Genomic DNA, 288,358 nt, shown 5'->3' on the forward strand with positions numbered 1-288,358 from the left:
CCAACTTTCGTGTTCTCTCTCTCTCTCTCTCTCCCTCTTCGCCAATGACAAAGTGGACGCAGAAGTATGTTCATTCGGAGGTAAATAAATGAATTCAGAGAAACTTCTTTACGGTCGGATATAAGAGATTTTCATGTAAGTCCAAGTTATTTAATACCTCATTCGAACTTCCACTCTAAGTTCCCTGATAATACCTTATTTAAGTTCCCTCTAATTTACGTCGTAAAGTGTTCGCTATACAAGATGATACGATCGAGGATCTAAATCGAATGAAAGGAGATTCCAACTCTCGGTGGAGTTTGCCATGTTAATTGTCAATAGATCAGAAAGGAAAATTGCCGCATTGGCATATTCGATTTTGCTTCAATGATTTCAAGAAGCGAGTAACGTACGTACGTGAAAGAAACAAGCCATATAGAGAGTAGAGAGCTACGAAATCCTATTTCTTATTTTTCGAATGGCCGCGAATGAAAAGGAGCAGCATAAATCGAGCATAAGCATTGCCTTCCAAGTAGAAATCCTGATGTTGCTCGAAACGTAAATTTTTCCCCATTGAATACTCAGCATTAAGGCCGAGCACTTTTTTTAGATTTGTTAACGCAACGTCTTGTTAATAAGCAAACGAATTAGAAATATTACGCTGACCAAAGAGGTGTTCACGTGTTTCTTATGAAAAAGTGGGTCGATTGTGTCGATAAATTTTAAGTAGTCGAGGGAAAATAAACGTAATACTATAATACACGCAATGCGTAACGTATTGGATTATTCTTCTTATTTAGTTTGCCAGAAAGTAGAACAAAGAACGTATCGGAAGATAAACTTAAATGCTCTTAAAGAATCGTATGCTAGCCCTTCAGTAACGCGCTGTACAACGCTATAATATTTTCCTACGGTTAGTTTCATGCGATTTAATGTCATTACATTTAGTTACTTTTACACATGGTGTCCACTGAAGCAGTTTTATCAGCTATCCGAGTTCTATAATGAGTTTTCCATCCTTTAATTACACTTCTAACGCAAGTACCGTGTAAGTTTATGCATTTATGAAAAATTTCAACGTGTAAAAATGTACGGAATGCGCATAGTACGGAAAAATATACAAAATATCCAAAGCACAGTATTTATTAGGATATTTAATGAACAAACTAATTTCCACTTAGCTTTTTATTTCTTTATTCGTATGCATAAAAACTGAATTCGCATAAGAATTTGCAGTCTAGTCGAGGCACTTGCACCTATTATGACTGCAAATGTTACGATTTACCGTCACGTGAAAACTTCTCTGAATTATTTTCCGTAGCGATCGAATGTTTAATGCAAACGAACGTGACATGGATGTGACGTTGCCGAAAAGCTGTTACTTCAGGACTTCGTTAATCTCGAGCGGCTAAAAGTTGGCCCACAGAGCGTGTATAATAAGTTTGAGCGTATGCAAAAGCCTGCGAAAATGCAAAAATATTTTGCTGTCTTTGACGACGAAATTCGTTTGAACACGAGAAACATCGAGAAGGTTTTGGGACGTGATATTCGTGAAAACACGCAGCAACCAACTACGAGCTAGCATCGCAAACATCAAACTAATAAAATATGTTGGCACGATCCTTTTTCACCGGCGTTCGTGTAATTCTAAACTGTGCAAGCCCTCTCTACACTTTTTTCTGACGACTGCATCTGGAATTAGAAGTATACAGCGGCACGGTGGGAAAAAAGTATTTCGCATGCAACCACGTGTAAAAAGTACAAAAACGTCCAATGGTACCTTTTAATTAGTCGCGGGACTGCCGCGTTTTCGAAAAAGATTAACCGGCAAAAGATCAAAATAATCCCCAGAGAAAAATATTTTTGATCTTGTAAAAAATTTATGCGTCGCATTGCACAAATTAAACTCGACCGCCACTCTAGAGACTGGCAGTCGTTTTCAATTAAGCAAGACCATCGTGTCCGCGGTTTCAAAACAATTCGTTTGCCAGATATTAAACGATCTCGAAAAAAAGCCTTTTTCTTTCTTTCTCCTACCCACCCCCCAGCCTCTCTCTCTATTCTTTTCACACTCGATAAATTTTCTAAATCACAAGAGATAATTAAACGAGGGGGATAAAAATCATTCCAAACAGCGATAGGAACGAAACTACCGATGAGGCCCAGCTGGAAGCGCCAGGAATACGGCTGGGTACATATATTTCTACATATACTGAATATTTTGTAAATGTTAAAATAGTCGAGCTTCCGGTAAATATCGGTAGCCGGCGGAAACCGGGCGAATATTTTAATTTGCAGTCGTGTGTACCATAACACGTGTCACAGCGCTCGCAACCATTGTTAATGCTTAATGGTGTGCGGAAACCGGTCGATAAATTTTCAAACAACGTGTAAAAGAGCCGGCGTAATTGTAACCACGAAACCATGGCGCTCTTTGATTTAGTGGAACTTTAGCTGAATGCGATTCAAACTATCGACGAGCGTTTACCATTCGCAGCTATGGATGCTCGTAAAATCGATTGACGAAAAGCCGACGAACCAAAAAGGCTTCTTCGCATCACAATTTTCGAGCCCACCATATGAAGATGGCATGCGAAGAATCGCGTGACTCGCAAGAATTGCAAACTATACGAGTGGGACACGCTGGTATCGTCGATTTTGAAATATCGAAGTTACGTTCCAGCTGGAATTTCCATGCAAAACACAGAGGAGGAATGGGCCCAGGGTTGTTAGAATTCGAAACGAGGCTAACTCATATTTTCACCAGGAGTGCTATCTCGATTATGCGGAATACAAGGGAACCGTTCGGCGGGAACGAGAAAAGAGAAGAAGAAGAGGGTAAAAAAAAGGAGCCATGGAGAATTCCGAAAGAACTTTCGCCGCGAAACTTTCACATCGGCAACTCTTATTTTAACGGTGGGTGAATTTTTCACAGGGAAACTGGTAAGGGAGAGGAAGAATTTCGTACGCGTACACGCCAAAGTAACTTCGTTCGCCTCGTGAATTCGTCGAAGTGGCCTGATAAACCTGCGAAGCTTGAACGCGTCTTTATTTCGCGAATATTCGAAAACTTTTACACGATGCGTTGAAATAATTGGAAATAAAATTTATAACATGAGATGCTTGTTAATTCTTTTATCTGGATTTTTTCCCTTTTTTTTTTTTAGGACACAATTCATGATCTCCTTCTCTTGTAGTACCAGCCAGTAGTAGCAACATAAAACGCGTATAAAACTTTCACGTTATTCACTCTTGCACGTTGCAACTGTGCTTCGTGATTATATCACATACCGTTGTACTATCCATAATTGAAATAGAAGAAGAAAAAAAGGATAGGAGTCCTGTGTCGATTAAATTTCCCTTTTCGCAAAAAACGAACGGTCGGACTTCGAAGCAGGGCCGACGTTCCTCGTAAATTTTGTATCACGATCACTATTTTCCAAAGGTCCAGAATGGTAGTAGTCAGCCTTTGAAAGATACGATCCACGGTCCGAGATTTATGAAGGATGAGCAAAGTTATAACGGAGGTCAGAAAGTGGCTTTCTTTCGCGGCTAGGGTAGATCCGGCACGGGTACATAAACTAGACGACGTACGAGTTATTATGATTAAAAAGTATTTCATACGAGACTAGCACCCGTTAAAAGCGATATAATTCCACGATAATTTCATACGGGTCTAGGTATCGTTATATTAAACGTTCCTACTCGAAGCGTTACCTCGATAACAATTTCTTCTCCTACACGATTTTGTTCTGATATCGCGAAACTTTATGGTCTCAATTTGTGCAGAACGTTGCCCGTTACCTTGTCGCGCATGCATTATATTTCCTTCATCGATTTTACTCATAGAGACCTGACGTACAGTGGATTGTAACGCGATCACATTTCTAGTTTCTTCGTAGAAGTTACTGGCCCCTCTCCTATTTATAGAGAGAATAGAGACCGGTACGAATCGTATACAGTTCCATGTGTAAAATTACAATCACCCGATTGTGATGCAATCGCTGAAATCGTTATTCGAAGCAAGCATCATAGCAACGACGAATCTTGACCAACATTCGCTATCGAATCTCCATGTGACAGAGGTGAATAGAGGGAATACAAACGGAGAGTATCATCGACAGGGTGCACAATATCGATTGCAGGACACTCTGGTAAACGGATCAGAGGGATCGTACCACAAGAGAGGGATCTCCGGATGAATTTCCAGATCTCCAAGGACATCGATAATCCTAGAATAATTATGGTGGTTCAATAATCAACCGTGATATTACCGACGAGCCTGTGTCGAGCTTGTGTCGTTGTTGTTCTCTGTCAAACTTTTATTTCTTCTCGTGGAAGATCGTTGTCGCGTCGCGCCGGCACGCTCGTTAACTTTAATTAAATTGTTTATTCAATGAGCAAAGGTTTCCCTGGTTGGCGTGAATGCGAATTGCTATAGGTACGACTGGCGATAATGAAAATACACCTGAAATGGTGCTTTTAAAAAAACCGTTCCGACTTGATTCTTCCGCGCCATCGACGAAAACGAGGGAGATGCTTGAAAGGGGTTGGCGCCCCATAAACGCAAGATGTTTCATCCGATTTAATCTGTGCCTTACTTTCTTTTTATGGTACACGTTCTCCCTTCCCTTCTCCCTCTCTCTCTCTCTCTTCTTTTTTTTTTAAACCAGTAACGCGCAGCATCGCAGGACGCAAGCACTTTCGTCGAACATCAATCCGAACTTCTCCTTTTTGCATATTTTTGAATATCGCCAATTTGTTACCTCGAAAAACTACGACAGCGGCGGATTTCATATTTTTCATTTGAATCGCAGTCGATGCGAATTTTCAGAATTTGCACCAGCGAGCGATAGAATCTAATTAATACGTCCTGTGAATTCGAAACATCAAATTCTCCGGCCCCGAACCGGACGAAGAGAGTAAAAAATATAAAACACGTACGTACGGCTGTTCAATTTATTGTGCGGCGGACCCTGCACGCGCCACAAACCGTTCCTCGTTCCAAAAGTTTTATACAATTTGTTACGAAATTATTAGTCGTACGCTTGACAAAGTGAAACATATGCAACGTTGCTCTGACACGTTCCTCTTTCCCAAAATGCCGCGCCGCGCCGGTGCGGAATTGATTTTCATGAATGACGCTCTGCGCGGAAATCGGAAGTTGGCGAGGAAAAATCGCTCGCGACGAAACAAAATGCTAATTGCTACATAATTACTATGATGCAGCGTGTAAGGATGCGCAATGAAATTATCAAAATGTTCACGAGAAATGAGCAGAAAAAATATATATGAATATTTAGCTTTTCGTTCTGTTTATGTGTCAATCTGTAGAATGCTGTACCTGCAGCGTGATGTATTTACGTAATCCTATAAAAAAATAGAATCGTCAAAAAACAACGGCTAGCTAGCGAGACTAATGAAAAAAGAGATAGTCATACGCGCGCGGGAAAATTCTATTTGCGATGCGCATTCACCAATTCGAACGTTTTATTTACGAACACTTCGCTCACCGCGAAAACATTCGTCAGAAAATAACGACGAAATATTATTACACCGCAGGAATATATTGCATCCGAAACGTACCACGCTTTTTTTCTTATCTCTATCGCTGCATCCTCTCGACCGCGCCCTCGAACCACGAAAACAAATAATTTTTATCAGCAAGCAAAATGCATGCGTCGCGATTTCGCGAGCTTTTTCGGGATTGTATATCGGAAGGAAAACGCAGTGTCCCCGAAATTTTTCCGAAAATATCTCCCATATTTCGGTGGAACGAGCTAGGGATAGAAAGGAAAGATCGCGCTTTCAAAGAAATAAAAAAAATGACAGTCCCTCGTAACGTATTCGAAATCCTTTGTTTAAGGAAATGTGAAAACCTTCGCTCCACTTTATTTCGTGTTTATTGCACGTTAACTTGTTACACACGAGAAGAAGAAGCGGTATGTCTGTCTAGCCGAGTGACTGGTGTGAAACTGCTCGGAAAAGCTCATCTCCCTTGGAACATTTGCCTATCCGCTTTACAGAAATTCGTTTAAAGACCACGCTATTATCTACCCTCCATATCGTGTCGCGTTTTTCAGCTAACGCGAATAAGAAGTGTCTACTATCGCTGGGAGACCGAGTCATACAGAGCTCTAGGAAATAATCTTTATACAATACCCACTTCACATCGTATAATTTTACCAAAAACGTCACAGCTCGAAATAATTCAGTTCTGTGTTAGAAGAACATCAAAACCACCAAACGAGCAGAAATAATATTCCACGATTATCGACCATATTTTCATAGAATCCATTGCTTTCTATTTTTTCTTTTTTCTTTTTTTTTTTTTTTTTTGTTTTGCTAACATTGCGTACAAATAATCTTTTTATAAGCTTCCAATGATTTTTCGCTTTTCCTGGAAAAACCTGAGTTGTGTCACTTTTGAAATATGCGATACATGGTGCGCGAATAACTCGATACTATATACCGATTATATATAACTATTCTTCGAAAATGTAGACTAAGAATTCCGAAACTAAAATTACTGTTCCCATAGAAGCATACAAGCAAAGTTTGTTGGAAGTAGCTCTTAAATAACAATTAAACTCTCTTTTCCTACCTGTTCCAACGCGATCCCCGTGGCGTGGCAAACATTTATGAAATTTGCCGAGTTAACAACGGCCATTACATGCGCTGAGACGGGCCACCACTGTTGGGCAATAATCGTAGATCCTTTGTTACTAGCAAGATGATCATTCTCTTTACGAGAACTCCTCGAAAATAATATCATCCCCGGTCGGTGCGGCCTGAAAATGACTGAGATACGAGGGTCGTGAAGACGACACGATGGTAGTAAACGATCAACTAGACCACCCCCATGGGTGCAGCGTATAGAACGAGTTTGCTAGTATGGCGTGCGAATGAATTTCACGGAGCTTGCACTTCGGTCTACATACTCGCGTCATTATCGCGACATTGTTCACACTATTGTAGCAATTAGATGGAAGCATTTAAATTCACGAGACTTTGAAACAACGTTATAATGTATAAGAGGAGTTGGAAAAGTACACGAGAAATAGGTACTTTTTGCTTCATAAACGACGATCTATGAGACATTGAAGAACACACGAGGGAGCATAAAATTGAAAATAACGGATGGTTGATAAGAAAACCGGTTTAAATTTCTTTCCCTGAATTTTTGGTGGATCTTGATCTGTTCCGGTGGTCCAGGTCCGGTATCTGTGGAATTGAAAAAGTTCGTAGCGACGCGACGTCTCGTGAGACCCTTAAGAGCTATCGTATCAACTTCTTATCGCGCGCGATTAATCTCGAAGAATGCGCTCCCCGTGGAATCTCGGCAACGATACCGTACGTTCAATCCTAACGCGTTATCACTTAGTCTGACAGACGATAGAAGCCTTCTCGTCGATTCATATTATCGACTCATCCAACGAACTCGCAAAATGCCCCTACATCTTAACATTACAACACCCATTCATTAACACCCAACACCATAACATTACACCCAAACATGCGAAAGATGATCTGTTGACTTGTTAACGAGATAGGAAGATTTGTTGTGCGAACCGCGTTAAATCGAAATGATCGTGGAAGTAGGTAGTCAAATTAACCAATCAAACATATTTTTCGTTTCGACTAAGCGATTTTATCCGTGAATTTTAACGAAGTAACACGAAGAATCTCGCACGTTCTGTTCCAATAGGAGGTGCTCGCGAAGAGACAGCCCTTTCGCCGATGATCACAAGCAGGACAGAAAAAGTCAACAATCGTAGCGTTTTAATCCAAAGAAACGAGCAAAAAAAGGAAGAAACCGAAAGAGAAAAGAGGGACACGCTGTGCGGAAATTCAAGATCTCTCACGTAATCCTCGAAGGCGTACACCGTTTTCGGAAGCTGCACAAAAGGACAAGTCAGAAGCTGACTTCTCCTGCAAACGGGCCAACAAAAGGAAAAAACGAGAAAAACGAAGGGGGACGGTGGAAACAAACGGAGAAGGCAACGGGGGAGGGAGAGAAAAGGAAAAGGAAGGAAGTGGAACGAGCAGCGAGCCGTGGTAATTGGCCGAACAGTCGGTAAGTAATTTCAGGAACGTGACCAGGCAATGGAAAGGCGGTCGCCAGAATGGAAATCGATGCCAACGAGAACACCAGGTAGTTTACCATGGAAGCCTAATTTCCTGAAGACGATCCACGATTACTCTGCGCCACCGAGCGTACCCCGCTATTCTTCCCGTCCCAAAAACGACCCAATGAATCCCGTGTCGCGCACCTGCGAACCTACCTCGGTGATTTTCATAAAAGATTCGTGGAGAAAATTGAAAGTTTAAAAAGCGAGTATGAGTGAATTCTTGTGGTTCATTATGAAGACGTAATTTTTTTACCAACGATTCTTTGATGTTTTCGTTCAACGTCGTAATTGAAAAATTAAATAACGACATCGATGTAATGATATTTTACTGTATCCTACGTTCTGGAAACTTTGTAATCCGATACGATAATCCGGAATTTTATTTCTACGAAGATGAACTCTTCGAATAAAAGTCGGGTACAATTTCACAGATTTATCCGTCCTGTCGAGAGACGACGATCACATGTATCACTGGACCCATTCTCTGGGAACAAAAAATCCGTTCGCTTGCGATAAATCGTCTCAAGGCGATTTCTGAAGTCTCTGCGAATTCGCGATAAATTTCTCCTCGAGTGACTTTGATCCGACGACATTTGCGTAATCCCGTTAAAAATGTGCCGCGCAACGTACGAACGATACAAATAGGAGCCGGAGTCATTGATAAGCGTCATCCTGACGTGCGACTGGCTGCTATCGATTCGCCAAGAAAATTCCAATTCAATTTTCACGAGCACTCATGCACGCTAAGAGAAGAATTCCAACAATCCGTGGCAATCGATCTTGCCTCTATGCGTTATTTTAGCAATCTACCAACTAAGAAACCCGGAAATAAAACAAGCAACGTGCGGACGTAAGATCTGAAATTTCAGCGACAAACCCAGCAAGCACCGCCATAAGAGAAACAAACGAATGAAAAAAAGGTATGGAAAAGCTATCACAAGTGGAAACGACACCCGTATAGTTTTTGGTTTAGTCAAGAATAGCAGGATTCGATGGAAACGAGCTGTTTCCATGGAAGCTGAATTTCATCGATCTCTACGATTCGCCGCAAAAAATTCGTCTTCAATTTTCGACAACGTTTGAGTATGTCAAACGTTGGATTCCGCGTCTCTCGTCCGGAAGGTTTACGTCGTCATGCTGGCCAGAGCACAGAGACGAGAATACGGTACTTTGAGGTCAAAGAGAATCCCGCACAGGGGACGTTCAGGCGACGGATAAATGAACGCGATCGCTCGAACCACCGTGACCTGGCCAGTACACACCGCCGCTATTTCGAGAATTCCAATTTTGACACGGAAAACCGGACGCGGATTGTACGCGCGTTGATTGAACGAATGCCGCTTAGACAGCCGCGACGATGACAAACTTGTTCGCCTTTCCATCGCTCTTCTATTTCTACCAAATTCGTTTTCATGCAATAACTCGCGCTCTGCCGTGCAATTCACCAAGATTTCCTCAAAACCCGTTTCCTTAGGTAGCTACTACATCTTCCTGCTACTGAATGCTACTGAGAGATTAAGCCGTAGCCAGACAAAGATTCAATTAAAATGGATGAGTAAAACAGTGCTGTGAAAAAATTAGAAGGAAGCGCAGAATTTTTTTGCGACACCTGTCACCAAGATGCAGTATACGTGTTCTGCGTTCTAATGAATTTTTATCAAAATATTTCTCCACGAATATAACGTCCCAACAAATACTTTCAAGAATATTGATAACAGAAAGTTGAACAATTTTATTCGTACCCCTCGAAACAAATATCTGTGCAATAAACGAGAATCGAGCTCGTTTGTCAGACGAGTGGTTAGAATAACGGAACGTTTAGAGAACCGTCTCATGGGACTCGTAAGTTTTTGCGTCACTTCATCCCTATAAATCCAAACTTCTCAGAGACCAATGAACGAAAAGTATGATTTTACTGGGAGATCTGATCCATGTAAGTACTTCGATACGTTCCTCGTCGGTAAGATCCTTAAAATTACTCCCAAGAGTCATTAGAGTAGTTACAGCTGGCAGTAAATCTCGATAGCAGGACGACCGACAATTTCTAAAATAACGCTGTCATTGGCCCATTATGTGTGCCACGACAGCAAATGCGTAAACGAAGCCTCGTAAAAGTTAGAGACGAGCGCTGTGAAAGTTTATCATTCATGGCATCTTTAATGCCTCGGGACGAACAGTTTATAATTTGATAAAGAAGCCAGCACTTACGCGGATAGAAGCAGCAAACAAACGTTACGCTACGTAAAGGGACCTCTAAAAGCACCAACTTTTATCATAAGAAGTTAAAAATGCTGATAGAGAGATAAATCTATCCACGATCGAGAAACATAAGTAGTTTCCACGTCGTTCGACATATACGATATAAACTAAAATGTGTTTTCGATCATCTGTACCCAACGAACATTGCTAAACACTACCAGCAACAAATATCATCTAGGAGAGCAAAAGACATTTTAATAAGTCCTAACCAAAGACCTTACTGTGATGTTTAGGTTGCGAATGTTTATGCAAATTCAATATCGAATTATTAATCAAGCGATATAGTGAACAACAACCATATTTGTGTGATACTTCGTTAAGCCACTACGTAACAACGACCATGTTTCGTCCTCAATCGTGTTGCGACATCTCCATAATTAATCGAGAGGAAAAGACAACGCCAATGGAGCAGAAAACTTGAGTCAATTCAAGGTTGGATACATACGTTCTTTTTTGGTTGTCTAATGAACATTCAGTCAAAAGACGGTATAGACCAGAGGATAGAAATCCTGGGCCGAATTAGTTCTGTATTCGGATTCCAAGACTTATAGAGCTTTCAATCGATCTATTCCGAGACATCCCCTTTATGCGGATTCTGGGTAGTCTACAGATCCCAGATTAATGTCGCTGGGGCTGTACTGGACATACCACTAGAGCCAGTTAGATAGCGAATGGCAGTTGAGGAGGTGAAGCGTTAAGGGGTGCGGATTGTTATAGGACATTGGCAGAAAGAGAATGGCAGCAAGCGTAGGTGAGAAACAGCAGTCTTTGTGTTTCGATCGCTTAAAAGATTAGGATAAAATGAAAGCGGCTCAAGTGTTCAGGGCAGCTTAACGTTGCTACAAACGATACGATTTACTTATTTGTACCTGAGGATCGATCAACGCCCGAACACCTTTTTACGAGCATCCTCTTGGAAAACGCTGTTTTTTTCTCTGTAACAAATGTGTGACGCGTTGGATGAAAGAAAGCTGTGGAAAGTCCCGATACTTGTGTGCGTTGCAATCGATATCCCATTAGGAAAAAAGGACTGAAGTATTGCGTGAGATTGTGCAAACGTGCTTCACAACTGGATTGCTTTTTTAAATTATTATTCAATTCAGTCGTAGTAGTTTTATCCGATCTTTATTTCTTGGTGAATATTTCACGCTATTAAACACCATCGCTACTTTAAATACACTTCGCAGTGGAAATTTAATTCAATCCCCGCAGACACGACTGCGAACTAAAAAGTATCGTCTTGATACGAGTAACGCATCTAAAACTCTGGCCAACTTTACGTTTAAAGATCTAAGCCACTTTTGAAGCGTTATCCAGTTTTCAGTCAGGCTACATCATCTTACAATATCTTACATCCATCTTGACGATTTTATTTTCGATTTAGTTCGACGGAGGTGACACAAAGTTGAAATCGTCTTCGAGAGTGGTGAGATTCTCTTGGAACACGCCTCCCAAAGGTAATATCGCAATGAAATCTGGTTTAGCCTCTCAACCCTGCTCCAGTGGGGACTAGCGTGCCCCCGTGGTTTATCCCTGAACCCGTCGTAATTCCCCCTCAACCTCTCGTACACCACGATACACGTTGTGCGTAACGCAAATTCATGCCGTCGGGGTATTCTCTGTCAAATTAGGACGAACCATAATGCATACATTATGGAAAGCAACGTAACTCCCACTTGGATCATCTTGTCCTCTGACGATGTGCCCGGATGAAATTGCATTGCACAACAAAATTGACTCGTCCTTCTTTATTCGAGCCTTGGACCTGGCCAACTAACTCATTGACTTTTAAACGTTGATTAAACTCTTATGCTACTAAACTCGGTACAAAATCACGAATATATATTTAGAATATGGGTTTTCGCGATTCGAGTAGATGAAGAATTTTTATTGTTGAATATACCAATTTCTTCATCGCAACAAAAGGAAGGAAGGAAAGATAGATGCTTACGGCTGTGAAGGAAAGCAACGACTAAAGATTGTTTAAAATACATGAATATTAATGACTCGCGAACACCTCTGAATGTTTCCGGAGAAACGCAAGCAAGCCGGTCAAGGAATTTGTAACATTCATTGTGTTACAAATAAAAGAGCAAATGGAGAAGCAGTACAGCATTTAAAAAAATGTAGCTGAACTAATGGGTTGAAATTCTCGGCATTCCTCAAGGGAACAATACCGTAAGACTCAGGAACGCGTAAGAATATGTTAAGGATATCGTGTCATAAAGACTTTATAATTTTTTACGATAACCAAAATATATTATAATATAAAGAATTTGAATTATAAAACTCAGGTCCACTTTTCTTGAAATTGTGTTATACGAGGTGTCTCTAGTGTACGTATCCTACACAATGGCATTAAAGAAACAGAGTAACATTAAAGAGACTACAGCGTTATATACTCGTACTAATTTCAAGCTACATTCTCTATGCACTGTAAATCTCGTTAGTCTTCAATTATGCTCAAAGTTTCGAGATATGAAACAGTCATTAGGAGAAGGAGCTAGCTAATCGCGTCTGCTCGATGATAGATACTATCTACTTCATAAATAAACTGTTTGCAGAAGATTGATGAATGATGCTTGAACCAAACGCTTACAGTTCAGAAGTTTAATCGAATCCAACTTATCCTATAATTACATGTCGTCTCATTCTTCGTACCTGCCAACTCTTCCTATATGCACTTTTAATTAAAACGTAGTCTGCAGATCGCTATCTCTTTTCGTCGACTCCTTGAGCACAAAACTTTGAGAAACGTGACGACGACTATCCCCGCAGCTCGCATTCAGATTGCAACACAACATCCTGCAGTAATGTAACAGGGGAAACATCTGGGCACGCCAGCAAGTTAAACTAAGACTGATGACGGAGCCAGACAGGAACTTCAGTCGCCATAGCGGTGAACCACACGAATCCCGTTCAGCCTTTCAACATACCTATCCACGGGGATACCGGCTGGTGGCACACTTCCTCTTCAGAAACGGATCGACAAGTTGGAACTCGCCAGGCCAGAAGCCACGGCGAATATTAATCCCGTTTCCTTGGTCGACAACCTGGTCAGCTTTCTCCCCCGGTGTACTCCGTAGAAATTTCCGATCCCTTCGTCGACCTTCGGTGTTATTGCAGTCACGTTAGGAGGGAAGGTTACCAATAAAAAGGCGACATTTCACGCCCCGGGCACTGGATATAAAATCCACGACTTTTGTGGACTAAGGGAACGCGGATTTGACGATCTCCCTTTCCAACTATCTTGCGCCTTACTACCGCCACGATATTAAATCTTACGAGCTACTTGTCACGCTATAGCCGTGAGAATCGACACGTTATCTTTCTATTTGCTTCAAATCGAATGGAACGATGTGCAGCAAGCCTAAACTATATGCATTAATCCACTTCGTTTAAATTGTATGTAATTTCATAGTTAAACTATATCCAGGCGCTATTAGTATAATTCTGCTCTTGAGATCAAATTAACAAGTGAGTCGCTACCGGCTAACAAGATTCATTTCGCGGTAAAAACGAGAATGGAGGAGAATGAAGGAGTCTATTATTCGTTAATACAAAGGAAGTTCGTAGTGAACTCAAACAACGGTTGAGACAAAGGCATGGAGAATATTTTAAGATTCGACGTAAGAACGAACGGAATGACAGGTGAAGATAGAAAGGGATGTCGGTGTCGGGAAGATGGTCGCGGCTGGCCCGGAAGACGGTATTAATCAAATGAAGCGGTTTCTGTTACAAGCGAGGCGAAGATGGGTCTGAACTGCCTGCCGGTACCCGGGGGATAATCAATCTGGAGAATTAGATCAGATAGCTGGTTGTACGTGAGCCAACTCCGTCTCCTTAGATTTATCCAGTCGCTAAGAAGCCTGATAAAGTACGCTGCGCTACCTCGATATCGAATAAATTCTGCGCTTTTGCTTATCAGATGGGCACAATCGTTCGCGGCTTTCAGCAAATTTATCAACTTACGCTTGACGCTTAGATAATACTGTCGATACAATTTGACGGCTTTATGCTATTTTTTGTAGCATCAAATTGAAATGTTATTTTATCACTTATTAAATTTTCTTTCCAAGCGCATAAATCATTTCAGAAATATCGAGTAAAGTTATAGTTGTACGTCATTTCTTCTCTTTAATTTACTTTAACGTGGATTCCAAAAGTTTCCTCAAATTGAAATTTCGAATCGACAATTTCTATGTGTTGAAAAGAGAAACGCCACAGGAGCATCTTGGCTGCAGTGTATTACGAGGATGAATAATAACAAAAAATAACGTTTCTTCTTTCCCTTTAGTACAGTCTTATTTTCACACGACCTCTTTTAAGCGTGATATACGAGGATAGCTTGGTGCGCCGCTTTCAAAGCTACGCCCTGTTTTCATCCTACTACTATGTACGCAGGGAAAATGGAAAATTCACGAAAATACTAGATATACAAAACATGTTCATCTAAAACCGTACCTTTCTCCCATTTTCTCTCTACTAGTTGGAGAACGAATCTTTTGCTGTAAGAATTTACGTACGTTACTCTACAAAACTGGATTCCGTGGGTGTCATTACCGTGTTACAAGAGGAAACATTTGTGGCGAGGAACTGCTCGCAACTTTGTGCTTCTTGTACGTATGTGAGAGAAAAAGTTTCCACGGTTTAAACTTAGCAAATAATTTAAGCGAACATTGAGACCGACTGCAGAAAAAATTTACCGCAGAAGAAATGCTTTCGTTATCCGTTTGAAGCGGTTCCGTGCGTAACATTTACATTATGCGAAGCTATTTTCAACTATCCTAATAGGAAATTAAAGAAGGAGTAATAGGAAATTTGTCAAAGGAAATAAACATCCTAGTTTTGTGATCTGAATCGTTCCAAGTTCCTCTCGCTCAATTTATAGTATATGATACTATAATTAGTTGATATAATAGACAATCGCGAACTCGTGTTTTACTAATCATGATGTAACGTGGAATTGCAAGCTAGTAAGATAAATTGTACACTAATTGAACTAAAGCAACAGCAAAGTGGATTATAGTTATGGATAAAGATAACGTGGAATTAGGAAGAACTTATGAAGAAACCTCAACTGTTGGATGAATATCATTCGAAATTTTATATTACAATTCTTTTATTTGATTCTAAATACAATTGTATTCGTACATTTCATTATGCTTCCCTAGTGACAAATAAAACCTTCCATTAAAATTTCTATTAAAATTAAAGATTCAATTTTCTATCCACTAGCTCTTTATTTATTTGAAAATCCTATTCTAATTCTTCTGTACTAATTCTGTGATAATCCTCCAAAGTATGTAATCCTCACGAAAACGAGATCTTTATTGTCGATACATACAAGCTTTTTAGCTTATATAAAATGATAATTTTTTAATGAGAAAGAAATGCGGTAAAAATGACCGCAGAATTACTTGGCCAATTAAAAGATACTTATATTTGTGGTAATAGTGCGCTAACAAATAGCACCATACGAAGTATGAATATTACACAGCTATGTAGGATACTACCTGGTTAAATGAAATCACTACATCTTAAACAAATCGCATACATTAATTGACTCTATAATGCATATGCTATGACTTGGTATACTCTCTAAAACATTCAAACGAGGATTACTTTCGTCGACTTCATTTTATGAGAACTAAAATCCTGAGGTCAATATACCGTTAACTATTAAAATAAACGTATCAAGCAATTTATATTATGTGGTTATGTTTAATATAAGGCGCAAAGATTCTCGTTACACGACGACAGGACGTTTGGTATTTTGATTACTTATTAACCTACTACTAACATCGTATTAGTTACACCTTAGATACATAAATACAATTAACAGCTAATTGATTATATAGTAGCATAGTAACTACATGCCTTTATGCATATATGTATATAAATATGATCTATTGAAGTCGAGATAAAATAACATCCACTGGAGGAAATACTATTTACCAAAAAATACACTTTCTTATGTTGATATAAAGATTGGTTAGTTTGATTTTTAGAAAATTCGCATGATATTTGAGATTTGTGGAAGAATCTGTAATTTACACATTTACCATATTCCACTTCATATTTTGTTACGTCATTCTATGTCTTTGCATCGATCGTGTTAGTATAGCCTTATTATTATTAATACTAAATAAGAGAATTAAAATCAGAGAATCTGTCTCTTAAATTTGCAGTCTTTTGTGAATAACCACCAATATTCACAATTTTGATATATCTAAATGCAATATTGGACAACTTATTAAACGCAAGGTTCTACGTAATTTCCGGGGAACAAACCCGTTATACCATCCATGACCCCCTCCCACCACCCATCGTCATTCTTTTTTAGTACATAAATTACCGAGCTTTCCTGGAAGCTCAACTCATCCTCCTTGTCGGCATAATAATCATAAATTGCAACAACTAAAATGGTAATATTTGATTACATTTTAATACTACTTAAATATTCTACGATCTAAAAAGTATCACAACATACCTTTTTCGATATAATTCTTTGGCACCCAACCAGGGAGATCTTCCTCATCCGGTACAATAGGCATAATAGCACCACTAGATTGTGTAGGTCTACCAAATTGCGGATGTTCTTCTTGTTCTGGTGGTGGTGGTGGTGGTAATGGTGGGCTACTTGCACCACTACTTCGACTAACTTGATGACTCAATCTTTCTGATAAAGTGTGATAACTGGTAAAATCTAACGTATTGCCAGTTATGCCGACTAAGGGCGAAGGTGGCGCTAGGAATGGAAACAGATATTTATATAATTCCATAGTTAACTACTTAAATCTAAGTCCAATCAAATAAGAACTTACGAGGCATACTATTGTGTTGTTCCTGGGCATACCCTGCTGTTACGCTAGGTGGAGCTGGTGGTGGTGTTTGCGGATGACTTTGCAATGGATGAACTGTTCCCACTTGAGGTGGCGAAGTATGTTGGGTTGCAGTGTTTGTATGTGTATTGTGATTGGTATTGTGTACTGCGTGAGATGTGGTATGTGCATGTAAAGGCAGAGTACTATAACCAGGACCACGTTCTCTTCTTGGATGACCTAGTGGATAATTAGGAGCATAGTGACTAGGAACTTGAGGTGGAGCAACTGCAGGTGGTGTTCTGTATTCTCGGGATCCTTTGCTCAATGTTCCTAAAGGTAAAATAGAAAATTCATATTAAATAATCTAATGTCATTTTAAAGTAGACATATGTGTATATATACATTATTTTTATATTTACCAGTTCTTACTGTCTGAGGAGGGGTAGGTGGCTTAGTGGTAGGAGCTGGTCCTACCATAGCAGCACCTAAACCAGAACCAGTGGAAGCTGCACCTAAACTTTGAACACTGCCCTGACTTCCACCACGTTGCTTACTTCTTGGAGTACCACTACTACGTACTCCATGTCCAATATCATCCAAAATTGTGTAATCAATACTCTTTCTTACATATTTAATTGGTTTTTCAGGATTTGCTGGTGCAATAATTTTGTACTGGCGTACCGTAATTTTATTAGCTGTTAGTACTCCAATTTCTCTTCTAGCTACTTTCTCTTTGTGTATCATAACCGTTTGAGCAATGTGGTTCATTTGGCTTTCCATCTCAGCAAGCTGAGATGTTTGTAAATCCAATAATTGTAAAAAATTATAAGCAAGGGTATTTATTTGATAGGCTACACTAGCCAATGACTGAGTAGTAAAATTTTTGGTTTCTTCTAAAGCTATTCTTTTATTTTCAGCTTGAAAATAATTTGCTTCACAATAATCAGCAACCCGTTCAAGATTGATATGATTATCAGCCAGGTTGTTTCTTCCCTCAGGAATTTCCTGGCCGAGAAATGCTGCTAGCTCTGCCATAACCTCAGAGTCACTGCCTACCCCTGATGATACACAATAAGAACCGGATCCTTAAGAGAACCAGAGTAATTGTATTTAAGAAGATTTGTACATTTTATTTTATGTTTGATGTAGATGACATTCTCGAGTACATCGTGAAATTATTATATACTTTAAATGATATTATATGCAATAATCGAAGTAACAAAGTAAAACAAAACGTTATGAGTCAAAAAATTCGTTCAACTTTAAAGAATGAGGTTATGTAACTTTCATGAGAAATTCGTGAAAAATTTCCCGAATAACGAGAATAATATTTTAAGTGTGTTTTTGATAATTTTACGTTGTTCAGGCGAAAAAGTAAAGAATTATTAACTATGTAATAATTGTTTGAAGGGCGGTGTCCCGTATGTAGGATGCAAAATGGAGGTAGAACTTAAATCTAAAGATTAATCATGGAAAATGAAACGTCGATACAACAAATGATTTAAAAAAAATAGAAAATGAACTAACGGTACTCAGCCATGTCGTAACTACCAGCTATTACACCTTCTTTAATTCATAATTACCAAGAATCTCAGAAACTGATAAAAAATAAATAACGATTTACGTTACGCGACACGACACTCAGTATGAGTAAGTGATGCACCGAAACACTAGTGACGGCGTACACTGCAATTTCCATGCAGTTAGCACGAATGTTCTTGATTTTGGTTAAAATTGGAGCACGAATACGATCGCGGTATACTCGTATAGTAACCGACTAGCAAAGACATATTAAACGATAAGATTGAAAAAGGAAGATTGTACAAAAGAGAAAGGAAACTATCTTTTGACGGTAAAGTGTTAAAAGAAGGGAAAAATGACAGATTCTTCGAGACCTCGTGTGGTTCGTATCGATTACTCTTTCGAGACATCGAACAATATTACAAAATACAGTAATTATATCGTAAATTTACAAAGGTAGGCCAGTAGAAGAAACATTCGTTGCGACTGAAATACTAGATATCAATATTGTAAATATTAATATTGTAATACAAATCAAGATTTTTATCAAATTATTGTATATCTAAGTATGGTCGATAAAAAGTGATATACTCCCTTTTGATTGAGTGTTCAGATCATTCGAAGCCAGATTCGTAAAAGAGTCAACAATTATTTCGTTGATTAAAAGTATGAAACAAGGAATTCGGTTGAAGTACTATCATTCACGGTAATTCAAAAAATGATATTTTCTGTGTGTACTTGCGGAACTAATAAATCGTTGCGAAGAAGTTGATTCGCAACATAGCAATCATTATCTCTTGTCGAACTTTTTGACGAATAATGCTTAAAATGAATAGTCTTTTAAAAGAATTGGAAGCTTTAAAAATTAAGGGCGAATTTCATGAGGAAGACTTATGGGCCAAATGCAATAATCTTATACAAGTGAGTTATGTTCCTGAAAGAATCGACGGTGCTAGTCGACCATGTGAAGAAAAAGACTTCAGAGGATGTAGACAAATTATAGATAGAAATTTGCAAGAAATCAAATCTATGCTTCAGCATATCATTTACTATCGTCATGCAGGACACGTGCAAATAAAATTAGATTCACCGATAGTAAAAACTCTTACAATCAATTTGTTACTACTCATTGGAGAACAACATGAACAAAATGTTTGGAACACAACAGAATCTGTGTCCATCTCCAAAGACTTGACTAGCAAAATCTTGGAGTTATACAGATATCAAAGCATCTCACAACTTTTAACGGAACAAGATAACTGTACTATAGTATTATTAACACTAAGGCCTAAGTTACTGAAAGATACTTGGAAAGTTTATCCAGCAGCTGTAGCAAGTTACAAATGGATTTTATATCAAATTGAGGTTCGTAAACCAAATTAAAGAAACAATGATCAAGTAATTATGTGTTAAAACTTATAATTTATATTTATCTTTTTTAGAAACCAGCTTTATATAATCATATTAGTGATGTGCTTCCAACAGCTTTAATAATTATTGACGATTATGTGCCAGAAAACATTGTACTAGGTCTTGAATGTTTATATCAAATTATTCAACATTCTCATTTGGTAAAAATTTATATTATATAATTTCAAGTATAATTTTGTTCACCAATATAAGTTACTAATTTTATGTTTGGATATTTAGAAAAAAGGATTAATTGACACCGGATATGCCAAAGTAATTTTTCATGCTTTAGAATGCTTAAGTCATCAAAGAGAAGCCAAATATGTAATTTTGATATATAAATGCTTAACAAATTTATTAGCTACCATTGAACATTGGGATAATACATTAAATGTATTTGAAGTAAGTTTAAAAAATTAATATTTATATGTATTAATTTAAGTATAAATCTTGTAATGTTGTATATTATTACAGTGGACAAAGAGGGATGATATTTTAGCTGTTTTACTAGATAATATGGAATTTGAACAAAATGTGGAATTAAGATGTGTGTATATGTTGAGTTTACCTCAACTGTTGACTAATATTGGATGTGCCAAGTGGTGTGAAAGATTAACAAGAATACTTTCCGAGTATTGTGAACATCATACAGATCTAAAAACATTAAAAGCAACATTGGAGGTAAATATCTTCATTATATATTTTACTTTTATTATATGTTACCTTTATTACATATTAAATATAATTTTTTAGACTGCAAAAACTTTCCTCTTGATGTTTCATCTTCGAGTGGCAGCCCACTGCGTACCTCTGTATACTGCTTTTTTAAAACTGCATTTTGATTTAACAAAAACTCCAGTATTTGACAAGGAAATAATGCAGAACTTGGATGACTGTATTTGTTTATTATATAAATTATCCCCAAATGTAGGTTGTGCAGTAATGAATGATGATCGAATGCGTTCAGTGATAAAAAATAGTTTGCAAGTAGTATGCTTAGGTGATACTAAGTATTTTCAGTGAATGAACTATATAAATCTGTTTTAGAACCTAACAATAAATATATTATTTAAGAAAAGAAAAGATTATTTTTTGTAGAGAAAGAATTTTGTAGAATATAGTATGATAAAATATAATAAACAGTATGTACTTAGATGTTTTATGTCTTGATCTAATAAATTCGAAAAATGTATGATACTTTGTATTGTAAAATAGAGAAATTTATTAGAAATTTTATTTTTAACTACTCTTATACCTCATATTTAAAACACATTATTAGATTACATAAATAAGATGAATATTTAATTAGAAAATTGATATCTAAGTGAACTTTGTAATTTTTAACACTTTTGATGCTTACACAATTCCCACTGATATTTGTTTACATATATAATCAGTATTACGTTTATCTTATGTCTAATCTTTATATCAATACTATTTCTGAAAATGAAAGATGAATGAAAAACAATTCTCCTTTCAAGTTATTTACTTTAAGTTTTTTTGTATCTTTTGTTATGAAGAAACTAAAGTTCTCGACTTCGTACCAAAAGATAAGATATGCATACAGATTTATCTGAATATGCATAAATAATATATATATATGCACATGTTATTAGGGAGATATTCAATAGGGGAAGAAACAATTATCGATTATCATTCTGTATTCAGAACTGAAGAAAGAATGTCACCATTTCTTGTTATAATACTAGTTTTATTAGTAGGATATAAAATCTACAAAAGTATAAGTACACTTCCAAATACACCACCATGTAAGTTTCACAAGTGCGTCGTATTTAAATTATGTGCATTCTCTTTTATTACAATTTAAATATTTTACCATATCTAATAGGCATTCCTCGATTGCCAATAGTAGGATCTTATTGGTATTTGTTATGGTATAATTACAAATATCCTTTTAAAGCTGTGACGTATTATGCAAATAAGTTGAAATCTAAAGTCTTGACATGCCACTTTGGCGGTATTGTGACTGTAGTTGCTAATGATTATAACAGTATTAAAGAAGTACTAACGAAAAATGATTTTGACGGAAGGGCGGGCAATCAAGACGTTCTTTTAGCAAGATCCTTTGGAGAATCATTAGGTATTTCCTCGTGAAGAAAATTTGATATGTTTATAAAGGAGGAATCCCAAAAATAATACTTCACATTTGTAATTGCATGAAATTCCAGGTATCTTTTTCGTCGAAGGTTCATTTTGGCAAGAACAAAGAAGATTTGTTCTTCGACATATGAGAGATTTTGGATTTGGTAGAAGACAAGAAAAATTTGAAACGATCGCAATGGAAGAAATTGCAATTCTCATTGACATGCTGAAAGAAGGTCCCATTAACAACAAAGAAAAGGTACTTCAGGACACGATGAGAATTATTTTAAAATTGAAAATTGATTACTAATTGACGTTTCAATGAATTTATTAGACAATCTTAAAAAGTGGTTCCGCGCGATTTCCGGATATTCTGTATCCATATGTTGCGAATACTATATGGTATATAATGTTTGGCGAAAAATTCGATCGTTCAGAATATCATAAACTGAGATATTTTTGTAAATCTGCTATGATGTTTCAAAGAGCATCTGACACTACTGGAGGAGCTCTTTTTCAATTTTGGTTCTTAAAGTATTTTGGAAATATGTTTGGATATAAAAATATAATGCTAGGAACTTATCGTATGGTAGATTTCATTAAGGTACATATCAATATTACGTTTATACTTATAAATTATACTATTTTAATATACTAAATAACTACAAAATATCATGATTATTACAGGAACATTTAGACAAGAGAAAATACTCACATAATGAGGACGATAAAGGTTTAGTAGACCGATATTTAAAGGTTTTAAACGGAAACGCTAAAGGGAAATCATTCTCCGAGAAACAACTTATTATGATTCTTGTGGATATCATGTTTCCAGCTTCATCTGCGGTGCCAAGTGCTCTTCTACACACAATCAAGCTTATAATGCATCATCCAGAAATAATAAAAAATATAAGAGAGGAAATAGATAAAGTGGTTGGAACTGGAAGACTCATTACGTGGCAAGATAGGAAGAAGTATACATTATTCGTACTGTAATTATTATGTGGCAGAAAATATTTCACTAAAAAATCTTAAAAATGTTTTAGTTTACCATATATCGAAGCAACAATACGGGAATCGCTCAGATACGAAACACTGACACCATTCGGCGTATTACATAAAGCGATAAAGAGAACTACTCTTTCTGGTTTTGATGTTGCCAAGGATACAATAGTAATTACCAATTTTGACGGACTAAATACAGACGTCGATTTATGGGGTGATCCCCATAATTTTAGGCCTGAAAGATTTCTCACAGAAGATGGTAAACTACGTAAAGATCTCACATTTCCTTTTGGATTTGGTAAGTAAAGAATTTTTGCCACATTTTAACGATACTACCAGTAATAACGTTTTATCTCTTTTTGTACTAGGGCATCGTGTGTGCATGGGTGAAACTTTTACGAGATATAATATGTTCGGGATAATCGCTGTATTAATGCAAAACTTTAACTTTTCGTTTATAGAGGATGAACCAAATAGTCTCAAAGATAAAATGCCAGGTTTAATTGTTAGTCCAAAAGAAATGTGGATTCGAGTGGAACCACGTTATACCTAACTGATATATAATACATTTCACATTCTTTTACAATGTAAATACCTATTTCTATATAATTTTTCATTCAAATATTTTTATTAACACATAACACACTAACAATATATTTAACCTTACTGAAACAATTTTTATCCTAATTTGAAATGATAAAAGTTATGAAACTGTAAGGATTAAAAATAGAAAATCATATATAATTTGTGTACTATAAATTTATTTCATAATCTGAGATAATCAGAGACAAAAGTTACATTGCATTGAATAAACGTAATTCACATACAAAGACTTTCATAAGAGTTGACTACAAACAAGTTTCATTGATGATTGGTTATACTATGTTAAGTGGTCTACAAAATTGTCAATATTTTTAAAATATTCAGTGCCCATGAAATAAACACTTTATATACATATATTGCAACTCTGAAGAAGGTAGAGAAGATATGCTTAATCTTATGAGCTGTAAAAATTAAGAGCTTACTTAAATATATACATTTTAATGTTTATTTTCCCAAATTTTCTATCCTTTCTTTTATCTTTCATACAGAATATTTATTGATTTTATGATTTCCCAATATCGAAAATAAGCGTAAATTAATTACACTTCCTACCTGTTCAGTGATATAATAATTTTTACATTATAATTAGAAAATACTATAAATGCGATTACAAATATAAAATATTGAAACTCTTGGTATTTGTATAATATATTATATTATTAATGAAAATTTTTATAAATAATTTATGAAACGAATTAATGAATTTTCAAAAAACAACATTAGTATCAATTGAAAATAAAAACGTTTGTACATTTAATTTTACCAATAATGGCAGAACATTATTTTTTAATACAGTACAAAAGTACTGTTGTTTTACACATATACCTTAATATTTTCTTATTACTATTGTAAATATACATACAATTCTGCAAAACTATTATGTTATTAACCTCTTGCATAACAAAAGGTTCTTCAAGTGGTACGAAATCAACAAGACATAAAATCACATTGTACATAGCTTCACATGTGTATTTGAGTTACGAATTAGGATTTAAATTTACCATGCACTTTTTTTGTAAATGTTCAGATAGTCTATTTCATATAACTTCCCATATGAAATACCTTTATTCTCTGTGTACCAAAACATATAATCCCAAAACTGATAATACTGCATATTTAAATTTAGGATATTCATTCATACATATTGTAACCATTCCTACATATGGCAAAAAACCTCTTGCTCTACCAACAACATCTTTATCTGTCAGCCATAATTGACCAGCTGCATATAAACCTCTATCATCAACAGAATTATTATCACCCTTTGTTAGAAATTTAACAGTATTATTTTGATCACCCCTAAAATACATAAATTATTTTTTGTAATAATTCGATGTATATCTACCTTTTATTCTTGTTGTCGTTAAGATTTAAAAGATACTTACTTCTCATGTAGTTTAAGTACTCTGTGTACAATTGGAATATCTCTACCCTCAACTTTAAAAACAACAATTTCTCCTACCCTGACTGGTTCATCTTGGTAATTGGTTAAAAATAACAAATCTCCCCTATGGAAAGCTGGTTCCATACTACCACTATAATATTAAAATTTCCATGCATAAAAAATCATGTTTTAAAGTACTGAAACGCTAAATTAAATCTATAAATTATGCAAAAAATATAAAATTTAATGTTTCTCTATTATTAATATTATCACACAACTTATGATTCTTAAATACGAAATGTATAATCACTCCAATACGTAATGATCCATTGAATAAAACATTGTTAATAATATATAAGAAATCGACACCGTGTACACAATTTAACAGAAAATCAATAACATTACAGTTTAAAACTAGATTTATTCGCGCGAAAGATGCGTCAAATGTAACTATTAGGTTAAGTATTCAAATACCTGAGAACGACCACGATCGGACTTTCACTACCTGTTACAACCATCAAGCCTTTCCATATCATCAAAGCAGATGTAACGATCATACCAAAACTTAACATCTGATACAGGAACTGTAAAAGGAATCGAAAACAGTGATAAAGCCTGTTTATCGACCATATGTGCTCGTTCTAAGAATCTACGGTAATTCAAACGAAGAAATTCGTTTACCTGCCGTTTATTCATTCGCTGCACATCATCAAATATAGATTGCAACATTGTCACAATTATTTTCTACAAAAATTACGATAACCAAGTTAAATAAAACAATTTTACCTTTACTTTGCTTGAACACAACCGGCAACAGCCAGTAAACGTATCGTTCAACGTACCACGTCACGTAAACGATGAATAAGGAACGTTGGAACAATTGGAACGGTCCAAATAGTATAGTCCACATCCGTTAGTGAACGAAGGAACGCGCGCGGTAACACTTTTGAATAACGTACTTCAGATATTTTTCACAATAAACGGCATACTTTTACATATTAGTGCTCAAATATTGTTTTAAACAAACCAATTTGCGTCAAAGTTGCTGTACAATTGTAGTCTTGCAAAATTATATAGTATGTATCGGTAATTCTTCAAAACTTTTGCAACCACTTTCCGATATCCGTAGCCCCTAGAGAAGCGTAGATATCTTGCCTTAATTCGAATGCAAATGCATTATGAAAATTTCTCGTGATGAATGGAAATATCCTCCACGGAGTAACAACATGAAATAATGTAAAGGTATGTATATTTTTTTACGATAGATTATTTATTTATTCAAAATGGAGTCTAAAATTAAAATTTAACATTTATGTAAATTGTAATTCTGATTCTAATATGTGAGAAGTAATACGAATATGTGTATATGTGTATATGTATCCCGAAAACGTTATGAAAAGTATTATTATAAGTATGGGGAGAGATTTATCCATAAAGTTTATCTATTTTTGTTGGATCATCAGATTTGAATCGAGCAACGAATATTTCTGGCGCCATATTGACTTCCGCGTCTATTTTTTGCAATGTGTGACGATTGAGCATATTATTCTCATTGAAAGTATTGAGTTTCTGGGCATTTGCAACAAAATCGGTTCTTCTGATTGAATCACCATGGTTTTCTTCGTCGAGATACCATTGTGATACCATTTCCTTCAGCGGTTGCAAATGATTCACATTTTTTTGAACTTTCTCTAATTCCTCGTTACAGAGTCGTTCCACTTCCATCAATTTCTGCTTATACGCGTTTGCTATCATTTTCCATCGGGCATTATAACGCTTTTCCGCCTGAATAAATGAGTATTCGTCTTGATATTTAGCCAAACGTTTCTCATATTCGAGTATTGTCAATTCTCTGAACGCATCCTCTGATGAGATATCTAAAACATCCCCTATACCATAAATTAATAAACATTATTCAATATTTTACATCTCGTTTCCTAAGAAAAATTACCCAAATTGTTAGATAATGGCGACTCGGCAGCATAGGCTGCTGCAGCTGCACGTGCTGCTGCAGTTGCTTCTTCCAAAGCCAATGCATCATCCTTTTCACGTAAAAATTGCAATTCTCCTTTTTCTTTTTTCCAAAGTTCTATTTCCTTCCTTAATTCTTCCTTTAAGTTCCTCATTACTTCACTGAGTGATTCTATTCGCTCCCGAAGAATGTAGCTATTAGTTACGAAAATTATTCAATATAACGTGTGATATTTTTTTTTTTTTTTAATTGACAAAAGTTTTTTTTAACATAATGTGTACTTTAAATCTTTATCGTCTTGGCCATCTTCTACTGACTGCGCGCCCTCTAAAATCACCGAGTCTTCTGGTTGTTCAAGAACAGCTGAGAGCTTTTCTAATGAATCATCATTCTCATTCTCAGAAACACGATCATAATTTGGCAACACGCTTCCTAGATCCAATGTTAAATCGACGTCCGCTTGATCCTTTATCCTTTGCTCCTCATTGGATAATTCTATGCATTGATTGTCAACATTTTGAATGCTGTCGGTATTGCTTGAGCTATCTGTTGAAATTTCTGTCGAGGACTCATGCTCGTTTTCCATTTATGATATTTTCTTAAAATTACTGATTTGACAAACTTCTTAATCAATGATGGATTATTTAAAATTCTGGTTAACTGAAGTTATTTCACTTTACATATGTCATTTTTTGATATGACATTGTTTTTTCATTATGTCTAAGTTACTATAAAAAACTTGATTCCATATATGTTTATAAATATCGTACATTTGTAAGGGTAGATATTCAAGGTGATATAGTGATTTTATACCAATTGCCTTATAAGGAAAATAAAAATATTTAAAGTCACTTCACGATTATCTGTAATGCTTCGTTCTAAAAGAAAATCTCCTAACTCTATGCAACGTGGGTATGTGTTTTATATTGAATTTTTGATACAGGATGACTGTACCGGTAGTGAGTAGTGAGTGACCTCTTCTGCTATCGGTACTATGTTAATTTAGTAGGTTATTATTGATTTCTCTTTACTCAAGTTAAATATTTAAGAAATCTCAATGATTTTTCTGTAATAGCAGTATAGAAGTCGAAAGTTTGTTAATTATAAAGAAACTGAACAGATTAGTTTATTTTCTATGTACCAAAATTAAACTTTCTGTCATACATGTATATTAGTTACATTATTGCACAGGTTATGTGCATTGATTTTAATTGTAATGGTGAAAACAGGAAAACGTATTTATCGAAATACGTTTCAAAGTGTTAATTTCCAAGTCTCATTATTTTAAATTAGTGACAGAACCTGTATATGTCGAGATACGATGACAGGATGAGGTTAATTAGCACTTGAATATACAAAAATTTTGTACTCGAATTTTTCCTGTATCAAGGTTCTTAATTATCAGAAAACATGTTTATATACTTCTGGTCATTGGTGTGCTGGTATTTCAGACCCATCGTAAAATGGTTATTAAGGCACACAACACGAATGTGTGAACTTCAAAGAATTTGTTATGGAGAATTACCTGGAGCACCGAGAACATTAGCTGTAGAAGAATCTCTTAAGTTATCTAGGAATGCTAATATTAAAACTCTTATAGTCTACTTGAATGATCTCGCTGATCAACGTGCAATCACGAAACAGACAAAGCAAAAAATTTTGAAGGAAGCTATTATAACCATATTGGTGACTAAGAAAGTAAATCCGACAGCTCACCCTGACTTTGCCAAGTCATTTGGTAAATGTATAGAACTAATTTGGGGTTATAGACAACTTTGTGTGGAATGTGAAGAGCTTAGAAAAACACCATATGATGCTGACAATTCTGAGCATGAGTTCCTACTATTAAAATTATGGAATTTGTTGATGCCTTATGAGCCTTTAGATGCTAGAGTTACCAAACAGTGGCAACACATTGGCTTTCAGGGTGATGATCCAAAAACAGATTTCCGTGGAATGGGCATTTTGGGATTAGAAAATCTAGTTTATTTTGCTCAAGAGTATCCCAGTGCTGCAACACACGTGTTATCACATTCTACACATCCACGTTATGGTTATGCATTTGCCATAGTGGGCATAAATTTAACAAGCATGGCTCTAAGATTATTAAGGGATGGAAGTGCCAAGACTCATATTTATAATTCTTCAAAGGGTTTTCCAACAATTCGTGCATTTCATCAACTTTACTGTTATCTTTTCTATGAATTTGATGGATTTTGGATTGATTCAAAACCAAGCAATATGATGGAATTTTCATCCATACAAGAAAAGTTTGAGAATAGTATCAGAATGGCATTAACTGACTCATCCACTGTCTTTAGGATAAATATATCAATTGATAATGTTTAAAATAGATGCAATATTTTCTGTTGATAAGTCTAAAACTATCACAGAGAGTGAACATTTTCTTATTACAATGCACAAAGCTACTTGCTCTGATGTGTGTAGCACGGAGTGTCTTGTGAGTGAATAGAACATCATTATTGCAAATTGTGGAGAATATAAAATATAAAGCAAAACATAAATATTCTGAAATCATTAAGTTACAGAAAAATACAAAGAATCTTGATGCATTTGATATTATATTTTTACTTTATTTTTCTACTGGTAATAAAGGTAATAAAGGAAATATATGTGTTACCTAACGAATGTGAAGGGGTTCACATATAAATTCATTTAAAATCATTTATTTATCATAAATAAGTTAAAGTACAACGTTTACCCAAATAAATATATTACTTTCAATCTGTTTTTATTTAATTTTTTAAATAGGTATATGTAAATATAAAATTCTATTATAATTTTATTATATGGATTCAGATGACTTTCTTGGGGAAATGCATATCATGTTTAGTAGATGCCATCATGTGTGTAACAGCAATAATTTTTATTCAAAAGTATTTATTGTAAAACATAGAAAACATTTGTGTTAAAAAAAGATTAGACTTGCAGTGACTATTATACATATTTTATACAAAATAAAAAATGCAATTGTTAGAAATAAAATATATATATATATATATATATATGTTTTTGTATCTCTTTAGAATATTAATATTATGGGAACTGATCAAATATATATATATATATAATTACGAAAATAAAAAATTATGCGAGTTGTTAAATGTATAAAAATAAGAGATTCACTGTAATTAAAAACTTTATTCATCTTATCTATGTATGTATATACATTGTGATTTGTATAAAATCATGATCAATAATAACTTGATGCAGTACCCATAATATATGTCTTTGATACACGAAATGGCTAGTCCCTTTTTTGTGCCATTTCAGTTGTGCGTCTGCATTGAAAAGCTACGGAAATTATAATAAATACGCCGATCGCTATGCTACTGATCCATGGGTTTTCACGTAAGAAATTCGCAATTGTTTCTCCAAGATCATCGCTGAAACGGGAACATATTTATATCATAATTGTACTACACTAATATCCGTGTACAAAGAGTTGAATCTACTAATAAATGTGTTCAAACTTACAGTCGGCGTTGTGGTACTGGGACAGTCTCTGCACGTGCATTTTTGTAATATTCTTTTGCAAATGATGTAAAAGAATTAATGTCGTATTTTGGAATCTGATAACGATACATTTTACCATGTCTAAAGCTACAAGTACAAAATAAATTATGTTAAATATTAAAACATCATATTGTATCATTAATTTTGTTTATCATTATAGCATTTTATGGTGTGCTTAGTATTTATCTCTTATGTACTTACAATATAAATTCTGGAGTTTCATAAACATTAAATCTCCTTGCCGTGGATGCTCCAGTTGTGTATTTGTCGATACGTGCTACATTAACCCTTCGTTTTAGTTTTGCACCTACAGCCTCCCACCTTGGAATCAGTCTACTACATTCCACACAGTCTGTACTGCCACTGTTTTTATAAAAGAATTGTACTTTAAATATCTGCCAAATAAGAAATATGCATACATACAAAACATTATGGGGAACCTAAGACTTACAACATAACAAACCAATCCCCGGTTGTAGCTCCACTACTTGCTTGTGTTAGATGTTCAAATGTATCATCAGTTAATTCCTTCACTGTAGGTTCCTTGTTTTCACTGAACATAGTTAAAATTTCTTCAGCATTCAGAGGTCCTAAAAAAGATGATTAAATGGAAATTCATAAGCTAATAAAAGCATTTTTTACTAAGATATATTATTTTTAATGTTAATGACTATACCATCATATAATAAAGGTACACCATGTCTAAAGAATACAAGTGCTGGTTCTTTATCGTCACTATAGACACGAAGCAATTGACTGTCAATAGCTTCCACAACCCCAATAGATAAAGAATTTAAATCTTGTATTAAATTAATTATTTCATTCTCATAGTTATCACACGTTGTGCATTCACGCTGTTTGCTTGCTGTAAATATTAGACGTATTTGAACATTTTACATGTAAGAACTGCTAGTTGAATGAGTTATAATTTTTAGCACGAGAGAATCAAGGAAAAAGGAATTTAAAAAACGATAGAAGTTCAGTCAATAGGTTATGCCAAGATTTCCTTAAAGGAATGAATTTTATCGAATTTCTAACTAAAAATATTATTTTTATTATGATATTATATAATTAAATATTAGATATTATTTATATTATAAATAAACTTAATATCAATTATCATGGAAAACGTTCTTTTATTCTGATAAATGAAAAAATACGTGTAAACATTAATCAAAACTTACTAAAAAGCACGACTACATATTTCTCAGTTTTTATAAGATTTATAAGCTCTTCATCACTCACTGTTTCGAGATTGGCAGAGCGAACGCCAACGAAACTACATATCAATATGAAAAATATTATTTGTAACATTTCGTATTGAATTAGATCAACAATATTGCCTGGAATACTTTTACTGACAATCTGTTACGCCAAAGAGGTTAACATGTTCTACTTCATCTTATTTCATTCTACTCTGGAGGAATTGTTTGAAATCCGAGAAATTGTAATTTATTTTCTGTTTCTATCAACGGGTTAAGATCAAGTAGATTATTCTGTCACTCATAACTCTTCTCAAGATTTATAAAATCTTTATAATAAATAATTTTTCATAATACTACATATTAGTGTTTAATGTACATGATATATAAAAGCAGGGAAAGAATTACGAAATTCATTGCATATAGAAGCGGTTAAGATAAAAATTCAAATTTAATGTGTACAAATGTATCCATATTCTTTTCAACTCTTTGCTAAAAGATTTTCGGTACAAGTATCATTATTTTTCTGTACTTTATTTTTCGAACTTTTCTTAATTTGAATTTGAAGCTCACATTGCTTGCTTTTCATATCCTTAAAAATGTATACATATGCTTGTAAATCTCTTTCTACAAGCAGCATGACAGTAAAGTAAATACAAGAAAGATACTTTAGCAGAAAAATATGCTTTGCGTGTTCGTGCGTAGTACGTTTAGCAAAGAGAACAGGCGATTTTGAGCAAATATTTGTATTCCAGCGATAGTTTTTTCAATCTTTTGTCGCAAAACAGTTTCAAATGATATTCCATTGTTGCATAATATGAATCACAAGAATTTATTTTCGTCCTTTGAATTTACGCACTTAGATTTAAATAATCTCGGAGTTTTTTTTACAAATTATATCACCAATGGCAACAGTAAATATGACAATCATATAATTAAAGAAGTATTTTTCAGCATAATAGTCACGCGTACTTAATAGATCGATACCATGGCAAAAGGTTAATGACATATGATATATCTAATTATGCAACGTCTGTTGAAATTTAATATCGTTGAGATATGCAATATAACTTACTATCGACTAATACCACAAATTGTACATCGCAGAATTGTACAAGTCGAAGTCAGAACTAATCTTAACACGCAAACTTAAATAAAAATTGACTCGATTAATATATTTAAATCAGACTAATTATATTAATGATATAATTGATAATTAAGATCTTGATAAACCGCAATAGCTAACCTAGCAAATTAATACCCACAATTTTAGTAAATAAATCCTCATCATATGACGCAAACTATTTTCTTGAGTAAGCATACTTTAAATATTTTTTATTCTGAACCAATGCTCATAGGTTGCCTTTGTAATCGCTGTCTTGATGTTAGGGGTGCTTCCGTGAAACTTCACGGCCCTGGTCACGAACCAGCAGTCGAAGGTCGAGTAGTATAGTGGTAGATGGTAACGACGTGAAACGTGACGCATATAGTAACAGTGTACGTCGAGGGGGATGTACTGGTATGTGGAGTGTAGAGAATCGACGTCGGGAACCAGCACAGGGTGGCTGACTTCGTCGAAGCGACGCGACGTCAGGGTGGATTCACGGGGTGGTTGGTAGTCGCGTGCTCTCATCGTCAGGTGAACAACTTTTGTATGGATATAATCGGTTTACCAAATACTTTTCTGAGTTACTGTTACCCGTATCGGGATCCAGCCACGTCTCCGTGGCACGCAGAACTTCTGCATCGTCGTGAGTATTAAAGTTAATGTTACCTTTTGCAAAATAACGGTGCACGAGCTCGTAGAACAGAAGAATGTTAGAGCTTCGGTCTGATTCTAATTGAGGGCAACGTGCACTTTATCGAATCAATGAGCGTCCCTCGAACATTTAAAGAATTATCTTGCATTTAAGGAAAATAATTGGAGACAATTACTTGAAAGCTATATAAGTCATGCGATTACGTAATTTACATATGTTCTCTCCATTCTCATAATAATTGAGTGTTTAAAACACTGTTTCCTATAGTTATCACAAGTAGTATATTTCTTCTTCAATGATGAAGGAATTTCTTTCCCCTTCTTTGCGGAGGAACTTGTCGCTACGTAATCTTATGCAGAATGTTTTATTCAAAGGTATTTAATTTTTTAACAGTTATCTCGAATCGAATGTATGTTCTTACCGTGTTTGATTCAGGGCAAAGAGAAACGATTTTGTGGCTTATTTGAAAGTAAAATATTTAGCATTACAGAACGCAACAATTGTATATACATTGTTAATGGGCTTAATATTGAAAAGCACGTTGCGTTGAATTCCTCGTAAATTTATTCGCCTGCGTTAATTTGAAAAATTATTACGCTCTTTTAAATATGAAAATTTTCTTATTAAAAGATTCATTAGATCCGAAAAATTCAAATGTACGATGATAATCTTTCATTATAAAAATGAAATTTTCGAAGCACCTCGTAATACGATCGTTGTTTCCACATAAAATGATATTGATGGTTTTATGCAAACATATCCTGAAGTTTTTTTTTTCATTTTACTCCCAGCTATTCGCATTCCCCGCTCGAGTACGTTATGAAAATATTTTTATGGATAAATCGAACGTAACATTCTTTTATGTTACTCGTATTTCTATTGAATGTGTTCCGAATGGAACCAATTTTCAAAGATAAATTAAAAATTTAATTAATATATGTATATTAAAGTTAACAATAGGAGGCAATGATTATATTGTGAAAATGAACTTTGCCCGTCCACTAATCGTTCTTCTCGTCGTATTTTTTGTTTCAAGCCAATCAAATTAGCGTTGTTATTACCTAAACTTTTACACTGAATATGTTTTATGCTATGTTAAAAAATGAAATAAATGAATTTTTCGTACGAGTCGCGAGATAAATTTTCATCATACAGAAATTCACTTATTGTTAGTAAAATGTTTCATCACGTAAAACATGTTCACTTGATGTTTTAATTTGTGCTATATCGCACAAAAGTCCGGGAACTTTCATTGTAATTGAAAATTATTAAAAATATTGAAAGATCAATTGTAACATTCAGCTGGAAAAGAATAGAAAGAAAAGTATCGCGCGAAGCAGGAAATAACTCTAGGCGTTAATATTCCTACGTGAGAAAGATTATTATATAATCATGCAGATTAGTATCGCGTCTTCTTTCATAGAATAATAACTTGTTAAATCGATAACAGATGATAACGAAACCAAGTGCCTTGTCATGTGAGACGATGCTGTCAGATTGTTTTGATATTGTCTCTTGATATTGAATATCTGCATTTGTAATTTCTTCGATTCATCTACTTAAAGATAAATAGTAAACATTTCAAGATTTATCATTAGGAATCAATGTAATGTTATCAAGTGCGTAATTTTATCACTAATTATTTGATAGTATTTAATCAATTAATAATTACTCGATAGTTATCAAGCAAAATCTTTTCACAATCTTAACGATTAGTACATTAGGAAAATTACAAGAATTTTGCAAGAGTTTTAGCAAGAGATATAGATAAAGCAATCTCGCTCGTTCTCTAACCACTTTTGGGCAACGTCCATTTGATTTTCAGCATAACTGCTCACGTATGTAGCACGTGTTCCCTTACACGCGATGCTCGTGATTTGTTCGTCCTTTTATTAAGAGGAAGACACCGGGACCGAGATGGCGCAGGATATCCCGGAGGCGACGTACGTACCGGAAGTGGAGGAGGATGCGAGAAAGGAACGAGAACGGCGGGCTGTTGAAGAGGGAACGGCCTCGTGGAGACGACGAAAGGAGGAGTTGCAACGTCAAAAGCACCGTGAACAGCGAGAAGTATGCGTCGTAAATGACTATTATGTTAACTCGAGCACCGTTTACGTCACTGGCCTTTGCTGACCACGAGCCTCTTTGGCTTTACCAATTTCGTTTGGTGTGGTTGTCGGCGATCGGATGAAGATCAACACTGCACTTTCGTATCGGCAACAACCCTTATTTTTTCCCTTTGATGGCATTTCTTCGAAAGCTCGACAATAACCGTGGAGATTTACGAGGCCGTGTAAAAGATTCTTCACGCTACAATGGGATTTCATGTGGTCACAGCCATTCCAGCCCTGTAAAATAGAAATGGGGAACAATATCGAGAATGGTAGATGGCACTTAGGCTTGTCATCATAGTTTACTGCACGAAAATAGTCGAAGAGTAAAACAGTATGTTTTTGGTACTCTCTCGGCTGTAAATTTTGCCAACAACGTTTGATATACAACTTAATGGAAATGATTTATAGCGGAACGTTTTATTAAAAGGCACTAAAATTTTCAGTAAAGTGGTTTATACCTCGCTACGATTCAGATTTCGTTGCAATTGAAATGTTATTCCTTTTTTTACGTAGCTCGCGAATGTTAAAGCGAATCGTTGAGCGTAATTTGTATAAACCGTATCATTAGTAGCTGTGCTGTAATTACTGCGTATATTTGCCTTGGTAGTTGTAAGAAATATTTCACTAACGAGCGCAAATGTTTTCACTGGTTTTAATGGAACTCGCATGTACCTTTAGTTATTGTTAGTTGGACTACATTTTTATCCATCATTTCTAACGATATCCAATGTAAATGGATTATATTTCTTTCGCTATGATGAATCGCAAACTGTTAAACGACAACTAGGTTGACAGGCAGGAATTTCTATTACATTAAAATGGGAGACCATTATTTAGTATGATTAAAAGCAGATGAAAGTAATAACTCCTTTAGTTACGTTCATAAATTTCCTATGGGTTTTAATGATGTATAAAAAATTATAAAAAAGTAAAAAATAAAAATACAAAACAAAATAGTTGCAAGGCTCAATTTTTTTTTCAATATAATCTACAATTTTTTGATTTTAGTTCTAATGCATGTTTTAGAAAGATGGAATTTCTCTTTAAAAGGGTTGTAAATATCCATTTTATCACAAAAACGCCAGAAACGGGTATTATCAGTGTGAGCTCGAATTTCTTTTTTACTATAGAAAATAATTTCTGGTAGGAGATACATATGTGTGTAATGGCTAGCCAGCGAAATTCAATAAAAGATTAGATTCAGATTCAAAAGATTCAGGGTTGTAAAGTGTATCCGAATTACTTATCTTGAAGCGCCAACGTTGGATTACGAACAGTTGAATATTAGTAGTATGCTACAAAGGCTGGGCCAAGGAATTTTTCTCTAGATATTAATAAACAGGAGCATTTATCTGTAGATTACAGTGATGAATCAACATGAGAATTCCAAAATCCGTGACCTGTACCTCTTGCGCGTTAAAAGGCACGTCTCATCGCGATGCTCACAGAAAGGGATTACTCGACATTCTAATGAAAATGTTTCGCTAAAACCGAGTTAGAACAGGAATTTAAAGCGGTTCATTTTCTTTTTTGTTTTAAATGACATTTATTAAGGTTTAACATTATTCAAGTTTTTTCTTATATAACTCCGTAATTCCTTAACGTAGAATTACGCGGGAAAATATTATAAAATGTTACACTAAGCATTAAAGTGATCTTAACACAAAATATTAAAGTTAGTTTAATGCTATTCCAACGGAATATATCCGGGCTTTAAATTTTCCATCTGCTAAAGTGTATTATCAAAATATTAACGTACTTGTAACCGCGTTTTTGGAAAAGTTATTATCTCATAAGATTTCACTGGAGAAATATTGATATCCACGGTAAGCTGGTGAAAAGAGAAAGTTCAGTTTCGTTCAAATCTTCAGCAGATTTATAAAACCAGGCTGAACGATATTGAAGGAAACTTTGCTCTTTAAAACTGTGTGGACAATATGGACTCGATAAGCGCCCAGTAGAATCAATCTGTGTAGCGTCAGACAAGCGGAACGCGCCAGTACAGTATTCCCAACAGTGTTGCCTATTTTGGATACATTTATTTTCATGTTAATTCTAATTAGTTCACATATATGCTTTTACATTTACCTACACTGTTTCATTATTAAAAAGTAGATAGTTCTAAATCAATCAATAAAGCAACAAATTAAATAACTGTTTCTTCCTTTTTACAGCTCCAGCAAATCTTGGAGAATTATTCGCCTTGGGGTAAACCAGGTGGCGGTGCTCCTTGTGCTGCAACCCTTAGAAAGAAAAACGTTCCTCTAGAACCTCCAGAATTATCAAAGTGTCATAATTTCAGCCAGGTAAAGTTTTAAACAATTTATGTACCATTTAAATAAAAAAATATCAAACTTGGATAAAGAGATATGTCATAATTTTCACTACATTTGACATAAATTCGATCGTCTCTGACTAGATAACCATTGACATTTTTTATGCGATACGTGGTTATTCCCTGCTTTTTTGCTATTTTTGCTGTCATTTTTACGTTGCTACACTGTCGATTCGCAGGCAATGGATTTCTGTCAATCAATGACATTCTCTCGTCTTGATAAAAAGTTTGTTGCATGCGCAATATCTTTCGCATAGATACTAGGATTACTAACCTAATGATTAAAAAATACATGCAAATAGTCCAAAGTATGAATGAAATTATTAATCACGAGCGTAAATATTTAAACGAGCTCTTTTTGCGGATTTTCGAGCTTTTCAATGTTCGTAATAAATTTCAATTAAGGACGAATTAAAAAACTTGCCACTCCTACCGCATCGCAGACATGGACAAAATCGCGATAATAGTGAATATATTTTCGCAAATTGGATGCTATTCATTCATTATGAGTGGCGTTAAAAACAAAAATTTGTAAATCGATTTCACAGGGAAAACACACGCGTCGAAGTTCCGATTTTTATTAATCAATCATATATTTAAATTTTATTAATTGATTTTTTACAGTCACTCAATTTTTGCATTAAATTAAAGAGTTTTAATCAACCGACCGCTTGGCATTTTTGAAAATGTTCATTGCTTTTTCATTAAGTATTTTAATATTAATGCGTGAAATGCGCCAACAATTTGCAAAGACATGAATTAATCATTCTCAACCTACAGTTTTAATCATAACCAGCTTTTCAAGTAGACACGGTTAATTATCATCAATAATTTAACCTATTATTCTCGTGCTAGCGATTTTGTCGTTGCAAGTAAATATTTAATTATACTTTTCTAATTCATTAGAACAAATAATCTCATTTTTCTTCCAGCGATATCTTACCTTCTATCCATTTAACGTGCTTTATTCTTACTAGAAAGCTTCTCCTGATTAAAAATTAACAGAATCATACGAAGCAGACGAAAATCAAAGTTGTTTTATTTTTAACGAAAATGAAATTCTTTTGAAATTCCTCTGTTAATTCAATCTGAACGTTATAATTCATTGTATTATCTGAAATTCTGAATGAAATTTGTTTCACTCGCCTGAAGTAACGTTACCATGTTATCCATACCAACAACTTACCAAAGCAAAAGCCGCACGAGAAGCCAAGGACGATGAGTTCACGAAATTCCGGGCATGAAAATCTACGAATAATATTATTCCTTGACGTGACGTTATATACAAATACAGATGGAGGAGAAAGTGGAACAGAATCGAAGATTGTTGGGAAAATTAGGGCGCCCTTGTTTGTAGAAAACAGCGAGCAATTCGCGTTGAAGGATGTCGTTCTAACCCTTATTATCCTGCCAATTACGAGAACCATTATCATCGTAAGGATGCATTCGCCGTTGCCCGATAATAACCGTGCAAATGTTTGCCTCCGATATGTTTCCAGTAACGTAACTAACCCGCGATCGTTCGTGATCGTGATTCGGGATCTAGTTCACGAAGATTATTTGCAATTCAAAGTTATGATAAAAAAAGATAGTATGCGACTGTTGTTACGTCTCACATATACTGGTCTGTTATTTTCTGTTTAAAACGTGTGATCGTGGAGTGGGTGTTTTATAGCAGTTCTCTTTATAGCCTCTTCGACTAGCAAATGACTTTGATCATTTCAAGAACACATTCAATATTATATGAAGACTGCAAAAGAAGAGTATGACAATAAGACGAGAATACAATAATAAGACAAATTTCCTAGTTTTCACAGGAAAGTTATTTTAAGATAAGGAATGAATTGTCTTTTTATTTAGTTTCCGAATTTAACATGTATCTTTTTATACTCTTCATAATTTTTAAAATATCGTCTGTCATAATGTTAAAATCTCGCTTGTCTTGATAATTGTCTTTGGTTTCCAATCGTCGCACTTCATATCTTAAGCTCCATTTCCGTTAGCGTTCTCTTTGATTAAAAGTCGAATAAATTCTTCGAAAATCAGTCTCATTGCGATTAATATCACGAAGGTATCGTAATAGAGAGTGACTGATAAAAAAGATTTGTTAATGACAAGATGGTGGAAAAATTGGAAAATAGCCATCGTTATCGCGGTTGTACCGATAAGATCCGGCGATATCGCCATTACCTCGATGATGGTGCCTTTCATTAACATCTCAAGCTGCCTCGTGCACGAAACCTTTCCGCTATCTCGATGGCTTATCGATCGGATCATATTGATGTTCTCTACATGTTTAACGATTGTTAGTTAACGAACATCGAGTAGATCTTTTTTCACGATAATTCTCGATTAGTAAGATAATTTGCTTGTATAAATTATCACAATTTTGTATTAGATCGCAGGAAATTGAGTACTATACGTTCATCGAAAAACTTATTATTGCAGAAGCTCGATATTTCTCAGAAATATTTTCTTCTAAACAGTAATTAGTCCTAAATAATAATAATTAACGTTTCCAATTAACGACACTTTTCGTAATCCATTAAAAGTTCAGGATATTTTGTAGTTTCTACAAAAGTTCGTGCAATAATAACGTAATACTATAAACGTTTCGAAATGAGCGAAGTTCAATCGTAGTAGTTTGCGTAAGAGAAATTTCGTAATGGTCTTTCCTTGTACGGTAAATGTGAAACACCTTTTTCGTGGCAATAACGTCGATAAAGAGAGAACGTCTACATAGTCCGTTTCCGGTCAGACCGTAGACGTATCGTTCCCCGATCACGTAAAGTTAGAAACGTTTCTACTAGCTTCAGCAAGAAAGTCAATTTCTCTTGCGAGGAGACGCGAAAATTTCCTTGGAAAATTCCGACGAAAAATAGACCGCAACGTCGCGTTGTCCCTTTGTTTTAGACATTAGTCATTCTGAATCGACTATCGAACTTTCTTTTGGGAAATTAAATTACACGAATAAGAATCGAAAATTTGATAATGTTGCAGGATGAATTTAACACTCGAACGTTCGTATCTCCTTCAAAAAAAATTTCGGTGACATGTATCGGAAAAATCATGTGTACAAAGGTGTCTAAATGTGTAACAAGTAAATGATTTATCATAATGCTCAAGTGGTGAATTCATCTCGAATATTAGGATACAAGGTGCAATGATTTCGAGCACGTGCTTGAATGCGAAGCAGCCACCTTGTGGGTGTAGGAAACGAACCTTGGAAACTGCTTAATATGCTATGACGCCGTGTGCTTAGCTGGCACCGCTCTGGCCGTGGGGTCGACCTGGTCCGGGTGGAGTTCCTTGGAGGGATCCCAAGTTGCTGGGTGCGCGCTTCCTCGAATCTCTGGTACGCATATTCCTCGATGCGTTAGGTACTAGGACCCATCAACGATCAGCTTGTTAGTCAGGCTTTGTTTCTCGTTCTCAAATTTGCTTGTAATTAGGGACTTTGGGTTTGTGTTCTTATAAATTTCACATTTATGTTTATTTATCTCCGGTCTGTTTAGTTTTCATTTATAGCTAGGAATCACCTTAGCATACACTGATCGTTCACTTGTTCATAGATTCTTCTTACCTGAACGTTAAGATTTGTTGGAAATTGGCTGGAAAGTTGTACATAGGCTTTGTTCGTACACCTTCGTTCGTATCTATACACTTACATGGAGCTTGTAGATCGGGATTGCATGAGCCATTAGCAAAGGGAGATTGAATCCTTCGAACCGTACAGAGACGAGATCAAGGCGTGCTGGGTTTTCCGTCTGAATTTTTACGACTTGTGCATACGCAGGTTAAAGTCCCGTGATAGAAACGAATGCAACGACGCGTACCGTGTCGGTAGGAACGGCTGTAGGTTTTTCTATCGAGCTGGAATATCATCGTACACGGTGGGTGTTGGTAAACAGCGTTTGATGTGGAAATTAGCGCTTATATGAACATGCTTTCGAGGCACGGCGGTTGCGTTTCCGTGGAGACGCGGCTTCAATCGAGCACGCTATCCAACCCTAGTCTCCTTTCGGGCTTTCCTCTGCCTCTTAGCCTCGGCCTGGTCAACCATCCTCAAGGATGAAACTCTTAATTTTTAATTAACCGCTGTAGCATCCCCGAACGACAAACACATAACTGTGCCACGTTACTGCGTAATTGAACGATCCTCTGACCAGCTTCCACAGCCCGAAAGTTTAAACTGAAATTTATTAGCACGTTCCACTTCAGCCAAGTTTACTTCTTCCTGTACGTAAACTCGTCCTCTCGCTATCACCCTCCCTGTTTCTCTCCATCTTTCCCACTGGAGGTCCCACAGCGCGTGAATCTTCCTTCACCTCTTCAAAACCGTTACGTTTTCTCTCTTTCTCAGCATGAAGCTGCTTCCGGGCATGAATTTATGGAAGGTTTTCTGTTTTTCTTCTTAATAAACCACACAGCCTTACTGTAACTAACCAGCTAACTAGAATGACGTTGATGAATGAACGATGCAACCGTGTTAAGTCAAGCCTAGACTAGCTAAGCGATTACTGATTATCTGATGATAGATTTTTCTTGTCAGTTCTATTGCCCTTCCTCATGATTTACCCTTTGATTTTCTTATTCGTTTTTAGTTGTTTGAAGAATTTTTCCCTTTAATTAAGTTTTCAACCTTCTGAACTTCGTTCTTTCCTTTTTTTATTCGACATTGCAGATTGAATGAGCGATAGTTTCAGTGGTTAAGTCAATGCGAATCAAGATACGATTCTAATTTCAGTTTCATCGGATTTCAACGAACGATACTCGATAAATGCCGCTGTTACTTTTATCAAGATGTGCATCTTAACTAGACAGCAATGGATTTAACAAGATCTAAAGAGTTGGTACACTAGAAAAAGTTTGAAAGATTATATCTAATGGCACTTTGTTAGAACACTGCTACGTTGCTAGATGTTAGAAGCGATGAACTCGAATCGAAGACGCGAATATCAATGAACTCCTGTCTGACTTAAGTCGATTCGATTTGCACTGCACAAGCTGCATCGGTTGCAGCGAGTCATCACGTTGAATCCTTTCAGGGCTGGACGAGCAATTCAACCATCGAAAGGCTACACAGAAGGAGTATTAATCCTTTGCCCGTCACGAATATGAACAAGTTCTTTGATGATAAAGCAGAACCAGGTAAACGGATGGAAATTCTCGGTGTCGGCGTGGGAAGGTCAGCATCCGGTTTCTAGGTCAGTCTATTTCCTAGGTATTGCTACGGATATGCAGCTGATACAGGATTCAAAAAATCCCTACAACGAGGAAGTTCAGGTGTACGAATTGACCGGGGGTGTGGAATTGGTCCCTCTTTTAACTAGCAGACGATATTGCTCGCAATCGCAATCGCAAAACAATCGTCACGTTGCTACCGATGCCACTCGTCCTGGATATACGATGGATCCGTACGTATTATGTTTTGGAAATGAATTTTCTAGGCACTCGTTAACGCTTTATTACATGCATCATTTTCATTTCTCGTATCCGATTTTTCATACGTTTTCGTCCATTCTTAATTTTGTTATTGTACTTCAGCGTTTTATTTTATGGATCATTTTGATTTGTGGATACGTTCTCCATTCATGATTTTTTGTTTTGTTGCTTGGTAATGAATAATTTTCAGTTTCCTCGCCAGGTGTTCAAAGTTTCATTATCGTGTCGAGTTCAATCTCGACGTGTCGAAAGACACGCCATATCAAAATGCGACGAACCATGAGCCTACAATGCAGGTCTGGTTAGCGTTGTTACGCTACTCGGAGGATGTAACTGCATTACAGCAGTAATCAACCCATTGACCCGAACTCTCTCGACCTCGACAAGTTCAGCTGACGGTTCCTCTTTAGCATCCCTCTTCCTCTCGAATGTTTGTCAACGTTACAGTCTGTCGCTCTGTATGTTCGTCAACAGTTTTGCTTGCAATATCTTCTAGCTCCTCTCTCTAATTTTCCTCTAGTTTCAAGGTGTTTCGGCAACTAAGTGTTGAAAAATCGTTCGAGACGGCTGCCTTGTCGAGTATCGTCGTTCACGTCAGTCATTTCCCTTTTACTTTCTCCTTGCACTTTAAGATATTGCTTTTCTTCTCCGCTCCTTTGTGATCTTACGCTTCCCGTTTCGTATTATGACTCGATTCGTGTAATACGAAACAAGCGTAAGCGCACGACTAATTCTACTTGAAATGCACGCTTGTTTAAAGAAAATTTGTTTGCGACAGTTTAAATCGTTGTTCGTTAGAATTTGAGGGTTTTGGCGGTTTTCAGATCGATCATAAATATTTTTCATTGAAAATGTTTTTTGAATCCTCTTATATATTCGCGTTATAATTATGTACCAATATACCAATTATGAATTTGAAATGTCAAAGACTGAGAGAATTTTCCTCTCGGGAATAACGTGTCTTGAATAATTTAATCACGATAATACCTACTTTTTTGGTTCGATCAAATATCAGCCGTTGAATATAGAATTATATAATAGTAGTTTTATAGATTCTACAATTATAGAATTACATTTGCAGAATCTAAAATTATATCCTACAATTATTCCATAATTTTAGATTCAAGATCCATTATTCCTGATAATTTTCTCAGTCTTTGACGTTTCAGATTCATCATTGGTATATTGATGAATGTTTCTCTTAGCTGACAACATGCACGTCTATGACTTTTGGATCAGTGCAAACTTTCATCAAAGTTCGCACATGAAATTTTGCAAAGTAGCGTTATTACGCTGTCAATTAATCGTTTTGCCATTCTGTGCTCATTGAAATAATGTAGTCGAGGGCATAGGGAATATTGTTTTATCATGACGTCGTTGTACCGATTACAGATAGGAACACTGAGAGACTAATGTATAACGAGACACTTTGATAGCGTTTAATGGAATTTTGTATGAAGCAGCAGCTAGCGGCGTGTTACGTTGTTTATAATATGATTGGACGTCAGCGGAACACTGTGCAATTAATCATCGTTGATTATCGACTCCTTCGTAGAAGAAAAGGTGACAGAATCGATGCGATATATTTTTCTTTATGCTCTAAAATGAACCTTTCGATAATCGATCATTTTTAATCTATTACACCATTGTCTTCTTTTCCTTCATAAAATAACAGCGAGAAAAGAAGATATGTAGAGAAGGAAAATTCTAGAAATGGGTGTTCTAATTCGATTCTTGCGTTCGTTAATGAAGGGACTCTTATCTCGCAGAACGATTCTTGAGAAAAGAAAAGACAGCGGAACAATGTTTCGCACTTATTTCTACTGTCAGTCTAGCGACTAAACAAAATTTGATATTGAGCCAAAAAGACACGGTCAGCAAACCCTCCAACAGTTTCTACCTTGATCTTCTGTAACTTCTTTATAAAGTTACAAGTTTAAAATAAGTATCTCTGGAAGATAAAAAAATTCTTTTCCATTGGCTCGTTGCGTGTTTCCTTTTAATTAGTGGTTCGTGTTCCATTTCAGTTATGCAGATTCCAAATATCTGGAAAGTTGGAAGTTGCCATTTTCCAACAACTCGATAGAACTTCAATTTATTCCGAAAGTTTTCTGATCGTTATAACCTCCGTTGTTTTCGTTGGTCTACTTTCGATTTATCTTCTATTCTCTTCTTTATAACACGGAGGAAGATTTCTTCCAGCTAGTAAAAAGCCAACCCATCCCAATCGCAAGAAAGAGGGATTAGCCCTTGTAGAATAAAAATATTGCACTCTCATCGGAGTTTCTGGACTTTTATCTGCATAATGTCTCGCATGCGAGTAACTATTAAAAAGTAAATACCCTCAGCGAATCGCTGTCCGACGTAGTCTCGTAGGGTAACATCGCGCTTATCTCTTCTTTGAGAGGCTGGTTAAATCTTCCGGGACAGATGGACAAGGAATTATTTCGAATTCATGCTTGAATTTTTAAAGAACGTAAATTGATTTTTACAATTTTTTATAGTACTTTATTCATTTCACCAAAACGAAGAGCAATGTCGTTTCATTACATTTTATCATGAATTTTATTTACTTACTTTTATTGAATTGTTGCATCATCGTACGAGCCTCTTGTAAATTGATCAAACTGATCAACTTTTAACAATTTCTTAATTTACTTCTACTATTTCCAATTCAAATACTAAAGTCCAACTTGCACAACAAATTCCAAGATAAATTAACAAAATTCTTTTCGCGGTAATATCACTATTTTTTCTGCTTTTCAATTTATGAAGTCGAACAATGTGGGTTCTGAATAGTTCATATTGCATCAGTTTTACATTAAAGCATGAAATTTATTTGCTCGCGAGAAAACATTGATAAAATTGCACGAAACTAGGGTACTTGGATAATATTCGCGTAAAAAGTCAAGTATGGTTCACAAACAATATTGCAATAGTTTTCTGAGGACTGTAGAAGTTTGTATTGCGGCAGGTCTCTCGTAAGTGGAAGCGCGGTAACAAGTAGTTGGCAAACGTGTTTGCTTCATACATTAACGTCGTAAAAAAGGCTGCTATCGTTGCGGCGACTATTGTTTTGTAGACACTTTTCTTGCTTCTTACGATTCTCTTAACGTGCTTTCACATTACATCGTGACATTTGCCAACTTTTTCAACAACGTGACTCGATGAAAGTTTTATAGATTCCAGTGAAGTTTATCGGAGAAATAGAGAAGAGTTTTCCTTTCAACAAGAAAGCTGTTTCAAGAGCCGTTCCTTTCTCCTTGTTCGCCATTTATACTCTACTTTGTCAAAATATTAGTCTGCTTTCTGCGGTGGATTTTAAAATCCATTCCAGCGGATTAAAACTTATTTTCTTGTATTGAAAATAGCATTTAAGAGCATTTGAAAATAGCCCGCGTTCGTTTTGAAGTGAATTTTACAACACTGGTATTATCGTAACTTCCCATACAAATCGTAATGAATGTTGCGGCCATTATCTGAACCAGCGAAATCAAAAGTTATCGTCGGAATATTTATATCAACCGTTGCAGGCGAAAGCCTCACCTGCGACTATCCGCAATTTCACCGCAGTTTTCAATATGTGTGAAGCGATTATAGACCACAATTTCGGCTGTGATCGAATGTTCGATCGATAACTATAATTTCCGGTTAAACGTTTTGGGAGAAGATGTTGTCCACGCACGAGCGGCCTTCTTTGAACACCAAAAATTCAGAACACGACCTAAAACGCGTGATTCGTTTCGACGAAACTTCGATTTGTTGCGTTACACGAGGCACGTGTTCGGGATGCAGGAGCAAAACAACGCAGAGCTTTCGTGTCACATTTTTTTTCATTTGCCAAAGTTATCCGGATCAATGTGTTTGAAAAGCAAGAAGACGTAATGAAAATGACGAACGAGTCGAATAATATTGAAAATATTGAAATCCGCCAAGCTTATCTGCATCGCTTTTGTAGATTGCGATCGTTGGAGGTTGAGAATCGCGAATACATCGCTGAACTCGCCGAGCAAGTGCAACGAAAACGAGAGAAGGCATTGGTAAGTGTATTGCAATCGATAACACGTCAGGCTAACTCGATCTCTAATCAACAGATGACTTGATAAAATCAAACGATAGCGTACTGCGTTCGAAAGTAATATTTCCAATTTCTGAATGAATAATAATGTATTAGCTGTTTTGGGATTTCATCAAGTTTCGATCGGCAATCGCTTAATTTGATTCGATTCTACGATGTAGCTTGTAAAGGGATGATTTTTATTCCAGGAGGAACAAAAGATTGAGTTGGAAAGCTGTCGAAGACATTTCGATACCTGGAGAAAGTTGTGGGGTCGGCCGGGTCACGGTGCACCCATAGATCACGCCCATCGTAACAATCTCTACAACATTCTCTACCATTCAGCTATCTATTGAATTTCTACTTGCTGCACTGTGCAAAATCAGAACTGCATCTTCCACTTACTTTTCGTGCAATGGAGGAACTTGTACGAAATCTCTTTATGTTACGGGAAGAATTGCTACAGGACGAGCAACTATAAAAGATAATAGGTTCGCGATTCTACAATACAATACGACGATAGAACGACGGAGTTGCAGGTTTCTTAGGAGAATAGATCTAGAAAGAATGGAATTTAGTAAGTCTTCGAGTTGATAGAGAAATGATGGGTTGTTATGAAATAGTTTGAAGCTGTTTGCAGTGAAACAAGAAGAGAATGAATCGAAAGTTGTGGATCAGAAGCGTTCAGCGTGACACGATGTAACTTAATAGGTGGAAGTATGGAAATGATGATAATGTGTATGATAATACGCGAAGCAGTGTATACTGCGAAATTAATTAGAGATTTTGTGGAATGGAGAATGGACCGCGGTGAATGTAGAATTAGTTAACAAGATTTTAATTGTGCTTTCGAGTTTCACACAGATTCACGTCTTTATTATTTAGCGCCGTATTTCGTTATTTTGAAAAAAAAACCAGAAATAGCGTGTTTTAATATTTTACATGCGTATTAGACATACGTCGCCATAAATGTATATCGAACTAGTCGAATTAGTCGTGTTTGCACGCGTGCGGGAGACGCTCTATTTTGAGTTGTTTTTTAAATATTTCGTCTGTCCATAGAAATATGGAAGAGAAATCAGTACGAGTGGTTTTCGCAAGGTAATACATGTCGAATCGAGTGAGAAGAGATGTCGGGTGAGCTATTAAATTTTATGAAAGCTCTCCAAGAGACGTTTGATAAGGTAGAAACGTGCTACGATTGACCACATTTCAAAGGAGCAATCTCGAGAGAACGTGACTACCCTTCAAGCCGATGATTTTTAAATTTCATGAAAGCCAAAGAATTTGGATCTATTCGTATGCGTGTGTTTTGTGCGTGTAAACGCGTTGACTGATCCAGGGATTCCAACTTCGAAGATAGTCAAAAGAAATGAATCGCTGCTGTCGATACAGCTGTCCTCGAAAACCTTTATTGGTTGCTTCGGTTCACGAGCATCAAAGGACGAAAGCTAACGGGTGAGAGGAGAGAGGAAAGAGAAACAGCCGGGCTTATAAAACAGTTTGCAATATCACATGCCATGCTAAATGGTTGTGCGTTTGAACACGGCGTTCAAAGATCTCCAGTGTTCTATAATATTTCAGGAAAATACTCGATAGAGGTTCAACCTGAAATGTTCTCGTTACTTGTGTTGCATTGAAATTAAACGAAATTGCATTTAAACGATCTGGGATACATAAATACAGATATGATTAAAAAACAAATTTTCGCTTTATTTTACAAACAAGATATAAAGTGGGAGAAGTAATATCGTATAAAGTGTACCTTTCACATCCTGCAAGTTCTACGTCTGTTTCCTCGTTCCTGTAAAGATGATTTCTTCCTATTTGAATATTTATTGGTAAAATATTACACATTACTCGAACGAAAATAATTTAGTACAAAATATATGAAAATTATTTTTTCGTTAGAAACACTGATTGTTATTAATAAAAGCACATTTAAAGTATAATGAACCTAACTAACAATAAGAGAGTTATTCAATCCTCGAGCAAACGTCTGCAGGTTTCTCTATTGAACATCGGCTCAGTAATACGTTAATTAAATTAACGATTAATGATCAATTAGTGGCCAATCTGAGAAGAAAGACAGAATCCGCTCGATTCTACTGGGCGCCTCGAATTTAATTTGGATGTTGTTCCGACAGCACGGTGCAGTTTCTATTCCTAAACGTGTACCTTTGTTCCGCCGCCGGGCATAGAGAACGCTAGTTTCATCCTTTCCAGGCTACGTTTTCCTCCCCCTAGGAAGCCACGGAATCCAGCGCTGTCGCGCATCTCTCTGGTTACGATCTCTCCGTCCGAGCCGCAGCCACCGCCGGCCGAAAGCTACGCTTTCCCCATTGTCTGACTATTGTATTCCGTTACCACTGTGTGTCCGTTCGTTTGTATAAGAGTGATTCATTTTCCGCGAAATATCAGTTCCTGCGCCGCATGAATTGCAACTCGCACGGCCGCGTAAAACCGCCGCGCATTGCAAACCCTTCCTCCCTTCAACACATCCACCCCTGTATTCCACCCTTTTCCTCTCGTTGTCCTCCTCTTCTATATCGTTTATTCATTTCTATCTCTTTTCGTAGAGAACGCGCATTGTCGCGAAATTGGGTCGGTCGCTTGCCTGAAATGAGATACGCGACCAGTGTCGGTGTCGGTGAAAATTGGTCATTGCTATCTCGTTTTCTCCTACATTTCCCCCTCCCCCTTTTTTGTACCCTCTTTCTTTCGCGTCCCTGTTTGACGCGTATTTAGGGAGCGACGCAGAATGGAAAAACATCGCCCTTCCTTCCGGTTAGTTGTTCGTGGAAGACTCTTTAATTTCCGGCTGAACATTCGAGGAGAGCCGAATCGCAACCACAGATCGCGTATCCCAAGTGTACTTGGCATTGTACCCTTAAACAGGGATTGCAAAGCTATCGTATGAATTTATTTTTAAAAATTAACAAAGGTTCTACAGCCCTGAAATAAAAATTCCAATGTATATTTATTTACCAACGTTTAAATAAGTTTTATGTACATTTATATATGTAAGTTTAATAACATGAATTGGAAATTATATTTAAATGGTTATTTTTACGATAATCACACAGGTAATAGTGTCGAATGGCGGATATAATTTGCTAGCTCTTCTTCCACTCGTCCCAGAAACGTCATCATTTTTCCTATGTCCTCTTCTTTCTGGGCCATACACCATCTCTTTCCATATCAGTTGGATTGTGAACACGACATCGATAACAAGTTTGACAGTTTCGTGTATGGATAGGAATACATGCTCGTATATTCCGTTCGCACGTGATGCTCTGCGCGCATAGAAAATGCACGTGTATTGCAATAGTATATCGATAGTTTGGTGTGCGTGGAATATAGTTTTCGCGTGTATGCGTTACCTTTTTCTTTTACGTGCGAAAATCTGGATTAAAGGGATACTTTTTGGAATCTGATGCAACATCGTGTTATGGTCTACGAACGGTGAGCCATAATTCTTGTTTCTCATTCTTTTTTTCTCGGTGTCTCGTAAATAATTATTCGCGTATCGTTCGAGTTCGAATAAAAATTAATAGCAGCGCACGGGAAATTTATTAACAGCCAGTAATAGAACCGAATTTTCGTACGGCGTTGCCAACAAACACGAATAATTTTGTCTCATACAGAGATACGTGACCGTGCAAGCGACGGAAAAATTTCAGTCGCACCGACCACGAGTCCGATGATTAACAGCTCGGCCCTTAACGAGCACTTCGGTTCTACTTAATTAGAGATCGGGTAATTTATACGGCAGACGCGTTTCACGTTCACCGGTGACGTTCCTTTCTTCCTTTGTGGCAACGCTTCCTCCCCTATCTCACTTTTATTTCTCACCGTTAATTGTCCCGCGGCCTTAAAGAAGTGTAATAAATTTCCGTCTCGCGAACCTTTCCATACGGGCGAGGCGGCGCAGCGATTAATTATTTTTCGCTGTTTTATATACAGAACTCGGTTTCTTTGTTCACGTGGCAGAATCGATCTGCTTGATCAATACGAACAAAGAAAGCGCAGGTAGGTTTTTCCTAGCCATCGTAAAGGCGAGGAATATAAAATATTTCTTTTATATTAGAACTTTTAATTTGATTAGATGCGTCCCTTTTTATCGAGATTCAACTAGTAATTTCTGTAAGAGCCACCGTAACAAATTTATTCGATGAAAAGCCACTCTCAGGAGCCCGTAGCGCTGCACGCTGTGAAATTTATTAGTTTTAGAACCGATAGGAGATTCTCTATTGTATCGTCGATAAGCTTTTTGACAGAATTGGTTACTCTCGAGAATATTGCCACTATAAACAAGAAACGCGATCAATTTTTAATAGCCATGGATTTTTATTACGTCAGGGGGGAATTATTGGCCGTTAAATGAAGTTAAACGAGTTTCTTATTGTTTCTCTCTGACCGAGCAAACAACTTAAAACGAAGTTTTTTTTCTGTAAATACGTGAGAACTATCTTAAAGGCCGGCGGAATTTCAAGTGGCTTGAACGCGAACTGAAAATAAGTGGGTCGAATCGCAATTCCACTCGGCTAGTAGGTTTTTTCCACGGGCTGGCAGACGGATCGATCTTCGTCTTGCTGAGATCTGCGTCGAAATCGGTTTTCCTAACCGGGAGTTACCGCGAACGCCGATAATTGATTTTACAAGTTTCAGTTGGCAAAGCCTTTTCTGTCTGTTTGTAAATCGTCGGCTCCGGAGTGCAAGCAATAGATCGCGAAATCACGAAACTTTCGCCTGGCGCACGAAGCTCATATCGACCGAACGTTTCTCCAACCGTATAGATAGGAACGTACGTAATATTTGTTTTGCCGCGATTCGAGAGTTGCTTAGAACTCGCTGCTATGATTGATCGCTATTGTTTGAAAACCGTAATTCAGATTAAATACGAGTCGATCCAAGTATGAAGAACTGTTAGAATAATCGAGGCATTCAGAAACCACGCTGATCAGCTCCACGAAATTCAAACGTAGAAGATGACAGTTTGTTAAATAACTTTCGTCGCGTTTCGATTGGTTCCTGAGATGTAATACAAATGATTATTTTATTTCTTCTATCGAAGAGTCTTTTGATTGATAGAAATGTCAAAGTTTCTAATGCAGCCGAAGAATCACATTATTATAGGACAGGATATTTATTTCATGTACTTCGTGTGATTGTTAGCTGTTCAAATCTCTTCGTGTCAACGTGGAGTTCGGTCATAAAATCTCCAAAATTGGCTATTCGAATTTGGTGCGCTTTATTGGGATGTGATTTACGATAATCAACGATAATCAAGAATAACGTGGACTAAAATGGTATATATTACTTTACGATAGTAAATTCTAATTTCGCGGCCATTTCGCTCGCGTGAGAAATGCGACAGAGAAAACATAAATTATCGGTGACGATCGTTGGCAAGGAGTTGTACACGTGCTCGTCTTACGCGGCTAGAAAACTTCTCGTTCACGTCACGGAACGTACCCGGTGAATTTAAATTTCGACACGGCCCTGATTCTGATTCTCATCTCTGCTCGTTGGCTTCACGTTCGTCCATTTGTCTTCGTATCCACGTTTGTGCCTCTACCACCATTTTTATCGAGTTTGCTGGTGCAACCGGAATTCAAGTAGATACGAACTCGCGGCTCGAGATCGCGCGGAATATCGTTCAATTGAATTTTCGTTAGAATAGCACTGCGTGTTGCACGATCGATGTCGTTCATCGTTTGCGGCGAGCGCCGTTAACTTTTCCTGATTCAACTAATTTTCAAGGAAATCAGGGATTACTTTCCAATGATATTCTATTATTCTTCTTCGTATCTCTCTATTTCCGAGTAAGTTTGTTATCGCCTTCTCTTCAATCTACGAAGCTCCATTTTACTGATCTAATTGTTTTCAGTGCTCTACATAAAGATTTTCAAATTTACTGCATCCTTTCTCTTCTGTCTAATAACATCCTACACGACGTTTGAGTTAAATCAATTCGATTTGACTTAATTAAATGTAAGTGAAATGAATTAAGGGATATGGTTCGACGAGAAGGAAAGTTCACTGATTCGCCCATCTTCAGTTCCGTATCGAGCCGTGGAAAACATAGAGTGGCTTGGTCAAGTGCATCAAGATTTATTCAATGATTTTCACAATACAAGATCGTCTCTCTTTACAGAGACAGCATCTTCGTTCGATCTTTTATCAATAAATCTTAGTGTCAGGAAATATACAGAAAATACTTCAGTCGTGTGTTTCATCCCCAATATTCGCCTATCTGTTCGTTATTTATTGTACGTAGAATTCGAATTCGATGAAATCCTGCGATATCGGGAATTTCAGAAAAAATATAATGAACAAAACAACGAATCGCTGATAAACGGGGTGGGAAAGCAAAGCGACTCAAAGAGTGAGATAGCTGCATGGATCGTAACAATTTGCAAGCTATCAAACCGTTGAATCGATACGATCCGATACCTGTATGACAGCTGCTATTGAGAGCGTTGATGACTAGAAGCTTAGTAAAGCGCGCTTTTGTCGCTGAATGGGTATTTTATCATGGAAAATCGTGATTAAGCGTCGGGATTGTAATATCGATCGATCGACCCTTTCGGTTCGGCGTTCGTTTCCTCAAATTTGATATTTCCCTAGCCAGAGGGAATAATAGTTATACAGATATAAAAATGAAAAAAGTCACGAAACTTCGGATGCGGTCGAGCTTTTTCTGGCAACGGCCAGCAAGTTGGATAGCCGAGAGCGCAATGACGAAAGAAGGAATGGTGTAACAGGAATTTCATCAGGCAAAACGTTACAAACATCAGCCTGTGTTATTCAGCCACCGCCATGGAAAACACTCGCACGATTTTGCTAAAGTTACATTAACCTCGATGCATTCGAGCCGCGAGTTATTCACGGCATTTCGAGTAACGCGGTACATTCTCCAATTAATTTATCTCGCTGGAATACGAATTTCCCTGTTACATCCGGCAGGTTGAGGCTGATGAACAAACATCCGTTAAAAAGAAACAATATACGTGTTTCGGAATGTTGCAGTTCGTGTTTACCTCTTGACATAATGCAATGGCGATCGATTCAGATTAACTGACTTAAAAAATAATTACTTCTTTATTTTGGAAATTTTCTATATATCTACATCAGATGTTAGGTCGTTCGGAAAGTTTGTATTATTCTTTATGCTCGATAGATTTTATTGTGTATTCGGCGAGGTTGGAAGGAAATTGTTTATTGCGTCGTTCTGATAAATAATAAAACGTTGAATTCTTAATCAGGCATTAAGTACAATATTTACATCTTAAACAATCGATGCTTTTAGCTTTTCATAGGAAATGAATTGTAATGTTTAATAGAATTTAATATAATAAAAGACAGTAAAATAGATGTTAATGATAAAAATTACTGTAACAAAGAGTACTAATTAAAAACATATGCGAATGAACTGACGGGTATGTAGAATCGTGGATACAAGGCCTAAGACATCGGTCGAACCATGAACAGTGTCGCGAGAGCCGAGGCGTCGTCGGGTCCATCAATGTGCCGTCGTTCCTTCAAGTGAATAGTTTCGTAGAAAAGGCCTACGTAGAAAAGACCCTGGCCACGGGCCTTCGCGGAACACATGCGTGGTGGGGCTAAGAAAAGACAAAGGGATGTTAGCCCAGGGGGTATTAGTTAGTTGGGAAATCGTACAGTGTTAGTTGAGAAGTCAGAGAGAGAGAGAGAGAGAGAGAGAGGGTGAGTGCAGAAGCCGGAGAGTGTGAGTGGAGGAGCCAGAGAGTATGAATCGGGAAGTTGAGAGCCGAATATGATAATAAGACGTACGACAGTATTGTAATCAGTTTGTTGTTTTGAATATTATTTGTTAAACCAAAACATCATTACTTGTCCTTACTCTAAAGACCCATTAAGTTACTACAGGTATTAAAAAGTGACTATGGAATATATGCAATTTCAAGGTTACTACATCGTTGTTGAACGACGTGGTATATTTTTCTGAAACGTTCACAGTCATTTCTGTAGGTCAAAAATATCGATCGGTGAATTATTTTGCGAAAAAGGGTCAAGAACTTCGGGATATTTACAGGCGGTAGAATTTCTTTATTTTTAAAAAGATTCAAAGTGAAATTCGTGGGCCTACGTATTTCGTCGTCGCGTCTCGATGCACGCGACAGCTCGAGTTTTCGTGCATCACGAAATTTGCTGGAAAATCCTGTTGCCACGCTGGTGTATGAATAATACATGGATGTTTTATCGAAACAACGACGAGAGATGGAACGAGTGTTACTTTAGATACGATCAAGTCAGCTCCTTCAACGAGAGCAAAGAAAATGGTTATTGTTTAATTAAAATGATTTCCATTTTCTGATCGCAAACATATTTTAATGTTTGTAATAGTAGAAACGAGAATGGGATTACGAAACAGAAAGGCAGCTTGTTTCTTGGAAATATAAAAAGAGTATTTGATGCGCGGATATGGCGAATGGATGGCTTCGATTGATTCGAATAAAACCACATAATTCTCGTTCGCTGTACACTAGAAATCTCATCAAAAGCGAACGTTCTATCGCGATACCAAAGCCATGTTTTTCCGACTAAATTTAATACGTCTGAATTAAAAAATGTGACATGCGGTTGATTTTTCGTTCTGGAAATATAAATAATGTGTGTGTTATAAAAAATAATAATGGATGAAATGCGATGAAAGGGAAGTGTATGTGTGCACATCAGTTAGCAAACACGTTCAATTTTAATTAAAATACTGGTTAATAAAAATAAGGTATTATAAAATCATTTTCCGTTTGATGTTTCAGTATTACGAAAGACAAAAGCTCTTTGTACACGAAATATCCAAATGCAGATAAATATTAAATAATAGGGATTAAAACGTGTTTCATCTACAATTCTCCAAAATGCGCACGAATAATGTGCATAAATTTCTCCTTGCTAAGATGGCGAATGATGACCAAGGGAACTATATAATTTCATGTTAATCCGATTTCATCATCATTGTCATAATTTATAAGTTCCATGTGGCTTTTTACTCTTAGTTGCAGTACCAAAAAATCTGATTTTCATCTTTTTATAAAGTTTGTGTCATTGCACCGGTATAATATTTTTAGAAATATTCGAATATGGTTTATTCGTCGTGATTGTTCAAAGTACACTGCTAAAAGATAAAAGGAGAGAAAGAGAAAACGAGGAACAAAATTCCGGGTTGAACGATGCAAAGCCAACAATGTTGCATTAAAAAATATTTTGGAGAAAAATTTTACTCTGGGGATAATATTTAGTAGCCTATTACCCAAATGCACTGATTATACGCGTCGCCAAAGATATTGTTCCCGGGAGGAAATTAAACGAAATAAAACTCCCGGCACATGCTCGTCGGATTATTTCACTGGAAATCCAGCTGGAAAGAGAAAAGCCCGAAAATCGTGCCACGCTTATGAATTATCGAATGTGTCGTTCATTCGCGAACGTTCGTTGCACGTAGATCCAACGTAAGATTTTTCAGTTACTTATAGGTAGTTACAAAAGTCAAAGTAGTCACAAAAGTACAAAGAAATTGTAATAAAATTGGAAATTTTGTAATTATCAATACAATTTTATTCCAAGGTGCCGTCGTACTAAATGTTCGTTATTTCTTAATTCCTTCTAGAAAGATATTAATGTACAGAGTAAATTCAAATTAAATTACTAGAAATAGTAATTACGATGTTGATATAAATAGTCACGAGATCGATAATTATGGAAGATAATGTACGATCTGTGTATTGTTAACACTGTACTGTACATTTGATCGTTCCCATTTCACCAGGAAATTAATTGAAAATACAATCACGGTTATCGTTCTCATTATTGTTTGACATACAAGCTATCATATTTGCTAATCATAATAAACCTTAGATATAACGCTCGATATCTTTGTTTATTCAGTTTCAATAGAAAAATGATAACGCTCTATAGATTCCATAAATCGAGCAAGTAAAATTTCTTTGAGAGAGATCTATCGATCGTTTTATAAAGATAATTTAATTGAGTTTAATTGATGGCTCAGTCGTTAACCTACGAGGAGTTTAACTTTTGTCCTTTAGTATTTTATTTGATCTAACAGGGTTAGTTTGCAGCAGACGTCGAACTTGTTAATTTATATCCATTGCACAAATGAAAAATCGCGTCGAGAAATGTTGCTCTCTTGTAAAGTTTTCCCATGGGGAGTAACATATCGCGGTTTTGCTGTCGTCCAACAATCAATTGAAATCGCCGAAAGTCAGAGCGAAAATTTTTTGTTGGCTGTCATCGATTTTTCGATTTCTTCCTCCATTTGTCGCTCGGCTGAATTTTTACGAGGCAATTTTTTTTACAAGTGAACACGAGTTCTCATGGCGAGAGAGGAATGTTTGCAAATTTTCGATCGCATCGCTGAACAGTCTGTATAGGGCCAAAAGCTGATGTTTCAATTCCTTTCGAAGTTCAATTGTTCTCCGTTTTGTGCACTCTACATGCGATATCTTTCTTTTCAATGGCACATTGTTTGTAGCGTTAATAAATTATGAATTAACTTCTTTCGACTATCTGTAACTCTGTTATCGTCTTCGGACTTTTATATCCAATCTCATTTTCATTTTAATCGAAATCTCCATGGAAATTAATAAACCGATGATCGGTAACTCAATATTTTGTTTTAAGAAATACATTAGCATCCACTTCGATATTTTCTTCCAGCCTAAGGAACAAGAGATACGATTGGTTCTAAAATAATCCAGAAAACAGCAGGATTAACAAATAGAAACATGATCGAGACTACATTTAATCAGATTGGGGCGCAAGAATAACACGCAGATTTGACGATGAAATGCAATTATTTGCAAACTATGGAAGCACGCGAACACTCAGCTATCTCACGAGTTCCTCGGATCTTGTCTGTCGTTATCGACAACCCCGATTCCCATTCGCAGAACATGACGCTACGAATCGTGCATGTAACATCGTTTCCAACCAAGAGCTCAACATTTCAACCAAGACCGAATCCGTCTTATACAGTGGAAGGGTAATTCCGTCGCTGGGACTTAATCGTGGCAAAGCACGTGTTGCGATCGAAACAACATCTATCCAGCCCGTTTCCACGCCGAATTTCAAGGAAACGAGCCGTCTTCTCTCCCTTCCTGCCTCTCTCTCTCTCTCCCTCTCTCCTCCTTCGAACGGAAAGATGGACCATCGATGAAATTCGGTGGTGTAACTTGTCATTGGTGACGAGTAACTTTGGAAGTCGGCAAATTCGAAGCTCTAAATCGAACTAATACACTTAATGGTGCAAAAGTGGGGGAAAATTGTTTGGTTTCTAGCGGTGAACTAATGGCAGCGAAACTGTAATCAGTCTTAATGCTGATTTTGCGGTTTTAGTTTTCCGGTTGTTTGGCTAGGATCTCTTTGATTCTTTTGGTTCTCTGGGCGCGATAGTTGGATTGCCACCGATATTTACGCAATTTCATATTTTTATTAACCGATGCTGAACATTAACTTGTTCGAATGAACAAAGTACGTACTATTGTATTTGATTTTGGACATTTTAATATAATCTTGTATATTCTGTGCATTTTATATATTTGTAGGTATTTAAGCTTCTTATAAATACATAAAAATTCGTGGTCTAGCGATAGCTGCTGCCTTGACAGAGTACGGCTTTTGAGAATGAACCTTGTTTGCTCCATTTGTGTGCTTTTTAATAGCGATAGAGAAAGAAGAAGGTTAGAAAGCGAATAGGTTCGCTTGAAACCGCAGTCAAGATCATGATAAACGAGTGAAGTACGTGATTTTAGCGAGTTACGTAATCTCAGCCGGGGGCTTTTCAGCTAACCGTTTGGTGTCGAATCGGAAAAGTCTCGGACGTAATCGGAATCGTGAAGAAGAGAATTATGTGGGAGAGCGGAAAACGAACGAGTAATATCGATCCGCGGTACTCGAAGTGTTAACCGAGTTGGCGCAAGTCCGACGCAAGGACAATCGGCCACTGCGTTAGTGCTCTGTCTGTGGTTCCAGGATTGTTTCCGAAAGAAGTTCCGTCTTCTAACTAAAAACAAAGGATCTTTAAAAAGTTTCTCGGACTTCTTTAGCTTCGAAGAACAGAAAAAAAGAAGGGTTGAGAAAGAATTAATTTAATCGGACGCGCGATTCCTGAAAACAAGTAGCTAACTTTGTAGATTATTTTCTTTAATTCGCAACAGTAGTTATTTACGGCTATAGTTACTCGATAAAGGATGTATCAAGCAATCTGTGAAAACCGTTCCAACGAATTTCATTTTATTTTATTTTATTTTTTTTTTTTTTAACAAAAGGCACGGAGTATTACGTGGAAAAGATCGATTTATGCATGGTACTCGATATTTCTGATAAATAGCGATGGAGAGGAGAGAGTTGGAGGAGATCGAAATTTCATCGATAGCGACCGATAATATGTGAGAATCGAGCGCTCGAAGGTACCATTATTTTCGACGAGATGTCGAGATAGGCATTGCGGCTCCCACTATCACAGACATTTCTATCAGTTCATCCAACCCGCGGCACGATAAACCGGCTTACAATTAGTCCTGCTTCAGTCATTATTCGGACCAAGTAATTAAGAGCGACTTTAAACGAGGCGCTATCGTTATTGGAGTAACCGGTACTCGTTTGAATTTTCATGAAATATGTTGGAAATTAATCCTCTGCTAATGCAACAAAATCAGCAAGAATTTAGAACTAATAATTTTGAAAGTGATTATTTCGCATATCTACCTATCGCTATCAGATACAAAAAGTACGTGTCTTTAACGCTTTGTAGATAACAAAATTAATAATTGAGTTGTGTACTATGATATTTAATACAGATAGTAGCTGTCTAATAGCCATAATTTAATCGTGCAGCTTTTTTAAGAATTAAGTACTGCGGGGAATTTTCAACGTTATCTCTAAACGTTCTGAAAAAGTCGTTTATTGTTTTACGGAGTAGCTATCGAAATACCGCTTTGAAAATAGTTACGAGGGCATGATGATTCAAACAATTTCAATTTGCGTTGAATGCGCGGTCTTAGAGAAGTTTTCTTTGAAAGCCACTCCTTGTACTTTTACACGTTTCTACATTTTGTCGTAAAAGACACGTTGTGTTTTTACCCGTTTCTACTCGTCTTTCCGTGCGACGCTTCTAAAGTGGCAAGATTAGAGAAAGTTTTTTCCAAGGCTGTTTCCCGGTTCCTTTCGCCACATCCACCGCGCTCAATCCGAAGCTTGTCTAGCTTTTAAGTAAACTTTTTAAGCAACAGCTGTATAAATAATCGAAATGCAACGTACAATTCCATCGTGTTTTATCTTTCTTTCTCTTGTATTGAAATATCAGCAGATTCGAATTAAGAATCTGACAAATTCATTAAATTCGAAATTTCATTCGAATTTACTATATGGCTAATACCGAATCATCGACATGATTGGAGACGCGTCATTCTGGAAACTTAATTTCATAACTTTAAAAATTTCTCTACGATATATTAAAATATTCCCGAGTGACTGATATTACTGATAAAGATCCTTTGCTGTTTAAACGGTCGATATTTTAATTTTGAAATTGTGGAAAGCGGAATATCTCTTGCTCAATCAAGTTTGCAGGTTGATCAAAGAGTTGGTGTTTTTGTTTGTAATAACGCGATTCGAACAAACGAGCCGGCCACTTTTAATGCGAGGTTTTTTTTTCAGTAGCATTCGCGCATTTGAACGTATCCGCGATTAATAGTCTCCATTTAGAATGTAACTGTAGGACAGTAGGTGGCTGGTGAAGCGTGCATCAAATGGGATTAAAGAGCGAAACGAAAAACGTTTGGACAGCTCTATCAGCCGAGAAAAATGTGTACGCTGTGGATGGTTTCCACTCTACGTTTTTGTCCTTTATTTCACGCAATTTCATGTCCTCTGTGAACGACAGCCCACCGCCCTATCACCGCGGTTATCCGACATCTTCGCAACACGTTTCTCGTCTTTGGCATCTTCTAGCAGAAATTCTGATTCTTTGTATGTATGACAGATCGATTGTGATTAATTTGCAAATTACAATTATCAATTACACTACGAATCGGTGATTAATTTCTAGATGTTGGAAAAAGGGAAGCAGAAAAAGAAAAGAAAATCACGTTAAGATTTTCAAGAGGTGTTAATGCAAGGAAATACGATAAAGTGGACAGGGAATATTCTGTTGAGACGCTGGAAAATTTATACAAACAAATAAATTTATACAAATTTATACAAACAGAGAATCGGGTTGAAGAGGTAGAAGCGAACCGAAATTAGTTGGGAGTACGCGGCTTATTTTAAGGATTCCAATTATCCAAAACGTTCCGAGTATTCTGTCGATTTTTCTGCTTTGAATATTTATTTATTTGAATAATTTCAATATTCTTTATTTTAACATTCTATTTTACTTATGGAATTCATATTTTATTCTATTTTATCTGTCGGAAATTCGTCGAAAATTCGAAACGTAAAATTATTCTTGGAAATTTTTGATAACTGGATATCTTTTGTTCTTTGGAAAGTGGATATCTTTGGGCGATATTAATTTAGAAGGGATGTTCATACAACAAGTTGTTGGTTAAAAAAGAATTTGCATTTTTATTACAGTGACATATGTATATGTTACAGTACACAGCATGTGAGATCTTTCACGATGCATTCGAACATTCACGATACACACTTATCGACCGTATCCGGTTCTATTCAACGCAACGAGCAACATGGCCTATCGCAGTTACATTCTCGCTAGAGCCCAGTTTCTCTTTGTCACCTGAACTACGATTCGCTGGTTATTACGCAACCTAATTTCCAATGTATATTCTGATAACATCCGTGCCGTTTAGCCTATGATACAGCAAAGAGGTGCGATAGTCCCACAGTACCAAATATTCGTTTCCACGAGTGCACGTTTCCACGATGCAACAACGATATCAACGATATACTCGAAAAGTCGCGAACTCGAAGAATCAATACCGACGTTGTATGTTTTGCTTAATTCACGAACGCGAAAAGACGTTTTTCTTTTTTGGCGAGTCGATTTTAACTTCTACATCGAGCCAAGCGGAATCAATGCTTTCAGCCTAACTGAGCTACATTTTGCTAAATGAAGAATCGTTGAAATTGTTCGCCTAAATTGTTTGAATTCTTCTTGAACGTCGCTGTTCATCTCGCTACAACGATTCGAAACTGTTCACTTATGTACAAACGTGTCTCGTTACCAGCGTACGAACGATCCACGAACGATGATCCTCGCACGATAGTGTCGTACCTCCGCTACGCGATTCATCATTGTCTGACAGGGTAACTGGCCCCTTGCTGCGTTGCTAGCGGAAATTCAAGAACGCAGTTATACGAAACGACGCGTCGCATTGTCCGCTGTTACGCCGTTACCCACGCGACCGGTTTGCCGAGCCATTTAGAAAACACAATACACCATGCTTCGCGCGAGTCCGAATGGGTCCTTGCGTACCATGTTTATACTCGTAAATCGTCCAGAGAACGCGACTGCTGCGTAATGAAATTCTCCGATCCTACGCATACCACGATGCACCGAACACACTTGCCGTACAGAGCCTGTTACGTACGTTCACGGTCCACCGAGTAAAGCTATATCGAATAAAGTTAAGACTCGTAGAAAATTCACATATAAAATACTCGGTTAACTAGGTCGTTCACTTTTAGTGTTTGCACAAACGCGGCACAAACTTTTCCGCTGAAGTTTCCTTTCGTCGCTTCAAAGTCGACGATCTTCCTTGAGAGCTTCTCGTTTCGGTTGATTATTTAACTTCGATTTAAGGGTTCGAGTTCGATTGAGAAGGAGAAAACTGCCACGAGTCGGGAAGGTTACGCGTTTGACGATAGAACCCAGGAGGAAAAACCATCCAGATCTGTTCAAACGTTCGAAACCTCCACGCCTCGGGAGTTTTTTAACTTGTCTCATACATTCAAGTTAGTGTTGCCCATACTGTTGATGAAGTTCGAGTGTTGCCCGTCTTGGCTGGCCTGTCTGGCTGCGTGTCCAGCTTCTCCGCTCTGAATGCTAAAGTGCCTGTAGGAAATGTACTCCGGAGGAATCGGTTGTTCCCTCTTCACGGTCTCTCTTTGCTTCTTCACCTTCAGATAGCCGAGAACGGACACGAGAAGCAAGAACACAACGAATCCCATGCAACAGCCGACTATCAAACCCAAACGTCTTGTCAGGAAACTGCTGACACTACCGACGTCGCCCATCGACGAGCCATCGCTGCTGATTACCGCGTCCGGTGATTCCAGGGTCTTCACTTCGGTGCAACGACTCGTAGACGAATCTGCCATTTGCATATCCGACGGCGACTCGAATGTTTCGTGGTTCGAGAAGTTAAATTGGTCCATCGTGTCTTCTTCGAGACGTTGGCCCATCCAGTTGCCCAAGCCAAATACGCAGATCAAATACCGAGTGTTTGGGGAGAGCTTCGAGAGTTTCGTCGAACGCGAATTTGGCTCCAGGATCTTTGCTCGGATCTGAAAATTTTATCGAGAAAAAGAAGATTAACAAGATTGGAATATTTTAACAGAATACGGTATACTCATAATATATTAGAGAATAATTCGTAGATCATGTACCTCTATGAATCTGATCGTGTCAATCAGGATTTCATGCGTTTTTAATCGATATAAATTCTCGTGTATAGGTGTAGGTATATAGAATGATCGAGAAGAAAAATACGAAGATGTAAAGAGAGGCACATGAAAATTAATCACTGAATATTGTACAAATTGAGAAATTCCATAGAGGCCAAGGATCCATAAATTAGCTATTATTATGTAAAGACAACGTTTTGGTGTTACCTCATCGATGTTTTCCATTGTGTGGTAAGCCACTTGATAGCCGCGAATACCCGAGTGATTTCTACTCTGCCACGATACCAAAACGGAGAACGGTTGGATATCTTGAATCGCAAGTTTCAAGACGAGAGGCGCGGAACAGAAGGCGTGCGGGTCCAGCTCGAGGAACACCAATCCTTGTAATTCCGGTGGCTGTTGGCACCTGAGTAATCCGCTGTCCATGTCGTTCATTCGCAATCCACCCCCTCGATTCCGTGTTACGCCACCGCCCACCAGCTTCTGATGATCACGCAGCCACTCCCAGAGCTCTTGAGACTCGCAACCGCAGTGCAGTGGGTTCTCTATATTCAGAAAAACGTTTAATCTTGCATAATTGCTGTTTCACGAGAGATGGATGAATATCGCTGTCGTATAAGTAAAGTTGCTACACTATACCTCGGGAATGTTAATAACAATTTTAGTTTTACGACACGTGCCGTCTATCTAAATCATAATTATCCAGAGAATTTTAGAATTTCAGAGAATCTTTGAATTTATCGTTGAATTTTTCTGAATATGAAGTGGATCGTGCGATGGCAATTAGCACCATCGCACTCATCTTCCTTAGAAACGTAGTTCGTACCTTAGATTTTACAAATTCTATGATACCAGCATGAAAGTCTCAAATCTTTGAATAACTGTAACTAAAAAGAGTAAGTAGGAAAAAAATATTTAAGTGGATTACCTTCTGCACGAAGGCTCCGTATTTGCGTTTCCAGTGGTCGGAAGGCATTCAACGGCAAATTCTCTAAATAATTCCTACTCAGATCGAGAATTCTCAGTTTCTTCAAGGGCTTGAACGCATCCGGAGAAATGGAAGATATCCAATTCCCGTAGAGATGAAGTTCAGCGAGATTCTCGAGATGTTGGAACGTGCTCTTACCCACACCGCCGATCTGATTATACGAGAGATCCAGCACTTGTAGGGCCTTTAGATCAGGCGGGAAATCCTCGAGTTCTTTCAAGCGATTGTGCGTGAGATTAAGTATCCTGAGGTGTTCCAGTCCTTTTAATCTCTCCTGAGGTAGTAGCTCGAGCTCGTTCATGCTTAAGTCCAAGGTTAATAGTTCGAGCAAACTGCGGAACGCGCTCGGCGACACTCGCGAAATCATATTGTTGCCCATGAACAAGTGCATTAACGCTGGGAACGCTTCGAAGTCCTGGCTCGTAACGATCGTCAGATTCGTTCCAGAAATGTGAATCTCCTGAAGAGCAGGATACTTTGCTTTTGAACTAATCTCGTGTATCCGGACTAATGGATTGGCCGTGACATTCAACCAGGTTAAGTTTGGGATATTTTGCGCGGACAGGGCGACCGCCGGGATCTGATGAAATTTGTTAGCGGCCAATTCGACTTTGCGAAGTAAGTTGGATCGGGCAAAGAAGTTGGCCGGCAGAGCAGCTAGATGATTGTGACTCAGGTCTACCGATATCAATCGAGAGAGATTCACGCCGGCGAATCCAGAAAGAGTCATGATGTAATTACCACGCAGATCCAATTCCCGTAAATTGGTCAACCCGTTTAATCTTGACATGTCTACGTTTACAATCACGTTGTTAGCCAATGACAGAAACTCAACCGTAGTAGCGTTCGCGAACACGTCGTACGGTATCTCTTGAAATCTGTTACCGTCCAGTTTTACTTCTTTCAACGAGTCCAAACCAAGGAAGAGCAGACTAGGTAGCATCCGGAGGAGATTGTTGCTTAACAGAAGTTTACCAAGATTCTTATTCTTCGAGAATATCTCTGGTGGCATTCTGTAGAGTTGAGAAGAATCCATGGCCAGATGCTGAAGAGACGGTAGTCCGTCTAAAGAGTTTCCATTGATCTGACTAAAATTGTTGTACGATATTCTCAACACTCTGAGTCCCGGAATGTCAAGACGATCCAACGTAGAGGCAGTGAGATGATTGTGTTCCAAGTTCAATTCGTACAGGTTGTTCAACCCTCTGAACGCTCCGTTTTCGATTACGCTAACGGTACAGTTCTTTAGATTCAATGTCCGGATTGGTAAGCCCTCTTGGAAGATCTTGTCGTGCAACACGTTCAGATGATTGTTGGCCAGGTCAAGTACGCGAAGTCGCTTCAAAGCGGTCAATGCATAAGGGTCCAAGCGACGCAGCCCATTGTCTTGCAGGTAAAGTTCTTCCAGCTCGTGTAATTCCGAGAAAGTTCTCACTGTCACGTGGCTTAAGCGGTTCATGCTTAGCTCGAGGAACTTGAGTGCCTGCATTGGCTGAAAGGCGGTGTCCTCGATTCGTGAGATGGAGTTATTTGTTAGATATAATCGCTCGACCAGCAACAGGTCCCGGAACAAAGGAGCTTGGAGGCGGGTTAATCTGTTGTGGCCGAGCCACATGATTCTGACCGACGCTTGGCCTCTTAAGGAGTCATTGTGCAGGACACCGAGGCCGTTGTTGTCCAACTGTATGGAGACCAACGAGCTGCCGCTGTTTCCATTTTGTCCGACATCGTTCGACACTTGGAACACATCGCCTAACACCGCCAGAAGATTACCTTGAAGATTCACGTGTTGGAGGCTGTGCAGGGATCTCAAAGCGCCGGTTTCCATGTCCGTTATCGCGTTATTCTGTAAATGCAGTTCCAAGAGCGATGGTAAAGGCGCGAAAACTCCTCTCTTTACTTCGGTAATCTGATTGTCTTGCAGTCGCAGCTCTCTCAACGACTTTGCTTTCGCGAACGTCCCCACCTCCAACTCGCGGATGTTGTTTCCATCCAGAGACAGGGTCGAGAGATTGTCGCAGTGCTCGAGGAAGTCTCGCGGCACTTTCTCGATGTAGTTGCCGCTCAAGTGTAGCTGTGTCAGGTGGCTTAACGTCGCTAGACCGCGCGCGTCGATTTTCCTAATAGCATTTTGTTGAAGATACACCACCGATAAGCTTGTACTTCCAGCGAACGTTTCAGCGGGTATTTCCAGGATGTTGTTCTCCGCCAGGAATAGCTCCTTCAGCTCTGGTAACTTGGAGAACACGCCGCGGATGTAATGAATGTGATTGTTACTAAGATCGATGGACCTAAGCCTCTGGTTTGCTCTGAACGTGGATACATCCAGTGACACAATCTTGTTGTGGCTTAGATCGATGGACTCGAGATCGATCAGTGATATGAACGCGTCCTTATCGACGAACTCGACGGCGTTATAGTAGAGAGACAGAGTCTTGAGGGACGGACAACAGCGAAAACAGTTGAGAGGGATCTTCTTGAAGTTGTTGCTGGTTAGATCGAGAAAGTTTAGAGCGTCTAATCTCGAGTATCCATCTTCTGGAAGCTCGGATACCTCGTTCCAGGCTAGTCTAAGCGACGTTAGGTGTTCCAATCTCCTTAAACTCGTCATAGGGAATACTCGGATTTTATTTTCAGCCAGACTTAGATCCGTCAGAGTATCTTCCAAGCCTGCGAACGCGTATTCCGATATTTTTATTATCTGGTTGCCCTTCAGGTTTAATTTAATCAGAGAAAGTCCGTAGAAGCTGTAACTAGGAAGCTCGTGCACCAGATTCGCCTCTAAATCCAGAGCTTTCAGGGAACTCAAGGTTGCCATCGCCTTCTGCGGCACGTGTGGAAGTCGTCCAGACACCAGCGCCAAGGATTCTAAGCTTTTGCTTAATCGTTTAAACGCATCTTCGCTTATCTCGCGAATTGCCGAATGAGATATCTGCAGATGCCTGATTTGAGATCCGGCTGGAAAAGCTATAGATCGAAGTTCCTCCACTCTTCTGTCCAGCTCGTAAACGCTTAGGGATTGAACTATCGCTCCTGGAACAGTCGTTATCGTAATTCACTCGATCTATTTAACTAAAACACGTAGATTATACGTTGAGTATGTGGTATAATGGATTCAAAGCTATTCGAGACGTAGTATCTGTTTGCATAAAAACCAGTTCAGCGAGATAAACGTAGGAGTTACTCGAGATCCCTTAATTGAGAACACAATCTAAACGTATTCGGGTAATTATTCCGTGCGGTGTTGAATACAAGCTTGCTTAATCGGGTCTCGGGACAAAGGGGAAGAAAATCCCGTCCGGCGGAAACGAAATCCCTTATTTATCCTAATGTATTCCCTCGTCATAGATGGTGGCCTCGCGTAGTACGTACCTTCTCCTCCAGCGGCGTGTATTACACTGGACAAAGCGGTCCTGAGGGATTCCTCGGTGGCCCCGGCACATTCCAGGAACAGCCCGTCCTCGAAATTGTAACAAGGGCAGCCAGGTATCGTGTCTGGCGGTGGACACTTGGCGCTTCTCGCTTCCTGTGCTGCCATGCAAGCAGCTAACACCACCGAATAGATAAAACGAAAACCGTCGCGGTTACCACGAGTCTCGTGTCCGCCACGCGACGAGTCCGAGTCCCGCCACTTGCGTCTCGTCCGCGGCCAAGTCATCCACATATTATTATCGCGCCGTTCCGGTCCAGGTTCGTCTCAATCCTCTCATCGTTTCTCTTAACGACACTCGATCTTGCTGCTGTGCCCCTACACAAATGCGTTATTGGTTGTATAAATAATGCAGAGTAATTCACAATTCGGGAAATATGTTAGCAAAAGTATAATTTAATGTAAAATGATTTCTATTGTATGTATAACTCACAGTACTACCTTTTATAAATTTCTGAATATTTCTATCTACATGATAAAATAATGACCGTAGCAGTTAGCTATTTGCTACTCCTAATCTCTCTCACGCCTAATAATCATATCTTCGATAGCCGATAATTGCGTGATTTAGAGTCACTAATCATCGCAACGCATCTGCATAATCTCACACACGCACTCTAAGTACCTGCCACAAATCATCGGAATGCAGAATAGCTTTGAGCTAGTTTGTCTTTGACGGCCCGTAAAAATACGTCGTTGGAAATGAGAGATAATTAGGTGGAAAAAATTCAGGAATTCGGCTATCAGAATTTTATGTCCTTAAGCCAAATTCTCAGGTACAGAACTTCCTCTTATAACGCGTTCAATGGCGTTCACTCGCGTACACGTAACAGTTAACTCAAAACGTTACGTGGAGCGTTGATTCTTCCATAATGGTAGGTTAATAGCTCAGTCGCGTGCCACGTATTATGAAATATTCCCTCGGACTTTATGATTTTTTTCACTTATACTTTATCTTGGCAGTGTGTTTCTTCGTATCAAAGTCGAGAACGAGGGATTTGTAATACATTTAATAACAGGTGAAATTACTAAGAATCGAGCCATGTTTGAATTAGAATAATCGATTCTTCGCACGATGTGGCGATGTATCGTTTGTATGGAGTCCCAAAAGAATACGCGTTATCCATTTGGATGAAAACTTCTACGCTTCGTGACAATATTCTTTGATTCATACGTAATTCGTGTGACCCGAAAAATGGAACACGTACGTTCGAGATTGTTAGCCGATGTGCGTGAAGAAATATTCCAAGAAAATGTTAATGTCAGTAAAACGTTGATAAAAGAGCGGAGGTTGTTCACGCACGCGAACTTTTTCATGCGTAATTCCGTATGCTTGCGAGTGGATTACATTTACGATTAATCGATACCTGTGTTCTACTATTCGCGTACCTCGTTCAACGTAAATACTCTCAGAACATTTACAACGTTACGTAAGCTCCCGCGGAATGATCAGTTCGATGATCAAGATAACTTAGAAACCGCAGTGTGTAATTTCTGCTACAGTATAGTATTTTTATCACACGCACATTTGCATAATGACGCGATGCAAAATAATACGAGATAAAATCGTGCGTAAGGCGGGAGTAGAACTGGTCGGTTACTAGTCAGACATTGGGACGCGAGTTTACTCGGCGAAGTAAAATAGGGTTATCACGCGGACAAATATTGATTATAACTAGATTAAAAGGCGAGAACAGCGCGCGACTTGGTCAACGAAGTTCCGGTTGTAGATGTACAACTTGAATCATGCTCCAGAGGCGGAATAGGTTCGTCAGCGCGCGAGTAAATACACACTACTATGGGTATTTCAGCAAGTAGAATCGTACCGTTCTTGAATAGACAAATATAGCGAGGCTGCACTTGACACAGCAAGTAGAACGAGACGGTCTTCTCGGGACGAATACGCTGCCAGCTAGCATAAACGGCCAGGTGGAGTATAACCGTTCGTCGTTACGCAAATACACTCAGACTGAACCTGATTCAGCGAGTAAAGAAGACCTGTTTATGACTCCGAATACATATCAAAATTGCGGTGCATCGTAGTAAAAACTATCTAAATATGTATGTTCTCACATAATACGAATATATACGGTCCAGTTTATAAGTATTAGGCCATTTAGGGAAAACGAAGCAAATCTTTAAAATGATTAGGAAACAATGGTAGAAGATACTCAAATTTTTATCATTTTATAATGTTTTGTTCTATAAGTTCTATAAGATTGTGAAAGTATAATTGTTTTAGGCATGTATAACGAGAAAGTTATTCATCTAATTTACAGTTACATTGTGAAAGGAACTAAATAATTATTCGTCCGTTTTTCACCAAACGTATATTTCGTACAATATTTTCATTTATTATTTGCATAACGATGCCAGTTCCAATGGATATCAGAAGTTTCATATATCAGACACGGGATTCTGCACCTTGGCTTGCTCCAATTCGTACAAAGAGAGTCGTGATCCCCAAGATCAGCCGGTCGTAATTTAATGTCTGTGGTAAATCTTCGGGGCTCGGATGTCGTCAGGCGCGCAATGACCCGCTACGTTTGGAAAAATATGACTGGATCGGCTGACTGTTGAACAGGATTTCCAAATAGACGTTCGATAGCAGCCGGCCGGTCGTGTGTAAGACGGGTGTATTCGGAAATACAGAAGCGTCAGGACTCGTAAGTTCCCTGCAGGTTATGTTCAACATCTAGTTAAGGAGAACAAGTTTGTTAGGGGTTGCGCTTACCGCAGGTTAGATGCCCAGAGAACGGCAGTGAAGTAGAAAAATCAATATTTCCTTCGGCGTTACGAGCCACGGCTTTGAGCTTTTAATTAATGCGTAATGCAGATTTTTAATCATTACCGGTCGCGTGCGACGGTCTCGAGCTCGAGCCTGATTACTCGCAGCAACGCGCTGTTTATTAATATGATTTTTCGTGAGTCTTTCGTGCTCGTAATGCTTCACGTCGTTTGCAATTCGATATAAGTGCTTCTTTGGAATTCGTGCCTGCGTGGAGTTGAAGCAGGAAATACAGAGCTGGATTCGATATTCCTGCTTCATTCGTGTGCGCTTTCTTGGAATAGCATCTCGTAAAGTTTATACGATCTCACAGACTAACTGGCTTGTTAGTAGACACTAGAAATTACGAATTCGTGTCCTCGCGAGATAGAAGAGATCTTGAGCGGCGATAAATCGGTGGCCATTAATTTCCAATTGGTAGATGTCTGAGCGGAATAGGTAACTGAAGAGAGAGAGAGAGAGAGAGAGAGAGAGAGATTCGCAACTTCTCCGAAGAACGTAGCCTCTGGAGCATTTAAAGTTTAAGCCTGAGCCTCAACTCAGTCAGCCAGTTTCGAGTAAAAATTTTCCGGCCAAAGTATCTCGAAAGAGGACTATTTAACTTTCTCGTTGTCTTCGGCGAGCCGCTTCAAACCAGATTTCCATAAAGCGCGTGCTTCGTTGTCGTGGATTTCTATGACCGCCACGCGTGTAGTTGATGTTTTCAGTCTCTGGAGATTGATTATAATTTAAGCAGAATTCCGTTGGTGTACCGTCGACAAGCATCAGAAACGTAGCACGCACGTGCGCCGATTCTACGCACGTGACTATCGTAATGATCGTGTTACTGTTTTCCTCGTTTCGCCAGTTAATGCCTTCAAAAGCGTACAGGTGTCGTGGCGGTGGGGTGATACGAAGAGAGAACCTCGTCGTCGCTAGTTTCTCGTGGAAAATGCCTCGTATGGGGAAGGACCGAAATATGGCAGGGTTTAATAAAGGACGCCGGCTTTCCCTGCGAACCCAAGCACAGCTGCATTGCGAGAGACACTCGTGCCGCATTTAATTAAGCGTTGCAGCGACGCTTAATCTTCAAACTGCATTCGCCAAGTCGAAATACACCAGATGAAATTGAATACTTTCCGTGGGGCGCATCTTATGTTCTTCCGTTTATCGCTGTATCATGAAAAAAGGATTCGTCCGTAGATCACTCGCGGATCTAACCTAGATTTACTATCTGTTCAGAATTCCATGCATGGGTGTGTAAGTAGAGAAGTTGATAAATATTGACAGGAAATACTGGCACGACTGTGTCTTTCCGGAGACTATTTTCTACTGACACGGTTTTTAAAATGTAAATTTTAATATGTCGTATTTCATAGACTCGTAAATCTTCATCTCGCTGTTACGAACGTTGTCCTGCAACTAAATTTATCGATCTACGTGCAGATGGCAAAGCAGAGCGAACATTTTTCTAGATGTTCCTCTCGAAGGAAACGAGTGCAATTATTTTGTCAAGGCATTTGGAAAGAACACGACAGATTTTAATTACCTTTTGTTAGCTTATGTTAAAAAATGAAAATAAATATATTTGTCTTCAAACGAAGGAGCTTTGTCTATGAAGCAACATCTACGAAAATCAACGACGAAGGATGGTAAACAGCATGGCAAATAGAAATCTGCGACCGCGGAACAAATTGTAATTTCTATTTCAGCTGTGAATCCCGAAGAACCGAAGTATACTTGAGCTTCCATTACTCGAGTTTCGCAAAGCAGAATTGGCTTTGTGTTGTAGGAGCAAGTTCCAAACAGATTAGAATTAGGGTACAGAGATAGATCCTTTACATTCATGAGAGCGGAATATATTAGCGAAACTACATGCGATCGATTGACATAAATCTATCTAAATAAATATTTTATCGATTTTGCAGACACTCACAAATAATGGTCGGTTGAGCGATACAACAAATTGTTTTCGTAAATCCTAAATCCTTCTGCATTTGTTAGGTCACTAGATTCCAATATTTAAATAGAAATTGCCTGATATTCTGTTACTTGGATCCTCTTACCATCCACCGTTTTATCCCTTATTGATCCCGTACAGTTGAATCCCAGAGCGTTACCCACAATACACGCCGCTCATCTTTGCTACTTCAGCATCCAGAGTGCGTCGAGTGCCGTGCAAACTTCTCGGTTACTTCTCAATGCTCGGTGAACTAGTTTCAGCAACGATAGATTATTAGAATTCCGTATCGCGAAATAACTCACAGCATCTATGTAATCAGGATGATGTTAGATAACCGCGTATAGGAATTTCTATCACGAGATCGTTACAATGTATTACTTGATGAACGATTATCCAAATTATCTTCTTCCACGGAAGGGATAATTATTCTCTTTCAAAAACATAATATTCCGAAGACATAATAAGTGGAAGAAATATAATTTTACAATCCTTGGGCAATACTTACAGTTACGTAGTCGGACAAATTTAAGCGACAATTATAATCTTAGTTAGAAACTATCGATTCTAACAGTCCAAATGTGCAATATTTCAATTAATTCATAAAATGTCCAATCAAGATGATTATGGCGATCGTAGTCGCGCGAGAGAGAAGCAAAAAGGTGGGTCGGGGGAGTATCGGCTATACGAAATTCTCAATCCTCTTTTACTTGGATTCGCATCCCGAATGAATAGGGTTGATTCATTGTATATAGTGGAAGGTTCGACCACAGACATCCGCGTGCAAGCTTCTCGATTACTTTACGATCAAACCTCACAAGCCGCTGGCGGGTTAGAAGATCCGTAATCTAGACAGGATCCATACGATTCGACCAATCTGGCAGGATCACGGACATCGATTCTCGTCGTTGCGCTGGCGGAACGAGCCATCGTAGAACTCGCGGTCTGGAACGTTTTGGTCCATTAAGACCGCAAGAAAATTGAATTCCGGCGCGACAGCGAGCGCGCAAGTTCGGATTAAATCGTTGCGGTACACGGACGAAACCGCGTTCGCTAATGAAGCGCGCTGCGTTGAATATAAAAGGGATGCCACAGAATCCTTTCGACCCTCCCGCGACATCTTCCAGCCATCCTCCGGTCCACCGCTGTCGAAAGGAAGCGCAATTAACCCTGCCTCTTGTCCGAGCCTTTTAGTTTTTTCAAGCTTTCAACCCTCGAATTGAAGGAGTAGGTGTGACCGTTATCGCGCGTGAATGGAATATTTGAGAATTTGTCGTTCCATAATCGTTCTTAACGCCGGCACAGAATCACCCATTTGTCACATTAACGATTTCTCCCTTCGCTTGCTTCCCCTTGCCACCTCACACTCTGTCAGTTACCCAATTTTCCAGTGCCTCTAATTTCCGCAAAAAGCCGCGCATCTCTAGCCGCTCTCGAAATTACTTCGTCGTACGCGTACTAAGCAAAAGTTTAATTGCTCCACGCGTTTTCTACCGCTGTCAGGTCATTTCTTTTCGTTGAAAATGAACGGACGAAACTCGTCCTTTAACGACAAAGCACGGCTGCACTGGAGTCGACTCCTCGTCGAATCGGCCAACTTCGGGACGAACTAAAGAGCCACGTCTAATAAGCCACCGAGAGGCTTGCAGTTGTTCACCTATTTAAATAGCACCGACGATGGTAATGAGAATGCAAATGGCACGGCACGACCGAGCCAGCTTTCCTGCACACGTCACGGAATAATAAAAGGGAGCGGTTCCCTTTCCAGGACTTTGGTTCCTCGAGACACGTGTCTTGGTACTTTCTTTCTAATTGAGAATCGTGGTTGTAAAATATCAATGGAGACGTCGAAACTCGGAGGAACTTTGGTAGAATTGCGCGTAGATATTCTTGATATCGTCAGGCTACCATTTTTCTTTTAATAACCAGACTGCAAGCATTTACGAATTCATAGAAAATGGACAGAATTCACGTAATCTTAAGAAACGTATAAAATGTCCAACGTACGATACTGTTTATTACATTTAGTGGACGAAATAAATATTCCCCTTGGTTCCATTTCGTTGCTCTTGTTTATAAAAATATGAATTTGTACAAATATCTGTCGTGCATTATAAAGATACGTCAGCGATGTCATAATCCATCAACTATTTCTCTCAACCCTGATCTCAATTAACTCAAAGAGCCCCGGACATGTCTCAAAGTGATTAATCGTCGTTCTGTGTCGTAACACTGACCTGCTAGATTCTCTCACGATCGAGAATATTACTAAAATCTAAAATTACGGTAATGAATGCAGTGTTAGCCTCTGTCGTGTTATAAAAACTCCCGGTTATGCTAATTTCAGAAACGAAATTTCAAAGATTCGTCGCATCGTTGACGGTGCCGCGGGCCAATATCACAGACACGCCGCTAAGCCATGATGAAAAACGCTTTCCAGGCCACTGGACATGATTATCCTCTTAGGGCAACGACTCCTTATAACGCGGGCGAAAAGCAGCTTCCACAAACGCCGACACGAAGCTAGCAGCTTATACCAGCTGCCTGATTATTAAAAGTTAAACCTTACTTTCCGACGGTAGGGCAGGGAGAACGGGGAGGCGAAAGAGAGAGAAAGGAAGAGATAGAAAGAAGGAGAATAGGCCAGGATGGAGAAAAATCGGAGGTGGGGATTTGGGCTGTAACCTCTTTAACCTCTTTGCATAAAATTAAAGCTAATCATATTCATTTTGCCGGTGCAGTTCCTCGAAATCCTCGAAACTGTGCCGGAACATTACGACTCTGAATTTATAATGATGACAATGAAAATTTGTACCGCCGAGTTTCGAGGGTTTCTTGCCGGAATTTCAACCTCGCTGCCTGCACGATAATTAGGTTGAAGTCTCTAGACACGACGATAGTCGAGAACCTGCCGTTTGTGACGCAGATTTCTAACAAGTAAACGTGCCTTATTTCTCCCTTCTATTTCCATGTTCTGGCTCAAACTACGCTATTCTAGGATCGAGTCAAAGATCTCTAGGAACACGATGATTCCACGAAAATTGCGAAATATTGCCTTGTTTCGATGCTTATAGTCGGTCCTCCGTGAAAGAAATTCTACCATAGGATAATATGTTAATTATCGTGGAAACGATGTACACGGTGATTCTAATTTCGTGATACAATTGAAGTGAGGGAGATATTATACTATGGCTCGAAATAAGAGAAAAATCAAGAACGATTGAACTTGGAAAATACATTCCACGCGTTCGAAAGGATTAACAGTTTTGAAACAAGTTCAAGGACTAAACGTAGATCCCGAGCACCGTTGGAAATTGAGAAGGAGCATTGCTATACGGTCTTTGAGGTCGGGGAACAGCTGCCTTTGATATTCTTAGAACACGAGGCACTCGTCAGACGCGGTGAATTCCATCGGGAGGAAACGCCGCGCGGAATTATAGAAAATATTCCTTTCGTTAGCCACCCGTGCTGGTCGCGGCATTCATGGAAAAGCTGCTCGGGATTCTTCAAAGGGCCGACGCAGGCACCAAGTACATACGCGAATCTCTTTACCGCACGGGAAAAAAAATTTGTGTATTCTGCTTAATAAGAAGAGAGGGATACCAGAAGAGAGAAGATAGTCTATTGGAAAGGCGATCTTTCTTGGGCACTGCTGTGAGCTCTGTAACAGGTTCGAAATCGATTCGAGATGAAACGAGAGAAGGCGAGTAACCGTTGGTTCTGTGTTTCTTGAAAAATTAACAACCCGATGGGTAATTCGCGAGATAATTGAAAAGGAAAGGGAACGTCGATTTCGAGGAAAGAGGAATTCTTGTATGAATAATTTAAACCGAAAAAACGATCGTGCTACGTAAGAATTTTTCAGAGCTATACCGTACGCGCACGTTCCACGTTAACGACAGAATTTACTTAGGAAATTACATTTAGCGTAGATTAATACTGTTAATTGAAAAATTTTTTGTTCCTTTTGGAGAGGATGAAAAAAGCTAGTGGCTGTGGCAGAAAGGAAAGAACGTTAAATTAATTGTTCCAAGTGCAACGCGCGCGAAGACGAGAACAGTTTCTTGATTCCTCTCGAGTCCGCTTCGTCATGGCGAACGTCGTTAGCTAAGGATAAATAAAAAAATCACTCCCCTTAGGGAGACCGGAACTTGGGAAAAGGCGAATTAAAACTGTCGCCGGGAGAAGCATTTATCAGCATTCGAAGAAATGATTCGTACTTTACGGCGCGGAACTCTCGATCGATCCCGTATTTTCTTCGGAAAACAAAAAGTTTGGAGCATCCTCGTCGTGTTTTATCGTCGAGTTACGACTCCTTCGGTTCGATATCACCCCTTTCTTTTCTTCCCGTTTCGGAAAAAACTTGCCGAGACACGCAAAATCTTGCTAGAGCTGCTAGTAGTAAAACCGTCATTAGTCAGACGTAGGCTTTTATTTATGTTGTTCGAAGGATTATGGCTCTTAAAGTTTGCCACGGAAGAAGTAATATAGCTTTTTCAAACATTAAACCACGTATATCTCATTCTTCGTTAATGTTCTCTTTTTTTTTCCTTTTTGCTCGATTGTTTCGTGGCGTAAAACGAGCAGCTAATATCCTGTTTTGTGAACTTTCAACCTTGTATCGACCACCAGGAACAGGATGTAACTCGACAAGAAAAGAAAAGTGGCCGATGTCTTCAAAGAACGTTTAACCTCGTTGATCTTATAAAAAGGCTCCTGCTACAGAATTAGTATGCCGAAGACGAGGAAAGAATCTCCGACGTGGAAAAGATTTTATTACCGATAATTAGAGAATTTTAAAGGCAATTAGTAGACGAAGTAGGTTGGTATATTGCAAGTTGCAATAGCGTCGTTCTCGGAAGAAAGTTCGATTTTATCGACGTCGTGCGCATGCAATTTTATTTCGCTGCCAACCGGTCGTTAATTTCCCTACAGAAAAGACATTCAAACGTAGAAAAAGCATCCCGTGTAATTTTTTCCTTTTATCTTAACATACATCCTACTTTTTCTAGGTTTCAACGTTATGCAAGAACACGGTTTACGACTGAATACACTTCGTGCAAATATTATTTCAAATACGAATGAAATACAAATTTGAAACGTATAAAATGGAAATTGCATAACTTTCGGTTCACATGTTTTATGCGAATATTTTACGCTAATTACAGAATAATGGAATTTTCCATTGAAACTTTCAAGTTAACTGTTTCATCCAGTTACTCCTCTCTTTATATTCGTTACTTTCGTCCAATTTCGAATAACTTTTGTATTTCTCGTTTTTGAATAATGGTGTTACAATCGTGTTCGTTGTTGTTCGTCAAAGTAGATAGATTTCAACGTTAGCGCGAGAAAATCGTGATCGACAATGACTTCGTCGTAGTTGGTTCAATGGAGCTTGGAATTTTCAAGTCTGGAGAAGTGCTTCTTTAACTTCCAGCCAGGTGAACGCTGAGTAACCAGCTCCATCGATTTTCCAACGTGTCTTCGGGCATATATTAATAATGTAAGCAGACTTGTGATATCTCTCGTTCCATAAAATATTCATAGGAACTTCTGTCTTACGTTTATTGATACAACTTTAATCGTATTCTGACAGGAAAATTTAAAGTTTGCAATCAAGAAATGTCAATACATCGACGTATAAGGCCAAACTGATCAACTCCATTTTTTCTCAATCCTTCAATTTCGTTATATCGTGGTACACGACGAATGTTCAATTTTGAGATATTGCTTTTTAGTGGATACGATGATAGGTTAAACTAGGTAACACAATAATCGTGTCATGATATACATAGTTGCACAACCGATCTTGTGATTGTGACACGTTGATACTGCGTGTTCCTCGTGTTACGCTGAAAACAATCCTTGTCTGTGATGCGCTTTGAATAATGACTGTCCTCGCCAACACTCGACACAGGTTCTACACGATTTAATAGTAGAATAATATGGGACCATGAACACCTGTTACAGGAGCTGTAGATGCACGCAGAAGAAAGATATTGCAAATATGAAGCTGGTAGCGTGTTAAGTTTGTAGAAAGTTTGGAAACTTTATACGCGTTTCGTTGAAAATTCTACGATTGTATACCAAAATAAAAAATACGAAAGAATGCGTTAAAAATATAATATACGATAGCAGGGTGTTACAGATGTGGGATAAAAATAACGTGTAGGAGAAATGTTAGACAGGGATCATAAATATAAAGCAAATATGTATGGTTTAGTAAACAGAAAATCGGAAAATGGATTACGAACATTTGAATATTTAAAAATGCTTTTTAGATTGAATCTGTTAGTAAAAAGATAGTAAGCGTAGTAAAATAATATTTCAAAAAACAGGAGATGATGTATATAAAAAATAGTAATAGAAAAATACACGGAATAGTGAGAATTCGTATTGATCAGATTTCTAGTGAATGATCGCGTAGTAAAATAATATTTCAAAAAAATAGGAGATGGTGTAAATAAAAAATAGTAATAGAAAAATACACGGAATAGTGAGAATTCGTATTGATCAGGTTTCTGGTGAAAGATCGCGGCTTTCAGGGATGGAGTTTGAATAACAGCGATACACGCAAAGATTGGAAGAAGTTGTAGGAATATCAGCGGTAGGATCGAGGATCCTGATTTACACTATATCCGATTTCTCCCTGCACAATGTCTCTAACGTGGCTACCTTGAGAACCAATGCCAAATACATGTACATACCATTGCCAATAGCGGTTCCTATTCTCCGACACATTAAGAACATACACATTCGTAATTCCGGCTATCTGTGTTTGATACAAGTCTTAAATAATCCCACTGAATAGTATGGTCGATTTACGAGGCCGATGATCTCTCAAAAGATACTTTCGAAATAGTTTAACGGAATTTGATAGATACCATGGAAACCGTAACACAGCGGGGCTGCAGCTTGTAGCTCGGTCGAATGAATGCTTAATTTCATTGGGGATTCAACTCTCATACCGCGTCATGGCGGACGTGCTATAACTAATAAAATTAGCGAGTATTCCAGCACAATTCTTCCAAGTTATTTTAATTATTTTTACTAACTGAACGAACGAATCGAAGCAAGCCTCGTTGATTCTATCGCACGTCGATCGTATGAAATCAATCAATGATATCAAATATGTAAAAATGGAATAATACAAAGTAATAAAGGCAATAATTTTTCATACTTTATATTACTACAATATGTTTCCTCGGTCTAGATGAATTTCAATGAGTAACGAATAACAATGAATTTCAATGATTATAATACGATATCGTCTGGAAATACAGTTTCGTATAACTGACAATGAAATGGAGATTTTGAATGCTGTTATAAATCCGTGAAAAACATTTATATTTCCAGTCAAGTTATTTATGGTTGAACAGAGGCTGTTGATCTACGTGCGAGGAATATACACACAGATCTTTCTATTTCTTGCTTCTCAATCTACTTCCAGATTTTCGCATCGACATGTTTGCTGCCCGATTCTAATCACGAAAAAGATGTTAGCTCTCGGTGAAATAAGTCGATAGAATGAAAGTTCACGAGGAACCACACGTTCATCTCGTTTGTTTCTCGAAAGACGAACTGGTATTAGATGCAGCATCTAGAAAAAAGGTTTCAGCAAGTTTTCTTCTCGAGCGGCATCTTTGCGATCCGTATTCACTTCTGATCAGGATGTATTCGTCTTCTTTACGATTGGCGGAAATTTTCTCAACTTTCCCCGGAAGGTGTTCGTAACCGGGAGTGAAAGCTCGGGCTTAAGAAACAGGACTAGTAGCGTCTCGCGATCCTGACTAGGCAGGCGTGAAATCCTGGAAGGACCGGATCCAATCTGCTTGTAAAAGCAGAAACGCCACACAGTGTGGAACCAGTATCTCATCTTTCTTCCATCTCTCTCTGCCGCGTTCGTTCTCTCGTAAATCCGAGACGGACCCGCAATCTCGATGGATTACGTACACTCCGACGCGATTTTACAGTGCAACAGGGGAACCAGGGTACTGCAGCTATCCATCGAAACTTCCTAAGTCCGACGACGTCGAATCCTTGTCCAGTAAATTTCTAAGGATCCGACCGCTTTCCCATTGACCACTCCGATGCTAGAAATAATCTTTTCTGCAGCCGTTCGAGCAAGCTCGCCACGAAGTCTGAAGAAACTGTATTCAACACTCGTTTATATAGGGATTGCATTGTTGGCCGATGTAAAGAAGAATTTAATGAGGAGGTTGTTGTAAGTACAGTAAAATTCCATTTATCAAACTCATGGACGTAATAATTCTTACAACCGAAGTTCATATGGTGGAAAATAACGTAAAACGAGGTTCGATGCATCTTTCTCTGCAAGTTAACTTATAATTTCGTGAAATCACGTTTCTTCGCGTAACTCGCAATAGAAGCGCTTTTAAAGGGAACAGTCGTATTTCACAAAACACGAAGCTACGTTTTTATCGATTCTAGCGGCGATCAGTCGTTTCGAAGGATCAAGCATCGACGAGGTGCACAATCCAATTAACCGTCGCTTTTTTCTGGCTGAGAGATTCCGGTAGTTCAGCCTGCCTCGTTATCCACCCTTTTTATACCTTCGTCGTTATAATTCGATAATTCCCGTGTTTGCCAGCTTTTCCTTCAGCAGTTGACGATCCAATAGGAACGTTTCGGTATAATGGGAAGGACTTTACTCGCGGGAAAAGAAATATCCCCGACGGCGAAGGATCGTCGTTAGAAGCGAACAGGATTGTTTCACGACGAAGGGATTCTCGGTATCCGAGATTCCCAGTTAGATTGAAAGGGATTTTCGAAACAGGATGGCCTTCGTTGGAATCCTTTGCCCGTTCGTGATTCGATTTCGACCAGACGTATCTTTGATACACTCTGGCAGAAATTACCTCTTCCTTCTATGAAGTCTAACGTCTATGAAGTTATTTACACAGCGGAAGCTCAATCTGTATTCATTGATTCGGAAAAGAAGCGAACATTTGAAAGTTCTACGAGCAACTGCGTCGAAATTGTCGAAGGTCTTTTCTTTCTTCTACGTCAGTGGAAGAAAAAGGAATATTGCAGGCGCGATAAAGTTAAGAACAGGAGAGAGATGCAGGTGGAGTGAACGGGTTATCATAAAACTCGTACACCGTCAAGCCGAGAAATATTGAATTCTGCGACTAGCAAAGAGCGACCGAGAGCCGAATAATTAACGCGATTATATTGCAATTGTTTTGCGAGCACGAACTAATTTATAATGTGAACGTGGTCAGTGTCGGATTAAAGCACAAAAATTTATTTCATGCGAGCGCAATTTAAGCGCGTTTTAATTAAAACTTCCACCGGACGATTTGTAATTTAAACTTTTATACCTGGTACGCGTGGGTAAAAGTGGCGAATACCGCCGAAGAAAATTTCGGGCGAGCTGTTAAATGAGACGCAAGGAAAATGTTCTTTTTTTCATAGAATTTCTTCCTTCCGTCGTGTGTTGAACAGTATGTTTCAATTCGCACATGTTAATTACTCGGTATAGCAAGGTTGCTTCTGCTTAACGCGCGTCCTAGTCTCGTAACGTTCAACCTCTTCGTTCTCTATATACTAAATTCGTCCGAGAAATACGGTGCCCTCTTTTTATTTGCGCTCGTTTAACACTAATGACACGTCACCCGGCGTTGTGGTCGAAAAATTCACGCTCATTAGAAGTTCGCATCGTCTCTGCTCACGAACTTTTCCTCTGAATAAGATTCGGAATCCTTATGGCATACTGCTGCCTATGCTTTTCCATAGTTTGCCAAAAAACGTTCCGATTTTATGAATTTGCATGGCGAAATTTTCAAAGTTCCATTTTTACTACGCTGCAACGCTGCCTCCGCAAATGTGTTTTGATAACATATGATTAAGATCGGGATCATTGAAAATGGAGTGGTCTATGTATTAAGTCGCCCGAAAAGTTCCTTTCGTTTTATAAGAAAATAATGGATGCACAACATTTTTCGTTTTATATTATTTTATCGAATTACGTATGATCCGTTTTGTTCTATTAAAATAAAGATCACAACGTTCGACAGATTAGGTTTCATGTTTGTATAAAGATGCGTTGTTGTAAAAGAAAGAAAGACACTTTTCGGACAACCTAATACTTTCTTCTGCTTTATGAGAGTGATACGAGCTATGGAGGTTAAAATTTAACGCCAAGAACGTGATTTTCCAGTTATCTTTATGTCAATAGGAATTCTTTTTTACACTCTCATTTAAAATATTTTGTTCCATAGCACTAACACTTGCTGCTTGATCAGTTGTCGTAAAATTTCCGCGAACTCAGCATAACGATCTGGAACAACGTCGGAAATTTCGGATATTATTACGAGAATTAAGAACTGCTTCATGATCTATGCACCATTAAAAGAAAAAAGAAACTGTAGGTATTTGTCAAGAATTTCAAGAAGTCCAGTGTAAATTCAACTTGTCGTGAAAGGACGTATAAAACAGAGGCACGAAATTATAAACACTGCATTGCCCTCATAGCTGAGACATTCTTCGCCAAAAATCCTTTTCAAGCTTTCAAACAATCCTGAAAGAGCGTCCCTAAATGCACAGCCTTTCAACCGTTTCAGTATGATTTCAAGCTGGCTGCGGGTGGTCCATCACAGCCTGCCACGAGCAGAGGATCTGTTTCTATGAACAGGCGAGATCAGGTGGTCGCGTGGGTTACTCTTGTTCCGTCGGTGTCTTCGCAGTGGCGAGCATTACTAACGAAAAAAATGGCCGGTCTGTGTTTCCTAGCATCCGGTTTCATTTCAGATTTAGGTCGCGATAAACGCACGATGCTCGGACGTCTATCGTGAGCGTGGTTGTTTCCTTGCACGTTGCTTATCTCCGCAGCAAACGATCTCCTCTTCAACTTCACGGGGGAAGGCCTCTTTCACAAAAAACAAAAAAAAAAAAAAAAAGAAGGAGGAACGAGGGGAAAAACTACATCCAGGCGAAGTCGAGACCTCGGCTCACGACTACCCTTCCGTTCCGCATGAAAAAACATCCGTGAAACATCCGGCTCGAGTCTTTTATATACGGGCGGCGTAAGCACCGAACCGGAAATCGTCCGATTTCTGCTGCGATAACGTGTTTTCATCGAGCTTGCGCGTGATGATAGGTCGAATAAAAATATCGAGACGAGAGTCCTTAGAATCTGCCGCTGTATTTTTGCAATGACTTTTATCGTGTTACTTTCTTATGTTTAAACCAATCGATATAAGGAATTTAAAGAAACTGTGAAATAAATTTGGATCTATATTAATTTAAATGAATTTTTCGTGGTAATTAACTTCATTATTAGATTTTGTAGTAAAACTACTAAGAATAGAAATTGCTAAGTTAATTTAAACTTTGGTTTTGTTAAAACTTATTTTTTAGTCTATCTTTGGTAATACACGATTTAGATTTGATTAAGATTTTCTAGACATTCATTTGAATGTAGCAGCGGAATATATAACGATTAAAACATTTCTCAATATTCAACGTTAATCGAATATTTCAGTTGAACATTTACATTTTCCCATTAAAAATTGGATTCACGAGAAAAATCTAACACCTCATCCGATAATAATCCAGGGTTTCGTGGAGGATAGACTCGTTCTCTGGTTCGTTCATGAATGAAAATTACGAAAATCATTATCGTACCGTATCCCTTTGATCTCGTTAACGAGACGCGGGTAAAAATGCGGATGCTTGATGCTCGTATACAGGTTAATTTAAACCCGCAGACGCGTTATCGATCGCTACATTTCAACGGTGCTACTAATCCCGCATTTTAGACAAAAAAAATATTTTTCCATTTTATTCATCTGTCAAATTCTTGCCTCGCCTTTTTCCTTTAAACTCATACAAAATCCAGGATTAACATTTTCAATTTTTCGTTGCTTTTTCAATCTAGAATCACGGCCGCGGAAAGAAAAATATTTTTATTTCTAAAGATAGCAAAAATAGCGAAGGACCGAGCCAAATGAAATTTTTCCCTGCGATTTCGATAAATTCCTTCTTGAAATTATTTTCCAGATTTATAGGGCTGATGTTCTTAATTTAGAATTCTTGCTCCAGGAGTAAGAGAGCTATTCCAGAAAATGCAAATCACGGTTACGTGCGAGGAGCGCAAGAAGGCTCGATGAAAGGTAGATTCAATCATCGTTAACCTTGACGGGATTTATTAATTAATCGTGGTACTAAAAGCGGCTCGACTCTTATCGTGTAACTTCTATTAAGATCAACACCGTGATTAAGGACTCGAACATTTAGCCGAGCAATCGATCAATTTCACAAGTAGCTTTCATCGTTTTGAGCTGTTGGATTTTCGAAACCTGACAAAAATTTAATTCATTCTCTGAAATTAAACGATGCACGCGATGTACATCGGGCAACGAATAAACGAGTTTTGAGATATTCTTTGACACGAGTCGATTTTCATCCGGTACGCTTCATTCGCGTGAAAATTTAAATATCCCGCGATGCGTTATTGATCTCAAAGCGGCCCACGTTATTATTCAATTAAAAACGATTAATTAGAGTTATTACCGTCTGTCTTCTGATCTCCGCGCTCGCTGTTATTGGATTCATCGTTCAAATTAACGACGCATCGAAAAATTAACCGGCACGTACAAAGCGTGTTAAATGATAGAGAAACCAGGACACGCATCATGGCGATTACTTCGTTTAAAACAATTGGGTAATATTTTTAAGGTTTAGAATTAAAAATGTCGAATAAACAACAACAGTCTCCTCTTCGAGAAAATCTTACAATTTGCGAGCCCGTTTTTAAGATTCTCCGAAAATGATCAAAAACTTTCCCCAATTATCACAGGCAAATCTAACTTAAAGAATAGCTGAAAATCGTCAAACTACAATCTTCCAAGTAGATCTGCGAAATCATCGTTAACTGCGTCTGATGTCTATCTAACTGATGTCTGTCAAGCGTTCGCCAAAAAATCATTAACTCTCGCAATCTCAAATCCATCTCCAAGCGTTTTATTCTGTCGTTACAACCAACTGTATTTTCTAGAACTTTTGCTCGCTACATTTTCTTTAACTGGGTTATCATTAACGTTCCCATTAGATTCTTGACATTCCCGAATGCGTTCACCGTCGATTTTTATGATAGATGTGATTTCAACGAATAAGTTATCAGCGTGGATATAAGAAGCGTTATCGGCGCCATATGTTTCCAGGTATGACACGGAAATGCAAATTGCGAAGAGCCACAGCGGCGGCTCGTAGCGATACGCACTGCATGTCTTTAATTTATATGCGAGCCACGGTCGCGAGATTTACGAGTGCCATGGAGCCAAACTCCCGAAAGTCGGCGCGAGAAAAAATTCTCTCAGCCCAGTTGGAAAATTCTTCTCGCACTGGCCAACTAATTAGTTAATATTAGTGAAACCTCGCTGCGTCCGCCGACCCGCCGACGTTCTCACGAGACGTTGGAGAATACTTGGCGGATTAAAGCTCTTACTCTGATCGTACGGTGGTTTTACCTTTGGCGATGTCTTGAGCCACTTCGTTTGGCCTAGATCCTTTACGCGGCAAAAACGGATAGCCGATACGTAACTGGAGAAACGACCGTGTACTTGTTCTTGACGAACTTTGCTTCTCTCGTATATATCACGTTATTACGCTGAATTCAATTATGACATTAATATAGGACACAAAGTTCTATTTTAATAAGTTTAAAACGAAGCTCGTGTTCGACTTTCGTAAGGATCTATATTGATCCTAACATCATCTCCGATGCCTCACTCGAAATAATCCCTGGTATGATATATGGCTGGTTCGTATTAGACTTTGATTACCCAGCTGGCGTTCTGGTAACCCTCTACAAAGGGTTTATGGGGTTATATAATCCGACCAGCCTGCGCCAGCACTCTTTCGAAGCCCCCACCGAATCTGGAGCGCTGTAAAATAATGGATAACCGGTATGCGCTAGCTTTATTAACCGTTTTATAGCTTCAGACGTGAAACTCGAACGGTTCGTGCTCGTCTTCTCACAATTGAATCTCATTCGGCGCGCAATTAAAGAACTCATCGACGGTGGCAAATGATACCAAGGAATTTTAACAAGTCGGACAGGGAGCGATTATTCGAATTATTATCGAAAGATCAGTTCGTGTTTGAACTCCTTTTAAAATTCTTCCCGAGTTCTAATTTAATTGCAAGGACCGATTTCGCATCGAAGACGATTCAACGTTTCATTATTTCGCAAAGGCAGAAAAGGGTTGCGCGATCATGCGAAAGTTCGTGAAAATTGACGAGAGACTGATTTTAGATTAGATTAGCTTTACCGATTCATCGTCGTGCGTTATCGTGACAAGTATGAAATTAACTCTTTGACGGTGTAATCAAATGATAAAACATTCGAATAATTATTTGTTCATCCTCAAGATTTCTTGCTGTATCAGATATTTCATGTCGCTGTAATGTCATGGTTTCAAATATTTTCGATCTTTCAGTCTATGAAAGAGACAAATTTGAATCTCAACAAGCATACGGCGAAACAACGTCTCGAGTATGCCACGTTAGGTGCTTCTGCTGCGTACATTGATCAAGTTTAGAAAAGTTTGACGGCCGTAATTCAGCAAGAGAACGCCATCAGCGCGGAACGATTAACAAAACAACGGCTAATTATTCACGAGGTATGAATTGCAAGGTTGGATTAATAAAGGATGCTATAGCATCTTGGTAAGCCGTCGGCTGGAATTAAATTTCCCCTTGTAAACTGTAGGTATAGTTTGCATAGCCATTACGAGCCTCCAGAGCCACTTTACTGTTCCGCCTCAGTGTCGTGCTATCGCGGTTCTACTCTGCCGTGTCTGTATTAAATTAGTAGCCATTGCTTTATAGTTTCCGTCGCTGCCCTCTGCCCGTTTCCAATTGTTCCTCATACGAAAATATTTATCCGTTTCGGTATAGCTTCCAGTTCCAGCCGGATGGCGATTTGTTAAGTTGATCCAAAAACTTGTTTCATTTAAATCGTAATTCCTCTAACATCGGAAACTAGCGGCTGGTCTGCGTGAACTATTTTTGATGCTGTACGTGGGCACGAGTAAAAAGTTAAGCGAAAAAGTCGAACGTTACACGAATACGGTCAATATTTGCACGGAGCTCGAATCTGTCATGGACACACGAACGGGCCGTATTTCGCTCTGTCTCGGGAATTATTTTTGTAACTGTCACCGTTACGCGAATCTCATAAATCTCTGGGTGCAGCCCGATCTTTTGTTCGTCGTATTCACAGCCCGACAAAGCTGGCTGCAAACGTTCCTAGAAAAATACGAGGTTTGACTCGCATAAAATATCGTGATCATGAACGATCCAGCTACGATTTAAAGAATATCATAACACTTCCTTGCACAAAAGGATCATTTGCATAATATTCCCTTCTCAATGATACAATAAACTTGAAACAATAACGTTTTTGTCGAGAACATTTTTCATCGTTCGTATCGAGCCAGAGCGAGCCTATTTGCATATTTATAACGAACGTTTATTCTCTTTACAAGTTAGTCAGGTTTCTAGTTATTTTATTATGAATACGTATTAATTTTTAGTTACAAAGTGCATATACGGCTAATCCGCAAACACCCAGCGAACAAACCTGGGAATATTCAGAATGAGAATGCACAGTTTACGATCGCTGTTAAACGAAACAGAGAATAAGAATGCGGATCTATTCAGTGGGAGTAGAAGGAGGTGGAGGGTGTTTTGCATTCAGAATGTGCGGTTCCGGCTGGTCTAGCGACCCGAAGACTCTAACCTCGAGTTTGCTTCCTGTTATGAGCCTCCGGTTTCCCGAATTCAAAGCTTACGCAGCCATTGTTTCGCGGCTGCAGTTTGCATATTCGAAATGTATTTGAACTCGTTACTTTTCCACCTTTTGCGGGGAAGTTACCGCGCTCTACATTCCTCTTTATCTCGTGAGAACGCAATTCCAGGTTTACACGTATTGCGAAAGAAATGCAAACTCGCTACTTCGAATTTTAAGGAGAATATTAAACCGTGTTAACTGTGCAATATCCATGATACGAATTCTGGTTAGAAATAATTCCACGAGTTTCGACAATTACTAACGATAATTTCCTAATTGCATACGAAGTTGTGAAACTCGATTTAATCGTAAAATAAAAAATAAAATAATCGTAAAGAATAAAATAATCGGAAATCTTGTCTTGCATAAACTCATAGTCGAATCACATCCTGATCAAAAAGGGTAAGTGCTCAAGGACTTCTACGTCGAGATATCAATTCTTTGCGAGGATAAAAATATCGCTTACGCGATTGCGACTCTTGTGGCAAACTTGGAACATGGAATAAGAGGGTAGCGTGTACATTTTGTTTACTTTTAAAGTAGCCCTGCCGGAAGTAGCATCGACAGAAGTTTTTATCGGTAAGATCCTGACGCGATCAATGTCGCGTTCAAGTGAAACTTCAACGAGAACTCAGAGAAGAAGGAACAATTTCAAGGACTGAAATAAGAGGAAGTTCGCACGAGTCGAAAATCCCATTGAATTGAAACTTGGAGGGATGCAAAGCACGACTTACCTTGATAAAAATTCTTCTATTTTCGTGATGAATGAATTCTTCGTTATCGCAACGGGGCTAAAGCTCTCGCAATTCAAAGTTCCAACTTAAAGGTACTTTTAATTGGAAAGATTCTCGTTGGTGATTCGCTCCCGCCTAGCTTTTTACCACTCGCATAAATAACGCTTTAGAGTCGCGCGACCCTCATGCTCGAAATACGTGCAATTCCACCGACAGAAGCCGACACACGATCATTAAGAATTCTACCGGTGTAAGCGGAGATTAGCGCCTGGCCAAGTCGTGCGTTATTTAATATGCAAACAAGAAAAATGTAACTATAAAGAAAAGAAGTTTATTGAGCCGAGCCACGCGCTGTATTTATATCTTCGCATAATTCAAATTCACCCTTCTCTTTTCAGAATTACGCGTGCCGGTTGACGCATATCCTCTGCAACTTAGAAATTGAAAAGTTTTATTGTACTTTACGAGCCATTGGCTGATCAAGTTGAAGAGTAATGTTCAGCAATTTAACTCGATCGAGAAAAGGGAACGGTAACGGAATATTAACTGCTGTATCGCTCACCGATCGAGTGGGCGATACGTTATCGACGGCCAAGTTGTACCACTAAAAAATTGCGAATAATTCATGGCCAAGCTATCGAGTCGACCAGCTGCAAACATCAGAGGCTGAGAATGAAACGAGCATTGTTCTCTGGCAGTCGACTATTTTCTGCTGCTATATTCATCGCGTCCAATCTCCGTAATTATCGTGCCGGCGATCCATCGATCGATCGATCCCATCGACATCAATTGTTACCGTTAAGCCTGTACGCGCGTGTATCGTTGGACGCTGGCTGGTCCACTTGACGAGTAGAGACTAGGACAAGCCTAGTTAAATCGATCATCGGCCACTATTTTTTTCCTTTTTTTTTTTTCGAGCTTTAACCAGCCTACCGAAGGCTGAGTTTCGCCACGTGTAAGTGTCACGCACCATCGGTATCGCTAATTGCGCCAACCATTAAGGATCTTCCAACTTGAACAATAAATGGTCGTTACGAGTTCTGGGCTACGCCGCGCCGTTGTATAAAGCGCACTTCATCACGGGGGAGGCTTCTTCTCTTTTATCGCAAATTAATTAATCCCAGACAGTTTTCATTAAAACTGCGGGAGACGCGGAGGCCTGCTTTGCGGGATCCGCCTCGAAAGCATTGCTCGCTCCCCTCGCCATTTCGCTTCTGCCTCCTTAGGTTAATGTTTCCGCAGAATTCGATTAATTTCTTCGGTGCCTGTAGTTGACTCGTAGAGAACCCGACTACTGCACGTGTATCGTGTCGTTCTCATGTCATCCGTCTCTTTTATTTCTATTCTACCGCGTATCGACGAACTACTTTTTTTTATAGTTCCTTTTGTTCCTGTATTTGTGAGCTAATAACTTTTTTGGATACTCTTTCTCTCTTTTACATTTTTTTTATTATCTTTTGTAGGGTTGAAAGAGCCATTTCAAAATGTTTTATAAAACGCGTACAATAGACGCATAAGTTTTCTATGGTCAGCGTTCAAACGTTAGGTTATTCGAAAAGTTGGTAGCATTTTTGACAATAGACACGCGTATTCTACGTCAAATTTCTATCCATATATTTTGATACTAAGTATTTCGACAAATACTGTTTCTCGTACGAAGAAGAAGCCGGAATCGATCGATTATTAAGATTTTATTCTCTAGTAGAAAGAACAAAAGACTGTTTCTGATTACATTGGACAAATCCGTAAATTTGAAAATCTACATAGAAGTTACACTGTTTAGTGCAAATATTTTACGAACATAACATACTACTACATACGTAACTAGATACTCTGTAGTTTCTATACCCATTTTCGGATTTGTTTCAAAATTTATCAATATAAACTCGATAATGGAAATTAGCCTTATACGAGATAGTCTTGTTACAATGGCAATTTCGAAATATTTCATGACACAGATAAATAAATCATTGGAAATGTTTCTCTCTGAAAACATTGCTCGTCCCGTCTTTTATTTGTTGGTTTACCAATTTTGACATCGAACGTTTCATTAATAAACGTTTGTCTCATAAATTTAGCAGATTTCATAGCGATTAATCGGATATGTCCGGCAACATATGGATAACGCGTTGCATATTTTATTAAGCATTGTGTATGCATTTATATTTCCGCTTCATTCTCGGTATTAAACATGTATTACCCTATTTATCAAAGTTTACCGACTATTTAATCAATATTGCGAATCAATTCATAACAATGGCGAGCGGATATTCCAGCTATAAAAACGAATGGAACGCCGTTCGAGGAAATATCGCAGCGCGCTAACTTTTTAATACGGTTCTCTTAACTTTCGCTCGTTATCTCTTATCATCAGCGAGTGATCTATGTATATTGCTCTAGGTTTTTCTGGCACAAAAATAAATACTGTAGTAACAACGTGTTAAGTTCTCGTTAATCAGGTGCTAATTACTTAGAAAGACTTTTTAGAAAATTCAATTTAAACAAGATTCTCGGTTGTTATTTTTGAAACGTGGCTTCAGAAAGCTAGCTAGCTGGCGTTTTTACTCAGGCCCCCGGCCAAAGTTAACAGAGGAGTTTCATCGAAAAAAGGAAAATCCATGAAAGCAGCCGATTCTTTGCTCGGATCGAGTTAAAGGGATGTTTGCGTGTTAACAACAACTACTTCTTGATCACACAACTTTATCTATCTTGCGAAGCCCTCTGATCTCCGTCGTCGACAGTAGTTTGCTTTCGGAAACCGCTAGCCGGAAAGGGTAGAAGAATGAAAATCGCGCGGCAAGCTTTTTCCGTGAATCCGATTCCGAACTTCGGACTCTCGAGAGGTTTCTGTTCAAACGTTTCGCGAAGACGAACGAATCAGCGAAGAAAAGGAAGACAGCTCAAGCAGAAGCACCTCGAGTATTTTTCCAACTCTTTTTCCTGCTTCTGGTAAAGATTGCAAGGAAACGCAGCCGTGTTGCTTTTGACGTTAACCGTGCTCGTTTCTCAAACATTCAATCGAATTTCCTTTGATTCGATTAAGGAGATCGCAAAGTATATTTAGCTGAGAATGTATACCGATATCTTGCAGTAGAATCGGTTAGAAACGTTCGTTTACCGAAACTGTGATTAAGAAATATAATTGGAAATTTGTTAACAAGAGACACGAATTCTAAAGAACTTAGTAACGCGAAGTCTAAAACTTACGATTCTTATTTTCTCCTTTTTCACGTGAAACTAATTTTCTTTCATTTCCCTTTGGCCGCAAAATTATCGCCGTGTAACGACCCGGCTCGGATAATCGATCGCGATTTTCTTTCACGCGGAAACTTCAACCGCGTCTGAACGTTTATGCAAATCGTCTGCAGCCTTTAAAAGGCCGAAATTAGGTTAGCCTCGTGGTGATCTAACGATTCCGCCGTCACGAAACCCTCGCTCCTTATTTCTCTACGTCGTAAACTCATTTAGGTTAAACGGATTTTCATGGAAGCCTCCAGCACACGCTGTGCTTTCCACCATTGTAATAAAGAACCATACCTTTTTTTAAATATTTTAAAGTATCAAGTTTATCCACGATAGATGCGAAGACCACAGGCAAAGTACATCACGTTTCTGCTTTTTCTTACAAGGGAGTAATTTTAAAACGGAGAAGACACTCTTCGTTTGCCTTTCGTTGGCATTTTTGTGTCTTTTAATATTCTTGGTTTTTTTCTGCAAACCTTCTGAATTTATTATCATCTTTTTTTTGGGGTTTCATACATTGTTTCCTTTTTCAATTGTAGCGGCACATGATTCAATGGAAGACTCGAATCGGGAGGGACTCATATTTTTGTGCCTTGAAGTGTCAACGTTGTTTTGGTTTATTAGATTCAAAGGTAAACGAACTCCGGACAAAATATTATCGCTTTGATTTGGAATCGTCAACCGGAGTTACATTGGAATTTTTTATAATACCACCGGTCGATACAAATAGACGAACGTACTCTCTAAAACAATCATTATACCGAGTTATTATAGGGAGTCATACAGTTGAATAGCGAGCTTAGTATTCAACAGTAGCATTGAGCGTATATTTTAATATACACTGACTATTACAATTTTATCACTCGTCTCTTTAATAACCCAACACGTCTAATAAACCACCTCACAACTATAATACACGAAACGCTTCTTTTCAGATGTTAGTATTACAATGAGAAAAGTGTGCGAAAATGGAATTATCACGCACATTTCCTGCGATTTTTCCGTGTAATTTAAGCGCTATGTACGTAATCGTGGCTCGGTGGAAATCGAACGAAACACAAGTGTTTGAGGTATGTGGACCAGAGAATGACAGTATCGAGGTTGGAACTTGCTCGTATTCCCAGTGGCGGTTGAAAACGGCACGCGAAACTGAAACTACGCGGGTACACGTATTATTGCATTTGAAACTATGCCGTGTTCGTGAAAGATATTTTCGTAATAACAAGACGACAGTTGCAGTTAGTATCTCGATTCGTACACCGGAGGCTGGCTAAGCGTCGCCATTTGCTACAGGTTGCCAGTAGCGTTCCAACGATGATAGCGTCTAATTAGAACACTAACTCGCGAATTCCTTTATTAGAATCGCTGTCTAACGACGCAAGCGTGGCAAATGATTGTACGATTTTATCGAAAACCGACGAGAAACGCGCATTGCATAGAAGGCAAACGATTTCGAATAATCTACATTGCTTCTGATAATTTTCGTCTATATTCGTAACGAAATCAACTCCTAGCATTTGTCTCTTATTTTAGAGGAGAAGTGAGACAAATGAAAGAGCTAAATGCGAAAGACAGAGAGGAAGAGATTAAATTAGAGTCGAACGAGGAAGCAAAAGTAAAGGCTTTAATTTCGAGTCGACAGGAAAAAAATATAATTGCTAACGATCCACGTTTGGCTGGCTGTTAACAAACGTTTCTCGGTATGCGCTGCTTCGCAATCAACAGCTTGGAGTAGCGTAGAACAGTTCAAATCGAGCACGCCTCGTTAACCATTTTCGGTTTTTGCTTTCTACCCGAATGAACCGAGCATCGAGCATCTTTCGAGGACGATGCCAACGACCTAACCGGAGCGAGAATCGGTAGCCGACGTAATTGCCCTTGCTTCGAACTGCTTTGTTCTCTCTAATCGACATTAACATTGCCTTGATGTTCGTCAATCTGACGGATAGACGGTGAATTCCGTTTGACGCACCTACTGTTGGAATGCGAGCCCCCAACAGTTTGGAATCCGGCCATTTTACGCTACAATAGTAATTGTAAACTCGATCGTGACATCAGACGGACGTCATAGCTCACCGGATCACGATCCTGACAGCTTACGTTCAACGATGCTTCCGATAAATTTACTAATCGGATAACGAAATTAATTAAGATTCGATCGAAGACTATCTACGAGAGAAAGTTCTGGTAATTCCATGATCGTTATTGATTTGTAACTTGAAATGGAATTATCTGTTATGCTAGATTAGATGGAAAGTTTTCTTGTTTTTGTTCTTCGAAAGAAAAGAAATCGATCTTTCTCGATACTTCTGTGCATAGTGACAAATGCGTCATGATAATTTTCTGTTCTTGGCCAGACAAAAGGTTACATTTTTACAGACGCCTTTAACATGATTTATCGATTGATACTATCAAGTATATTCAAGTAATCGTTTAATCATTTTTACAGCCATTTTTTTGTTCTATTGACCATCGTTTATTGTAAATCCTCGACTAAGATAGTAAATGTACAAACAAAACCTCTCGTCAGATTTTTGCAGTTTAGCTAATTGATAAAAATATTTGTTATTCTTGTGCAAGCTTGCAAGCTCTTGCAAGCTTATGATCAATAGTTATACTATAACAGATAAAGCTTAATCTAACGTAATTAAGATTAATCTCTACAATGTAAGATAACTCGTGAGTCGCCACATCTTATTTCTTTTTTATTAGATATCGCGTAACAAAGTTAAGATTCAAGGAAAGAGCCACTCATTCGAGTGGTAACATTTTTTCGTTCCAAGGAAATCCACAAGCGAAAGGTTCGACCCTTCGAACGCTTGAGCGAAATGGTAGGTTAACTGGCAAACGTACGTACGAGTGGAAGGTTTGCAGAAAAACGGAAGATCGGTTTTTGAGAACGTTCAGCTGCGACGAGTTTCGTTCGACTACGGTAAAAACCTCTTTTGTAAGATAGAAGGAAAAGGGGAGAGAAGCTTTCACGGAGTTGCTAGGCGAGCTTGTCGAGCAGCAGAAGTGCGTGAACAGCGTAAACCTGGATTCAAGTGGTGTCGAGGCAGTGCGTTTTAATTATGGCCAGCCTGCTTTTCTAACCTTCGTCAAGCACGTCGTGCTATTAGACCCGAGATTATTCCTACTAATTATCTTAATTACGCGTGCCTGCAAACGGCACAGCTAAGCTAAAACCGGCGACCGCGTATAATTTGGCAATTTCGAGTTGAATAAAAGCCACAATACGAGATAAACACGTAATTTTTTCCCTCCCCATGTACACCCCTCTCTTATAAGTTTTAGGACGCTTATAGAAGGTCAGGTAACCGTCAAACGTTATGAGCAGAATACTTACTAGAATCTCTATGAATTATTATGGTAACTGAAATTTTATATGAATTAAGAGAGCGAAAGGTTGTACGAACTTCGATAAGCGAAGGGTCCATAGATTCAATATTGTAATACAAATTTTTATCACCAATGAGATTTTTATTATCTCTTGCTCGTGTCTTGTATTTCAAATCCATTGCTACTTGTAGCACTTAGCATGGCTGTATCTTTTATGATGGGAGAATGAAAGTTTTCGAAAGGAACGATACGTTTTAATTTATATGATATTTCACTAGCCATAAGTCAAGTAAAACGACAAGAGCCTAAAGTTTCAACGTTGAGTTACAAGCCACTAAGCTCGTAGTAGATAAGATTTTACTTCGATATTACTTTTCCTGCGTTATAACGGCGCTGCAATGCAAAAAGTTTCTTAATTACGCGTTTCTCGGACCCCGTTGTGATCTATTCACGGCTAGAAGATATAGTATTTTAAAGCGGTGTATATTGCCATCCCGTTGACCATTTTCACGTTAAATACACACTGTCGATGTCGATTTTAATAGGACATTAGCCAAAGTGGATTAAATTTATCGCGTTGAATATGCTGCGCGCATGGCTTCATATTCCACTTTCGTTATTCTCGTGTCATTTATTGGGATATAAAAATATTGGAAAAAATTTGAGAATTTCGTATTTAAATTTTTTTGTTGTCGGTTTCATATTTGAAATGGAAGTACTTTGAATGTGAAAGTACGTACAACGCTCATTCCAGGAATACAGCCGCGTTAAAATTCTCCGATATTAACGGGCTATCGATCCAAGAACGGTTGCCAAGCATCGTCGTAAACGGTGAATAAAATTTTCCCCTATTTACGAAGCTCCGATCAAGCGATCGTCGACCAAGTCAACCGAAATTTTGTCGCGAAAAATCGATATATCACGATCTCCGCGACGCTCGAGTTTCCGGAGACGCGAAACTCAACTCGGGGATCGACGAAACAACGTTTTATCTCGCAGAATATCTCACCCCGTTTTCGGCGAGCGATCGTGCTCGTCATTCAGACGCACTTCCACCCCCTTGAATAAGCGGCAGGCTGCGTTGCACGATCCCTCGAGCATCGTGCAACATTTTTCATCGGTAGCTTATAAATATCTTCGTCTTTCCGTGGTTTCTTCCTCGTTTCTCTAGCCGTGCTTAGCTACAAAGAAATTGACGGTCGAGACGAAGCTCTCCGTTTCATCCGATGATATACCGTGATGCATGCAAGGTATTTTTCAATCGTGTCGATTGTACGATTTCTACTCGTCAATAGTTGAGAGTTATCGCTTGGAGTGTGAATTTAAAGTTTAATCTCTCGTGCGTCTCGAGGAACGAGTTTCATTGAAAGAGAGGAAAGTGTCGGATAGCCGTGTCTTCCACTTCTATTTTAACGAGCTAGCGAGAAATAAATATGCATAAAGTCTTTTTTCCTTGTCCTTCGCTAGACGTCTAGCAAATTATTATTCACAGAGTCGCCCAATTTTCACGTCAATTGTTTACTGTCAACTATTCAGCCTTAAAGAAACGTCACCTACGTATATTTGCTCGACGGCCTGACACGGATACATTTTTTACTCACCGTTAATGAACAGTTTTAATTGGAACAGCCATTTTACTGTACATCATTCGCGAAGTGGTACGCATGTACAACCACTACGAATTGCACTGGTAGCTACACCGACGGCTGTCGAAATGGTCGAAAAAGAAGGAAACAGTGGCAGTTCGGTAATTTTGCTTGACTTTGTTATTAGAACGACCTCGCGTTCGAATATTTTCGCTATCTACCGATTAATTTTTCGAACTGCTGACATTTCTATTCCCGGTTCGCGCGAGATTCTATCACGGCCGTATTTAATTTTATATCTAGCAGCTGTACCTACAAAACTGGCCGCGCCAATTTCCATTTGAGAGGCGGTGTGGCCTTTAGAGACAGTTTTTAGTCGAAAATATGAATTGCAAAACTTATATATACACTGGACCGCGTCGAACGCGCTGGCGAGCCACTGTGGAAATTGGACTTTTCGAGATTGCGAGTCTCCTGCTCAAGGAATATCCATGAAAAATTCCTCGGCGCGTAGATGCATCGGAAAAAGCATTCGACTCTTGTCAATCGAATCTAATTCACTTTTACCTTTCCATCGTTCTTAATTAAATCCTAGCCTGACGGATATCAGAGCGAAGGGGAAAAGTCGGGAAAGATCGACGCCGGCAACTTTACAATCGTTTCGAACCGTTTTCTTTTGTCGCCCTTTGCATTTCAATTTCCGCCGCTCGGAGCAATTTTTCCTATTCTCGTCTAACTTCGGACAGCGTACGCGAAGTTTGTTCGCCGAAACACCAAGCGTCCGGAAGGCAGCAAAAAGATCCACAGGGGAGAGCAAGGGGCAGAATTGAAACACACGAGAGCGAAGAAGAATTCGGGACGTGGAAGTGCATAAAGGTTGGCAATCTTCACAGTTTTACCGAGAAACCGCCACCAACGTTATTCCGGAATTACAGTGGACGCGCGTTATTCCGACCGTAGCCACTTTCCTGGCACAATGTTACGTCTAAGCTAGAGACGCCTTTGTCCGGGCGAATTCTTCACAGCTAACGAAAACCCTTCAGCGTAGCCGACCATCTCATTTTCCTCGCATGAGATTCTGCTGCAACCCCGACTCACGGCTTGTCTGACTCCAAGACCCGGTGTAATGAGCTGCCAGACATTGCTTCAGACTCACTTAGAACCGGCCCAACGAAATATCTCAGAACAACGACTACCAACTGTCCCTCACAATATACAGACACGGAGCTGACCTCTCTGGCTTCAACGAAACGTAATTCGTGTTTTTTACGTACATGCTGCTACGCATAGGTCCTGATAAAACAACGGGGTTAAATGAAAGAGAAAAATGTTATTCGCGTAAGGGTGATGTTTCGAACCCGTGTGTTGCAGCAATAAATGACAAATTCTAGGCGACGATCGGCGAGGGATATAATGTATATTTATTGAAATAATTCGTTGTCTCTATTATTCTAATGCAAGTAACGAATGGCAATTTCTTCGCACCGTGCAATTTCAATGATTGTTACTAAACATAACGGGGCAATGATCACGAACGAGAAATTAAATTTTTCCATTTTCACAGGGCATAGATGACATATTGCGTACTCGCGTATGTCGCGACAATTATTCGAAGAACGTGCTTTCATTTAATTTCATGGTATTCCAACTATGTTGATTTACCGGATGGACTGTTGCGTACTGAAAATTTAATTAGAATCGCATTGCCTGGTCGCGTGTTGTGCTTTCGATAATAATGCATGCGCGGGTTAATTAATTTGCAGTCCCGAATGCGCGACTGTTTAGCATTACGTGTGTAACGACGCTTTCCCCTGTGCCCGAGTTCCGGCTATTCTCTTTCGTTCCCGGCAATTTGTTCAATGCCTATCGGAAAGTACAATGCGTTTTACGCATTCCACGAACCAAGGAAATAAAATATTTGAAAAATACATGTACAGCTTTTGGAAAAAGAAATCTATTTTAATAGACTTGTTAGATTTATATCTATTATCTCTCTGTTTTTTTTTTTTAACGGATTCGATATAGCGTTGGTTATTAATTTTCATTTATATGATTTATCAAATGACCCGCTCAGAAGCCATACTGATCAACTCCATGAATGGAAAAATAAAGCAACGCGATGGTGTTTCGAGTATTTTTTAACGTTTACTTAAAAATTTTACAATTATTTATATCATCTATGCGAATAAGCTTGTGAAAATAAATTAGTTATCGTTTTAAAAACCTTACGAAAAGATAAATATAAATAAATGCGATATGACAGATAAATATTACTTGAAAATCATATTTTAATTTCAATATATTCTTTATATTTATATTGATCGATTATATGACGTATATACCTTCCTGTATTTTTTTTTTTAACGAATATAATATAGAATTGATTATTAGCTTTTGCTTATATGATTTTTGAGATAACAATGGACGAATCTTGGTGCGTATGTTCATTGAAAAATGCTGGTCTGCGTCGAATGAAAGTCGAGTTGCAAAGGGTGGATGCAGGAAGGACAAGGAGAGGATTATCCCTGAAAAGAGTTGTGAGACAAAGTCCTATGGAGTAGCGAGCTACAACCGCGAACGAGGGCTAATAACCTAGGAAGTTAATTACGGCCGTAAACTGCAAGGGGGTTGTTTGACTATCCCTTCGTAGCAAGGGTGGCTGACATAACGTGGCCTCGTTATAACAGAGCCGCGCTAATCCCTCGTCTCGCATTGCCCTTTCGAAGCGATCGCACATCGTGAAAAACACCATCTCGCCCTGCGTGCAGCAAATCTATGGAAATTAACTCGAAACCCCGACTTAACCTAAGGCTAACCGCGCGCTAACGCCTGCAACTCTTTCCCATAATTATTTTCCATGTTCAAACTTCATTTTGTGATCTTTCATTTTGTGATTCTTTAATACGTTTACCTTCTAAGTTCGTAAATTCGATCGGAAATTAAAGCTCCGATCGAACCAAGTAATTTGAGATGTTTTTATCAAACATAAGGATTCGTTGAGGAACATGTATCAATTCTAACATAGGCTTAGTTATAATTTATTTCTAACTTATATTCTCGAAGCTTTGATCGTAACAGACATCATGAATTACGAGTATTAAATAAAAATTAACGCGTACGAGCCTCACTGAGGATAGATCAACGGATGATTCTACTTAAAGCTTCAGTTTAATAGGTGATTATAAAGCTCTCACAGAGAATACTACTTACCGCAATTATTTTGTCCTACAAGATTAATTGCAGGGATGGAAAAATGGCTAGAAAGTTTGGTATAGTTATTTCTATGGTAAATAATGAAACAACCGCGATTAAAACACGGTCCGAAAAAAGTGAAACATGGTACTGAAGAGACTGATAACTACGAGGGAAGAACGAATGTTTACAGTATGAATAATTCATTGTTTCGGTGAAATTGCCCCCGGCACCGGTATGAACAATGAATGAATGCAGTTCGCAATAAGCCAAGAAGAAAATTACACGCAGAAATAATGCTATGGCGAAACTTTGTTCCTGTGGCGTGGTGCCGGTTCTACACGAGTACCATGTTAGTCCTTGCTTGTTGCGAAATCTACGGGCATGTATCTTCAAGCGTAAATCACGAGCAGAAGTATTGCATTCAGCCATTATTACTGAGAATTTGTTCTATCCGCGTTATTAAACGACAGAGAACCATCATAATCTCAAGCATTAATTAAGCTTAAACGAAAGTTCTAATTAAACGAAGAAAACTTTCTTGTTTACCAGGTATAGTACGCCTCCTTGTGTACCAACTATTCGTCTTTTTTCTTTCGTCTCTGGCGTTTGCCTGGAAGAAATCTACATATAGATGTTTGATAATGGAAAAAGATCACTTTTCTGACAAAAATCGGATACTGGACCGTGGTTCCGGAATCGACGCGGACCATGTTCTATTTCAGCGATGTATCGTTGGCCGCGTACCACCAAAACAATGCGTGTCAGAAAACATTTTTGGGACCGATCCGGAAAACGTTTCCTTTATCCGTGGCGCGCGAGCCGGATTGATCGGTGAAAAAAATAGGCTGTGACTCGCTTTTTCCCCTAGCTGGACAGCGATATCATTCAAATTTGATGAATATTGACAGTCGGTAGGCGCTCTGGTTGATTATCTTTATGCGCGGTTTGTTTTACAAACCAACGTTGCTAATGGCGTGCGTGCACACCAGAAACCGATTGAAAATTTCAGCGTTATCGAAGTTTGAAATTTTGATAAATCGTTCCGTATTCATTGCGTGGATCCAAAAAGGAAACTAGGTCACGTCACACTTTAACCGTCAAAAAGAGAAAAAAAAATTGATAAAACCCTGTCAATTCCTCGATTGACTTTCGTCCAACTCTTTATTCCCCTGTGAATAATACCGATGGCTGGTTCAGTTGCTTTTCTTTTCTTCTCAATTATGAAGAATTGTTATCAAGGGTGCCGGTTATAAAAATTCTGTTTCCAATACGATGTATGGAAATAGCTTGCACATAGAGCTTTCAATCTATTGTGGCGTGCTACATTTTATAGAATGTTGTGTCATTCTTTCGTCGTTACGCGTTCTTCTCGTTGAGTATCTCTATTTGAATTTGAAACTAACATTGTTCGCTAATAAATTTTACTCCTCTTTTTCATCGAAACAACGCGATTTCGATTACCTGTTTTGATAAATACCCGTATCGGTTCGATATCGCGGTTTAGAAAACGTATCTCCATCTGGCAAAATCGTCCAGTTTAACGAAAATAATCTTTTATCATTTATATAGATTCTTTAATTAATTAACATCGAGTTAATAGATGGCAATTAGAACAGGATCATGGTACTTGGAAATTTTACAAGAATCACGCATTTTCGCGTCGTTAATAATCGATTCCCTGCAGATACAAAAAAGGCAGATTACTGTGACGCAGATAAATGGCGAATTTATTCGCGACGGCGGATCTCGGGCCTTAAATTGGTCTCGGTAAAAAGAAAGTAAGAAACTGATCTGCTAGAGCGTAGCTGGCCGTATAATTAGTCGGGACACGACAGAAACGAAACCGGCACGCATAAACGTCTTGAACACGCAAGGTCGTGCGGTTCTAGGTGTTTATCGTCTTTCGAGTAGCTCGACACTTCGAGGAATCTTATCGTGAGTTGCATTCTGTGCAATGTACTCCACTCATTGAAAAGCTTGCGATTTTTCACGATAAGAAATCGAAGCTTCGATGTGTTCTTCAACAAAAGGAAGCTATCAAGTGTGAAAAAATGTTTGAAGATATAAGAAAGTATAGAAAACAATTTCGATATGGAAAGTTTCTTCCTCGGGAAAAATCAGAAGGCAAAAAAAATAAATTGATATGGGGTCTATGATAAAAGTCAAGTATCTATCTATCTTCTCGTTATCGTTGACAGCTACTCGAAATGGTATTATCTTTGATTAATTGAATACAAAAATTTAACAAATGCGATTTCAGATAGTCGAAATGTACAGGTAAATAGATAATTAATATCGCAGCGTACTATAAAAAGTCGTCCGTGTTCCTCTTGGTTCAGTAGTCTATCATGTTTCGACTAACGATCACGTTGTGTTTCTTATTGGTCGCGCTAAGCGCGGCAGTAAACGTGAACTGGTACAAGAATGCCATCGTGTACCAAATCTACCCGAGGAGTTTCAAAGACAGCAACGGAGATGGTATCGGTGATTTGAACGGTATCACCAGCAAGCTGGAGCATATTAAGGACATCGGTGCCACTGCTCTCTGGCTATCACCAATTTATAAGAGTCCACAAGTTGATTTCGGCTATGACATCTCCAACTTTACCGACATCGAACCCACTTACGGAACTCTAGCGGATTTCGACAGACTGATAGCCAAGGCCAAGTCCCTCGGGCTCAAGGTGATCCTGGACTTCGTGCCTAATCATAGTTCTCCCGAGCATCCCTGGTTCAAGAAGAGTATTCAAAGGATCAAGCCGTACGACGAGTACTACGTCTGGCGCAACGCCAAGATAGTCAACGGGACCAGAAAACCGCCAAACAACTGGTTGAGTTGCTTCGGAGGCTCGGCTTGGGAGTGGAACAACGTCCGCAAGCAATACTATCTGCATCAGTTCGCTGTAGGTCAACCAGATTTTAATTATCGCAACAAAGGTTTGAATCAAGAGATACTGAATGTGTTCACATTCTGGATGAACCGCGGGGTCGATGGTTTCCGCATTGACGCCATCAATTACATGTTTGAGGATATCAATTTTAGGGATGAACCGAGCTCAAACAGAACCGATGTCCCTAAAGATGATTACGACAGTCTGATTCATATTCACACGATGGATCAGAACGAAAACTACGGAACGCTCAGCAGCTGGAGAAAGCTGATGAACGACCACTCCAACCGTACCAAATCCGATCCTAAGCTAATTCTCTCGGAAGCATACACCACTCACGATCGTACCATCAAATACTACAGCGCTGGCTCCAATGTTCCCTTCAACTTTATGTTCATCTCGTCACTGAACAACAAATCTACCGCGCTGGACTACAAAAATCTGATAGACAGTTGGGTGAAAACCGTGCCGCGTGGCAACGTGCCGAATTGGGTCGTGGGCAACCACGATAACCATCGCGTGGGGTCCAGATTCGGCACTGAACGAGCTAATATGATTGTCCAAATGGCGATGCTCCTACCTGGTATAGCGGTTATTTACAACGGAGACGAAATCGGAATGGTAGACAGACCATTCACGTACAAGGAGACTGTAGACCCAGCCGGTTGCAACGCTGGTCCTGACAGATACTTCCTGAAATCCAGAGATCCAGCAAGAACACCGTTCCAATGGGACAATACCACCAGCGCTGGATTCTCCAATAGTACGAAAACCTGGTTGCCTGTGCATCCCAATTATAAGACCTTGAACCTGGCAGCCGAGAAGAAAGCAACTAGCTCCCCATATCAGCTGTTCAAACAGTTAATGAACATAAAGAAACGACAAGTAATTGCAAGGGGCTCCTTAAACGTTGCAGTATTAGATAAGCAGGTTTTGGGTATTACTCGTACTCTAGGAAGCGAAACTGTAATCGTTACGCTCAATTTCGGTAGTGAACCTGCCACTGTAAATGCTAGAGCTGCCTTGCCAGTTCCTCCTGCCATGGTAGTTCATGTTGCTGATGTTGATTCCTATCCTCGTCCAGGTACCATGGTTTTCACCGATTCGATAACTATTCCTGCATCTTCCTCCGTCATATATACCTCTCCTAATATATATCGTTCCATGAATGAGTAAATTTTGATTTTGCATTTCTTTACGGCTTTTAGCAACGTTGACGAATCACCTGTACCATGTTATTAATGTATTGACGATCAATTTTTAATAAACCTTATTCTATTTATTTCATTTGTATGGTTGTAATTTTTTAATTGTGCAGTTCCATTTAAATCTATTTCGGTGTTATTTTTCAGCAATTTTTCCATCTCTACGTAGAATTATTCGCCGATAAACCTCGGTTCGAAGTAGACAATAAACTTCCGACGCTTCCCTGCAGCTTTTATGAAAATTTAACGAACCTCCAGCATCACAAGTAGCGAACTTCCATAATTATTTGCGCCAGAAATGGCAAAACTACGCGAATATTAAATGCAAAATCCTGTTAACAAGATCACGACTGTTTAAAACAAAGTGGTTAATTGTACATTACAATTTTTATCGCATCGCACCGTCGCTGTTGTACGCTCGTCCGATTAAAAAGCTCAATCTCTGCTCGCGCGCGCAATATCAAGCCTCGCGATTTTTTACCGCACATCCGTTCCCTGCTGCGGCATTCCAATGAATAAATCAATGACTACATTTTTAAAACGCGACGAATTACGTTGGTTTCGTATCGTCAGTGAATCGCAAATTTTGCCGCATTTTAAACGACGGCCCTTGACGGGGAGAAAAGTCGTTAAAGTATAAATTTAGAATCGACCGCGAGCTAAATCAAGGTATCCGATAAAAATAATTAATTAGAAACGCAGCTGATGGCGAGTATTTCCAGTCGAATTTTCCATGCCGTAAATTATGGATGAATCAGACGCGGTTAAAATAGACTTTCTCTGTTCTCTTTTCTTTCACCGATTTCCTCAGCTACGAAGAAAAAGCATCGCGGCTGTCGATCCATACCTCGTTAATTAATTGTCCATTTACGGATTTAATGTGACTGCATTATTTAGCGCGGCAGAACTCATTCATGAATTTTCGAATATTCATAGAATAATTACATCGTGGTGCTCTCAAGCCGCGGGAAGAGACGATCGTGGTAGAGATTTTATCTTCCGTGGTAATGTACCAATTAAAAGTACCGCGATACCTGGAATTCGCTGGATTCCATGGGACGAAAAAGAAAAAGAATTAGTTCGCCAACTTGGTCCGTTAATTCCTAGCATAATCCGAAGTTCTTTCGGTTATTCCTTGAGAAGCAGCTTCCTTCACTTCCGGAAATTGTTATCTTCGAACGTTTCTCCATTTGAGCGTTCGCCCTCTGTCAGATTTCATAGTCAAACCCTTGACTCGTAAAGTGCACCGTTTTCAGGTAGTTAATGACGTTAGCAGGGTAGAATAAACCATTCGAATAAGTCGTGTCGCGTGAATCGCAGCTAACAACCTTGGTAACAACAGACTCAATTCCTAGAAATATTCCGTCAAGTTGGTAGAGAGAAAGTGGAGAGCATTGTTTGGTCGTTCTCTGGAAGACGTAGCGAGTAAGAGGGGATGGGCGTGAGGGGCGGCGAGAGGCAGCATACCGTTGGAGGCCGTATACGCATACGAGTGCCTGAGTGGAAATTCTCAAGTTTTCATGCAGACAGCCTCCAGTGTGCACCACCGCGGCGCTGCACCAATCACGTTGAGTGCACATTCTTCAACCTATCCTCCTGTCTCTTGTTCCCGTTATTTCTCTTCCTCTTTCAGACGTCGCCGAGACACTTGGAAAAGGTGCGCCCTCGCGCACACCATCGACTTCATTTGTATACACACGTTGTATGTATTCGCAACGTGCTTTCGCATCCCGTCGAGAATCGACGTAGACATCTTTTTCTCTTCTCTGATCTTTCTCTCTTTCTTTCCCTCCGGCCTCTGTTCTTCCGGCATACGAATTAAGCTGCCACTTCTCCACGATAGGATCAATCATCGGTGGTTTGTTTTTCTCTACCCTCTCAGGAGCTGAAGAACAGTTGTCGCGATAAATGATAAGGCGCGGTCGACCGATCCGCGAGTATTCCATTTGCGTTTCTGTCATGCCTCGTTCAATAGACCGTGCCTGATATGATGAACGAGAAGTTTGTCCTATTTTGATATTAACACGTGCATCGAGCATCCAATTTTCGTTATCTACGATGCTGATTGCACGTATTGTCACGAAAACAGTTACTCGTCAGTATAACGAAGAAAACGACGTTGATAACGACAAATTTAATCAGTTTTCGTCACTGGTCGTGAGGCAAAGTCATACCTCCACCCGTTGACGGAGTACCGAATAAGAAAGTCCTCGATTTTCGTGGAAGCACGCGAGCTATATTAAAACACTACCCGACAAAATTTCATTCCCGGCTAGGTTGCATCGTAGTCATCGCTGGCGTTCCAGCGTGCGCCCAGCAATCTGTACCAAATATTTTGACGACGAACATCCTAGAAGTCTCATCTTATTTGCTGCGCGGTAACTCACAGGCTCTTAATTAATTCGCGGCCTCCTGCTGGGCTCCCTACTCCCTCGTCTTCCGGCGACGTCCTTCTCTCTTTGCAGTCGCTTTCGGCGCCTGTTTCCTTCCTTTCGATCCACGGACCGTGAATTTTCGCGCACAACTCAGGTCGCCGTTTCAAAGGATTGTCCTGCGATGCAATACAAAGAAGGGAAAGAGAAAGAAGGACGTTGCATGGCGAAGGGTTGCGTATGTTTCACAAGTGTCACGTGAGAATCACGCGAACACCGACCTCTCCGCGTGTTCTTTAATTAATCCGTTAGGGAAGAGAATCGAATTTCGTGAGCGACGTCGCCGTCGTAACCCTCGGCTACGGTTATCGGGCGACGAACGTTGCCTCGTTAGCATAAGAGAGGCTGCATTATCATAAAATCGAAACACGTAACGAGCGAACTAAAAATAGTCAAACTCACCCCTGCTCGTCGCCTGAATTCTATTCGGGGGTGACTATTCTTGACTGGGTGAACGAGCCCCGTTGACCGATACAGTGTCGATATACCTGAAACGTTAATGTAACGTATAACCTCAAGATATTCCTTGCTCTTTAAATACCGAAAAAAACGAATTAATTGATTTAATAAGACATTAAAATTTATAATTAATACTCCCATACTTGACATACTATATATTATACGGAACATACAATAAACGATAAATGTACTTCTTTTCGATCAAACTGGTGTTACATTTCAGCGTTTTATGTCATTTTCGTGAAACCATCCAGGAAGATGTACTTCTATTATTGTCGATCAATAAAAAACAATCATTATTTAGGTTAGGATAAATCGAAAGAAATCAGTTTCGAAAGGTTGAAGATCACGTTGTTTTTGTGTCACTCTGTCCTACACGTACTTCACCGTCTCGCTTTAAAGGGGAATTTTCAATCAGCGTAGAATGCATCAGGACGATTATGGAGAGGAGCACGTGCTTCAGTGCGTTTCCAAGGATTCAGGGACGCCTTGCTCACGATTCAGCGATAAGCTATCGTTCCATCGGTAAATAGCGAACAGGGATCCCGATTGTTCTCCCCTGTTTGCCGGCGTGTGAAATGTCCCCCGTGAGAGCGTCGATCGAGTGTATTGGTTTTCCCGATCGCGACCGGGGGCAGGTCATCCTATATTGACCGGCGGATTTTATACTCGGCTCGAATCCAATTATCCTGAATAATTTATCGGCGAATCACAAACGTTAATGACATCGGGCCGAATTAAGCGAGCTCTCGAAAAGTGCGGCGGCGACCACCAGTACCGCGGGAGAATACGTTTCTGTCGCCAATTAGTATTCATGTCGCGGATAAAGTTCCCATTTTTACGTCGGACCGGCACGCCGGCCAGTTCGATTATACGCGTTGTACGGCTGTCGACGCGCATTTTCGAACCGGTGCCCACGATAACCGACCTCGCGTTCTCGCGTTTTTGATTGCTTTTCGATCGGCTACCATCGCACGCCATCCATCCCACCACTGAATCGTCCGCGTTTTCGCGATCATGCGTTTTTTCTATCAAATGTTCCACTCTGATGCTCTTTTTATCCATAATTGACTTTGAGTACCATCCTCTTTCGACTTGCCCGATCGAACGTCCGCCATATCTATCAAAGCTTTGTTTAGTTATCGCGAAATCGCGAGCAGTATTCTTCTTCTTGATCCTGGCTCGTTCATCGAGATCACTCATCATCTTGGCAAACCTATTCCGCCGAGGGTGCAAGAAGCTTCACAGAGCGAGGAAGCGATCGTTCAACGTCGTTGACAGGGCGGCGGCGCAAAAACTAGGCGACGGATGCACCGAGCGCGTTAAACGGGAAACACTTTAGCGGAATTCAGAGAAACCTGGCTTACTTCCCGAGGAAAACCGGTCTAAGTGGCTCCGAAATTCTAACAGACGCCGATGTGCCTAAAGTATTAGCTGCTATTTATCAGTTAACTTTCCGTTCTGGTCGACACCTCCCAGGGAATATCGCTTAGTCAGTGCTGGTCGGAGTTCGGGTCGGGACGCGAGGGGAAGCTAAGAATCGACCTCGAGAGGAAACTTTACCGTTCCGCGGAGATATATCTTTGGACTTCTTTCGTTTGACACCGCAGCGGAAGCTTGGTTCGGGAAGTTTTAATGATTCCTACCAGACTGTTCCCTTATACGTCAGGCAGATACTTCGAGGAACTGATGGATTTCTGCAAAACATAGGTTCAATTTTTTTCGAACCGCTTCTGTCCGAGAATGACGCATAAAAGAATTTACGTAAAACTCGATTTAATGCAACAATCAATTTATCAACCACAAGCGTGACAATATCTACTGATATTTATTACTCATCGAATGCTTTTCATTAATTTTATTTTCTAATTATTTCAAGATAAATCTTTTATTTCATTTCGTTTAGTTATTTTATTCGTGGACTCTTAATATACGAACTGTTTGTTTCCCAAAAAATGGAGATAAATATACAGTTTTGCTATAGACAGGTTTTTTAATCTACGAGCCCAACGAGGGAAAGTCAGCAAGCGATACTTCCACCGTATGCGAATCCTCGCTTTGCCCACGCCATACGCTACAGTTAGTTTTGTTATATTTTATACTTTAACTTGAAATGTTTTCTATAATCCATAATATAACATTTCGCGTCACGCATTTTCTGTTTACCAGCACGAAACGGAATTGCTGGTTAATAAACAATTAAATCCACCAGCTTCAACCACGTTTAAACGATCCGCCAATGAATTTTCTCCTCCATTTCTATTTATTTCGTTACGTGAAATATTTCTTCCAAGTATTCTGTTTATAGGTGAATTCAGATCGAAGCGAATTCTAAATTGTCGATCTAAATTCATTCGGCAAATAGAACAGATTTTTTCCATCTGCGTTGAAAATACTCCGGGGAATCGAAATATCTCGCGGATACGCGATAACTAATAAAACGCGTCAGTGATTTTTCAGCAATTTCGCCGCGCGTAAATGTTTTCCTTTAATGAAATTCGATTTCTCTCTCGTCGCCTACCCCCTTTCTTTTACGCTCTAACTTTTGTGTTTACACGCCTCGACCCGCTGCATGCAATGGATAATAGTTGGCACGCACCGTTCGCTTCGTTTGCTCTTTCATTGGGTCTGTTTGCTCTGATAACAAAATATCGACATACATATTAGGTTGTCCGAAAAGTATCTTTCTTTTACAGACACGTCTTTTACAACAACGCATCTTTATACAAACCTGAAACCTAATCTGTCGAAAGTTGTGATCTTTATTTTGATAGAACAAAATGGATCATACGTAATTCGATAAAATAATATAAAACGAAAAATATTGCGCATCCACTATTGTTTTATGAAACGAAAGAAACTTTTCGCGCGACCTAATATTTATTTATGCGAATTCAGAAGTGGATAATTTTGTAAAATTCAGTACGTATAGTATAGCGTTTCGGGCAGCATTCTGGTCATTTAATCACGCGTCAAGTTGGTTGTACTCCGATGTCGTTGAACAAGTTTGCAAACCAAATATGACCACGACGTTAGTCGGTATGGGCACGTACAGTGTATCTAATTAGTCAGTTAATTAAAGATATTCAGTGGTGTTCTCGGTTGAACGTGGCAAGAAAATGAGAAACGGAAACGTGGCAACGATAGTATCAAACGTACCATTTTTAATTCGCCTGTCCGGCGTGTTTGCTTTATTCCTCTGGAGAAGTTAACGAACTTCCCTATCGCGTTAAAACATTATCAGTCGGAGGCTTTACAGCTCTGGCTCGTTGTAATGTCGTAAAGTAACTTCGAGTCGTGATATTGTCGCTGCAACGCTTTTATGGTTAATAGCGTGTCATTTAATTATCATAAACGCGACCGGGCCAGCGAGTTTCCAGCCGAGGAACTTTTGTTTTAAACGCTCTGTAACGAAGTTACGAACGTTCATTGAAACGTCTCTCTTTGAACGTCGCGTAGTCGATTGTCCCGCTCGAAACACGAACGAGCAACTTCCGACGAAGTCAGCCCACGATTTCGCTTTTCCTCTTTCCATTGCTTTAATCACGAATCGATGAATATTCCGTGTAATCACGAAACGTCCACCTTCCTCGTTCTCTTCTCAAGGTAATTTTTTACTTTTTATATAGAAAAAAAGCATAATACTTTGATTACTCATTTGATTGTAAAACTCTATGCCTTCGTGCATCTTCGAAATTTCTCACGAATACATAAAAATCCGCAGCCTAATTATCAGTTACTCTTGTTGATGTTGAACCGTGTGGGATTTTTGAATTAAATGTTACTACACTAGATAGTACACATAGAAGCCACTATCATTACACGACATACTTCATACACTACCTCTACAAACACACGAGTGCATCACCGTACTCGATTCCTGTTACACGTCCAGTATGGACTTTCCTGGACAACAAATCCAGTTGCGGTGGTTTCAAAAAGCCATCAGCATCGAGGTTGTTTGCGTTAGTTTGGTAAAAAACGGCATTGTAACCCGAGTCCAGCGACAAATTTGGGAACGTGTCCGATCTAGACGCAGGCCGGAGAGTGTGTAACTGGACGCAGACGTGGCTAACTGCATTAGCTCGTTGCCGTGGACCGGAGGGTCCTTTGAGGGTGGTGTGGCAGCCGAATACCAATCAGTTATGTCAATTGGCCCCAACAAAGTAATGAATGGTAATTGCGAGCCGCCATCCGGTCGCACGTCCATCCGTTCGTCTCACGCCGTGGCGTTTCCACCCCTTTACCCCATTCCATCAGCCCCTGTTCCCTTTTCCATCCGTCACGAGTCGAGTCTCTCATCGATTTTAAATCGTCTAATCGGATTCTATCGCGAACCACCCGGCCAAAGGGCGCTCGGTAATCACCCACTGGTCCGACTAAACGATCGTGCAGCCTTCGAACCGACCTGCAGCTACTCTGAATCCTGCAGACCATCCCTCGTCTACTATTTCTTCGATTTCTTTTTACCCGATTCTACGTTATACTCCGTTGGAAATTCGCTTAAATATCGGTTAAGGCAGTGACTGGCTGTGACCCGAGTTCGGACGGAGTATGGGGAAAATGGGCTGTGTCGCGAAACTTTCTGACAACGTGGAAATTAGGGTTGTCGAACGACATGCATCAAGAGGACGCTTCTGATCCTTAGAGGGCTTATAGCTAACTAGAAAATGAAGATCGTTTGTGTACACACAGGATGGTTTTAGTTTAATAGGGTGGTGATAGAATATTCGTAAACGCTTTTCTTCTCCTTTTACATGCGTTTGTAAAACACCATAACTCCCAGAGCAGATATTTCTGTAAAATACACGTTAATAATTATACACAGGATCAAGGATCTCTGCATGTGACGCTTTGAATTCTTACTGCTTGTGAAAAAGATAATAGAAACAGTTTTGTTATGTTCGTATCAAATGCCATAAGATTTAAAGTTTAAAGCAACAAAATATGGCGTAAGCAACAAATATGAGATAAAGCAAGGCTGCTGCTCTTCTGTTATCTGCTAATTACACAAGGTAATTACGCATCTTGCAGGGCCAGTGGCCGCGTAACTCGGAAAAATGAGATTCCACCTGGATGATTATTCTAGTTGCATCCATGTACAGTAGTTCGTGCGTTTTATTGCTAGCAGCGACGTACGTGGGATATTTTTTTTTGTGTGAAATGTTACGTTAATGTTTCACAGTTTTCCCCGTTGAACCAATTATTTGGTGCTCCCGTTTAAGGCATTCATACAGTGAATCATTTGTTTTCTTATCGTCATAATAAACGAAGTGTTTTTAAAATTGCGGCCAATTTGGATCTTCTTGCGTCTTCCTCGTTCGTTGGAAGCTGGCCACGTAATTACACAGACAGAAATTTATAGTTTAATTGGGGCAATTAATGTTTGCGGGATAATGGGCTAATAATTGTTTAGCAGCCATCTGCGCGAGTAGCACGCATTGCCTCGTTAATTTTAAACAACAGTTTCATTGCGGCATGCGTGCGGTTTTTCTCCAGGGACTTTTTGGTCCGGTCCGGGCGCGTTCAACGCCGTTGATTGCGTTTGGAAACCGATTTTCTATACGCGAAAAACGAGCAAGACCCGTGATGGATTTCTTTTATCCAACGTGATGATCGAATCGAATTCAGTTTTCCTAAAAGCTAAAAGCGGAGGTCCACCGGACGTCGGAAACGAAAAAAAGATTCTTATTTCCTTTGGTAATATTACGCGAAAAAATTTGACGAGGTATCAGCCAGAAAAGTTCGATCTATCGGTGGCGTCCACCAATCCGGACGATTGTCATGCGACACGATTCCGATTAAGCGCGGATGCGCGGCCATGGGATCCCAATTAATCCGGCGATCCCAACCGCGAAAATTACAGAATCGAATTAAATCGTTGTTTACACAGAGCTTTCTTCCATCGGCACGCTCTGTTTATGATCGAATTCAATTCAATGGCGTCATATCGAATACGCGATAAACCAGATCGATGCGCGGTTGTGCTCGAGACATCGGCAAACATTGCCTTCACCCCGGCTGCTCGGATTGAAATTCCCCGATACAATTCGATGTTTACACGTCCCAGCCGCTCGTTTTCGCTCAGACTTCCAACACCGCTCTCTTTCTTCCAACCTCATTCTTCGTAGTTTGCACGCGTCTTACGAGCTACCTTCTATTGAAAGCTGATGTCTTGCCTCGTTTACCGACATCTTGAAAGGCATCGACGCGATAATGCGCCACCTGAGCCACCAAACTCTCAGAGTCTGTCGCCACTTGATTTACCGATAAACTATCTTCTCTCTATATCGCGCTAATCCATATTCGTTCTAATCTTCGCTAATATCAACTCGCTTTTTTTACATTCGATTTTTTTTTATTATAGAAATTATAAATATCGAGTTGTTTACAACGAGACACCAGAAAAATGTCAAGGCTTTCTTTTTTCCGGAACTAACGTTAGGTGCATTTGAAAGGAATAGAAATTTGTCACGCACGACCTTTTTCAAATCTTATCAAATCTTAATCCTATTGTTATACAAATGTATTCACCGATAACAATACTAAAATTTCTTCAAATAATCCCATCTAATGAATATTTCACGGAGCGTATTTCGCTTATTCCTTCGCGAGGAATCAAACACGATTGTATTTCAGAAGTCAAATTAAGGCCTCATCGTTTCTTGCAAACGTCAAACATGATAGACAAGCTCGCAGCTTTATGCAAATAGCTTTCGGGGCAAGCTGCAAAGCGTCACAAATTCGCAGAATTCTGCAATTAATTCTTCATTCGCATCGCGTAAGCGACTGTCGCCGCTGCTGTTCGGTGAAATTTTAATAAGTCGTTAACAACGAACGTGTGCGCCCACGCGTTATACATTCAGGGGAACAGGCGAATTTTTAACAGCATCGCTTGGACATACGGATTGTACGCTCCAAGCTATCATGTTACATTCAATCAGGCTGATAATCGCTCCGAGAGAAGCGGCGGTCCTTTGAAGAATATTATAGGATCAGTCGCTCGAGCACCGACCCAGATCGGAAAAAATTGTAACGTTCTGCTTTATAGAATTTTTGTGTGCCGCATTTAATCCATCAAAGCCGATGTGATGCAATTTTTCTAAAATGGTCGATAAATCTGGCCTGGCTTACGTTTATATATATCTGCCACTACATATTTTACCATTGCTTTTATATAGAATAGCAAATTGGATGTGGAAAATGACGTTGAAAGACCGTGTCACGACTTCTATTTCCCTTAAATGGTCCGCAGTTAACTATAAGTATCGGTGAATAATACCTATGATTGAAATGATCTCGTGATCTTTGGGTGATCTTAGTCGATAATAGCACAACTTTAATTAAGATCGACTTTAATCGCCTGTGACACAATATCGACAACTTCCGTCGATCTTCAAATGATATTAAATACTAACGACGTAACCGTTATGAACATTTTGTTTGTCAATTTTAAAATGACCTTAAGCGTGAGTGGTACGACCTGGATAATTTCCGATAATTACGAGTGTGTGGAAGCAAATTAATCGAATTAATGTTTTATAATTTGCGAATCAATGGCAAAATTCCTCGGCTGTGTGTTTTGTTTGAGCAAATTTTACGGGTTTCTTCGCAAGCTATCGCAACGTAATTACGCACGGCACATTGTTAGAATATTTTGACTCTGAATGAAAAAGGGGAATTAACGGGATGCGTTGCCAGATTTTTTTTTTCTCTCTCTCTCTCTCTCTCGCTCTTTCTCTTTTTTCGCTGATCGATCATCTCGTTGATAACGGCCGCGTCATCGAAAAATATGCGATACTCGAGATCAGACCGTGTTTTCGATAACAAACACACCACTTATGTAACAACAACACGACGAGTATCGGCCCGTTTGTCGTTCGGCTGAATAAACAATACAGTGGAAAGATCACCGCGATAGCGTTTCCATTATAGTCGATACAATATCGTACAGAGATCTTACACTGTTTGCGCCAATATCAGCCACTGTATGTTATCAATTAAAATGAATTTCAAACTATTTCTTGTAATCGATAGTGATCCCTCAACTTATCCATTGAAATCCAAAGAAAACATTGATAATGAGGTTGCTGAAATTTAGAAAAGCTATGTTCGTATATGTAAGTTACAAGAAAAAGTATACAATAGTAGAATTATTCAGTCTAAACATATCATTTAGTCTCTTACTCTTTTGATTTTAACAACGAATGACGAATCTACAATGTTCTGTGAAAAAACTAACGGCGTACCTAATATAAAAAATTTGATAATCGGTATCTTTGAAATAGATATCGCTGGAATGAGTGAAAATCAAAATTTTGCCTGCAAATATTTTTGACTTATATCGTTCCGCTGTGATATCTCATATCGTATAACGTTTGAAATTTATGCCCCGATGACATAAATTTTGACAATTACGCCTGTGGTTCTACAATGTAATACAAATAACCGAGATAATTGAAATGCGGGCTGACTTTCACGTACATACGATATTTCTAATATACACGTGACCACGTATCGATTGCTGGTTTCCACGGTGAAAATGCAACATCGGCCCCTATTAAATGCACGAAAAGCATTACGTCGCGAATGGATCGTCGGATTTTCAGTCATATCTGTAACATAGTGGTCGGCCACGCGTTGCCACTGTTGCAATATCCGAAATTGCGTCAGGATAATCCATTTAAAATCGGACCTAATTCGTGGTTATTTTTGAATGAAAGCAAAAGCGAACAAACCAGTGGTAGACACAACGCATCAGTTTAACCTGATTTTGTGTTGGCCACAGTCATAGTATATATCGTTTCAACGAACAAAAATACGTAACGATATCGCGACGATAAATCTTTCTATCTACGCTAAACATTCTGATTTCACAGAGTACGAATGAAGTTATAAAATTACGCTGTTCGATATTCGTTTACGCAATTGGAACATACGATTATACGTTCTTCCTTTTATAAATTGAAAAACTTTCTGAATAACGGTTTATGAATCAATCAAAAAACTTATAATACACGTACAGTTGCTAGTCAAATAACCGGATTATCATGAAATTCTTTAAATATAATATAAAGAGCTGAACACAGATAACGTTAAAAAGCTGGAAAAACGTTAATTTGGCGAACCGCTTTTCCAGAAAGTTTCTCAATTATGTTTTCATTCGATACTCTTATTAGGAATACGATGTTGTAACTTGTGTGTGAAATTACTAACATTAATTACTACATCTTTACTTTTGTATATCCGTGACCTGGAGACCGCTGTTACGAAGAGAATAGACTTTAGTGAAAAAGTTCAAAATAAGAAGAGGTCCATATTATTGTGTCCTTGAATATAAATTTTGTTCTGGGTTACGAGGTCTAGAAACAAAAGAGCTATAAGTAGATTTCTATTGCTGTTTCTTGTAGCCTTCGGCTAGAGCTACACACCAAGATTAACTTTTTGGTAATGTCCATTGCTATAAATATATGAAAGTGCTCCCTATCATATGCTATTGTATCGTAACACTGAGAGAGTGAGTATCTGGATACCTATACTTATTTCGATATATTTTTCTATTATAAATTCATCCACTAGTTCCTCTATCAGTCAACCTCAACATCTAGGAGATAAATAAAGAACATAGTACCGTAAATTGTTTGACAAAGATCTCCTTACCCCTTTGCATGTGTTCAAAACTCAATCACAATGGATTTCGTTAATGGAATGTTCCGCTCGTTTCGAAACGTAGTTCCCTTTTACGCGTGTCGATTCTACTGGGCTGATCCTGATAGCTGAAACTACTTGCTCACGTCCATAAATATTGATTTTATTGATCATCGTTCCGTGAAGTAACGTACAGAAACGTGGGGAATTTAAAATTTCGCACGAAAGTATATCGAGATTTGTTTGATGAAAAGAGAATTTCAATCGGTGTAATTCTAAAAGCTCCACGGCTATTGTTGGAGAAACGGTCATTGTGAAATTTTTCTTTCTCTTAACACTCTCTATAAAACAAATGTTATAATCGTTAAATATTTTGTTTCTTAGTACTTTTCAAGATTTCCGCATCATCATAAATTTTCTTCTCTTTTCTCGATAAATCGGAACATTTTCAAAAAGATTGAAATGGTTCGAGGGATCTGGTCCGCTTGAAAATTCATTTTGTACTTAGTTTCAATTTCGTTTTCAATCACAATCCTCGTTTCCAGTAAAATCGCCTCTTACATTGGCTACTACTGAAATACAGCTAGTCGTTCATAGCACACACAGCATGTAGCTATACATTCTTCCTATTAGAACAATTTTTCTTTTATACGATGCCGTTTATTTAAACATACAACTCGCTACCTTGTTTTCCTTGTTAATTACATCTGAAATTTCTCTATCCCTTCACCTTCGAAACGCATGAGCTGAAAATATCTGCGTTAAGAGAATCCATTTGCATAACTGAATCGAAACGCCATCTGCCTCACCACCCTCGGCAAATACGTTAAACGCCTTCGATTTGTATAAATCAATCTAACCCCTAAACTATCTTTACACTTTCGAGACTAATCCTCTTCGTGACGTCGTATATCTACCATTGGCTGGATATGGCGCACCGCTTAGTAGAAGTAGGGTCCATAATAAAAAAAAGATTTCCCTGAGAATGGCTGGAACAGTTCGACAGATGCGTGAATGTGTGGGTGGCACGCATACGTGGCACCTGGTGCCCAGGGTAAAACCGTGGAAAGAGCGACGAGGCTGGTGGTAAGTGCAGTCGTTCGGTGGCAGTAGCGGAGTTCGTGTAAAGTGCTCGCAAATCAGACCCGATAAAATGGTAATCGCGGCCTTGGAAGGAGCGGCGTGTTAGTTGATGCTGGCGAGAGAAAAGAAAACGGGGGTGCGAGGTCCTCGCCTGTCGACAATTTCTTCCGACACGCTGCCAATCAATGCTGCGGCGGAAAGTTCCTGCTTTTAAGAACACGCCACATTCTGCACGAGCTTCATGGGAAACGTACGAACCACTTTCCACTCTTTCTTCGTTTTTTTTCCTCCCCTTCTCTTTCTTTTCTCTTTAGTTTCTTCCTTCTTTCCGAAGGAAAGGTGGTTATGATGGCCATGATGGATGCGTGTTCGAGGTGTGTTTATCCATTTGAAATTACAGACAATGTGCCACGGAACACGAGAACGAATAAGCGGAAAGTCCAGACGTGGTCTAAGGAAACCGGTTGTTCATCGAGCAACAAAGTCGGCCGAGATATACAGGTCCGGTTAAGTAGCTTCTCGCTACAAATCGCGCTTGTACAGAGAACGCGATAATGGATACTTTCTCGTTTGCTCGAGTTCCTCCGCTGCGGAATGAAATATCGTGCAAAGGTAATGAAACATGAACAAGTATTACGGAAAATTTTTCGAGAGAACGGAGAACGTACGGAGCAACTAGAAATTCTGCTTAAGGGTAGCAGACTTTTTGAGATAGTCTGCAGATATCTCGGCTAAATACTTATTTTATCCTTAGAGAGAAGATTATGGACTCTCAGTTTTTCGTAATTAGGAAATGTGATTCTTACAGTCTCGCATGAAATTCTACATGAATTCAGATACTTCTCCGTCGTAGTAAAATATGATTCTTACTAAATTACTGTTGTCACGCTAACCCTTTTCATAAAGTACATACATGTTCCTCCGGTTACACTTTTTGATATCAGATGTGTGTACAAATTTATATTTTTTAATGTATTTCTTCGAATGCAACTAAAAAATAGTATTTATCACTTAGAATAAACTGAACCTTAACATCATTGTCATAATATAGAGAAGAGTATCAGAAGCTTCGGCATTTATGTATCTTCAATTGTAGGGAAACATTCTTCCCCCTTCCCCTGAAGATAATTACATCAAATTAATTTCTAGAGGAACAACATTGCGGTCTAATAAATGCAATTGCTAAGTATGTAATCCAAAAGCTACACATCTATGATATTGACAAAAATATAAAGTATATATCTTTATGTATGTTTCTCATCTCAAATTTCCCGTAAATGTAACCGCAAACACCCGCACTCCGCTAATACCAACTAATAGATATAACTAATAGATAAAACACGTTATCATAATATCCGTTGGATTAGCTAAAATCCAACACCTATCAAATGCAAATTCTGTTTTCCTCTCGGAGCTTTCTCGTTAATCTCGGGGCACACAAATCGGGCATGGGAAGCACTGGCGGCAACTATTTCGCTGAATCCAATACGAAATTCGAATTGCCGGTACACGTAAGGAACGGGACGGCGGCAACACATCGGTGTAGTAAGTTGGACAAGTTCTATCGGCAGTCAGGTTAACGCGTGCATCTATATGCGGCGTGCATGCAACGCGTTGCAGCGTTGAAGCGTTGTTGCGAGCTGCTGCATGCGCGTGTCGAGCCCGTAGATCGGCTAGGCTATGACAATCACCGTCAAATTGCGCGCAACGCGAAACAGGCGTGGTCCCGCTCAGTTAACTATAACTAATTCCTTGATAATTGTCGGGGCTTTGATCTGCACGTCATCACCCAGTTTCCGGTTCAACGAGATCGCTATTTAACCGCGCTATTCGTCCGTGACAGCTTTGGCCAAATTTTCCATCATTTTTCAACTTTATTTCTGTACCATTCAACAATTTTCTGATTTTTATAACGATAGCCATCGAAATTATTGGACGTGTTACAGTTATAGGGTTGCAGCGTGGAAGAAATGAACCGTATTGTTTTATACCGCTAGAAGCACAACCATTGAGTCGTCTGCAGGGAAATTGAAGGAATCGTTAAAAGTAACGATAAAGATCTTTCTCTTGTTTTTTTTTTTTTTTTGGAAGACGACGTATTCTCTATTGACCAACGCCAATTTTTTTTCTTTAATTCGTGCATTTGATGTGCAACTAAAAGCAGTATTTGTCAAGCAGTTTTTACAAAATACAACAGAATGATTCAAGTGATAAAAAAAAGGTGAAAACTTTTCAAACAAACCAATATTACCTAAATAAAGAATTTATAGCGTATTGTTTTCTGATATTTTTGAAATAATGATAGGACACTTTGTTACGTTGGAAAATATAACAGATTCAGAACGCGCCCGTTGATTAAAGCAACACACGAACTGATATTTATGTTTTTCACGCGACGCGGGAAACCGTGCGAGGAAATTGAATGAAAATATCAATTTTTGCGGAAGCCACTTGCTTCTCGTCATTAGGGTAGAGACGCAAACTGTTCCGCCGATATTCTTATCGACCCCCTTAATTCGATAGTGTTCAATTCCTCCCCGATGGACTTTTGACCTGAATTTCCAACGATAAATTCTTTTCTCCCCGGGCCTGTAACAGGTTCGAAGACTTCATTTGTTCCAAGTTTCATTCTTCGAGGGCGGAAGATCGAGGTGTCAGTGAGAAAGAGAAAGAGGAGGAAAACTCCGGGAAGAAGTGGGCGAAATTGATTTGTTGGGAGCAACTCGAGTAACCAGAATCTAGACTTATGGAGCACATTTTTCATTTCCAATTACTTTTTTCTCAGTTCGAGAACTGGATTCTACTCCTCTTAATATTTATACTTTGATTTAACACTAAACATTAAAATGAAACGTAAATTTTGAAAATTTCAAACGGATCGTATTTTTAAATCGCCAAAAAATTTTTTTCAAAGAAATGAAATAGATCGTTACGGAAATGTAATATTTTTCGTTTCAACCGATAACTAGAAATATCCTTAAAATCCTCAACATGCTCTTGTTTGTTAAAGCGAGAGTCAGCTATAAAAATTCGAGAACGGGATGGTTGCAAAGCAATGCAGCATGGTTAAAAGAAAAGGAGAAAGAATACCGCCAACAAATCTGGAAACATGGTTTTGTTTCGAATATTGTGTTTTTGAATACCCCGTTCAATGAAACTCATTAAGTAAATTAAATTAGAATTAAATGAAATTAAATTCCCCGATTGTACAAAAATATCCCGACTGCATTACCTTTGTTATATAGCCACAATAAAGATTTAAATTCCAATTGGAGGAAGTCACATTTATAATTATAGAAAATTAACTCGAGGCGAGCTTCGAAATATACCAGTTATTTATTACAGAGACCTGGGAAATCCTTGATTTATCTTGCCGTTTCTATTCTGTCGTTGAAAATTCTCATCAATGAAGAAGTGCTTTTTAAACGTGCTCCGTGAGGAACGAGTTCTGGCCCGACGTAACCCGATCAGAGGCAATCGGAAGGGGCGTTTATCAAGGCGAATTGCTTTCAATTGGAACGGAACGAGTCGGCAGAGAAACAGGCTCCTCCTTATCTAAGCGAGAATTTCCGAATGACTTGATACAAATGGGGCCGTGACTTCTGTCACAATTTCACGTGAAAGGGTCAGGGATAGAAGTTGATTCTGTGGTACACGGTGAACGTATATACAAGACCTAGCAGTCGCCGGATGAGCTTCGTGGATCGGCAGGAAGTGTTCATCGACGGCACCGGGAGCTAATGCGTTTACTGCACGTGTGCCACTTGTAGTACAGTTTATAGAGCGCGCGTAAGTTTCATACGCGTGCACGTACGCAAATTTCACGGCGAAGGTTTATGACCGGATGTACCACGCGAGTGGCAGTGAAAATTTTACGCGCCATCTTCTTCCAGGAACTGAACATCTCCACGTAATTTCCTTCGGCTGCTAATTGAATTTTCCTGTTTTATTGTTTATAAGCTTTCACGTTTTATATTTCACGAGAAATATAAGTAACGTATTGAATCATTCCATGAATAATTTCGTGTTTACGAATGTTAGTTGAATTATAAATTTTCAAAATGAAACTTAGTATTGAGACTCTGAATACGTGACGTTACGGAATTTTCAAACGTTTCTAACACATAATTTTCATATATGATGTGTTATTAATAAGTATCGTAATCTTTGAGTTCCTATTTTGTAAGACAAATATTCGCAGTCCTTGGAGCGAAATGATCGAAAATACGTCACTATTGAGTTTACCAGATTTCTCTATTAATTCGTACGTAATCTTTCTTTTTAATTGCCAGTCATACATTTCGAAAAGTGTCGTTCGATCTGGTTCTAGAAATTCAGGATATTACTCAGGGAATGGCGTGACATTTACAAACTAGTATATAATTAATATACGAAGCAGTTGTTATACACCTAACTCGTTAATAACTAGTAATTCGGGAATATATTTGACTATTAATGTAAGGGACAGCTTGAAATAATTGCGAAATTATTTCGCTGATCGATCATCGGATTCTAGCGAGTTACTGGCGTTTACTACGATTCAGGTCACTCCGGTTACAACGTTTCTGGCTCGGTCATTTTGTTCAGTGTGCCGCATGTTTCAGCGGATGCACGCTACCAAGTCGATGAAACGTCTGTAATTTCCGGCCACTATCGATCCTTATGTTTCTGCTGAAGGTATGTTTACAAGAATGGCGGAAACTTGGATGGAGAATCTCGCTAGTCTCCTAGAATGCAATCGCAACACTTTGTTCAGTTTCAATCAAACATCAATCTTGTGCTATTAAATAGTTGTTTCTTCCTTCTCACCCTTAATTTAATTAATACAAAATAAAAAAAGTAATAGATCGGGAACGAATAAATATCAGTCGACGCGGAAGTTGAACGAACGATCGATAAAAATTTCGGTGAACGTATGAAAGTGACAGTGCGGATTATCTTGACAGTGCGTTGAAACCCAATCATCGATATAATGATGCATAATCTGGATCGATCCTCGAAATATAATGATTCACGATTCGAAAACGCACAGTCAGCCCTAACACAATAACTAAGCATGCCGCTCCGGGATCGAATAATACGTTCCCTATTAAATTGTCGCGCTAAAACGCGCGAATACAGCGTTTATATTTTCCCAACGTGGAATATTCATAATTCTCGCGGCTTCGACCGATCCAGAAATTATTTACCGACGAAATTACCCGGCTACCGCTTCCGCGATATTATCTCGTGGCCAAATTGGTCGCCATGGGAGTGATGTTTAAGGGGCATCGAGAGAACTCGAGGGTTCTTGCTTCCCTCGCGAGAGATGCTTGCTTTCGCGGTGAGCGAATTATACGCCGTGTAAATAGGCCACGGAATTGTCAGATGCACCTTCACCTCGTTTGTGCTTCTGGGACGTCAATTACTGAAATTCGTCCGACTTCTAGTTATTCCTACAGCATGAGAAGTTAACTATTTGCAATCAGAGTGTACTTATTTACTCTCATTAAAACATTTTTACTACTTCGATCGTATTCTCAGTGATTTACGTTCGCTTCCGGTTCCTGCATCGATATACTTTGGAGATACACAGAACACCTGAAACTATTCGAACACTTGTAATATATCATGCGTGTTGTATGAAACTTTTGGAGATTTCATTAAACATCGCGCCAATTTTTCATCGTTCTGAACATCGTATACTAATTTTTTATTCATTACAATCTCAAAGGAGTTAACGGCCACCAGAATCGACATGGAATTTCCACAATTCAATTCTTCCTCCGCTTCTTTCATTTTTTTCAAGCTGAAATTTGTTTGGAAATCAATGAAGCAGCCGCGTAATATTAATCGTAGCCCTGCCCCTATCGACCCCGGAAATTCAATTATACAAATTCAATTACGCGATTGATACTTCAAATAATCGGCCGAAGGGAAGACAAAATCAATCATACGCTGCATTCGGAAATTCGGAGTGTACCACTTCGAATTAAATCCAATCGAATCATCGTAAATCAAACTCGATTACCTCCATTCTTTTGTTCTTGTTTCTTTCAGCTTCGTATCTCCAGAAAGGTACCGCTCTCTTTTTGTCGCGACGTTATTTCCACTTGTTAGAATTTCACCGTTTCGCGTTAATAGAGCTGAAAATGTAGCTTCTCTGCATACTTTGGAGCGTCGTGAAACGAGAGAAGGAGGGACAGAGAACGTAATATTGTATTACGTAGACTATTTAGACTTTGACGAGAACTGGTCCCTCTATTCGTGACAGCTTCGCGCACGGAAAGAATTCCCTTATCGGGTCAGATTGCTATATTTCCCTCGGAAAAAGGTTTCTCGATTCCCACGAACGTTACGACGATCCGATTTTTGCATAAACGCGATAGAAAGTAATTTACGCGATATGACGTACGCAGTCAAGACAATAGAAAAAACTTTAGTACGCGGACCCCCTTGTCGCGACCTATGAATAATGCATCGGTTGAAATGTAATTCATGAAATTCAGATGTGTTTATGTAACGAAATTACGTATTAAATTTCGCTTATTCCATTATTAATATTCCACAGCAGGCGGATCCCCCCACCATCGACCGGATAAAGTAGCTCGCATGATTTGAATAATTTCAGAATTCCATCGATCAAGCACAACTGCCAGCATACTTTTCGATCAAATTGACATTCCGCGGAGGTTCGTTGTATAAGTAGCTATGCTGATGAATGTTTCACCATGCACGAGAAATTCTTTGATAAATAGAAAGTAATTTAATAGTTAACTAGTAGAAGTAAAAGATTAACTAAAAGAAGTAAAAGATAAAAGACTCACAGAGTGCTACTAAAGTCAACAAAATCGACAAAATTAATAAATTATTGTATTTTTTTTTTATATTCCTTTTGTAATCTTCAAATGTTTGAATAGATAGTCTCCTAATCGTTCTCAAGGATAATTAGCTTCCTGCAACTTCGATATCTACGAACGTTGGTGTATATTTGCTACATAAATATTCGCCACTCAATCGAGAGAGAATTATTTCCAAGCATCATACGTTTAAACGAATCTCTGCCCTCGATCGAATACAGTATCTTCTATATTCATTGCTTGGACAGGCAGTTACGTGATTCAATCCTATCAGTCGATAAAACGCGTAATATTTTCTATACTTCTGCGATTTTCCGTCTGAGTCGAAGGATCGTGGAACAATTGAGAACAATAATCACGTCGACAGAGTTGCTTCCACGAGGCATGGGATCGATCTCGCTTAAATAAATCAGCGAATAAACGAGGAAAGGAGACTAGAGCCAGCGAGAGTATCGAGGACCTCGAATTGCCATTAAATTGCGGACGAAGAGATGGATGGGAGGTGGCGGTAGGAAGCCGATCGTCGTTAACGAAGCGCAAACGAGTCGAGCAAACAGCAGGATCGAGACGGAGGTAACACGGCGTGGAAAACAATGACTGCAGGCTGCTTGCTGCCTGCTGCTTACTTTTCAGCCAATTCGAGCGCGCCATCGTCTCCCTGGGGGTCGACAACTTCCGGATAAATCAAATATGTAGCAGACACGATGGCCGTGAAAGGGGTGACTCGATTGTTTCAGACAAGTATGTTGGAGATTCTTTGTTGTACCTTCGTGAGAAATGTCTACGGCCCGGGGAGCTGGTGAAACGCGATAATGTCGTGTGTAATTAATTCGACGAGGTTTGCGTCACGTTCCACCGATCCGGGGTTGGATCGATCCTGTTAGGCTTCTTGCATGTGTTTGCGGAATATGGATTTCGAATTTCGTGGGGTTGCTACATGAGCGACGATGCCTTGATAATGGTGCTTATTAAGGCTGATCGAGGTGTGGCTGATCGGAAGGAGCCTCGCACCCTCCAGCAACCCCTGCACGAGTAGCGCGAACCTTGTACCCACCCGATTCTACGTGTATGACGTCCCTCGACTCGTGTTTGCTCCATAATTTATTTATGGAAATGATTCTATTCCACGGTGATATCTTAATCGTGAAATTTAAGTAGCTTCGATTTCTATACCAAAGATATCTCGTTTAACTTTCCATGAGAAAGAATTTGAAGTGAACGATTCTAAAAATAATTATCCATTCTTTTGACTTCTGCAATAGTAAAAATAGCTATTTTAAACTTTTTATAGGAAATAGATATTAACACAATGTGTGTATAACATAATGAATTGTATAGCACAATACTATGTGAAAGGAGTGCTAGAAGGTCGATGATTTTATTCGCAACAACCAATTGAAATAAAATAACGATAGAAACATTTCGAAAGGTACGAGGAAGAAATAACATTTTTAACACAGAGGTAGTTCTTCAGAAGTTCTTCAGAATTCGTAAGAACAGCGACAACGTGGACGATGGTGAGGAACGTTGGAAAATACTATTTGTCTTATTGTTATATAAAAACGATTCACGAGAAACGTTGTATGCACGACGTGCATTTTTCGCTATTTACGCAACGATCCTCCTTTCACAGGAGATGGTGGCTTCGAGCTTCACGTCGTAGCGTGATATCGTGACTCTTTCACCACCGTACACGTCGTCATTTGCGATATTACAGTTCACAAACTGTCCGGTAGCAAGGTCCTTTGAGATGTCATTGTTCCAAAGCAGTTCCGAGCAGAATCGTGTGAACAAAAGGGGTCGTGTTCACTGCACGTTGTTTGCGATAACAGTATCCGTCTGCGCCGTTACTTCGCTACTGTGTATTTCACTGCAACGGATCAGTTGCCAAGGGTAGAAGAGAAAAAGAAAAAAGGAAAAAGAGGAAGAAGTTGAGTCGCTCGGGTACTGAGCTCGTTTCAATGCTAGAGATTAAGAGAGTTTTGATTCCTTGAATCAGTGACAGCAGATTTATCTTCTTTGGCAAAGTAATTATAAGATGCAAAGATATTTCTTTAAGCGAAGATTAAAGGGGGCAAACACGATAAGTCACGTCCGTCTTTTATAAAAATATTAAAATTTAATACACTGCCAACTCCAGTGTCACTTAAACTTCAGAAATCTTAGTATGTAGATTTTGCTCCTAATCTATGCATCCGTTCCGAACATTACGTAAATCTCTTTCTGACCTAATAAAACCACTTCAATCGGAGATTAAACGTATAAGTGAGATTTAAAGAAAAATAAAAAGTAGCAAGATATATCGCGTAACGTTGGATAGCGTTAACTAGGAAATCCGATATTCTCCTCGAAAATGAAAAAAAGATCGCCGTATATCCGATACGAGGTAAAAAGGGACACAAGCACCGAGCCAGGATTATCCGAACAAAGAACTCTGACAACACAGAAATTCGATTTCCTCGTGAAAACGAAGATAAAAATTTTACTAAAATTTAATTGAAGCTGATGCACTGTATCGATGCTTCGGTTCGACAAAGAAAACCAGTTCAAGTTGCATCCTTTTCGAAGTCGACATATTTCGGCTTCGTGTTCTTAATTATTCCGCCAATTATTTACCGGAAACGTTATTAATTTATCCTCGATTATTCATACCAATTACAGTATTAATCGGCATCGGTGGAAACGTTGCCTGATATCATTCCCGATCAAATACCGTGCACCTAAAATTAAACGATCTTATATGAGATCCGTAAACTCGTCGTTTACGAGGGTCAACACGAACGACCCAATTTTCCGGCACGTATTTTTCGACCATCTCACATCGAGAAAAACGGTTGCACGGTGGTGCAAAAACCATGAACACGAACCGCGTGAAATCCAAACGATATCTCTCGAAAGCAATTTTCGAGATTTTTGGAATTCTTCGAGCGCGTCGGTTCCTCTCGGACTACTCTCCTAAGCCGGGAAGTTGTTAAAGTTTTTGCAAAAAGCAATTACTGCTCGACTAATTTTTGTTCTTTCTGTCGGCCGTCCTCGAAATGCGGTTGTTCTCGCGCGATAAAGAATTGTCCCTGAGCAGAAGAAGGTTGGAAATTGTTTCGTCGCGAACTTTTAACGAAGGATAATTACGGCATCATCTGAAATCTCTTCTCGAGGACGTTTCCATCTGGAAAATATTAATCCTTTGAAAATTAGATTTGGAATTTTCTCTTGGTTATGCAAATGATGCGTTAAATTGTATATTTAAATGAAATACATGACTACCGAACAGCTGGAAGTTTTATAAGAAATGTTCTCTACCTCAACTTGATTAGGAGAGTCGAAGCATGACTCTCCAAGGCAAAGATTTTTCCTTAATTTTGCTGAAATATTACGAGGAAGATCGTGTTAGACGAGATAGAGTAAGTATCTACGTCATTTCTCTCGCAGACGCATGCTTTAATAATTACTTCGGATGATACAGTCTCCGTGAATTACGCGAGACATCGCAGATTGCGCTGTAATTTATTAAATTTACATCTTTAGGGTGTTTGAAAAAATGGGCTGGCTCATATCTCGGTAGTCGTCTAAATACGCGTATCGATTAAATAATTGCACGCCGCCGGTCAACTCGTGGAATATAAAGTAAAACGCGTACGAGGTGTGTATTTAAAAAATTTCTCGACTTTATATCATGGCCGGCAAGATTACACAACTTACAGCCAGCAATTCTTTATACACCTCACAAAATATTAAAATTTTACTTTACTCTGGAAATATCAAATTCGTCTAAATTAATTAAAATGAACATGTCATATTCTTTTCGCGTGTTCTTCTTATAATGTTCATAAGTGCACATTAGTTAGTTGTTCTAGCATTAAATACCGTACATACATATTTATATACAAATTTTTAATATTGAAAAAAGAGCAATAATAAAGTTACGTTCAGTCGTTTTGGCATAAAACATACACTCTCACCTTGCAATGATATTTTATAACATTTTATTTTAATAAAACTGATGTTTCTATGAGGCGTACAAAAACTGTCGTCAGCGATTGTATATTTTAGGTCCGATTAATTCCATGGAGAGTTGCAATTGTCGAGATCGCTATATCGGACAAAAGATCAAGCGTTTTGTTGGTGCGCACCTGCAGCTTGATGAATACATCAATAAGTTACAGCGTAATCTCCTTTTCATCCTTTTATCATTATCTATTCCAAAATCGTAATATTCCAAAGTGACCGATTAGACTGAGTAATTCGCTTTAACACTGGCCGTTACTGAAAGATCCGTGTAAAGATACATCTAAATATTCGAGACGGGGTGCTTAATTACCTCCAAAGCCTCTTAACGCAAGTTTTATCGAAATGAAGTCATTATACAAACACACCGAGGACGGAATCGCGGAAAATGTTCTTGAGCTTGATAAATTCGTCTCTTGTTTAATCACACGCCAGTGGTTTGCGTGTTACGCTACTAATCGATAATCCGAAACACGGCACACCTTTCAAGATATTCCTAGAAAATACTTGTTGAGAATCATGGATCTTAATAGCCGAAATAAATATATAGGAACACTTCGGTTACACTTAGAATTCATATCAAAATGGTTTCAGATTTATTTGATATGTGATTTACAAGATATTCATCGATACGCATTTCCACGCGTCCCAGCACTCTCTTTGTCTCACCATCTTCTTTACCACACTACCAACAGAACAGTTGCATTCTTCTGTTTTACGAGACGCTGTGCGCGCACATACTCCCACACACTTATATATGTGTGTCACTACTACGCGACTAATCTAGTGTAGCACACAAAATTACACATATCTTAGTAATACTAATTCCAAAATTACCTAAGAGTAGAGTATCTGAACTTCTATTATACGAATATTGTGTTATCCAATTGTTTGCGATGTCTTCGTGTGCCACGGGGATGACGCGACAAGCAATAAACGTCGGCTGATCTTCAATACGTTATTAATTTACAAACCATTCTGTTTTTAACAGAATGTGCGAGTGATTCTGTAGTGTATCTGATTTGACCCAGCCATTGGAAAATTTTTCCCCAGTTAACGAGACGACCATTAATCATCATGCTAAGCGGACGCTAGAAGTGCCATCTGAAATATATCTGATCGTGGAAGTGTTGGCATCTTAACATTTAGGTCAACGAAATGCAGAGTGACAAACTGCCGAGAATCGTTCTTTATTCATTAACTCGTTTGGTTCTATTTAATCACCGATGAGTCCCACTCACGTCGAACGAGACTGGAAGTCCTTTAACGAGGAACTACAAGATACTTAACCGACAGCTCAATTAACTTTACCAAGCATCGAATTATGACGCAGCTTAGACCCTGATGTGCACGATGAAGTATATTTTTCGGCTAAAAGCTTAACGAGGCATCGTCGTTTCAGCCTTCCATCTATAAAAGTTATTATGACGAAATAGCGTAGTAGTACAAAATTATAGGTATTTATCTTCTCAATTGTTTAAGGATTAAGGATAAGGATTAAGGATTAAGGATTAACACGCTCTTCTCGATTAAACGGTTCAAAATAGGCCAAACTAAACAAACAAAACAAAAAAAAAAAAAAAAAAGAGAAAAGGATGGTATTTAAAGAATCGCTAATTGTCCTCGACGATTTCAAAGCTCGTTTGTCAGTCAACCGAGCGAGAACACTCGCGTTTTTTCCAGGGGCGACGACAGGCGCCGGGCATGACGTTTTCCGTCAGATTTCGTTGAACGACTAGTTGAAAATGCGAACACGAAGGACCCTTGTGATCTGCCTGCATCTCCTGTTTCCTATGAAACGCGAGTAGCTCAGTCGTACGCGGATGTAAACCGGCCCAAAGAGAGCGCGCGCCGGCAACGCTGCGATCCGTCTAGAGACGTCAAAGTTCCTGTCGACTAATTACCACGCCTCTTGCCCCTCTGACAGCCAGACAGCCGGTACTAATGCGACGGAGTAGCTCTTGCACACCGGGACATCCGTCAAATCTCATTTGCCTGCCTCTTACAATCCAGTGTTTCACCGACTGCCGAGGTTCAGCTCGATTCCAGCTCCGCGCGACGAGCAACGAGAGTCGTTTAGGTTCGTAGACGTGCAACACGGCCAATAATAACCGACTCGGCGAGCGTAAAATTAGTTTCTGATTGGATTAACCCGACCTAGTCGACCGACGGCTGTTCCTCCCAGCTTTTTCACCGGATGGCTATTTTCGCGAGACCGGACGAAGTTGTCGGCCATCGACCGACGTGTCCTCCTACACACATTGTCGACTATTCGACTTTCACGTGGTAGCTGTAGCCCGCTGTGAGGCTCTCATTACGACATAAATAGAACTAACGACGCTCTATACAAATCAAGTGGTGCACGTGGTTATGTAAAGAGCAATGACTTGGAAGAATTTAAAGACAGCTTGCAGATATTTAGGATTTACGTTAAGGGAAAAGGAGGGCATATAAATTGTGGGAGCGATCAATCTTGCTTTATGATTCGTTTTACGACTGCATTCGTTAAACCTAACTTTAATTTAATTTTAAAACACAGTGATTAACAGACTGCGGACACATATGTACTTATGGGAAATTTCAAGGTTTAAATTGTACAGAATGCACATAATACGGAGAAGTATATAAAATATACAAAGTACAGTGACGTCTGAAATTTTCGCTATAATCGAAAAATATGAATTTTGTGATTAATATAGAAATTTTGAAATATAGAAATATTATTAAATCCAGCAATGTTTAATTTGTCACGCGTTTTACTCGATATGACGAAGCAAGGGATTGTAGTCGTCCAGCTCACGTAGATCTCCGAATCTGTGTGATCCACTGGTGGATCCACAGGTTTCTTTCCGTTCTCTGACTTCTATCGGAAGTTGGTGGATTCGCGGTGTTTAACTTGTCTTGTAAGTTCCGGTTTAACGTGCGCGAAATACATGGATGCCAGGATTCAGGCAGTATGTAATTCTAGCAACTCAGGTAGTAACGTTATCCTGTTCATTCCTGACTAATCCTCATTGCGGTTTAAACGTTCCAGTTCCGGAATATACCTACGTTTTGGAAGGCTCAGGCGTCGGACAGGCAAGAAAATGTGGCTCGCTTCGTCACTGGCAGAGGGGAAATTATGCAAATGTATAGGCGATGGTTCGGAAGTTTAGCAAAAATGTTTGAGATACCATTGATATTATAATTCGGCAGGCAGTGTTTCTTAAATCTTATCCGCATTACCGTACCATATCGGAAATACCGACGGTCTATAATTTGTCGTGCTGAATTATGCATGTAGGCGCAAGGACTGCAATTTCAATATTTGCCAGAGATCGATATTTTCGTTGACTTTTACAACGCTTAACCGCGCGACGCAGCGTTCAGAAGGAATATTTGCATAACGACGATACGAAGAATCGTAAAGTCAATTTTGTGCACACCGTTTCACACGTACAGTATATGTACTTTCGCTTAACCAGCTTTTACAGGACCAAATATCTGGCCATTTAGTTCGGAAATGTATAGATTTATTATACAACGATTATCAATGAAAAGAAATTTATAACGCTTATTATCTATATATACAGGATGTAACAAAATGGGTGATGAATATTTGTAGGGTCGATCCCTAATCGTTGGAATGTAAAGTTGACTCGTTTGCAATCTTCTAAATCAGAATAGATAAGCGGAGTCCCATAAGAAGACGGTCAGAATGTTAGAAGGAACGAAACTGCGTCGTTATCCTCCAGACAGCTCCGCGTCTGGCTAGCAGCTTCATCTATTACAGAATTTCCCGGACGACGGGTGCAATTTCTACGATCATCGCATGAATATGCAAAATGTACGTTCAAACAGCTCGATGGTGAACCGGCTAGAGGGAATTACAATTCTAGCGGAACATTTTCGAAAACAGGACGCGATGCGACCAAAACTATCACCGTTGCAAACTATGTTTTTATTGTACGCGATTTCACGACACGATTTGGCCTCTGCGCGGATAAATCGCTCGCCCGGTGTTGATAAATGATATTTTGATTTGCGAATTTCCGTAACGTCAAGCCCGTTATTTTCGATAGTTTGCACCGTGAAAATCATGAAAATCATAACGCAGGAAAGTGCACGTATACGATAAAAGCTTCGAAGCGGAGAGAAAAAAACTTCACCAAGAAGAAAAGCAAGAACTTTGTTTCAAGTTGTAAGTTTCTTTCGTGCACGGATTGTTCACGTCCAGCGAACGATATTTGCCGCACCCTGTATATTTGCGCTTGCCACCATTGTCGCTAACTTCCCGGAAAATCGTGGCCTCAAGAAAACTTTCTTAATTATCGGCGGATGAGCTACAAGAGGAAGTATTGGTTTCGGAGGTCGGTCGAACGCTGGATCGAGGCTGGCCAAGTAACCGTGCAACTTATTCGCATGATTTTTCCCGCTCTTGCGAACCACGAAATTAAAAGTGAGACGAAGAAACCGATAGGTGACGATGGAAGGCCTTGGAGGCAGAAACAGCAGAACGACGAGGCAAAATCTAGCGGCAGTCAGCATCCGTGAGGAATAGATGGATCTTGGTATGGGTACATTATAATGAAATCGGTTTTCGCTTAGCGCGCCTCCAAGCAGCCTTTATTAAATCTGTGATTCCGCCGTTTTCCTTTCTCTCCTTCGTTTTTTACTTCTCTCCATCTTTCCACAGACCGCGTCTTTCTCTTTTCTTCTCCTTCTTCTTCTTCTTCATTTTTTTCTCTCTTTCTTTATTATTCTCGACTTCATTCTCGATAGACGGCGCGAAAGAGGTGAGCAGGTCTTTCGACTGTCTTTCATCCCCTACCCGGTGCAAGCCCTACTCGTCTTCCAAAGGATCTTGGTCGGATTTACAATGGGAATTCGTATTATAGTTCCCTGCCTTTCGCCTGTTTCCCCGGCGGATTGTCGTCGGAACGACGAACAGAGCCGCGAATATACGACTCGCCGAGAGATTGTGCCTGACTTGCGATTTTTATGGCCTTCCGGCTCGAAAGAGGGAAAAATATAAGCACCGAGCTTCGAGAATATTCCGCAGCAAGGCCGGCTGTAATAACTTATTAAAAGCCGGGAACTCAACACGAAAAGAAGCTTTCTACCTTTTATTGGCTGAAACAATCCTCTCCTTTAGTCCTGCACTAACCTTTCGCTGACACGACTCAAGAATTACGCTCTTACCAAAGCAGACCATTCGCGAGTTACCCAATTCTTACATATCGCTTTTTTTTCGCGTATGAGATACGGATCGAAATTCCCCAGACAGAAAGCACCAAACAATTCGAAGCAGCTAAGTGTTGACGGAACAATGAGTTCGCTTATTGAATCTGGCCGTGATTTATGCATATCGGGGCGCCGCACCGTTTGTCGCTTTCCAATTTGCGCGTTCAACCGACGCCTGTGCGCGGCCGGGAACGTGCAAATCATTTCAGACGGTGCGGCACGGCGTGGAAAAACAGTACGGGAAATCTGTAGTTTTTTAGCTGCAGACGGTGGTCCTGCCGTGTCGAAGGATATGAAAGCCTGTAGATCGATATTAAACGGTGATTTAATAAACTTTTATTAAAATTCAATGAAACCCGATCGTTTATCGCGCCGTCATCGTTGGAAACGTGCATGGACAACGAAAATCAAATTAGTTTTCTCGTTGAGGACGTCGTTACTTTTTAAATTCAACCGAAGCCTGTCGACAACTGGTACGTGGACGAATACATAAATAACGAAGCCGAACGTGCTCGTTATCGCCAAGTGACGCGACCATCGAACATGATTTTTTCATTTAATTTCCTTTCCATAGCTTCAAATTTGTACAATCTCTGACCGACGGCACGTTTGGAAAATCTGTAACATTTTTTATTCAACCTATCTTTCTTCTTTAGTTCTTCTACAATTGTTTGCTAGTAATATATAGGATTGGGTGTATTTTATATTTTTCGATATATTGTAAAGTTTCAAAATTGTTTTCTCGTTTTTATGATTTTTTCTCAACGCTTTTCATCGACGTGGTGAAGTTTAGGTTGGAATATATTTCTATACATTCATCAGTATTCTCCTGTGTCCACAAAGTTCACACATTTTTTTCTTGACTCGGCGTTCTCGAAAGATTTACAACGTCAAAGCTTTCTCTTTTTCGATTTTTTAGAAAGATTCGTACCTTTTTATGGAAAATTTTCAATAACTTTTTTTTTTGTTTTGTTTTATCAGAACTTGTGTCTCTAAAATCGCATTTACTGCGATGGAAACAACACTGGTGAGGAAAAGCGGTTGAAACTTTTTTGCATAAAGCATCCGAGATCGATGCAGGTTGCTTCGCAACCACTCGACTCACTTCGCCATCCTGTTGCCCTATCTCGTTTATCAATTTGGCCACATTTGTCACATACGGATGGCAATCCACTGCAGGTCTAAATTAACAATTACTCCTATTTCACCATAAATGCAGTGGCGATTACATCGCCGCAGATATCTATTTTATTCCCCACGTTACTGCATCCACAACATGCAAACGTATACTATCGTCCGTAATAGTATTTGGTAATTACTTACTGAGTGTATTCTATTACCGTATTTGCACATTCGGTGCAATTCGACCAACATTTTTAAAGATCAATATTTCTCCTACATTTTCTATTTTATGAGAATTTTTCATTCTTTTCGTTAATCATATTAAAGGAGTTCCAATTGAATTCAATCGTACAAGTATTTCATATATTTCCAGTAGTTTGAAAGTGTCGATATATGTATGGCCGATAATATATCATTTTACACCTAACTCGACACCCAGCAACATGTTGCACACTTAAAATTCTGCGACGGTCTAGCTCGTTTTCTTCATTGACAAATTCTTCCAAGGAACCTGACGTTCGACGTTAATCGAGCACGTTGTATCGCCGCCGCGGAATACGGTTAACTGCGACCACGTTGCAGCTCGTGCGTTCGTGTGGGTGTACACATTAAACGGGTGGTCGGGCGCGCGTTCAAGCCAGCAGCATATCCGGTCTCGGTGATTTAATGGAAAGCGAAGCAATCTATGCGTTTACCTTTGTCATTATCGTCGCACGTGTGCCGCCTCTGTCTTCTGGCGTCTCTGTTCGTCAATTTTCCTTTTTCTCCCCTTGTCTCAATTTCTCGTTTTTCTATTCCGGCCGCTTTGTCTTCCTCTTTTCCGCCCTTAATTCGATGCAAGAGTTATTCGCTGGGAAACGTAACAGCCTACGAGCTTGCCAGATTAGTTCTGAATATAGTTGGCTAGAGTCTGCGAGATTCTCCAGATTGCCATGAATATTTGACGGCGTACGACCCCAAAGGTGTGCTTTCCAGGTGGAGAAGATGCCACCACGTTGGATCACGTGGCTTTCCATGTATTCATCGATTCTAACTGGTATCGTAAAACGACCGTGCTTCGATCCTATTTTGGTCTACTTCGGGCAAAGTTGGCTGCACCGTCTTGTTAAAGCCGCGAACCATCTGTTCATCGTAGTAGCCTGTTTAAATCAGCTATTGATTAGCAATTTTCATTTTCGGAATCATTGATCCGTGACTCAGAGTGTAACATGATTTCGTGTCATAAATCGAGGCGAAAGCTCTCTTTCAGAACGCGTTCGTTATTTTTGGATCACTATTACCACACTTCGCCACGTCGTGTTCATAGTACATTAAATTTAATGAACGCGTTAACGAAGCTGAATAGGTACGTTGCTTGGCGCAATACGTGTGTAGGACGCAGGCCACCATCAAGCATTCCTGCGGATACGTAATCGTTTTAATCTTTCCGCCATGTTAAATAATTTAGATTACCTCGTATTTCTTCAGGATAAGTCTCGCAGGTTCTATCTGACTCCATTCTTCAGTGTCTCACACCAGGATCGTTTAAGCGTCGTATAACAATGCTGAAATTCTTTTCTCGCCTATTCAAAGTACATTTTAATCTCCAGTTACCCCCGAATATATGTCAAACCCGATATTTTCTTTTCTCCGACCGCGAATTTCAAAACGAATTTAGGAGCTTAGCGGGACAGCGTTAAAAGGAATTCGCGATTCTCGCGCACAATGTCTCTGGGGCTTGGTTCAAAGTTATAATATGTTAATGCGTGGAAATTTCCCTAACTTTTATAACCCGGCTGCCATATAACGTTATGTTACACTTGCTTCGAGTACGAGCGTCTTCCCAATAGAAACTTCAATTCATTTATTTACTTCTCGTAGGATATCTCGTCAAAGTGCATTGAATCAATTTGAAAATGGATCTCTGTGGAAGTTTTGAGGGTAAAGTACCTAAATCCTTGCTGCAGCGGTCATTTAAATATTTCATTAATTAATACGATTTCAGGAGAATTGGATCGGACAACGGAGCACGTAAAATCTATTCACCGATTAGGGGAATTTTTTTTACGTTTCCCCGTGTTACAGTCGCTGTTCTTTCAAGTAATTGATTCTCGTTGTTCCATCGGATGATGTAACGGTAATTAATAATCGTGTGCCACGACAAGGGTTTTATCGAAAGCTACTTTTTAACGGCGCATCGTAGCGGTGTCACGTTGCTTCCTATGGCGCTCCGAGATCGCTGTGATTTCCCCATACATAAAATGGGAAACACGTACGCGAACACAACACGAGAGGCACGTACTCGATCGAATCGTTAGAAAGCAGAGGCTGTAACTCGAAGCCGTTCCATCGATTTTCAATAATTTTTTCGTATCGTGCTGCGAAGTTACGTCTCTCTCGACGTGGTATTAAAATATTATCGAAACGGCATGTCTCTTCTATCTCGTCTGCCGCGAATCACGTCAATCAATTTCAATGGGTTTTTCCTCTTTTTTAATACCAGTATCCGATGCCGGTTGGCTCCGAGTTGCGCAGTTTGTAGCAATCGAGTGCAAAAATGTAAAAGTGGATGAAAATTTCGTTGTAAAATCATGGGATTGACGTGAATCGCGAGAAGTCGAGTGCAAGCGAGCATTTTGTTTTATGAGTTTCCCTGAGTGTCATCGATCGCACATTTCAGCCTCTCCTTTTGGATTAATTTTATACTATCTTATTATTTCCCTTGGTTCTAGACGAAAAGACTGATGGTTCGGCCGAAAAATATATAAAAAAAATTTCGTTTTGCAAAATCTGTCAAAAATTTTGGCCTCATGTATTTTGTATTTTTTTATGTTTCGATAAGTTTTCAAGTCATCTAAGATTTTCACGTTGAACAAAATTCTCAACTCGTAGTTGCAAACGTTGTTTCTTTTGGAACACAAGTAGCCTTAGTTACACGTGTCTGGTTGAAAATCATAATTGTGTAAGTCAGCTCAGCTCTCGAAGTTAATCTTCGTAAAGCTTCATAGAATCTTGATAGCAAAAGACAATTATCATTTCGCTATAATCCCAAGTCTTTTAAGATATTAGTCGGTAAACACGTTTCCGACTCGAACGATCAATCACGATCGACCACGAGTAGAATAAGTCAGCAAACGATCCGTCCCTAACATTAGATATCGGTCTTTGACAGTGAATAAAGCAGGTGGAACTGGCCGCGGAAGAGCGAATTAATCAGTTAGTTAGAAACTCGGTCGACATTAGAAACCCATCGTGTTCACGGAGCAAGTAACTAGGCCAACTAAAACTACCTGCCCCTAATAACTATCCTACTCTCATGAAAGTTACTCCCTTTCCGCATACCTCGTTTTGTCGATATAAAAGGACGCGAATGGAATTTTATGTTTAGTCAGCGATTCTTTCAGCTATCCTTCGATTACGAAAATAGACCTCGATTTAACGATTTCGAATTCTTTGCGACAGCTCTGAGCCGTTATATCGATGTCAGCCGTCGTGACAGCTGTATCGACAATATCGCATCGATATCTGACGTCGAACGAAGCAACGCCTTTGTCGTCCCGCGTCATTCAGAGCAACGGTGCTGAATATTTTGCGTCGCACCATGTTATGGAAAAAATTTCTCGCCCTTCTGCTCACATTCCTACGAATATCAATTATAATGTAAAGCATCGCGACATTACGAATGTTTATGCAAATTCGTATTTGTATGAATATCTAGTTGTATTACTTTACTGAACCAGCTTAACTTAACGTTTTAGCAATTTCTATTACTGACAGAAACTTATTGTATAATTCGTTGGAAAGATATTTCGCAATTTAGCGATTCTACAATCTCCATCATCAGTGTATAATTATAATTATAATTAATATTCTGTTAACCGATTCAAAACAGGGGCAGACGTTGGGTCATGCGATCTCGGAGATATCTCTGAGCAGTAACCAAGGATTCAGTATCTGGGTCATATGCAAGGATTTACATGACCGGTCAATTTGTGGATTACAGTTCAATAAGTCGTTGAGTTAGCGAAATGAATTATCCAAACCATAAGATGATGATTGGCTCTAAAATCAAGTAAAAAATAAACGTTCGAAAATCATTGCGATTAATTTGATAAAAAACGTGCCAAAGGTTAAGTCGAAAGTAAAAGATATATCGTTCGTCTGATACAAAACTCGTTTCACGCTACCGCGATAAACATCACCGTTGTTCTTTCCAACAAGACACAGGGGATGATTCTCGTGTCTCTGATGTGCATCCTCGCGATTCGTGTAACGAAGAAGCGCGAACCAGAGGTTCAATCTCTCAGCGTTTCCACGTGTGAATCGTCGTAGAAGAAACTCAGAGTTAGAAGAGAAACAATTCTTTTGCTTCTCTTTGAATCAATTTCGTGTTCACGTACGGCGGACGTATTCAAGTGGGAAAGAAACGATCGCAATGGTACGACCCTTTTAGCGGGATAATGCCCTGTTCCCTCGATATTATCGCTAATTCCCGTCAACCAGCACCGCGATGAATAATAGTCTGGAAACGAGCGGTTCGCAGAAAAGAACCGTCTAGTGGTGTAATTAAGAAATTCTTCACGGAGACGCGACGATGGACTACCATTTTAAGTTGCGCGCAAAGGTAGAGACCAACGGGCAAACCTATTTACTTGCGACCCTCGTGCAAATTCTCGCATCTGAGATTTTCGTCGCAACGGGATAGCCTTTTCTGTAAACAGAGACGAATTGCTTAAAAGCGAAGCCTTTATGCCGGCCAGGAAAGGAATGGAGCACGGTCTAACGAATTTCTCGTACCGCCCACGAATAATGGCTCGATTGTCAGTCGACGGAATTCACCATGACATTTTTCACCGCGCCACTCTATTTGTCTCGTGGTTCTACCACAGCTGTCCTTGTGCTACGTGTCTACACTCGGTAAGCTCCTTATAATTTCTACTGGAGGGAAAACAATGCTTCACAGAATCGATAGCGTTCCATTGAAAATTTTCCTTGTTCCGGATCTCTTTCTCAAGAAAGAACGTGATTCTATACCTTGTTGGTAATTAAGGAACGGGAATTTCACAATAATGCTTATTGTCCGACGATTCGGAAATTTCTCGCGAAATCTTGCCAGATTGTTTGGAAAAATATAAAAACAAGGATCGATTTCTTTGAAGTCGTTGACATAACGAATGCAGCGTTCTCGCTTTCGTGTCGAAACGACGAGGCCGCTTTTCCGGCCGATATTATCATCGAAATCGAGCGCGGACGGCGTTGGGAACAGGATCGCCGTCTTTCGTGGGATTATCATTTAAATTGGCAATCGATACTAGACCAGAATTATTCCTATCTCCTTTTCTTCTCTATTTTTTCATTTCATTTTTGTCCTTTTCTTCCTCCTATCATTCTTCCCTTCGTTATATCCTTTTTTCATTCGTTTCACCATGTGTATGTTCACCATGTAGTTACTGTTCACCCTATCACATTAGACGTCGCACAATTTAAATGTATCACCACAAAATTTTTGAAATTAAAAAATAAATTCTTCCCTTTTCAGGAAAGGTTATAAAGCTTTGTTTCCGCTCGATATTTGCTTTCTCGCTTTTTTCTTGGCAAACGAACTGGATGAAATGTAGTAAGAAAACCGTAGCGACGCATTCTTGGATGTTTGCCTTTGTTGCATCGTCGTGGAAACACCACGGAATTTTTGCTCCATGGTAGAGCTTTCTTTTATCGATACAAAGTCAGCAACGAGTATCAAAAAGGATTCATCGATGTCTCAAGCACACTCTTTCTCCACGCCCTTTATTTTCGTGTCTGTCAAAGGGTTATTTTTCCAATTAACCATGAAGAGTTAGGATCCATTGCCGTGGCCATGACGTGTACACGACAAATCCGCTGTTTCATGCCTCTGTGCACACGATACCGGAGCAAACCTAAGCTTGAATGGCTCCACCGAGACTCGTAGCATTTGATCTGGTTACACAACCTCGGCACAGAATTCTCCTCTCCCTCCTCACCTTTGCAAGCCTGTAATTCCTTTACCGATACCAACCACGTTCGATTACGTTTCTTCGATGAACATTAATTTCGAGGTTCGCCGAGCCGGACTCCTTTGTTCCACGGTGCTTCTTCGTTTTTGCTTCGAGGCATTTATCAACGTGCACGCGTGCATCCAATGCATCCATGTGCATTGTCTCGCGAAACGCATCAGTTTATCAAATAAAACACGTTTCGGCATTTTATGTCGCCGTAAACTTTCTTGTTTTACGTTCCAGTGTCTTCGTCCATGAAGACACTTGTTTCAAATATCTCGTGAACTAATCACGCTTGTATCGCTTTGTTTCAGTACCTTTTTTTACGAATTAGAATTACGAGTGACTTCTCCGCGTATTTTTTGCGTAATAACGCAGAGCGTACGTCTTTTATTATCGAGGTGAATTTTAGTTTGACAGAATTTGATAGAATGTGACATTCAGATGGTGAAGTTACGTAAGAGTAGCTGACGTGAGATTCTATAACGTTGAATGAAGCGTAAATTTTGAAAAAGTAACAACTTTCGTATAAGGAAATAAAACGAGAACTCTATGATACCTCGTTTGTATAATATATGCAGAACATTGCACGTAAATTAATAGGGACCACAGCAAAACGTTTGAATATTTATAATTAGCGAGTAAATCATTGCCGTTTAAACAGTAGCATTTCATATTTGTAACGAATGTCGGAGATTAATTTGTAATTGTAATTACCATTATTCTGGATTGTTTGTTCGTTAACATTGTAATTTTTTGTCCTTTCCTTTGTTTCTACTTTTCTATTGATTTTACACACAAAAGAAATAGAACGAGAGAGAGAGAAGAAAAAGGGAGAGAGAGAAAGAGAGATACAATTACTTTGATCACTTTGAAAGATAGCGTCATTGAACGAAATGATAATTTGTTAAAAAATTTCGCATGAATGCACTTATTCGTACAGGTCGGCGGAGGCGGCGAGAAATAAACGACGCAAGAAATTTATTGTTATCGCGGAGGCGATATCGCGAAAAATTCACGTTTCACGCATCGAAAGTTTTCATCGAAAGAAACGCGTGTTCCCAGGCGAAAATTACTCGTTACGAAAGGTTAAAATGAAATTTCCTACTGCACCCGTGTTTTTACGATCTTCGTCGATTAACGGTGTACGGTTTGCTTTTATTGCCGTGTGGAACACAGTGAGAACTAAATTTGTTATAATATTTTAAGATACGATCACCGAGGTAGCTATAAATCGTTGTAATATCATTAATTTGCTACGAAATAAAATTCTGTCGTATTATTTGATCTATGTTAGTAATTCTCTCTTTCTCCCTGCGTAACATCGAGTCTATTTTACGGCGACGTCGTCGTTACGATCCTTCTTTTCTTTCCATGAATAATTTCGAACCAGGAAGCACACCAGGAGAAGAAATCTGATCTCTCGCGTCAACTGTCGATCCATTCTTCGCCAATTATTCGAATATTTCCATTCTTCACGTAACTGGAAATATTTGATCGAGCAGAAATAGAATTTGCTGCAAGTTCCCGAAAACTTTATTAACCGTACCGAGTTTTACTGTTTGGAATATTTGAAAATTACCGACGATGAAAAAACGCGTATAAATCCATCGTGGGTAACCAGTTGTTTCGAGTTCTAACTAAGAGACTCAGCCACTATACGCCAGGTTCACGAAAGTTTAATAATTAACGATGTTTTTACAAACATTCCATCGAAACTTCTTCGAGCAAATGATTCATGAATTGCGAGCGCGACCGAATCAATAACGCGCTCGGTGCCATGAATCAGGCGAAACATGACATCCGGTACACACCGAGTGTAACAAGCGTTGATAAAGATATTTCATTACTCTACTTTTGGAGCAGACTTAACGGCAACACGTCCCTTACTATATACATATATATATCTGTCCCCATCTGTTTCCAAAATTAAACGAGATCGCTGCAAAACTTTTCCGTTGGATATATTTTTAGCACGGTCTTTAATATATTCCAAGTCTGCTTCCCTGTGATTACTAAATCGAGAAACAAAACGCCAGGCTGCTAAAAATCTACTAAAAGCTACTTTCTTCGAAGCAAATCAACGTGCATGAAATACGTAAAACGTTAGATTCACGTACTAATTTATAAAATTACGTGAGGCTATTTTCTAAATCAATCTACAGCGAAAATAAGCTTGAGAAAACAATGTCTGCCTAATATTCTCGCAAGATCTTGCAAAGAAAAGAATATCCAGAGGTCTCTACAAGCTTCATCAAACTTTATTCAGAGTGACGTCCTGCACATTTTTCTTTCACGAGACGGAGTCAATGCTTTGATCAAGGAAAATACTCAGCTCCGTTTTCACTGCGATAGAGCAGCGCGAAGGGTGCAGTGATTTGTGTTTCTAATCTCGAAGGGGCATCCAAAATGAACGCAAACGGTGAATAGACGTATCGACTGTAACGGAGAACGAACAAAAAAACGTCGTCGATGGAATTGCAACGTCAACTTTTTGGTATCGGTCGAGACTCACCTCCGTTCCCTTCTATCGAGCGGCTCGAAACGTCGCTCGGACCAACCGATACTTCTAATTGCTCGGGCTTAGTCGGGCCAGTCAGTCGATACTCGGTTTGGATCGAAAGAACGAATGGAAGAAAAGACCAGTCTGTTGTCACGAGAATTGCGTTTTTGCGTGCGGTTCGATAACACGGTCCCAGGCACGGCGTGACAGCCATTGAAATAATTCTTCAAGGAGAAACGAATCGCTTTCTGTGCTCGATAAACGCCAAGAAAAGTTCCGGGAATCCTAGAAAGCAACATCCAGATGAGGAAAAAGTATGAAGTGGAGGAAACTCGCGGGGAACACGGTCACGAAACTGTGCCAGTATCGAGGGTGTAACGAATCGAAGGTACTACTCGGAATATTTCTGTTGCCTAGCTGCGTTTAATAAGAGCCGATCACGCGATGTAATTATTTTCTGTTGAAAACGGAGAGACGAAAAAAGAAACATGGAACGGTTAGCGAGCGATTAAACTTCGATCGATCGAAACGATCGGATCGTTTCCTGACGTGCGCCATTAACTCTTAAAGAAAGGACAGGATGATGATGAATTTTGTACGGTCAGTCGATTAAAACTATAATTGTAACGGGGACAGATTGAAAATTAGGACAGTTAAGTAGTACGAGTCGAGCATGGGCGAATGGGTGGCATCAGACGTTACGTGTAATAGTGGTACCGAATTGATTTCTGGGTTATACTTGTGGGATGCCTGTGCACGTATGGTATGTAGTCGAATATAGGTGGAAAAAGTTTGAAAAAGCAGCCACGAGTACGCTTAAACATAGAAGAACCGCGGAGGCAAGTAGTACGACTCAACCATTTCGTCGAATCGCAGGTCGCTTTGCTTTCTGCGCCTCGTGCTATTTTCTTTCAGATCTCGGTTACACTCGTGAAAGGCCTTTAGCACCGAGTCGTAAAGCAGGAGCACGAAACTTGTCACAAAAGCGAAAGAACGCGGAATTCCAACTATAGCATTACATCCTCTTTAAAGAGGAGAAAGAAGAAAAGGAGGGAAGAAAGTCGCGAATTGAAACGCGTCACGATACCGCAAACAGGGTGTTGCGTCGCACCGCGTCGCTCCTTCCCCCTTTTATCGAGGTCCAACGCAAACCAAGTGGAACCAAAAACCGCGACAACGTGTCACGCTAGTCGGTTTTTCCACTCGAGTGCCGCAAATCGATTCGCAAATTTCGTTTACCGCACGCATTTCCAACCAAAATCTGCCCGTTTACACGCTTCTTAATAAAAATCCTCGACAACAGGCGGCGTTCGCCATGATTCTTTGACAAACTCGCCCCTCGATCGAAACAACATCGGCTAGCTGGATTCTATTCCCGCGCAGCACGAATTATATTAGTTGCACAACACGTGTCGAGTTTCGATACCTTCCTTGACTCAATCAAATCGCGTTTATATAGGAAATCCGCAAGACGCGAATAGTATCGATACCTCATCGAATGGAACCATTACCTCCTGAGCGATCCTCGGTTGGTCGGAGCAAACTCGCGTACACACGTAGATTAATCACAGCACCATCCACTCGGACGATCGATTCGTGATCGTTTAAGAAAAAAAAAAAAGAAAAAAAAGAAAAAGGGACCAAGGAAGAGATCGTAAACGGTAGAAAATTGATATTCCTCGCGGCTAAATCTCGATCTCGACGTAACGAACCGACAGACGGAGAACGGAACAGTGTCGATCGACGACGGGAAAATCGACGATGCAAAGGTGCACGTGTTGCCGCGACGTGCGCCCACGCTAGACTGGCGCACGGTCGGTCGCTCGGTTGGCCGCCTGACTCGTCGCTGACTCTCCCTACTGCGTGGTTGGCCGACCGGCTGGATGGCGGGGTGGTTCGCTGACTGCATGGTAGAATCGCTAGCCGGAACAACCCTTTCCCTTGTTGCTCGCCACTCTTCGCGTCGGCCCTCTGTTTTCTCCGAGACCAGCACTGCTGAATGTTAGAGTCACACTCGTGTTTTGAGTCTACTGGAAAAACTTTTCGATTCGATCCGCCGTCGAGGACTAAACTTCGCTAACTGGACTTTTCCTGCAGAAAGGAAAAGAGAGAGAGAGCATTCAATGTAAATTTTTCAACGTCGTTCGTTTTTTATCGACCATTTTGTAGGACGCTGAGTACCTTCGAACCGAGCCGTGCAGAGGAAGGAAGACAGTCGAGTCACGTACTTCCTTTCTTTCAATTTCGACGTCCTAAAGATATCTTCCACTGCATCCTCGTGATTTTTTCATCGGGAATCTGAAAGGTGCTCGGAGCAGTTCCTAAATTGGGGAGAAGAAGGTTGAGTTCGAGTTAGATACGCCGTTGGATTTAAGTTTCTCTGAGAAGCTTTGGCAGTGTGCATTATCATTCAGATCATTATCCCGTACCGTCGTGGGATTTGTCGAGACTCCTCGTGCGTGTTTCCTCCTCGCGATCGAATTGACTTAATGACACTTTGATCTCGCGGCTGCTTGAAATCTAGTTTCGCGAAATTCCAACGATGCTGCGGCGATGCTGAGTGCAGCTTCTATTACCGTAAGTGTGGGCTATAGACACGCCGTTGAAACTTGCCCTATGACAAGCGAACGCGGCAGATTGCATTGAATTCACACCCCAACATTAAGTAGCATGCAAATTATTGCAAGCGGAGTTTAATTAAAGTCACACGATCGACACTGCGGCACATTGAAATCCGGATCCTGATAATTTATCCACCGAGCAAAAAGTTTACGCCCTGTTGGAATCTGTGTTGGCTTCTGATCGCCGCACAACGAGCCGGAAAACTATCCAGCGCAAAGGTTCTTTCGACTACATCTCCATCGAATTAACCACGCTGAGGCAGAGAGGAAACAGTTGAGCGGAACAGGAAGTCGTAGAATAGAAACTAGCCTGTCTGATGCACCGGTCCCGTTCAACTCGCAATTCCCATTACTTTGAAGTCTCTCACGGAAGAATATTTGCCTGTCTGTCTGGCGTCACTCAGCCCCTTTGTTATTCCACGGCTCCTCAACGCTTTTCTTCCGCTGGTTGGTCGATCGACCTAACTTATCATCCGATCTGTGCCACTTTCAGCTGCTTAACACGTTCGAGTCGTTACGCGTTAACTCACGCACGACGAGTCGTATTGATTTAAGAGTTTCTTAACTTCTAACTTTTGCCAAACGTTTCTGGTTTTGTTCGATCGGTTATCCGGTCAATCTCTGCCCTTAATAGCGGCTATTAAACGCAATCAGCTACACGATAACGCGAAATTATAGAGAATCACGATTATGCAATTACTAACCTTTTTGGGTTTCGCGGAGACGAAAGAACGCCGCGTGTCTTCCATATCACGAAGGCTTAAGTTAACCGTGAGAAGACACGAACTCGAGTTAATAGCGACTGTACATTCCTACCTGAGCTCTACCAAGCTAGATATATTCTATTCTGGTTTTATTTCCTCATCGTTTCAATTATTCTCGTCTTAGTTGCTATCTTGTTCTCTTCAAGAGTTTCATCGCGCATCTGACATTTTGAATCGTTTCGTCACTTAAACACCTACCTGAAAATGAAACGTTTCGAAACTTCAGGATGTTCTATTTAGAAAATTTCATGTTTGACACCGAATTAAATTATGCCAATGTCCGTTGAAGCTTCAGAGAAAGACACGGTTTGTGGCAAAGAAGATTTTTAAGCTGCCAAGATTATAAGTCGGCTTTATTTTATATTCTTGTTCCTTTTATAAAACACATCGTGCAAATATACTTGAATATTTTACAATTCATCCATAGAAATATTAATAACTCGCGCAAGTATTAATATATTCAAAGAATTACGAACGTATTTGCAAGCTTTTCATTTTACCGCACCGCAACGGATATGATTAAATCAGAAATTAACGAAAATATTCATCGCATATAGGACAAGCTATTTTCAACACAGACGAGGACCGATACACAGAGCACTACGTTGCACAGGAGCCTGTAAAATTCTCTCAAGTTATTGACGATCGCGAACCCAGGCTCATTTCCGCGTTAAACCAGAATTTCAGGACGATAAAACGGCCGAGTAACAGCATTTTTACGCGCGAATCTCGCCGTTGCGCGATCGAAATCAGGATAAATCCCATTCGTCGAGAGAGACGCGACAGGACAATATGAACGGCCCGACAAAACAAGCAGCCTCAAAACCGCGTTGTTTTATTATCAATGGAAAAGATCGTGAAATATTCAGCGCGCAATTATTATGATACATCGATTCATCGATGCGACGTATACACAAACTTTTATCATGCGAATACTCGGTGTCTGTCGATTAACATCGACATTACAGCGTCGTTCGTCAAGATGAGAAGCCGTGCGCTCTTCACACTGACGTTTCAATCGCGATTGTTCCTCGCAAATCGCTTTTTTTTGATCGTATATCGTGCATTTCGAACGATCGGCTTTTGTTCATACGTACGTTACATCGACTAAAGTCGGTAGCTAGGAGACTGCTTCTACCGGAGAGTTTCACAGAATCGATAAAGTATCGACGATACGTCAAATTCGATGACGGAGAAGGTGGGGTCTTAGACCTTGCATCGATTAGATTACAGTTTTGGATACTTTGGTGACTTACACCGTCGCATCGTCTAGTCATCTTTCCTTCATCAAAGAAGATATTCCGAGCGCGTGAAATTTAGAAATTCCTTGCAATAGAATTCTTTGCGTCGTAGTAACGTCCCGTGTGATGTTTACGGCGGTCGGCATTTCGTATTTCTGAAAGCCTTTCGTGACAAGTTAATGACAAGAAGAGCGATTTGTAGAACTGGGTGTTCGTTACCGTTTACACGTTTCACAATATTTGGCTGTTTATTACGTTGTATTGTTGATTCGATTAGATTAATTATTATACGAAGTTCTTTCAATTTTAAGAGGCATAAAGCTTCGATTTCAAAATCAAGAAATTTCAGAATTTGTATTTCCACATTTCCTCTATTTTATAATATTCCGTTTTTCCTTCCCTTTCAGTGAAATATCGAGTCCCCGCTGTACTGTCATCGCCGGATGCAGAGGATATAGAGAAAGAGGACTTCAAAAGATCGTGGTAAGTAGATTCAAGTTTATAGAAGAAAATTTTATACAAACAGAACTCGCAGAACGTAGATTTTAGAAAGAATATACGGAACTAAAGATTCAGATAACGAAAAGATAATAGTGAAAATATGCCAAAGATTTTTGTCTGATTAATGGTAGCATACGACTCGTGTTAAAATTTCCGGAAGTTTCATTACCGTAATCCATTCTACGTTCTCACAAAACATTGTTCAACTCAGCTATGGGACCCGGGGCATGGTAAAATCATTTGATAGCAACAAGATAGAATGACAGATAGATAGAAACTCGCGGCGAAACAGTTACAGGAAATGATCGCGTGTGAAGCAGTTTTTCAGGAAACGTAACACGGACCATAAATCGCGGCGATTTGCGAGCGGACGCGTTCGTTTTGCCAGACTTCCGTCGCGGGGCAGAAGAAGAGCCGCGCGGTTTGACGCCTTGATTTCAAGCGGCTCGATGATCGCCGCGTGACAAATGGCCGTGACGCGAAAGCTAGCTCGTGGCCTGGCTGCACGCACACGCCGACACAATTAATGGGGATCCTTGGGGATCGCGAGAGGTGACCGACCGGAGATCGAAAATATATCGTGGAATACGAATCGGCGACGCGAGTTAACGGCGCGCGACGCGACCCTCCGAGTGATTTACGATCGCGAAATTCGAGGAAAGGAGAATTTTAGTGTCCCCTGCCGTTTACTCGGCCCCTTCTGTTTCAAATCTGCCATTGCGAGAAATACCGCGGATTACGACCGACTAATGCCTTGATTTACAATCTTTCATAAAAATGTTCGAACGCTTGTAGGAATTTTTTACGCGCGTATTGCGTGTCTTGTACGAAACGTTTCAAAATTTCGTTAGCGCTGTAACGAAGAAAAAAATTTCTATCGAGATAAATAGTTGGCTCGGCTCGCCGGAATGTCTAACTACGAAGAGAATATTCTATTCGTCGTGTGTATACTGAAACTCTCGAGCGAGGAAGAACATAAAGATGATCTACTTAATCTTAGAAGCTGAAGCACGACTAAACTTAGTGAAGTAGCAAATTGCGTGTTAAACGAGCCAGCATAGACGTGCAAAAACGAAATCATTTCACGTGGAAAAATTGGAAGAGAAAGAGCGCATGTAGCCTGTACGTCAATCAAAATTCACTTTTTTCTATTGTTCGAGCTGCAAACTGTTCTCATCAACTGTGGAAGCTGTATTCGAAGAAAAATTGCCAACTATACTCCGGATCTGTTAACAAGGGATTCGCTATTCCTTATCATTAAATTAACGTTGCTATCGATACTCGAACGATGAAGTACGACGCCAGCGAGTGATATTAATAGCCGATGGTGATAAATTACTTGGATGGTAATAAACATTAGCGAATGATTCGCGATATTATAAAACGTTAACACGAAGAAGTACTCCGTCATCGAGAGATATTGAGACAGCTGAAATATTAGCGAACGCTTCACGTGCAGATCAAACGTTCGATATACGAGTTAATTACGAGCAAAACATTGGACGAGTGAGTATGCGAGCCTCGCACGAACGCGTTCGATGTGACAAACACAGAGAGCATAGGAGAAAATGGAAAGGATCGGCGCTCTCATCGGAGGCGTTCGATTGCAACGACGTGTTGGAACTGACGGTGCAGCCACTGCTGGTGTACCGTTTCTCTGCCAGGCTTTAGGGTTCAAAGCAGCGTATCTCTGAAAGCCACGGGAAAAAAAGCGGTAAATACACGGCCACATTGGGATCATGATCAAACAGCTGCTCGCATCTCGCTATTCACCGGCCAATGAATGCGCTCTGCAGAACTTTGCGATAATCCTATGGCTTATATCGATTACCGTAGCACCGCTCCGCTGGCGGTTGTTTCTCAAGGCGTGAAACAACCAGCCTAAGAAGGATTTGTAACTGGAGAGCACGGGTTTTAAGGCAATCTCCAGACCGCCTTCTCTTGATTAGTTCCACCGCTGGAACTGGATCGCGCAACGAGACTCGTTTAAAAGTTGATTCAAGCTAGTTGCCCTTTCTTTCTCCTCCTCTCGTTTTCTTTCCCTTCTTCGTACGAGAACTACAGGAACTTGTGCTTGTTCCGTATTGGAATTACCGTGCCCCGATGGCTGTATTGAAAAAAATGTCACGCTGTTCGTCGTTTATGTTGGCGTCGCATGCAATTTTTCGTTAACTGAATGCAGCTGGCTACATTGTTTAAAGCTAATCAATTTAGCACCATTACCATGTAAAATTGACGCGCCTCGGAGTTTAATCAATATTTGAGGATTATTGTGGATATGAAATGGCCGTTGCGCGTATTTATTTACTCTCGGTGAACGATAAATATTTACGGCATTGTTATTTTATCGTTATGCCTTTGCGCGACACTGTTCGACCTTCAATTTTCCGAGCGTAAACTGTTACATTCCAAGCTGCGTTCTTCTCTAACGAGAAAATCCAAAAGATTGGCCAGATGTAGTGAATCGTACTACAAAAACGGATGATATGTGGACTTCCTAGTCAGGTCAAAGCAAATTGAATAGTTTTGTTGAAATCTTCATTCGCCTAATTAGCGTCGTAAACGAGTGAATTCTTACGATGTGGATACAAACAGCAGGGTTTAATCGTCGCCTCATTACGTAAGATGCTACGGGACTGGAACACCTTAATCCTTAACAAACAGGGAAATCGTTTGCGTTCGCGTCTTCTCGCGTCCCCAAAGCTTCCACTTAAATCTTCACGTAGCTTAATTATCTCTACAGCCAGACAATGAAACGATTTTAATTTTCTGGCCGATCCTTTCTTTTTCATTCTCTTCCCTCCGATTCTTTCTTTCGTTTTATCGTCTATAAATATAAATTCACCGACTTGGCGCCCATGAAATTTCGTTTGCCAGCGCCGCGTACAACTTCCTCGACGAAACTTCTTCGAGTTTCCTTACTTTCCATGGGAATATGCGCCGATAAAGTACATTAAACGCGGTAGGCTTGTATCCCCGGATGAAGTTTAATTTTAATGCGCCAAATATCGGGAAACACGGATTGCCCCTCGCGAAATTTCGTCGTAACGGCAACGGATTCGGGGAATAACTGCGTCGAAAACACTTGGGAAATTTAGCTAACGGTGAATTTCACGACTCGATCTGCTTGAAGATTCGTGTTTAATTTAGCATGCTTTCAGCAGACACGGCGACACTTTACGGATAAATTGCCGCGACATAAGGTAAACTCGCGGAATGATTCGTGATGTGGCGAAAAAATATATAGCGAATGACGATAACCTCGATACCTACTGAGAATTGTATTTTATCGTTCCATTTAGCTTCCTGTATATTTTTCTGCCTCTCTTTTATAGCCGCTATTTGTTAGACGCGAAGATTTCCACATTCGCATAAAAGGTGTGGTGAACATTTTTACGCTAAATCGCATTTAGCAAAATGATGTGGCAATTGGGAGGATACAAAAATGCGTGAAAAAAAATATGTTTGAAAAAGAGGACGACAGGACGAGCGAATATAAAATAGTAAAAGCGACAGTTTAAATTCACTACAACTCCAAATTCGGCAATGGATGGATATTTTTGGTCCAGGTAGTTTTTCTATTTGCGTTCCCGTTTCGCCATGCGTGTCGTTCGATATATCGAGTGCGGCCAAGCTCGATATTTTATTTGCATAATACCTCGGAATGAACGAATTTAGGAAAACATTTCAAAGATTACAATTTTTCAGTTGATCGTTGCAAATGATCGGATACGTTTTCGTTTTCTATCTGAAATCGTTCCGAGATTATATTACATCGTTAAATTCCATTGGAGCGTCCAAATATAACGGTAATGACATCGATTTAATTTCATCCAGATTTTCAATGTTTGAGAGAAAACTTAGAGGCGTGACAATATTTTGAAGATGAGATTGCTTGATCAATTTAATCCTTCCTAATTGTATCTCAAATGAACCCTGTTCCGTGAAGTCACGCAGCACGTCGCACCACTTTGACAACGTATGATGGATATTAGTTTGTCAGTAGACACCTTGATGAAGCTCGATTATAACGACGCCGTTATCAACAACGTTATCAGGTGAACTACACGTCCGAATTATGTTCTTCTTCGTGTATGAAATTCGAAGATATATTTTCTATACATCTGACTCTTTCTGAACAATAATTTATTAAATTAATTTAGTGAATTGTCAAACAGGTAAATTGTTTTGTTAATTTTCAACGTGATATCAAACAGACTATTTACTATATGCCTCTGAAACATTTAAAACGAGCATGAAATTATGTTATTTCATCAGTAGTTTAAAATGAGGAAACATTTATACTTTCTTATTTTCATATTGTTGGTCAAAAGCTATGCGTCTTACTACTGAGAATTCGCAGTCAGTTAGCAGGCTTAGTGGCCAGCGAGTCAAGAGAGGTGGAATGGATAATAATATTTCAATGTTCTATATAGTAGAAAATGGTATAGAAAATTGTAATATACCTGAGTTCATTTGCAATTAAATAAATCGATAATTTGTGTAAAACATCTAGAAACGTGTTAACGAGCCTTCAAATGAATCACCTAAGTCTTGCTAAACAATCGACTGTACGCTTGAAAATGGTCGTAACGCAGGAAACCGCAGGATCCAGTTGCCTAACACAAGAAACCGCAAATTTGATTTCAACTCGCAAGAAACTGTACACTTTAATCCATTTTATCTCAGCAAATTATTAAACTTTACTTCATCGCATCAGCGTGTTATAAAATCCAATTTCTTAACGTCGAACCCATCCCTTTTAACTCCTAACGCTACCAGAATTCCGAAACGTCCAAATATAAGTATGTTCCACAGTCCTAAATGCTAAATTTACCGCAGCAAACACGAGACTCTTCAATACCATCCTCGTAGACGCTTTCCTCTTTAAAAACCATTCACTTCAAAATTAAAGATACAGGATGAAAGGTGAAAGGCGAAAGGCGAAAAGTGCGATATTCTCGCAAGTTCGCCGCTAGCGTTTTCGGCGGCATCGATGTCAAGGATACGCGTCAGGTTCGCGCATACGTCATCGCAACAATCTAACGCGTACTCGGTAGTCGGATCATATATAATGCGTTCCACCGCGCGGATATACAGAACGGGGCCGGTAAACGACCGAAATCTGGACGCCGATAACATACGTACACACGTATGCACGGCCATTGCATACGCATTTGCATCTGGCATCCGACGCAAGCCGGCCCCTCTCGTGGATATGCATGAAGGATCGAGGCGAAATTTTGGCTAAACTTGAAGCGCTCGCGAGTTCCGAATACAACGTCAAGGACACGTGTACGACCACCCTTGAAATTGCATCGACTATCTTATTTCCACGCTCGATCCCTCAACCCTGCAGCTTTTTATCCCTATTATATTTACAGAATCGTGGAACACCGCGCGGAAAAAGCACAGAAAGCTGACTTCTTCGTTCGTGACTTTCAAACATTCCTCGTTCAAGGTACTTCGCTTGGGAGCTTGTTTCTGTAATCCGATGGCAAGCGGCTTCGTCGTTTGCGTTTGCGATTGGTTGCTCGTTCGTAGTTTCGATATATAATGCGAATATATAATGCGAATGTGTATGCGTTAAACACAATTCGAAATTTGACTGACATTCGCAGCGAGACACGCGAATTCACAGATCACTGGCTTTCCTTTTGATCTATCCTTTTTTCTTTCGAATTTGAAAATGTTGAGAATAAGTAAATGGTAAGGTGCACGCGATGGGAGAATAATTTAATATCTTGTGAGTCTAACGAGAAAAATTGCTAGAAGGATACGATCGAAGGAACGATTATGACTATGTAGCCGGCAATTAGGGTGTTTCGTGCCGGCTGATACCGAGAGCCAAGCACCGTGTTTATTCAAAATAATCTTTTGAACTTCTGTCGATAAGCCGTAGTAACGTTTTACCGATAAATCCATTAAAGGATATCTGTCATTTTCTATAATATAAAACTCGTAGTCGTTCGAAAACACAAGCATAAATAACACACAATACCAAACGTATAGCTGATACATACATATTCGTATCGTCGTTTTCCTGTTTTATAAACTAAAAATATGAATCAGTATGGCTCTCATTTACAGGCTTCAACTTAATTAACCATTGAACGAGGCCAACACTGAACAGTTTTTACAAAATAAACATCACTCGAAGCTTCATTCGCCAAGAATAATAAATAATATTGTTATACAGGCTAACAATAGCGATATTAATTGAAAAAAGGAAGGATCATCGATCGAGCAACCGTATGACACAAAGCGGTGAGCTTAGAAGCAACCACGAGCAATCTCGGAATTGCACCGATAGTATCGGTAAAAGAGAAGAATTAAGCAAACGAACGGCTCGGCTTATTGCTCCCATCAGCTGAATCGAAGTACCAGCCGGGGCAATAATTGAATTACACCGTGTACGGTAGGAAACAAAAGCATCGGGCGAATTAAATGAACCAGCTGCTACACGAGCTTATACTCGAAAGCTAGAGAAGCTTTCCCTCTGCCGATGGTAATCGCGCCGTACCACGCGCGTCCGATATTTCCTCGAGATCCACCGTGAAGTTCTGCATTTCGTGAGTCGCTTTATACCGCGCTCGCTCGCGGCGATTCTCGTCCGAAAAGTGCAATCTTCGAATCCGGAGAAGCTGAAAACGCTCAGATGGAAAAGAATAGTTGTCGACATTGTGTTTCTTGGCTAGGAGGCGACGGGACGAGTAAATGTACCGTGTATTCTGCAAGTATTCTTCAAGAGATCTGTAATGGTATAGGTTTTATAGCTGAGAGGCGAGCGAAAGCCTTGCAAATTCAATCGGGACAACGTTGTTATCGAATAACCGATTCAACGAGGAAGGAATTTTTGATTTATATTGACCAGCAATCGCCGCATTTTAAACGAATATCGTTGAAATTTTCCCGAAACCAATTCACTTCGCCACATGCACGTATTAACGTCAAAGAGAATAACACGTAAATATGAATACAGCTTGTCAAATTTTTATCGTACTTTTATTAGTGTTGGAATATTAGTAAGAGTTACTCGTTGTGTTGTGCAACTGTTAATTATTTACTATGCCACGCTAAAAATATCTTCCTATACAATTGAAGTTTCTTAGGTGGAAGAAATAAAAGATGTATATCGAATCGAGTAACGACAGATCAAAGGTCTCAAAAGCCAACTAGGTTAGAAAAACGAAAGAAAGTGGAGATACTGGATTGTTCCTTTCGGAGAGGAAACGTCTAAGAAAGAGAGAAGTGACGGCCGAACGTCTAGGGGATTCGACAACTTCTTGAAAATGCCGGCCACGAATTTACCCTGACCGCGCTGCCATGCTGGGAAATCAAATCCCAACGGACAGTAGCCGAGCCTTTTCGTCTCTTTCTGTGGCAAATACTTTTGCAGACGCGAGCGGAAACTTTCGCTGCCGTTAAACGAGTCAACTAAACTTCCAGTTTTGGGAGACCAGAAACGTATTTGAAATTGCGACGATGAAAAAGAATACGATATCGCGTACGAATATTTGTCCAACTTCGTTCGCTCTGTCCCCGCTTTTACGGCCCGGACGCTTTATTAGATGACTCTCGACTGAAACTGCAAAGATGTCAACGCGACTTCCGAATAAAAAATTCCGAGTGGAGAGCGTGTTTCGAATTTTTCATCTCGCGTCCAGCATCTGTCGAGATTCACCGATAATCGGAAGTTGGAGATGGGACGTAAATTATTCAAAGTTCTTCGATTCAATTGCGGAGAGTAAAAATATATTCTTAGCCGGAAGGCGGTCGAAATCGATAACATCATTGAATAATTTCTTCACACAAACTGTATTTTTGTCATCAAGTCTTCACGTGGCAACCTGCATCCAAATCAATTCACGTATTTTCTCAATCAATTCTCAATCTTTATCAATAGCTCAATGTAAACACCACATGTATTATTTTATTACTTACGAATTACTTACTTCGCTGTCGCCTCGCGCAAATATTCCACGCGGATCGTCTCTCCCGCTTTTGCTCAAAATTACGATACAGTACTCGTTTCATCATTTAGAAAGTATCTAAGCTTAGGTTTTTAACTTTGGGATTCGCTGTTTCTGTTTGGAATACGTCGCATCTCTGACATTTTTATTATTTAAAAAATTGCTGGCACACAGCAAGGGAGCGATGTGCCTGAAATAAAGAAGCACGTTTTGTTTTTCACCGATACATCGTGAAAAACTCCGATGGCTGCATATACGCGGTCCTCATTTTCAACGAATATCCCAAGATCGCTAGCTCGTTGTTGGACATCGAGCGGCATCGTTTAGGCAGATGTGCTAGAAAGCCCATTGCGGAAGAACTTCCATTACTTGATATCGCGTGAAGAACTGTGTCAAATGAAAATATATGAGCCTCGCTTTATGCACGTTCGTAGCTGGTGAAAGGAAACCGGTCGCAAGAAGCGACTAGCTCTATGAGGTGGCACTTCTTTCAGAACTTGCTTTGCAATGGACCATCCGGCTTGATAACGTATCAACTGGCTCGGTTATCAATGCTGCGAGTTTATTCAGTGATCTTAGATATTTAATGAAAAGCTTCCTCTAACCTTCTTTCAAACACAGATTATACGAACTACTCATCTGTTCTGTGTTTGGTCATTCTCGATTCAATCTGCTTTTCTGTTTCTGAACCCTTCGTGACGAGATTTTCTTTGATTAATGTAATAGGATCTATAGATTGTACACACAAGTTTGACAAAATGTGGAGATGGCAGATGAAAAACACGACAAGTCACAATCGATCATTTACGTTATAATTGATTATTATCAATGAGTTAAATTTAGATCGCGTTATGTAAAACTTAAACCGCCAACGCTACAATGTAGCCTAATCCTAACCCAAATCTAAGCGAAGCTCTTTTTGCGAATATGTCAGAAACTAAAGCCTAGTCATACGTACAGTTCGAAAATTACTCCAGAATGTCGAGCTTAATATCACATTTCAAGGCCATAGAAATTGAACAATTGTCTCTATTCGGACTAATTATCGTCGTTTCTGTTTACGAAAGGGCTCGAAAATTATCCTTCAATTCTTTCCAACGATCGGTCACTTTACTAGACGAATGGATGTTTTAATCAGGCTTTAATCAAGACTCCTTGGCAACGGATCCATTTTTTAAATTCGTCGGTAGCCCATCGCGGACGTGGAAAGTGACGCATTAAGAACCATTTATCTACGGTGAAAGAGAGCATCCAATCCGTTCTTTCCGCCGGAGCAAATGAAATTCCCCAGACTGGAAAAAAGGAAAACGCGACAAAGCGGAGATGATTTGTCAGGACGAATAGGGGATGAAAAAAAGAAGAGAGTTGGCTAATGCACGCTCGGAGGAAACATATCGGTGACTTGGATATAATTTTCATCTCCGAATTTCGCATCCGACCGGCGTGCGTTCCGTTCTCCATTCAGGATGCACGTAGCTCGGGATGATGTCTCACGTAAAGCCACCAACGCTCAACGTAACAAGGCAAACATGCGCGTATCCTTATCGCGGCTGAGTCGTGCCACGACATCCGGTAACGCAACCTCGGCTTTCGCAACAGAATCAGGACGCGGACTTTCCCTCGTAAAATTTCGTATCTCACCTAGAGACGACAGCAACCAGGCAAACGCAGGGTCACGAGTCCCGAAGGAAAGCAAACATGCCAATCTAGGTGCCAGTAGCTCACGCATTATAAGATGTTTTGCTCTTTCAGATCACGGTTACACGCGATATATGATGTCTGAATTATCGTATGATCTGATTATTCGATATTTTATTTGATACGGATGATATGTTCATAGGAATTGTTTATGGCGAAGGTTCACAAATATTAGGTTGTCCGAAAAGTTTCTTTCGTTTTATAAGAAAATAATAGACACATAATGTTTTTTGTTTTTATTAGTTTATTGAATTATGCATGAATATAATAATAGAAATAGAACGAAATGGGCCATACCTAATTCAATAAAATAATATAAAACAGAAATTGTTGTTCATCCATTATCATCTTATGAAACGAAAGAAACTTTTCGGACAACATAATACTTCCATGAGTTATTGAAACATACGGTTTAAACGTACAGCGAAATGTTACTAAAAATCTTGTCACTGAACAAATATTTGGAGATTATCCAAATGGACGAGGCGCACCTTATTCTGAATAATTATCGTAGTGTAAAGGAATATTAGCTTCCTAAGGAGCGATTTTCGACGAAGCTGTAAGAAGGTTGAGTTCGCAAAGCACGGCTTCGCATCGTTATCGGTTACCTAAGTTAAGAACAGCTTTAGGAGAAGAGCGAAGAATGCGGTCATCCGCGAAGCCTCTTTTTGGTAGTGCATCCGCTTTCCACCGGTACGAATATAACAATAACGATAATCAATATTCATGGAAACCCACTGTGTATCGTGACGCGGAGAGAAAATTAACATAAAAGTACGCGTGTTTATATTAACCAAAGAAATTTTGAAGATCGAACGCTTCGAACGAATTATTTCACGCATAAAACAGTCGGTTTACCGCTACGACGAACTTTATCGACGTAGAAAGTCGATTTTACTGCCCCTTATTTTCCATTCGATCGAAATGCTTGGCTAAGATCGTAAAACCGAAGATATAATTACCGTCGTGATTTCACGCTTTAGTGCTGCAATTTCTTCTCTAATCTGTTCGTCGGTAAACGGTCGATTTGCATGATGTTCGCAGTTTATTTAAAAATATGCTATTATCGTTCCATACTGACCGTAGAATGAAAATATCCGACGGACTCTTTCACTCGAGCTATTTCCACTATTTGCTTGTGAAATTTTATCGATCTCTCAATGTATTTAAATGTATTCAAATGCATTGTGTTTTGCTACACAATAGGTATATAACCATATTTCTGTCGCAATAAAAGTCAACACTGTATTTAGCGGAGTTTGATAATTAATAAAAAATAATTTCTCTCGCGAGCTTAAGGAGAACTCGATCTTGAAAGTTCTCGATTCAACATCACGAGTACACGGGAATTTTATGTTCCAATAGTATTACCGAAAACACCTGCATATTTTTGGTAATTGCAAAAGCAAACGTTCTGAAACCCGATCGTTTTGACAAATGCGATAGCCTCGATGTTACAACCTACGTCTTTTAGCAGAAGAAACCCCTTCTATGGCGTGACAATTATACTCTGTAACAAACTATTTACAAAATCGAAGGAAGTATAGAAGAATAAGCTCGAACAGTGGAATGTATCGAAGGACTCGTCATGGAGCTTGTCAAGTATATCTTGACGCGTGTATATTAGGGAGTAAGCCAGGAGATCTGACTTTCAGATCTTCTCCGGGGAAGGGAGAGGCAGCAAACGCGAAGGGGTTAATCGCCCCGCTATAAATTACCAGGCTTGATGCATTGCTACGTGGTTGGTTGGTCGACTGAGCTCCACGCTGGTCTTTGATATATGCATATATGCCTTCCATGCACACACGCGCCAAATTGCACACACGTATGTGAACTCGGTACGCGTGACGATGTAAGACGCGTTCCGCGTGTCTCTCTATTCTGATGCAGGCTTAGGTGCAAGGTTGACCGACATCTTACGTTATACAATGCACTGCGTGCGTGAATATGTGTGATCGCGTGTCACTGGATTAGGCCATTCTTGCGTCCATTCTGCTGTTGTATCGCTCTAACATCGGACAACGCATATGACCACAAACCATACGACCTACAATGGGGGATGAACATGATAAGTGAAATTTTCTATTTCTATAGCAGACAAGTAGTTTTAAAATTCAGTACTTTGCCATTATCAAAATTATCTTTTTATCTAATTTAGAAGGTAAACGCAGGTTTTCATAGTCTTCAGAATTTTCAAAGATCAAAGAAGAAAATCAACAGAAATGTACTTTCGTTCCATGAATTTTTTAATTGCATCAATTGAGGATTCTTACGAACCTGGAATAATAGGGGTAGTTTCAATCGGTCCTTTAAAGAAATGACACGCTGTTAAAGTTTCGTTCGAATAAACGACATTTCATGCATACACCCATCTAATACAATATAATTTCAATCGACTTAATAGTGAGTAGTTAGTGAGGAATTCTTCTTTTCCTTTTAACGAACTCGGAACAAATGTTTTATTCACTGAACCACGGAGATTATTACGTCTTCCTTACAATTATACCTCTGCGAATTGAAATGTGTTCTTTTTCTGTAATATTATATATCATTCTGCCAACATATAAAAGAACACATTTAATTTAAATTAAGATATCATTCTACAACGATAGAATTTCGTTTTGCAATAAATTCCTAGGATATAATTTTTCTTTAAGTTTCTTCGATTCCATTTCTTTTCCAAACTCATCAGACTCTACGTTTCCGCGAAGAACCCGCTCTGAAACGATGCTTCGAATAACAGGAAACTATTCCAACCTTGTTTCACCGCATCGAGTACTCTCGTGATACTATTTTTCCATACCGCAAACTACCCTAACGTTACTTGCCTCTATGAAAAGCTCGAAATTTCGCGGCCCCCGCGTTAAGTGCGAAATTATTCAGAAAACTTGATACGATCTTCTCAAGCGTGTACCTCGGTAAGATTGCATTCCGAACACTGGGTGCGTGATGTAGGAGAATCTACGATTGCTTTTGCGCGGAGACCGGGGAAACTCGACGTCTCCCTCGGCGCTTTCGGTGCATTACAGGAAGCAATTATGACTACATGTTCTTTCCGGTCGTAGATAACGACGATTCGCTCATACGTGAAGAATGGTTGTGGTCTTTAGTCATTTAAGCATTCGTAAACGTAACAAAGAATATTTCGCTTTCTAACAAATTTCTAATCATCTCTATACCTATATCGAATTGTCCATCAATTTTGTTGGTGACTCAGAATTAATGTTATAGTTGTCGATAGTAATTCGATAGATTTTTCATGAAATGATTTTTTAAGGTAACAGAATTCGAAAATCACATCTCCCAACCCTTTGGCATTGTAATGAACAATTTGAGAAATAACTGTTTCATTGCTGCCAAAGTTTCTTGCGTTTCTACTATGTCGATGAAAGAAAATTGTAGAAGGATTAAATTTTGTATTTCTATGGAGCACATATCACAAACCCTTGGCCGCTAGTATATATAGAACTACTTGACAATTACTTCTAATTTGCATTCTACTTCGATCGTCGACACAAAGCAATCTTTCTAGTTTTGTTTCAATATTATCTCGGGGTAAGAGTAGCTATTTACACGCGTCATCGCGTCGTCTCCTCTTGCATTTCACCATATTTTTCCACTGCAGGCCTTAATCCAGCTCTCTGTCCGCCAAGCTTTTGCTTATAATTAACGTAACGAGCAAACTTCCAGTCTGTATCCCTCGCCATAAAAACAAAGTAATCGCCGTTAACATCGGAACATCTCTTTCCCTCTCCCTCCCTCTCTCTCGGAATTCAATTCCCACGGTAAATTAAATCCTGCTGCCATTTCAATCGACTCTAAAACGTTCTGGATCCCGAGATTTTTCCACGGCTTATTTCTGCCGTGATCCTTAAAAAGCGTTTACCGTTCGTAAAGATCGCATTTAGATAACTAATAGAAGCGGAGTAATTTTTACGACACGGCCTGGATATCTCGTCAGTGCGATCTGCGTCTTTAACGCGATCCGGGCCTCGGTAAAAACTTGGACGGTCGTTCGTTCCTCGAATGTCTTAGCTCAGTTCTCAAAAGCCGCGGCGAAATGCTTAAAACGCGTGAATCACCGTATAAAACTGTACTGTTAAATGAATTTTTGCTCGAGATTCCTAACGGGTTGCGTGACACGTGTCACGAAAGTTACGCGGTTCACGTGCTTTTTTGCTCCGTGCCGCCCTGTCACGTTTCTGGGCATCCGCGAACGTTTATTTCTCGGAAAGAAAGAAAACGATTCCGTGGTTTAGCTCCTGAAGATGGTAAATAAAACGTATCTTTTGCAAAAACTATGACACAATTGTTATAATTAAACGGCGGATATTTGTTCAAATTCATGTTTATTATAAATCGTATATATACATTATACATAAATATGTATAAAAATTCATTCCATTAAAACATAGATTTTAAGTTTTTAACTATTTCAAGATACTGTATATTAGAATAAATAAATCACTATTGAAACTATATCAATCGCAAACCTCTGTCAAGACTATGTGGCAACATATAATTAAATTCAGAACAGTATGATGTTTAATATAATAATTTGCCACTTCGCTGGCACACAAAATTGAAACGCTTTATGAAAATTATCAGTACATCGTGATCATGACATTTTCGATTAATTTTCCCGCGTTGCTTTGATATACGCGTTTGTTATCCTTAGAGACGCCATGCAAATACGTGTTTCGAACTATATGTGTACGCACGTTAGTTTCGAGGGATGTTGCTACCCAACCGGTTTTAAATTTCTGCGAAAAAACCGAAAAGCGCCGGCTCCCATAAAAATATATTCCATTCCAAAGCCCGTCTAAACAGCTCTGAATCTTGCTAACTCCTCGTTTGCACAGCTATTCATGAAATGCCCTCGCTTCTGCTTTTTTTGCATTTCGCGTCTCTGTACGCTATTTACACTATTTTTACGCTTTGTAAATCCCCGCGATCCTGCAGCCAGACAGTCTGCATGTCAGATTCCAACATGCTCCACCTCCTCTTCGCAGGGTGGACACCCTGTGCTTTCCTAAACGTTTCTGCAAATTATTTGCTCGTACCGACGGCAATTAACGTTTATCAAACGAATCAGAGTGATATCTTTTCGAACACCTTCTGTTCTAATTTTTTTATCTATATATGTATTTTCGTTTCATTAACAGCGATAAGTACAAAATTAATGGAACGTTCGTTTGTAAGTCGGACTCTACTGCGAAAGAAAAGCGACGAAAGGTCGCAAACTGTCGATTCTAAGGACGCTCAATAGATGAAACATAGAAGGAGAGATTCGGATCGTTGTCTCGGAACAAGGTCGAAACTCGCCCCGTCCGTCATCCGTCAGATCCCATTTTCGATGTCCAGAAGCTTTGCGATTCGAATGGTATTCATCGGACTCCTATAACTTTCGTGACACTTGTGTATGGAAAACGATATAGGTTGGTACGGACACAAGGCCATGGGGCCAGGATACGTCGGCTGAAAGAACCACCCACACGAACGCGAATTTCCATCTGGACGATTCAATTTCTCGACGTCGCGACGCGTCGCCTGGTTCGACCCTCGCGATCCTTCTCGCACTACGGAAAAAAGGAAATCTCGTCTCGATGTCTCGCGATCCGTGCGCGTGCTCGCGAATGCCTCTCCTCCGCGATTCTTGGGAATCGAACAGCACGTTCGATGCGATGGCTTTGAAGAAAATGCGGTCTCAGAAAGAAGAGGGATCCTTAGTCGCTTTTATGCGAGGAAATTGAAACGTTAAGATGCCCGTGGAAATCCGCTGTAAGAGAATGCAATTCGAGTCTTTCTTTTTTCGGTACATCGTCTCTCTTTATCAATCTGTTCCTTTATAACCGTCCCGTCTCCCCTTTGTGAATTTCTTCCCCGTTTTATTAATTTTTAACCTCGTACGTCGCGCGCAACAAAGAAACCAGAGCTTCGGATCGGAACGGCGATCCATTGTTCGTTTCGTTTCGTGCCAGTCAATACATCTTTCGCGGCTGTCGATAGGTCGGGACGAGGGGTCGGAAGACGAGGGAAGTATCGATAAAACGCAGCTTCCGACGCGGCGAATTATGCTGTTTCCGTTGACGCGTATTGCATCGATATCGATTACCTCGTCAAATTACGTCGTTACCCCGATTGCCGGGCGAGACGCTATTAATTAAATTCAGACACCCTTTAACCGTGACCATCGAAATTTATGGCTCCCGTGACAGAACCGTGCATATTCTGTCCAGTCGCCAATCAATAGTTTTTCACTATCCGTGAATCGAGTCGTCGAGTTTTAAGCTGCTTTGCGCCGTGGACGTATCGAGAATTTTAATTGCCTCAGCCTTTTACTTTGTGATATGACATTATAAAAAGTTTCCATTGTACCTTGTCGTTCTACAATTAGGATTTGTAACTATACAAATCGTCAAATTACCAATTATATACATAGATCTTCTCTGGGGTTCCATCTCTAAATACAGTTAATTAGTTTTCATGACGAATGAACTCTAATCAATTTAATAATTATTATATTTAAGCTCCTTGCTTCGATATTGCACCGATAATTTGCTTCTGACGTAATAATTTTAGATATTACAGGGTTGTGACCCGTTAACCAAGTCCATTTTATAGCTTGTAAGGAAGTAATAAATAAATCAGGACGAGAGAGTTTGTAGAAAATTTTTAGCGGAAATAGATTTGTCGTTAGGTTTCTCCAGCTATTTGTCGGGATCGTAATTGCCATTAACTTTGATTAGCCAGCGAAATGAAAGCGTAGACATTTCAAAGTATCTCAAACGTTCACCTTTTCAGACGGAATTCCAAGCAAATCGTAATCACGAGCTGTTTAAGAGACGAATCGGTGATAATGATTGTAGTGAAGGTGAGAATACCTTAGCGACGAATTACGAGGTACTCGATCCCCTTTCTTATCTTATTCGTCTCCTTAGACCTGGCTGACTGACTTATTCTATGTTCTCTCGTTCATTCTATTCATCTTTCATTTATTATTTTCATTCCACGATATTCAAATATTCGAGATTTCAAAAATAAATCGTGTACGATCTATTGTACGGTCTATTGTACGATTTATTGTACGATCTAACAGCGGAGCAGTAGAATTCTTCGAGGCAGTAGAGTAGACTCCGTCATTGAAGGAACTTTAGAAATAAAATTAAAGAGGAGCAGCCATTCCGTACACGAAGTACAAATTCGAGGCTTCACGGGGAACGTCGATGAACGACAGCAGACGTCGAGACGAATTTCTGGTAACTGAGACTCGCTGTCATCCTGCGACCTAATGCACGCGAAACACGGCCAGACGTTGGAAATTTGCAACGGAATGAGATAAAACGCGACGTGCACGTAAAAAGAGGCTTATGGCGGGTGAATGTTTACTGAAAAACGTAGCAAATTATAGAAAATATAACCGCAAAAAGCTTCTCGATAAAATTTAACGAGAGGAATCAAGCTACAGTGGCTGGCGGAAGTATTCGAACAATTACCACAGACAATTTGTAAGAATATATTACGTGCGTTATACGAAATCTTTTTAAATTCCACCAGTACTGTAACGATGTGATTATAGTTATATCTGCATTAAATTTGCATAAAAAAATATATATTTCTTTTTAGATTCATTTCAAACTTTACCAATATAATTATGATGCCCGTGTCTCGTTATTGGTGCTAATGAAATTTCAGAATATTCTGTGTAATGTATTTTACAAATGTGCAAATACTTCGGTGAACCGCTGTAAATGCAGCCAACTTTTACCAGTTTCATTATGTTAATTTTTAATTCACGCAGAACAGCAAATAATGCAAAGAATTTCTGAGGTTGTTTTTTCAATGAGAAAACCAGGAAACCGAAAAGATGTAATTGGACACGCAATGGGTCGAAATTACGCAAAGACAAATAAGTTACAGGACGTTCTGAGAGCAAAACGCTTCGGTGCTGACTTTCGTGGCAGCGATCGACCGTGAATGACATAATCACAGAATTTCGCCGGCACGATGAAACTTCACTCTTATTTCTCCTTTCTGCCCACTTACCACCTAGCTCCTACTCTCATCGGTCGTCGCCACTTCACGCTACACCCCTTCCCACCTCTGACCGTTCGCTCGGCTTTGTTTCTCCCTTTATCAAGTCGCTTCCTTCCCTCGAATCGCGCCGGCAATTTCACTGTCTCGACTCGGGTCGACCAAAGGAATTCCGTAAGTCGGTCTTTTATATCCCTTAAAAAGATTTTCTGTACTTTAATGAAAAAAGCTTTTCCATAGGGCCGCCGCTACTCGAGACACCATCTTCTCTTCCGTGACCTCTTCTTCTTCCTCCGTTCTTTTTTCCTCTTTCTTTTATCTCTTCTTTCAGTTAGTTTTATTTTTTTTTTCTCAACATCGACCTTCCGCGATCCTTTCGCCGATTTCTCCTGCCTCTCCCTTTACTCTCTGTAAATATCAACTCGACTTTGTTTCTCTGCATCCTCTGTATTGTATCTTCACGATGGTTTCCTTCTCTCGCTATATCTCTTCTCCTTCTTTTCGTTTCGTTTCTCACATTTCTGTTTCCACGTTTGAGCTGTTCTATCCTCTGTTTCCACAGAGAAAATTAAGGAAGAGGAGGATATTCCTAAATTCTTCGTTCTCGGCGTCTACGTTCTTCGTACATGCTTCTATACTCCCCCATTTCTCTGTCGATTGTTCCCTTCGTTTCTTTATTCGCAACTCCCTCCCCCCCTTCTTGGGTCTTTTTCTCTGTTCCCGTTTGCTCTTTTGCTCCTCGCGCTTCCTTCTATTTGTATATCCTGCTGCAGGTGAAATAAACCCGCTTCGTCTCCATTCTTATCGCTCTTTCCAACCCCAACCGCGCTTTCTCGCCTTATGTCACCTTCCTGCATTCTATACTTTCCTTTCTATTTGCAGTGGCTGATGAATGTACTCAGATTTTCTGATACGCTCTTCCCACGGCTGAAAGAACTTCTCTAATGTTCGGAACACCTAGCAATATCTTCACGATTTTTATATAAGATTCATCTTGAATTCAGAGTCCTGGCATCTTTTGATATCCCTGGCAATCGCGAGCCACGCAACTTTAGACGTATCAGCCTCGCTCTCTGTTTTGCCAACTTTTTCCCTGTCACCTTTCCACGCTCGCCAGTGAAAAAGTAGTCTACCGATAGCGGCGGACGAGAAACAATGAGGAAGCTGTTTCAGCGACAATCGGCACGGAAAACTTTCCAGCTCGTAGCGAAGAAACTTTGATAACAAATTTCCAGTCTGGTAAAAATGCTTCGGAATACATATTTCCTGCAGAAATTCTAAGTTGAAAGTGATCAGATCTGATCATACGGCGTACAAATTGCTTGTCACAACCGCGCGGCGCACGATGATCAAAGGTATGTTTGATAATGCGACGTGTCAAAGATACTCGATCCTTTCAGACGTCATTCGATCAACGAACGAATACTCCTGTCTCTCAACACCAATCTCAAACGTCGGATGGATTAACGTATACAAGATTGACCTGTATGAATTCACGTTATCGATTAGAAGGTCGACCTATGAATAGGAAAATCTCTGTGAACTCCCATTGATACGGATAATAGTTGTCGATATCTGGCCTGGACGTAGTAATTCGCAGGAAGGGTCCGTTTTGGTTGAAGGAAGACATACGGTATCGGGCTTCTCGGCCGGCTGGTCAGACTATTACGTCGAATGGCGCAGCGTTAATGACGAATGTGCTCTAACAATCGTTTACCATGTTCCGTAGCGCCATTACAGAGATTGCCTCTGGTATTCTCTATAATTTTCAAGTATCGCGGAGATTTTTATACTCGCGAATATAAAGAAATATTTTTGTATTAAGATATAACTTCGAGGACTTTTCTTATCTATGTACGCATAACTTTCACTTTGCCATTGATATTTCATCTTTGAGGATTTACAGATGTTTTAACGCTATACTTCGGAGGGTAAAAATTGATTCATCGAGAATGATCTTGCCTCCGATAGTTTGGATGATCTTGTTTGTAGAGACTGACAAGATAATATACAAGTCGGTCAATCGTTGATTTGGTGATTTGTCATAGAGGTTCTATGACCGACGCAGCCTCTAGTTCGAGATCCATTTCAGACGATATCGCGGATAGGTTATGCAATCCTGGCAGATACGCTATCGGTGGTGGTCGGAATGGCGTAAACGCGGACTGGAGATACTGGTTGCATAAGCAGCGTCACGGTAAAGACGAGCCAGGGAGCAGGTTAGCGTGTGAGAGGGTCGAGGATCTGGCCGGTTGTCACAAACCACCTCGAGTGATCTATGGCTCTAATTAATGGCAATCTCCGGAGGCCCCTAGCTTTCCGCGTGGATTTCAATTATCTACCATCAGTTTACCTGGCCTGTTCGGTAAACCGATTAAAGTTTTTGTAATCCGAATACAAGAGATCTCTCCATTTAACAGAATGGATTTGCTTCACGGTAACTGCAGCTTGCCGGTATGCTTGTCATCGTGCCACCAAGATGTGACCAATTGGACGTGTAGCTCACCATCGATCGAACCTCTTTGTCTAGGAAACCGCATGGCTCTAAGAAATCCACTATATCTTCTCTCGAGTATGTACACGTGTGTTAGCTTTAGACGTCTATCAAATATTAGCACAGTTAGTCCAATGTTTAAATTATTATTTTTTATATGATATTTTGTATACTTTGTAATGAAATGTTTCCTAAAATAAAATTCTTGCATTTAGACTTTGAGAAAGTATCGCACAGAAAGTCTATCTTTGGAATTGTCCTTAAAAGAACCAATTTATGGATTCACTCTAAGTTCCATCCTGAATATATGGTAAAATCGTAATGTTCATTACCAGAGATTGGTGCGACTGTAAAGTGAATGAAGAGTGTTCTGTAGCGTATACAATCCTTAGACTTTCTAAGTAACTTCCACCAGAAGCAACATTGCTCTTTCGATACATCGTCGACCCAGTCAACTTCACTGTTGATTCAACACGTATGTTCAACAGTACACAATTGAAATTACGTAGCTTCGTTTCCTACTGTATGACCCGATTGTCAAAGTTTTGATATATCGGTTACATCAACGGAGAGTGCTTTCTCTCGATTACCTTATACATCTTCATTACCGAAAACAGTGGCAAATTATATTCACATGCAATAACTTTGATGATTGGAATAATACCAAAATGTCGCGGAACGAACATACTCGAACAGAATCGAGCTGAAATATTCATGCGCTATGCATAGAACATGCTATCGGTATACGTAATAGGAAAACCCGCGAGTTTGATATAATTAACGTGTAACAGGTTTGCTCGTAGTTGTATGTACACGGTGTCTTCTTGAATCTATTTGATGGTTTCGCTTCATAAGTCGAGCAACGCTTCGCAATCTTACGAAAATATTTGCACACTCATATTGTCTGATTTTTTGCCAATTTTTTGCCATTTTTTTTTATTTAATGCCATCTTATGATTGAACAGGCCAATAATTTTAACGTGACATAATTGAAACTGAAAACGATCTTAGTTTAACTGAGAAACCAAATAAGAAGACAATTCATCCCAATTCGTCCAAGAAACAAATTGGCAACGTACTGGATTCTAAAACAGCTTTGTAAAAATTAGAAGATACGATTTATCTCATATGATACAGCCCTCGATATTATTTTCAACTTCTCAATTCATTAATTAACCTCGTCTATAAATCGAAGCAAATCTGCATCTAAAGCTTCGGTCCCGAGAATGAATGACTTTCGTGGTACGAAACGAACGAAACATTACATTTTCTTCTATTTCGAAAATTACACGATCAAAGTTAGGAGACAGAAGCTAAAACCAGGTTCGTAGCAGTTCGTGTTCGTACGAGGTGAAACTAGCTTCAGGCTGGCGCGTAACTCTTTCGGGATTCTCGGAACGGTGTTTACGGGAAGCGAGGAGCAAACACCAGCGCACGAGGGTGCTTTTGCTAAAAGAAAAGCCATGGCCCAGCCATAATATACGCTATAAAAGTAATTCACTTTTCCGTGTGCATCATCCAATATCGTTTCCAACATCGAAACGTAGCCAGAATCAAAATGTACGGGTAAGTTAACCTTTCAAGCTGTTTCCCTTTTCTTTTTCCCGTGTATCGCTTCGCCTTCGAGCTACATGAGGCGTGCAATTCCGCTTGCTTCATGAAACATTCCTCGTGCTGGTCTCGGCATTTCCCTCTTCCATCAATACATGCTCAGCCACATCAACCGAGCATGGTTCCATCTTGAAAACATGCAGCTTCAAGATACTTCAAAGACGCAACACCCTTTCACGATCCTCTTTGTTTCTATTGCTGCCAGGTCGGACTGCTCAACATGACATTTCAATTTTCAGCCAACTATCCTACGAGGTTCACAATCGTACAGCGACCTTTCAGAGTCCCTTAGGTCCCTATTGGTAAGGCAAAACGATTTATAAGTTAGGGTTCTCCTTTGTCGGTTGTCTAATTCCATCGATCTTTTACTCTGACGAGATAGTAGTACATTGTGGATTTTTATGCATTTATGCGAGATTTACAAGCACAAAAGTGTAAATGTAAAATGCTTATAATATGGAAAAATCTCAGATATGTCAGGGGCAATTAATGAAGTTTCTGGGTACTCTCGAGTAAAATTGAATATCAAAGTTGATGAATCTGAAAATTATCTAGGATTTGTCTTTAAGAAGGAGGATACGAACGGAGGAAGCAGTTTATCAAGCTTTGCTTCACAGGTGAATGGCACATCTCATCTACTGAATTTTCATCATTCGCTGGATAGGTCCCTTGCGAGTCACTAACGATCTTTCTATGGATCAACCGTCACGACTGCGAATCTTCTCTGCGAAATCCCTATCTACTCATTACACTAGCGTATAACAGTCATGATATAGTAAAATTTTAAATTAATCATATGAAAAAGAGATTCAAGTAATTTCAATCAACGCAAGTGATGTATCCATTCCTTTAGTCTAATGTATAATAGTCTCGATAATACAGTGGAATTATTCTAGATTTTATTCCAGCAATTAAGAACAATGAGAGTAATGAAAAGAAAGATTAGTTAAAATAGCAACGGCAAGAACACAAGAAAATTTGAAGTTTTCACCAACGAAATTAAAAATGAAATGCGCGGACTTCAACGAAATTCACACATAATAACCATCGAGCTAGAACAGTACTTAATACTTCCATAGTCGATTTGGCATATTTGGTTTCAATCGGAGGATAATCCAGAACATCGATAGCCTAGAATTATTCGGATTCACGGACACAGATTCACTGTATTCACGGATGTTTTCGTGTCTCGTGTGTCTGACCAATTCACGCCACGGAAAGATTTGCGTCGGTGGCGAGGCTTTGGCAAGATGCCCAGTTGCCAGAAACCCTGGTCCAGCTTCTATTTACTTGAGGAATTTCAGTGATTATCGGCAAAGGATTTACACGAGAATCTCAGCCTCTGCGTTATCTCTGTGACGTTGCTGATTAGAAGTTTACATTCCACCAAGAGTAACGTTACGAAAGGTGTCAAAGAAATCTCCGGACCATTTCATAACAAATTACAAGGACGCTTCAAAAAACTGGTCTCTGATGCAACAAATTCTTTCTGTAGTTTGTTTCATTTTCCACATCGGTTTTTACATACTTTGATCTTTCCTTTCTTTCAATTTTCAAGATATACGCGCGTATAGCGAGGTATAGGAAATTAGGATCGTTGGTTACACGCCTTTCTTTCGTGTTATTCGTCTAGTTTCCCCTGTTCACAAGATAGCTTCAATCTTCCATGCAATTCGTTGCTTCTCAGCGCGTATATAACATTTTTGTATACTCTTGGCCGATTGTTCCTCGTGGCTTCTGTTTTACGCCGCTTCATCGGACATTGGTTATTTATAGGATTTTTTTAAAACGCATTGCCGCACGGATTTTTGTCTGGATTGTATATAAATTGCGGACGCAAATGGGCAATGAATAAACAAGAAAAAAAGTACACCGTCTCGCTGGCGCAAAAATACACAATATATTTTATTGTTTCGTATACACGAAGTGGCCTTTAAACGAACATTTTTGATATTTATTGCCATGAACTATGGTTTCTGTGTGTGTCATGTAAATATAGAGACAGTTTATAATTGAAAATATAACAAAAGAGAAAGAAACAAAATCCCTGCCTCTAATCTGTAATTATATCTAGAAGAAAGATAATATATTCCATGAAACGTATTCGATATGACTTACGTAAGTACTCGAACATTTCTGTATCTATCATGCGTGTTATATGGAACATTTCTCAAAATTTCATCGGTACTGCGTTGAAACCCGACTATCATTATTACATTGGTAAAGTTTGGAACAAATTTGGAAATGTACGTACAAGCCACAAGATATTTAATGCAAGTATAAATTTCCACTTAAACACTTTCTAACATCCATGCACACTTTTAGATTGGTTCCAAATTTATTAATATAATCACGATGTACGTTTCTCATTTGGAGATGTATAACACACATAATATATTCATACAAAGTTTCTACAGTGGAACTCTATTTATTGGAACGAAATTTTAGTTAATGTTCGACTAACTGAACTTGCGAACTTACTTATCTCAATACGAGCTCCTATTATATAAACGAAAAATAATAGATAGCGGGGAATATCGGTGATCCTCTATTACGCGAACTTCAATTACGTAACCTGTTTGCCCGGAACAAGGTATCAGATAAATGGAGTTCTACTGTACAAATTTTTCAATATTTTTGAGTCACCGTGATTCGTATTGGCCATATGATCGAACCTTTTACAATGCGTTCAATTAACTGCACCGGACTCATTCCTTTTCAAACAAAACTCTTCAGCAACCATGGAATTCCTGCGTGATCCCGTATATGGGTCAGTCTGCATTGAGCCTAAAGACGAACGCGCGTTTAATTCACGAAATGTCCGCGGGGCAGACGAGAAATCTCGTCGACCTCGGTCGAAGTAATCGTCGCCACGTCGACGATCGCTTGATTGCGACGTCTCCATAAATACCGGAGCTCTCTACGTCCAGCAGAGCGTTTCCATGATGGTTTCGTCGCTGATTCGAGCGGCGCCGCTTCTGTGTACGCGACTTTCCACCTGACGCCTCAGGCTCTTTAATACCATTTCCAAGCCAGTCTTTTGGCGTTCGATCTCGATGTACAATGTGCACGCGCCGGTCGCCCGGCAAACACGATCCGATGAACCGGTAGAAAATCGAGAAGATCGACGCATTGCTAAAGCTCACGTGCCAGATTCTGGTTCGTTAATTTGCTCCCCCGACGTGGCTGGATGTTCGCAAACTTCCTCGGTAAGATTGTTCCGTAAACCGTGTATAGTCTATGCTCTAAAACTCTAAACTATGATATTTTCTCGAAAATAGAAGAAGTTTAATAGGATCGTAGTACCCCCTTGTACAAAGTGGATGAGTTTCGACTTGCATATCGAGCTTATTCGATGGTAAAATATAAACAGAACCAGCCTGCGGTATTCTAAGCATAGTTGTTGATTATTAATCAGTAGACCGAACTATGAAGCAAGTGGTTCTTAAAAGTATCAAACAGAAATTAGTCCGAAGTTTGCAGAACGTTCGCCCCAGGTATTGCTATGGCGTGTCGAATGCAAATGCGTTGAGCAAGTTTCTAATTCGAAGAATATCAGTTTTGGATATTTCGTTAGGAATTTACGCGGTCCAAGGACGTTACAGTTTAGAGGAAACTTTGTTTAGCGAACTTTTATTAGTTTATTGTGTAAGAGTTCAGTTTTCGTCGCGCGTTTAACGACGAATTAATTAATTAATACGGCAAATAAAGTTAACGTAACGTTGTTAGACAGCGCAAAGACTGAACGAAGGATAGGTAGGAGACGCGAACTTTCGTTGTTCGGTATAATCTTTCATAACTTCGTACTTGTCTCATAGATGCTGATCAATTTGAATATAAAGATCGCGCAGCCATTATCGATAATTACATTTAATAGCCTTTCGATCATGCGAGCGACGTACGAATATTATAGCGCGCCCATCGGGCTGGGGCGAAAAGCGCGCAGTGAGTAATTCACTGCGTAGCTTTGTTAATTTATGACGGTCTTCCATGTAAACTACTCTGTATTTCCATCGACATGTTTTTGTTTGAAATGGATTCTATGTACCGAGTCAGTGTTGCCAAAAATACGGCTGGATATGAATAAATATCGAGCAGATGCAAAATAGATCGTACGCACGAAAGTCAAACGAAGAATGGAGCATTCAATGATTTCATTGATTCCCGTAATATAGTTTCGTTAGAAATTGAAAATTGGCAATAACTTGCGAAATGGGTGCGCAAACTTGTTTGGTGTCTTTGACGGGGCGGTACCGGCTGAAATTCTGATTCAACAGTTTAATAGAATATGAAATTTCTGTGGAAATTGACCACTGATAAACTCAAACAACTTGTAATTTGTTCCGCGTGACTCGACGCGAATACCGATACGGAGCGCGCTGTTCGATTACACAACGCAGCTAAATCTCTTCATGATCCAGGAATATTCTCTAGTCACCTGGCACCGCGAAACTTGGCATTCGAATTGAATCGTTAACGAATTGTCTTACGAAGTCCGTTCCATTTATTAGTCTCGAAATCACGCTTCATCGTTATCTATTACTATATATATAGGGGAAACTTTCATCGAAGTTCGTTACTATATCCGTAGGTATTCGAGATTTTATCGTAGAAAGATGGTATAACTTGCTAAATTACCATCGTTCAGATTTAGTTCGAGCCACGAGGAAATTTGCTACTGCACGAAATAGGATATAGATCGGAGAAACATTCGACATGGAACAACGCCGTTTAAAATTACCGCGTCCTAGGAAATTTGCAAGCCACTTTATTAGCCAGCTTAATGGGCTCATTCTCTCTTGATTAATTGCGGAAACCGTTCGAGTAACGAAGGAAGACATTCAACAGGATTCCTGCATAAAAAGTACACTCGTTCGATGTACCGAATCATTTCGTTATCGACAAAGCGATAAAACTTACAGCGAATGACTGTTATCATCAACGCGACCATTTGCAGGACGAAACGCACGCGACCATTCCCGAGTTAATTAACCAATTTGCATGATCGATCCCGCGTTTCAACCCAGCTACGATTTTTCCACATCAAACCAGAACGTGTTCCTCTTTCGTATTCTGTTTTTGCGCACGGTCGAACGAGATGGCTAAAGATACGAATTGTATCGTAGAATCTTTTTAATCCTTCGCCCTTTTAAATCACGTGCTCTTTTATCGACAATTTCCATGAGAAGAGAAAGATAAAAATCGACTGAGAGATTTAAATGTCGAACGATGTGGATTACTATTTAAAAGCATTAAGATTATTTTTTAGATATTTATTGTTTAAAGGAAATAAGTTAGAGAATAACGCAATTCAATGTTTATTATCCTCAGCAAGTTTCATTCTGAAATAATTTATCTTAGCTTCTAGATCTAACGTAAATGTAATGATAATGTAAATTAAAGCGGTATATACAAAGTATATATAAATAAATAGGAATACGTTTTTCATTTTCATTGTGAATATTCACTTCCGATATTCATGTACATAGTTTGCCGTTTGACCTTCTCGATTTTCCAACAGAACATCGACTTCGATATCGACTTCGATACAATATCCACGGTCGAAAGATTTTTCCAAGTATAACGTTTCAATCTAATGTAAGGTATTTCGATTTCCAGCAGCAATTCCACGTCCTCTCGACCATTTCGAATCTAACAAAATAAAAGGAAAAGGCAAAAACATCGTAGAAGGGAAAATATCCGACGTCTGTGACGCGCTATCTTCAACTGTGGGGTAGATGGGAAAAGGGGAGGAAGTGCGTCGAGAGGGAAAATAGCAGAGAAGAGAGATTGAAGTTAATCCGTGCGAATCTAAATTAAGGGCCGAGGGTCAACTTGGATAGATAGCTCGGAAGTGGAGTCTAGTTCCGGTAGAATAGTTAGCCGGAGAGTAAATCCGCCGTTCCAGCCTCCGCGGGGAAACATTCGTAGACTTTGGCTAATTTCAAATTATTCCACCAGCTACACCTGATTACTTGACACCGGCTCGGAAAAAAATACCTCGGCATTCGCCGGCTCCCTTCCGTATACCTTGAATTTATTTTACTTTCAGCGGTTCCACCATGTACCTGCAGGCGTCTCGACAACCTCGTAAGATTTGACAAATAGAATTGTTTAGGGAACGCCGACAGCCAAGTGGATTTTGCTGCGTAGGATCTTCTTATTTAAATGATCGTTAACTCGAGAAGTTGCTACAGACCAAAGATAAATATTTCAGATTTCTTGGATGGGAACTTTTACGTCGGTAAACACGATGATGATTTAAAAAATGGCTGTTAATAATAATTCTTACGTTCGGGTTGAAATAAATGATGCAGGAGTAACCAGAAATTTTGTAATCTTAATTGAAAATTACGCGAATCCTTACAATTCTTACTATTTATCTCAGACGCAAATATATTCATTGTTTCTTAGAATTCTTGTAACTGTCGTTACATTTGATATCTGGAAATCTTCGAAGAGATTTACGAGAGACATTAAACAATCAACCATCTTGTAAGCCTAAATTATGATCAATTAGACGAATTGGCATATTAAGAATTTCTCATCGAATGTTAACGTTTGATTAATCTCCGAACGCGAACGTGAATGGAAGGATTGTCGTTCAGGCGTATTACGTCCTCTCGAAGGTATACGATTCTCATTTCGTGCTAATACTCATCGTACGACGAGTTATTGGGCCCAGTATGTTTAACGATGCTTGCCTGATCCCCGAACTGAAGATATTACGTCGAACCATAAGTCCTCTTCAGGATGCAGTGGAACTGGTAACACAATTTCGCGAACCGTGCTGTGAAACGAGTACGCAGGGGAATCGTCGACGATAATGTTCGCGAGTGCACGATCATAACTTCCTTCGAGCCCTTTCCAGCCCCTTACTCGTGCAAACGTTACTCTGTAACTCGCCATATTACATCCATAATGTTTTCATAATTACAATTTTGAAATATCGCAGGAACTTTTCGGCCATCTTCCTTTCTATACAAAGTACCACAAAATATGCGGGAATATTAATAGAGTCGATTCTTAATCTGATAATAGAGCAAGTCGATCAATCAGCCACATTCAATCATTTTCCTCGCAAGGGACAGTGAAGCATACGACGTGTGAGTGAGATTGAGAGGACTGTCGGCTGATTTACTCGCACTACTTAAATTATTCGTAACTTGAAAACTAAGCCTCAAACGAATTTTCTTCTTTTCCTTCGTCGTTTTAATGTCCAGTATCGGTCCTATAAATATCTTCCACGTGCTTCCATCCATGCTTTCGTGCATCCTTCAAATTCGACTCTTAAGAATTTCTTAATGTTGACTATACTCAACAGCAGGGAATTTATTCTAAAACGTGGCGAGATCGTAGGAATGCGAGTCACTTGAGGGCCGTTCAGCATGGTCCCAATTTCCCAAGGCGACCGTATGCATCGTACGATGGTCCCAAAGTGGTTCGCAATAATAATGCGGAGTGGTTGCAGCCGCATCGTCGATAGGGCACCGAGGGAAGCGTCATCAATCATGCGGAGGCCGATGTTCGTATAAGTATACACGGGTCGCTGGTGCGTTGCACTCGACAAGATGAGCGGTGTTGCCCTTCTGCTGGTACAGCGTTCATCGGCAGCGACCAGAATGCTCGTTCCGATCGGTGCGCCTAATCGCTATCGATCATTATAGTAGGCGGGTCTGTAACAAATTGGTGCTCGTTGCCTCGTGTCCGTGACGCTGAATCAAGATTTCCCTTGAAACGCGCGAAACCACGATTCACCTGCCAAGACAACAGGCTCAAGACAGTTCGATCGATTTAGCAATCTTTCTTTAACAATCTTTTGTTGCTCATAAATGCAGACAATAATCGGAAATATAATAAACCTATTCTTGTTGATTTTTATTTTTATTATTAGCTTGATCCTGATTTAATTGGCTGCTGCAGCTTCATAAATTTGTTAGCATATCAACTATTTTTTAACAAGTTAGTTTCATTTTTTATATCATATTAGAATACTCTGGTTTAATCGAAATCAGTAAATCAATAAAACCGTACTTGCTATGTTCGTCCCCTATGATTTTTTAACTACCACGCGCTATATGCGTTATGCGAGGCAATTTATGTTATATGTGCTATTAACAATTAGTACTGGAAAAGTAATCGAAGAAATAAGACCGCGTAGGAAGAGATGATATTTATTGATCTTGAGAGACAGGAAACAATAACAGTTCAAAAACAGAGTTATCAGGACTTGGAAATATTAGTGGGGTTGTCTTTTGGTTAGAGATCAATCTAAAAGGAGTTAATATGGCTCGTATGATAGAAAAATTCACGGTCTTCTTATCTTATATTCTGCAAGAGTATTTTGACACGGTGACACGAGCGTCTAAATATGGACAAACTGATTGGACCATGTATTACCGAAACGCTACTGTTGTTCAATCTTCCCAGGCGTAGATCATACACTGTCAATCGAATGCAAATAGAACGTTTATTAATTATCGATCGATATTAAGATAGACGCGGTGAATAGACGCGGTAATTAGAAACAACGAATTAAGCCGGAATGCGTTCATGAATTGGCAAATTCGTCATTAAACGGAAACTTCCGGCGTACCGAGCCGTGATTAATTATTCTTCGGCGTTTCCACGCATCCATCTTCCGATCCTTAATTAGTATGCAGAGCTATATCGATCCTGTTTCGGACAAACGCCGAAAACTTACTCCTCCAACTAACTTTCAGCCTTAACCAACCATTGAAATTAAACGTGACTAATATATCTCGATTATATCGAAACAAACGTCTCTGAAAAGTATCGAACGGCTAGTATCCTCGATATCGCAATTATTCCTGTCGACGTATTTTCTCATTTTGGCTGAACCAACCCTCGAGAAACTGCCCCATATATTCCGTCCTCTATAATCGCTCGAATGTATAAACTTATCCCCCAGTGGTTTCAAGATATTCCACGAACCAGCAACGCTAGAGGATTTTCCAGACGAAGGTTGCAGAGTGCAAGGATAAGAGGAATGCTAGCTGTAACAAAGAACATGCGAAGCGTGGTTATCCGGCTGCGAAATTGTCCGAAATGCCACTATCCACTTTTTCTCTTTCCCTCATCTCGTTTCTTTTTTGTTTTTTTGTTTCAACTTCTCCCTCGTTAGTTAACGATTCACCCCTTGTTTTTCGCCTTCCTCTTTCATCACATCGTTCCGGCCGCGCTGCGAGACAAGGAAAACTGCGAATCGACACTGCGAACCATAAAAAAGGACATGCACGGAAAAGGGGACGAAAGTTGCGGGTTAAACGAAAGCTAGGGATGGTTGAAGGGAGGGGGATTGACAGACAGCGAGAGGTTTCGCGGAACGGTACAAAGCTTCGCAAACAATGCGCGAGGATTTAGACAATTGGTGGGATCGAAATGGCCGCGCGAAACTCGTCCCATGGGAGTTGAAACCCGGGCGCAACACGCTTTCGGTTTTATGGGCGCGAGTGGCCGGAAAAGCGATTTTCCGTGAGGGCGGAGGAACGCTGGAATAAAATAAAATGCACGGAAACACGGAGAAAGAGAAATTGTTCGTGTTGCGAATGAGGGGGCGGAGGGAAAGGGTGGACCTCCTGATCGTAGCTACATCGGATCGACGCGTGCTGGCTCTGTACTTTCATTATTCCACCCTTTGATGACGAAAATCTCGGTCGACTCTTTTTCCTCGCTTGTCGGTGAAATCGGGCTGGAATGGAGCTGGAGCCTGGCGATTCCAGCCTCACGTAACTAAAAGTTTAATACTGGGATTTATCTACTGCTGAGCCAAGTTTTTTGGTATACTTTTTGCAACGAATGTTCGTATTAAAGTATCGATAGTGGTGGAAGAGTGATTCAGAGAACATACGAATAAATTAGGATACATGGCGCTATTTGCAGTAACTTACAAATGTATTCGAAACACTTGGAGAAATGTTTCATGCGAATGTTACGTGTATTAGACTATCATGTGAAAATTTTTGGAATTTTCTTGTCACTACAACGAGATTCGATTATTTGATAAAGTTTGAAACCAATATTTTCGTAAACCACTGGTTTGATAACGTATGACTGATGTACGTATGAGTTTGATTGATTGAAAAACGAAAAATTAGAATCCATTGTGAAATACAAAGTTATTTATTATTTTTCTACATTTGGACGAAAATCTGGCTGCAACCCATCTATACAAAATATTTTAACGAGAGTATAAGGTATCTCGAGTTCACCGACCTTTATCGTTATAAATTTAGTCATGCTAATATTAGCCTACCTGCGCTAAACTTTTTTTTCCCTGGGGCTTGTTCTACAAAACATCCAATTATAGACTCGCGAGATCATCGAGAAACACCAAATCACGATACTTTTCAATTACCGGTAATGAAATGAACCGAGACCCCCTTCGGACCACTTATTTCCAACCCCGTTCGACTCGATTCTGAAGGGTTCTATGGAACTCATTACGTTCGGGTTCGTTGAAACTCGTACGATTCTCAGGGTGGTGCGAGGGGCGGAATCGCGAGCCTGCTAATGACGAAATTAAAGTTGCTTGAACGACGTCGACGAAAATTCTCGTTACTTGCGTTGCGGAGCTTCATTTACTTCGCGACGCTATTTCTTTTTATGCTCTATGATTTCATTCCATCCATTTGCAATGCCATTTCTGTGGCTTCACAGGAAAACCGTGTAAAATTTCTAGCGTTTGCTTATAAAAGGCCAGGACATGAATAAATACGGTTTGAAGCGTGTGCAGTTGATCTGCTTTCGAACGTCGCGTCATACGTACGTCATATACGTGCATGTGCTTACTAGAAATGGTAAATTTAAGAAAATCTACGTTCAATATAAATTTATCTCGCGCTGAAACTATTCCTTTACAGAATAGCAGCAGATTTCATAAAGGGAAAATGCCGATTAAGCGAGCAACAAGAATCTCGTGTTCTCCAGTTTGACGAATACGAAACTTAGTCGAAATTTGACAGCGTGTTAGAAAGCGCTACGTTTTCCCCGGTTTTAAGGTAGCCTCCGATACACTTTGTATTCAGAGGGTAATAGTTTCTCTGGTGAAAAGTTTCCACCTCCGGAACCGAACGTGTCTTCGCCCGTGTACGTCCCGTGACGTCTTTCCTCAATGTACAAGCGATCCACCTATCCGGTGGTTTGCGATACTAAACTGCTTCAAAGTTACGACACGTAAGCCGATCTCGCTGCTTCGGAAAGTGTCGTGTGTGAACCAAGGCTGCGGCAGCGTCGAACGTGACTCGTTATCCGTAAAGGGGATCGATGCTGAATAGAGGCGGATGGGTAACGCGTCTTTTAAGAATCCAGCGAGAAAATTAGTGGACGGAACGGGCATGTTTTCAAGCCACGGACACATCGGAATTTCGATCGCGATTCTCGTTTACTTCGATAGAAAGCACTCGTCGTGGAAAAATCGCAAGAATACGTCGAGTTTGTAAGAGTCTTGTTTTCCCTTGTTTGTACGTTTATCTGGTAACTGGTCATTTTATCACGTAGACAGAAATGTTCAAATGTTTACGAAAGGTTGTATCGTAAATTATATACACTGGTTAGTACGAAAGTATTCGAACATTTCTAAAACACTCTTATACATAAAATCTTTTAGAATTTGTTAATAAATGAAAGGAGTAAGTGTCCTAATATTTACGACTGCTATGAAGTTCGTCCAACTCTACGAGGAATGAGTGTTTAGCTCACAATGCAGTACCAAGAAAAGCGTAATTTAAGTGTTTTCACTTTCTCTTCTTAGAACTCACGATGACAGAAACTGAGTGACTACATCGAACGCCTGAAGCTCCACGAGTCCTTACAAAAATAATAATATCGTTCCTCTTTGTCGCAGAAATGCAATTGCGACCCGTGGTCGCATTAAGAGCTAATGTTCTGGTAAATTCATGTTCCGCGTTCACGACAAAATTAATTCTCGTGCTTGCGTTTCTCTCATTTTTCATTCCCCCTGGTTGTGGCGTGGCAACCAGATCGAAAAACACAGCAGGGGAAAGTTGCCGCGCAAAAAGACGGCGTCCAACGTTTCGGTGGCTCCGTTTTTCACGAACGACGGGTTTAAGGTTTAAATTAATTTGAACGACTCTCCAGCGTGTTTGAGACCACTCAGCAACCGGCCACGTACCCCTTTCAAAGTGTTTTGAAGTGATTTATAGCCCGTGTCGCGCTAATCTCAGTCCCTGGCTCATATTTTCATTAGAATTAATCCGCGATGAAAGTTACACGTATCCATTACACGTTCTCATCTGTCGACGCAGGGGATGATATTTAGTTTGTACCGGTAACAGACGAGAAACCTCTGTTCTATCAGGCCGCAGTTGTCTAATCACGATCTAAGCTAAGCTGTTTTCGGTGTTTCGAAACGGCGGGCGAAATTGTACGTGATATTAAAGCGTAACGAGGGTAAAGTAGGCGAGTTCTCGAAAGCTCTCTTTTGGAAGAGGGTGGAGCGAAGTGGAACTTTTCAAGTGTACGGGCTTGAATTTGTTGAGCGGTGGAATAATGATTCGGTAATCGCATGGCATACTCGGATGATAATTTCGATCAAACCTTTATTTAAGTCCCATGGTAAACGATATTATCTCGCGTATTTAAAAAGCTTGGTCAGAAAAAAATATTCGTCGTATTGTGATCTCGATCGCGCTTGTTTCGACGTTTAATCGCGATAATTTTCGTACCAGATCGTATCGTTTTCGACTACCTTTTGTCGATTCTGATTCACGCACGCTAAACAAAATTCGCATTATTGCGGGTCACGGCTTCGTTCGCTCAACGAATCTTGACTTCTCCAGATGGTAACTGATTCTTAGCCGCACCATCCAAATCGACTTTATCGTCTTCGAACATATACCGCAAATTGAACGGGGCTCGCTCTAATCATTTCGCGTTCTCCCCTGATAGTGTTTACGTCGTATTTATAGCGACCACGTGCCTTTCGCTGCCACACGAAACTGTCCTCCTGTAAAATATCACTGCTGCCATTGCTTTCCAATCGATATTACTTTCTTCCAATTGAAGAATATGGCTATCGAGAAAATAATGAAAATTTTCATGGTTGCAATCAAATAAAATCTGTTCCCGATCGTTTGATGGAGAATTTATATTCGGAAATATTTTCTGCTTCTCGAAATGCCCGGAACGCAGAAAGAAAGTAACCGCCGAGGAAATAACCGCGGTTGCAATTATAAATTTTTATGGTTAGAACTGTAAGAAAAGGCGAAGCTTCAAGCACTTTCAACGGTCGTTTGGTTTTCCAATCTAGGAAGAGAAAGCAATAGCCGCGAGAGCTTGAATTAAATTAGGTCATTCTGGATACTGCGTCACGAATTAGAGAAAAGTCGAACGTCCATAGAATACACTAGTAACAATCAACGAATTGTTGTTTATAATATTCCTTTACATCAATTTACGATCTGGTGCACCGCGATAAAAGATGTATACTTTTAGCAAATATTTCTGTTATTAAATTTCATCGAAGATTAATTGGTCTGAGAGATTTTAGCGAAGATGTCTGGGATTCTACAGATTTATCACGAAATTGAATGTAAGCACATTATCTGATCTAGCTTTCAATAAATTAGGGGCCGGTATACGAATTGTCGACGAGAAGATGTTGTCAGAAGAGTAATTTTCATTATCCACTAAGTGACAAAATGGTTTTGTCATTTACTCATCGTAAGCATGTTAGTTACTGTTTTAATATTTATATAACGGATGTAATAGCGAGAAGATTCGATCGATTCGATAAATATAATGGGATTTTCCGCGTAAGTAGGCTTCATCTGTGTAATGTGTGTGATATATTCATATACGAGTTATCGACTGGCGTTAATTATAGTCTCTTTCAACCTCGTAGCACGGTAAAAAAAGAAAGGAAAGAGAAAACGTCGAACTTTAGTTCACAACGCGGTTTGAGTTTTCTCCTAAGGCAACTCGGCTATGAAACTCTCCCTAACTCCGAGCCCCTATTTTCCAACGTTTCCACCCTCGATGTGCTGGTGCATCGGAGGTGAGATACATTTGTTGATCCTAATCCTCCAAAATTACCCCTACGCGTTCAACCGTACTTAGAACGTTAAAAGCAGGCTATTTAACCGAAAGATGTAAATAAATAAATCTAGAATGTAAATGAAGAAAGGAAGAATGTGCGCACGAAAGTTTGATTAATAATATTTTATTGATTAATTTTTAGATTTGCAATGTAATTTGTAGAAATATCTATGTAAATATAGTCTAAAAATCAGCTCTATTTATTAGAATAAAAGTATCAGAATTACCTTAATGAGATCATATTTGCCAAGAAGGATGGTACAATTCACAAAAATTGTTCACAACAATTGTCACAACAATTGTTCAACTCTACCTCGATGATCATTAAAACCCAAAGAGTGGGGAAAACACAATCTTTTCTCGTCGCTACATAATTGATTAATGAGTGATTTTCCACTTCAAACTTTCTCCATTTTAATCCCATTTGCAAAATAATAAAACCCAACAATTGCAAAAGAAGAGAGATAGTTTTCATTGTTAGATAATCAATTAATAATTTCCTACTTCAATCATTTCAAAATAATTCTCCTTTCTCGATCGTACACCACTTTTCCACCGAACCAACGATATTAATTCCCTAACTTTTAAAAAGTAAGAAGCGTTCCCTTAGAAATTTCCTTTATTAAAAGATAAATAATAACAAGAGTACCTTCGCTACGTTGAATGGACGATCTGCCGGCACGCAGAATGATTCGCCGGACGATCCCACGATGAAAAGCAGTGCACGAGGAAGAAGAGGACGGAGAATCGGTAGTTTCGTTGTTTCGTAACGCGGTAGCATACCCGACGATCGATCGTCGAACGAGGGCGGTCGTCACGAAATTTCCGCGGTCCGTATGGAACAAAAGCGCGTAACACGAGGCTGCGTCTCTTCAACGTGTAACCGAGTTACAGCAAAGAGAGAAATCTGCGCGACGAAAGGTGCAGCCTCCGTCCGTGTATCGTTTGAAATGAAATCGCGACGTGTTATTACCTTACGTGTTCCGCGTGTCGAAAAAGCACGCGAGGAAAACGAGAAGCGTCTTCCTCCCCTCTGGCGGCTATTGAATTTTCATAGATACGTCACACGAGGAGCGATCGACGTCTCCAATCTTCTTTATCGTTTTCCTTACCGTATGAATAAAATATCGCGCATCATTTAGCCGCGTATTCCATCGCACGAACGACCATTCGTATTCTGCTCCTCTTATTCTCCTGGATATTTTTCAATGCAACCTACGAATACGTACAAAAGTGTGGATGAAACGCCGCTTATAACATTAAGTGGTTGATTTTTGAATTTATTTGTATTTTACCAGAACAATGTTAAAATAGAAACTTTAATTGGATTAATAGAAATCGACATTCTGATTGTAAGATATTGCAATAAAGATTGTCTTCCAACCTATACGTAGGCGATCATAATGCTGCGGTTATTCAAAAGCGTATAAGTAGATTCGAAGCTTAAATATTTATAACTTCTAGATAAAGTTCGGTGTGAAAATATTCAAAAGATGGAAGTGCAGATCGATGTTGTGCTACTTTCGCTAGGGATTAAAAAGTAGCATGAAGACGAAGTAGAATTATAATTAAAAATGTACGGACACGACGAGATAATATAAAACTGCAAAGGCGACACAGAAAACGATCCTTCAATTGTTCTCAGCAGCGTATAACTTCGTCCATCGACTGTCATCTATCTTATGTACCAATGAAACCAGCTTCGTGTTATCTTTAAGACATTTTCACTTATCAACGTAAGAAGTCTTCAAGAGCGAGGAACAAGAAACGCAGAAAAATATGAGATGCGTGGAAGATGATGTGAAAGATGCAGTGCGGTATAGCATCTTCGTCAGCAGCAGCAAGTGTCGGTCAACAAATTTCCCAGAATGTTGGCGGGTATGTTTCGCGTGTGGATATTTGGCCCAGACCAGGGCAAAAGTGGAACGAGCCCATGTTAGAATCGTGTACATTGTACTTGCCGCGGTGGAATGATATAGGCAGACCACCCAGCTACGGCGACACAAGGGGTTGCTATAATGAGCGGCCCGACCTCGACATGTAGGCCAAGCTCTGACGCATACCTACCTGCACCGCTGCATGCACACTACCTGGACTTTCCACGCTCGTAATACCAGGTCTCGGTTCGTTAAAGTGCGAACGACCAGGAAGGGACGCTCGACGCGTCTGCGAACAAGCGACTTCACACTCCATCGGGACTGTTCATCGGATAAGAAACGCCTGGTTGGAATTCAGCCTTCCCTTCGCGCATCCACGCTTCCTACCCTTTATGCCGCCTACTTCACCGATAACTAATTGTATCGGCGCGAGGGTTGTTTGCCTGAATCGATGATCGGGCTGATTCCACGCTCGTCAGGATTCTACCCTCTAACAGAGGCTGATGGTTTCCAACCAACGATTTCAACTTTAAAGTGCGGTAGTTGATGAAAGTATTAAAACGCTTTCTAGGAACCCTTCTGCGAATATATTATTATGTTATGAGAAACATTTTGAAATTTTGTTTCTATTATGTTCAACGTGATGACCAATACTTTCGAAAAATCCATATTTTCGATATAAATATTTGTGGAACGAACCGTATAACCAAATTTAATAAAAGGAAAATTCCAGAAATATACGATTCGTTGTCAAGATATCGGGATTGAGAGTTGTTCTCATATGAAAAGTAAAAAATATAAAGAAATTAGAGAAATTTCATCTGGCAAATATCTCACTATTTGAACAATCGTTTCTGTATTAGAAAATAGACAGCTATGTGTAATCTGTAAACTGAAAATGTATGTGGTTAACGGCACTGCCTTTGAGTTAACTATAGAGCGTGGAACATTCTCTGTTTCTGTCACATTTGCCGCAGTTCACGAATGAAGAATTTAATCAAACATTTAACAATCCGAATATTGCCTGAGGTGTTTGGACTTGAAAATAATCGAGAAATGTGTAAATGTTCGTCCTATACGAATGATATTTAATCGATTTCACGATCCAATCGGCTATTGAAATTGTTTGCTATGAAACTTAGAATTATTCGTGACGAAAGACGGAGCAGATTGAAAGGTGCGTATTCGTCTTTCCCTTGTTCGTCGGCTGTGCATAATGCAGTAATTGTCAAGCTGAAGACGTTCGTCTTCGTTTGCAGCTTCTTTGTTCAGCGAGAAGAACGATTCAGAGAATAAGCGGAAAGCGTCATTAATTAAACGTTCAAACAAAGTGTAACGCCAAAGGTTAATGTTTCTTTCGTAGCTTCGTTGCATTGTGCGATGATTTTGTCTTTCTCCTTCAGGATGCTTTAGAGAGCGTTAACAGAAGCAAAATTTAATTACCGCCGAAAACTAGAAAGGGCAATGATGATTGTTAAATGTTTGCATATTGTTTTGAATGTGTCAAAATTATTTCTACATTAAGAGATTGGATGGGACAACAGGATTTTAGAATTTCGAAACTAACAAATTTTGCAATTTCAGAAGCTTAAAATGTTTAAAAGCGTAGAAGTAAAATGGTAGAATAGCATGATAGTACGATATCAGAATATCGAAAGTAGAATGATAAAATTGTTGGATATTAGAACCAGATATCGCAGAGAAAGTGCTCGGATAACTATTGTTACTTCAATACTGCCGACAAAACACCGAAGAAAGCTTTTCACTCGATCCTCGCTTCACTTGAGTCATTGTGTTGCAACGATGCGTTAAATCTCGAATTCGTTAAAATACGAATGCTTAATTAGATTGAATTCCGAGCCTAGAGATCTCCAGGAACGAATTGTGGAAAGAAAGGGGAGAAAAAGGGAGTAAAACGATGGAAACGATGATACGCATTCTCCGTTTCAAATCTGGATGAAAGTTTCGGGGCGAAGGATCGTGGATGGGACTTATAATCGCAGTCTAAGGAATCGAGCAATTAAACGGAGTTGTAACTTGGAATCTGTCCCGATGACGAGAAATCCCCTTCCTGGTAACTTCTGAAAGTCGTAGCAGCAGCTAGATTACGGTGAACGAACGATGCATATCGACCGGATTTTCCACGGAGAAATCGCGCATTTCCACTAGTCGCGGAAAACGCGTCAAAGATTCCTTTGGAAGGGACACTTCTCTCCAGATAGCAGAGAAGTATGTAGCATACCATTTGATTTCAAGTTGCTCCGCTGTTTGACTTGCTTCTAATCTCCATGATTTTCAGACGCATACGTTTAACGTGTTTCACTAAGCATGGAATCGAATTGTTCGTAGATTGAAGACGAACAGCTCCTTCCTTGAACAAGACCACAGATAATTCATCATGTTCAATGTGGCTCCAGATATTGTAGGAATGTTAGATTACAAGCAGATTACTCGTTATATATGAAATAAAACAAATGTAACTGTATTTGACACTGCAACTATCGACCTTTAACATGTAGTTAAATGTGCTATACACGATGAATTGGAATTGAAATAACAAAACAAAAACGCATGACATAAAAATTCGATAATAAGCATTTTGACTGACTCATTGGCCCCACTGTTAACCTTGCTGAGATAAGAACTAAACAATAATAACTATTACTGTTAGTTGAGAAGAGAAACTATCTCCATCCTAGAGATATTATCTATTTGGACTTCCAAGTGCTTCTCTCGATCCTTCAACGACTCAAACAGAATTCTCTTAGTTTTTAAAATTCCATACGCACAATAAATATTCTTGTCACGCGCAGCCATTCCATGTGGCATCATGCATCCAAATCTACTCTTGCACTCTCCAAATCGCTTTTCGCTCGCAAACCGTACTTTGGCATAAACATTCGTTCGGTTCTATATCGCTCGTCATCCACAGGAATTCCCATTCCCGCGATATTTCTTCCTCTTAAGTTATTCGCCAGCCATGTACGATAAAAAGTTTTCTTTCTGATCAAGCATCGAAAGTTTCGACGAGTTTTCTGGCGCCATGCTGTCTTTGAAAGCTGGCCAACGAAAACTCGCAAAAGCAGCAATAATACCTACTCTGCGAACTTCAATACTGTCGTGATTAAACTGGATGAATGTTGCAACTTCGCTCGCGAGGTCGCAAATTAATCAATATTTATGCCTCCACTCCTGCTGATGTTTCGTTCTAGTTTAATGAAAATTTAAACCATGGAAAAATTAGCTTCGGCTTTTTATATTGTCGAATATATAATAGAGTGTCTAACTTAAATTAGTCGCCCAAATTATCCGCGCTGCTAAACTGATCGCCCAAATTATCTCCGCAACTAGGATAAACGAATATGAGATCTAACGATTGGGTTACAGAGTTTTACGCATTTATGGGAAACTTGAAGCTACAAAAATGCACAGAATACACGTAATACGGGAAAATATACAGAATATTCAAAAGACAATACACGTTATAATATTTAATAGGTGAAATAGTTTTCTACCCAGGTTTTAAAAGTCATTCCAATATCGTCGACATTTTTTCACATATTGTTTTATAAAAAACAATATAAATTGAAATAGAAAGTTCAACCAGTAGAAGGAGAAAATTCAATGTGAGCGAAACATTCTCTATATGCATCGTATCAAGAAATTCATTCAGTTACAGGATAACTATCACTGGATTTGGAAGTAAAATTTTCGTAGGCGGAAATTAAAACAGCAATCATTTTGCGTGTTTCTATTTGAATCTCTACATATAGGTCAGTAGAATGGATCAAACATTTCCACTGACAATGGAAACTGTCGCGTAATAGAGCAGGTAGAAAATAGTTCGGTCCCTTTCCGCGATATAATTGGTTCGGTACGTTGCAATTGTAAAACGCCGTTGGCAAATAGTACAAGTCCAATGGTTTATTTTATTGACCCGTTCACTGTGGGGGTTTGTATAATATTCGACGTTTCTAAAGGAAAATTGTACAAGCGATCCATCAATATTTATTGAACTCTATAAACAGGAATAGCTACTCAGAGCATCGTATAAATATGACAAAGATGGTATTTTTTTATTCATGCCGATCTGTTTTTACAGTAACGTGATCGATGTCAGTCGATAATTTAAAATAATTTTCAGATATCAACGAGATCGAAGGAAATCGTAAAGTGTTCCATCGACAACATGCTTTATTAATTTGCGCACTTGGAACGTTTCTCGCTTCGATAAATATTTCGCGAGATGAATTTTAAAACCGTGAGAGCGTTCGTCTCACGACTGCTTTACTGTCGTCGTTATTCCAACTAATTGAATTTCATAAACACATTTTAATGAACACGACACAGTCCATTGGTCGACGTTTTCGTATACGTACAGTATTCACAATAAGTATCGGCTTTGTACTTATATCTCGACCAAACTCGAATTTCCAAAACTCTTCTCCATTTTGTACCCTACGTGTAACGTTTATCATGGTTTCATACTTTCCATACTTGTTCGCGTTACTTCGCGTTCCTCGACACATCTGCACGACCAAACGCGCTACGTACATCCTTGTTATGCTTTCCACGCTTCCAAACACCTTGTAAAAACTCCACGTTCTTACCACATCTTTTTGCACTTCCGTATCTCTAACATCTTTCACGGTTCGCACATTTCACTCATTTTCCATGCTTTTACACGTCGAGGATCTCGCGTGCCTCGTGGCTGTCTATAAAACTCCGCCACCCCTGTATCCGCCGTTTTAAATTCGCTTTACGTCGCGGTCTCTAACTGCTCTTCTCGTCAGAGGCAAATTGATCTTGTTGCATAACTGGGGAACGCCAGCTGGCCGATTGATAGTTCAAACAAGAGCTCGCGACTCGCTTGCACGCAACTCGCTCAACTCGTTCGATTACTACTGATTCGTAAAGCAGTTTCATCGGGAAGGAGGGGGCGGAGTAGGGACGTGGCGAATGAGGGCTATGGTAGGAAAGTTGCACGTAGACGTTCATCCGGCCACAATTATTCCGCTATCACCGTGTAAACTGCGAAACCGAGTTTCGTTTGGTTCGCCCTCTCTCGCGCTCACCCCCGCGACTGTCACATATGCCTGGCAGCGAGTTATTATTCTGGTCATTTGCTTAACAGAGTTATGCAAAATCGCGCAACTTCGGAAACCCCTTGTTGAACCTGGGGGAAGCGTCACGTGCGAACACAGCAATTTCGTGCTTCGTTATAAGTATTCATACGCGTTAAAAAGCGCCGAACAAGCCCTTACTTGGCGTTGTTTGCCCGTGTACCAGTCTGGCCCGCCAGTGAATTCTAAATCACGTGTACTCCGTACAGAAGATAGTACCAACATCGGACAATGATAAAAATAAGCGTCGAAACGGAACTCGTTCGAGCAAACGATAAAAATAGAATGACGAATAATTAACTTGTCCGCAATTAAGTATTTCACGATTGAAAATAGTTGCCGGTGGATGTAAAATATGCCAAGAGTTTAAATCGAAGTAAATTCTTTCCTGGCGCTTTCTTGTTTCTGGCGCGAGGCCAACGGTTGGTTAACCTAACCCAAACCAAAACCTCGAAAGATCGTTGTTATCTTTCGGATAGACATTACACTTCGAAGGTTTACAGTCGGTTAAACGCTATCGTGTGACTCGTCCTGTTTCCGTAATACGAAAGCCACTCCGTGGAACTATGGATGTATTACTTCTTCGCAATTTGAGTTTCTTCCTCTCGATAATTACGACGAAAAACGAGCCAAGATTTTAGAACGTCTTCCAATTTTATGAATATTCTATGACATTTACGACGTTTTCGATGTTGTAGAAGATCATACTTCTCCGTGACTTCTCTCGAATCAGCGGGATGTCATTAAGAGGAACGAAGCTTCGCTCGAAAAACTCGCACAAATGGAAATTTGTTCGTTGCAGTACCTTCGAACTCTGGTCGATAAATACGTAATCTAGGAGTGACCTAAAATTTCCTACGGAATTCTTAATGCCGATGCAAGAATCTACGTAACCAAACTCCGCGAGAATTCATTTCGACGATTATTACGGCTCGAACCAGCAGGTCATAGAGCGGATAGGGGGAGAATCAGTTCGCGATGAACGCTCGCAGCTTCTATGAATCATTCGATTAATCTTCCTTCTCGCCGACTCTATAATTCGATTACCGAAAATCTGATTAAGTCGTCGGATTATCGCTATATCCGAAGCTGCGGGGATTCGCTCGAGACAGCATAATCGGCCGACTTTTGCGGCGGACGTGTAACCGAGAATCTCTTGTAAGATCCGCGGTAAAGAGATGGGAAACAAAATTGCATCAGAAAAACGTCGATTCAATGATAACGTGGAATTTCATTGAGTTATTGAATGGAGGGAATCGAACGACACATGAAAATTTTGCAAAACTCGTTTAACTGCTGAAAAATGAAAGGTTGTCCCACCCATTTTGATGAAAACTATTTTTTTCCCATTGGACGTTGTTAGCTTGCACAATGTTCGTGGATTTAATTTCCAATAGAAAATGTTAACAATATTTATACAGAAAGCTGAAAATTCGATATATTTTATAAGGCATATCCCCTAGGAGTGACAGGCCAATTTTGACAAAAATTAAGAGATTCATGGAGCAGCCAAAATATCCCACGCATGTATCTCTTTTATCGGTACTCGTTCACATTTAGAGGCGAGAACAGCCCCGAAATTTATAAAAATATTAATCGATTTTCACACAAAATCATTTGCATAGATTGCACATCTAAATTCAGAGCCCTGATAAATCAGAATTTTAATTCCACGTAATATGAATTTCTTAATTTTGTTCGATTCTATATGACATAAATTCTGATTTATAAAATTCACGGAAATAATTATTAACGAAATTTATATAAACGAGATATTTCCTCTTGGAAAAAGAAAATTTTATAAGTTAATCTAGAGAATCATTTTAAATAGAAAATATCTTCGATACGTATAGATACTTGTCTTCTGTCTTTATCGTGATAGGAATTATTTTGAATTTGATAGAAATTCTGAGGTAAAAGCAATGAAATCGAAAATTTACAAATTACTGTCTTCTCAATGACACGATTAATCGTCGAACATGATTCGATTCGCAAAGGTGTTTGGCGATCGATCGTACGTGGTTATGGTGTGGCGTCCATCACTCCACAAAGGATCGGTTCTAAGTACACCACATAGCGATAAATAATGTCGATATTCTACTCACAGTAAAATTGGATGGTAACTCAAGCGTAGACATGTATTGGATACTCACGCCGTGGCATATCCAGCCAAGGCATCGACATTATGTTGTGTAATATGGAATTCGGTAAATGATGTGGAACGATCCATTTGTACGAGCCAGAATTTATCCTCTCTGTAACCATCGGTTCCTGTTGGTTCCCTTTGTTCGATTATTTCTTTTGAAATCGAACTAGCGATTCTATTTTTTCGACTTAAACCAAAATAATCAAAACGATTGCTTTTCTATTCTCTGAAAAAACAAAGATCCCTTTGCTCTTTTCAAAATTACAATTTTTTTTAAATTTTATTCAAGCGACAAAGAATATAGCGGAATATATATCCGAACTGAAATGGTCGTTTCAAAACGATTTCTTTTATATCCTTTGAAAAAAGAACGAAACGTTCGAATTCTACTTGAAAAATAAAATTCTTTTTAATCCCTTCAAAGCGATCAAGTCAGGAATATTTCGATGAAAATAATACCTTAACAGATTTCGTTTCATCCGAAGCTACAAAGCTTGCAACAGTCCGCAAAATTTTCACAATTTTATTTTTCACTCGGTAGAAGCCGGAGGAAAACGAAGGTCGTATAGAACCGCGAAATTGATCGCGTTTAATATCTGCAATTCAGTGAGTAGGAGGTGAACGGGCATAGACGAAAGTTCATTATTATACTAGAATGTACAGAGAACCGCAATGGAAGGGACTCGCGGTCATCTATAGAGAGAAACACCTTTTGACCGAGACTTTAGGTAATTGGCGTGAGTTTGCAGCCGAGTTTCGTGTTCTTTGAGGAAGGCTTCGAAGTTGAGAGCCAGTCAGACGAACGACAATTAACACGCATCCGTAACCCCGAAAACTTTGAACGTGTCGCTGGACGCCAGGTTCGCGTCTCGCAAACTTTTAAGAAGGATTGTTATTGGCCCCTTTGTTTCGTTCTCCGTCTACCATTCGCCGAAGCTAGACGATGGAAAACAAAGCTGTTGGACGAGTAAAGTACTCGGTCTGAACTGTATTGATGTTTCTCCTAACGATAAACGAAGTTTCTCCGGGCGAAGTTTGCGTTGCAATCACGACCCAAGGATTGCGTGCTCCGCGTTTGTGATTTCTTCGAATCGTACGATTTTTATTGCGTACGCGGAACTTCCCCTTTTTCAAACGTTCCACATTTCGCTCGGATGCGTCGACAGCGTTGGATTTTATTCGAAACTTTCGGGATTAACGAATTTTAGGGGAAAGTCTCGAGCATATGAAAATTCACGCTCGTAAATATCTCGAAATTTTTAATTGAAAATGTCTACCATTGGATTATTCTACACCGCGAATAGGTAACGAACAACGAACCGGTCGTTATTGCATTTCATGCTGGCGCGTTCACGCATCGAGCGTTTATTTATTACAAGCAGGGTGAAAAATTTATTTACCGTAACAAATGAAGCACCGCTAATCCATTTATGGCGGGAGATTAAAATCGAACTCAATTAATTATCGTCCTTCGATACAGCCGGCACGATAATGCACCGGCCAGGAAGACAACTTCTACAATCGCTTTAATGATCAAATAAATTATATCGAGCGGAGAACGATTTCATCCCCGACGAGGTTCCCAATTGTAAAACGGCTCCTCGTTGATTGCTTCGGAAATTATTCGAAAACCTGGCAAAATTACCAATGAATATTCTGTACGCCGTCTGTAGTCCTGTGGCGATTTATTTCCCTCACTTTAAACCCCCTGGCAAAGAAACCCTAATCAAAAAAACATTTCAATTCGATTAACGATCGATATCGTCGGATTCCATTAGACGCGTAAATATTCCACGATTTAGTAATCCAGTTATCTTCGACACGTCTAATCAATCAAACGTTGTCGAACAATGGGGCTGCGTGGCACATTCGCTCGTGAAAACGTAGTTAATTAATAAAGTCGTCGATTGGTGGCGTGGCGTTCACACGTCACAACTTTTGTCGTGGTTTGGAGAAGAGCTTTAATATCGATAGCCGAGCGTTGAAGCTCGCGATCGCAAATTAACGAGGCCGTCGATTGAAATGAAAGTAGCTCGAGCTCATCTGGAAGAGCTTTGTGCTCTGACCGAGCGCTCCCGTTCGAGCGCGGAAGTCAAATAAATCAAGCACGAACAAGCGACGCCACGTTCTCTCCCGAACAATTACGCGACGCCCGTGTATGTGGCTTTGTTGCCTACGAAACCCAGCGTCGCCTGGGAAAACCTGTTTTCTTCCGCCAATGCCTCGATTCACAGCAGAGGGCACGATTGTAACGCGATGCACAAGAGGCCAATGATTTTGCCACAGCGAAATCTTCAACAAGATGCAGGATGACTTTGACGAAGGATTCAAACACAAGCATCTAAATATGAATCGTTAAGGGTTGCATGATTTATGACACGGTTTGGACAATTATTGCTGTTTTTTCAAAGAAATTCTGCTTTCCCTTGCAACTCGGATGATACGCGACTTGCAAGATATTTGTTGGACTACGGATATTTATGAATTTTTGGAAAATTCAAAAGTGCATAATTGGTAAAGTACATAGAGTATGCAAAAGTACATAAAATATGTAGTAAAGTATTGATTATAATATTTAGTAGATGAAACAAGTTTCTATTTATGTCCTATTTCTTTAATTGCATTCATAGATATTTAAAAATGCATAATCCGCGATCTACTTATTAGTAGATATTACGTGATCAATTTCAGAATTTTCGAAATATTTTGTAGCTTGTCTGTACATTTTCATATAGCTTTTAAATTTTTCCAACATAATGATAACGATCGTGTTTCGTTAGATTGCCAATAAAAATGTCAAAATCTTTTGAATAATACATCCGTAAAATGTTTCTAGTATAAGCGTTCAAATACTGTCGTGAGTCATTGTACGTACAAATTTTTACAAATCGATCGATTCTTCGGAATTAATCGCGAGCAACACGAATGTTGAACGATCGTATATCTCGAGATATCTTTCTTTTTCTTTGTAGCGAGTCTCGAATTATCCGGTCGATTGGATTAGGCGGATAAAAGGGTCGTTTAACCGAAGGAGAAATTTCGAGTAACTATAAATTTGCGGAGTGGGTAATTTCAAGGAAATCGTCTGTGAATATGCAGGAATCGGAATGTTCCGGTTATTTGGGCCAGAAAATGAACGCTCGTAAAATCGTGGCACTTTGGGGTGGTAACTCCTTGAAAAATATGGAACTGTACGTTGATTGGAAAATGCGAGGAAGAAACCGGAAATCGATCATAGAGTGTACGCATTCAGTCGTAATAATTCATGGGCGCGAAAGATATTTTCAACCGTGTGTGCCCAGGGAATAAAGGATGATTTTACGAAACAGAAATTTCAAGCTGTCGAGGGGACAATTCGCCTGGAAAATATGGCGATCCATTATGTTTGCGCGAAGCGAGAAATATTCGTGAAATTGAAACTTTTTTACTCTCGTATGATATATCATCGATATGCACTACTGAGATTCGATCGAAGATACTCGCGCATCTACTTTTCTCGAGTCTCCTGGATAATTTTTCCATAACGATGGTCAGCTCTCGTTACCAAACGATGTTAATCGAATTACGAGGAAGACGTCTAGTGAAATCGAAGTATCAAATGACTCTGCTGATGAAACGCCGGTTGGACATTCGACGGAGTAAAAACTAGTCTGAAGAACTGACAGAAGGATTGAAATTCAGAAGGAAATGTCCTTTTCCTGCCGCTCCCCACATGTCAAACGGGACATCTAATGGCGAAAAATTGCTTTTCACCATGGAACTGTCCGTAGAAGGAGGCTAGCTTGAGTGGAAGAAAGCATATTCCATTCCGGGTAGCGGAGAAAAGACGGCACGGATAATGATACTCTTCGAAGCAGAGGCGGAGACAATGGGGAAAGAAAAAATTAATTGCTCGCAGCATTATTCGAAGACCAGCGCGCGCGATCACCGAGTGGAAGATATTCCTATTGTTACGCCGGCCATTACACGTAAACAATCGAATGGATTCAAGATCCGTGGCAGTAATTTCGAGCCCGCGTTCTGTGTTACCTATGAATATTAATTAATGTTCCGCCAATTTATCCCTTATTTGTTGCGACATTGAATTCATCTGCGTGAAAATTAATAAGCAAACTGAACCCGTAATTGGTGTTCGATTCCTCGCTGCGAGCGAAGATTCTATAGGCGGGAATATTACAGGCTCGGCGATTATCGTCATAGCGAAAGCTCTCGTCGACGATGCAAAGACGATCTCGCAAAAAACATTCTTAATTTCCCCGTTCTCGTGATTTATGGCCAGAAAATTTCCAAATAAACGGAGCAAGTTCGTCGGTGGAAAGAGCGAAAAGCTCAAGCGATGAAATTAATTTACATCCCCGGGATCCGCGCTCTTAGAAAACTTTTCACGTAATGATTCGTTCCAACGGCGTCTTTACGACGTCCTCCCGAAGCCACGGGATGCTTTCAAAAATATCCTTCGGAATATCGAAACGTGGGATTATCAATTTTTTATGGTGCGATGTTAGAATACTCCAGAGTATTATGATCCGCGGTTTTCAGTAGCAGCCGTATGCGCTAACATTGCTAATAAAAATTCCAGCGTCGTTGCTGGCTGCTCGAGCTACCCTTTAATAAACCATCGAATTTCAATTACGACCGTGAGAGAGGATGCTAGCTCATGAAAGTAGATGAAGAATTAATTGCTTCGTGCCTCCAGTAGAAATTAAACGCGTTAATCGACGTCTAGAGATTTCACTTCAATATTTTCTGCTACATTGCCTATGAAAAGAATCTATATACAGTTTTAGAAACTGCTGTAGAAACACTTGTAGAAACCCTTTTTGTATATATTATGCGTATTATGCGAAGTATTTTGAAATTTCACTATCGCTGTAACGAGCCCCAACTGTCATGGCTTTAACGCTAAAGTTTGGAAACTCTAAGATATTTACTGCAAGTATATCTTTTAGCTATTCATTATATTATTAAGTCTGAATATTTCTAAATTTAAATACTCTTGTAAACCACTGTAGTTTCATTCGCTTTGATGAGATACATGATTCGGCAATAATAAAGAAGACGTCGAGCTCTCGAACTTTCGAGCGCGCCTTGTGACGCCCTGTATTTTCGTCCTATTACATATCGTACACATAGTACATTCCGCGTTATGTCCCGTTACGAATAGCTGCACAAGTCGCGTTCCTGTTGAAGTACGTTCAACTGTTACATGAAAATAAACCGGGAACGTTCGAAACGAAGGAGATCCTGAACCTTCGACCACGTTAAAAACTTTACTACCGTTTCGATTTCGCTAACGCTTTGCTCGCGTCGGCTGTGCAACTTTTGTGAGCGCAGTGCAACGACATGTTTACAAAGTAGCGAACGTCGTACCGCGTTTTCGCGAGTGGGATTAAGTCGCTTCATTCATCCAAGTGCGGATTTGCAGACGGATTTACTCTCAACGAGACTTCTTGCTGTCGTAGACGAACTACAAGTTGCGTTTAAGAAATGCGAAATTCTACAAATACGAAAATTCACTCTTGCAAATCCTCTTACTCGAACAGTCGAGTTGCATCAGAGACTTGAAAGGAGTTTTCTCGAATTTATCGGACTACGTTTTCCAGCATTTTCGTATACCAGCAAAATTATTTTTAATCGAGCAAGAAGCATGCAAATGCATCTCGTTTTCTCAATGCTGGAAAATTATAAAAAATGATAGGGTTATTATCCTTTCTTTTTAACTTTGAAACACCGACAATGTTGCGTTTCATATACAACACTTTGCATTATTATGTAAATAGTTTTGTTGCATATAACTCGAATATATATTTCCTACGCAGCCCATGAATTTGACGCTGCAATTTATCGACTTAAAAGTATCAGTGGTAATTATTATCGAATTACTATGCACGTGCGAGCTTACAGCAGAAAAAATAATACCAAGGAAAATCGATATCTATATTGGATTAGTTTGGGAATTTGAACAATATGCAGCTCGTTATCGGAATATTAGAGAGCTTATATGAATAATTTGTTTGTCTAGTGAATTACTATCAACTTAGTTTAAGTCTGGCAATATTCGCTGGATCAATATTAATTACTTTCTATACTATATAATGACGTTCACCACTATGCGGATGTTTCGAATCCGTCACGTTAATTGAAATTTCCAAAATTACAACATATCATCGTTAACCACCACTGACATCGACGCTTTCATAAAGGAGGAATGAATAGTTGATATACAGAGACGAGCAAGAGAGGAAACGATCTATTTTATCAAAGGAATAAATGAGAATACTTGCGTTAGTAATAATTAAGTTTCACCTGAGAAAGTTCTATAAATCTATGATGAATATATATACCTCGCATAATATATTTTTTAATACGTTCGCTCCTTCTAAAATTTACTCGATTCATCATTTTGTATGCTTTCACAGGAAAAGCTTTCATCTTGGCCTAGCACCGTCTCGATACCATAAACCATGCTTGAGCGTTTTGCAAACTGTCCCAAATTCGCCGACAAGTTAGAGCAGTTAGGATATTTATCGCATTCGTTTTCTATACGAGAAGAATAATGTGAGTGAGAAAAGTTACTGCAAGTTTGATAGAAAATTGTCCAATCAAACATCGATCGCCATCGAGGAATATTGGTCCAAAGGAACTTGTTTCGTCGGAGCAACTTTATCTCCAACTTTGTAGCGACTTTGAACGTACAGCTACTCAAACATCAACTATCCAAAAAGAAGCCGAGAAGTCGAAAGCCTCGAAAGCTTAAACAAGCTCTTGGAAATTGTGGTTTCCTCTAAACAATCGATAAAACCAGATCTTTATCCTCGTCTAGTTGAACTCTGATGGAAAGACAAGATAATTTCTCTGCGCCACCGAAATTTCACATTCGGCCATTCGCTGAACGAAGCATGGTGCAAACCTACGTGCTAAGTTGTGTAATTGGCTTCGTTTGTGAATCACGCGAACCTCTTCTCCATTCGGTTTACGGTGCACACGGGAGGCAAACTCCCTCGTTTAAAAGAACAAAAGGGGACAACGCCTTTCTGCTTGATGAAAGATTATTCCGAACTCTGTTGAACATCGATTATTCAATATCATGGAAGAAAAATCGCGTCACGGGCAGACCTATTTATTATATCGGCTTCGGCCGTTCCTTGCTTTCAGTTACATATTAACGAAACGATTGATGGATATAAAATGAAGATTGATAGACGAGGACTATCTTTCGATTTGTCCTGGTTTCTTAATGCCAATTTACGAAAGGCGATGAAAAGGTGGAAGTAAGAGATATGGGATATATATATTTCTAATTTCTATTCCTGATTAATAATTTTTCTCGTGTCCGTGCCATTTCTTTCTTTCTTCGTGCTCTAATTTCAGACTCTTCCGCATTTCTCCTGCCACGAATGAATACGTTTTCATTTGCACAAAGAGGTGCAATTTCTGCTTCTCGAATGATATTCCCTCTCGAAGAACACGTGCTAAACGTCTCGTTAAAACGTTATTTGTTCCCCTTAAAGTTCCTGCTCGAATAAACCGTGGCTAGCCTTGAATTTGCTTTTCGTAATTGGCCCCAGCCGGATAATCGTGAGATCATTTTCGTTATTGAATCTCGGCCCGTATGGTTTCTACCGTGGTTCAAACCAGTGATGAGATATTTCGCCGTGGAAACGAATTGATTTTGCGCTCGAAATGCGATAAATTATCACGACATCGCCTTACAATGGCAGCCCACTGCATCTACCGTGTCGTTCTGGCTACATACAAGTTCCAATTTTAGGGATGAGAGCACTGCAATGCGACACTCGCGTACTACCTTTAACTATTGAAACATACGCACTGGGGAGAAATGGCCGATCAAACGCGATGTTGCCTCTATCGAAACGCTTTCTCGTGGAAAACATCCAATGAAACGCTCTTTCGAATTTTGTCTCTTCTTTTTTTTTTTACATAAATGTATTAGCTCGTACAATAAGTTCGTGTCGTTCATTTTTCTCTTATTTAGATATCGTTCCTATCCCTTTTAGCTTTGTTTTATTCTTATTTCTTTGTACATATATATCAATGGACGATAGAATTTGAGCATCTATTGTACCAACAAAGTGCCTGTTTCATGTAACAGATCACCACTTTCATGTTCCACCAAAGATCGTTATAAATAGCTGATCTTCAAGATTGCAATTCTGTCTTTGAAACCTATCAAGCCAGTTTGTACGATGATTAAACACTTTGTTTCCCTGTAAAGGGGACAAATATTGCCTACAGGTAATATCGTCGTTACAGAACGCGAGGCAGAGAATAATTCATTTCTTGTACCTGTCAAATTATCTAAAATTTTGTCCGCTCGATCAAAAGTCCTCTTTCTCCCAAACACTGTCTCAATGGATACAGTTTGGATCGATCTCGATACGACACTCTCGTTGCATCGAACACATGCAACAGCAGGGAGTAACAAAGAGCCTCGCTGTAGCAGTCACCGTAAATTTGGAAACGCTTCCACCTTCAATGGGGCGTAAACTAAACTGAGCAACTGGAGTAAACCGAGGAAAAATCCTGATCCATCGTCAGCCAGAGCGAGATCCACGGCGATCGTAAATCGTAATCTCTCGGTAAGAACACAGTTCTCCTTTGATGGCTCCGCATCGGGTCGATGGATCTGTAGAAGTCCTTAAAGTCATGGATGATCGGTAAGCGCGCTGACAGATATTAGCTCTAGCTAAGATTAACCGCATCTTAATTCCGACTTAGCCAACGACGAAGTGAATCTCAGGTAAGTTTGTCTCGCGATTTGCGACGAACTCGAGACGATGAGATCCGCGCGTATATGTTTACGAGTTTATCTCGAACTGAGCCGTGGCTCGGCGATTGTCTTCGGCTCCTTTGAATCGACGATTTGCAAGCTGCAGTCTCGTCTTTGATCATTGTCGGATATCGACAGACGGCGAAATTATTGTGTGGGATGCGATTTACTGGAAGAAATTCACGAGCATTTATCACGGCAAATGAAAATCGTATTACTGGAAAAGTAATCGCAAATTCTTGGAGATGATCGGCAATGAAAATCTAAATCTCGTATTTAAAAACTCGTCAAAAACACATAGCACACCAACTGTCGATTAACTTATCCACTATCTCAAACACGAGCCTTTAGAAAAAGATTTATTCTACATTTTCAGCTTACTTTCACATAAAGAATCATCTGCTGTGTGATTTTACTACGCGCCCTATGTATGTTAATATGTTTTCCATGAGGTTACTCGATAATGCTTCCACTACTATCAGATTTTTAAAGACTGTTCGGTATCGAATATCGCACTAAATTTTATGGGTATTTGGGACAGAAAATGGGACACCTACAGCTAAAGGATTCCGCGGGGGAGCAACTCCTAAGGCGACACAGGACGATAAGAATGGAACGACATTGTTGCTTCGTATCTTATGTCAGATGACGTCGGAAAAATATCTCGACAATGCCGATGACAAGCGGCTTCTGAACCTTATCTGTAAACTGAAGGAGCGGCTAGGAGGTGAAGAAAGCCCGGGAACGGCACCTGCCACCCTCTTTTCGCCGCAGCCGTGCAGGCAAGATGAAAAGGCCGTATTCAAGTTTACGACCTGTTCGCGGTATTTAATGGAGCCTGGAACGTCCGCGTGTCTTTTGCCAGTTCGCAGCTGGTGTACGTGCTCGTAAATGTTCCTCGGTTTGTTTTGTTGCCTCGTATCGGACTATGTTCCTCGAGACCCTCTGGATGCTTGGAATTAATTGGCGCGGAATTCGAGCGTCTGCGAATCGCGCCCTATTTGCGCGTGTACGCGAGAGATTAAATGGAAGTTTTGAATGTATGCGGGTTAGAAGAAACACGTTACTCCTCGCCCATAAGTGTTAGATCGCTTACAGAGAATGAGAAAAACTTGAAATATTATTAGGAGGTTAATAAAGCTTCTAGGAATTGAAGATCGTAGGAGAAAGACTAGATGAATCGTGCTTTTTTTTATTTCGAAATCCAATATCTTTGCAACTAATCACGTATTATCGAAATCGTTCTTCCAGTGAGTTTAGTTATGGAGTTTTCTTGCAGATTATTAACATGAAAAATAGTGGTTTTTAAAGTACTGGTTATTATATTTTGGATTTGTCATCTACTAAGCTTTAGGCTTTAGCTTCGTAAAATTTGTTCGATGAGGTTTAGATGGAGAGAATTGTCGGGAACGACGCGTAATTCTTAACTTTTAATGTTCGTAACTCTTCATTATGACTTTCTCAAATGGCTTTTACAAAATTTTTGGATCGTTATCTCGCATGAATACAAAATTTTACCCCATTAATCATTTCCTTGATAATTTGACACAATTACCAACATCTCGTATAAAGTTAATGTATATAGTACTTATGTGTGTAGGTTGCCTTATCGAATAACGACTAACTGTTAATGCTAAGTATAGACACACTTGGGAATTTACCGTGATCCAGACTATGCAACTAACGCTACTTGAAAATTACATAGCAGACTCAGTTATAGATGTATTATAATAATTATATACCCAGGCTTACAGTTTAGCCTTGATGTCACGCAATGTTTGTATAAAACAAGCTTTGCATATATCATTTCCAAGTTTTATCAGTACGTGCAAAGTTAAAAATTGAAAGAGTCCCCTAATCTTCCATCAGATCGTTACACGGAAGGAATGGTAATTCGGTTTGTGTCCTCGAGCCAAATTTTCCACGAGCAATGTGGCAATTCTGTCGGTGCATAGGAGCACGTAAAATTACCGGGGGACGAGCCTGTTTTATCGCAAATTAGGTTTAATCGACGGACTTCGGTAACCTTGTTAATCTCCGCGAGAATTCAGCCATCGACTGATCAATTTATTTCGCACGATCGCGCCCATTCGCACCTCCCGTCATTCTCACTATTTAATTATTATAGCCAGACAAGAAGCGCGACCGCGATCACTCGTTTGTTGCGTGCAGCCGCATTTTCAACCGCAATCCACCGCACATGTCCCCATTTTGACGTGTGCTCGCAAAAAAGTAGTATTACGGATGAAAATTCAGGCCGTTGGAATGGTAGAGTTCATTCGGACACTTCGATCTGTACTATATTTCTATATTATCGATTATTCGTGTATTTGATATATATCATCATCGCGTACTAATAATATCTCAATTCGAACAAAATGTACAAATTAATGACGAATTAATAATTATAAGCAAAACTTGCTATATTTTTTTAAATAAATCATATATTTAAGCTACCATTAATAAATATCTGAAATATTAACACGCTCCAAACGTTTCTGCGAGAGTGTAAATAAATAAGTAAATTCAACTACTTATTCCTCTTCTAAATTTGTAAACGTTGTGAACGCAGAAAATTTCAAACTGCTCAAATGGCAAGGCTAAAACTAATAAAAGAATCTTTGCTTCTGACATTTGCATCGTTTACCTTTTCAACTTTTCGATTGTACACTCAATGGCATCTGAGAAGAAGGAAGTCATTTAAAAACGAAAACGATCAAATTTTAATTCGTGAAACTTTCGGATGGCTGGGAAACGCTTTAAAGAGCGTCCAACAGCGTGCCTGAGGGCAAACGCGAAACGATTCTCGACGGGAGGTTTTGCACGGCACGGCAAGTGTCACGGCCTCCGACGTATCGATCAGGCCGAGTGAATGCCGCGAAAGTAGCACGCCCTGCAGCGTACTCGCGCCTCTATTTTTTCGTGTCCGCGAATACAAACGAGCCTCTGCACAATTCTGGCCGGAGAGAAGTTGCTGGTGATACTGGATAAACACGATTTCCCGGAAACTTGGGCTAACTCGTTAATAGTACATGCGTCATGGTGCAGCGGCCTATTGTAAACATCGACTTGATGCACGAATTTTTGGCGGAGATTTACTTTGCTATCGTACTCTGGTATTCTGGAAATCTCTGATATTCATATGTTTTGTCAGAGAGACTGGATAAATGTAGATAGAATTGAATTTGATTCAGAAAAAAAAGAAACATAATCGATAGATTTGCCAGAGGTTTGGCATTTGGAATCTATCGTATGTTTTAAAACCGACGGCTGTAGTATAAGAAGTAAGGAGATAAACAGGAAGAAGAATCGGTGGCTGCCACGCCAAACTACGTTGTCGAGTAATTTATGATCCTCCGCAGTTCTAATTTCGTGGATAAGAAAAGTCTCTGGTATACGACAGGCTAGTGTATTCGTAAGTGATTGATACCGGCTGAAGGTGGAACGAAACAATGAAACTTGGCAGCATTTCTCCAAGAAAAATTAATTTAGAACGGGTCTCCGATGCAGAAGTGCTCGTTACTCTCTCTCTCTCTCTTTCTCTCTATAGATTTCTCTCGCATTTAAAAGAACGATCATATCTCTCACTCTTATATGATTATTATGGTGAATTGGTTGCAAACTTTAACATAAGCGCGAATTTCTCAGAAATCAAGCTGATCAACTCCACCTTCTGTTCACTATTCTCGATTTCTTACTCCCACGAGTTTATTTTGTTACAAGACGACGGCACGAATAATGGCAAATTCCAAAATGAAAAATGATATCTAACCTTCGCAACATCATCGTATTTTCTGCTTCGCAGTTTATAAAGCCCGATCGATGTGTCTTCAGAAGGGTTCAAGTATCAAGACATCTGATAACGCCAGCGAACGTATCATCGAAACCTTAGAGACTAAATTAAATTTAGATTTTACTGGAAATCAACAAGAAACGCTATCGGGACGAGTGAAAACTCGAGTTGCGAGAATTCGAGAATGGATAGGAGCATCATGACGATGCGATTTCCATCCAGCGAAATCCGTTGCTTTTCTTCATTCCAGAGAACGCGACGTCGATTCGCGTTTCGAAATACACGCTGATCGAAATGCATATCGCGCCGTGTCGAAAGAGCAGCGTTGATCGTTATTCGAGAGAGATCGTTCGCACGAGAAACTCCGGATCGAGGTCTCCGAACGAATACGTCTCCAAACGACGCCACGATATTATAAATGACGAAAATCCTGTCTCCTCTTGCTGTTCGGGGCATCGACAAACCTTCTATTTACCGGAGTGTTGGCTTATCTCGTTTCCGCTCGAGATTCGCGACTTTTAGACAAGCGTACACAATCAGGACTCACCTGGACTCCCATGAAAACGCGATATCAGTCGGTTCATCGTGGATGCATCGACGTTAATAATAATAATAATAATAACAATAATAATAATAATAAGCATGATGAAATAGACGGGTTTATTATTTCGCTCGGGACAATGTGATGCTGTTGGTTTTACCAGCGGCTCCTTGTCGAGAGCAAATGTAAGAATGTGCATCCTAAATAGAGTACTGCTCGCGAAAATTCAGCTTCTCTGAGAGTTAATATACCGTTCTTTATTTTTTATATAAAAAGAAGAATATATTATTAGGATGGTTGCTTTTTTTTACCGATCCTTGTTTTCGAGAAAATTGAGTTTGAAAATGCGTCGAGTACACGTCTACCGAACCAACTGTAGATTAAATATGTTTTAACTCGATTCTCCCTACAGCGAAGCGTCAAATGAAAAATTTTTTCCTGCATTTCCAACTTATTTTTCGCGTAGAGAAGTTACCCGCAGCATGCTTCTAAATGAGGACCACACCCTGTATAATTACATCCTGTATATTCTTAGAGAATCTGACGAAACAGTGGATACTTCCTTCATTAACCCTTTCGCTGTGGCCGTTTAAGAAAAAAGTCGCTATCCACAAACCAAGTTTCAAATTATCAACATGTTACTTAGCGTAAGATATATAATAATAATAATAATAATAAAAATAAATGACAAGTTCACAATCTAAGCGGTTTTTAGTATGCGTTACATATGTATGACGCGTGATAGCAAAAGAGTTTAATTAATATCGCTGACAGACAATGACCCATTTTCCTCTACTGCAGTGCATTTCGATCAAGATTAACTTCTATGTGAAATTTACTTGGTGTTCGTAACGATACGTTTGTTATAGGATAATTACTACACACTATGGTACAGTGATAAAATAATAGCGTTGAATAGAGCCTTATTAATATTCAATCGGTTGGCTTAGTTGGCAATTAAGCAAATGCTTGTTACCGTTAAAACATTGATAAGTATAGAAGAATAGAGGGCAACAAGCTACTGTTGCTGCTGCGAGCAATTAACGTTCGAATTAAAATTCATGCAGGGTAAGTTCGTAATGATCGAGGCCAAAAGGAACGTTGGAGTAAAACATACGTTGAAATAAATGTTATTCCTTTATACTAATACACGTCAAACGGAATGCTTGGTGAATCTCGCGTTGGTGCGTAGTAATTAATTAATTAGCTAATTAATGACGCGAATGCGACAATAAAGGAAACAAAGAAATTTGTTCGTGGAATAGTCCATAAACCACCCGTCGTCTCATTGTATCAGCAAGCTACCTTGAACAGTAAGCAGATTGCTAGTTTATCCCATAATAATGGGAACGGAGCTTTCAACCTCTTAAGCTACTTGTTTCATTGTTGCCGAATACGTGACTTACCATAGCTACTAGCGATAAGCGTTTCAACGCGCGTGTACGTTTCGATTCATCGTTGAATATTTCATTTGCCTGGAAACGGTTCCTCGTACGGCAGACATCGTTAATTAGTGTTAAACGTTATTATCTAACACCCTTCGTCCTGGTCTTGATAAGGAACGCTAAGTAACGCGGTATTTAGTATCACGATAATATCTGAAAATTGACGTCACTCGTCACCGGTGACGAAATTCGAAAGCCGAAAGGACGATGAATTAAACGGGCCTTAATAGCTTTCTAAGTTCTGCCCGCTTAATATCAAAGGCTCTTGATACAACGACGTGGTCCAAGGTGGGTATCGTGTCCAGCGATCAGCATTTAACACGTTCCAACTAGAAGTTGGTCATGGAAAACCTATTGTGCACGTATATCTCCAGAGAGATTTCGGTATATAATGGAGAAACTCGATTTCGTACCAACTTCTGGGAACTGTTATAGCAATGTTGGCAGGTTTTCACTTATTGAATATACAATAAAATAACAAAAATCAGGTGGATTCGATTCTCTTAAACTCCATCTCTCTCAATTCCCATATGATTTTTTCAATCTTTCGTTTCTCACGAAGTTCTATCGTTTTATCGATCGAGTTGAGTGTTAGAGACTTCATACACACAACGTACAATCTTGTCAGGTACATAGAAATTTCTATGTATTTATATGTACATGGAAATTTATATGTGTCTCGTCAAGGTTCTGCTCTTGTAATTAATTATGGATTTCTGGCAATTCAATTCTTTTTGTATATTAATAGAAATCTTGTACTCCGCATCTTCATAATCTGTCATCTACAAAAGGTTCACTTTCACGCTACGGTTATCGAGAGATTCGATTCGTTGACCCCTTTGAACTGGGTTAGATTTCGCATTGTTAGTGGTTAATGCTGCTTTGTGAAATGCTGATTCACGGCCATTGTCGGGGAAAAAATATTTAGTGAGAACTAAGTTCGGTTAGCGAAATAGCCGCGCCGTTTTATCAGCCGGAACTGGACGCGCGTTTTATAACTGAAGGGCGAACGCGATGTTCAACGGGCATTAATTTTCATTTCAGGCAAGTTAAACTTCGTTTCCAAGTCGACTAGAAGAATTTGCCAGCGCGTCGAGGAATGCAAATCGTTAAAAGTCGCACGAAGCTAATACTGCGAGGAAACTCGCGCTGGCGATTGATAACGGCATTCGCATTCCTCGCCTTCTTTCGCGATTACCACGCACGACGCCACCGAACTTTGAGGTTTATTAACATAATGAATAATCGACTGTTTAAAACATTTTATCATCTCTGCGAAATATATATTAGTATCTCGTAATTTGTATAAATATATCTTTTCTTTTTTTTCAGATTAGTTTAAATTTCACCAATAGAATCACGATAATCGAATATTATAACTAGATCGCGGATATTCACGCATTTATGAGAAACTTAAAGACCCAAAAATGCACAAAATGCAGGTAAAATACAGAAATATATAAAATATTAAAAATAAAGTACTCGTAGCTAAATAACTAAAACAAATTTCTGTTTAAGTTTCATTTCTTCAATGGAATTCATAAAAATATCAATTTGCATAAATATCCGCAGCCTATTCGTAACGGTGCTAATGAAATTGCAATATGTTTCGTACAACGCATATAATATATTCATGAAAGATATCTACAATTATTACAATATTTTTGTATGTGGATAAATTTCTTAAATATGAAAAGAAGAAACGATTAAACGTCAGCGAAGGATAAAAGGTATTTTCGAATGATTGAAAGATTTAAGAGCAACAGGACACGTGAAATTACGAGAGGGCAAAATAAAGAGTGGCATTTGTAGAACAATTTAATCTGGCTTTGGAGCTTGATCGCGACTCGCTTTGTTTCCGTTCCGTAACCGATAAACGGTATCGTCATCGTGATCAATAGCAGGTCGGCGTGCCTGACGTTTCGATTAATTCTCGTTTTAATTACTCGCGATCGTTGCTCTACTTCTATTTGGTAACCAGTAAATACAATTATTGGCACTTCTACGATACCCCTGAGAATAGCCATGGAAAAAGTGACGAAAATTTACCCCATTTTTCCATCGAGAGGATTTGATTTCTCACGTTTTCCGCGTTGCGCCGCTTTCGTATTTACCGATGCAGTTTCAATCAGTCATTGTGTTTGCTCGCGACGATTGCATAATTTTCTTTGCCGTTCCTTACGAACGTGAACGAACCGAGAAAAATTTTGCCCGATTTTTCGCCGGAATTCCTTCCGCCATTGGATCGATATCCAAGTAGAATGTCCCAAAAATAGTCAGACACTGTTTTGTCTCATATTGTTTACTTTACAGACGAAATCTTTTTTATCGATAATTTCCGAATGTTCACCTTTCATTACCCTATTCAATGCCCAATTAAGAATAATATTTGTTGAATGTATAATAGCGTTAAATAAAGATTTATCCGAACTAAATATACAAAAGATCCTGATACAGCGAATAGTCAGAAATTATTTCGAAAATTCTCCCCTTTTTTTCATATTTAAACGTAGATCATTTGATAGAATTTACGATACGTGAAAAACAGCAAAGAAGCCTTATTCTATAATAACGTCAAAAAATACAGTAAAAATATCAACCTTTTTACAGAATTGCACAAAGTGTCCAAATCATGGATCGTAATGTATTTTCTTCGCAAATACTCTGATATTCTTTCCCCGGAATTTTCAACTGGGAAACCTTAATCAAAAGTCAGTGATACTGATTGCCCGGTTTCCTCACATGGTCTCGAGCACCCATACCTTTCTTCTTGGTCCACTCGAGACCGTGGTTCACCCGGGAACGAGGCGAACCGAAGATAAGTGGTGTCCCGCGGCTTGGGTAGGATCCAACTTCTCCTCTAAGCACAATTTAAGCGAAGAATTACAGCAAATAATGAACCTTTGAAAGAATCAGCATTTAGATAGCGTATTAGGAGCGGAATGTCAGCCGTTTAATACTTTTGCGTTGCGATTTCGCCACTCGACGGATCCTTTAAAACTTCTTCCCTCGATAAAACGTTCGCGGGATTTGCAAGAAACTCACGAGATTGTTCTTCGAGGGAACGAAACGCGCATTTAATACTGCGCTCTGTTATTTTCGCAAACTGGTTCCACGTTACGAGCCAGAACTTAGTAAACTTGCGTCCTTCGCCATCCAAAAAGTGAGTTCGTGAAATTCAAAGGAGCATGGCATCGATTTTTCTTCATCTCACGTGCTTTTTACTAAGACATTTCTCGGTACAGCGGCGTTTAAATATTTCGAGAAAATTCACTCGAACGGATTTTATACAAACAAGCGTACAGGGTGTCACAAAATATGTGAGAGACATAAATGTCTCTCTTAAGAATAGACACGATGAGGAATGTTTATATACCAAGATATGGTATAAGGTTTATTTCTTTTTAAGCTATGAACAATTTCAATCAACCAAACTGATCGATTCGATTTTTTATTAATTTTTCAATTTCATTACATAAGTACACGATTAATATTAAATTCTCAAGGAAGAAATAAGTTACTTTCATAAGTTCGTTCGTTGGAGGAAAATGAAAAAGTAGGTGGATATTCTAAGCTATTTAGAAATGAGTGTTTCTAAAATCATTACTTTTTATACTTTTCAATCATTGGAGTCGAAGGCCCTTGAGTAGGTCGATATAACAGTAGAGATCACATTCATGTCCTTTGTTTCGGTCTGTGGATCTTAGAATAAGAAATATGAAGCGTAAGTGAAATAAATAGGTTTGTCGGTTAATTCATTGACTTGGACTACTACTGACATAAATTCCTTATGACTTGACAATTAAATCTATCTTTTTGTATACGAACCTTCTTTACGATTTCGATATTTAAAATCGATGCTATAAATATATTTCGTGATACCTTGTACAAGATGGAACAAACAAGGCAACTTTTTCAAACAACGGTGTGGAGTTTATCTGCTCTTATCTTGCTTCGATTAACGAAGAGAAACTCGCCTGAGAGGAAGTTGCTCGTGCTTCCTTCAGAGCGGAAATGACGGCTAGCCATGGCGTTTAACACGGTCTCGAATCAACCTTCGACAGTTACCGCGAAAAAGCGTAAGGCCAGAAACCGAGCAACCCCTGTGTAACCGCGTGGCGTTAAATTTCCAAAATAAACGAAAACTCCGAAGCTGTCAAGTGCACACGGTGGCTGGTACGAGCCCTGGAAATCAATTGTACTTTCGTGTCCGGCGGATTGCCAGAGCCGAAACAGAGACCGCACTCTCCAACGAAAGCTCGCGAACCAGATGTTCAAGCGAATCGAACAATATCCGAGATCCATTGTAGCGGAATCTGTTCCGAACAATTGTTCGCATTCTTTATCCTTCACCGAAAGCCTAAATCGCCGGTCTTCAAGTTCCCTTTGAGTTTTACTTTCTCTGTGTCAACTTATCTAAAATGTGAACCTTCGAAGGGCAACGATAATTTCACTGTGAAATTAATTAGAATTTTATGTTTCGTTAAATCGTCAAGAAGTAACCACCTAGTGGATAACCAGATTAGTCGTTATTTTAACGATACGTTGATACATTATCGAGGATAATAATACGTTCACGCGTTTTAAAAAAACGAATGAATCTGTTATTCTATATTTTATGTAACAAACAAAATTTCGTCGTTTTCGTTAGTGAACCAAAGAAAAATTTGTATGTTAAGAGGCTGCAGGAAAATATTGAAACAATTTATATCGTCTTCGGTTTTTGATATAGTTTCATATAACAATCGTGGTTAATCTCGAGGTGTCACGCCAATTATCATTATCAGCGCTGCTACATGAATTCTAGATACAATTTATGAGCCATCGTGAGTTCCATTTCAAGCGGTCAACAATTCGGATCAATTTTTTTAGAAAAGCTTTACTGATCTGAACTTGGGTCGGATATCAATCGCCACGAAGGTCGTACAATTTAACACCGTGAAATCCTAGGATTTCGTGGAGCAGAATACGAGCTAGCGAGCTCGTAAACATATATTACGATTGTAGCTGGGAGAAAAAGGGCGTGCATCGTGTCGCGTGGCGATTTGGCCGAACATAGTTAGCTTGCAAAGAGGATTCGATTTGCGAATTAATGCGATAAGGCGAACACGGCCGCGACCCCATTTCAACACACCTAATAACCATGCTTCGACTTCTGATTATTGTCCCAGGTTACGCGCTCGATTTACGATCGTCCGGTGACCGTGTTATTTCACTGCGAAACAAATGACCACGAGAACCACGGCTAACGTGACACACGTGTACTCGACCGATCATTATTTCTGTCGAGGTAACTCGATTCTTTATCGTTATCGTTGCCGTAGGAATCGCTAGAACGCGTGAATCGAATTCTCGTGCATATCGTTGGGCTACATCCTTCTCTTCTTTTTCTCTTTTCGATACGATATAATAGAATGGAACAAAGAATGATAAACCAGTTTTATGCATTTAGAAATGAAATTTATCCCTTTGTTCGAACGCTTGACGAATCAGACGCAAATACAATTCTTCCGTATTAAACTGACACGATAATTAATTTTACCGGCGTTCGAATAAGGAATTTCATTGTGTTATCGGGACAAATGTTGCCTCGTTATGCAGAGTTCCAGGTGACATTACACATTACCGAAATACGATTCGAAAGCCAACTCTGTTTTGAGAGTAAAGAATTTATTGGTAAAAAGAATCTGCCAACCGTGAAACGCTTAATTACTGGATAATGTATTAGAGAATACAATGCAAACTAACTAATTACTGCAAACTAGTTAATTTAGTAAACTAGTTAGAGCCATGTTATTCGCTCCTTTGCAATGACGTAACAATTGTATACCGTTGTTCTGCTCCAAATCTCGTTGCACCGAAAATTTCTAAAAAATTTATCATCCAAGTCTGTGCACCAGTTAGTTAAATAATTTCTGAAACTGCTATGTGTCGGAATAAACTTTGCGAATTGTTAGAATTTTATGTTTACATAATCGTACATCCGGTGATGCACTTGTAAATCAGACACCTTCGAAACTTAGAAGTTATAAATTTATGGTTTGAAAGGCAGTGTATGTTTTTATATAAAATCAAATTTTATATACGGTATATTTATGCTATTAAAGAGAAAAATCTGTGAAGGAACAAATAATGTGATGGAGGTAGGAGAAGATGTAACAGGGAAATTCTGGACGAGGGAGGGACTGCGACAAGGGTGTGTGTTAAGTCCGATTTTATTTACTATTAAAGAGAAATTCTATATATGTAATAATTCTACGATTACTTTTTATTCTCCTAAAACATATTTCGAATTGAATTGTGTATTTCATAACAATGAAAAATCTGTTATACAGTTATTTCTGCTATTTTCGCATGAAAAATTTTTATTTGCATTTACACAAACAATACGAAATTCTTTTATATTTGTTTGTTATTTTTTCAACAAGCTTCAGACGCGTACAGCATGGTTATTTATAAATGTCATTTAATGTACGGTCTATTTGAATTGTTAAGCTTGATAAAACGAGTAAAATTCAACATTTTAATCGATGGGATACGCGCAACATTTTGCATGTATCGTTAACCTTCTCATACGCACGGATCTTAACTACGATGCGGTTTATAATTACTTTTGATCCACTAATTACGACCGTGCAGCACTTGGGACTCAATTAACAAATTCGTCCCACGAATCGTTCTTCAATTCCTCGACAATTAGATCACATAAAATCGTTATCGCTGCGGAGTGAACCATCTGATGAAAGTTTTGGTTAAACTGGGTCATACACCTCTTGGGAAATTTACATGGAATTCATCACTTTGTAAATCTAACATTAATCTCTGAAAGCCTTGCGCCGCTCCGGCTGTTGAAACGCTCTTCGCTCTATGTGAAGATTTTGGTAATTACCATCCCCGAATCGCCCCATTCTAAAATTATTCTTTAACAACGCGATCGAATCATTTATTAGCGTATTCTGGATATTAGAAACGGTTTGCGTGATCCTTGAACTTTATACTTCGCGAAGAACGGATCGATTTTGGCTATTTGAAAAGATCGTGACTAGCATGAACTGCATAAACATATTTAACCATTTCAGCCATTTTTAGCTCTATTTACTCGGATATGAAAATAGATGTAACGACTCACGAAGGTATATTTTTATATTTATATAGTAAATTCTACTGTTGTACAAATGATATAGTATGTCGTACGACGCGATACGGCCATCACGATCATATTGTTAAAGTTTGAAAGTATTCGTCGAGATTATTTATTAGACGCATACATTTCGCACAGATCTATTTCTCCCTCCATCTAGATGTTACAGTTTTATTAAATTTGGAAAAAATCGGAGTACTTTATAACGCTATGATATAAAACTGTTTCATTAATATCTTGAATGACGCGGAATAAAACGGAAGAAAGTGGAAGATAGAAGAAGAAAGAGTTAAAAGAGGTGGCAATTTCACGGACGGTGTTATAAATGCCGCGTAAAATTTTTATTCGGCAAAAATTTCTGCTAACCCTTTTAAATAAAGCGCGGTAAACCACGGAGCATGGTGGCAGTGATAAGGCAGTACGTTTTGGCTACGTGACCATGCACCGGCTATTAGAACGGTTTTGTTGCCGCGGGAAATTCCCGACGAAATTCGCTCACACGTTGATTTATTTATTCTCGTCTCGGTGCTCGCAGTATTAAATTATCACGATATCCAACCAGCGCCCTTGTTAGACAAGAAACGAAAGGAAAAAAGTGAGGATTCTTCAACGTTTTTTTGAACGCAGCTGCTCGAATCATACTGTTCTGCCATCGTATTTTGCGCAACGATATTTCACCCGAATCTAAATTAATCTCTGTCGAGCGCTGGTGCTTGAGAAAATGTCGTTCCAAGGTGAGATAAAAACAAAATTGTACTTCTGTGTTCACTTCACAATTAAAGATTTTATCGGATGTTAGATGGTTTGAAAAATTGAAGAACGCGGATGAAAGATATAGAGAGTCGCATTTCTCGTTTTTTACAATAGAAGAGCAATGTTAAAATTCGATACGTTGCCACTTTCTCATCTGTCTTTCGAGTTTAATATTCGTTCTTGCCAGTTTTTCGGACATTTACAGAATGTTCGTAACCTTCGAAGCTATTAGGATGTTCTCTCCTGCAATTATTTTATATCAAACTACCACTTTTTAATCATCGAGTGACACAAAGGTAAGAAAACAAAAACTAGAGGAGCTAAGAGAAAAGAAAACAAAAACAGACTTATCATATTCCTCCCGCGTGTCATTCGATTGTATTCGATCAAGAGAGATTGCTCGATAAAAATAAAGTGAAAAGAAACGTACGTGAAAGCTGGAAATCGAACAACTACTATACATAAGGTGGAGGTCGTAGGTTCAATGGCGAAGTCGGAATAGAGCGACAAGCGTTGCGGAATCGAAGAAAATCCCGTCGACATTTTATCGCGCGCACTCGTAATTTCTGCTGTGTTTATGCACACGCGTTCGTCGAAGTTCGGTGGGAAGACCGGCGCCGATTTCGATGTAACGCGGCGGTCGTTTGCGCCTGCTCGTAATCGCCCCGGAATGCGCCTATAACTCGCTCGGCTAACCGCGTTTCTCAGGAAAACGTATTTCATAGCTCACATGCACACGCGCATAATGGAAGGAAGCAATCGATCAAGATAAGGTGAAATTGTATCGCAATAAAGAAAGTGCCGCGAGGGTGAACGACATGCTTTTGCGATCGAACGTCGCGCCTACAGAGAATAGGAAAAAATATACTTCGGCGCGTACACTGGACCTGTACCGAGCTTCCATATGACGAATATATTTTGAATTAGTATGTTACCTTTTTCCACGAAAATTACTATAATAAACGAACCGTTCGGAAGTCATACCGTTGATCGATTCAATGTATTGAAGATATACATTGATAAGTGAATTTATCGAAGTAAATCATCTGCTTTTTCGTGAGTCGAATATTAATTGCATTACTTACGTAATGAAATTACGAAAACCGGAAGTGATATTTTTAGCTTTTGACAGGTTCAAACGTATTTCTGAAGAAACTGCTACCGGTTACACATCGCAAAACATCAACAAAACCCAAACATATCATCGTATTTCTTCTGCTTGCAGAAATGACGGTCTGCACTTTCTTTCACCTGGTTAATTTTGCTGTCCGCTCATCGGTACGAACGTCGCGTGTAGTACTGTAGAAAGTTATAAAAACCTGATGAAACGTACACACACGGTATTTGCTATTACGGCAAAGAAAAGATGAAAACGGTAGAAGTTGAAAATGTATGCTGTTTGCCGAGTCACAGCTACGTGTTGCCTACCATTTGACAGTTTGTTATCCAGATAACAAAAAGAAAAAAGACTATCGTTTATCTCATAGAAATAGCAATCCGATCCTGTCGTAAATTTCATCTGACCTCAAATTCTTACAGACCTACTTTCCTGAAGTTTCTTTAGGGACCGACGAATACTTTCTCTAGTTCTCTAGGATAAAAAAGTCAAATACAGTATCGATAATTTATCGATCATCGGGAGCGCATTCGCGTGCCACGATTAAACGTCCTGCATCTGACAACTGCACCATTCCGATATAGCGTTCCGGTCAAATTGCAACGCGGTGAGTTTTGTGGGTTATCGATGTATTTATGCGCCACTGCCGCCTACTATTTCCAGCCAGCCGCCTCTCGTTCCCGATCGGTGGACGACGCGTTTGCTCGGCGTCGCTTGTTACTGGAATAATAATACCCTGTCGATGCGTGGTGGATAGGTTCGTTGCAATTGTATTTTCTGCGATCCTACGTATCCGTACGAGCGCGATATCACTGCGATTGTCATCGATTTAAAGGCACAATTGGAATCATTGTTGCGTCGTTTCGATGGGAACGCGCACGGGATGTCGCATTATCTAATTTAACGCTTGACACTTGCGATTTAAGAGGACGAAACATTGTTAACGTTCGTCGTTACGAACTCGATACGGACAATCGCGTTGAAACGTATCTTTCTCCGTATCTTTGCACCCAGCGCACCGTTTACCGCTTTATGAAACATTAAACGAGCCCGTTAGCCCTTCTATCGGCAGATTATCTTTGTAGAACAATCTGACACACCTCCCGTTACGAGTAATCAAACTTTTACGTTCGCGATGAAGCACACCGATGCGTTTGACAACGTTTAATTCGAGCATTGGTAATACATGGGAGTAGAAAAATGTTATATAACCGGCGGTGTACTTTGCAAAGTATTGCTACGCCCACTGCAATTCCGCTTTTTCGTGTTTTCAATGGAGTTTTCAAGGTAGCATTAGACCGTGAACCGGCTCGATCCTTCTCGTCATGAAAGCTATATTTAGTACTCGTTATAACATTTAATCATAATCCATAAAAATATAAATTTGTACAAACATTCGCAGTTTGGTATATGTTTTGACTTATGGGAAATTCTGACTGTTTTATTAGAACATAAAACGATATATGGTGAATTATATGGTCGTTAAATAAAGACAGTATTACATCGACCATCCGTCTGACAAGTTAAATCGCCTTACGGTTAAGCTTTACTAAACAAAATCGCGTAGACATGCTCATTAACCTAACTCGAAAGATACGAAACTCGTCACGGCACTGGTCGTATCCATTTAATTATCTGGGATCACTCTAATTCTGCGAAGGCACTTTGAACCTGATAAAATCACACGACACATGACCACCCTCTACCTGATAACATCACGTGACTCATTAACGGAAATGGTTTGACGAACGCGCCATTGCACACGGTATTTCATTGTGAATGAATTATAATATTTGTCCCCACAGCAGCCGTCTCTTTCACTTCGTTTGTTTTTCCGAACAGAGAGAGAGAGGAAATGAAACAGAAAGACAAAGACAAAGAGAGAGAAAGAGAGAAAGAGAGAGAGAGAGAGGTAGGAAGAGTGGGAAAAGCAGACATTCTCGTTTTGTTGGATATTTATTCAACGTTCACCGCGAAATCGTTGGACCGGAAGTCGATCATCGGGTTTCATTAAAACCGTCATGTCGTTCGGCTGTATCTGGTCCATCAGAGAGTTTCCCAACTCGGAAAATATTTGGTGGCTGTCCCTTTGTCGCTTTCGTCGCTTTTGTCCCTGCCGTTTTATGCCCATAATTTCCCCCTTTACGCGCTAATGTGTCACACTGCATTACTCGATAATTAATGTCGCGCGGCCTGTCGAGCGACCTGTCGCGCGGAAAATGTCTGTTGCGATTGCTTCGTGTGATTCTGTCCTACGGGAGCGTGGGGTTAACTTCGTACATTTATATCGACTCGTATACTTTTTATTCTCCTCGTTTCCGAGCACACGTTAGTTCGTCGTACAATACACGACGTATACACGAACGAAACATTCCAGTTTTTCTCGTCACCGGTTTGCAGCTTCCCCGTTTAGCGTTCCTTTGATCGAACACTTTGGTTTATGCTTTCGTCCATAAATTTCAGATTCCGCGTGAAACCCGGTATCAAATCGGCGTGCTACCAGAGAGTTAAACTTGTAATCTTCTAATCTGGTTTATTAATGGAGTTAGAGCAGAGAACTATAAGCTATTGGGCGAACTCGAAGTGGGACAATTTGTCATATCCTCGGATGCGTCGTAATTGCTCCCAAGTTTCGGTAATTCCATCTGGTAAGATTAAAATTCGTTATCGCGATTATGGAAATAGAACTTTTACACGGTGAATTGAATCGATAACCGAAACTGGAGAACATATTAACCGATTTTTCTTGTATCTTATATACCGGGAAATCGATCCCCGCTCGTCAGGGCTGATTTATAACGACCACTACTACTGCCAGTGTATCGCAGACTAACCTACGCTAAGCCAGTCTATTTGCAGCCTGGTAATAACACCGATGGATTACATGGATCAGCCGCCGGATTCCACGTCTATTTTTACTTTCTCAGAAAATAGAAAAATCTAATTTTTAAGTTCATCTATCATCCTCGGTTATCCGTTCAATCACCGACGAAAGTGCTGTTATATCTTTTATCCACAAATTGTATACTTTCGTATCACTGTTCGTATCGATCGGAGAAATTATACGCTGTGCAATCTTATTCCCCTAGATAGTTCAACCGACTGTTCTGTGCTTATCGAAGAATAAACGAAACATTCGTTTTAAAATTAATGGCTTTTTTGTACCCTTTATTTCTTTACTATGAGATCAAATTCATATCAAGACTGCGAAGCAAGAACACGATTTTTCACGAACGAAATACTCCAAAATTTAAGAATAATAAAAGCGTCGACTGAAACGATCTTATCAGATCCCGTGATCTTCATACGCAATCGAATTCATATCAGAACCGAGGTGTTCGTTGTTTTAAAACAAACCACGCGTCCCTTGGTAGTGCAACAATTCGTTTATCGTCTCACTTGTGGAAAAAAAAGAACAAAAAGAAACAAGGCGGTGTTAAATCATTCAGGGAAGAAATGATACGGTAGAAAGAGGAGCAAACATGCGATCTTTGTGTCTTACTATCGTTCCGGAAAACATGTTTCAGAGTTATAATTGAGGGGCGTCGACGAAAAGTAGAATCCACTTTTACAAGTTCCGCGAGCAGTAGATTCGCAGACAAACTGCTGACGTTCATTTTGGCCCCGAGTGCTAACTGTAAATTACATCTTTCACCATCTAGAAGGAGGTTCGCTCGAATTCGTGAATGAGAAGTTTCCACGTATTTCCACAGGAGGAAATTCTGGCCCGTCGAAAACGTTTCGTGTTTTGTGTGTTGCATTTGTTCCGATCGAAGCCGAGCGGACGATTATGGTCACGAACGAGCTTCCTTCGAAGAACGATTCAATTTCTTGTCGCCGGTGCACTGGCTGACCCTTCATTCACCCACCGTCGCGTCGGATGCTACTTAATGGCCCTCGTAAATAACAACCATGCGGTTTGCCACGCGAGTAACTGGCCATTTTATCGCGGTTGAATGGTCAACGGTGATCGATAGACCGAAGAGAAAGTGGCGTGCTTCTTGCCTAGCCAAACGGAACTCCCTTTAAGGAACGATTTCGAATTCTCCACGCTGTATAGTATGACTAGGAGGATTCCGGAAATATATCCCAAGTATTCGCGTTATCGCATCGAACGAAAAAATTCCCCCAGTGGCCGTGCAAACGCTGGAATCTGCATACGTATATAAATTCCGTAGGAAAACGCGAAAATTCGAAATCGAATAGCATCCGGCAGAACTCGAGCCATTTTTATAGCGCCGCCGGGGTTCGCAGAATTCTCGTTCAGTCCCATGAGAAAATTTGTTGAGTTGTCGCGGTTCAAGCGAAGTAAGAGACGATTTACGGAGCGGTTTACGATCTCGGGAAGCCAAGTTTTACGTGGCGTTGCTCATCAACTAGTGTTGGCTCGTTGTTCTTATGCAAACATGAATCCAGTAGTTATTCCAGTCAGTGACAGGGTGTCGCTTTTTTACGAATGGGCCGGATACAGATGACCGGAGAAATCTCCAGAGAGATCACCCGCGAGTAAAATTCACGACGGAAGCGAGAGGCGAGGCGCGCCGACTACGTGCTCGCGAAACTTTCGAAGGACCGCTCTACCTTCCGTCAAGAGGCTCTCGCAGCAGCGCCTGCTTTCAGACCGATGGAGTACGCACTCCAACCCGACTCCGGTGATGCATATCTTCAGTTGCAAGCATTTTCACTCGGCTTATACGCAATATCCTCGAGTATTCTAATCGCGCTGAGCGAGTTCTCCACCGCTAACTCGCCAACTTCCGCTTTACAACGCTGCCAGCCTCGGTCATTGTGTCTGTCAGCGAGTGTTTGCTTCTTTCGTTGGAGAATTTTTGGCTAAGTGGACGCGCGAATGTTCGAAATTAAAAGTACAGGCTGGTAGTAGACCAAAATCTCTGGGCGAATGAGAATTTTTGGACAATTGTTTGCGTTATGGTGTGATTAAATTTTAAGCGATAGAGGTGCCGATGGATGGAACGAGTGTTTGAGATTAAGATAAGAAGAAAGGATGATTACCGAAAATTTGGTGACCGAATATCTTTTGAAAATGTGTCAGAATAGACAGAAGGTAAAATGCTTAAATATCATTAAGATGAAAGAGATGGTAGAATAGAGAAAGAGAGAAAGAATACACGGATATTAGGATATTGCAGAGAAAATGTACGTCCAAGTTGTATCGTATTTCATAGCGCTGTATTTCGTTGTCTGGTATCGCATTGCGTTATAATTTCGTTCTGTAATACTATGTTGCGTTGCATTTCGTCGTACTTTCGTGGTTTTAATATACTCAATTTTTATTTTATTCTGCTTTCCACACGGTTTAATTTCTTTTAATTTTTCCACCCTCCCGGATATAGTACAAATATAATCCTTTATCACGTTAGTTTTTCATTCCGTGCTTTTGATTTCGAAAATTAAAATTTGTGGTCCCGCTAATGTTCTGTTGGACATTCAGTTATTATACAATTTGAATCTTTCCCGTGGTCAAAGACCTAAATTTAATCTCGGTGTATCCTATTTCTATTTTCTTTTCTTTGTCACTATCTGTCCTGATTTATAAATATGACACTTTTAGTCGATAACGAAATTTTCCTGTAGTCTGTCAAATCGGCTCTGTCAATTTCCACTGCTAGATACCACGGACATAGAGTCTGTGGTAAATTTTATCATTTCGGATCTTTTCGTTGAAATATTGAAATGAGTTCCGCGACTTTCGTGTACTTTATAGTTCACAGGAATGAAAAAAACCAAATTTCAAAAGGCAAAATATAATATCAGCGCAGAGTGTAAAAAATGAAAGTCTCAGCGAATATCGCGAGAGAGATTTTCCCTTTGGCTATGAGTTTGCAACGGTAGCGAATTTTCTTGGATTCGTTTTCTACGGAGGAAGCGGGCGCGTGTCGCCGATGGTTTTTCTAAGGAAAGAAAATTCGAAACTAAAGAAAGAAGGAAGGAGGGGCGGAGGAAGTTTCAGATATCGAAGGTAAATCTTACACTGGAAAGAAAGTTGCAGCAAATCCGATGAAACATGAAATCTGATCATCTTGTGCCTGGAATTCTCGTGGAAATTTGCTAAAAGGCATACAAAATGAGACGGGGCGAGTTGAATGTTGCATGAAACTAGATTTTCAAAGAACTTGAAAGTGAATCTCTTAGCTGGAACAACCTCCATCCCTGAGGATCACGCGTTAATTTCGTAATTTTCGCGTTTCATCGGGATACAAGGAAGAATTATTAACAATCCTCGAGAGTAAGATAAAGCATCGCATCTAAAAATCAACATACACGGTACCCCAGAAGAAAACCGAATAAATTTACCTCTGTGCTTCGTATGTTATCCTGCATAATTAAAAGCCATATACAATCGCTGAGACAAGTAACTGCATACCGCTGTATTCATTATGTTTAATTACGTGATATCAATGTATATGAATGGTAGTACGCTTACATGATTACAGAAATTTGATACCATAAAAATGAAATGTAGAATCCGATATAAAATCGCCTCATCAAAAATCAAGAATATTTCCACACATAGTTTCTATAATCAGAAAGTATGTAGAAAATATAGCTAATTAGGTTTGTGTGCCTAAATCGACTACGATAAAATAATCGAGTTATGGCAGAGTGCGGTGTTAAAAAATAAAAAGTTCCGTAGAAGATATGACCGATTAAAGTCATACACCTAGATAAGAGGTATTTTATTCAACTGTACCGACGCGGTTAGTTAGTTAAACTTGTTCTACGGTTTACTTCGAAGCTCTTTGTTCCGGCTGTGTAACGCGATAACTTCCGCGGTCGCACGTTGAGGTACAACCGGCCGGAAATTGGCAAGCTCTTTAAACAGCTTGGTGACCACTTAAAGAGTTGAATCCGTTGAATTGCTGAAGTGAATTCGGACGAAACGACGACGATTTGGCTTTCGTGAACACCACCAAGAAATTGTCACTCTCTCGCATTGCAAGAATTCCAATTAACTTCCCAGAGGGCAACGAACAGATCCGATCAAGTCTCCCATTGATCGAACGACGCACGGTTGCACACAGTTTCGTGTTCGAAGTTTCGGAAAATAGTCTCAGTTTAATCCTCGTGTCTTACGCGAATCTATCGAACAAATATTAATATATAATTAATATGTAATTAAAAATGTTGTACGTACTATGGATCTTGATCCTATCTATCGACTTCGATGAAAATCGTGCGAAGTACAATACGTGTAAAGCAACGAGGCATTCGAAAGATTACGAGTCACGCGACAAGGGGTAGTTAAAAGCTTCAACACAAAATTCCGCCGATGGCGTTGACAAAGTGCGTAAAATCCTGGATATCGTCAAACACCTGTAGTTTTTTCAGCGTTCGCTAGAAAAGTTTGGGAAAGAATTGTCCGATTCGTGGACAAAAGGGCGCCGATGGCCAAAAAATAGCGACGATTTCGATAACTCCGTAGCTAGTCGTGGAAAACAATGACGCAATCAGCGGCGGCTACGCGTTCGTTCCTCTCACAAAGAACGGTATCTAGTAAAGCATCGAGTTAACCCGGAGGGTCGCTCGAACAGACCCCTTCAATGCTTTGTTTCCGCCGAGAGACTTGATCGAACATTCGTCAACCGTTGTTGGACGTATCGAGACAACCATTATTCGCGCGAAAAGAGTGATACGCGAATCGTTGTCCCGTTTAAGGCGAGCATCCGTCATACAGAATCAGGATTCTCGTCCCCGTTTCTCCGCTTGATCTCGTTTTCCCCTGGTGGACTCTACGCGCGATATACGTCAGAGAAACTTGGTCGAGGATATACAGGGACATCATTCCGATCGTCGATCATCCCCTCGGTTAGCTATGGCGTTCTCGATCTATCTTTGTAAAGCGAACCGCGTCGATGATGGTCCTGTCACTAGGTCCGCTTTAAACCGACGGGAGAGCGCAAATCGGGACGCTTCCGCGAGTTGACAAACGCCCGTCGACACGCGCGATCGGGTTTCTGATCGAGCGTCCCGACGCCACGCTTTTCCGGATCAGGGAACGAAAAGCGACATCATCGTCTTTATGTTACACGAACACTTCCCAATGGCTCATCGGGGAATCTGACGGTGATTCTTGAATGAAACCAAAGGGTTCTTATGGGATGTAATGATTGCTTCGTTTAAAGAAAATGGTTTCGATGTTCATTAGCCCCAGAGACACTAGCTAAAGCGTTTTACTCGAAGTACACGACGTGAAAGGGATATAACGAGATCTAATGCCGTGTTTACGACTTTCGCGTAATCGTTTGAAAGACTTTCGATTTAATTACGTTTAATTCCCTTATAACGTTACTTTGAATCAGGATACTCATTTAATACGCTGGCATCGCGATTCTGGTATTAATTTTGCAAAGAGCAAAGTTATTTGAAACTATATCTTTCAACCACATCATTCATCCACATGTTCTAAGCTACCCATTTATAGTCAGCTGTCTATTTATAAGACACTATGAGATGTCGTGTTTATTGAGATAAAATGGTACAAAATTTCACTGGAAAGTTAACGTGTTCTATGCCAATGAGACTGTGGGAGATGCTTCTACTCTAATCTACTTCTAGTGTTACAGGATGCGTTGATTGCTCAAACAATGGCTACATGTGGGACGACACGGTCGATCGAGTTGGGCAAACATTTCACGCAAAATCAAGAGGCCACTTTGGTCTCGATGGGCAGTTTCGTCGTAAGAAACGTCTCGCTTAAGGAGCAATCTGGATCGCGGCCAACGACGAGAAACGATCTTTAAACGATGAAAAGTTACCACTAGCGCCGCAACGATATCTTTTACATAACACTGATATACGGTGTCAGTTTTTCATGAATTATGAGGCTGAAAGCGCGTCAAAATTGTAAGTCGCGTTTCTGTCTCCGAGGAGATAGTACAATCGTGGGAATTACGTTCTCCCGAAGCCAAGTACACAAGCCAATTACTCCAAGAATTTTCATTGCGTAAACGCTCGACAATCTTCTCTCCTGAGAATTACCGAGTAACCGTTCATCTGGTGGAATTTCAGCAGAATACAGTTTCGTTTCTAGCGCAAGTTTTCCTGTATTAATGAAAATGGAACTGAAAATTCAATCCCACCGTTTGCAAGTTGCATCCGGCCGAATAATCTCTTGCAAGATTGAGCCGCCAGCTATAAATAACGCGTCAAACGAAAATATCGTTTATACGACTTATTTGTCATTCAAAAATATTTACTCTCTCTCATGGACATTGTTACCGTTTCACAATCTTGATAATAATCCAAGAAGGATGCATCATGTTCAAAGATATTAATAGATACAGTCCCTGTTTAGGTTTGTCTTTTTACAGAGAAGTGAAAGAAAAGTAAGAGGATATCCTAGCGTTTTTAATTTCTTATTGACGGATTTTAATCATTTTTAGGAAAACATTCGTTATATTATAATTGCAATATATCATTTATTACATGACTACTATGAATGTATTCATACCTATACAATGGAAGAACTATGATTTAATTAAACGATGAACTCGTGGATCTGGTGACAAAAGTTATTCTCGTGGAACCAGTTAATTTCCATTTAATGATTCCGTTATATTATGAATTTCGCTTCCGAATACCAAATTATCATTTAATTTTTATCATTTAATTTATATTATCATTTAATAAATTAAATTCCCGTTCGCAGTGTCGTCGACTAAGTTTTTTCCAAGAATAAATCAAGCTCGTGTATATTTTTACATGTATCTAGATCTGTGACGATAAGAGATGTAAATAGAGGAACAAGCGATCTATTTGATCGTAACTTTGACGCGCGGTGCAAATGATGCGAGCCGCGAGAATGGTCTCGCACGAAACGATTTTATATCGCGTGCATTCGATCCTTGTAAAAGGGTGTCGGATTTCGTCGCCGTGTCTGCCGCGCGGACGTGCATAATTCAGGCGAAAAAGTGTGTCGTTCAACGAGGGGCAAGCGTGGCGGCATTTTACCGTCGAGCATAAACCATTTTTCTCTGCCTGCAAAACAATGCACGCTGGTCGCCAGAGATGAAGCGCGACTCAAGCACAGGCCGCTATTTATGTGTGTAAAAAGCACACATACCGCGATTCAACCCCTGCTCACCTACGATATGCTTTTTATTTCTCGTCAGGGTTCAATCTTTTGCAGCCGCGTTTCGGTATCACCGACGTTTATTTTCTAGTCACTCTGATGTAAATTCGAATCACTCGCAACTCGGATCGCACACATTTTCTTTGCCAATCAGAATCACTACACGTCGCATAATTTTACTCTTAGGGTGCATCTCCTGGAACACGTAGACGTTTTTTGGTCTACAGACTCGCCGAAGATGATCTGCCTAAGTATGGGGCAAGGAAATAATAAAGGTTTCTTTTTTGCCTTTGAATACCTGTGAACATTTTTCGTCTTGATTTAGCGCAATATCATTAGAAGAAGATCAATGATGTATTTCTTTACTTTGCAGAGCTTCTTAGTATACTCTACTGTTTTTAAAGACTTCGTCATAATCGTAGGAATTCTAACGTTCTGTATCTATACTCATCGAAACTTTCTTGTGAAAGCACACGCATCTAAGTACAAAATATACAGCCTCTGTTACGAGTTCCATGTCAAGCGTGAAGTCGAACAGGATAGAAATTGAACTTGGAATACACGCGAGAAGGAAATTGTTCCGCGTTCTCTCGTACGGAAGACGTATACGAAGTGATACGACGTCTGCATCATGAAGGAGAACGTGTGTATTCTCAATACATATTGAGGTATCATTTAGGAATTTATTTAGTCATCTTTCACGCCAAAAATACTTACTTGACGAAACATCTATAAGTAATTGTTTCCTTTTTTACGATTGCCAAGCTCGTACGCGTTTATTTCTGGTCTTGACATTTTTAATGTTACGCAAGTGAGTACACGATTCGTTTAATATTACATGCATGTTACATAAATTGAAACACGTAATGTAGAATTAAATTTACAAGGTAGTAGATTTTTAATATTTACTCTTTTACTTTTCTATTTATATAGTTGTCACTATCAATTACGAGTCGCAATACTGAAAGAATATAAAGTTTGGAGAAACATCAACACTCGGTCTGTCAGAAACATAAACTACGACTATAGACCTGGCGACTCTTCAGGATAGGAAGGAACGACAGAACGCTAGGCCACTGGCAGGGGACGCCAGAATTTGATTGGAAACGCATGGTTTCCGAACTACAAAAATAGAAGAAAATGGCGAAAAAAATCGAAAGTAGGTTTTTCGAAACATTGTCGGTCGTGAATCGTTTGAAATCGAATTCGTCGGATAACAGCACGGAGCCGCGAAATTGCCAGTGACGTTCGATTCAGGTTTAACCGACGGCCACCGAACCTATTAACAATTTCGTTCGTATTGTTCGAACGGCGAGAGGTAGAGAAAAAAAAAGAAAACAGCCGGAAAGAGAGGATAGGGTAAAAAATTTGTCGGAAACGGTGGAAACCGAGTGGCTCGAAAAGCGGCGCTCAAACAAAACGACCCCGAAATTCCATCTATCCAGCGTTTCGGCATACGATCGAATAAAACTTTCTATTTCTATATCTCTTCCGAATTTCCTTTGATGTCTAGATTCGCGCGAATTTCGTTCCGATCGATGGATTCCCGACATACGAGCGAGAAACGATCTAGCTGGAAGCGGCTGGAATCGATGAATTCCACAATCGCAATTGTAGCAACGTGTCGCACAGTGTTTCGAACGACTAACTGCCAAAATGTCATTTGACACTATGCAAATTAACATCGTTTGGCGCTAAAATATTTGACCTACTGTAGTTATTTTTTCATATAGAATCGTCTTTATATGAAAATCAACCCGTGCATATCCTCGGAAACGTCATCAAATTCAAAGCAGAAATCTTTAGACGAAGATCATTGGTGACTTCTCTCTACCCATTATTCTATTTCGATAATGTTTGCAAGGATCCTTAATGATTTAGAAATTTAAAAACCGGAAAAAGAATTGGGTGATAGAAAATAGTCAAAGTTACAATCTTTCCCCCGATCAGACGCTCGTTATCAAATTCTACGCGTCGCTTGAAACTTGTCCGCGCCGATTTAAATGCGCATAACTGGAAAACAGGTCGAGGCGAAAAAGTACCGGTAACAAATCACGCGTTACAAGCTTGAGTGAGTTGGCGAGGATCACTTGGCGATGTTACAGACGGAATGGGCGGAGGGCAACCAGCGAAGAGGCAAAATAAGAGAACAGGGAGGACAAGAGAAGCTCGCAAGTGGGAGGCCTTTGATTCCCTCTCTCGCGGACTGAATTCACCGCCAATGAGTTGGCCACACTCTGTACACCGGTGCAGTACATGTTCGTTAAAATACGCGTGTAATAATGTCTTCGTGCTCGTGCTTTTGCTTGTACCTAGGTGAAAGGTAGTGAAATGGCTAGCTCGTGAAAACTTTTCCGCCGCTACGAGAGCCTCCTCCTCTCTCTCTCTCTCTCTCTCTCTCTCTCTCTCTCTCTCTTTCTCTTTCTCTCCTTTTCCTTTCAGTCAGCCGCAGCATCGATATATTTAGAGTACATTTTCATCCAATCGCCAACAACTCGTCGGTGGCTTTCATCGGCTTCCTATTTGTCACACAACCGTTTCATATCGCGGAGACTAGCCTATTCTTCTTAAAGATTCTAGAAAAACTCTTTTATTCTTTGTTTATATTTAAATCTAAATTTGCCATTGACCCCATTTTGATGGTTTAAGCAATTCAGAAGCCACATTGATCGTCTTTGTAAACTAAAGAGTAGAAGGAAGTGTTGATGATGCAAATAGTATTTGTTACATTGATCTTGGAATCAGCTATTATTTACGTCATCTCCTTGCAACGCTTATGTTATAGAACTAGGAAATGAATAAAAATTGAAGTTAAGCAGTTTATTAGCTTCCGAGAGACTCGAAACCGAAAGTAGCGAGAGTTGTTTTCAAAGATAATATTTCTGATAGCGAGTGTAGTTATCAGAATAACGACTGATGATTTTTATTATTTTATCATACTCGTTCAAGATTGTCTTCAACAAGAACATGATTCAATCTAGAGTACGTAGATATCTAAGCTGTGTCTACACTTGTTTGGTGTCATCGAGACGTACGAAGGCACTAGAAAGATGTGAATGTACATTAAGAGCCTTCGAAAGAGTGCTCGTTAATTATTGATCGGCATTTTTCTCGCCGTGTATTCCTTCGTTTACCACTCGTTATCCAAACTTCTCGCCCCCGATTCGCGGCTTTAAATTTTTAATCGAGTTATATTCCTCTCCATTATTCATGCATCTCAATATGGATCATTCGGCTTCCATTATTCATATATTGATACTTACGGTTGCGTCGTGACTTCGATAAATACGCTGCGGAAATTTCTACCGATACATTTGCTTTGCAAAAATCGGGACAACGATGTTTGGCGGATTAACAAGATCACCGAGGCCAAACAGCTCGTGTATCGATAACCAACGAAGAAACTTCGTGGTAGGTAGGTACCTGTAGCTCGAGTAGAACAAATGAATTAAAGAAGACGAAGTTACTACGTATGGCCTATTTTCGTAAAAATCTTTTTTTTAGGTAACTTATGCATAGTTACGAATACAAAAATGTGAATCAACGAAGATAACAGGAAACGTGTAACGACTTACGTAATAATAACGATAATTGCATGAAACTCGTACTGCATACTCCTAAAGAATAGCGAAACATATGAAGGGCCCACGGAAAAAGGGGGAACGTTAAGTTTTAACATTTCTCAGAAAAGGAAAATTTATTTTTCAATGTATGATGTCACAACTTCGTATTGTCTCATAGATATTATATCAAAATAAAACATTTGATTTGTCATTTTATACTGCGTCATTTTCAACTTTTATGGTGTTAAGTACATCTTAATTTCTTATAAGCACTACAAAATTCAGAAAATTTTTACTCAAATTTATGCGACATGGTCACTAACGAAGAATACACAGGAGCATACGAAAAAATGTTAAACTCAAGATTCGTTAAAATTGATATTCCTCCTATTTCCCTTCGTCCATAAAAAAAATTCTAAGCTCGTTGGTATGCCACTTAGCCACTAATTTTCCATCTTAAAAGATCAAAAGGTACCTCCAAATGGAAATATCTCTTCACGATGCGAAAGGAAAAAGAATTCTATCTCGTTTCATCTGTATTCTATCCGAAAAAAATTTAACTCGGCCGTCTCGATGAAGCACCTGACGCACCATTTCTTCAGTCAGCCATTTCGTTTGAGTTTCATGCAGTTCGATCGAGGGATTACCAATCGAAATGGCGGCTGGAAAGAGCGCGTTCACCTGCTGCGTAAGCCGCACGGAATTCAAGTAGCACTTTGTGTTTCGAGACGCCTTAAAAGTTTCCCCATTTCCGTGCCACGCTATCACGCCCCAGCCAACAGTCCAACCAGAAATCCTGCAGGCAATCCATTGCCAGGACTCTACTCCCAATCGTCGTTCGAGTGCGTTAACCTCCTCGATCTTTTCTTTACGATCTTTTTATTTTTATTTTTTTTTTTTTTTCTTTGCAAACGATTCACGATGTCATGACTCGAATTGCGTGTCTTCTCGCGAACAAAAGAAACGAAGAGAAAAGGAGAAAAAAAGTGAGAACGACACGTATTTCCAGAAATTCACCGAGATTTCTCAGACGCCTCATCGAAGACACAACGTCGGATCTTTTCGTTTCACTTCTTCTTTTATTTTTACAGTCACGCGCGAGAATAGTTCTGCGTCTATTATTCATGGTGCTGCAAAGTGGCGTCGCACCGATGTCGATAGCTCTGATGGAAATCGGAACACCGCGATGGAAGGGAAATCTTCCCTACAACTGCGCACTCTAGATGCTTGACGTATTCACGAGGGACGATCGAGCGATTTTGAAAAGAAGAATTCATATGTTGAAAATCGAAAGATGTGGATCGAGAAACAAAGAAGAGATTAAAACGCTGTATGAAACACGAATAGCGAAGAAAAATTATTCCAAGATAAAAGACTGTAACTTACAAATCGTTTGCTTCTTGTGATTAAAATAATTATGCTTCTATCATTCATCGAAGTAAGTTCAGGAGTTGAATCAAAGTCGATACACCTTCACCATGTAGATTCGACGTATACCAATTCTATTTTCGAAAAATATCGTTGTTTTGGATTTTATAAGATTATCATTTTATAAAAATTTGAAAGACCAGCGATAGATTGTGTTTACTGGTACATCTCTCTTCAAAAACAATATATATTATAATATAATATACGTCTTTAGCCGTAGAGTAGTTGAATGTAATATTATAAAGGAAGACGATTCGACTTTCATGAGTGTTCATTGTTCTATTGTACAGATAGCATTGAAAAACTTGGAACTTTATTTCAAGCAAAAGAGCATAAATTCACAGTCAATTTCATACGAATCATTGTACAAATAAATGACATACTTCTTGCTAAATGTAGACAAAGAAACTGAAGCTTTCAATGGACGTATCATGTGTTATAACCGAATAATGACTTACTAAGGAAGAACAAAGTTACATATAGTAACTCGATCAACGGTGCTTTGCATACTGCATGGTCGCGCTCACGGATCGTCCATTTTCCTCGATAAAACTTTTGCTCCACTGGGTAGCTACTACTTGTTGTACTTCCAGCGTACTTCTTTACCACTACATCAGTAACCATTGATTTTAAGTCACTCACGTATTTCATGGACGCTCTTAAACATACATGAATAGTTTATTCGAAAATCCATGAGAAAGCCGAGGAATCTAAGGACCATTTACACGATACGAAACCAGAGCCGACTTACTTGTCAAAAAGTGAAATTTCTCTGTTTCCAAGAAACTCGGTTTTATGAGGTAGCGGTTGCATAAATTCATGAGACGCCAGATCAGGTCTGTGTACGACTCATCGATTTGAAATTCGAATTCTATGTAAGTTCGCCGGATGACCCGGCGTAAGGGAATATCTGGAAAATTCTTTGACGGTGTTACAACCGTATCATGTCTGTCGTTGGCGTTTACGGCCTCTTGGAAGTTTGTTCGAGCGAGCTTAACTTTTCCTAGTTCGCAGTTCCCATAGTTCCCAGTTACGAAAATTCATGCAGCTTGGCGAGTCGTGTTTTATGACGTATGGAATTAAAAAGGAAGAAAATAGAGAAATACTGGAACGAGAACGTGCATTCCAGCAACTTTTCCGCGCGTCCCGACCGCTGATAATTGTCGCGTCAAAGTGGATCTCGATTCCACTTATATCGATAACGCGTTTCTCAACACGTAACACTTCCGGTCGCGGAATATTTCCCGTCGTCTATATCGAACTCGATACGTCGAACGTGCCGCGATTTTCGCTCGTTAAAGCCTCTAAATAACGAGGAATCGGTCTACGGTTTTTAATGACGCCACTCCGTGGCAGACGATGCAGCCAACACTCAAGAAATAGCACCTGGTTCGAGTAATTACTTCGTTAGAATGCAGGCTGACTTAACGAGTGTCGAGTTAACGAACTGTGTCAAGAATAGATCGCGTCTACTTATATATTCGATGGATTCTGTTTCTACGCGGAGAGATTTCACGAAGAAATTACTTTTCTTCAACAATTTTCTTCTTCTTCTTGTTCGAATACGCTGATATATCCAGAGATTTAACACGCGATTTATTAAAGGAAAGGACAGCTTTTTGATCTGCGAGCTTAATGGAGGTACTGCGCAAAGAGAAAGTTAACATTTCGTAAAGCCAAGTTAGTATAAAGTATTTTTATACACATTTACTATAATTATTGTACTATCAGATTTCCTGTTCTTTTTCCTTCATTGGTTCTTTCTGTTGCTAACATTTTTAATTCTTTGAACAATTATAAGGAAACTCTCCGACACTTGTACACGTAGAAATATTTATTTCTAAAATGGCAATTCATTCGTGAATAAAAACATTTTATGCGACATGCCATGAATCTCTAAATTACTGTCGCGACACGAAATATCGTCATTATACATGAATATTTAAAAAGGATAGCATATTCGCTTTTCGTTTGGAGTAATTTAGACAGCGAGATTTGAGTTCTTGCAATTTCGATCGTTGGATTACAATTTCATTCGTCAAACAGTTCGGATTGCAAGTTAATATTTCACTTCACGGCGCTCTTTAAACAGGGAAATCGATTTCTCGGACATTTGGTTTTCCGCGGTCGTATTAAGACGCCGTACGCGATCATTCTATGAGGGTGAATCGATTAATCGATCGTCGAAAGAAAATCTTCAACGATTTCTGATTGGCTAGTTCGAGAACTGTTTCAATCAACTACCTCCTACCCCCCTCGCAAATTGGAATATTAAATGTAACGAGAGGAAACGTCACGGCGGGCGAGAAGTTCTAATTACTTTCGTTATTGACAAAATTGCTTTCAATGAAGCGAAATTTCGGAGAACAACGTGCTTGAATTATCGTCATCGATTATCGAGCAAAAAATAATGCATGTAATATACGGCATCGTTGAAAAGCAATGCTAAATCTGATGATTGTTTTCGAAATTGCATGCTGCCCCATATAGGTACACGTTGATCACGAGCTACTGGACGAAGACAAAGCGATTCGTCGAAAGTTTCGCAATTTGGATGCGGAAGCGGAGTATTCCTGTTAATAGGTATTGTCAATACTAGAATGAGACTCCTCTATCTAGTCTTGCCTCTCTGTCTCCCATTTGTACGCCTGCTAACTCTTTTGTTCCCCGTTTCATTCAGCTCGTATTATTGATTTTCTTTCTTTTTCGTTCATTTGCCCATTTTGTCCTTATTTATACTCGCATATAGTTATCCGACCCTTCTCGATTTGTATTTCCCGATTTACGCAAATCCATTCATCCCCTTTCTCTCTACACACATGCTTCCACATCTTTCTTTTTTTTTTTATTCTTATTTTTTTTTTTTTTTTATTCACTACTATTATTCGTTTCTCGCGTACTACTCGTTAGCTGAACCCTCTATTCATACCATCGTGTTCATTCGTTTCCCAACTCACCATAAACTTCGCGTAGCTACTCGCTCATCCGCTAATTCGGTAACTTATTCAAACCCTCATCCACTATTCATTCGTTCATTCATCCTGTCCCAAACGATTCTCTTTTTGTCCCACTCTTGCCAACCCATCAATCGCCCTCTTTCCATCATCTCCTGCCTATACACGTCAGCCTCTTTTCTCCACCTGCCTCCGCGTTTTCTCCGGTCGCGTTTCCATTACACATCTCACTACATATATCCTGGAATCCCTAGCGACAGCGCGACGACGTTACACAGGACGTTCTCGAGGGGTTAACACGAGCTGACAGTATGGAACGGGTTATAGAGGACACCGTGAAACCATGTCAAACGCATGTCGACGAACAATGTCTCTTGAACTGGTCGAATTTCGCAATCTCCTTATCTCCTTGTCCACCGCTGTTCTCAATATAACTCTGCATTTGGAATTATATATTCGTCAAAATATAATGTCTATATGCTTAATTCCTTTCCTTTGTCCTATCATATCCTTAATCTCTTCTATTCCTGTCGTATTATAATTAAAATTATATAAATTTGTTTAAATACAACGTAAATATATTTAATTCGCTGCATCGCACGACTCGTTCGCACGACTTTGAAAATGCGATTACAAACAATTCGTTTGTCTTTTCGGTAAGTATCTGCACGCGAACGAGACACACGGAAGAACGATCGTTCGTGGTGAAGAATCAAGATGAAAGGGATCCGGCAATTCCCATTAGAAAATCGCTTTAGGAACTCGTAACACTCTTTTGTTACGTAAATTGAATCTACTCGTACGACTATCCTCCGTGGAATTTCTAACAGACACACTTCGCCGGAGAATAAACCGAAGTTCTCGTTAAATATTATCTTAGCTGTGAAATTGAATCGATACAAATTATCGAGTTTCTCGCCAAAGCACATGACGTGTCTTTCATTCCAACTCTTCTTCGCTTCTGCGACAATATATTTCTATATATTCTGTCTAAGTGTACTTACGTTAATTGAAGCGTAGTCCTTACACTACAGAAAGAAATCCTTCTTACACCCCCGATTCATCCCAATCTACCGATCATCGTTCGAACGAAACAAGAAATTCGAGTAAAAATCCGCACCTCATGGTCACCACATGGTCACCACATTTAGCACACTGTCCTGGGCACGTGAACAATCGCCTCGTTGTCGATACAATCGGTGAAATCGGCGAAATCGGAACTCGGTGACCTGGCAATAAGAGTATCTCGCGATCCGTGCCCGTGGCGACGACTAACTTGAGAGTTCGACCACGCGACTGGTGCTTACAACGCGCAATTGCTTTGCGCAGTCGAAAGGTAGCGAGCAGGGACGAGAACGACTAAGTAGCAACGACACCCTGGACACCGTTCTCCGAACGGTCAGTTAATGGAACCACGTTACTCGTTTTGCTGTCGTATCCTCGTTGTTTGTGGTCTCACGCAACCACCGCATACCATTCGATCTTCCAACCAAATATCTTTCTCATTTCATCTCGATGATCGCTCAAGTTGACACGTAATCTTGATGTATGCGCGTATAATACATTACATTAAGGACACGTTCGCACGTGAAACGCGAGCACGAGTTTTATTCGAGTTTTTGTTTACTGTTCGGTCGCGCGACGGAGACTGTTGAAAGCCTGCGTTCGGCGGTCGATGATATAGCTTCCGTTGAAGGGAGGGGGTGGAAACTCATTCGGGCTGTGTGTGATGATTTTCGTAGCTCCGTTTGAAAATGTAACGATCTGGAAAGGATTTCTGGATCGAGAGACAAGGTACGCTAAGTCCGTACATTATATTGCTATTCCATTTCATACGTTATGTTCGATAATAGTTCCGACGATAGACTCGATATGTAAGTTCGTACGTCAGAAGTCGAATATCTTTTCATATATTTTTTCTTTTTTTACGAATAGACTGCATTACACGATGTTAACTTGTACGAAAAATACGAGGGAAAAGATTACGAAACTATTTAATCGAAGTACCGTTTCTTGCCCTTTCCACTCTCTTGCTATTTCTTGCCCTCGAGATAAGTCTCGAACGTCGCCACTTTTCAAGAGGTCGAGTTGAAAATCCTGGAAAATTCGTTAAAATTCCGTTGCCAGCCAATTAAGAGTCAGCAAGGTTTAATAACCATGCATTTACGTTGGTAGTTTGATATTGTATCACGGGCTCGAGGCCGGGCGGTCGGGAAAGGTAATCTGAATTGAAGCCAGACGTAAGTCTAGCGAGGTTCATTATAGTATACAGTCAGTTTAGCAGTTCGCCGCCTTTCGGGTATTAGAGTTCTTCAGGGAAAAGCAGTCGGTGGGTTTACACAGGATTTTCTGGGATTCAAACGTCGGGGCTGTCACTGTGGTGGAAAAGTTAGCCGACGTGCTCCGCCGTTTGGCTTCCGTTTCGCGCGACAGAGATTTCTCAAAATGTAAATTTAAAGCCGTGTCTTCACCTCGGCACAAATTTAACAACTCGAATCGCCGGATCTTTCAACAATGAGCCGTCGTATCTATCCTCTTGTTGTAAGTAGTCCGTAAAATTAACCGAATCATGCGTCCTATTCGAAAATTACATTTAATTAGTTATCCATTTTCTAGACGATGTCTCTCTATGTTCCGGAAATACTCGAGAGGAAATGGAGCTGATATACCAGGGGTGGAAACTTATTTGCAAGCCTGGGATTATATCGGAACAACAGGATGAGATTAATCCTTAATTAAGGATATACTAGACCAGTGTATCTTCGTGTTCGAAGTATGTACAGAGAACGACGCGTCGAGGATAAATTTAGCGAAACAAACAGAGTGTTGACGAGTATCGCTGATATTTACGCTTAATTAATATTTCTCCCGAGAGTATTTGTCATGTCAACGAAACCGATTTGTTCCGTAACAGCGAAAAATCCTTAAGACCCCCGAGGGGGCGCGTACCGGTCGAATAATATCGCTGGTAACGCGATTTATCAAACGGCCCGTTCGAGGACCTTTTGTGTTCGTTTCGTTCCTTCTCGTGTAACGTTTTCTTGCCTGAAAGTTCGTTCGACGTCCTCGCATACAGAAGGACTTGCGTAGGTACGAAGATTCCGCACGATTGTGTGTAACGTTCCGGAACACGAGAGCAGTCATGAGAAGTTTCCTTCTTCTCGACTTCTATTCCGAGACTATGATAAATTGTTTTTCATGTAGTTTCCGTAGCCACGGGTGCAACACTGATCCAATGGAAATCTTTTCCACGTTGGAAGCACGGCTGTCAAGCCCTCTGATGAGTTTAATCCGACCGATCGCTCAATTTCACGGATTTTCAGAGAAACTGCGACCTCCGTTAAGTCTCCAACTGCCCGGAGCACGTAAGGAATTCTGCAGAAAAGCCGCGGGATTCTTGGGCAAAAAGAATCATAAAATTTTTCTCCGGTGTGTTATTTCGTTCTCGGAACGATTAAATTTCCGTGACGTTTCATCTTTCACTTTCCACGATCCACTCTTTTCCTTGAAAACAAAATCCAGAAATCTCGCTCGTTCTTGATTAAAAACCAGCATAAATAATATCCACTTAAAGTCTCGAACTTGGCGTATTTTATGGAAAAGTTTAGAAGAGCGTATCGAGAAGCGAGGAAAAAGCGGATACCTTTCAAATGTTTCCAGGAGAAAATAATTTACAATTTAGTAATCGGCTTTACTGTAAAATCAAGATAAAATATAGTACGTTGACAATATCTTTCGATCTCCATATCGTTAAAAAGTTCTATGTTTTAAAATATCTGCAAAAATTATTATATTAAATATATATCTGCTGAAACGGTAAATTATTTACTTGCGCGTAACATAAACTTTCGTTCAGCTTTTATATTATATAAACAGAAAAAACGGGACGAACATATGTTACTATCTAATACAAGTTACTGCAAGTTACTCCCTAGAATAATAGCTAATTAAGTTATTACTTAATCGTATAATAAGAACGTCATAATTCACAGAAAATTAGTACGAAACTGCTATAATAAATGCTCTGCTAATACTTTTTATAGCCACTAAATCCACATTCGTCTCTACACTTTCCGCAGTTAAACTCATTAAACTTCTGTAAAAAATTCTCCTTTCGTAATTCTGTCCGAACTGAGAACCACTGGTCCATACAATCATCGTAACATTAGGTGGACGCGTTCACGCAATTACCATAATTAATCGACTGGTGGAAAAACCGGTGGAAAGCGACGAAGAGGGTTGAGTCCGCGGGGCGGTGCGTTAAAGCGCATGTTGCCTTTCCCCTTGCAATTTTCAGCTTGCCTCCGGCAATTTGCGACAACTCGCACGCATCATTTCGCCGTGAACGAAATTAGCAAGGCGAGCACCGGCCTTCTCTTTCCTTTCGTGTGTGGTAAAACGAAAAACATGGGCGCGGCGCACGCGAATACAGGGACGCGATTACGAGCCGGGCTTGCTCCTAATTAAAGCGAGGAGACCGGTGGCAAACGGCGAATGAAACAGGAAAGGAATAGGGGATAATTTTTAAGAGAACGGAAACGAAGGAAGCGAGAAGCGGAAAGTGAGCCGCGCCGGAGGATCGAGAAACCGGAAAGGAGTGAGGGTGGAAGTGCCGCAACTGCAAGATGTCGTCTTTTGCCTGTTCTCTCCTACTACGAACTGTTGCTCAGGAATGAGAAATTCACTCGAAACGTCTGACGAATACGTATTTTTCGCGAGTTACGACTGAGATAGCCTAGAGGTGACTGGCGGTTTAACAATTTTTGTAAACAATTTTTCATAGGTTATTAATCAATGTTCTTTAGAAAAGTGAAATTTTTTGAAAATTAGGAACGAGGTGTTAATTGGTAGGACGATTTACTTAAATTGATTTGACACTCCCAATTTTTTTCGCGTATCATTTCAATTATCTTAGAAATTTGAATTTTTTTAGATTAGAATTGAAGATTAGGAAGTAAAAGAAAGAATTAACATTGGAATATCTTCATTTAAAGATTTCCTATTTTTATTTAAAATTAATCACATCGTATTCAGACTTCCAAGAGCCTGATCTGTTTTTACAACGTTTAATTCCTTGATCATAGAAACTTCTAATTGCCGAATAATCCGACTAACGGGTTAGTGCGGATATTGTATCTCCGTGGGTATTTGTTCAGTAATAGAACAAAAAAGCTTTTTCTCCAAGAACGAGGTAGAGAACAAGCGATGATAGCCGCGAGACAAAAATTACATGAAAAATTCGCAATACGGAATAACAGAGTTTCACGGTGGAACGAATGAATAGTGGAAAAAAGCTGCGTATATCTTGAACTGGTGCAAAACCTTCCATTCGTCTAGGTCCTCTTTCTCCGAGGCTTCATCCGCATAATACACACGGTTCTCGCGTTACTCAAGGAGAAAAGGGGCAAAGCGGAGGCTGGGTCGGCAGGGCTGCTCTTTCAGCGGTTTTCATCTAAATTGGTGGTTTTTGTTTCTACCAGGTCTCGTCCGCGCTCTAGATTAGATTTCTAGCAGTGAAAGTTTTCCTGCCGGCTAATTATACCGCCGTCCCGGTTCGGTCTGCCGCGTGCACAATTTTCGAAGGCATTTTCTGCCGGCTACCAGCCCGATATTTCATTGGAAACCGTCTTTTGTTGTCGGACGTTTGCCGACGACCACCGACCAAATTACTTCCATGATCGTAAAAGTGATCCTTTCGTCCCGATGCGATGGGAAAAGGGAACCTTTCACCCCACGTTTTATCCTGGACCAGACTATCGGCTTCCGCAGTCTCTCAAATCGCTGCATCAGACGGCTCCAGTTTATTTTACGCATTTAATGAAATAATCTGGAAGTAAGAAAAGAGTGAGAGAAAGAGAGAGAGAGAGAGAAAAGGAATCACAATTATTCTATAGGGTCCTTTGACGCGAGGAAATACGGAGCCAGAACTATACGAAGAAAATCGTTAATGAAAGTATGGAGTAACAACGAGGGAGTCGGAGAGTAGGTCGAAGTCAACTGAGATGTAGGGTTACCTTTGATCTGATAATCCAGACGGAAATTTAAGCAGATTTAAACAGAGGCAACGCTTAGTGAATTCCGTATTGAAACCGAGCTTTAGAAGCTCCGCTCACAGTGCACTGATGTGGTTATACTCCGCGATTCAAAGTGAGATACCGTATATACCGACGAGATTATGTTTGCGTATTTTCATCGAGCGCAACAAAACAGGCAGATTCTACGAGTAACAATTCTAGCCTTCTCTCTGCTTACACGCTTTTTACGAGTAATTATATTCCAATTTTGTTTGTACAAATTAAACGAACGTGTGTTGCTTCGCTTGGAAATTTTTGTGAGTGCAATATTCGCTACTTTATTACAACTGCATATTGGATCATTTAAAAAGTTTGTAAGGTCTTTTTTTACAGTTAACGTTCAGTACCGTGTATGTGGAGCTAAAAGAGGATCAAGTTACGTTATGAATTTTATCACGTGATAGACACTTGTCCAACTTTATTAAGTTTGAACATAATTTTTTCTAACCGAACAGTTTCTCTTCAAACGTAGATCGCTGGAAAATTGTTCATAATCGAATTTGGCGAATGTGGATTTTATAAAAATACAATTTTCTTCAAATTTTTACTTAGATTTAACTTTTTAAATAATTTAATATTTGTTTAATACGTACAGATTTCCAAAACGGTAACGGGTGTAGTACGATCTGAATCGTATAAGTGCATTTAAATCCATTTCCCCGTGCATGGCATTTAATAATGCTGTCAATTAGGTGCCGGTTAGTATCATCGATCAGCAATAGTCTTGCCTGAAGCGTGTTGATGTCACTATGTGTCGCGCGAACGCGTAATAATTTTAACGTTGCAATTATCGAGTGCACCTGTAATGAAGGCGGATTATGTTACTCGCGATCCAAGTGCAGCTACGACGTTCGTAATTATAATATAACTGGAATGATTCATATGCATCCTGTGTGTTAGTAATCGCATTATGATTCGCCACGCTTGGATCTGTGCTTTCGGATAAGATGAATCTATATAATACTCCCAAGTTCCGAAGAAATATCAGTGCAAAATATATTTCTACTTTAATAATTCTTCTTTTTCGGTATAGTATTGCCCTTCGCAATTATGCTGAATTTTAAAAACAATTTTTAGTCCTAGGTGGAACGTTTTAGTAAATCGCTTCTTCGTATTATTTTTAATGCTTATCAAGCACGTACGTTAATTTCTTGCAAACGTGCTATTGACTCGCGAGGATAAATTTCTTCGCAGGTTGCTGTAAATCAAAATTATACTACATATCTTTTTTAAATCGTAATAATCGCATGGATCAGTTGGATTCATCCGAGGCAGGCTTATCTGCAGCAAATATTTTCCTCTGTCCACAGAAATAACATTGAAATTCTAAAATTAAATTCGAAGCAGTCCGATACAATCACGAAACCACCGGATGAAAATAGGGAAATATCAATAGTTCGGGTTGCAATTCCATCTTTCCCTCTGTTCGATAAATTCCTCTGCTGGTCTGCGCTGGCCCCCGCTTGCCTCGTTCCACATACTCTCACGTAAAAGTTCCCTGTTGATTACATGAAACAAACATTTGTCCCGACCCGTCGCATGTGCCCCGATCTCGACGAAACGACGAGCTTTTCTGAGGAAGCGGCTCGTTCGACGGCGTGTCAAGAATGAAGAAGGGCGAATACGATCCTTTCATCTAAGTGACTGCTGCCGGCGCTCTTGGAATTACCCTTCAAATTGAATTGCAAAGGCTAACCTCATTCGCATCCATCGTCGGCCACTGACACGTATGACCGTTTCCACGTAGCTGTGCGATTGGTATCGAAAAATTACACGGTCTCTCTCCACTTCTTTGCCCGCCGTAAACGCAATCGGTGATCCTTTATTTTCACACGATCTCCACACGGAGTCGAATCGACTCGAGGTCTCCCTCTCCCCCGTTTCTTTTCTATTTCCTTCGCCGAGTCCATTACGGAGAATGGTGCCTTGGATTTGATCAGACGGTATGCCTTTCACACCACCCACCATGCTCGGCGAGCTACTCCTCGCCGTGACACGTCAGAATTCTCCCAAACGTTTTACTCGACACGGGACCTAACGAATTTCAACTGCCTTTGAGTTTCCTTACTCTCCAGTTTTTCTTAAAAATATCCCCGTCTTACTATCCTTAGAGTTATCGTTCCTTTCTCGATCGAAACGTTGCCACAAAATGTCATGTTTCTAATTCGAGCAAAATGATCTGGCTCACTGAAATATTTAAACACTTACTTACTTAGAAAACGTTTATATATATTGTGTGTATGTGTGTGTGTTATATGAAATATTTTGAAACTAGCGCAGCGATGAGACGATTCTCATGATTATATCGAACAAATTTGATATCAATCTAAAAGTATAAATCGAGGACTATTAGTTATCGAGACGAAGCGATCGCGTAATTTCGTAACCAATGAAGGAAATACTGGTTTCAAGACTGAGAAAAGTATATAACGAAGCGATCGTAAAATAGCAAATCGATTCTCGTTCGGTCCAATTGGATAAGCCAATTTCAGTGTAATACGGAAATCATCGGAATTTAATCCGCACCGATCAGATTCATCTCACCTCGTTCCTCGAACATCGAAGAGTTGCCAATGAAGAACATTAATCAGTGTCGACAGCAGGTCAATTACTAGCAGAGGATCGTTAATAACAATCTTAACCTCGTTGAATCTTTATAAAGCCGGTAGCGCGAAGTTTGATGGGCAAAAAGATCAAATTAAGAGTATTCTCGGTGTTTAACTAGCCCGCAGTGCTATTACACTATCGTAGAAACTTTTCACCCACGCGATAAATCGAGCAATTCCTCTTACTGTTGCGGCGCGGCTTAATTAAGGATACTGTAAACATCGTCGGATTCCTACATAAAATTCCCATTACTGTTGTCCCTTCTGTTCGGGACGTTACTGCCGGCCTAAATTCTTCGATTCGCGAGTCATAAATTTCCTGCCGATTTACGACGTCGGTCCGTATGTCCCGAATTCGATTTAATTTGTTGGGCAGTAAGGTCGGATAACGAGAATCGTTGAATTGCACCCAAATTGCTACTTTACCCATTAAGAGTAAACAACATTACGCTAACATTTTGTTTGCGATTTATTTTAGTACATTTACATTATTGATTCTGCTTCTTTTAACATCGAGGCCATGAAAAACGATTCTACGGATTTCTTTAATTACCTTTTTCAACGCTACTTCCACTTTCTAGAATCGAATCTTACAATTCTACGAAGTTCAACAAAATTAACGCTATGATCAATTATTTCTCATCGAATGATAACAATTTTATTTGTTTATTTTCAGACAATTTATGAATTATTTTGATACCATACTTCTACACAGAACTAGAATTTTAATAGGTTAGAAATCTCGCCTTCTCCATTTCTCAACATGCGCAAGATCGATAAACTCTTCATGACTGAGTAAGGCAAATATCCGAAAGTCTTTAATTTTCCTGGAAACAATTTTCGACTCTTATATTCTTATATCTTCCATTTAATCAAATCGAAATTTCTCAAAATTAGGGATTCGCGTGTTCCACCGTCTATATCCAGGACTTATGACGTAACCAATATATCTTGCACGGTATCTCTAATCTCGTGCTATGCTTGTAATCCTCTAGGAACTTCTCCGAGTTGCTAGCAGAGAGAATTGGAACACTGATTACGGGTGGATCAGTGAACGGTCCGGTGATATTCGGCACGCGCCGAAAACAGTGGTCTTATCCTTCGAAGGTGGACTTAGCCGAAGAGACGAGAACGGCTCCCTTTGCACTCGCTCGAGCGAACGTTTCAAAGGGCAAATTCTGGCCGATCGCGATATCTGACTGGCGCACACACGCGGACACAAGGCAACAATTATGCGGGATTAATGGACGCGTATTTCCCTCTCATGTAACCGGTGTCCTCGAAGCACAGTAATGCTCCTCATGATCGGATGGCAGAGGTGGCAACCTTTGTTTCCAGACTGGGATGATCCGTTTTGGGCGGCTGCAATCGGTTTTCGCACTGTATAGATCTGCCGGTATGGCGTCGCGATAGCGAAACACAGAATTCAAGTAATATCCTCGGGAGTATTGTTCCTGTGTGTGGCTTCATCGGCGAGAATGGTTTCGATAATACGAGCGATCGAAACGGGACGTCGCGTCATGATACCGTTGATTAATTTGTTGGCTGGTCCCCGTGAGAGAATTAAGTAGTATAAATCGGGTGATGGTCAGCCAAGAACGGGATGTCCGTAATTTCAATGGGTTCGCGGTATTTATTATCGCATTTTATTGTATTGAAATCATTATTCTAAACAATGGACGAGCTCGATTTCCGGTTGCGGTGGGACAGGATCGCGGATCGATGTGCCGAGCTGCATTCAAACGAACCGTACGACAAATTGCACCATAGACGATGAAGTAACGCTTGCGCCAAACGAATATGATTTGTGTAATTAGCACGGCAATAATAACGATACTGTACGACACATGAATCGCATTATGCTCTCGAACGATGTCATTTAAATGAGGTCTGATACCGATAGTTCGACCACGTGTAAATTGCAAACCCCGTGCCTCGCTGCACACTCACCTATTTTATTGGCCGTGTTGTGTAAATCAACTATCCGCGCTCTCCTAGATTCTACGCGGATTCCAGCAGCAGGCACGCTGGTTACGACACTTTTACGAGACTTTAATTCCGTGTCGTTCAAAGTCCATTTGCTGCGCGGTCGGATCCCGATGAAAAAAAAAGCGACAAGTAACCTGATTAATCGTATCGCGGACCAGCCGCTGTGTAAACGCACTCGAGTGCCAACCATCCCCCTTCCGATAATGCAGGCAATTTAAAATGTGCGCGAAACCCTTCGGCCACTTGGCCGTCCATCGATCAATCGAAGCGTAACACCGCGTCCTCTCCATTTGCGCTACCCCCGTTGCCCTTCCGGCCGCGTAGATTCGATTCGAACAATCCGTGTACAATGGATTGCGATGCCTCGATGAAGCGCTAATTGCATCGCGGACCGATACGCGCAACACGATGCAAATGGTTCCAATATTACTTATACTGATCCTGTAAACGAGACCTTCGATGCCTGGGATCGGTGTGCGACTGAATTTCGCGGGGATACGAGCACGATCGACGCCGCTCGCGTGTAACTTTCCATCCAATCGTGTGTCATTCGATTTACTCTTTAGCGCTTTGTGTATTCAAGCGGAGCATGTTCAACTGAAATTTTGAGGCAATTTTATCGATCATTTTTAACGAGAGATCTGTGTTGTAATTTATTCTGTGAATGATGCGTGATGGTAAAGCCTGGAACGAATATTTCACAGGATAACCGGAACAGCGATGATCCACAGGTGAGCGATCAAAGGACGTATAGAATGGGCGAGATATCGCTGCGGTAGGAAGAAGAATGCGCCCTGTCGCGGGACGACTTGGGTGCTGGTCAAATTCCTCGTTTCGTTGGCAGCGGACTATTGCTTCGACTCTCTACGTGTCTTGAATGCCTGTACAACGTCTCGTCCTCGTCTTCGAGACCGATGTTCCGGTTCCCCGCTGCTTTGCACATTGGTATTCCCACTATTTCCAGGTTGCTAACACCACGGGGTGTAGGTCTCCTCTTGGTTTCTCCTCTGGCTGGCCGCAATTTCCCCGCGTTTCCTGATCCTCTCTCGCTTCGAGCTGCATTTTCGTTCTTCCGGCGACTTCGATTCTGGTCGGCTTCTTCTGGTTAGCGAAGAGAAGCCGGGCGTGGTTTTCGAGGCTTCTTCCACTAACGGCGGCACAACAATCGGGATAACTTCTGTGCCGTGAACAGGGTACACCTCCATTGCGCGCTGGTTCCATTATATGCCATGCCACGCACGTGGCTGGTAATTAAGGAAAGAAATAAAGCATCCGGAGCAAAGAGCTTCCGGCGGAAGATAATTGAATTTCGCGTAGCTGACGACCTGCTACTTATGAAATTTTTTCAAGCTACGAGCGAAACGTGCGCCCAGGCAAAGTGGGAATTTTTCTGTCTTATGAGAAACCGTCCCCCGTAGATATACACCATGACGTTTTTCAAGTTTGAACATTTACATTTGCATGTTATAAAGTAGCTGTTGCTATTCCCAACGAGTAATATACGCTCGACTTTATACGCGTGACGCCGTTGTGAATATTGGAATTACCGTTCGATAAAGGGAAAGCAGATTACACCGTCCGGCAGATATAAAAATTATCGGACCGGCTGATTTTTATACATAAAAATGATTAATTCGTCGTTTCGCATTGTGACGCGGCGTAAAACGTGAGACTGCGCGTATGATACGTCGTATGCGGATTTCGATCAAATTTATACAATCTTATTAACGATACATGGCTATCATGTTGTGATGAATATCGTACAACTGATAATCCATCGGAATAAAATCGGAAGCGTAAACATTCGTATTCAACGATCGCTTCGAACGAAACACACTTCACCATGTACGTATATCTCGCGAAATTTTTAATTTATTCGATATTTCTTTCTTATTTCGATATTTCCATCCGTGCTGCGTGTATTTCCTATTAATTTAGTTTCGTGCATATTTAAAAAAATTTCAATAATTTTATTTGGGAATGAAATTAATTTATCGAGAATGAATATGTAAGCAAAAAGGAGAAGAGATCGGTGAAAGAGAAAATAGATGAAGATAAAAGAAAATGCAGGGAAAATGACAAACTTTTCCTCTTATAACTTTCGAGATACCGATGCAATAACGCGGAATAAGACGTCAATCGAACTCCTTTTCTCGAAAACTTTCCTCGCTCGTTCAATCTCCAACGATCGAAGAAGGACCTTAATCGACATTTGGGTCAATCGTCTAATAAAACGAGATTTCCCGTGACAAGTTGATCTGCTAAAAAACTATGATCGCCAGATTGTTAAGATAATCGGGAAACTATGTTCGAAAGTCCGGAGTATCTTGGTTTCTGTCGTATGAAGGCGATTCGACGTCCTTCGAATAAACTGTTATCGAGGCGTCAGGAAATTGTAAAATCAGCTTCAGAAGTAGTATGTTCGGCATATAGGAGACCAAAGTAGTTTCTACGAAACGGAGTACATTAAGGTTTGTTGCAGACGAGCGATTTCTTTCGCGCATAATGATAAAATAATTTGTTCTTCTAATTTTTAAACTTCTAATATTTAACGATTCATATTTCATTAGATCCTAGAAAAGATAAATTAAAAGGAATATTCATAACTTTTAAATAATGTATGAAATGACCCGTAAAAAGGTAAAAATATTCCACCGAATTCTGAAAAGGATAGCTTGATGTATATCATGCACGAAGAAAAAAATTCTTAATTCTAAAACGATATTTAAAATGATATATATAAAATAAGGTTTTAGAATTAATGTCGAGAACAGACTATTTCATCAGCAACTTCTAACAGTATTACAACTATTTCATTACATATTTTCTGAAGTAATTCGTATTTTTAAAACATCGCAAATAATATAGTACAGATTTAAATTAAGAGATCGAAGAACCTTTAGACAGACAACGAGAAATCATTTATAAGGTTGAAAATACTACTACTTTATATCAATAAATATTCCAATATTACTTAGCCTTAAAATCCTGAAATATTCTTTCATTACTCTGTATAAATATTACAAGAATTAATGTAATATATATATAAATGTATTGCGTTATTTTTTATTCATCACAGATGTGCTCGCTCCTGTGTATTTCTCTCCGTATAATTCGACAAACTCCCGACGTATTCACGCGACAAAACTCGTTCGTCTACACCGTGGTCTCCCCTTTTGGAATTTCTCGGTATATAGATTCGAGCCGAATAAAGGCAACAATATTTCGCCAACGAGCGAAACTTTGTCTCTATCAACCGAGACAACCGCAAACGACACCGTTTCAGAGGCTAAAGCCCCGGTATTCGACCGATCCCTCGACCACAGCCGGTCCCATCTCTGTTCACAGTCGCGATGGTTTCCTCCATCCATCTGTAGCAACCACACATCGCTTCCTCATTAACATCGCTATCGATTAAACACGACGTGACAATCTATTAAAGCGAAATGGCGATTGATCAACGGTCAAACTAAATTCGAAACAGAATCAACGACTACGGTCTATCTACCAGGACTGATAACGAGGATGGTTTCAAACTTAAATCCATCGATAGACGAACGATCGAAAGCACCCACACGACGCGATAGTCGAACGACAAAGCTCAAGTTCAGCCGCGTAAGCCGCGGGGATATTTGGTCGTTACAGCGATGGAGTCGCCTCATGAATTTTACATGACCGCGACGAACCATTATCAAATTCCGATAGACAATTGGAGCTCTCCTCGGTGCTGCGCGCGGTACCTGGAAAACGAGAGGGGTGGCAGTGAACGTTCGGGAACGTGCCGCGCGCAAAGATGCCTCCGTGTGGAACCAGGCCACCTCCTGGCTTCGTAAGTTTAAGGCTAGACGCTGCTGCTTCTTGCCTGCTCTCGTTTCCCAACCAGTCGAACTATCGTCCGAAACGTGTACCCATAATAGATGCAGCCTGCATTCCGCCATACTCCAGCAAACCAATCGACTATACCCATGAAATTTCTGCTTTCGCGAGCAGCATTCGAATCCACGTGTACGTTTGATTTTACATATCTACGTGTACACCCTTTTTTTCATAAGTACGATAGGTAGGACTGTGCGAGTCAGCCGAACTTTGATATCTTGAAATTAAAAATGTAACTTTCCGAAGAGCAGTTAAACTTGTGGATTATCAGACACCATTCTTTGTCTTGATGTAACAACGAAAGAACATGGCAATATCGTTCAACTCGGATCTAACAAGAGAGAATAATTAATTAATGACATAAAGAAACTTCACAAAATAACAAAATAATTACCGCAAATAAACTGATGTGCACAAACTACTGAATTGTGATAATTACAACTGGAGATATTAATATTAGTATAGTTAGCTAGAACAAACTTTCTTTCCGAAGGGTAGAAGTTATAGATCCCCGTAGAAAATGACGGTCATCGATCTTTCAATATATTTACACGATATAGTTCATTGTTTATCACGTCACACATCGACTCGCTGACGACGGAATTCTAACTTACGAGATGATAGATAAGAATATAGTTTATAGGATGAAATAACAACGTTTGGCTAGTTATTACCAGACGAAACTTCGGTTACGAATGCTGTACGTATGTTTTAGAAGGTGCTTGATATACGTGCGCGTTGGGATATGCTCGTCGTCGCCGACTTTCTCTCTTTATGTTTGCCGGTGTACTTTTTCCTCGGAGTTTACCAATCAAACAAACTTAGCAAGGAATCAAAGTGTTTCCAACTGCTACCTTCGCGACCCTTCTCAGTCATATATTTCGAAAAACTGAATCTATCGTTGGAAGTAAATGTTTGCTATTAATTACATCTTCGTTCCCAAGACTCAAATCCAATACCGAAATTAATTTGCGACACTTTCAATATTTGAAAGTGAAAACTTTCGACAGGTTAATATTTATCCACTCCGAAAGTTTCTCGTTCAACTTGAGTCAAAATAAAATTGTCTATCGAATCTGAACGGATGTAGATTGATTTTCTGAAAGAACGACAAGGACAGAAGCAAGTGAAAATCCTTTCGTCGTCGGTAACGACGCAGCAATGCGAAGCAAACAGCTGGAAATGTTTGTCCGTGCAATGCGTCTCAATAAATTCCTGAAGAGTTATCGGTGGTGGGAGTGAATAGCAGACTGTTGGTGGAACATCGCGACGACCAATCCTCCGATGGTGGATCTGCGACGTAGTTGTCCTCATCGACGATGCACGATCCTGACAGGATTGAACGTACTCGGGGTTGCAGAGCTCGGATCGATGGCTGGTGACTCGAGAAAAACGAGGCCTGCGGCACGATTACTCTGTCCGTGCCTGTTGCGGAAGCGAGTTGCCGCTAACTGCCACGAAACACGAGAAAATCGAAGGGAACTCGAGGGGCTGTAACTTGTCGAGAGAGGAAAGAGTCGATGATAATGGGCCGGCCGTTATTAGCCGGTGATAAGCTCGCGGGGACGTACGCAAGACGTGCCTTTGATGCTAACGCGATATGCAGATCGACGATGTAAATGCCGAGCGACACCGAGGATATCTTGTTGCTTAACTTATTAGAATCGACCATGTTGCTTTAACGATTCCTGGGATTAAGCGGTGAATAGTATTACTCAACCTTCATTAACAGAACATTGGAAAATTTATGGCGATTCCTTGTTACAATGATTAGGGAAAATAAATCTTCGTTGAAATATTCCGCCTATGTTTAATATTAATATTTATTCAATAGTTCAAAACAGATCTTCTCCAATTTGAAAATAAAATTTATTTGGAAAATTACGATATCCAGTAGGTACATGTATATTTGAACGATATAGTTATAAGACAGTCGATATTTTAATATCTTCGATATTATAGTTGCAACGATCAACAATATTTTTGAAAATTTGGACATGCAATAGATTAACAGAATATCGAATCTGAAATTGTTCTTCCCTAAGGAACGTTTATCGTTGCCACTATTACTTCTTTTTAAAGAAGAGGATGGTTAGAGATTACGTAAAGCGATCGTCCAACCTCCATCTCGATGCGAAACACCTAATACCGCGGAGCAAACTTTCCCTTGGCCAGACCCGAGTAGGAAAAAAGACAAACGCGAGCAGCAGCAATTGGAAGGGTTCCATAATACGGTCTCTGGTAGAGAGTCCAGGCAGCCGGACTAGTGGCGAGTAGCAAAAAACGAGAAACAAATTTCAGGGGCATTAAGAAAGGAAGTTACTCTCGAGTCTTCGGCGTCGGTCTCCAAATGAACTTAACCCCCCACCCTCGTAGGGTGGATGGAAGTCGATGGAGCGCCATGGGGAAAACTGTTTAGCAAGGTAGCAGGCCAGTGCCACGAAAAGTACGAGGAAACAAGTTTTGGCAGGGACTTAACGTCACGTACCCTCGCATGAGGTCACTACGTGGACAAATATGTGTGCTTGTGCTCGCGAGCGCAACCTCCTGACCACGATCGTGCTTATATACAGGTTCGGTATACAGATGCTACTTGTATCGCATGTGTGGGTATGTGTATACGTATGTACGCGTAGAATGGCCTCAGCAGAGCACGTAGCAACATACGGGCCAGCCGTACGTTTTCACACATATTGAACCGAAGTATATTTTAACGGGAGCGGGAGTGTTCTCTCGCCGCGTCCTGCTACTGGAAGGCTTCCAACCAGCACGAAAAACTAAAACGGTTCGCAAAGTCGGCAGAAATATGGCAACCGTACACCCACGATCCCGTACATCAAATATTACTGGAAGACTGAGCCTGCTGGCCATGCTGCACGCTCCACGCTTCGCCATGGCAACCTAGCTACGGCCTCCCCCGATTTCCGCCAAGCGGATCTCAATGTTAATCCCCTTGGAGTTCGTCTAATTTTAAGCACTGGATTAGACGATGAATATCTTCCCTTTAATTTTGTTTACGCGTCGATCAAGTCTGTTAGCTGAGTTATGGTTATGTTTGAATATTCCAATATTATCGAATAAATTATTCTACAGAAGAAAAGTTTGGCGAATAAATTTCAACGTGATTTTTCAATAATTAAAGGGTATGGATCGGAGCGAGTATTAAAGCTTTAAGGCTCGAAGTATAAAAGTTATCGTAGAAGCAATATTTTGTCGTTACCTATCCTTCACGTGACGTTGCAAAGGTTTATCCTACCCCAAGTATTTGTACCGTACAAGCTGTAAACGGATATGTGCAGAAGTTCAACGAATGCAATCAACGTTCTACGTTCAAAGCCTTCAACGATCGAAGTCTTCGTGCCGCAGGGATTAAAGGTCTGTTATTTTCTGCCAAGCTAAAGAGCTCGATAAGCGCCTGAAAATTAGTTGGAAGATGAAAATTGTCGACTCTCACTGCTCCGTTACAATTTTCCTGTCCTCCCCGCCCCCCCTTCCGTTAATCCCAGCAAATCCCGGGAAGCTTTCGCGCATATTCGATGCGTTCGTATTCTACGTGTCAATCGAATGTCAGAAATATGTTTCATTACTTTCTCTCCCAGCTTTCTATACATCGTCCATTTTATCCAGAATCGTTACAGCGCGGTTTGCGAATGTTATTTAGATTTCTTAATTTCATTTCTTAATTTCGTCACGCAAGCACACGATTAATATTCAATTCTCAAGAATATTATTTACCTCGAAAAATTCATTTACGAGATGAGATAAATGAGAGTATTCCAAGAAATGTAAACATTTTTAATTCGTTGTCTATCATCAGTGACTCACGCTTTGCCAAAGTTTTTAGATTGATTGAAATCAGATAAATTCCATGGACTAACAAATATGCAACAACGTGACTGACTTAAATAATAGTGTCGGAGAAAAAGTACCTAAATGCGGTATAACGTTTTGCAAAAATATGGTGTTAATTAGTGTATCTCGATCTATTGCGGATCCCAGGGAAAAATATATATTTGCGTAGCAGTGGACGTGTTAAGGATAATGTTCGAGTAGTTACATTGTATGAAACGATGATTGGAAAAAAGTTGGAACTCCTTATATCTTTCACGAAGAGAATGTTAGGAAATTGGCCGGGGGCATCGTTCGGCTGCAGGGACTCGATTCGGTGCTCCATGATTGAAGCTCGATAGAAAGAGCGGCAGACGTGGGAGTATGAGCAAACAGAAAAAGGACGGTCCAACGAAAAAAGAAGAAAGAGGACAAAGAGTAATTAACGCTGGGAATTAGCTGGTGGTTTATTGGTTTCACGGCGTGATGAATCGCTCCGCGAAATTGCATTATTTACGGAGGACGCAGGCGGCCGAAATATTTTCCATGCACACTTCTGTAATCGGATTAAGATGAGCGCGGAAAGCGTTCAGCGAACCGCGACGGGGAACAATCGAACCGTTTTTCGTTTCGGTGGCCGAATGGTTTCGTTTGTCGGACTTTCGATCGAGAGATCTCTTTCAATTGCGCGTTGATCGCGCGTTAAAAGTTCTGCCGAAAATTCTCGTGAGCTCTTTGCTTAAGCGGTCAAGACTTATGCCGTGACGTTCAACTTCCGGAAAAGCTTATCAAGCTCACCCCGGGGAAATCTAGTCGAAGCCATACAGTTTCCGCGGAGCACACCTCCTAGACAATATTTTCTCCTGCCTAATTCTTGCCCTGCCACCACTTGCCGCTGCTATAAATAGAAAGTTTCACGTATAATTCTTTCATGAATTGTCTGCTCCTTCAAATCTCGCCCTTTTTACGTCTGTTCTGTCATATCAGAAGCTCGCTGAACCGATGCTTCGCGAGACACGTACAATAAGAATGGATTAAACTTGCTTGAACTGCACCGAAGATTAATTGACCATCGGAGCTCGAGAATTTCAGAGAAATGTGGTAGTTTCGCTGAAATGCGACTACGAACCTCGGTTATTCGCAATTTGTTTATAACCTTTATCGTCACAGTTGCTAGCTCGTCGAAAATGCTTGTCCCATGATCTGGCCGGATTTCGAATGGAAACGAGTTTCTAGTGCAGCAATGTTTATTCCAGAACTGTTCAATGCCCTACTGCTACCGGAAATTATTTTGACGAAATACGCAAGAACCGAAATTCAACAATTTGTGAGAGTACTTTTAGCTAAAAAAAAAAAAAAGAAAAATATTGAATTGATGCAATATATGTGCCAGAAACGGTGTAATCGAGTATGAAAGTAGAAATGTATCAGATTTAGCGATAAGCTTTCTAAATAAATTGCTAGATCAAGTTAAGGGACGTGCCGTGTGTTTACGATCCGATAACACGAATAAAGAGCGAAACTTCGTGATATGTCACTGCAGAAGACGGATGACTCTTGTCACTGTCAGCAGGTTCTTTTCATGGGTTCAGTGGATTTATGATAGCAGCGTTTCGCAATCTCTGCCTCTAGAAACAATGAAATTTATGGCAGTATGGACGATTTGCCTTCGGCATAAGGGATAATAAAACCATAGGGGAATGTTCGTAGGAGAGTATAAGACTTCCATCGATAATAAAACTTCGATGAAAAATTGATTCTATCGAGTGTATTTCTCAAAAACACTAAACGAGCGATTCGTTCAAAATTGGACGCAAGCAAGCGAATTAGTTGCATCCTGTATTGGAAAGCAAGAAGAATTTCAGCAGCTATTGTTTCACGGATTAACAACAGTCTAGAATATAGAGGATGAACAGCAATGTCTGTGGTGGTAAATGCGCTTGATATCCTTCTCCGTTCTAAAAGATACGTATCCTAATTTATCCCCTTGATCCTTGAAAGGCTTCTAAGACGAGAGGTCTCGTTTCTGTGAAACCAGGGATAAGGATTGTATTTCGCGTTCAGTTACTGTCTTTGGCAGTTGCTTGCTTTCATCCTGCCAAACGATCGAATGTATTCCGTCGAATCTTGCTTTCTCTTTTTAGAAAATTCAGTCAAATTGACACTTCCATTCGTAAATATTAGTTTGGTGAAATAAACATTTTTTCCAAGTTTCAATTTAACGAGCTAATAACATCCATTAACTTTTGTCCTGTCGTCGATTAACGAACAGATTCAAGAACAAGTATGCTATATGTTCAATGTTAAGAAAATTTATAATAGAATACCATAATTCGTTATTTGGCAATCGTGAATAATCAGAATATTCGTGTGATTCTTCCTAAGAATATCTGGAAAAAGTTTCATAAAAATTGCTAGAAAGGTGCATTTAGAAAAAGCTAAAAAACCAACATTCCCTAATCTACCTAGACAATTATTCAATACAGAACAATAGTAATGTAAAATTTGTTAGAGATTTCAAATAGGTGTTCTAGTGCCTATTACCGACAATGTGTACTTACTATTCCCGGGAAAGAATATTTTGATAAAATTTCATTCTTATCAGCATAGTAGCTGAAAAACGTAATTCATGCGGTACGATCGATAATCATTCAACGATTGGCATACGGCAGGCTCTTTCCCATTCGGATAGTACGTTGTAAGTGGAACGGAAGCAAATTCCGCGAAATAACGATTTCTACGTCGTTCGAAGAAATATCTCCTCCAATTCGTTTCTCCCGTTTTATTACTTGATTGAAAAAGGTCTGCATACTCACAGGATACGTGTGTCGCACATACAAGGAACCAACTTCGAAAGACACAGAAGCAGCGATATACATGTCATGGACATTAATTTTACTCTTTTCATTCTTTTCCCTTTTTAGCATGGTAGACGGGCCATCGTGCAAGTTTATTGTCGTGCATCGACTGTTCTTTCCCTCTTTTCCGTGCCTCTTCGTGCGCGCGGCTCTACATAGTACCGGGATCCCGTTCCACCGATTATTTATGTATCGTTCCCAAGCACGACGTATCGATTCAGAAATAGTCTCGAACAGCCCGGAATGGACGAACGAAAATTAAGGAACATCACGAAAATCCGGTGTCATTCCCGCTCTATGTGGAAATCTCGCGTCTACAATTCGATAGAAGGTTTATACAACTAGGAAAACAACTCTTCTTGCTCTATCTCTATTGATATGACGCGTATTAGATACTTGATGATCAAGAAGTAAATAATTAATGAGCAAAGAATTTGGTCAACAGCTACATCGTCTTTCACGATTGAATTAATACCATTTTAGTGACTTTTTACAAGTCATAAGTTACGCGTTACTAGAACCAATAAATATTTCCGAATAATAGTAAGAAATTTGATAAATTGCCTTGATCATCATATTTAATAAAAAATGTTGATGAAATTTTCCTATTCTTGACTTTCTTCTATGGACTTTAATGGAATATCTTACGATTGTTTTATTTGTAGATATTGGAATATACGTTCATTGCACTTAAATCTCCGTAATCCCAATTTTGCTATTCTAACCACATTCTCAAACAATTAAATTATTCGCCAATATTCGATATTAGGAAATCCCACGAGGATATATCGGAAAGCTAATTTTCCTACTTATCTTACATCCTCCCTTACTTTACCTTATCCAGAGCAGTATTTAATATTTCTGTAATCGATAAATCTGAAAACAGTAATTGGTAGCACACGTGCTACTATATATCGGGCTTTAATCATTTCCTTTTCTCGGCGAGGGAAGAAAGAAATTAAAGGATGAAGATCGAATGATCTTTCGCCGCTCTAAATTTTCAGAAGCAAGAATTGTTTTCAAACTCGTTTAATTTAAAAGAAAAACACCGATATTTGAAGAATTTTGAAAAGAAATATTCTGTTAGCCATCATATGCTTCACTTTATACATTACATAGAAAATACAATATTTAGTATCATGCTCTTTCACGTGAATAACATTTTTCACCCACGAAAATAATTCATAGAAGTCGGATAGGAGCAAGGTGTCTGGTATCCGATTCTCGTAGTTTCCACAACGAAAGAAGATAACGTCTTTTCGTTCACGAAGAGACATTTATCAACTCCGCGCCGGCCGTGAACGAAAGACGAGAGGATTTATAACATTCACCTGTCGCTCGAGCGCTTAATAGCCGTGCACAATGTTCCAAAGGGACAGAGAACCCGCAGAGACAGAAGAGTGAGTGAGGGGAAAGGACGTCGGAAAAAGTTCCGTCAAAGTTTGCGGTTCCGTACGCCGTCAGGATATCTGTACGTCCAAGTTTTTTCGCGCGATCTAGCCAGGGCCAGAAATAAATCCCGGTGAACCCTTCGTCTGGAAAGCGAGCGCGGCAAAGACAGGGAAGGAAGCGCCATTGTTCCGTGGACGGCTGACGGCCGCGAAAATAAAAATCCGCGTCCGATGGCCAACGATCGTATGCCGGCTGTTTTTCAATGTCTGAAAAATCTCTCTCACTTTTTCTCTCTGTCTACTCGAGCCACGTCAAAGCCAACGAATGGATCTTCAAGTCGTCGAGAGTTGGACCGTAGAATTGACCGAGTGCTTCGTCATATCCCTAGATGGCGGGATATGAATATTGATAATTTGCTGAAAGCGTGTAACCTATAGGATTTAAATTTGCGAGTAAGAAGCCGCCGTGTCTTCGAGAAATTGGCCTGGGATTCGTGGAAAAGCGAAATATAGGGACCGAGGGAATTCTGATCCAATTGTGCCTGGGAGTGTGTAGAATCTTTTTAAAATTCGCTGCAGGAAATGGCTAGCCTCTTAAATAACGTCTGAAATTTGGGATAGCGGAACGCCCGGTGGAGAGCGTAGAATTTCAGAAGCTTAAAATTTAGAAGTTCTTGCGGGCAGTAATTGGAGCATACGAAAGAAATTTTTAATGAAAGGATTTGAGGAGATTAATTAAAATGCCAGAACAGCGTCACTAGTCGCCTCGGATAATTTCTGTCTAGATCGAGACAGAGGTGTTTACCGATTGTTCGTGTTCCTTCTTGTTTGTAAATCGAATAAAAGTCATCTAACTAAATTGCTATCACAGCCCCGAAATTTTGCAATCCAATATCTCATACAGGTAATACGAAAGGAAGTACACATTTTATTACACAGCCCTGATATTTTTCATGGTCCTAGCTTCGAGTATATTAAACGATGCTGGAAGGTATGTTGTCTTGTTTGTATAAATTCGGAGGACCTACTTTGCCTCATGTGAATGAAACGGAAACGAGCACGAGCAAACTACGTTTTCAAATAAAAGCACAAAATATGCATCGAAGAATTACGTATGCACTTGAAGGTACGAAAGAAACAGGAATAAAACGAACTCAGGTTGCTTATGATGTTCCGCGATATTGCTCGTTCGACTCGTCTCTGCGCGAGACAACAACCAGCACAGGGTATTCCTCCTGTAAATATTAAACGTTTCCGTCGAACGAAAGGCAAATTTTCTTTCTCGAATTCTGGAACGGCGTTTTCAATAAGTCGTTGCTAAATCAATTCCTTTGTACTGTAAATTCGCTTCGTTTCAATTACCTTAGGAAATCGCGTGCGAAGAAAAGTTGGGACAAAAGGTGCGGTATTGTTCTGTGGAGGAGACGCTCGTATACCATAAATCCTATATCAGCGGCGAATGCGGGAAATGGTTCGGAGACATTGTGGCGCGCATGGCCAATTTACGGTGCTCCACTTTGTGGAAATCCACGATAAGAATTCCGTAACCTGTGTTACGGTGCAACTAATTTTAAATCGAATTATCTAATTTTGGCAGGAGTTGAATTTTGGTAAATTCGGAGATACGATAACGTCATTAAGAGATAGCTATGATGCATTATGACGCGATCTACTATTAGAGAGAAGAGATAAAAGGTTTATAACGCTATGAAAACTGGTTAGTTCTGAAAGAAGAATTAAAAGAATAGGTTACGTTAATAACAGCGGAAATATGAATCCTTAAGTGATAGTCGAAAATGTTAATTTAAAAATAATGTTTAAAAACTAGTACATTATTTCTTCTCGCATTGTAATACCAGGTTCCGAGAAATCATACATATTACTGTAGACTATTATGTGTTTAAAAGTCTGTCCTATCAAATTCTTAATCCACGGATAAAATAGAGCAGACACAAAGAAGATACAACACAAAGACGAAAAAAGAAAGAGAAGGAGCAAAGAACTCTGACAGAAGCATAAGAAATGTAGTAAATAAGAAGGAAGGAACCGAGTTAGATTTGTGTAAATGAAGCACAAGACACGGCTGTAAAAAGAATTATTCGCCGGCGATCCGCCAAATTTAAAAGGAACGTTTTTATTAAGCTATGAAAAATATGAGTTGAATTATTTTCAGACACGTCGAATCCTCCGGAGGTGAATGCTACGAGATCGATTCAGTCTAAAAATCCTAGTACTTTGTGAACGAATATAGATGTATATATAATCGATATTCCGGGGTTGAAACTTTCATTAACTCCAGATGTGCAAATTCCCTGCTCCAATTAAATCGACTGGTTTTCGACGCGGTCTTAACGCTCTACCGCTATTTATTTTACATAGAAACTTTTATTCGTCCATGTGATCGTATTATATATTAATTAGGCAGAATTTTCTGAATAAAATTAAACGTCTATTGGTTCGTTCTTTAGTTTGTAACGCAACACTAGAAAAAGACCACCTAGTCAGACTCAGCTATCTAATAGCTAGCGACAAATATTCCTTTCTGCCGTGATCAACAGTTTATTGATCGGACCTCTTGCTAACTATTAAAGCAATAATAAATAATCCAGGCCACTAAAATTCGTTGCAATGTATTAATCCATTAATTCTTCATGATGATCTTTATACGAAGTAATGAATAAATTTGGGATCTGTCTGGAAAGAAGCTTACACGTCTACCAGATTATGAATGATCAATCTACGATGCGATTTTAATAAGACGATTCAAATAATAATAACCTCCAAGTTTATTCGGATCGTTATTTTATATTATTTGGAGAGATTTTCAATCGGCAGTAAATTCGTAAAATAAATCATTCTTTTTCCGTTCTTCCGTGAAATCTACGGCGTATCGCTGGAGACTAGCGAGATTGAACAACTTTTTATGGCAAAGCAACACGCTTTAGATCAACCGAGAGAAAGCTAGGGGTCTATCGAGTATTTCGTTCGACGCGAAAAACGGTTCTTTCACGACGCTTTTCGTTCGATGGGGGGCACAGTCTCTGGCAAGCAAGATATTTGGTTTCAAAGAACGTCGAGGCTCGTTCGTCTTGTGTAATCCGGCGGCGCGAAATTAGCAAGCGGATGAAAGGGTCCGAGACGAGAATTGAATCAATATCACAGCGTATTGCGCCGAGTGACACTAAACGCCTGTCAAAGGCTGCTTTTCGGGGAGATTGCACGTTACGTATTTCATCAAAGAGTTTGCATCGCCTTTTGGTGCCATCACTTGCTCCGGTGACGGTGTTACGACGCCCGAAAATATTCAGCTACTTTGCATTCAATATCGTCGCTGATAATGTCGAACGTGTGCAGCTTTCGACCGGCATTAATCAATATTCAACCAACTTTCTTTCTTTTTTCCTTTTCCTTTTTGCTTCGTTTAATGGACCGTCAGCTTGATAAATTATTCACGCAATTCTTAAACGTAGCTCCTTTTTTCGCCCAAACGTTATTAAGTTCCTGGTGTGTACTCACGATTCTTAACTGACTTCCTAAGGCTCTGTCCATAACGAACTTTTTGTTTAAGATTGAAATTATGGAATAAGTCGCCTCGCTTTATCGGTCCCCCAACAGCTATAGCCACACGAATGATGTTTATTGTCTACACAGAGATCAATTTCCTCTTCGTAAGGTTATTAATAGCATAGCTTGAAATATTGTTGATCTTCTACATATTAGTACAACGTAAGAGCTGCAGATTTCTTCAATTATGGGAACGGGAAGTTTAGACGATCTTTTATAGGGAATGATTTAGTTTCGATGATAAAGATAGAATGGCAGATAGCATGATACGAGTGGTTAAAAGTCAAGGTGAAAAAGAGGATCGTGTTAAACACAAACTACGTATCTAAGTAATAAAGTTCATAATATAATAAAATTCACAAATAAAATCCTCACAATATCGAAACCTTCCATCATTTTTTAAAGAAATAAAGTTTCTTCGAGAAAATCTATTCCCGATTTTAACAGGAACGTCGTCCCCTTCTCAGAGATTCCTCGGCCACTCGCGTTACATCGTATTCCCAGTAATCCCGAGGTCTCAGCCCAGTAAATGAACGAAACTTTCTCAATTAAAACGCGTGTCCGTCGGTGTCGATTTCCTTCTGCCGGGGCTAATTAAAAGGAAAACAAAAATCTTCTTCCGGCGCCTCGATCGGCTCGTATTGTTCTCGCTTCCTCTCGAACTCAGTTCAACGGAAACTTCCGGAAGCCGATCTCGGATTAATCGCGAGAGACGAGCAACTCTCTTGCTTTCAGTATTTTTTATTTCTCTTCAGCTTCGTACCCAATGGTGGGTTCACGAAGGAGTTTGGATGAGCGCCGCATCGTGCCGATTCAGGAGCTTCGGTTTCAAACTGGAGAATAGAGGCTGTCGGTTAGAAGTGGAGGTAGAGGCGGTGAATTGGATGCTCGTCACGTAGAGAACCGGTGACAAGCTACAACTATAGCGATATCTTCGAGAGGAAAAAGAATCGGTGACGAACGAACGAAGACATTGCTTCTATCGGTTTCTTCCTCGTCTCCTTCAGTGAAGAAGGAGAAGACATAGAAGTTGGTAAAACGAGCAATCGAACAGGAGGAACGCTGTAAACCGAAGATCGGTTTATGAACTGGCCTCTTCAGCGACGCTCTTTTCCGCCAATGTGTCTTTATCGCGCTGTCATCGTGACGGATCGATGAAATAGAACGCTGAATCCTCGATTCTAGGATGCATGGCTTTTCCGACAAAAATGTGTACAATGTTTTTCAAAATTTACTTTGAAATTGACAATTATTTCTACTGTTTTCCCTTAAGAAATAAATTCATGAAAATGACATTTTTTCTGAGATGCTGAATACTAATTATGAACTTGACTAATGGAATTGAGAACTCCAGACAAAATAGATTTGATTAGTATGATTGCTAAGAGGAGAAAATGTAGAATGCTCACAAAATTTCATCCTATTTTGCTCTATATTTTGCGCACAAAGGGAATACAATTTCGAATAGTAATATTCGTGGAAAATTCCCCATGATCGGATGCCAAACAAACTGCTCGTCTATTTACACGTTATACGAAATCGTGCAACAAATACAATGGAACACAAATATTGATGCTTCCGTTATCTCCTATTATACGTATTTTTAAAGCGCATTTTACGTTCGTCGAATAATAGTTTGACTATAACGGCGAATATAAAAAAAAGAAAGGAAGACATGGAATCGAGATGCACTGTGCATCGATGATCAAAACCACTTCTGCTTCAAAATCAGTTCAATTCTACGCCGCGATCCGCGTCCTGGAACTGGCTTCGTATAAGACCAATTGAAACGGCCGGGGAAAAGCTAGAAATTAATGGGAACAACTCGATACAGTGGAGAACAGTTTTCACCGTCAACGCTGCCAATAGAATCGGTTTGTTCAATTGATTCCAGTAGACCTGTGCAATGAACGCAAACTTTCTATTGACAATTCGAACACGATGGAACGAGGCGCGCTATGGATAACCGTCTCTGTCTTCTGGATGTCTCAATTAATTTAGATCTCATGCACTATTTGGCAACGTTATTCTCGTTATCCTCGTTACATCAATTAAAAGAAGAAAGAATTAAGTATTAAACGTCACTTACTTTTGCCTACTATTTTAGGATATTTGAGATATATCGTGTTCCCAACTTTATTTAGAGTTACTTGACAACTTAAAATGATGACGTTAACTTGTAACCCGATTTCGATTAATACAATTCCGTCCAGATCTCCATCCAGGTATGTCCATAAAAATCAAATCTAATTTAATCTTACTGCGAAGTACAAATTACAGAGAATCGAATATATATTTCTTCCTTGAAATATTTTGTACTTTATCCGTCAGTTAGCCGAGCTTCGCCTTTTTTAAAGTTTCTTCTACGTTATTCTTTCTATAATGCCCCCTCCAACCTTTCTCTCGTCATCTCTCTTTACAACTTATTTTACTTTCGCATCATGACTCCGTTATCAGTTTAAACGATAATGTATCAGAATACAAGATTAATAATAATATAAAGTTATTGCCATTTTTAATACGCTTCATCTATGAATAGTACATTACTGATCCTTAAAATAAAATATTATACTCAAGTGCAATTTTGCACTAACTGTAAGTCAACCCGAATGCTAACCACAATCATTTGAAACACAAAGAAACTGATTTTTCACATTGTTATAGTTACCACCTAGTCGTTTGTGCAGTAACTGGATAATATATAGTTATTGCAAAAGCACTTTTATGGTAGAAAGTATAGCATCGGTGCCGTATCCGACCGTCGCATCGAAAGCAACTGGCTTCTAAAAGGCGGCTTTATGCAAAGTATCGAGTCTCACTGGGTCGGATTCAACGACGCAATAAAGCCGGGCGAAGGGATCGGCCTTTTCTCCGTCTGGCTGGTCCACTTAGCAAGTTATTAAAGGCAGAAAAGCCCGACGGAGTTTCTACAGTCCGGTCGATCGGGCCGAAATTTCGGATTCTCGTGATTTATATTCGTCGAACGAGGCGAAAGTATGCGGAAGCTGGTCCATCCTCCCCTCTCCCCCACCCCTCTGCCGAGCCAAAGGCGAGAACCACGGACCTTGGTTAAGTGCTTCTGGTGAAACTTTCCTTGAGATGCAAATCGCAATGCGCGCCACTCAAGAAGACACGGCCAGCGAAGTTAAATTGCGATCGAAGGGAGAGTGGGGATAGCCTGGGCGGCTTCGATTGAAACCGTCGCCTAATGAACTGTAATTGTCGCGAGACCAGAAATCAATGGCCGGATTGGCAATCGGCCGATGGCAGAGCAGCTGCATCGACTTTCCAGGAATTCTCTCGACCCCACCAACGATACACCTGTTATCTATTTAATTCCTCTTATCTGGTCGCTCGCAAGCGACCCAGGATCTGGCCAGGACTGAATCAAGACGCGCATGGAGGTGTTTCGGGGGTAGTTTGTGCTAACAACGGGTCGTTTGCCCGAAAGTAAGCCCAACCTCCGACCGCTTTGAATCGTTTGCGCAGGTTTCCCCTGATGTTTCTCGGGAATTGTCCGACACGATGCTAGCCGACGACCGCACATTGCTTTGGGTAACATTTTGAGCTACAGAGAAAGCTAGGGTTGCGGAGGAACGTTAATTTGGTTGGTAGAGTTTAATTGTTATTTCTACGTGTTTTAATCTTGTGTTTTAACTGTTGAGAATGCGATGATGGCATGGCATGCGCTGCGCGAAGGTATTGAAATTTCAATGTTGGCAAGAGCAGAGAAACATAGAATAGAGTCTGCTATGAGAACATGAGTGTTCACGAAGGAAGGTAACGCACGAAGTGTTTCGTTTACCTTGCACTTGTTAATATTTTAGTCGCTTTTACCGATACCGTTTACTACCGAATCTACTTAAGGTGACCAATGATACATCGATGCCAGTTGAGAGCTAAATAAATGGATCGAAAATCTACCAATAACGTGAAACTTAGTATGTAAAGTTTGGTCGTGGTGATTTGTTAAATGTATGGTAAGCGAGGAATAAAGAGCCGATATCGTAGGTTGGATAACGTGTTTGGACATCGTTCTCGATACGATGGCATAGAATGTCCGCCGCAAAAACGGCACTTCCACGTAGAGATTGTGGCGATATTGGAAGGAGAACAATTGAGCGTAGGTGCACCGCAGACGTTACCAGGGATACATTGTCCAGATGTGTTCAGAATCCTACGAATATCATGCGGTGTTCAACCTTTATGGTCCTAGACTCGAAAGTGCTTCCCATAAAGAAAGGTAGGAAATAGATTCTGCAGCAGGAGGAAAGAAGGAAGCTCACGAACGAATCCTGGCCGTTATCCTTTAGCCACGTCCCTCGTGTTTGCCCTTTGAAGTTGAATCGATAGAAAACCAGAGGGTTACGCCGGCAGCCGCGATACAACTGTACGCTACAGAAATTCCGAATTGGAAACACACTGGAAACAATGAAAATCAAATACTCGGAAAAGCATCCTGGGACGGATGTCTAAGATGTGCCCTGGTCTTCTTTACCAAATCCTTCGAGATCTCGGGAGTCTTTTACTTCTATTTCCTTGGACGAGCGAGAAGTAACTTCCAAGAGTATCAGCCATATTCCGGGCTACATCAGTAAATTGCCACACACATTCGTGCAAGTGATTTCCATGTGCACGCCCCGGCCAGATTGTTCGACAACCGCAACAAGAACTCTACGCTCGTTGTAATATTAGACGATAATGGCAGCTGCAGATGTTACTGGTGTCTAGCTATTTTCGAGACGAAGAGACGTCGGTTGCTTAATTAACGTCAGAGGGACGACTCGAAAATTCCAAGCTAATGACCACGGTCTTGGAATTCCCCTGTATTTCCTTTACTGTGTCGTAAAGAACTCTAAGATACGGTGAAAGATTTTCGCTTCCTCTGGAGAGATACATCTGTGCGATACGTTAACGGGAGTCTGGCTTCCGGCCGTCGTTTCTCAAATTGACAAATTGATATTATTATCATTTCCGAAGCTTGAAATCTTATTTGTATAACAAATAATTACGATTTGCTAGAATTTGCTGTTAGCTCAGGCGCGATTGAGATAAGTTTGAGAAGTAAATTCTAGCTTTCCTGTCGTCCAGCTTCAACACTCAGACCGTGATGGTGATAGCAATTAAAGGTCTTAAAAACATTCGATGCTTGAGATTAAATAGAATTGCGAATAGAATCGTAGAAGCACAGTACATAACATAACACAGAAAGTTTCAAATCAATATTCGGAATACTATAGTTAGGGAGTTTGAATAGTATTGTAGATAGAACATAGTTGCAAGTTTCCAAATACCACTCACGGTGTTAACAGAGTTACATGGAATGGGGCACAGTAAACAATCGCTGAACAACCATTAGCATTCGTTATTTTTTACCATCATAAGTTCATCAATTAGATTTTGAACGTTTTATCTAACTTGGCTCACTGGTGGTATCGATTTGTAGTTTTACGTTGACGATTAAAGTGTTTCATGTTCAAACGTGCAAAAGTTTATCGCGATAAACGTTAGTCGATTAGGAATTTGTAGCACGTTCGAAAAAATCATTTGATCTTGATTGCTTTGGAACTGTCTTTCGTTGAATTATTCAAATTACTGGAGCATGGAGTTACTTCCTTCTACTATTTCAATTGCCATTCCTTAGTCCGAAGAAAATTAAGATCAGGAAATAAAAAGGCGTTTGGACGACAAGAAGAAACTCGTTACCGCGTAACTCGTAATTGAATCTCGCCGAGGAATCAACAGTCGTTTCGCAGCTTCCGGTTGTTCCCGGAAGGTACGCGAGCGCAGCTTTCGCGCCGGGTTTCCAAGCGCGTAGAGATGCTTAAGGTGCGCTAAGTGTCGTATCGTGAAAGATCCTTCAGCGAGATATGATCCGGCGCAAGGCGAAGCGAAGTGGCGCGGTGTTATCATCGCGGGAGGGACTCGTTTCAGCCAAGCCATTAGCGCATCCGCGAACGTCAAACTTTGTATATCCGGCACACGCTCCACTTCCCGGCAAGTACTTACATAGATAACCACGTGCGAGGCTTCCGGGAACACTAGAAAATCCACGATCTCCTTGATGAACGTTCGAGGATTGATCATCCTCGATAAATGTTTACAGTTTAATATAATATTATCGCAAGCGGAATCATTGTCGTTCAATTTACAAGAAAATTGCGATAATGCTCCCGAATGTTCCTCGATCTATAAATTTTATAGGATCTCTCGTACCAGAATAGAAGATTGTTCATTGGTTTCTGTGATATAAACTGGCAATAGTACGCGGACAGTTATTCCTTTTCGACAGAATGTAATTTAACCCGAATACAATTTTATCGTGTTAGTTTGTTTCACTCAATTTATTGAAATAAGTGGAATGCGAAACTGTATTCGTATTGCAGCAGCCCTCTCAACTCGTGGCATAGAATTTAAACGAGAAATCCTTGTTTCAAACAGAGCTGTCGTAGGATGATTTAAAATTTCCCTTTCAAGGTGAGTATACTACAAAAAGATCAGAGCGTTTATAGATGTCGTACAATATGCAGAAGTTTTATTATTTAAGAAGTTCATTATTCGTAATCGTTCGGTTATTATGTTATCCCCAATTAATAGAAATTGATCGAGTTGTGATTGCTTCTGCCAGGAGGATTTAAAACTGGTTCGACGAGTCATTCGTTCAATTTTAATATAGCATCAATAAAAATTGACGCGAATATAATATTTGTATGTATCTGCTAATTTTATAAGAGTTCATTCCAGATTCGTACTTATTATTAATACAAATTAACTAAAGTATCCACAAAACGACAGAGTTCACGGGCTTTCCTTATTCCCACGATCTTTGGGACGTTTACTCAAATAATTACCAGGAGGAACTCTTTCAATTACGGTAGTTTTACAGTGGCTGTTTCTTCGCTGCTCGTTTCTTTTGTTCGATGAACTTCAGGAGACTAGTATCACTTCTGTTTCCCTTTCTACTGTACAGCCGAAGAACAAACATCTCAGCAAATCCTTTCTCTCCTTCCTTGCACGATAATAACAGAATCAGCCATTTCTCGAACACGTGTCACGAAGAATCGCGAGTTTATGAATTTCATAGCCCCCCTTTCCAGTAAACTTTCATGGAAAACTTCACATTCCCGTATCTCGTTCGCACGACCGAAGAGGAGTAGGGCAGAAGTTCGAGAACGGTTCTTTCCATCCGCGAGATTTCCATGGCCTTTGAGTTCGTCTCGCCTCGTAATCTCGCACAGTAGGTTTTCATTTCCCTAAGTTCGAAGCTCATCGAGCTGTTCCATTCGCTCGATGTTTCTCTCAAACGCTTAAATCTCACTCTTCCTTTATCAACCACTCAGATTTTCATTATCCATGAATTATTTGTCCACATTTGTTTTATTTTTCTGCATTCCTTGACATGGTTAATAGTTGTTTAGAAGTATGTTTAATTCAATTGGACAAATCTTGTTTAATATTATTTGGGAACGAGATAATAATTACGGTGGCAATTATAAGCGCTTGTTATATATTCGCGGTCGGCCCATCAGTGGTAATAGACGTTCGTAGTCAGACAGGCCGGCGATCAGTAATTCGAGCCTCAACGGCAGCCATAGCGAATAAAATCGAATATATTCGTAAATCGATAGACTTGATACCTCATATGAAATTTAATAATGTGTAAAATACTTTAATAATAGGTTATAATAATTTCCATTTAAAAAAGGTATTTGATCGATCCAAATGAAAGTAGAAGGACTGTTGACATTTCCAGTCCCCTTTGATGCACAGAATGAAATCAAAACTTTTGACCTAACTAGAACGGTGCTTATGAGCTGGTCTACAGGTTTACAAAGGCCGCGAAACCTCGTTTAATTACCATTCTTTCTCAATACCATCCGAAAGGAAGGATATATGAGCGTAAAAACCGCTTACCCGATAACCTGTTCCAACTTCCCCCTTTAACTCTTCGTTTCTACTACCTTTCTATCTATGAATACTCACCTTACCGTCACAGCCTTCTCGTTTTTTTAATTATACTTTGCAATTAAATTGTATCCCTTGGACATGGATGTCTTTGTACCTCTTTGTACGTCTTTGACTACCTCTTTCCCTACCGAATAATATTTATTTTACAATCAAGTTTTTTAACTTGTTATGTCTTGATACTTTACAGAACCACTTACGTTAAAATATAACTTTTATTACGCATAATGGAATATACTACTTCCAGTGAACCAAATGTGTTTAAAATTCGACTAAAATTTATAGACATTGTTTCTTTTAAATCCTCCAAGATGCTATAATGTGGTACCGCTAATCACAGATATCGTATTTAATTACACAAACTAAATTATAATTTTGTACGTACTGCCATAATTAATTTTCCACAATATACTGTACAGTGAGATGAATTATATGAGTTTCATGTTTCCTAGACATATACCGCTATACCGCTATATGCAGTTCTATCGTAATGACAGTAAAAAATATTTCTACCTGGAAACTGCAAAGCTTGAATAACTTTGAAGTACTAGAAGTAAATATGAAATGAAAATCAGCAACGCTAAGATAATTCAGGATTTAAAAAGTTAAAGATAGGAATCATGTCAAGAGCTACGACGTGTCTGTGGTATAATAAGCCAGAGAGTACAGGGTTGTTTCATTTCGCTGATTGACTGCCTCGTTAAGTAATGAAGAGGAATCCTGTGTAATTGAAGCACAAACGTATACCATGTTGTTTCTTCCCGCGCGCAAAACCCACAAAAAGCCGTGGCTGATCAAACGGAAGGCGAACTAGCGAAAAACGAAGGAAAGGAAGCAGTCTTAGAGCGGGGTGGTGGCTCGCGATCCGTATGATTCAACATTTTCGGAAGACAGACCACTTTCACCGGAGCGAGTCTTACGCGAGAAAGAGAGAGAGAGAGAGAGAGAGAGAGAGAGAGAGAGAGAGAGAGAGAGAATCGACCACAGGAGAACTCGTCAAAGCGAAGAATTGTCGTGGTATTTTTCCTTTGCCGTCGTCGACGAGCTGCGTCGCTTCAAAGCAGCCCCTCTGAACTTTGCTTTCTCCGTGGGTCTTTACACGCGTATATATGGGATAAGTACTCGTTATTGCACCGAGCACTTACCATCTAAGAGTAATTGCAGAATCCTCTATGGCGTCGACGGCGGATGCTTTTCACCGCTAATGAAAGGCACGGAAGACGAAGGTGCGTGTGCCTAGCGTGTTGCACTCGCGCGAGCGAGCAACCGGCAACTTGGATGCGCCTTCAATGTATGGATACAGTGAATGAGCCGTGCGGCTGAAAGAAATCGGGCACAAGGTATCAATTAAATTATCACTGACAATGGAAGGTTGTGAAAGGATCGTGCGTGACTGCGTGAATACGTTTCATAACGTGAGCGGCAGATCATGCGATGTAAAGGAAGATAGAGATACATGTACAAATTATATTCATCGTAGTCTTAAATTTGTGGCACATTCGTGGTTAGATATAATCTACCCGGTTTCAAATAAGAGAAAACTCGAGAATAACGAAATTGTATTGGGGAGTTGATCCTTGAAAAAATTAAGTTTGAACACTTATCGATTATACGTGGTTCTATCTAATAATCTACGTATACATGGCTTTCTTTGTTTTACTACACCCATAGACTGTACCGACGAAATTTAGGTGTCGTCAACCCTGGAATATCCTGTATATAGTATAACGTATCGAATCAAACAGTAACCTAAGTGGATTAAATATCAAAGGCGATGCTGGAAAGAAGGAAGAAAAAAAGTGTGAGATCGTTTCGATCGTATTAAAAGCAAAGAGGAAAGTGATCGTTTCCGAAACAATCAGCTCCCGGAAACAATACGAGAAAAAGTTCGACACCGAGCTTTATCTAGTCAATCGGTGTCCCGGCGTAATCGGCTTAATTGCGAAGAAGTTCGCCTGCAAACTCTCCCCTTGGTCCGAGTCAGCCACTTTGCCGATGTGTTTCGTCGTTCACTGACGTAGAAAGAAGTAGCAAGCCGCGGCAAGACAATGTCCGACAAAAACGAGCACGAACGATGCCTATTAACCATTTCTTTTTACCTAATTTCTCACGAACCCATACAATGAATAGCTGGCGAGTATCTGAATAGAGCTGGAATTTAAAAGAAAGGTAACTCTTTCTTCTTTTTAATGGTCGAAGAATTTTGGATTTAATCTTTTAATTTAGAAACAATGTAATTTTGTAATAGCAAGAGTGCGTTAGTTGAAATTATGATATAACGAGCGACTATAAACTTGAATGTGACAGAGTTACGAATAATACATGTAGTATCGTGGACAAAAAGGCCTAAGATATCGGTCGAACCATAAACAGTGTCGCGAGAGCCGAGGCGTCGTTCAGTCCATCAATGTGTCGTCGGTCCTTTCAAGTGAATAGTTTCGTAGAAAAGGCCTACGTAACTCTGGCCACGGGTGTTTGCGGAACACATGCGTGGTGGAGCGAAAAAGGACAAAGGGATGCTAGAGACAGAGTTAGTTAGAAGTCGTACAGTGTTAGTTGAGAAGTCGTACAGAATGAGTTGAGAAGTGAGAGTGAGTGCAGAAGCCGGAGAGTATGAATCGGGAAGTTGAGAGCCGAGTATGATAATAAGACGTGCGACGATATTGTAATCAGTTCGTTGTATCGAGTATTGCTTGTTAAACTAAAACATCATTACTTGTCCTTCCTCTAAGACCCATTAAGTTACTACATATATAATCGAGGATGGATGAAGAACGATTTAGTGTTGTCTATAAAAGTCTATAAAAGTACGGTGTGGTTGATAAACGAGAGAATTTTTGTGCGAGACGTCGAAAAGACGAGCTGCCGTAACGTGCAATTGAAATGTACTATTATTCAAATAAGTATTTTATCGTGTGGCTCCTCGCTCCATTGGATCCGAAGATCAAAGCTTTGTCAATGCCCTTCGTGGACATTATTTCGTTGAAAGAAATGTTTCCGAGAGCACGGAACAAGGAACGAATGGAACCAAGGGAATCCAATCAAGAATTAACGTACCCTTGAGACGGAAGGTGCCGACGCCAGATAGCAAATGAAATTCCTTTGGGAATTCCAATCGCACAAAACTTAATCACGAGGTCTAACGCTTAAACATCTTCTAAAAATCGTGGCTACGAGCGTGACTCGGCCTGACGTCTTATGAAATTTTCACAGTCTATTCTGAAATCGTAACGTCGAAAATCACAAATCCACCACCAGGTTCAGGGATGATTTACGAGTAGCAGACCGCGATTTTTCCCCATTAATTCGAGATCCGCGAGAATATTCCTACCGCCGCTGGGTCTAGACTACTTGGAAACGAAAAACGGGGACAACCGGTGGCGTGAGAAATGAAACCAACGCGGCAGAAGCAAAGCTTCGAAGCTCGTGAAACCCGCCGTTTTATACTCGATCGCGGCGCGGAACACTCGACGGAGAACGAAAGAGCACCCGGGGGAGTATTTGCTCGACGCTCCGATTAATCGGGAACCTGTAGCTACGCGTGCACGTTCCTCCGCCGATGAAAAGTTTGGCTTGACGGGTGCTGGAAGATGGCCGGAAAAAGGAGCTCGTTTCTGCCCCGTTTCATCGTGATTTTCACTCGTGTCTCGACAGACGAATGACATTTTTATTTACTACTGGCACGTTTCTAAAGATCAAACGAGCTAGACAAAGGACAAAGTACAGCTGAGCCCTCCATATCCGAACTAATAGGGAGACAAAAATGTCTGAATATATAATGGATTCGTCGGATATTGTAACAACCGGATTTTTAAAACATACACTTAAATATTGAAATGAAGAAAATGTGTCACAAAATCCAGATATCTGTCTACCAAATAACATCTTCATTCTATTTTGGATCGCTTTATTTTATTAATCGTGTGTGGATACTTTTAATGATCAATTGGAAACAATATTTGTCAAACAATATTTTGAAAAAGTACGTAATAAATAATTCTATAACGTACAGTATATAACAAAATAAATGGGCTGTCAAAAGACGAAACTTCTCTACCAACTCAACACTTAAATTCACACATATTTGTAATAGTATAAGTTATTTGTTACTAACAGAGAATTACGTGCATGAACAATACGCAGACAATCGGAAATAAGAAACCTCGCTATATTTTCTTTTGAAAATTTCCTGCAATGTCGACGCGGTATCCAACAGTAAACACCAAAGACGACATCTGGCCTGTCTGACATTTGCAATTCAGTTTCCCTACTTAGCCGCTACATTAAACATTTCAACATCAAGTTCAGGCGGACTGCGCCAAAGAAGGTGAAAACTCGGTCGAGCAATTACACCGATTCTTTCCGGCGAGATAAACTCGACGACGAAGAATCGTGGTTTGCAACGCGGTGCTGGTACCGTGGTAGCATATTTCAACCGGGCATAATTTCCCACCGAGCGTGAAATCGAACAATAACACGCGTAACCAGACTCGGCCAATTGATAACTACCAACGGACAAATCCCCTCTGCCTCGACAATGCTGGTGAAAAACGATCACGGAGATTGCTGTAAACCGGCCGGTTCTGTTTGCCAACACGTGAACTGAATAATTAAATACTCGGAAGTGATTCACGCGATTCATTGTGCGCGTTCGTTCTGCCGGGACGATCCTCTCGAGCGCGGCATGCACGCCGGAAACGCAAATACCAGATACCCCGGTAGGTCGGCCATCGAAATGTCAATAGCTCTTGCGCGAGATTAAATGTCACGTTGACGCACCGAGTAATCGAGAGAATGGCGTCTTTCCCCGCGTATATGTACTTTCTTCCTCGTCCGACTATCTTCGTTTCACTGTACCGTCGCTCTAAGTGCAACCTTCTGTGAACATTTACCTACGTATATCTGTGGAGTCGATGGCCCGACTTATTGCTTCTTTAGCGACGTTTCCGGCTTTCGCGGTTTTGCAATGACTCGTTACATAGGTTCTCTAGCGTCAAACATGACAGAATTTTGGCTGCTTCGAGACCACAGTGAAAGTTGTTGACGTATCGCGCCATATAGTGGACTATTTGCACGAGGAAACTGATTAAAAGGTGATTTTAATAATTTTGTTTCATAGGCACTGTGTTCCTCAGGAATCTATCTATCTATCATTGTGTAAAAACAAAATTGCGTGTAGATATTTGGATGACAAAGTTTAGTTAGTCATTCGTGTTCGCTTGGTATTAGTCACTTGGGAAAAAGAACCTAAACTCATATTGTACCGCAATCCATTTTATGCAGGCTAACTATTTTGATCGTCACGTAGCTTGCTGGTAAATTCCGCTATACCATGCATACGAGGGAAAAGTATGTCAATAACCACCAATTATTTGGAACTGGGCCTAGATTGATTACTTTGATTTAGTAATTCCAAGCGATCGATTGATTTTAGTTTTTTCTCGATTGTTCCTGTATCTCAACTATTAAATGGCCATTATAAACCTAGTCCTACCGCCCTATATGTATACACACACATACATACACAATTTATTTCGTACACTTTCAACAGTAAAAATTGAACCGCGAAATGTCCGTATGCAGCTCTTGGTAGAAAAAGATTTTTTCCGCGCTAGATACCGGCTCGGACTTAATTTAAAAGATGTCTGCGAGGGGTAAAAGTTCCAGCACGGTAAGATAGTCGCGCATCAAAGTTGATGGAAGTACTGGTTACTAACAAAATTTCAAGTTTGACGTCGAACCACGCCGCATCTCGGTAAGCTACTTATGGAATAAGTAATGGACATATCACGGTGACCCAGTTTTAAGCTCTGTGCTGCCGGGAATAACGTCAATCTCGTGATGGAGACAAAATGTCTGCTAAGATGATGTGGTTCTACGGCTTTTCTGGCTTTATTATACGTCAACAAACTCCAGTAAAAATAACGAAATATCCAGGTATCTAATCAACATGCTGTATCCTCTATACAATGAAATTTCGTAATATGAAAATTTTGTGTATTACGTTTGTCGACAATTAGAATGCATAAGCTCGACATTTTTTAGTTCCTTCGCAGAGAAAGCCTTTTCTGTGAAGTCGTTACAGTTAATGACGTATATTCGCACGTTTGGTCGTCCACGTAATTGCATGGCTGAGCAAAACGGAAACTTCTTTGCTCGTTGATGAATATCTGCTTGGTCTGCGCGCGTTGCATCGCGCATTATATCGCGGGAAAACACGATAATGATTGGTATTAATTTCCCTTTTCTTGGCGGAGGAGATTTTCTCGTTCCGTGGCGCTTACAATAGCCAAGGTTCGTGCCGCAAGGCTGTGATTCAAGCACCTTCGTGTCCAGCAATTTGATACTGGTCACGTTCCAAATGCATTTGGAAAGAATGTAAGGCACAGCCAAGCAGAAATACTCGCGGCAGTCGGTCAGAAGGAGTGTCCGTGTAAGTCCTACGTGTACGTTTAATGGCCCTTTAATTTTGCCAAGTGACCAGTTCGGCAATTAATGGAAGAGGTTCGGCCCGATGGTAACAACGCCTCCTTCGCAGCGAAATATTGTCCTTCCGCGATCGGCCGTCCATTTTAAGCAGTTTCATTTCCCGACTTGACTTACATTCGCAATAATATTCTGAAACTTTTATACGAATTTGGAAATATTATATTGTTGATGAATTAGAAAGGCGATAATGATAATTCTTCTTCTTTGTAATTAATTTTTTCGAATTAATAATTCTGTCCTCCTCATAATTAATTTTCGCAAGTTTCTCTTTATTATAATTAACATTCTGAAATTAACAATTCTTCTGCTGTATAATCAACTTTCGCAAATTTAATTCTTCTTTATAATTCATTCCCGGAAATTTCTCAAAATTAACGCTTTTTAAAATGTCACGCCTGTATCAAATCGACGATATCATAATTTTTTTTCAAATTGATTCTCATTATTCGTTGGGAAATGTACTTTATTGAGAAATTACAAAATTTGAAATATATATTGTATATACGTATATACCTCCAACATCTGGACGATAATAATGACAAATAATGAACGATTTCATTAAAATTCCATGCTATTTGTCTATTATTAATGGCAACTTTATCACCAAATCAGTCAGAACGAAGTGGACGTTAAACGTTATTGAACATCGTTATACTATTCAAATCAATGGTACCGATGTGTCGTGTATGTAGCATGTTACTGGAACCGTCATTAAAAAATCATGGATGCGTTTGTTCCAACAAGTTGATCACGTTAATTACGCCAGTCAAGAGAATCTCGCACTCGGATATTGAATTGTTTGGTTCGCAACTTCCATTGTCACGATCCTGAAAAGCTTTCAACTATTCGTGTTGGTGTTTTGTCTTATACTACATACGTATTGTTTCTACACTTTTGCCTTGTTCGGTACAACACTCATGCATTAGTAATTTCTACTAAACCTATTACGCTAGAACAGTGAAACTTTGTTAGATTTTTTATACACGTTCATTTTTTTCACTTTTACATTTTTTTGGGGTCAACTTTTTCCCTTTGAAGTTGGTTTCTCTCTCTCTCTCTGTCTCCCTCTCATACTTGATTTTTTTGTTTTTTTTTTTTTTTATTTTGTATATCTTTTTTACACTTTAAATTCCCTTTTAGTCTTTTCGTTCCCTTTTTCAACTATTTTGAGGATTTTCTCTACCTTTGAAAGTCCTTTTTTCGCTACTTCTTTTGAACTCTTTTTATCTTTACTTGGTTCTGCGGATATCTTTAAGGATAATATTTTTAATATTAGATTTATCAATTCAGAAGAATTTTTCGTTCTTCCGCAATTGAAATTTTCTTCGCATTGAAAATTTTCTCAACGCTTTGATTTTGAAAGTGATTTTACGTCGATCGCACGAATTATTTTATTGATCATATAGATTCACTCCGTTTCAAATTCGGATCATTATAATATTTTTAATACAATAAAGCCATTTAAGTGAGTTATTATTTCAAATCATTCATAAATTAACGCTAACGACGATGTTGTTTCTACGAAATAATACTGTTAATTCTGACTAATGAGGTATTTTGCCAACTATACAAATTTAATTCACCTCAAAATTCGATATGCTTATATATTTACAGTTATGAGATGATTAAACCAATAATCGCGCCAATTTTATTCCGAATACAATGAATAAATTGTATGCCCAAAGCACATTACGCTAAAATCTGCTTTTGTTTTAAACTGATAAACAAGTTTATTAACAAATTTCATTTATTATTAACAAACTTATTTTGGACTTGTCGACGTAGCTGTTTTAGAACTCTCCAGTTCGTATTTCACCTCGGTAGACAGAGCCTATGTGCAGCATCGTCGATTTCTTTGGAAAAACTTCAGGTCATCAGCCGTTCTTCGACGACTTACGCTTCCTTCGATGTCATAGGTGTAATCTCGAAGCTGGAAAAGAGCAATCTGTCAAGAATCGAGTTCGCCGCTCGGACAGCGGCAATCTTATACACAGGATAGCCGAAAGTAACCAACGAGGGATCGAGTCGCTGACGTAAGTTATCGAATGTTCCAGCTAGTTCCCGTCACAGTCGCATCAAAGACCGACGAAGCTCTTTTTCCTTCAACGGTGAACGAAGTCTCGTTAACAGGCGGATCGGTAACCGATGAGCAGTTTTTAAGTTTCTTCCGAACTCTCGATAGTAATAACGCTTCCACTTTTTATCCAGAGATGTAATTGGACGTCAGAGTTTTATAAAAAGACAATCATGATTCTACCGACAGTTTCTACGTATTACGTTAACGAAATACGCAACTGAATTCTATCGAGTATTTTAATAACACTGCAATATCGCTCCATCTTGGTTGTCTTTGAGATATGTATATGTATAATATATGCAATTTGGCAAAAATTACTCTAATGTCTGACTATTTCGTAATATTCTGTAATACTAATATTTGATCGCGGTGTGTTCAAAATTTATATTTCATCGCAATATTTCCTTTCGAAATGGAGATATTAAAGTTGCAACACATCCAAGGTATATCTTGAGGGTATTTTGAGAGTACATCTATCTATTTTATAAAACAAGGATTTCTGTATTTTCCATGATGAGCGCTGCGATATTAATACATGATAATATTGGTAAAACGAATTAATTTACACGACGCAGGAATTAATTTGCAAGCTGTGTATTTGCAAGCTGCATATTTCGTGTGTATTTTTAATCATGAAAGTTGTTTCGTCATCCTGTCTCTGCAATCTGAATATCCACTGGTATATAACTATCCTCTCGTACATTTTATATTCTCCGCTAGCCTCTTTATACCGTACACCCTGCGTTTCCTTTCTGACATGGCCAACTGACGGCTGTTTCCTTTCATTCGGTTACATGAATCCTATTCAAAGAAATATAAACTGAACATTTCCTTTCTCTTCTTTCAGATTACCGTAATCTAGTTGAATCCGGTTTAATTTTTTTCAGGGCTGAATTTTTGCATATGCGAGATAATAGCATTTATTAAATCTATTAACAAGAAATCTTTCACAAACTTGCCACTAACTAACATCTGTTTTAACTAGAAGAAAAAATCGCTCGTATTTCGGAATTCGAAAGTTTCCAGGGAAGGCCTTCTATCAAAGAGGTTAAAGTAATTTCAACGATATGAAACATCAGGCCTCTTTTGTGACGCAAGGGCCACAAAAATCGAATTATCTCCTGGATTCCATCGTGGAGTGACACGATCGTATTGCATAATACACCGGGTGGAACGCAATTACCAAGGGCCAGCGAGGGATAGATGGTTATTTTAACGCTGCTCGGTTCGTCGTTTTTCATCTGGGCCACTTCTCGCAATTGAATTAAGAACCGAGTCGATAAGGGACCACAGAAAGAGGGTTAGGTTGGGAGGGGATGGTAATTGTAATTTAATTCATTTGTAGGGTCGAGCCACCGCGATCGTAAAATTCTGGTGAAGTTCATTAATCCCTCTCTTTTCCGCGGCCTTCATTAAATTAACCAGTTCCCTCATGTTTCCCATTTTTCCACCGTCTACGAGTTTCCGCGGGGAAAAGATCAATTGTTAACAGTTATTTTGACGCGTACGAACTTAGTTCTTATGTACTTACTTATGTACATGCGAAAAGTCGATAACCACTTCTGCTAGCTTCGATTTTCTTGCACACTGTACAAATTTAATCTCGTTCGATGTGCTTGCTCGAAACATACTTGTCCAACAATAAGTTGGAAAAGTAAAAGCGATACATTATTCCAAGGTAAATGTTTAATCGGCTGCAGCCAAGAGTGGACGAAGTTCCGCGCGAAATTCAAACACAGCTTTTATCGATCCAACAGCCGAAACCACCCCTAACGAAACGTGAACACCTCGCCCTCTGTGAGGGTAGCGTCGCAAGCTCGTTCCAGAATCTGTGTTATCAACGGCTTCACAGGATCAACCGTGTCCTCGTTGCTTTTGCAAATTCACCGTACGTGACATTCGACGCGCGTTTCGCTGCTTGTTACAGGCAGCCGATACAAAAGGGCGTTGCAGTCTGCTTCCTGGTAACCTCGTACTGCTATCCTATTCTTCAATCCATTTTTTATTTTTCATTTGACCAAAAGTAGAAAAAAGACGACACGTAATGGAACACGGAGAAAAGCAACGTTGATTATACAATTTTATGTTCCCATGCGGAACCACTATGCATTTTCTCGTTTGTTCTCTTAATCAAATATTTAGTTACTTTCAGCCTCAATGTAACGCGAAACGGAATCGTAGATCTCATTTTCGGACAATTACACGCGATCATCCCCCACGCAAACAATGTAACCGTAGCTTTGAAACGGGCCGGTCATCCATTAGAGAGTTTTTCGCCAGGCGAAACCGAGCGGTCTCGGCCGAAATCACGGGCTGTGCGCTTTTCGCGTGTTTCGGTGGAATATTGGCGCGCGCAGGCCGCAGCAGAGCGAGAGGAGGGGGCGATCATAGCCGGCGGCGCTTGTGTATCCGAGAGCCGTAGCCTGGGAAATTAAATTTCCCATGGCGCGAGCACGGCACGAGCGTCGACGCGGACTACCCGATGGACGGGCTGCAATGCAGTCGGCGGTTTGGCAATCCAACTGCGGTCGGATCGATGTGCATTTCACCATGAACCCTACTTGTCCTTTACTCCCGATATCCTCTTCTTCCATACGGTACAAATAATGCAGTACCGTCTGGGCATTCTAGGCGCGATGCTAATTGCGCGTATCTCCGACTCTTGATCGTCCACTGTTCGACTTGTTCGAGATCTACCGGGAATTACGTCGGCCAAATTAACTTCGTGCTCTTGTAACGTCCAGGGTCTTCCTGTGCAACAATTTACCAACTAATAATATTGGTGAACTGACAAGTGACAGGTTACAGGTTATAAACTTCACTATCATAATTTTACAATTTTTCGTTGAACAGGCTAATCGGATGATCTGTACAGTAGTTTTTAATACGTGGTTGCACATTAAATTGTCAAAGTACTCTTCTCAGATAGCTTGATTGTAAAATTTCGTTGTGAAACTTCGTTTTATTTATTAACAAATTTGGTATCGTTGTGTAAGAATATTTTTCAGAATTGACAATTTGTGGCATGAAAAATTCCACGAACATTGTTAATGGAATTATGTAAGAGGTTTCAAGTTGTTCGATATTTGATCAGGATTCTTTTGCAATCTACTGAAAACTTGTTCTTGCTGACTATATTTCTCGGCTCGTAAAATTTCACTAATAATGTTAATGCAATGTTTCAAGAGGGTCTCGGTTCTTCGATCTTAAGGATAATATATTGCAAATTGAGTAAAAAGATTTCTCATCAGTTATTTGATAGGAAACTCGAGATTCTTCGAAAGATAATGCCGAGTTTCCAAACAAAAACCTTAACAACGTAATAGAGTGTCGGGGGACTGTGTAAATTGAAGAAAATAATTTTAAAGATGGCACCGAGGTATACGTTAATTCAATGACGCAAAAGGTAGTTTAAAACGTACCACGGAATTCCACGATCGCTGCTGCAGCAACACATCTCCTGAACTTCCCCGTAATTAAACGACACGCAAATTGAATCCCAAAGCAGTCATCAATCTTGCGCAGTATAAGTGGCGCTTGAACAACGTTGCTCAAACACCGTTTCGTGCGAACATCTCACAACTATATGCGCGTTCCTTTTCTGCACATTATATTAATTAAATAATTAAATTGACGCCAATATTAAAAATCAAGCAAAGAATGTTCACAGAAAAATATAGTAATATTTGTAGATCGTAGGTAAAAAAAGTAATAAAAAAGCCCTAATTAATTTTTTTATTTTGATGTCACTGCATGACTAAGAAAGAATATATTTTGACGAATTTTGTACAAGCCAATGAATAACTGTTTGTATATACGAGATTTGAATATTTTCGCTGTTCTAATATTTTACGAGTGATGTTCTTAAAAGTATGAAGAATGTAGGAAAGTATACTGTGTTTGGTCAAATAAAAGAGCAATTTTGGTAACACAGGATTAACGTCAATTCATCTTATGACTTATTAGATTTTTAAACTGTTTCTCTGTAAAAACAAATGTAAAACTTGATTTGTCCCGTTTTTCCCGTGTGATCTTCAAACGTATCTTTCGAAAGGAAAAAAGGAATCAAATGGAAATGTACATGCACTGTTCATTAACGTTTTGAATTTTTCTCGAACAAAAAATGGAATTTCGATTACGCGGGAAATCGAGTTCGTTTTGATGACTGAACCGAATACGTTGAATCATAACCGACCAGTCCGGTGCTGTAAACGTGTATTGTAAAATGTCGCTGGAAACGAGTTTTCGTGCATTGGTCGGAAAGAATATCGAGAGAATGAACGAAACCATTGCGATTCTGTATAATTTTTCCAACTTCTGTGAAAGTTCGAAACGCAATGTTTATCAAGTTCTCGAATCGTACAAAAGAAAGTTACACTTCGGAATTTGAAAAATATATGGACGCTTCTTATGCAGTTCAATTTTTATCTCAAAAGAAATAAGAAAGATTTATGTACAAAAATTTTATTCGGAGCTTATAAATAATAAATAACTTGATCGATGTATCACAGTGTTCTTACCAAACAGGCATTCTCGATAGAAAGTTTTATTCGGAAATACGGAAATAAATTAAAATTCGCGTGCAGTAAAAATACATTTCTCTTACCGAATAGAAAATCCTACTGAGTGAATTTTGAGTTTTTTATACAATATTTTACACCTTCCACTTTTTGAATTTGGAAAATTCGTATATCTTCCCTGAACTAACTTTGTCCTAACAAATACAATCCTAAAGGTAAAAATCTCGTCGCTTGCAAAATACAAAAAGAGGAGAGAATGGCCAGTTATTTTTGGAAGGAGGCGAAAAATTGAACTTCAGATGACCGTTTCAACGTTGCACCGTGTCACTCTAACCGCACATGCGAAATATTCTGGAAAAAATTGCTTGTTTCGCGTTTTCACTGGATTCGGTTAGAAATCGGTAGATTTTCGTTTGACCCACGGTTTCCGGCTGCTTTCCAGCTCGTAAAATCCCTGTCATTGTCCGGCCGGATTATTCTGGTTGATCAGAGGGGTCTGGGCGAACGGAAGAATCGAATCGGCCGATTACGTGGAAATGAAAGCTCCCGTTAAATTTTATGCGAACCCAAAAATGCTACGCGACCTTCGAATCGTCTTGGTTGGTGATGCGTCGACCGTGTTTCCACGGAAAAGGAATTTTTTTCTCCTGGCTAAACTCGCGTTACCAGTTGCCAAGGTGAGGAAGAGAAAAGCAGAGAGGGCGGAGATGGGGAAACTGCGAGAAAAAGAGGGGTGGAGACAGTGGGGATATTCTGGCGTTGGCGGAGGCTCGCAGCCATCCCCGTCGGCCGTGCTATTTCCCGGCATTGTTCTTGATTTACGAGTCCTCCGGCGATTCTTCTTTCGGTCGCTAATTAACGAGGGGCCCGACTGAATTCGCGATTGTAACTCAGGAAAATTTAGAGGCCGCGAGATAACGCCACTCTCTGGCCGTGTGTACGAACAAAAGGGCCCAGCGGTCGGGCATTCTTGCATTCAAATGCGATGATAAAGAAATCTTAATTATGCAGCGTCGCGACGTCCGACCGGACCGAGACCGAACTGCGTCGCTCCTGTTACGCGTTATACAATCTCCGTTCGCAGATCGGTTGGTTGTTTCAAGCGTAAAGTTCAAAGCGTAAAGCGACGATCGATCAAAGTTGAGGCTACGGTTGCTGTGGATGCGTATTCGAATGAATTATTCAAAAACTGCAAGACATACACTCATAAGAACCTCTATAGACACATACTTCGTTACTGCGATGTATTGAGTTCGTCAGATTCTTCTTCTTCTTCCTAGAGTCTTAGATTCCTCGAGCAAATTAATATCCAAACTGAAATGTGATAGACGTTGTTAAAAGTTCGAACCGATTTCAATAAACTGGCTAATTGTGATGTACAGAAAGTGCGTGTTATCGCGTTACATTTAGCCCATGGCGCGACGTGAACGATGTAGCCCAGAAGTTTGAGTCATGCTGTGTGTTTGATGAAGATCTACTGCAAATTCGCACGCCTCATTCTACACCAAATCGATCACTTATAACACTCGACAAGGGTAAAAGTTTCGGACGTGGTTACGTGTTGACGAAAGGATCTGAACAAAATTACGAGTTTATTCGAGAAGAATCTGTATCGGCAAGGAAAGCTGTCTGTATTCAATGTCGATCTCTTTGTGATCGTTTTGAAAATGTGACAGTAAGAGGGTATAAGTTGACTCGTGGAAATTCAAGTTGAAAGAAAAGTAGAAAGGTTCGACTATCGACAGGAAGTTGGAGAAATATTTTAGCCTGTTTGACGTTCTCTTTTGTGTCCTTTCCTGTAACATACACCGGCAGGGATCCTTAGAGCAAACAAGAAGCACGATGCTCCTCTTAGGTCAATAACAGAATCACTGGCGGATACAACATATCGGTAGCTTGTCAAAAAGTTTCTTATCTGAAAACGAATTACTTTTCTGCGTGCAACACTGATGCATGAGAATACGCGTACACCTCCCTTCATAAGTATCACAGTGGCACGTTTACAGAAAATAAGATAAACTTGAAATATCGTTAGGGAGTTGGTAAAAGCTTGAATTATAGCCTCTCTTATAATCCTAGATCAAACAGAGATTATGAATATAATCTTAGGTAAGCAAAGAATCCATATATTGAACGTTTTAAGGCAAATTTTATCTTTAATCTTTAATAAGATTAAATTTTTCTTGTTTACATTTATTGCGTTTTTAGACCATTATTTTAACCAATTCTGACATTCGAATTATTAATGCTTCTGTCGTATTTGCTGTTATTTAATTACAAATGTTGAATATATAAACTTCTCTGGATTTTTGTATTTAAATCGTTCAACATTTGTTTAACGAAGTTTACATTAGAGAATTATTTGAGAACAATGTGTTTGCCATAAAAATTATTTCCATTATCTGAACCTGTTGTCACACGTATAAAATGCAGATATGCTAATACTTACGAACAGCCAGTGCATATAAATTCAACTTATATTTACGGATTATTTCTCCGTCTCGGATTACCAGAAATCATTGTACAAGCAATTTTGCACGTAATTAATATCCACACGGTTTATAATTTCTCCCAATCCCGGTATTCAACAGCAATTCACCAGTTAGTTATGAACGATAACAGCCAGTGGTTTCTCATCAAATACCCGGCTTTCTTTTTTCGCTGGGATTCTCCATAGAAAATTCGGTGGTTCGACGCCAGTTTGCACACTGCTTTATACAGTGTTCAGTTGCAAGCAACCGGCGAAAAAGCCGACGAAAACGCACGTCCTGCTTTCTGATTACTTTCGGCTAAGCGCATTACCGAGCGTCGATGAAAAGTGTGCCGTTGTTCCGCGTTTTCCGCCGCTGATTAAACATTCCATCGCAAAATACAATGCAATTAAAAGTTGGTCGCTTAATCCGGAATAATCCGCAGGAAATTCGCGGCAGGCGTGCGAGTATGTGCGCATCGTAAGCGAAGACAAATTTTTACCGGGTCCCTTGAATTTTTCCCCCGATGTTGCATGATACGCAAAATTCCTATTTTTGACAAACGAATTTTATCTTCTACGTACTAAGAGTCGGATGGAGTACGCTGACTGAAAGAAATTTTAGCATTCACGTCTTCATACGTCGATAGCTAATACCCTGTCGTAAGTTTCGTAGTTGTCACCCTTTCAGACAGATCCTAACACGTCATCTATCCACGACATCCAGCATCCATCGGGACGAACAGGTCGAACCCGTACGTTAATGCAATGTCGCTTTAAGCCTACGCGACTGCGTTAATTACGCGCGTAAGTTCGTTGTCAGGCCGCCTCGTAGGCGACGTTAATTACCTAAGTGCCAAATTGGATCCACGCGCGACGCTAGAAAAGAGCAGCCTTAATTCTCGCGAAAGCCGATTGGATTAGCGGTCACAGCCATTTTCCACGTAGCATGCTCTTTCCTGTTCCGTTTTACCCTTCCCGTGGTCTGAACCCTTGTCGAATTGAACGGAGGAATAGCGGAGGAAGAACCAGAGGAAGCTCCGTCTGCATAAAATTAACGGGCTAAAAGTTCTTGCTCCTGCGTCCGAGAAATTGCCGACCTATACTACTGCCATCATGGCCTCTCTCCGCTTTTCTCTATTTTCCGCTTATTTCTTCCGACGCGCTGTCACTTTCCTCTTTCCTACCTAACCTAACCCCTTTCCACCATCCCGTCCTCCTCTCTTTCAATCTTTCCTTTCTCTCGTACCAATCGCTCACCTTTCTCTTTGTACCTATTCCCCTTTTTCCACCATCCACAGCTTTCTATCCTTTTTCCATCGTAATTCTTGCCCTTCACCCTTTTTCTAACTATCCGTCGTTATCTGTCCCTTTCCCTCGGGGTTCTCTTTTTCCGCACCACGCTTTAACTCCTTCTTAACCCCTTCTGTTACTTCTTTACCTCATCCCTCGTTCTCGTTGTTACCCTTTCCTTTGCAACCTTTTAAGGTCCTATACAGTTACCCTCTGCCTCTTCCTGTTATTTTTCCTTCTCTCTTTCGCACCTTCCTAAATCTATATCTCGTCTTTCAGGATCTCCCCCTTCTTGCTTCGTCCAATTTTCTGACACGGGACGGTATCACAAATTTTCACCACGTTTCGTCTGCGATTCGTTGTGTCTCGCGCTCTAACTTGTCTTGTCACCCTTTCATTCCTCTACTCGTTCGCAGCTGGTTCTTCATCTGACGCGTAATCCATTTTCCGCACTTTGTTCAATTCCCAGTCACTTTCCTCTCCATTTCCATTTCCATCCTCGTTTTGTTCCTCTTCGATACTCTTCTATTCTGTTCTGGTTGCTTCGTTCTTCCAGGGTTCCTGGTTGTATCTTATGGGCGAGTTTGATTAATAGTTTGAACCTGTAAAGATTTGCACATATCCATTGGCCAGTATTTTTCGAAGCTCTATCGTGATAAATAGTGAACCATAGAGGTATTCGTATCTTCGTAATCATACAATGCGATTATTTGTTTAAATTCTCGATTATGTCATAAATATAAATATACGCGGTTAAAAAGGTAAGATTTAAGCAAAAATTTGTCTCACTTATTCAGCATCTAAATATTTA

General features: G+C 39.7%; 10 protein-coding genes and 1 long non-coding RNA gene across 18 annotated transcripts in view; 5 read left to right on the plus strand and 6 right to left on the minus strand.

Annotated features, from left to right (window-relative positions):
- Nucleotides 1–15,474: 15,474 nt before the first annotated feature.
- LOC126924954 (abl interactor 2) lies at nt 15,475–18,918 on the minus strand. 3 transcript variants are annotated; one of them, XM_050740025.1, is made up of 5 exons: nt 18,781–18,918; nt 17,617–18,282; nt 17,198–17,527; nt 16,864–17,121; nt 15,475–16,790 (listed from the first exon to the last, which is right to left on the minus strand). In XM_050740025.1, the coding sequence occupies exons 2-5, from the start codon at nt 18,230–18,232 to the stop codon at nt 16,627–16,629; spliced, it is 1,368 nt and encodes a 455-aa protein (XP_050595982.1). In that variant the 5' UTR covers nt 18,233–18,282; nt 18,781–18,918; the 3' UTR covers nt 15,475–16,626. The 3 variants fall into 3 exon arrangements, with proteins under 3 accessions (XP_050595982.1, XP_050595980.1, XP_050595981.1); XM_050740023.1 differs by having other exon boundaries at nt 18,725–18,871; XM_050740024.1 differs by having other exon boundaries at nt 17,617–18,255; nt 18,725–18,869.
- Nucleotides 18,919–19,238: 320 nt separating this feature from the next.
- On the plus strand, nt 19,239–21,359 carry LOC126924960 (TELO2-interacting protein 2-like). Its single transcript, XM_050740037.1, has 5 exons — nt 19,239–20,083; nt 20,161–20,289; nt 20,369–20,530; nt 20,603–20,809; nt 20,882–21,359. The coding sequence occupies exons 1-5, from the start codon at nt 19,538–19,540 to the stop codon at nt 21,149–21,151; spliced, it is 1,314 nt and encodes a 437-aa protein (XP_050595994.1). The 5' UTR covers nt 19,239–19,537; the 3' UTR covers nt 21,152–21,359.
- A 128-nt stretch (nt 21,360–21,487) lies between these two features.
- On the plus strand, nt 21,488–24,296 carry LOC126924951 (probable cytochrome P450 304a1). The gene is made up of 7 exons (XM_050740019.1): nt 21,488–21,897; nt 21,978–22,229; nt 22,318–22,490; nt 22,566–22,835; nt 22,919–23,205; nt 23,278–23,534; nt 23,605–24,296. The coding sequence occupies exons 1-7, from the start codon at nt 21,729–21,731 to the stop codon at nt 23,787–23,789; spliced, it is 1,593 nt and encodes a 530-aa protein (XP_050595976.1). The 5' UTR covers nt 21,488–21,728; the 3' UTR covers nt 23,790–24,296.
- LOC126924974 (signal peptidase complex catalytic subunit SEC11A) lies at nt 23,978–26,083 on the minus strand. The gene is made up of 4 exons (XM_050740058.1): nt 25,905–26,083; nt 25,698–25,807; nt 25,225–25,374; nt 23,978–25,138 (listed from the first exon to the last, which is right to left on the minus strand). Exons 1-4 carry the CDS (start codon nt 25,950–25,952, stop codon nt 24,904–24,906), a joined length of 543 nt encoding a protein of 180 aa, XP_050596015.1. The 5' UTR covers nt 25,953–26,083; the 3' UTR covers nt 23,978–24,903.
- Nucleotides 26,084–26,478: 395 nt separating this feature from the next.
- Nucleotides 26,479–27,969, minus strand: LOC126924966 (uncharacterized). The gene is made up of 3 exons (XM_050740050.1): nt 27,477–27,969; nt 27,175–27,389; nt 26,479–27,112 (listed from the first exon to the last, which is right to left on the minus strand). The coding sequence occupies exons 1-3, from the start codon at nt 27,779–27,781 to the stop codon at nt 26,649–26,651; spliced, it is 984 nt and encodes a 327-aa protein (XP_050596007.1). The 5' UTR covers nt 27,782–27,969; the 3' UTR covers nt 26,479–26,648.
- Nucleotides 27,958–30,855, plus strand: LOC126924969 (ELMO domain-containing protein 2). The gene is made up of 2 exons (XM_050740053.1): nt 27,958–28,107; nt 28,647–30,855. Exons 1-2 carry the CDS (start codon nt 28,064–28,066, stop codon nt 29,542–29,544), a joined length of 942 nt encoding a protein of 313 aa, XP_050596010.1. The 5' UTR covers nt 27,958–28,063; the 3' UTR covers nt 29,545–30,855.
- LOC126924971 (thioredoxin domain-containing protein) lies at nt 30,338–32,208 on the minus strand. The gene is made up of 6 exons (XM_050740055.1): nt 31,917–32,208; nt 31,409–31,597; nt 31,184–31,322; nt 30,934–31,095; nt 30,694–30,819; nt 30,338–30,602 (listed from the first exon to the last, which is right to left on the minus strand). The coding sequence occupies exons 1-6, from the start codon at nt 32,044–32,046 to the stop codon at nt 30,464–30,466; spliced, it is 885 nt and encodes a 294-aa protein (XP_050596012.1). The 5' UTR covers nt 32,047–32,208; the 3' UTR covers nt 30,338–30,463.
- A 442-nt stretch (nt 32,209–32,650) lies between these two features.
- Nucleotides 32,651–55,025, plus strand: LOC126924970 (uncharacterized). Its single transcript, XM_050740054.1, has 8 exons — nt 32,651–33,247; nt 33,324–33,685; nt 35,520–35,764; nt 37,983–38,114; nt 43,192–43,294; nt 43,368–43,560; nt 47,547–47,628; nt 47,855–55,025. The coding sequence occupies exons 3-8, from the start codon at nt 35,612–35,614 to the stop codon at nt 47,999–48,001; spliced, it is 810 nt and encodes a 269-aa protein (XP_050596011.1). The 5' UTR covers nt 32,651–33,247; nt 33,324–33,685; nt 35,520–35,611; the 3' UTR covers nt 48,002–55,025.
- Nucleotides 55,026–62,249: 7,224 nt separating this feature from the next.
- On the minus strand, nt 62,250–237,824 carry LOC126924921 (protein artichoke-like). 6 transcript variants are annotated; one of them, XM_050739916.1, is made up of 7 exons: nt 146,278–146,606; nt 144,779–145,051; nt 108,291–108,376; nt 68,659–69,034; nt 65,227–68,319; nt 64,506–64,843; nt 62,250–64,178 (listed from the first exon to the last, which is right to left on the minus strand). In XM_050739916.1, the coding sequence occupies exons 4-7, from the start codon at nt 68,948–68,950 to the stop codon at nt 63,615–63,617; spliced, it is 4,287 nt and encodes a 1,428-aa protein (XP_050595873.1). In that variant the 5' UTR covers nt 68,951–69,034; nt 108,291–108,376; nt 144,779–145,051; nt 146,278–146,606; the 3' UTR covers nt 62,250–63,614. The 6 variants fall into 6 exon arrangements, with proteins under 6 accessions (XP_050595873.1, XP_050595871.1, XP_050595870.1 ...); XM_050739914.1 differs by lacking the exons at nt 144,779–145,051; nt 146,278–146,606 and adding an exon at nt 237,552–237,824; XM_050739913.1 differs by lacking the exon at nt 144,779–145,051.
- Nucleotides 103,709–105,541, plus strand: LOC126924946 (alpha-glucosidase-like). The gene has a single exon (XM_050740001.1). The coding sequence runs from the start codon at nt 103,709–103,711 to the stop codon at nt 105,425–105,427; it is 1,719 nt and encodes a 572-aa protein (XP_050595958.1). The 3' UTR covers nt 105,428–105,541.
- A 48,089-nt stretch (nt 237,825–285,913) lies between the features above and the next one.
- The window catches only part of LOC126924986 (uncharacterized), a 6,079-nt gene continuing 3,634 nt past the window's right edge, over nt 285,914–288,358 (minus strand). The window contains exon 2 of the long non-coding RNA XR_007713768.1: nt 285,914–288,358. This exon is cut by the window's right edge and continues 2,744 nt beyond it. This is a non-coding gene — a long non-coding RNA (uncharacterized LOC126924986).

Source organism: Bombus affinis, chromosome 15 (genome assembly GCF_024516045.1).
Source record: "Bombus affinis isolate iyBomAffi1 chromosome 15, iyBomAffi1.2, whole genome shotgun sequence".
In the NCBI taxonomy this organism is placed as follows: Eukaryota; Metazoa; Arthropoda; class Insecta; order Hymenoptera; family Apidae; genus Bombus; species Bombus affinis.

Coding starts and splice junctions, on each gene's coding strand:
- LOC126924954 (XM_050740023.1), bottom strand. Junction 17,528..17,616: donor TCCTCAGACAGTAAGAACTG/GTAAATATAAAA, acceptor TTTTACCTTTAG/GAACATTGAGCAAAGGATCC. Junction 17,122..17,197: donor ACAACACAATAGTATGCCTC/GTAAGTTCTTAT, acceptor TTCCATTCCTAG/CGCCACCTTCGCCCTTAGTC.
- LOC126924960 (XM_050740037.1), top strand. CDS start 19,538: ATGCTTAAAATGAATAGTCTTTTAAAAGAATTGGAAGCTTTAAAAATT. Junction 20,084..20,160: donor GGATTTTATATCAAATTGAG/GTTCGTAAACCA, acceptor TATCTTTTTTAG/AAACCAGCTTTATATAATCA. Junction 20,531..20,602: donor ATACATTAAATGTATTTGAA/GTAAGTTTAAAA, acceptor ATATTATTACAG/TGGACAAAGAGGGATGATAT.
- LOC126924951 (XM_050740019.1), top strand. CDS start 21,729: ATGCACATGTTATTAGGGAGATATTCAATAGGGGAAGAAACAATTATC. Junction 21,898..21,977: donor ACTTCCAAATACACCACCAT/GTAAGTTTCACA, acceptor CATATCTAATAG/GCATTCCTCGATTGCCAATA. Junction 22,230..22,317: donor ATCCTTTGGAGAATCATTAG/GTATTTCCTCGT, acceptor ATGAAATTCCAG/GTATCTTTTTCGTCGAAGGT.
- LOC126924974 (XM_050740058.1), bottom strand. CDS start 25,952: ATGTTGCAATCTATATTTGATGATGTGCAGCGAATGAATAAACGGCAG. Junction 25,375..25,697: donor CCGATCGTGGTCGTTCTCAG/GTATTTGAATAC, acceptor TTAATATTATAG/TGGTAGTATGGAACCAGCTT. Junction 25,139..25,224: donor GTACTTAAACTACATGAGAA/GTAAGTATCTTT, acceptor TATGTATTTTAG/GGGTGATCAAAATAATACTG.
- LOC126924966 (XM_050740050.1), bottom strand. CDS start 27,781: ATGGAAAACGAGCATGAGTCCTCGACAGAAATTTCAACAGATAGCTCA. Junction 27,390..27,476: donor CAAGACGATAAAGATTTAAA/GTACACATTATG, acceptor CGTAACTAATAG/CTACATTCTTCGGGAGCGAA. Junction 27,113..27,174: donor GCCATTATCTAACAATTTGG/GTAATTTTTCTT, acceptor TTTATGGTATAG/GGGATGTTTTAGATATCTCA.
- LOC126924969 (XM_050740053.1), top strand. CDS start 28,064: ATGCTTCGTTCTAAAAGAAAATCTCCTAACTCTATGCAACGTGG. Junction 28,108..28,646: donor CCTAACTCTATGCAACGTGG/GTATGTGTTTTA, acceptor CTGGTATTTCAG/ACCCATCGTAAAATGGTTAT.
- LOC126924971 (XM_050740055.1), bottom strand. CDS start 32,046: ATGTTACAAATAATATTTTTCATATTGATATGTAGTTTCGTTGGCGTT. Junction 31,323..31,408: donor TGTACCTTTATTATATGATG/GTATAGTCATTA, acceptor CATCTTTTTTAG/GACCTCTGAATGCTGAAGAA. Junction 30,820..30,933: donor GAAACTCCAGAATTTATATT/GTAAGTACATAA, acceptor TTGTACTTGTAG/CTTTAGACATGGTAAAATGT.
- LOC126924970 (XM_050740054.1), top strand. CDS start 35,612: ATGGCGCAGGATATCCCGGAGGCGACGTACGTACCGGAAGTGGAGGAG. Junction 38,115..43,191: donor AGTGTCATAATTTCAGCCAG/GTAAAGTTTTAA, acceptor GAATCCTTTCAG/GGCTGGACGAGCAATTCAAC. Junction 47,629..47,854: donor GAAAACGAGAGAAGGCATTG/GTAAGTGTATTG, acceptor TTTTTATTCCAG/GAGGAACAAAAGATTGAGTT.
- LOC126924921 (XM_050739918.1), bottom strand. CDS start 68,950: ATGTGGATGACTTGGCCGCGGACGAGACGCAAGTGGCGGGACTCGGAC. Junction 68,320..68,658: donor ACACGCCGCTGGAGGAGAAG/GTACGTACTACG, acceptor CGACTGTTCCAG/GAGCGATAGTTCAATCCCTA. Junction 64,179..64,505: donor CAATGGAAAACATCGATGAG/GTAACACCAAAA, acceptor TAAAATTTTCAG/ATCCGAGCAAAGATCCTGGA.
- LOC126924946 (XM_050740001.1), top strand. CDS start 103,709: ATGTTTCGACTAACGATCACGTTGTGTTTCTTATTGGTCGCGCTAAGC.